General features: G+C 43.6%; 4 protein-coding genes across 12 annotated transcripts in view; 2 read left to right on the top strand and 2 right to left on the bottom strand.

Moving 5' to 3' along the window:
- ADAM19 (ADAM metallopeptidase domain 19) overlaps nt 1-57,852 on the top strand; it is a 112,877-nt gene extending 55,025 nt beyond the window's left edge. For 2 of the 3 annotated variants that reach the window (XM_064278863.1, XM_064278853.1), the window contains exons 6-23: nt 9,671-9,863; nt 10,525-10,590; nt 16,043-16,114; nt 20,644-20,810; nt 22,810-22,894; nt 24,113-24,252; nt 26,280-26,457; nt 29,092-29,181; nt 34,661-34,856; nt 38,845-38,953; nt 40,957-41,161; nt 42,812-42,889; nt 43,014-43,122; nt 44,384-44,528; nt 45,886-45,970; nt 46,267-46,491; nt 52,787-52,939; nt 53,717-57,852. In XM_064278863.1, coding sequence (XP_064134933.1) covers nt 9,671-9,863; nt 10,525-10,590; nt 16,043-16,114; nt 20,644-20,810; nt 22,810-22,894; nt 24,113-24,252; nt 26,280-26,457; nt 29,092-29,181; nt 34,661-34,856; nt 38,845-38,953; nt 40,957-41,161; nt 42,812-42,889; nt 43,014-43,122; nt 44,384-44,528; nt 45,886-45,970; nt 46,267-46,491; nt 52,787-52,939; nt 53,717-53,770 — 2,350 coding nt within the window. In that variant the 3' untranslated portion in view covers nt 53,771-57,852. The remainder of the gene's footprint in view (nt 1-9,670; nt 9,864-10,524; nt 10,591-16,042; nt 16,115-20,643; nt 20,811-22,809; nt 22,895-24,112; nt 24,253-26,279; nt 26,458-29,091; nt 29,182-34,660; nt 34,857-38,844; nt 38,954-40,956; nt 41,162-42,811; nt 42,890-43,013; nt 43,123-44,383; nt 44,529-45,885; nt 45,971-46,266; nt 46,492-52,786; nt 52,940-53,716) is intronic. The other variant, XM_064278858.1, reaches the window with a different exon arrangement.
- Nucleotides 57,853-60,323: 2,471 nt separating this feature from the next.
- NIPAL4 (NIPA like domain containing 4) lies at nt 60,324-77,886 on the bottom strand. Its single transcript, XM_064278873.1, has 5 exons — nt 77,525-77,886; nt 70,293-70,349; nt 68,827-68,917; nt 64,129-64,289; nt 60,324-63,623 (listed from the first exon to the last, which is right to left on the bottom strand). The coding sequence occupies exons 1-5, from the start codon at nt 77,850-77,852 to the stop codon at nt 62,983-62,985; spliced, it is 1,278 nt and encodes a 425-aa protein (XP_064134943.1). The 5' UTR covers nt 77,853-77,886; the 3' UTR covers nt 60,324-62,982.
- A 45,796-nt stretch (nt 77,887-123,682) lies between these two features.
- On the bottom strand, nt 123,683-288,048 carry CYFIP2 (cytoplasmic FMR1 interacting protein 2). 7 transcript variants are annotated; one of them, XM_064278789.1, is made up of 31 exons: nt 287,964-288,048; nt 258,334-258,473; nt 256,774-256,863; nt 248,984-249,061; nt 247,219-247,320; nt 240,724-240,905; nt 238,424-238,520; nt 236,692-236,820; nt 234,195-234,299; nt 231,892-231,983; nt 229,691-229,808; nt 226,837-226,956; nt 225,987-226,112; nt 219,226-219,392; nt 218,315-218,462; nt 214,717-214,870; nt 213,584-213,740; nt 212,578-212,674; nt 209,011-209,087; nt 202,875-202,983; nt 198,888-199,007; nt 187,375-187,574; nt 185,412-185,499; nt 170,678-170,821; nt 169,434-169,524; nt 167,606-167,736; nt 145,257-145,329; nt 144,688-144,782; nt 138,594-138,832; nt 136,687-136,834; nt 123,683-135,881 (listed from the first exon to the last, which is right to left on the bottom strand). In XM_064278789.1, the coding sequence occupies exons 2-31, from the start codon at nt 258,448-258,450 to the stop codon at nt 135,714-135,716; spliced, it is 3,762 nt and encodes a 1,253-aa protein (XP_064134859.1). In that variant the 5' UTR covers nt 258,451-258,473; nt 287,964-288,048; the 3' UTR covers nt 123,683-135,713. The 7 variants fall into 7 exon arrangements, with proteins under 7 accessions (XP_064134859.1, XP_064134856.1, XP_064134869.1 ...); XM_064278786.1 differs by lacking the exon at nt 287,964-288,048 and adding an exon at nt 285,644-285,739; XM_064278799.1 differs by lacking the exon at nt 287,964-288,048 and adding an exon at nt 285,243-285,352.
- FNDC9 (fibronectin type III domain containing 9) lies at nt 182,139-184,047 on the top strand. Its single transcript, XM_010593487.3, has one exon. The coding sequence runs from the start codon at nt 182,720-182,722 to the stop codon at nt 183,398-183,400; it is 681 nt and encodes a 226-aa protein (XP_010591789.1). The 5' UTR covers nt 182,139-182,719; the 3' UTR covers nt 183,401-184,047.
- Nucleotides 288,049-288,358: the final 310 nt, after the last annotated feature.

The raw sequence follows: 288,358 nt of genomic DNA, 5'->3' as shown, positions 1-288,358 counted from the left end.
CTTTCTGCAAGAGATGAAATTTTCAGGACAAGCAGGACTGGCCCTGGGCAGGGGCCTTGGGAAGGAGACTGTTGATAGTGTGTGCAAACCAGCTCTGAGAAAGGCCGAGGGTGGGAGGGACCAGGGGGAACCTAGATAACCCACAAATTCACTGGTATTAAGCTTTTAATTTTTTGAGGAACTTGAACTTGATGAGTTTGAGCACTCTCACATCTCCTTTTCTCTGTTCTCTGGTAGTACTTCTAGGCAGTGAAGTAGGAAATGGGTCTGGAGTAAAAGGAGAGCATGGGAAGAGAAAGGAGAGATGAGGATACTTGTTTTTAAGATGGAAAATCAACTCAAAAGTTCCAATTAGATAGCGTTTTGGGAAGAGGGTGACTCTTCGATCCTTGATCTAGCAGGATTTGAGGGCTGGCTTTGCAGTTGACCAGTTAGGTGACCTTGGATCTCTGTGGTCTCATTTGTAAAATGTGGATAAAAATAGTATACACCGAAAAAAGAAATAGTATACACCTAGAGGTGTGAGGGAAGGAGCCCTGGTGGTACAGTGGTTAAGCACTTGGCTACTAACTGAAAGATCGGCAGTTCAAACCCACCAGCTGCTCCACGGGAGAAAGATGTGGCAGTCTGCTTCCATAGAGATTACAGCCCTGGGAACCCAATGGGGCAGTTCTACTCTGTCCTATAGGGTTGCTATTAGCCGGAATTGACTCGATGGCAGTGGAGTGGTGTGAGGATTAAATGTTTATTCAGCACATGGACAGCATTGAAACCACCTGAGAGCTTGTGCAATATGCAGAACCTCAGGTCCCTCCCAGACCCACTGAATCAGAATCTGTATTTTACCAAGATCCCCAGGTGATTGGTGTGCACATTAAAGTTTATACCTGAGAATGCATCTTCCTTGAGAACATAAATTATATCTCAAATATTTGTTTCTCTCTACCAGTTTACCCCACTGCCTTGCATATATAGGATCTATGCGTGTATGTTGAAGTAATAAACTTTCTTTATTTGGACCCCTACTGCTTCCTCCTCCATTTTTTTTGGAAAAACCAAAAACCAGTTGTCATCAAGTCAGTTCTGACCTATGACAACCCTATGCTTGTCAGAGTAGAACTGTGTTCCATCGGGTTTTCAGTGGCTGATTTTTCAGAAGCAGATCACCAGGCCTTCTTCCAAGGCACCTCTGGGTGGACTTGAACCACCAGTTTTTCAATGAGCAGCCAAGCGCTTAACCATTTGCATCACCCAGGTTTAGGTCCAGTATACTGGAAAGCTGGCTTTCTCGGGGGGTGGGGGAGGACGGGGGAAAGCTTGATTTGTATCATCTGCCAATATGCTGGTAGAAATACTCCCACCACAACTTTCAAGCTGCTAATGTGACGTCACTGACGGTGAAATTGCAAAGTTACATGCACGATTGGCGCTCTTTCTGGTAGTAGGTGACTCCACTGCATAGCCCTTTTCTCTTTATCGGTGGATCAGTTCATCCAAGGATTGTTTCATTCATGCAACAAATTAATATTGGGTGCCTATTATATATTGATGCCTTGTGCTAGGTAGAGGGAAGACAGACATTGAAAAGTCACTGAGCCCTCAGTTTTCTCATCTGTGAAATGGGTGCCCGGGGTAGGCATGGTAGAGATTATTATTTAAGTGTTTTGTAAACACTACAGTACTGTACAAGCATAAAGGATAACTCTGGACTTACAACACTGAAGCCCTGCTAAGACTTCCCCAGGCTCGCAAACACAGTGAAGGCCTCTCATGCTGCAGATCCCATGTGTCTGTTTATAAATTGGGCCACATCTCCTCAGTAAGGCTGTGTGGTGAGTCGGCCAGAGGGAATTAGGCAGGAAACAAGCTTTGGCTGGGAAGTGATAACAGAATGGCCCCAAATCCCCTGCTCAAGTGCCAAGCCAACTGGTCTTGCAATGGTGTTTGCAGGCCCAGCCACCACCACCTGCAGTCTGCAAGTAAACAAAGTCCGTCCCAAAAAGGAGGAATGGGAACATGCAGGTGTGACCTGCTTCTCTCTGGCTTTTCCTGTGTCCACTTGGTCTGGAGCAGTGGAGACTTGGCTTAGCCTCTTGTAAATCACTTCAGCAGCTGGATTGACCTGGGAAACCAGGAAGCCGTCCATGTGTTTCTGTTTTGCATGCTTCACTCTGGTGGGGTCCCCCTGCTTACTTTCCCAGCCTTCTCACTGCTCACCTTAAGAAGCCAAGAGTGTCTGCAGACCCGGCTGATTTAAGAGCTAGAGACTCATACCAGATGGCTTGGTGCCGACCCTGGAGAAGGAACAGCTGTAGCAGCAGCAGCAGTGTTCAAACTCCCATTCACCCAAGTCATCTCCCAGGCCTCATAAATCGATGCTGCAATGGAAAATCTCCACAGCAGTTGTTCTTCTCTCCTTGAAACATGTTCCTTGTGACTGGAGAAAGTAGAGATAATTTATACCAAGTGGGACCTTCAGGCTAATGATACTAATACAGAGGAATTCAGCTGAGTTTCTAGATGGTTGCTGGGCCCCCTCTTCTCTCCAAAGCAATTATTTGAGCTAGTTTAATTGAAGATATAATACATGCCCATAAAGTAAACATAAATTCAAATAGTACAAAAGGGCGTACAATGAAAAATAAGTCTTTCTCACCTCAGATTTCTAGATTCTTCCCTTCTCAGAGGCAGCCACTGTTACCAATTTCTTTTGTATCTTTCTAGAAACATTCATTGCGAAAAAGAACATAGATATGCCATATAGTGCTTTTTAATCTTATTCAGGCTGCAGACTCCCTTGAGAATTGGGTGGAAGCTATGAATATGTATAAACTATACCAATAAAAACATGTGACGTACCACTTCATTGGGTTTATCGAGTGTCTATAGCCCCCACCAAGCTTGCCTCACATTAAAGACCCCTCCTCTAAATGTTTGCACAACTTCTTACATGTACAAATATTTTACAAACTAACGTGGGGTCACCACAAGTTGGAACTGACTTGACAGCAACTAACAAGAATAATCACTCGCTGTGTAAATGTAAGGAGCAATTATTATTTCTAAAGAAATCTAGATAAACTGGGTTGAAGTGTTCTGGATTGAATCTGTGGATTCTGAGAAACACTGTGTGTGTGTGTGTGTGTGCGTGTGTGCGTGTCTAGCTCACTATCAGTAGGAAGGATATTGCGAAAAGGATATTGCGATAAAGCCTTTTTTTAACCTAATTTTTTTTAAGAAAATATTTATTAAAAAACTATTCTTACATAATGAATACAGGTTTATTGTTAAAAATTCAAATATGCAGTTACAAAGTCAAAAAGTGAAAGTTCTTTACCCTGCCTTCACCCTTCCAACCAGTCCTGCTCCCCATCTATAATCACTGTTGGGGTGTATGTAATTGACATACATAATTGTGTGCCTATATATTTTTTTCTGAATGAGCTTACCCTATATAAACTGTTCTGCAACTTTTTTCCCACTTAACGTTATGTTCGAGATGCACATAGATCAATCTCATTCTTTTAATGGCTGCATGGTACAGCTTCTGGATGAATGTTTGGTCGGTTTAATTATATAGAAAGTCTTTCAAAGATATACAGTAAATCATGCCTGGTGATATATTTGGTGTGTCACCTTTATATTATAGCTGCTCTGTCCTTGAAAAAAATGGGGCCTACACTCACTGTGGTCAGTTCCTGGACTCAGATTCTGTGAGAGGCAGAGAGAATATGAGATTGAGAATGAATGTGAGAGAGTGTGTATGAATGCACGCAGGATGGCCTGGAGTCAGCTGAAAATTTAGAGTTGAATGACTTGAGTTTGAGATCTAGCTTCACATCGCCTGGCTGTGTGATCTCTGAGCTTTCCTGTCCCCATCTAATTTGTTCCTTGTCTTTGCCTTGGCCAGGCCAGTGCCTCCCATGGGCCTTAGCAGCCCTGCTGGTGATGCTCACAGAGAAAGAGGCTGCTGAGTCCTGGGGTGGGGTAGGGGCTAGAATCAGGGCCCCGCCCTGGAATGAGAAGCCAAGGATCTGCTACCAGCTTTGGCAAGTTCCTTTTTCTCTGGGCCTTGGTTCCTTTTGGAAACTTTGGTGTCGTAGTGGCTATGTGCTATGGCTGCTAACCAAAAGGTCAGCAGTTGGAAACCACCAGGCACTCCTTGGAAACTCTATGGGGCAGTTCTACTCTGCCCTATGGGGACTAAATTGACTCAATGGCAGTGGGTTGGTTCCTTTCATCTGTAAAACAAAGGTAGAGCAGACCTTTAAAGTGACCTTTTAGCGTGAGAGGTTCTGGGTCACAGAGAGAACAGGCAGAGTCTCAGCGGGAAGGGGGGCCTGAGGCAGAAGGAGGTGGCTCATCTACAGGGAGCTAGTCCACACATGTCTGCCCATTTGCCAAGGGGTGCAATGACCCGTTCTCCTTTGAATACTCTCTTTTCCTTCTGTACAACAAATAATAAAAACTACCTCTGTGTCAGGCACGTGCAGATTAAGCCTTTAGAGAAAAGTACAGTCAGGTGGTTAAAAGTTTAGATTCTGGAGTCAGACAAAACCTGGCTTAAAACCTGATAGTTTACTTCACATCCCTAGACTCAGTTTTCTCACCTATAAAATGGAAACACCAATATTAACAGCACTGGTGGATTTAAATTAGGTGATAAGTACAAGCTCCTTGAGAGCAGGGTCTGTGCTTTGATCATTACTGTATCCCCAGTGCCTACGACAGTAACTAGCATACAGTAGTTTCTCAATAAATGTGTTAAATGGCTACTGAATATAAATCTTTGCACCGTACTTGAGGTATAGTACATAGTCAATATTGTTGTCGTTAGGTCCTGTGGAGTTGATTTTCAACTCGTAGTGACCCCATGTGACAGAGTAGAACTGCTCCACAGGGCTTTCTAGGCTGTAATCTTTACAGGAGCAGATTGCCATGGAGCTGCTGGGTGGGTTTCAACCACCAACCTTTCAGTTAGCAGCTTAACCGTTGCACCACCAGGTCTCATTTTGTGGTCACTGCTGTTATTTTTAAATGTTACTTTGATTATTAGTAAGCATCACCTATTACTTTAGTCAATTATCCTAGCAGCTTTGTGAGATGGGCAGTATTACCTGTGCTTTACAGATAAAAGACAAGTAAATTTAAGTAACATACCACACAGCTAGTAAGTAGCAGAACCAGAATCTGAATCGAGGCATGTCTCCCTCCCGGGAGTGCATGCTCCACCTGTGCTTTGCCACTCCATCCCGGAGGCCCACATTACCTGTATGCCTTCTTTTCTCTCTTCTGTGCTACTTTTGGATTCACTGTCACCTCCTTTTACCTGGGCACAGATTGGGGGAAGGAAAGGAGGGTAAAAGCATGATTGCCTCCGTAAGGCAGCTCTGATATAGGGAGGCTGGATGTGTTCCCTTAGGTTTAGCTCCGAATTAACAAATTCCCAAGAAGCAGTTCTCCCTTGTGTCCCTGAAGGATGCGAAGGTATTTGGGCGAGTCCTTCAGTCACTTAGGGGTTAAACACGCATCACCTGCTACCTGCCTGGCCTGCCCGCTTCTCTGCGCAATTTCCTTTGTATCAAGCTCTTAATGATGAGAAATAGGATGGAGCATAGCCTGTGAGGTCCTGGCCCCTCCCACACCCCCTGGCTGAGCTCTGCCTCTGTCAGGGCTAACGGTTAGCAAATTAGATCAACTGAGGCTCCTAGAAGGAGAAACCGATAAATGACTGGTGGGTACTCAGTGGAGGGGAGGGCGGCTAGGAGGACAGGGCTGTAGTGATAGGGGAGGGGGGCTGGACAGGGTCTGGAGTCTCAGAAGTTCCTCCACCATCAAAGCTAGGGTTCAGGGTAAAGGGCTGGGGCTTGCACCACCCTCTCTAACACCCCCAAGCAGTGTGGGAGGATTGCATCTGCTCCAGGGAGCAAATTACAAGAGGCCCTGGGGAGGGGATGGGTGGCTACAAAGTCCTAGAGCTGGAAGGGCCTTCGATGTCCTTCTGCACCTGTGTTCCTCAAACTGTAACCTGCCAACTCCCTGACACAGAATTGCAGGAGCCTCTGAAGAGGCAGGCTCCCGCTGCAATGCATGGGCTCCACGCCACAGTTCCTGATTGTGGCTATGGAATGGAATTTCGTGGAACTTATTCACAGTGCAGATGCTAGGCCTCCTAAGTGAGGCCCGGGGGTCTGTGTTTTTAATACACTCAGTAGAGTATTCTAGTAGCCGTCTCTGGGAGCTGTGACCTAGAAATCACTGATTCATAGGTTTGGGACTGAATGTATTGGTTTCCTCAGGCTCTTGTAACAAAATACCACAAACTGGGTGGGTTATAAGAACAGAGATCTATTGTCACATAGTTCTGAAAGCTGCAAGTTGGAGATCACGGTGTTGGCCATCTTGATTCCTTCTGTGGCTTTGAGGGAGAGTCTGACCCATGCCTGTTCCCTAGCTTCTGGTACCTCCAGGAGTTCCTTGACTCGCAACTGCAGCATCACGTGGTGTCCTTGCTCTGTCTCCCTGTCTCTGTGTATCTTATCTTCTTTATTAAGGACACCATTCATATTGGGTTAGGACCCACTCTACTCCAATATGACCTCATGTTAACGTAACTGATAACGTCTTCAAAGACCTTATTTCCAAACAGGGTCACATTCACAGGTACAGGGGCTAGGACTTCACCATATCTTTTTAGGGTACGCAATTCACCCATAATGCTGATGGAGGCAGATAGTGTAGAACTTAAGGGCATGGGGTGCAAAGTCTGGTGGATCTTAAATCTTTGGCTCCAGGTTACCTGTAAGATCTTGTTATTAAGGAGCCTGGGTGGTACAAGCGGTTTGTGATCAGCTGCTAACCTAAAGGTTGGTGGTTTGGACCATCCGTGGCTTTGTGGAAGAAAGGCCTGGTGAACTGCTTCCATAAAGATTACAGCCAAGAAAACCCTGTGGAGCAGTTCTACTCTGTAACACAGGGGGTTGCCATGAGCCGGGGGCTGACTCAATGGCAGACAACAGCAACAACATGATTTTTATAGCTCACCATGTACCAAACTTTGGCTTGGTCTTTGTCCTATTTGGCCCAGAGGTTGTTTAAGTGATTTCCCGATCAACTACACCTTGTGGCTCTACACTGGAATTTTCGCCGACTTCTCTATGGAACTTTCCACTCACTGGGTATTATTTCCACAGCCTCAGCCTGATGCACACAAAACCACTGGGTGGTTTGTGGTCAAGCCCTCTGTGTTTCCAACATTGGCAGCCATCAGAGGAAACTGAAATGATGGGAGGGGACTTGATCAGCTGAGAGGAGAAGATAGCTTGGAACAGGATGCTCAGAGCAGCTCTCCCCTTTGCCCCTTTCTGTCTGGACTAGGGAGTGGATGTGACCCTTGGTCTTTGTCCCGCTCCCACCCCCAGCTGTTTAGGAGCACATTGGGCGTCTGCCATGGGGCTGGGCAGGGACTGCTGCGTCAGCCTGGGTGAGGCAGCCGGGAAGTCGGCAGACTCCTGGCACCAAAATGAGATTAGCCAGGGATGGAACCCGGAAAGGACCACTGCTGATCAGAGCCTGGCGCTCTTTCCTGTGAGCAGCACAGGCCCTTCCCATAGAGCAAAACCTGGGTGGGGATCCCTAGGGGCTGGGATGGGAGTAGAAGCCGAGCCAACCTTAGATAGGTTTTGTCAATTGAGAAGGGCAAAGACTCTGAATTGGAGATACTTGAATTTTTTTAGCTTCCTGGATGGATAAGAGCCTGAGGTTTTAGAGAACAGGATATGCTGCTAGGGCCTCTAGGATTTATTCCTGGGCTTTCTTCTCCCTCTGAGCCCTCGATCCATTTTCTTGTTGTAGTATTCATCTTAGTGTACCAAGGATGACAAATTCCTGGTGCATGGGCCTCTACTTGCCATTCCATTGATTATTTATGATAGTGATAAATAATAAATCATGGCGCTCTTTCTACCAAGTCCAGAATCCCTGTCTCCAGTTCATCAGTGGTGTGGATAATAAGACCTTGCCCTTGGAGAAAGGCCTGGTGATCTGCTTCCGTAAAGATTGCAGCCAAGAAATTGGTATATATTATGATGATTTATCCCCATGTTTAAACTCTAAGCTCCTGCAGAGCAGGCCCTTAGCCTGTCTTGTTCATTATTCCATCCTCAACAACTAGCACAATGCCTGGCAAACAGCAGGAGTTCAGTAAATATTTGTGGAATGAGTGACTGTCCTTTACTGACTGTCGATCACTTGAGGACAGAGATTATGTCTAACACAGGATCAGGGCTCAGTAAGTGAATGAATAAAATAAATGATAAGCATCTTTATTCTGAGTCCAACACTAGTATCTTAACCAAAGGAAAAATGCAGTCACTCATGCTTGGTTGTGGATGTCACTTCACCAGAGAGCTGCCTTGCTGACGTGGCGAAGTTGGGACTGGTAGGAATGGCATCAGTCTAGCTTTGGCTTCCAGGTGCAAGGTCTTTACATTGAATCATCCCAAGAGTTCTGATAGTAAATTGTCATTTCCATTTGGCAGATGAGGATATTGAGGCTCAGAGAGATTTAAGAGGTTTGTTGAAGAACATGTGACAATTTAGTGTTAGAGCTAACACCAGAACCTTGGTCTCCTCACCCCAGGCCAGTGTTCTTTCTCTGGCTGCTGAACTGCCTTTTTCTGAGCCTATAAAGTTTTGACGTATGATTTGTCGTATGTCATGCTTGGGTTTGGGAAGTTTTTTGGAACACCAGTTTTGACATGTGATTTGTCGTATGTCATGCTTGGGTTTGGGTAGTTTTTTGGAACACCAGTCCTACCATACTTTATAAGTATTAGCTGTCCCAGTCCAGCCTTTTTAGAACCTTTTGAGCTTCTCTAGTCCAGGGGTTCTTAACCTGGAGTTCAGCAATGAGCTTACCAAAAAAACAAACCAACTGCTCATGGTGTCAGAGTAGAACTAGGGTCCATAGGGTTTTTAATGACTGATTTTTCTGAGGCAGCTCTGGGTGAACTTGAGCCTCCAATCTTTCATTTAGCAGCAAGTGTGTTAACTGTTTGTATCGCCCAGGGACTCCTGTGATGAGATCTGTTGTGTGTGCTGTCGAGTTGATTTCGACTCATAGAAACCCCATGTAACAGTAGAACTGCCCTACAGGGTTTTCTAGGCAGTAATCTCCAGGTGAAAACCCTGGTGGCGTTAAGTGGTTAAGTGCTACCGCTGCTAACCAAAGGGTGGGCAGTTTGAATCCGCCAGGCGCTCCTTGGAAACTCTATGGGGCAGTTCTACTCTGTCCTGTAGGGTCGCTATGAGTCAGAATCGACTCGACGGCACTGGGTTTGGTTTGGTTAATCTCCAGGTCTTTCTTCTGCAGAGCTGCTGAGTGGGTTCAAACCACCAACCTTTTCAGTTACCAGCTGAGCGCTTAACCATGGTGCCACCAGGACTCCTCTGAAGTTGTATATCACATTTCATGTATATGTGCATTTCTCTGCAGAAGAAGTGTATAGCTTGCATTCCCAAAAAGGAGTACATGACTCCATAATAAGGTTAAGAACCAATAATTGAACCCAACTATGTCATTTTGGATATGAGGGAACTGAGACCCATGGAAAGGGCTTTTCCAGGGCCATGATCTTTGATCAGAGATGTTCTGTTTCTCCATTAACAGAGGACTGATAGCGGTGAACAGTAACCTCAGCTACATCATCGAGCCCCTCCCTGACAGCAAGGGCCAACACCTTATTTATAGATCTGAACATCTCAAGCTACCCCCAGGGAACTGTGGTTTCCAGCACTCTATGCCAACCTCCAGAGACTGGGTCCTTCAGTTTACAAACCAGAACAAGAAGCGACCACGCAGGGTAAGTTTCGAGGCTCTCAGTGCAGGAGTCAACCTGGGAATAGGCTTGTCTCCCCCTGAGGACCCTTACTTTGAAGCCTGGAGGTTTCTAAAATGAAAGTAGATGGTTAAGAAGGAAGAAATAGATTTTTTCTTTTATTCTAAATTATTGTTGAGCGTGAGATACACTAGGTGGTAGAATAATTACTATTTGGGAAAACACTACCACATTTAAAATACCTGAGGTGCTGATTTCAGAAAGTTTAAAATGTGAAAAAAATGCATACTCCCCCTTTCAAAGTATCACTTAGGCATATGCACAAACATGGTGTATTTATTTATACTTAAAATAGAGATATGTGGTTTAAATGTTCTTTGGGAACTTGACTGTCAGCATGTTCCCTCAGAGTGTGTTGGCCTCTGGTCTGCCGGTATTAGCCAGCTCAGCTCATTGTTTTTTGAGAACAAAGGACTGGATCCGCATCCCAGAGCCATCTCCAATGATAATCAAGATGGCGGGTGGAAGGTGTAGAGAGGGTGGTGGTGACTGCAGCCAGGACTGCTCCTAGTGTTGCAGTACAAAATGAGTAAGGAGGTCAACTGCTTACTGACAGGCTGCATTTCTTAGCAGTTTTTTGAAATGAGGCCAAGTCCAGTTCTGATCTCTTATATCTTTTTCTTAGATGAAAAGGGAAGATTTACACTCCATGAAGTATGTGGAACTTTATCTCGTGGCTGATTATGCAGAGGTAAGGGGGAGGCAAAGGGCTTTAGCAGAAAAATTGCTCTTGACAGCTTCCATTCCAGGTTTCGAGCTACTTTGGGGAAATACTGACACATTCATCTTTCTCTGGTTCATCATACAATTTTGACCTGAAATCTGACCAAGGGCTCTTTTTGCCATTTTAAACATAGTTGGGGAAAAAAACAAACAAAGGAAAATCTCTTCTAGCTCAATACATCAGTCATACAGAGAATCAGGGCAATTATCTGAATTAATATTTCTTAGACTGGGACTGAAGACCTTTAGGCTAGGCAGCTTATTCTTAGGAGTCTGTGAATTTTTCTTTAGAAATTTTTAAATCTTGTGTTTTCTTTACAAAGATAATTGAATCTGATTGAATCAAATTTCCTTGACCATATGTGGGTCCACGTTTATAATCATGTTGATGCCAAATGAGAACCAAAAGCAGAAGTTCCCAAAATGTGGTCCCTAGACCCAACAGCATCAATATCACCTGGAAACTTATGAAAAATGCAAATTCTGGGTTCCACCTCAGACCAACTGAATCCTACACTGTAGGGGTGGGGTCCAAAAATTCATATTTTAACAAGTCCTCTGAGTGGTCTTATGGAAGGTCAAGTTTGAGAACTACTAACCTGAAGGACTAGCAAGTTTACCTTTTAATTCCATATTCCTGAAATTAGACATTCTTGAGGGTCTTTGGGTTCTTAGATTTGATGAACAGTTATCTTGCTCATTCATTCAGCTTCACTTATTCGTTAGCAATTTTCTTGGTTTTCTATTATGTGCCAAACACTGTGTCTGGCACCAGGAGATACAGCTCTGACCTAGACAGACCTGGCCTGGCATCAGAGTTTACAGTGACAGCCCAAGAAACTATAGTTCCCAGTGTGATAACTGCTAAGATGGAGAAGTACAGCATGGTAGCGTGCATGTAATAGGGGATCCAGTGTGGTTTTGGGAATCAGAGAAAGCTAATCTGAGGCAGAGATGTTTAGGCTGGCACCTGAAGAATGGGTTTTGCCCCAGCCCCTGTATTTGCCGCGTTTTACCTCCGATTCTCACTGTATGCAGTCCCATAACTAAGCGTATCTTCTGTCACCCAGTGTCGTGATGAGCTTAGCAGTCTTGGTGTTCTAATACCATGCATGCTCACCTGGGGCTTCCCTTAGGATAAAACTCATCACAAGGCAGGTCTGTTTTGTACCCATCCAAATGATGTAGTTACCACCTACACAAAGGCCTCATTATAGGTGGCCTGACCTAGTCTGGAAGGAGCCCTGGTGGTGCAATGGTTAAGTGCTCAGCCGCTAACCAAAAGGTTGGCTGTTGGAACCCACCCAGCGGCTCTGCCGGAGAAAAGCCTAGTGATCTGCTTCCATAAAGATCACAGCCTAGGAAACCCTGAGATAGTTCTACACTGTCACATTGCATTGCTATGAGTTGAAAATCTTCTCGAAGGCACCTAACAACAACAACCTAGTCTGGAATCCCCAGACACAGATTCTGGAGACCGGGAGGGGTAGGGAAAGAGCACTCATGTTCACATCAGGAGACCTGCCTTCCATGCTAGTGGCAAGAGGAGGTGGCTCTTGAGCTATGTTGTAGAACAAGGCGGAGTTAACTGGGCAGAGAAGTGGAAGTGAAAGGCACTCCAGGCTGAGGGAACATTGTGTTCTGCTTTGAGTAGAGTTTAGCTTTTTAATTGATGTCCATATTGGTTTTCCCAGCAGCCTTCGGCTTCCCCACCCCCCCCCATTTCTTTTGTTTTTCCTTCCAAAGACTGCTGTGTGTATAGGGTAGGGGAGCAGTGCAGAGAGCAAAATCCAAAGCTGGTTTGTAAGCAAAGGCTCCACAGTCATGGGAGAATGTCCCAAATCTGCATCTCTAGCCTGTAGCTCTGCCTGACATAACTGCCTCTAGTGGGAAGGTGGCTGGAAGAAAGCTGAGCCCCTCTGGCTCTCGGACATTTTTTGGTTTAAGCTTTGCATCTAAGATTATCTAACACAGTGAGCTTTAGCCACTTTTTTTTTCCAGACACCAAATCCTTTGTTCAAATGAAAGCCCCAATATTTCTGCATAGAGAAACGCAGCTGCTATAGGTTAAAGGTGGGGCCTTCCAACCCTTCGGCCCTGCACTTTGCCCCGCCTGCCCAGTGGAATCTGGATGCAGGGTTTTAAAGATCACTGGGTGCGTGTTCCCCATAGCTGGACAAGAGGAGGCCAGCCAAGGATTTGGCGTTTTAGTTCTGCTGACCTCCAGGGTCTCGGCAAACCCCCGAGAGGAAGTATGTCTGCTCAAGGTGCTTCCAGCACTGTGGTGTCACCTACAGCACCGTGGCTCCTTGCCGCCTCTTCCTGTTGCAGAGACAAGCACCTTCAGCACCTGCTGCACAGACATTTCCAGCGTGGGTCCAACAAGGCACGTTCATGCAGCCACCGCGGATAAGAGGATGTGCTCCTTTATGGGGTCCTGGGCACTCCTCTGCCCAAGGCTGTGGTGACTCATGTGAGGGGGTGGGTGGGGGTTATCAGAGGCCAGGCTGAGCTCACAGGCTCATGAATGCCTCTCCCACACTCCCTCATCCTCTGAAGGCAGAAATGTATGCCTCACAAGGAATTAATCGGAGATGACGGGAAGGGAGGATTGCCTTTTCTGTGATTTACAACCTGGTGCTGAGGCAGGGCAGGCTTCTCCTGGGCTCTGACCTCAGAGCAGGGAGTAGACGCAGAGAGGGGAAGTGAGACAGTGTTGCTGCCTAGAGAGAGAGTTGTTGGAGGTAAGAAAATGATCACATAGCTCCTCACTGCCTGGGCCCAGGTCGGAGCACCTGGACTGGTTCTCAGCCTATTCGTTCCTCGGGTGAAACAGGGAATCCAAGGGGGAAAAGAGAGCAAGAGGGGATGCTGTAGGAGGAGATAGGTTGTAGCTGTACAAAGAGGCTTGCAAAGGAGTTTCATCATACACATAGATTGTGGGGTACTTGGGAAAGGATGGGTTATGTACCACATTTTACTTCCTGTGCCCCCTAGAAAATAGGGGGTTCACATATTCCTTACTTTAGACCAGGGATTGGCAATTTATGGCTCATGGCCACATCCAGCCCATAACCTGTTTTTGTAAATAAAGTTTTGCTAGAACACAGCTGTGCCCCTTGGTTTATATACTGCCCCATGGTAGAGTTGAGTAGTTGTGACAGAGACAATATATGGCCCACAAAGTCTTACATTCATTTTCAGGCCCTTTAGAGAAAAAGTTTGCCGACTCCTGCTTCAGACAATTCCTGACAACATAACACATTCCTTAAACTATGGTGGGCATTATTGGGCAATTGTCTGAAGATAAGGTTAATATATTTTGAAAATATTGAAATCTGACCTTTATGTTCTAATAAATACTCACTAAATGAATGGAAATGCTGTAATGCTTTCTGTGCTATGAGGTCAGTTTAGAAATGGGATGACCCCATAATAAGAAACTTCAGGATTAACACCTTGGAAGGATCGAAGTCAAAGGGCTTTACATTGAATTTAACTCTGTAGAAGGCAGTGGTGAAAGCGGTATTCTCTTCAAATGAGGGACAGTGTTCCAAGGAAGTCTGGGAAAGCCCCAAAACAGGGAGAGAAGGAGAAAAAGTGGATTTCTTCCCTGTGTCAGGGCTGGGACACAGCCCATCTAAACAAATATCCTCCTAGGGTGTTTTATTTGGCTATTCTTTTTTGTTTCTTTCTTGGATATTCTTGTAGGATGAGATAGAAAAAGGAAATGAAGGATTCAAATTGAAATAACCTGTGTAGTGTATACCCAATGTGAATAGGTACAGAGATTCCATATAACAGTTGCAGGCTACACGACATGCCATTTGTTTACAAATTCAAATCGCAGTTGTAACAAATTTTAGCTTTCCACTATGAGGCTTTACTTCATCATTGTAGCTGCAAGAGAGCACTCCTTTTGAGACTGTATTGACCAGTGTGGGGCATTCATACTGAAATGTCTTTCCCTGGCTACCCATGGTAGACATTTCTAATCGAGGGCAGCACTTCTTCTTGCTTAGCCCCATTCTCAGAATTCTTTTTGCTGTAAAAGCACAGGCAGGCACTGCCAGTTGACCTGATGTTATCAGCCAAGCACGCTAACCATTTATACCATCAAAGGGACCATAAAAAAATCAAAAAAACAAACCCATTGCCATTGAGTTGCTTCAGATTCATAGTGACCCTAAAGGACAGAGTAGAACTGCCCCATAGGGTTTCCAAGGAGCGGCTGGTGGGTTTGAACTGCTGACCTTTTTGGTTAGCAGCCAGGCTCTTAACCACTGCACCACTAGGGCTTAAACCTACAGCCTCTGCCCTCAGCAAGTTTAGGAAAACAAGCTGCCACCTTTGAATAGAATGAAGTAGAACTACACTGTGCCCCAATGTGTAATTTATATCCACCTTTCAGATGTTAAAATAACATGTCAGTTGAAATTGCCAGGGTTTTGAAGTTGTGTATGACCAGGATGTCAGAAGACAGAGTGTGTGCACTAGTTTTTGTTCACACAGCTAAAGGATCCTACCTTATGTAAAGCAGAATGTTTCCCAAGGAATTATGAGGGTTTTTTTTTTCCCCCTTGAAGCCAAAGCAATGGATGTTGTCTACTTAAAAACATTGACGACAACATCATGAACTTTTTTTGGGACCCAACCGTAACTTTTAACCAGATGTACCCTGCTGCATGACCACATGAATGTGAGATATTTCCTCCACATCTATTTTCTGGAAGATGAGTGGATCAGAGACTTAACAGCATCTGGCTTTTACCAGATGGGTGTAAGGGAGTCTTCAGAAGGACTCTGTGTGCTCCCAAAACAAGAACACTGCAGAGCCTGGGCTCCAAGTTGAATTTGCTTGTGCTAATTTTAACCCTGGTGGCGTAGAGGTTAAGTGCCACGGCTGCCAACCAAAGGGTCAGCAGTTCGAATCCACCAGGTGCTCTTCGGAAACCCTGTGGGGCAGTTCTACTCTGTCCTATAAGGTAACTATGAGTTGGAATCAACTCAACAGCACTGGGTTTGGTTTTGGGTTTTTTAGTAGCAACTATGGAAACCCTGGTGGCTTGGTGGTTAAGAGCTACAGCTACTAACCAAAAGGTCAGCACTTTGAATCCATCAGGCACTCCTTGGAAACCCTACGGGTCAATCCTACTCTGTCCTGTGGGGCCGTTATGAGTTGGAATCCACTCGACAGCAATGGGTTTTTTCAGGCTGGGTTAGGAACTGGAAATACTGACATGTATGAGACCCAGGTCCTGCCCTTCAGGAGATGACACTGTGGTTGGGGAGATTGTTATATATAAATGACTGATCGTAGAAGACAAAAGAAATGAACCAATTCAAAGATAAGTAGTGGGGCACAGGAGGGGTGCTGGGAGAGGTTCTGGAGTCTCACCGGTTTTGCTTGTCCCATTTAGTTTCAGAAGAATCGACGAGACCAGGAAGCCACCAAACACAAGCTCATGGAGATCGCCAATTATGCTGATAAGGTGAGACCAGGTGTGTACTTTGTGGGAAAGCTGCCAGCCCCTCAGAGGGGCTGCAGGACAGGAGATCACATGGCACCTGAGCTACCTTCTGCCAGATTGGCCACTCAAGCCAGTTTCTGTAAGAGAATGAGTGATGACATAGAGGCTCAGGATAACCTTGACAAAAGCCCTGAACTATGTGACCGTAGGCAGGTAACTCATCTTCTTTGGGTTGCAGTTTTGTTTTTCTTATTTTTTAACCTATAAAATAGAGGAGCTGGCCTAAACCAATGACTTTCAATTTTTTTTTTCCCCAACAGAATCCTTTTTAAAAACGAAATCTTACACCAGTGAGGACCCAAAGCTTTGTTCTTCTGACCCTTTCCTCTCCCCTCTGCTGTGGCTCCTGAGGAAGCTAGGACATGGAGGAGCCCAGTTAAAAAACCCATGATCTTTAAAGCTCTTTAAATTTCCTTCCAGGGTTAAGGCCTAAGGATTCTCTGGTTTAGGAGGGAATTGAGGTAGGTTAGGGTGTGGAGAAATAGGTTTTTTTTGGCCAGTCTGTACAGTCTCCACCTGTAAAACAGTTCTAAAACTATTTCCTTCCTCCTAGGAAGCTGGTAGATAGTTAACTTTCCTAGGCCAGGCCTTTTTCCAGCATCCTCTTAAGAAATATCTAAGTACTTCAATTTTACTAGAACAGGCTGGTCTGAGACTTGAAAATACTTTGTATTTGTTGTAGCACAAAATGCAGAAGAGTAGGTAACCTAGAATGAAAATAGTCACTTGACACTGGCATTGTATAGTTTAAAATAAGGAGTTTTAACATTGTTGGAGTTGTAGGTCTCTTTGAGAATTTGATAAAATTATTGTATAATTTCAGAGCACTTATAGAACTTCTTGGAGCCCTGGTGGTACAGTGGTTAAAAGCTCAGCTGCTAACCAAAAGATTGGCAGTTCAAATATACCAGCTGCTCCTTGGAAACCGTGTGGGGCAGTTCTACTCTGTTCCGTAGGGTCATTATGAGTCAGAATCAACTCAATGGCAACGGATTTGGTTTTTTTTTTGGTTATGTCCCATGTTTTTGTTCTGCCTTAGGTGGCTCTGGAAACATAGCTTAGAGTCAAGTGAAAGTCAAACACTGGCATTTCCTGGAAGAAAGGACTCCATGGACACAGTCTCTTGGGGACCTTATTCTAACTCCTCTGTCTGGCTCACAACTCACTCAGCAATAACATCTGAATGATCCTGCAACCCAGACACACTCAACATCTGGGAAAACAAGGAAGTTTATTTCCCTGGGGACTATACAGGAGGTAGATCCTGCTACCAGCCAAGTGACATCTATTGTTGTGGAGACCCAGCAGTGGGGGACTTGGCTGGGTCTCCCCTTTGTGAACTCTCCAGCTGGCCTGGGTGATAGAATCAAGGATGCTGATGAAACGTGGAGGGAGAAGGGAGGCATCAGCAAACCCCAGTCCTTACTTGAAGCCACAAGCTTTGCTGGGTTGTCCATTCTGGGAAGCAGTCTTGGTTGTCTCTCCAGCAGCTAGTTTCTCCCGTCTGGGGTGAGGGAAGGCACACCTACTTCTCTGAGAGTTGCTGATCCAGGAGCTTGAACTGAACTATTGTTGAAGCAAATGCTGGAATGAACTACACTAATTTACTGAATCATGAACTTGATTCAAAATGTTTCCCTTGGGGAAAAAGCCAAGTTTACCTCCTGAAAAAGCTTCCTAGTAAAGCAAGTTCAAGGTGAAATCTGAATCCTGTATTTTCTTTAATGATTGACCTAAATTGGAACAGGAACGTAAAATTGCCTTTGAAATTAACTGATTCTAGCCTCCCCAGGTCTGGAGCCCATCTTAGACCACAACTTCTTAGAGCAAGTTGATTTTGGCTAGATGTGTAAACACTCCAGCTCTTAAGCTGTGCAGGGCTGTGAGTGGACTTTGCGGTCAGATAATCTGGACTTTAATCCTGGCTCCACTAACTTAATGCTGAGACTTTGAGCAAATTACTGAGCTTCTTTAAGCCTCAGTGCCTAGTACACTGGAAGTGCTTAATAAAATTGGTGCTGTGATTATTATTTTTAGCTAGGGCAGTGTGTGCCAACTTTGAATTACAATGGTATCTTCTGCTCATGTGACCTGTGTTTCTATGGTAGGCATCTCAGAGTAGGCCAATCAAAGGATCCCTTGTGCCCATGCCTTCCTGTGGCTTAGCTTTAAAGAAAACCCTCTTCCTGTTTATATGCATATGAGATGAAAGGCCTCATGTCTTAAAGGTTAGATATAGCTCTAGTCTTAAGGGGCTAGATAGTCAGATCTCGTTTACAGAATTTCAGGATCTCTGAGTTAGAAAGGACCCTGATGATTATCTAGGACCTATGTCAGTCTAATGCTTGAAACTTGCTTATGATATTCTTGACAAAACCTGAACACCTCCAGTGATGGGGAAGGAGAGTTTTGGGAGTAAACATATCCATCCATTTGTATATTGTTTATACTCATTTATTTCCAAAATGAACGAGAGACACCTTACAATAAAATGTCCATATATGATTTGATATAGTGATACAATGGAACACTATTCAGCAATGCAAAGGAATGAAATACTTATCTGAAAAACCTTATGCTAAGTGAAAAGAACCCAGACACAAAAGACTGCATATTGTATGATTCCATTTATAAGTACTGTCCAGTGAAAGGCAAATCTATAGAGACAGAAAGTAGATTAGTGGTTGCCTAGGTTGGGGGGTGCGAATGACTGTAAAAGGTTATGAAGGATCTTACTGATGTGATGAAAGTATTCTAAAATTGGATATGGTAATGGTTTCATAATATATTAAATTTACTAAAAATTATTAAATTGTATGCTAAAAAGGGGAGATTTCTTGGTATGTAAATTTTACCTCAAGAAATTGTTTAAAAATCCATATACAAGAGAACCATTTAGACATATATAAAAAAAATAAGACCATGTAAAGAACTGGGAGAGAGAGTCGTACTAGACAGCCCAGTATTTATTACCGAGCACAGCAAAGCTTAGCTCTGAGGTTCCTGACGACCAGCTTTGAAACTTGTCTTTCCTGTCTGTTTTACTTATTGATTGAAGCCCTTCTTCAGGACCAGGCAGAACAATGCTGATCCTTTTATGTCCTATCTAGTCTTCTCTGAACTGAATAACCCCAGTTCTGCCACCAGGATGCTATGAGAATGTTATACGTCTTTCCCAAGATTTCATTTCCCCAATTTTTCTGTTCTGAAAAATGTGAGTAATAACGCCTGTACCTTCTTCCCTACATTAGTTCCTGGGCTGCTGTTATGAAGTACCACAAACTGAGTGACTAAAACCAAAAGAAATTTATTGTCTCACAGTTCTGGAGGCTAGGAGTCCAAAATTAGGGATGGATCTGAGGGGGAATCTGTTCTATGCCTCTCTTCTAGCTTCTGGTGATGGCTGGCAATACTTGTGTTTCTTTGATTTGTAGATCACTCCAATCCTTGCCTTTATCTTCATGTGGCCATCTTCCCTCTGTTTGTCTCTCCTCTTTTATTTTAATTTTTTTCTATAAATATTTTAGAGCCCTGTTGGCATAGTGATTAAGAGCTTGACTGCCAACCAAAAGGTCGGCAGTTCAAATCTACCAGCTGCTCCTCGGAAACCCTCTGGGGCAGTTCTGCTCTGTCCTATAGGGTCCCTGTGAGTCAGAATCAAGTTGATTGTATTTTGGTGAAAGTTTACACGGCAAATTCGGTTCCCGTTTAACAGTTTCTGTACATACTGTTCAGTGACATCGGTCACATTTTCCACACTGTGGTAGCATCCGCATTATTTCTGTTCTGTTGTTCCATTTCCGTTACTCTAGTTTCCCTGCCTCCCCTGACTTTTTCATCTTTGCTTTAGGGTAAATGTTGACCATTTCTTCTCATATAGATGAATTTTTTTTAAAGGAGCACAGTACTCGCAGGTGATATTGTTTATTTTATGAGCCAGTCTGTTATTTAGCTGAAAGGTGACCTGCAGGAGTGGTTTCAGGTCAAAGTTTAAAGAGTATCTCAGGGTGATAGTCTCGGTTCCTTTAGTCTCTACCAGTCCAGTAAGTCTAGCTTTTTTTTTTTTTTTTTTTAAGAATTTGAGTTTTGTTCTATAATGTTCTCACATTCTATCTGGAACCATCTATTTTGTCCCTGGTCAGAATGATTGGTAGTGGTAGCTGGGCTCTCCTCTTTTATAAGGACATCAGTCATATTGTATTAGGATCCACCCTACTCTGGTATGACCTCATGTTAACCTAACTGATAACACCTTCAAAGACTCCATTTCTAAACAAGGTTACACTCACAGAGATACCAGGGGTTAGGACTTAAATGTATCTTTTTTTTTTTTTTTTGAAGTGGGGACACAGTTCAACCCAAAACACTCCCCTTGGAGGCATGTGGAGAAGAGAAATCTGGTATCTGCCTTCTGAGCTCTTAGCCTAGGAAGAAGCTTATAAAACCCAGGTGGTTGACAGATAATGTGGCTTTTCTGTGTGTGCTTTCAGTTCTACCGATCCTTGAACATCCGGATTGCCCTCGTGGGCTTGGAAGTGTGGACTCATGGGAATTTGTGTGAAGTTTCAGAGAATCCGTATTCTACCCTCTGGTCATTTCTTAGCTGGAGGCGCAAGCTACTCACCCAGAAGAACCATGACAACGCACAGTTAATCACGTAAATAGCCTCTTCCCCTGTGTGTTGTGTTGGTGTCTGATGCAAAGCTAACGCTGCTAGCCTCTGCCTGCAGTACAGATGCTCCGTGTTTGTCTCCCTCTTTCGCTCGTGGAGAGGATTGGTTGTACAAGGCCATCTTGACACTCTGGTCCAGATATGCCAGTATTTCTCAGACCTGTGCTCTGTGCCCAGCATACCCAGAAAAATATTAAAAAGCCTGGGAGGCATAACAATCCCAAGAAGTGCTGAAAACCTAGATGAAAAATCAGCCTTACTCATATTCAGCAGAGGGTCTGAAGCCATTGAGTATCCATTTGTGAAGCGGGCCGCTTTGAAACACTTTCTCAGGGGCTCATCTTGATCTCCATGACCATGTTTGAGTACATGAGTTAATCCCCCAACACAGCCACAGGAGAGACATTCCTTGAGTTATCCTTCACCTTGTTTCCAGGAGCTCAGGGCTGAGTGCCCCAGGGTCCAAGTGGCAGATCATGCAAGAACTCTGTTTGATGGGTGGGAGACATTGGGATGGGGATGGGGGGAGGGGGAACTTATGTTGGATGTTCTTCAGTCCTGGAGGGAAAAGAACAGACACTGACAAGGGTCATGGTGGCACATGACAGTCCCCTAAAGGTGATTATTTGATATTTATTAGTGTTGACTTCCAAAGGTATTTTGAGGCAGCTACAACAAAAAGCACATATATCATAAAACCAGTTTTCTTCTGTCCCCCAAATATGTCTCTGAGTGCTCAGAGTTTCCCTTCATTTACACTTTTAAAGGAACTGAAGAAAGTAACTGTACTGGAAACCTAGACTGTAAGTGTTCACTTCATGTGGTGCTTTGACCTAGGAAGAGTCTTTGGGTACTGAAACATTTGGCCTGAGCTCACAGAAGCATGGCGCACTCCTTTGGGCAAGGCCTTGAATTTAGGTTTCTAGTATGACTCCCCCCAAGGCCATAAAATGGGCTTATAAAATAATCAGTAGGGTTTCATATAGATTTGTATATATTTTCCATATGCCTTTGCAAATTGTTTCTCCGAAGGTAAGTGTGCCTTTAATTCAACTGGCATCTGTTAATTACCCACTGTGTATCAGATTGTATACTAGGTCCTGGTGACCCCAGAGCAAATAAAATAGTCCCAGCTCTCAGAGATTTCATGGCCTAGATGAGAAGACAAACATGGAAATATAAAAGTACCACATAATGAATTTCCACATAGATTCTTTAAATAAATTATGTGTTTGTGGCATGCATGAAAAGACTTGTATTTTATTTATTCCTTCTTCCCTGCCCTGGTTGCATATAGCTGAGAGAGAAGTATGTTAAGCTGGGGGAAATGTTGCTGGCTGTTGGCAGATTAGGATCACAATTGCAAATCAAAAGCAGAAATGGCTCATTCTTGCACCCAGCTGCACTTGGTGAGGTCCTTGATGGGACACATCTGTTTCCTTGGCCCCAGTGTGATGTGGGGATGAAGGATCAGCCCTCACAGCTGCTGCCCTGGTCCCACCTGCTCCACGCACGCACACACACACACACATACAAACACACACACCATAGAGCCAGGGATGCTGGCATGGGACCTTGGCAGCTGCCGGAAGTGGGCATGATTCACTTCAGCATCAGAGCTTGTGCCCTTTTCACCAGGCCCTCCCTCTGACCTTTTCCTGTCCAGCAAGAATGGAATGCAGGTTTGTAAGCCCTGCCCTTTTCCTTCCAGAGAATGGGGCTATGGGCACATTGTGGGAAAAAGTGGCCTCTTCACTCTCTTTCTGCTTCTCTGGAGCAGTAGCGGAGGAGGTGAGAGGAAATAAGAGCTGTGGTGACCTGGAGGTTGTCCAGTTGGCCTGGATACCCGGGCTTCTCCCCTTGGGAATGATCTTGAATGTCACTAGAGCTAAGGAGCCATGGTGGCCACTCGCTTCTGGGCACATGAGAACAGCCCTCTCAGCCTCCACCCGAGTCACCTCTTATTTCTCCTTTTCTCTCTCAGGGGTATGTCCTTCCACGGCACCACCATTGGCCTGGCCCCCCTCATGGCCATGTGCTCCGTGTACCAGTCTGGAGGTGTGAACATGGTGAGTCTCGCAAGTGTTCCCGTGTTACAGAAGCTGATAAAATGCCCTCACAAGACATCTTTCATAAAATAATTTAATCTTTATTATTGCAGAAAAAAGAGCTTGGACAGGAAGCAGGGCAATTTCTTGAAACGAAACCATTAAATTCTAAGAGATAGAGGTCCCCAGGAGTGAATTTTCATTTCTTAGAGTTTATTTTTGATTTTCAAGCTCAGAAGAACCCTGAAGCTATTAATACATCACTCAATCTCTCATATGTTCCAAACCAGGGACTGGGGAATAGTAAGATAATAGAGATAAAAGCATTTTTATTTCAGGTCTTGCATTGTTACATGTGTCCTTCGGAAACAAGAGCCTTTCTCAAAGTCATGATTAGGAAATTACTGTCTTCTTTTGAAATTCTCTCTGACTTTGTGGGGATGCTTTGAGGATTCATTTCTAATCTGTGAATTAGCTATTAAGGAGGCTTGCTGTCCATCTGTTTGTCCATCCCTTCACCCATCTAGTGCTTACTAACACGTGTAGCATAGAGGTTAAAACCACAGGCTCTAGAGTCAAAATCAGTTGGGTTTAAATAGCAAATAAGACTTTGGGCAAGTTAATGCATTTCCTCCATTAGAAAATAGAAAAAGAATTTTACGATTTATAATCTTAGGGTTAGACTGAGAATTATGATGTAAGAAACATACCTAAGTGTTATAATCTGTTTTTGCTGCTTCTTTTCTATTTATTTTTTTGTTGTTGTTGTTTGTTTCATTAGCTTTTGCTTCTTATGATTAAATGCCAGGCACTATCCTAGGTGGCGTGCCTGGTATGTGTCTATCTCATGGGCTTTCTCAGAAAGCCCTGGGCCAGAAACACGTCATGTTTGACTCATGTGGTATTTCCCGCATCAGTTCCTTTATAGCCTGGAGAGATCTCTATGTTAAGAGAAAGAATGGCAAAATCCTCCTCTTTTATTCAGAAAGTGTTTATTGGTTAGGGAATTTATCGATGGGTCAGACGTAGCCTCCAACCTTGAGGAACTCAGGAAATATGGACTTTTAAGCATTCGACTTCCTAATTACCAGCGTCAGTGGATTTAGACTTCCAGTTGACAGCCTGTTTGCTCAGGGATAACGGAGTCAATGGGGAGCAGCATCGCTTGGCTAAGGAAAAGGTCGGGATGTAGACAGGAGGCAGAACGAGCCCTCTGATCCGAACTCTCTCCCTGAGCAGGACCACTCCGAGAATGCCATTGGTGTGGCTGCCACCATGGCCCATGAAATGGGCCACAACTTCGGCATGAGCCACGATTCTGCAGACTGCTGCTCGGCCAGCGCGGCTGACGGTGGGTGCATCATGGCTGCGGCCACCGGGTGAGTCAAGCAGAAGCTGCCAGGAAGGGTGAGGATGGGGAGGAGAGCAGGACAAGCGTGGCCAGTGTGACTCAAGGGTTCCTCCCAGCTAGCCCCAGGGAGCCTCTCTTATACTTCTTTGGGGACCTTGGAGGGAACTGTGGTTTTTACACCAAAGGAATGGCAAGAGGACCAAGGAGGCAGGTGTGTGGAAGGAGCACTAGGTTTCTAGCAAGAAGTTTTGTGCTGGTGGGACCCTAAGATATATTTCATTTCTCTCTAAGGGCCTTTGGCTGTAAAATTAGCCTGACCGCATGTATATTTATGAATATTTCGTGCCAACCAATTTTTTTTTTTTAATTTTTGATGGAAATATACGTAACAAGACATACGCTGATTTAACATTTTCTACATGTACAGTTCAATGAAATTGTTTACATTCTTCACCATTCTTGCTATCTCTACCCACATCGTTTCACCATCATTAACTGAGACTCTCTGTCCCCTGAACCTCTCCTCTGGGTTTTAGAGTTACTGTTGTTAACTTAATCTCATACATCCTCAAAGATGGCAGGATCGACAGCTGTTTCCATTGCTTGCTGCCCAGACTTCTAACTAATTCCAACCTTTAAAAGAGCACAATGCTGAAGGCAAACATTATTTACTAGTTGAGCTTAACCGTGGTTTAGTTTAAAGATGACTCTGTGGGATAGTTTCAGTTCAAGGCTGAAAGATTATCTCAGGGCAACAGATTCAGGGGTTACCCCAGTTTCAATGGGTCCAGTAAGTCTGGCTTCTATAAGAATTTGAAATTTTGTTCCATGGTTTTCCTCTTTTTGATCAAGATCCATCTATTGGCCCAGATGAGGACCCATTTTGATAACAGCTACAACCTTTGATTTCTCCATCCCAGGGAGTGTGATCAGTGCTGTTAGATCCTTGACTGAAAGCTCTGATGCAGCCTCCAGAACAAAGAGAAGGAAGGAGAGCATCCACACACCCCAAAGGCTGCGTTTATCATGAGGAACAAGGATGAGGCAGCTGCATCTCCCTTATGGTCACAAGGGATTTTTTTAAAACAGAATCCTTGAAGGAAAATTCTGGAGTTTTTTTCAAGGACTTATCTCTTAGTGTTTGGACTCAAGATAGCACAGAGCATTGGGTTCTTTAGGACCTGAGCCACTTTTGGGGAGGCATTCCAGTGGAAGCTTATGTTCACCCCACCCCAAACCATTAGAGGGTGCTTATGATTTTTAGAGAGTGGCATTTTCGTGTCTCCAAGAGGAAATGCAGCTTTCTTGGAAATCCTTTGTCCAGTGTTTTTTCATCACTCCTTGGCTGTGACACACAAAGGATGATGTTTACATGCAGGATACTGCTCCTTGGGTCATTCTCAAATCCCTATCAGTTCACCGTTACTCCAAGCTCACCTCTTTCCCTCCCAATCAAAAAAGCATACCTGAAGACAAATGAATTGAGAGTTATCTTAATTATTATTCCAACTTGTTTTTAAATTGTTCACAAATTTAGTAGTTTAACAATTATTAGTAACAAATTGCTTGCGACATACCTGACAACTGAAGGAAATTGCCCAGTGTTTAACCTTTAATCCATTTAAAAAATTTGGGGTTGCTTTATAGACCAAAATAGCAGTACTGCCCGCAGTAAAAGGAAGGTATGGCTTTTGGTTTTTTTCTGCCTATATTGGCAACCCTGGTGGCTTAGTGATTAAGTGCTACAGCTGCTAACCAAGAGGTCGGCAGTTCAAATCTGCCAGGCGTTCCTTGGAAACTCTATGGGGCAGTTCTACTCTGTCCTATAGGGTCACTATGAGTCGGAATCGACTCGATGGCAATGGGTTATGGTTTTTATAGTGAGACCCAGGACCTTTTACTCTTTTGGTTCTAAGGGGTGGGGGTCGGGATGTATGTGCATGGACTATGGGGCTGGAGTCCAGGTGGAATCTCCCACCTACATAGCAGGATTGACAGCTTTTTGATTGCTTGCTGCCCAAACTCCCAACTAACTTCAACCTTGTTCTCTGCCAGACACCCCTTTCCCAGAGTGTTCAATGGATGCAACAGGAAGGAGTTGGACAGGTATCTGCAGTCAGGTGGTGGGATGTGTCTCTCCAACATGCCGGACACCAGGATGCTGTATGGAGGCCGGAGGTGTGGGAATGGATACCTGGAAGATGGGGAAGAGTGTGACTGTGGGGAGGAAGAGGTAAGGTGTTATGGTGGTGGTCGTGGGAGGGGAGAATGTGTATTGGTTTCAAAGCTCAAGGTCGAAAGAGAAAGCAACAGTTTGGTGGTTCCTCAAAAAGTTAAGTACAGAAATACTATGTAACCCATCAGTTCCACTCTTAGGTATACCCAAGGGACCTGAAAGCAGCAACTCCAACAGGCACATGTACACCAGTGTTCATTGCAGCACTATACACAATAGCCAAAAGGTGGAAACAACCTAAGTGCTCATTAATGGAAGGAATAAATGAATTGTTGTACCTACACACAATGGAATACTGCTCAGCCACTAAGAGAAATGAAGCCTCGATCTATACTATAACATGGATGAACCTTGAAAACATTATCCTCAGTGAAATAAGTCAGTCACAAAAGAACAAATATTGTATGATCTCACTTACATGAAATAACAAGAAGAGGCAAATGTCTAGAGACCGAAGTTTATTAGTGGTTACCAGGGATGGCAGGGAGGGGGAAATGGGGAGCCGTTGGTTAGTAAGCAGTGAGTGTTTGTTTATGGCGATGGGAAACTTGGCAACCGTTATGGGTAATGGGTGCACAACATGATTAATGTACTTGGTATCACTAAACTGTACACCCAGAAAATGTCGAATTGGCCAATGTTGTGTTATATGTACATATTTTTACAACAATAAAAAAATATCAACATAAAAACAAAATAAAACTGATAAAATATTTACCAAAAAAAAAAAGAGTGTGAGAGAGAGAAAACAATTGGAAATTTCTGAATCACAGACATTTCCTACTCATGGCTATCAAAGACCCCATCACAAATAAGATGTGGAGAGTAAGCCTTCGACACGGACCATTCCTGCAGCCTGTCCCAGTTTGGGGTTGGCCCTGCTTGTGTCCACACCCAGAGTGGAGTTCTCCTTGTGAGTGTCTGGGTCTCACCAGGAACCACAATCATGCGGCGTGTTGGCTGCCTCTTCCCAAGTGGAGCTACAGATGGTTTCCTTGGCCCTCCAGCTGCGCTGAATTTATCCTGGAGGCTACACAGCCGGATATGTGGACTTAAACCTGGGCCTTGTGAGGATGCTTAAAATAACAAGCTTGGACCGCTTAGCCCGGAGAGTAAATGACTGAAAGGGGATGTAGGAAGTGCTGTCAAATCTCGAAAAAGCCGCTATGAGGAAGAAGGAGCAGAACCGTTTACTTTTCTTCCTTCTGATCTCCGCAGTGATCACGGTGATAGCCTCACAGCGTAGCACAGTTTAAGCAGTTGCATACTGTCTTGAAAAAAGCAGAACTGGATAGTTTCATTACTATATTTTGAAGGATGAAAACATATTTGAACACGTGTGTAACAGCTTGGGGAAGAATACAAGAGTAACGGTTAACTATGAGGTGCGATCGAGAGTCCATATATTTGGAAAAAGACTTTGATTTTATAACTAGTTAATAACTAGTGTTATAACTCTGGCTTGATTTTTTTTTTAACCCAATCATGTAACTTTCATATTAAAAAAGAATTAAAGATGCCACCATGCCACCACCAGGAGTCCAAAGTGATCAGCCCCACACCCTTCAGAAAGGAGGGAGCCGTGCTATTGTGGAGGGCCTGCAGGGTTGAGGAGCAGCCCGAGAGTGGGCTCGCTGAGTTGGCTTGTATTTAGGGCAGCCATTTAGTCAACAAGTACAGTAAAACGTGCAAAAGCCAGGACCTGTGTAAGGCAGAAACCTGTCAGAGAAGGAAAACTCAAATGTTTTCCACTAAAAGGAGAGAGAGAAAAGTGGTAAGACTGTACCTGTCAAAGGTAGAAAACTTGCGAGACCCAGAAAAACAAGGCAGTCCTGTCAAGTTCTGGCTCTGATAGGTTTCAGTGTATTTACTAAGTGTAGTGTGCTTGCTGCCTTGGGTCCTGGGGATAGGATGGGGAGCAAAAAGATCCCTGTCCATGTGGAGCTCACAGCCTAATGGGGAAACACACAAGAGCAAATAATTGCAAAAGCGTATAATACACCATGGTAAGTGCTGGAAGGACACATTACATAGTGATTTGGATATATCTATAGTGCCTTTGAGCCCTGTTGGTGCAGTGGTTAAGAGCCTGGCTGCTAACCAAAAAGGTCAGCAGTTCAAATCCACCAGCTGCTCCTTGGAAACCCTATGGAGCAGTTCTACTCTGTCCTATAGGGTTGCTGTGAGCCTGAAGCAACTCAATGGCAGTGGGTCTGGTGTTTTGATTTTCTTATGGTCCCTTTGATGGTACAAATGGTTAATGTGCTTGGCTGATAACCAAAAGGTGGGAGGTTTGAGTCCACCCAGAGGTGCCTGAGAAGAAAGATCTGGCAATCAACTTCTGAAAAGTCAGCCATTGAAAACCCTATGGAGTGCAGTTCTACTCTGACACACATAAGGTTGTCATGAGTTGGAACTGACTCTACAGCAACTATTTTTTTTTTAACCTTAACGCTAAAGGTATAAAGAGATTTTTTTTTTCATAGAGTTTCTGGGAGGTTGAGCTCCAGGGGTGTTTGGGTTGGGAAATGCGGAAAGTAGGTGAAGACCTTACCTCCCCCAGCCTCCCTGTCTCCCTGCCTGATTGCCCCAGAGGCCCTGCTCACACCTCACTCCCGCTGCCTCCCACAGGAATGTAATAACCCCTGCTGCAATGCTTCCAATTGTACCCTGCGGGAAGGGGCTGAGTGCGCCCATGGCTCTTGCTGTCACCGGTGTAAGGTAAGGCCTTTCTCCCCCTGCCCAGGCTTCTGACCTGACAGCAGACTGTTCTGCTGGGGGCTGGGGAGTGATGACTGGGGTTCAGCCTTCATCCTGGGGGGAGGATCATATTCAGAAATATGGAGCTGGAAAGGCTGTACAAAGAAAGTTCACTATTGCCTTTACTGGGCCTCAGGAGTCCCTGGGTGGTGCAAATGGTTAACATGCTGAGCTGCTAACTGGTAGGTTAGAGGTTCTAGTCCACTAGAGGTGCCTTGGAAGAAAGGCCTGGCAATCTACTTCTGAAAACTAGCCGTGGAAAACCCTATGGAGCACAGTTCTACTCTGATGCATATGGGGTCTCCAGGAGTCAGAGTCGACTTGACAGCAGCTGGTTTGGTTTTGGTTTATACCGGACCTCACTGAGTTCAAATCATCCCAGAGCGCTATGCCTTTGGGGAGATGTTTTTTTTTTTTTTTAAGTGTCCAGAGAGAGTAAGCTTGATTTTATTTGGAGCTAATAATTATAATAATTTTGATTAACATTAATGGACCTCTGATTAGATGCTAGGCGCTGTGCTGAACCTTTTGTATACATTATCTAATTACCTCAGAAGCCCCATGAAACATATATTATTATCCTCATTTTAAGATGAGAAACTGGGGGTTGAGAGGGGATAAGTGACTTATCCAGGATCACACAGCCAGGTAGGGACTAAACCCAGATTTCTCTGACCCTAGAGCCCACACCCTTAATACTGATCAAGAAGATAAACAATATATTATTACTGGGATTAAAAGTCTGGACAGTGAATAAGGAAGACCAAAGAAGAATTGATGCCTTTGAGTTATGGTATTGGTGAAGCATATTGAATATGCAGTGGACTACCAGAAGAACCAACAGATCTGTCTTGGAAGTACAGCCAGAATGCTCCTTAGAAGTAAGGATGGCAAAACTTTGTCTTACATATTTTGATCATGTTATCAGAAGGGACCAGCCCCTGGAGAAGGACATCTTGCTTGGTAAAGTAGAGGGTTGGCGAAAAAGAGGAAGACCTTCAGTGAAATGGATTGATACAGTGGCTGCAACAATGGGTTCAAGCATAGCAACAACTGTGAGGTTGGACAGGGCTGGGCAGTGTTTTGTTCTGTTGTCATAGGGTCGCTATGAGTAGGAAGCTAGCACCTAACAACAACAACTAGGGTTACTATAGGTCCATAATCTCTTATCCACAATTCTGAAATTTAGGAAGTTCTAAAAACAAAAACAAAAATTTTTAAACCCATTTGGTGATAAAACTTGACCTGAACTGTTGTGAGACGAGTCACAGTCTTTCTTTAAATCACACTTAATGAGACTTTTTATGTTTCACTGCAGAAATATTAACATGTTTGTGACTGTAAAGTCCTATAATATACAGGTAGCCCCCAACTTGTGACATGTTTGAATTACGATGACCTGCACCTAGGACCGTCAGTGTATCGCGAACAGCGTATCTTCCTGGGAGGAAGTTAGGGGAAAATGCATGCAGGGGATGTGGAAAAAATTACTGAGTTATGTGAACACACTTCAAGCATTCAATCAGGGTAGTGTGATGGAAGAAATCAGTGGAAAAATCGCCCATATGGCAGGAACACTGGATTTAGAAATTGATATCATCAGTGTAGGGTAACTCATAGATCATGAAGAAGGGGAATTGACAGGTCACGACTTAATGAATTTTGAAGAGGAAAGAAATGCCGAAGAAGAAAGAAATAATGAGAAAGAGGAAGGAGCAGGGGCAGATTATCCAATAGGCAGGGTAAGCACGGTGTTTACCTTGCTTACCAGATCTTTAGTGAACAATTTCAAATTTTTTTTTACCACATCAAAGATTCTAATTCTAGGTGAGTCTGGCATCTGTGTCTCTCCCAACCCCACAGCACCTTCCTATAGAATCAACACCTCTTTTCAAATGTGTAATCCTTGACAGGGGTGCATGACTCAGTAAGCAAGGTAAGCACAGGCTTACTTGTGCTTACTTACTAATCAACAGTAAGCAATCTCACGTGGATTCAAAGATGTGGCAAAACCCATGTGAAATTGTCCACTACAGGTGATTTGGTAAGCAAGGTAAGCACCGTGCTTACCTTGTCTATTAGATAATCAACCCCTGAGAAGAAGAGAAGTTGTTAAAAAAAATTATACAGTGAAAGGATTAGCTGAGGTTTTTTCTAAACTAAATCAGGAGTTTCAGTTGCTTGAAAACATGGACCCAAATGCCAATTACTTTGCTAAAGTTGATAGGCAGATTCAGGAAGCAGATGGTACCACGAAATATATGAAGAAAAAAGAAAAGGACCATATAGACAACTGTCACTAATTTTCTGACTAGAAACACCATTTGTGTTCCCACAAATAACCCAGATGATCCAGAACCTTCCACAAGTAGAGTTATGACCTCAATCGACAAAATGCCAATGTCATCCAACTCTTCTTTATTGTTGGAATAAATTTTTATGATTTATGTTTTTTTTATGTATGTATGTAGGGAAAACTCATTAACAACCTGTGTCATGCAGATGACACAACCTTGCTTGTTGAAAGTGAAGAGGACTTGAAGCACTGACTGATAAAGATCAAAGACTACGGCCTTCAGTATGGATCACACCTCAACATAAAGCAAACGAAAATCCTCACAACTGGACCAATAAGCAACATCATGTTAAATGGAGAAAAGATTGAAGAAAAGATTTCATTTTACTTGGATCCACAATCAAAACCCATGGAAGCAGCAGTCAAGAAATCAAACAATGCATCGCATTGGGCAAATCTGCTGCAAAAGACTGCTTTAAAGCATTAAAAAGCAAAGATGTCACTTTAAGAACTAAGGAGCACCTGATCTAAGCCGTGGTATTTTCAATCACCTCATATCCGTGCGAAAGCTGGACAATGAATGAGGAAACCTGAAGAAATGAATTATGGTTGGCAAAGAATATTGACTGTACCATGGACTGCCAAAAGAGCAAACAAATCTGCCTTGGAAGAAGTACAGCCAGAATGCTCATTAGAAGTGAGGATGGTGAGACTTTGTCTTACATACTTTGGACATGTTATCAGGAGGGACCAGTCCCTGGAAAAGGACATCACACTTGGTAAAGTAGAGGTTCAGCAAAAAAGAGGAAGACCCTCAATGAGGTAGATTGACACAGTAGCAGCAACAATGGGCTTCAGCATAAAAATGATCATGGGGATGCCACAGGCCCGACAGTGTCTTGTCCTGTTGTACATAGGGTTGCTATGAGTCATAACCTACTCAATGGTACCTAACAATATGTATGTATTAAGAGATATCTCTAAGCTTATATGTAATGTTTCCAACCCCAAAGACAAATAAAGATCGGGTTTATTTACTGATAATGAAAGGCAATAATTATGAAAACAAAAAAGATGAGGCATTTGACTTATGTCAGAACTGACTTAGTGTTGTCTAAAGGAACCCCAGTGTATTTATGTAATGTTATATAATACATCGTGTGTGTGTGTCTGTGTGTGTGTCTGTGTGTATGTATACATGCACACACGTATGTACATATGTGTGTACATTGTCTGCTTTCTAAAATCTGAAAAGTCTGAAACCTATTTGGCCCCAAGGTCTTGGGGAAGGGATCGTGGGCCTATGCTTCCACCTTCTACTTACTAAGTGCTTATTATGTGCCAAGTGCTGTTCAGGTGTGTTAGTCTCACTCGTTTATTCCTTATAACAACCCCACAAGAGGATTGTCCTCATTAGCAGATGAGGACACTGAGGCACAGATAGGTTAAGTAGCTGCCCAGGTCCCCACTGCTGGTTAAGGAACCCAGCTAGGATTTGGACCCAGGCAGGCTGGCTTTAGGTTGGGTCCTCTTCTACTCCTCACTGCTCCTAGGTGGCAACAGTTCTTCCTACAGCTTCCTCCTCCACACACCACTCCCGCTTACCATGGACGGGGGCATAATCTTTTCAACGGGCTGTTGAGTGGCCAGCAAAGTGGCCTCTCTGCCATCTCTTCTGGGAAGACCTGCGGGTGGTGTGGAGTCACCAGGGGCAGGGGACAGGCTCTGTTCTCAGAGAGAGTCTTCCTTGCCTGGATCAGGGAACTCCTTCATCTTAGGCTGGACCTGGGGTTTCCCCAGGGAGATTATGCTGGGTTGAGTCATTTGCATCTCAGACGAAAGTCTGAGAATAAGTGTGAAGATCACCTATCTTGCTCAGTCCCAGCGTCTCAACTTGAGTCTCAGAAAGTATTTCCTGGGGAGAAAAAAAAAAAAAAAATTTTTTTTTTTTTTTTTTAAGACTGTAGAAAAAGATCAGGTCTGGAGTCTGAGGCCCTCAGTTCAAACCTTCACTCTTTGACTTTGGACAGCCTATTCACCATGTGGAGCCTAAATTCTTAATCTGTAAAATTAGAAAACTTATTAAGACTAAAGAGCCCTGTTGGTGCAATGGTTAAGCGCTTAGTTGCTTGCTTTCTTGCTTTGAAAGAAAGACTTGGCGATCTGCTCTTGTAAAGAATACAGACTAGGAAACCCTTTGTTACATAGGGTCACTATGAGTTGGAATCAACTTGGTGGTGCAGAACAACAGTGAAGTTAATAAGACTGCCCACCCAGGGAAGCTGTAAGACTCAAGTGAAAGCTCTGACTTTCCCGTTTGCCCAAGGTGTGCTATTGATCAGGTTATTTTATCTGCAAAGTTGGGGGGAATAACTGTATCTATCTCATGGATATTGTGAGAATCACACGAGATCAGTGCTTGGCTCTATAATGGGGATGCATTATTGCCAAAGTGCTTTGTAAATTCATAGAATATGAATGCTAGTTTAATGTGTATGTGTGCATGTGTGGGTTTATTTGTAGATGTTCAGGGACGAGTATGTATTTGTATTTGTGTATTTGTAGATGTATATGTATGAATGAGTCTGTGTGTTTCCATATGTGCATTCATACATGCATTTGTGTGTATGTGGGTGTGTATGGATGGATGTATTAGTGAACCTAGTTCTGTCTGGTTCTGCCACTTACTAGCCATGAGGTTTGGTTACATTGCTTAACCTCTTCGAGCCTCAGGTTTCATCATCTATAAAATGGGGATAATTATATTAATAGCACTGTCATGAAAACTAAATGAAATGATACTTGAACTGGGCACTTAGTGGGTGTTCCATAAAATTAGCTAGTATTACTAAAGCACTTAGGAAACTACGAACTGTTGCATAAATATTATCTCTTATATACTCTTAAGATTGCTGAGAAGGGACAGTGGGGGTAGCATTTATGACAACCCCTGGAAAACTAGAAATACCTGAAAATATTAGAAAATTCATGATGGTTGGAGCTAACGAGGTTGTGTAAAAAGTGCTGTGAAGTAGTGATATTGGAAAGTGCTGCTCCAGAAGAGTGATGTCATGAGCCTTGCCTGTGCTGACAGGGCTTAGGTTGGGGATTGACTGTGTTTCTCTACTCTCGGTCCTCACTCAGCTGCTGGCCCCCGGCACCATGTGTCGTGAGCAGGCACGACAGTGTGATCTCCCGGAGTTCTGCACGGGCAAGTCTCCACACTGTCCCACCAACTTCTACCAGATGGATGGCACACCCTGTGAGGGAGGCCAGGCCTACTGCTACAACGGCATGTGCCTCACCTACCAGGAGCAGTGCCAGCAGCTGTGGGGCCCTGGTAAGTAGGGCTGTCCCAGAGCGAATGCCTTCTCCCACCCCATGACTTCCTGGCCAGCCTCCTCAGGTGCTCAGGGTAGCTTAGAATCTGGGCTTCCACACAGCACCTCCAGATACGAACTTTATCATCCCTTTGACTCAGGGTAGATTTTCAGGGAGAGCCAGTGGATGGTGTTCTTCCCAGTTCCTTGATGCTTCAAATTCTCAAAGTGGGTAAATAGATAAGGATAATCCAGCAGAAAAATGGACAGAGAGTGGAGACAGAAAAGGAATTGCAAATGGCCCTTAAGCTGTGAAAAGATGTTTAACCGTAGTCGTATTAAGGGAACACAGATAATAACTACGATGAGATGGAATCTTTCATATTTCAGCTTGGCAAAGACTGAAATGTTTGCTAGTATAGTAATTGTGGCAATACAGTATTGGGGAATGTTGTGGAAAAACACACAGGTGCAACCCATGTGGAAAGCAGTTTGGGAATATAAAAATTTTAAGTGCACTTATCATTAGACCCATCAATTCCACTACTTAGGAATGTATCCTATGCTTTTACTTGCACGTGTATGTGAATATATGTTTATAAGGATGTTCATTGCAGTATTGTTAGTTTTAGCAAATAACAGCCTATATGTCCTTCAATAGGGGGCCAATTAAATTAATTATGGTACATCCAGGCAATGGAACACTATGCAGCTGAATAAAAGAAGGAGGCAGCTCTGTATATGGTGAATGAAACCATCTTCCACAATGCATGAGTGGTTCAGTGAAAAATGCAACGTGCAGAACAGTAGATAGAATATGCCCCCATTCTTTGTTAGATAGATAATCTCTAGAAGATACATATACCCATTATACCTACTGCCGTCGAGTTAATTCGGACTCATAGCGACCTTATAGGACAGAGTAGAACTGCCCCATAGCATTTCCAAGGAGCGCCTGGTGGATTTGAACTGCTGGCCTTTTTGGTTATCAGCCGTAGCTCTTAACTACTACGCCACCAGGGTTTCCAGAAGCTACATAAGAAACAGTTAATAATGGTTGCTTCTTCAGGGCATAGAGGAGTAGGAACTGGTTGCCTTCAGGGACAAATTCCAAAGACATACTTTGTATCTTTAAAATTTTGTACATATATTACTTATTTTTAAAAATCCTAAAATGGGGTCAAGCCTTCTTCTTTTCTTGTGATGTCTTTGTCTGACTTTGGTATCAGGGTGATGCTGGCCTCAGAGAATGAGTTCAGAATTGTTCTTTCCTCTTGTATTTTTGAAAAGTTTAAGAAGTATTGAAGTCACTTATTCTACAAATGTTTGGTACAATTCTCCAGTGAAGCCATCCAGTCCAGAACTTTTCTTTGTTGGAATGTTGTCGATTCCTGATTCAGTCTCTTCATTTGTTCTGAGTTTGCCAAGAACTTCTGTTTCTTCTTCAGGAGAAGAAGTAGGAGTTTATGTGTTTATAGGAATTTGTTCATTTCCTCTAAGTTATCTAATTTGTTGGCATATAATTGCTCACAGTACTCTCTTATGATCGTTTTTATGTCCTAGTCTTCTTCATTAGAGAGAAGGCTTAGCATGCAACCCACCCACAGACATAAATCCTCCGTAAGGTATAAAGCACTGATATAAAACTTTTTTCTATGAGTAGTGTCTCGGTCATCTAGTGCTGCTATGACAGAAATACCACAAGTGGATGGCTTTAACAAAGAGAAGTTTATTTTCTCACAGTCCAGTAGGCTAGAAGTCCAAATTCAGGGCTCTGGCTCCAGGGCAAGGCTTTCTCTCTCTGTCAGCTCTGGAGGAAAGTCCTTGTCATCAGTCTTTCCTTGGTCTGGGAGCATCTCAGCACAGGAACCTTAGGTCCAAAGGACATGCTTTGCCTCTGACACTGCTTTCTTGGTAGTATGAAGTCCCTGTGTCTCTCTGCTCACTTCTCTCTTTTATATTTCAAAAGATGTTGGCTTAAGACACTAACATGATAAAAAAAAAAAAAAAAAACATAGCTCTCATCAATATAATTGCCACTAATCCATCTCATTACATCATAGTGATAGGATTTACAACACATAGGGAAATCATATCAGATGACAAAATGGTAAACAATCATAAAATACTCGTAATCATGACCTAGCCAAGTTGACAGATATTTTGGGGGGACACAATTTAATCCATGACAGAGTAGGTTTTGATGAGAAGGTATGGGTGGAATAACCTGATAGGGGTACAGGAAGAAAAGGCTGAACATTGTTCCCTCCCCCCAAGAAGATTTCCTAACTTCATAATTTTACCAATAATAATAATATAATATAATATAATATAATATAATATAATATAATATAATATAATATAATATAATATAATATAATATAATATAATATAATATAATATAATATAATATATATAATATAATATATATAATATAATATAATATATATAATATAATATATATAATATAATATATATAATATAATATATATAATATAAATAATATATATAATATAATATATATAATATATATAATATAATATATATAATATAAATAATATATATAATATAATATATATAATATAATAATATATATAATATAATAATATATATAATATAATAATATATATAATATAATAATATAATATATAATAATATAATTAATATAAAATAATATAATATAATAATATAATATAATAATATAATATAATATAATAATATAATATAATATAATAATATAATATAATAATATAATATAATATAATATAATATAATAATATAATATAATATAATATAATATAATAATATAATATAATATAATATAATAATATAATAATATAATATAATATAATATAATAATATAATAATATAATATAATAATATAATAATATAATATAATATAATAATATAATAATATAATATAATATAATAATATAATATAATATAATAATATAATATAATATAATAATATAATATAATATAATAATATAATATAATATAATAATATAATATAATAATATAATATAATATAATAATATAATATAATATAATAATATAATATATATAATATAATAATATAATATATATAATAATATAATATATAATAATATAATATAATATAATATAATAATATATATAATATAATAATATAATATAATATAATAATATATATAATAATATAATATATATAATAATATAATATAATATAATAATATAATAATATAATAATATAATAATATAATAATATAATATAATATAATAATATAATAATATAATATAATATAATAATATAATAATATAATAATATAATATAATATAATAATATAATATAATATAATAATATAATATAATATAATAATATAATATAATATAATAATATAATATAATATAATAATATAATATAATATAATAATATAATATAATATAATAATATAATATAATATAATAATATAATATAATATAATAATATAATATAATATAATAATATAATATAATATAATAATATAATATAATATAATAATATAATATAATATAATAATATAATATAATATAATAATATAATATAATATAATAATATAATATAATAATATAATATAATATAATAATATAATATAATATAATAATATAATATAATATAATAATATAATATAATATAATAATATAATATAATAATATAATATAATATAATAATATAATATAATATAATAATATAATATAATAATATAATATAATATAATAATATAATATAATATAATAATATAATATAATATAATAATATAATATAATATAATAATATAATATAATATAATAATATAATATAATATAATAATATAATATAATATAATAATATAATATAATATAATAATATAATATAATATAATAATATAATATAATATAATAATATAATATAATATAATAATATAATAATATAGCTTGCGCTTTGGGGTGCTTTCCATTCTACTGAAGTTGGCTGATCTGCTTGATAAAAGTTGTTTCTTTCCCCCACAGGAGCCCAGCCTGCCCCTGATCTCTGCTTCGAGAAGGTGAATGTGGCAGGAGACACCTTTGGAAACTGTGGGAAGGACATGAATGGTGAACACAAGAAGTGTAACATGAGGTAATGACCATAGGGCAGACCCCATGAGATGAAGCATCACAAAGCAGTTTCTGATCTGAACTCCTCATCCCTGCACAGCTCAGCAGCTTGGTGGGCCCAGTGCTGGGCCTATAAATATATCAGTAGAATTCAGTCATCTTTTCCAGGCCTGATATTTGACAGTGTACCATTCAGCCCTAAGGAAGTGAGAGGGAGGGTGTGGGTAGCAATGGTTCCTAGAAAGCTGGCCAGCCTCCCTTTTGGGACCTTCTTACAGTAGGGTAAGAAATTGGCCCTCTATTCTCCAGGGTGATATGTATGCCCTCATCTGAATAGCCCAAGTTATTCTTTTTTTTGTTGATTCAACTATCCATCCATCTATCCATCCAATATCTATTGAAGGTTTACTATGTGCCAGGTAATGCGCTGAGTGCTGGGAGGAGACAATGGAGATCAAGACTCACTTCTGCCTTCATGGAACTTTTGTGATAATGGTGGAGGAGAGCCACTGTATTAGTTTCCTAGAGCTGCTGTAACAGGCTACCACAAACTAGGTGGCTTAACACAACAGAAATTTACTCTCTCACACTTCCAGAAGCTAGAAGTCTCAATTCAGGCATCAGCAGGACTGTGTCTCTCTGAAAGCTCTAGGGGAAGGAAAATCCTTTCTTGTCTCTTCCAGCCTCTGGTAACCCCAGACGTTTCTTGGTTCATGGCAGCGTAACTCCAGTCTCTGCTGTGTCTTCACATGGCTGTCTTCTCTTTGTGTCTACCTGTCTGTCTGTGTTACATCTCCTCTTTTGATAAGGATACCAGTCATACTGGATTATGGCCACTCTACTCCTGTATGACCTTTGTTAACTAATTACATCTGCAGAGACTGTTTACAAATAAGGTCACATTTGCAGGCACTGGGGGTTAGGTATTTAACATATCTTTTTGGGGGACACCAATCAACCCATAACAGCCACCTAACCCAATCTTAGTGGGTCAAAGGTAGTTTCCCAAAGGAAATTATGCCTAAACTGAGATCTAGAGGAATTATTTAGGTGAACAGGGTGGAAATGGTGCCAGTGCCTGGGAGAATGTTCCAGGCTGAGAGATGAGTAAAGTCTGGTGTAAGAGATAAACTGGCAATTGGAAGAACTGATAACAGTTTGATACAGTTAAATTACAGTCTTGAGGTTCAATGGAGAAGGGCCTGCTGAGAACTGAGCGTGGAGAATTAAACAGGGATCAGATCGTGAAAATCCTTGAATGCATGGATAGGGAAATTTGGACTTGACCTTGAGAGCAGTGTGGAAATGAGGCTCTAGTGGGGTGAGACTGGTCCCTGGGTGGCGCAAATGGTTTGAGCTCAACTACCAACCTAAAGGTTAGTGGCTTGAACGTACCCAGTGGTGCTGCAGAATAAAGGCCTGGCAATCTTCTTCCATGAAGATTACAGCCCCATAACCCTATGGAACAGTTCTACTCTGTAACATATGGGGTTGCCATGAGTCAGAATTTACTAGATGGTAATGGGTTTGTTTTTTGGTTTGTGGGGTTTTTTTTGGTGAGGGGCAAGACTGGAGGAAGGTAGATGCTTCCTGCAGTCCAAGTAAGAGAATAGCGGGTGAATTATGCTTGCTATAGAGGAGGGAGAATTGGAGTGCTTGAAAATTGCTTGAGGCTAAGGATGAGGGAGAATGGGGAGTTGAGGATGGCTCTAGGCTTCTGGCTGGAGCACCTAGCTGGGTGGCAGATTGCTCAGATCAGGCAATTGCCTTTGCAGTGAGGAAGACTCTCCCAGACCAGTTCTCTGGTCTAGATATGCTTGGGGACAGGAGCCTTAAAACTTTCCCCTGGTCTTAGTCCACATGGGGTCTCCCCTGGTGGGTCCCTAGAATAGATTCACTGCTGTGACCTTTGCCTCATCCCACCCAAACCCGTTGTCTCGGTCAGGGAGCAAAGAAGCTTGTGGGTGCCCCAGCACTCCCCCTGCCACTGATTTCATCTCCTTCTCTCCCTCTCTCGTGACCCAGAGATGCCAAGTGTGGGAAGATCCAGTGTCAGAGTTCTGAGGCCCGGCCCCTGGAGTCCAATGCAGTGCCAATTGACACCACCATCATCATGAATGGGAGGCAGATCCGATGCCGGGGCACTCACGTCTACCGAGGTCCTGAAGAGGAGGGTGATATGCTAGACCCAGGCCTGGTGATGACTGGGACCAAGTGTGGCTATAACCATGTGAGTCCCTCCCCCTGCCTCACTCAGGGATGGGCCCTGTGAGAGAGGGACTAAGGCTCTGGAGGGAGGGTGCCTGAGCTCAAATCCCAGCCTCACCAAACTCTCAGAGCCTCAGTGTCTTCTTTTATGAAACATGTTTCATAATAGCAAGTACCCACCCCATAACCAAAAAACTAGTTGCTGTTGACTTGATTCCAACTTGTGGCAATACCATGAGTAGAGCTGTGCTCTGTAGGGTTTTCAATGGCTGATTTTTTTAATAGAGCAACTCTTTTTTTATTGTGCTTTAAGTGAAAGTTTACAAATCAAGTTAGTCTCTCACACAAAAACTTCTTTGCACCCTGCTATGTACTCCTAGTTGCTCTCTCCCTAATGAGACAGCACACTCCTCCCCTCCCAACCCTGTATTCCCCAAGTCCATTCAACCAGCTCCTGTCCCCCTCTGCCTTCTCATCTCACCTCCAGGCAAGAGCTGCCCACATAGTCTCATGTGCCTACATGAGCCAAGAAACTCACTCCTCACCAGTGCCATTTTCTCTCTTATAGTTCGGTCCAATTCCTGTCTGATGAGCTGGCTTTGGGAATGGTTTCAGCCTTGGGCTAACAGAAGGTCCGGGGACCATGACCTTAGTCAGACCATTAAGTCTGTTTTTTTTTTTTTTTAATGAGAATTTGAGCTCTGCATCCCACTGTTCTCCTCCTCCGTCAGGGATTCTCTCTTGTGTTCCCTGCGAGGGCAGTCATCGGTTATAGCCAGGCACCATTTAGTTCTTCCAGTCTCAGACACTCTGGTTTATGTGGCCCTTTCTATCTCTCGGGCTCATACTTACCTTGTGTCTTTGGTATTCTTCATTCTCCTTTGCTCCAGGTGAGTTGAGACCAATTGATGGATCTTAGATGGCTGCTTGCTAATATTCAAGACCCCAAATGCCACTCAGCAAAGTGGGATGCAGAATGTTTTCTTAATACATTTTGTTATCAATAAGTGATTTTTTGGAAGTAGAACCCAGGTGTTTCTTGTGAGGTGCTTCTGGGTAGACTCAAACCTTCAACTTTTTGGTTAGCAGCTCAGTCTTTGAGCATGTTAGCCATTTGTTCCACCCAGGGACTCCACCCAATAGAATTACTATAAGTATTAACCAAGATCATCCATAAAGCACATAGATGGGCTAGCTATTATCATTTTCATCCTCATCATTAATTATCTTATGAACTAAGAGATGGACTTGGAGTCAGGGATCCCTGGGAAAATAATTACAGCTATCTCATAGGGTTAACTGTGAGAATGAAATAAAAATATATATGAAGCATCTGGGATGGTGCTTAATATACCATTAAGTATTTAAGATATAATCAGCATTTGGCACTATATAACATAATAAATAACACATACTTATGTTGTTAAATATACTATTTTAAAAAGATAACATTTGTCGTTTTCCCCCCAGTTATAAAAGTAATACCAGAATTTAGTTAACTACTGTCCCGTCCTTGGATTTTTAGGTTGTTTTCAATTTTTCATTCTGATAAATAACCTGAGATGGGCTGCCTTTTTCAGTCCTCATATGTTCTCACTATAAAACCCAGGTCTTCTGATTCCCAGCCAGTGTCGCTTCATTGTACTGACGCTGGGCTTCCTCCTTGCTACAGATTTGCTTCGAGGGCCAGTGCAGGAACACCTCCTTCTTTGAAACCGAAGGCTGCGGGAAGAAGTGCAATGGCCATGGGGTAGGTGTGGCCGGGCTCTGTTGGCTCCTCCTGGCCAGTGTCCATGGGGAAGGCCCTGAGAGGGGCCAGGTTCTTGGAGGTTTGAGGCAGTGCTGACCTCTGTCCTTCCCTTCCCTCGATCTAGGTCTGCAACAACAACCAGAACTGCCACTGCTTCCAGGGCTGGGCCCCACCCTTCTGCATGACGTCAGGCCCGGGGGGCAGCATCGACAGTGGGCCCATGCCCCCTGAGAGTGAGTGTACACCTGCTGCAGGCCCCTGCCCACCTTCCTGTGGGCCTTTGTGTGGTGCTGTGGGCCAGGCGGTGTGTTGTGTAGTATCCACTTTGAGTCTGGTTTATTATTCTAACTTTGTAGATGAGGAAACCAAGAAAAAGAGAGGCAGAGTGAGAGGGGGGTTTCAGGCCAGCAGTCTGGTGTGGAGACTCTCAGTTTAGTCGCTTTCCTATTCTTCCCACTGAGGAGGAGCCTGCGTAGTAGAGAGAGGGATTAAGAGAGCTTGTAGGGCATTGGACAGCCCCACCCCTTTTTGGGAATGGGGTGACCAGTCCTTCTTTTGCTCTTAAAAATAGTCATGAATTGGGGGCACATTATGGTGATTTAGGTTCCCTTGGGTAAACACGTGGAGTCCTGGTGGTAAGTGGTTAAGAGCTATCGTTGCTAACCAAAAGGTCAGCATTTCAAATCTACCAGCCACTCATTGGAAACCCTATGGGGCAGTTTTACTCTGTCCTATAGGGTCACTATGAGCTGAAATTGACTCAATGGCAACAGGCTTGCTTTTTTATTTTGGGTGGACACAGGATAAAATGGGGAAACGGACATTCAGAAAACTTGTTATTTTTTAGTATAAACCTTGGGGATTTCAACCTTGTGGTTTCTAAACTTTTTTTTTTTTTTTTAAATAGAGGCTTTCAAAGATGAACCCTCCCCCAATATACAAAATGGATAAAAGTAGTGTTTTATTGCTAGAAATCTGTTTTGTACATTTGAATGTACAATTTGTGAGAACAGTGAGGCAGCTTTGATGAAACCAAACGTGAAAGTGTAGATCACGGATGACATTTCTGGCCGGAGATGAGCCTGGGTCTTTCAGTGTTGTGTGTTGTTTGCTTCATGTTCAGGAAAATCGCGATTCAGATTCAGGCTGAAAACTAGTGGCAAATGATAATAGAGCTTTAAGTGCTTGCCTTGGAAGGGACGTTCTTCAATTAAATGGACGTGGCTGGAGAAGCTATATTATGAGGTCTGCGTAAAGCAAGTTAACCTCGCTGTTTAAGCTAATATTACTGGTTTCCTACTGGTTCTTACTGTGTTTTTTTTTTTAATTATTATAATTTTAAAGTTAAAATAAGTAAGACAAATTCAAAGCAAATCAGATATCTGAAGAGGAATCAGGAATACGTTGTTTGAACTCTATTGCTTTAGCCCAAAGAACTTTTAAATCTCTCATTTGGGAGAATTCCTGACCTAGTTTCCTGGTTGTTTCTGGTAGGTCTTGGTCCAGTGGTAGCTGGAGTGGTGGCAGCCATCTTCATGCTGATGGTCCTGTTGCTGATGTACTACTACTGTAAACAGAACAACAAGCTGGGCCAACTCAAGCCCTCAGCCCTCCCGTCCAAGCTGAGGCAACACTTCAGGTAGGGCAGAGCGTCTTGAAGTACTTGGGGGCCACTTGCGGGTCATAAAACCCTCTGTAAGCAGTAATCGATGAAAGAATTGGTGAGGGTGGGTCTAGTCCAGAGAAGGCAAGTGGAAGGTACACACTGCCTCTCCCTTTCTGCCATGCTTCATAACCAGGGCCAGCATTACTAGTTGATCTTTTGTTGTTGTTGTAAGAATATACACAGCAAAACATGTACCCATTCAACGGCTTCTACATGTGCAATTCAGTGACACCGATTACATTGTTTAAGTTGTGCAACCGTTCCTACCCTCTTTTTTGAGTTGTTCTTCCCACCTTGACATAAATTTACTGCCCCCTTTTTTCTAAGCTTCCTATCTAATCTTTCAGGTTGCTGTTGTCAATTCGATCCCATATAGATAGTCCTTGAACGAGCGTAATGCTCAAGGCAGACGTTTTTTACTACTTAAGCTAAATTATTGTTTGATTTTGAGAAGACTTCAGGGAATATTTTTGGTATAAATTTTAAAGATTATCTCAAGGCAGTAGCTTCAGGGGCTTATCTAGCCCCCATGGCTCCAGCAAGTCTGGAGTCCATGAGGATTTGAAATTCTGTTCTGCATTTTTCCCCTTTTGGTCAGGATTCTTCTACAGAATCTCTGATCAAAATGTTCAGTAATGGTAGCTGGGACTAGCTGATCTTACTATAAGTACTCTCCTTGCTGAGCCTAGTCATCACTTCAGAATCCTTCTCAGCAGAATGCTCCCAACTAATTCAAGCTGGAATATAAAATGAATCTTTTTGCCATCCTTTATCTATTTGATTTGTCCCCCATTTTAAAGAGCAGGAAACCAAGGCAGCCCCAAAGTTGCCCAAGGCAGTTCATAGTGGTGGCTGGACCTCAGCTGAAGACAAAGTCTAATTTTTAAAAGATTGATACATTCCCTTGGCTTTATTGAGGGTATGTAGTCTCCAAATCCTCTGTTACACCTGTTCTGGAGAAGATTTTAAATCCTAGGCCTCTCTGTATTTATACCTGAGGGGTTGGTTCATGGCTGGTAACATCATTGGTATTGATGGTTGGTGTCGCCTAAGGGGAGAAGGGTCTTTGAGCGTGAAGAGAAGGTGCTGAGGAAGACTGCTTTGTATTGGGCTAGCTCTTGGAGTTCTCAATTGGCCAGACTCAGGTCTTTATAGCTGAGAAGCTGGGGTTCAAGAAGACCAATCTCCACCCCCTTTAAGACTTGGCCAGTGACATGCCTTGGGGGAAAATCTGGCTGCTTGCCGCTATGCTTGGGCTAGAGTGAGCTCAGTTACTGACCCTTTCTGAACTTCCTTTACTTCCCCCACCACCCCAATTTCTTGTTTTTAGTTGTCCCTTCAGGATGTCTCAGAGCAGTGGAACTGGCCATGCCAACCCAACTTTCAAGTTACAGACGCCCCAGAGTAAGAGAAAGGTAAGGGCATTGCACCATTGAGCTTTGCTACTTTTTCTTTATCTCCCAGGATCCTCTGCTGCCCCACAGGATTGGTAATCAAAGGCATTTTATAAGACTGAGAGACACATCAATTAGTTCTCATATCCCTTAATGACTTCGAAGTTTGGATCTGTCCCCTGGAATATTCTAGGGATTTAACAGGCCATCCTGTCCTCCCCTCTGGTCATCTCAATGAGATATACAAGGGGACCTCTGAGGTTTTCAGAGGTTTCAGGAGTCCTGTCTCTCAGGTGTTCCTTGTCTTATGCATACAGATGACCAACACACCCGAAATCCCTCGGAAGCCCTCCCAGCCTCCTCCCCGGCCCCCTCCAGACTACCTGCACAATGGGTCTCCATCAGCATCATTGCCAGCGCTCCTCAGCAGGGCCGTTAGGAATGCCCCAGGGCCTAGGTCTGAAGTGGAAAGAAAGGAGTCATCCAGGAGGCCTCCCCCAAGCCGACCAGCACCCCCTGCACCAAATTATGTCCTCACCCAGGTAAGTGGGTTCTCAGCAACCCTGGGTCTGGGCATCGCTTTTAAGGTCACTGGCAGTGGGGAATGTCAGAGGCTGGGAAGATGAACTTAATGGGTTACAAGGCAAGTGACTTTTTCTTCATTCTGGTGAATGCCGGGGCACACAGAGGGCTAGAGCAATGACCACAGGGAAAAGCGCCCCCCTGGGCAGCCCCCAGACCTCGGAGCTTTCCTCCCTGCTGGGCCTGCCTATCTTACGACAAGCTGCTACCCACCTTTTACCCACAAGTAACTTCTCTCCGTTCTCCATGCTCTTCTCCCCTCTCGATTTTTGCAAATGCTGCGTCTTCTACCTATTATGCTTTTCCCCACTGCACAGCCAGCTCCAATTCCTCTTTAGGTCTCCTCTCAGATGTCTCTTCCTCCAAGAAGCTATCTGTGACCCCCAAGTCTGAGCTCAGTGCCTCTATACTTCCTCTGTCATAGTACTTGTCTGACCAAATTGTACCCATTGATATCCACTAATTCAAAAGGCTTCCTGATTGAGGTAGCCTTGATACTTTGTTCATCCAAGGACAGATCAAGGGGCCAGGGCCTCTGGGAGACGTGAGTAAGGTCCAGGCTACAGCCCCATCACTGCTGCTCATTGGAAGCAGAGCCATCCTCCCCAGCAGCCTGTTCACCCAGCATGTGTGTGCTCTGACGGCTCCAACTGTACCCTCTGCAGGAAGTTCCCCCAGTGCAGACGCAGGTGTTCCCAGACAGGGTGTGGTGCCTTCCTGAGCCAGGCCTGTGTGTTTTGGTTGTGCCCCTCATGTGGGGCTGGAGACTTGCTTGGTTTCCTCCTGGGGTTGCTTTTCTTGGACTTGGTCCCAAGGGCTCCCCTGGGGCTCATGCTGTCTCTGATCCTAAGCATTGAGGGGCTGGCACCAGGTTTGGGGACATGGGACAGCGTTAGTGTTTGGCGGAACTGACAGCATCTGGTTTGATGAAACCACTTCTCTCTGATTCCTCTCATCTGGGGTTGGGACAGATTGGAAAAACCCATGAGGAAGGAGAGGGGCAAGATTAACAGGGTGAGAGCAGAGAAAGACGGAAACGGAAAAGTGCAAAAGGAGGGAAGAGTAGAAAGAGAAGAGAAGATGAAGAGAAAGAGGGGAGAAAGCAACTGTGTAGGGACAGGGTGTAGAGGGAAAACAGGTACAGGAGGAGGGAGAACGTGTGGAAGAAAGGGAAGGAGGTCCATTCAGACCCGTATTCCTAAAACAGCCACATTGGAGGTCTGTTCAAAGAAGACAGGGCCAGCCTCACCCGACTCACTCCAAGGTGCTAGGCCCTGGTCAGGAGGGTAGCAGGGGCATCCAGAATCCAGCTGATAGGGAGACCCTGCAGGCTCCATGCCTGTCCCCGACTCCCACTCTCCCTGGTGGCTGCTGGCAGGAGCCCAGAGTCAGGAATTCACCCAGCCAGTGATGGTATCTCGAAGCACAGATCCCAAGCTCAGCTTTCCTGGGTTCCAGGGCTCAGATGGGGGTTTATCCAAGAGCGGACAGTGGGAGGTAGCTGCTTGGAGAGGAAACTCCTTCCTCAAAGCCATTCCAAGAAGTGAATTATTGTTATCTTCATTTTCTCACAAGGTAGCTGAGTGTCACAGAGTTAAAGGAATTTACCCAGCCCACACAGTTTGTAAGTGAAGGAGCCAGGACTTGACCCAAGATCTGACTGTAAACCCTTAGCCACTCTGTGTGCAGGTCCTGGCTTAGGCTCCAGGGTACAGAGCCAAAGGACACCATCCTACCTTGGAGGCGCTCTCAATCTAAAACAATCTAGAGAGAGCCAGCCAACCAGACCTTAGCTCCATGCATAGCTGGGTGACATTGGTCATCCTGGAAAGGTGGTGGGTGAAACTTTGTAACCCCTTTTGTTCTTTCCACAAATGTGTATTGAACATCTACTCTGTGCTAGGCAATGGTGAGCAGAATAGATGCATCTCTGCCTCCTGGTGCCTCATTCTATTGGGGAAGAGACTCAGATACATGCAGTCACAACAGTAATAAGTACCATGAAGGCGAGTATAATAAGGGGACTTGACCCAGTCTGGGAAGGCTTCCCTAAGGAGGTGGTGTTGAGCTGAGACATGAAGGATGAGCAGGAGTTAACCAAGTTGTGTGTATGAATGGCAAGGAAGATTTCCTGGCCCAGTGACCCGCTAGGAAAGAGGCTGTTGAGTGGCAGGTCAAAGGAACTTAAAGGCTGGTATAGCTGGATCCCAAAGAGTTGGAGAAGAGGCTGGAGAGCTGGGGAGGGGAGGAGGGGAGGGCAGACTGTGTCAGGCTCATGGGCTTTGGTCAGGACTTTGGTCTGAAAGGCGAAGTGGTGGTCAGTGGTGACTGATCAGGTTTGCCCTCCACTAGGGTCATATCTATAGACAGGAGGGAGGCGTAGTGCCTGGGAGGGCCCCATAAGTGCTTCTGTGGCCACTAATCTATTTTCTGACCTGGCTGGGGATTAAATAAGTGTGTTCCCCTTGTGATAATTCATCTAGTTGTATATTTATAATTTGTTTCACTTCTTTGTATGTATATTACTTTTTTTTTTTTTAAGCTAAAACAAAAAGGCTTACTCTTGCAGCAGTGTGTGATGTGAGGGGACAGGACTGGATGCCTGGGTGTATTAGTCAGATGGTTTAGAAGTTGTTCAGAAGAGAGATGATGGTAGCTCAGAGCAGGGGCGTGGCAGCGGTGACAGAGTGAAACAGAAGAGAGGTGTGTAGAAGAGAAAATAGAACGGACTTAGGAGCGATTGAGAGTCCCTAGGTGGTGTAAATGGTTAACAGGCTCAACTGTTAACTAAAAGTTTGGAGGTTCAAGTCTACCCAGAGGTGCCTCAGAAGAAGGGCCTAGGGCTCTACTTCTGGAAAATCAACCATTGAAAACCTATGGAACTCAGTTCTACTTTAACACACATGCGGTTGCCATGAATCGGAGTTGACTCCATGGCTACTGGTTTTGGGAAACGATTACAAAAGGGGTTGTCAGGGGATGACTCTGGTATCTAGTTATGCGACTTGTGTGATGGAGGTGCCACTCCTTGAGGAAGATGCTTCTTTGGGGGGCCCAGAGCTAACAGGCTGATTAAGCTCCTGCACCCAGATAGCACCCCCACCCCCAGTTGCTCATTTTGTGCAACCAGCAGCTGAAGGAGCACAGCGTCTCCAATTGCACCGACATCTGCATGCAGCTGTTTTTCCTCCAGAAGGTCTCCATCCTGTCTGCTGGCAGCTCCTGTGATTTGGCGGCTGTCCTGAGCCACCCTTCGGGGAAGGGATGGAGCCGGAGAACAGAGCTTTTCAGTCACAAGAATTTGTTACTCTTCTCTTTTCTGAGCCTTAGTTTCTGCTCTCAGTTTTCTGATGACTGGTGGAAAATCCCACTTCTCTGAGTCACCCCTGCCCTTCCCCAGGCTTGCCTGTTGGCCATTTTAATGCTCGTTAATGATCTTCTTGGAAAGGGGAACAAGATCAAGGGCAGCAGGCACTGGAACTCCCACATGTGGAACTGGCTACTCTCCTAAAACCCACTAGCTTATGGATCTGTGGGTAGCACAGTCCATGCTCTCCCACTTAAAAAAAAATTTTTTTTAGCCACAAAAGAAATGCATACTCATTGTAAGAAATTTGGCTAGCACAGAAATTTATCTATCTTTAATACTAAACCCGATACTAACACTAATTTCAAAAGCAATATGTATTGAGCATTTATTGTATACTAGGCACTGTTCTGGAAGCTTGAGATGTATTAGTAACCCAAACAGACAAGAACCCCTGCCCCACTTCCCTTCTAGTGGGGGACAGGAGACAGAAATGATTAACTTAATAAATAAGTAAATGTTATAGTATGTTGGAAGGGGTAAATGATATAAGAAAAAAAGAGAAGTACATTAGAATAAAAGGGGCTGGGAGTGGCAAGGGCCAGGGTGGTAGGTGGCTGTGATTTTAAATAAGGTAGTCAAGGAAGACTTTACTAAGAAGGTGACAGAAACACAAAGGTAATATAAAAGTGCAAAGGGAGAGAATCCTTGTTAATTATGCCACCCATAGGCAACCAATGGGCAAAAAAAGTCTTTTTTTTAGTTTTATTTTTATTTGTACAGGTAACACACATAACTGCTTTTATTAAAAAAATTGAATGTTCAAATTTTAACTCAGAAAAAAAAAAACCAGACTTCCTGGTCTGACAGAGACTGGAGAAGCTCTGAGAGTATGGCCCCCAGACACCCTTTTAAGTCAGCACTGAAGTCACTCCTGAGGTTCTCCCTTCACCTAAAGATTAGACAGGCCTAGAAAACAAAACTAGACTAAATGGACACACCAACTCGCAGGGACGAGAAGGCAGGAGGGGACGGGAAATCTGGTAATGGGGAACCCAAGGTTGAGAAGGGAGAGTGTTGACACGTCGTGGGGTTGGCAACCAATGTCACAAAACAATATGTGTGTTAATTGTTTAATGAGAAACTAATTTGCTCTGTAAACCTTCATCTAAAACACAATTAAAAAAAAAAAAATTGAATGTTCCTCTCGTCCATTCACTCACACGCTATCTCAGTCCCCTCCCCAAAGGCCACCTCAGTTATCAACTTGGTCTTACCCTTCCTGACATTTTTCTATTTATTTGTGTGTGTGTGTCTGTGTCTGTGTCTGTGTGTGTGTGTAGTGGTGACTTATTTTACATAAAATAGCCTTCGCCACAGCCTGTACTTCAGCTTGCTTTTTTCACTTAACAACCAATCTTGAACATCTCTCCACATCAGCATGTATCGGTTTACCTTGTTCTTTTAAAATACTGCATATTTCCCTGTGTAATTTTAGTTATTTCTCTATTGATGCAAATTTTGAATATTTATACTTTCCTTTGCTGCCACAAAAAGTGCTATAAGGAACATCCTTGAAATTTTATTTTTGTGCACATGTGCAAATAGTTCCTCAGCATAGATAATAGGAAGTGGAATTATTCAAAGAATGATATTTCTAATTTTAATAGATACTGCCAAGTTGTTCTCCAAAAAGGCACATTTTTTCCTGAATATATAAATTACACACACACACTTTTTTTTTAATGAGGCCCTTTAGGAGTCACTGGATGGTGCAAATGATTAAGCACTGGGATGCTAACCAAGAGTTTGGAGGTTTAAGTTCACCAAGACATACCTCAGAAGAAAGGCATAGTGATCTATTTCTGAAAAATCAGCCATTTAAAACATTTTGGAGAGTTGTGTGATAGATGTATTTATAACAAAACAAAACAAAAAAAAGTAGAGTAGCTGCTGATGCTGCTTATGTACAACCAAACACTTCATGGGATTTTGGTTCCTTGGTTTGGAGGTTTAGGGTCATAGTTTCATGGAACATCCCAGTTAATTGGCCTAATAATGTCTTTAGTGCTTCTTTTCTACCTCCTAGTTCATTGCATAGCGCCTGGGGTCTTAAAAGCTTGCAAGCGGCCATTCAAGGCACTTGGTCTCTATTTCTCTGGAGGGATTTTGAGAAAGAAGGAGGGTCAGGAATAGGAGGAGGATATAATGTGTAGCCAATTGCCTCCATGAACAACTGCTCCTTTGCCATGAAACCAGAAGAACTGGATGATGTCTGGCTTCCATTACTGAACATTTTGATCAGAGACTATATAGAAGAAGCCTGATCAAAAGAGGGAAAATGTAGAACAGAATTTTAAATTTTCATGAACTCCAGACTTTCTGGAGCCATGGAGGCTGGATGAATCCCTGAAACTATTGCCCTCAGGTAGTATTTAAACCTTAAACCAAAAATATCCCCTGAAGTCTTCTTAAAGCCAAGCAGAGGTTCAGCTTAGGTAGTTCAAAATGTCTGCCTTAAGCATTATGCTCTTTTAAGAACTACCTATATGGGCTGAAAGTGACAACAGCAACTCAGAAGATTATATAGCAGCCTTAGGGAGCAATGAGTTCATGTTAATGGGGGAGGAACAACTCAGAAAAGGGGGGTGAGGATGATTGCACAACTTGAAGAATGTACTCAATGTCACCGAATTGTACATATAGAAATGGTTGAATTAGTGTATGTTTTGCCTTGTATGTTCTCAATAACAACAACAAAATAAAATTAAAAAAAAAAATTCTATGGAACACAGTTCCACTGACACGCATAGGGTTGACATGAGTTAGAATCTACTCAAAGGCAACTGGCAATAGCATATAATCTGATTTGACCCTAACATATTGAGAGCATTTTCTTTGGAATGAGTCTCTCTGGGCTTTGAGTGAAGTTGTTGCTTTCTCCACAGGATTTCTCCAGGCCTCGGCCTCCCCAAAAGGCACTGCCAGCTAACCCAGTGCCAGGCCGCAAGACCCTCCCACGGCAAGGCGGCGCCCCCACACTGCTGCCCTCTGCTGCTGGCCCTCAGCAGTCCCGGCCGCTGGCAGCACCTGCCCCAAAGGTAAGTGCCGAGAAGCCTTCAAGGTTCAAGCTAGCTGGTGCCAGAGGGTTCTGGGCAGGGAAGTCTGTGTTTGAGAAAACAAACCAGTTTCATGCTTGCCATCTGGAGTGAATTTCCAGCACAAAAGCTGAGGACAGAAGTTTAGCATTTCTTGTTGCCCCGTTGACTATCCCTTAAATTAATAATAGAGTTTTCTGGTCTCTGTGAAAGATGATGCTTAGGAGCCTGAGCTACGAAGACAGGCATATGAGGCTTTTAACTTTGGTCTGCACCTGACCAGCTGAGTGACCCTGAGCAAGTCACTCTCTTGAATCTCAATTTCTTTAACTGTAAAAAGGCAATAATAAGCAACAGTAACCAGCCTCCTAAGGTTGCTTTGAAGGTGAAGTCGGTTAATTTACATAACTGCCTGGCATATGGTAGGCAGTGCACAAATGGCCGCTCTTATTACTTCTTCTCTGTGGCTGGTGTATTCTCAGTTTGCCGGTCCTGGGAGGTGGGTCAGAAAGAGATGCAGTGAGGAAGCTGGCTGACAAACCTGTATTCCCCACAAGGCACTGGGAAATCTGTGGGCTGAGTTGCTGCTTGAGGGGGGAAGGAAGGAGCTGGAAGGAATTCTTCAGCTTGTGATGGGGCGGGCACCCACCATGCCTCTCGCTGAAGGATTGACGGTCTTTCTTCTCAGTTGATGTATCTGTCCAAAGTGAGAACACGGATCTTCATTGATCGCAGGCATGTTTAGCTGATATCTTTCTTCCTCCCTTCTCTTCTTTCCAGTTTCCTGAATACAGATCACAGAGGGCCGGGGGAATGACTAGCTCAAAAACCTAGGCCTGGTTAAGGCTCTCCCTTTCCTTGAAGACTCCGGACATCCCAGTGGCCATGGAATCTGGAAGAAGCATGTCTGGCCACCCCTGAGCTCCTCCTCCCTTCTCCCGGAACTGCCAAATCTCTGAAAATCTCCTTCTGGACTCAGCCCCCCTCAGCTTCCTCAAAGACCCAGAGGGGCAACCATCAATGGAATCTAGGTGTTGTTTTGTGCAATATACAGTCGGGGGTATGGAGGGGAGAGCACAGGGGCGGGGGAATAACAGCATCTCCCTCCAGCCTCCCTTCTACAGGTCCCTGAGCCCAGAGGTGGCAATGGGGATGGCCGGGGGTGTCTGAGCCGGCCAGCCCAGCTAGGAAAAGTCCTGTTCAGCCCCTCTGGGCAGGACTTAGCTTGGAGAAGCCATGTCCCATGGGGGAACGTACTCATGAGAGCGCTCCATTGCCTCTGTCTTCCTGAAAGTCTCAGGCTGGATGGAGGCTAAGCACTTGCCCATCCTTTTTAAAAATTTTTTTAGGCACTGGGAATTGAGGAGGGGTCAAACCAGCCACTGCTGGGGCCCTGCCCAGGTCTTGGTTGAGTGATCTGAGGTGACAGCTCCTGGCTGCGTGGCTGCATGTGAATAAGTCAGGTCCCTGCCCCCCACCTCACCCTGTACCTCCGCTGTTATCCACGGGTCACCTTGACTCACACAGGTACTATTTGTAGGCAGTGCAGACAGCAGGGGGAGCACCAGGCTTGGGCCTCCTCTGAGCCGTAATGCCAAAGGTTGTAACTCTGTAATTCTTGATTGCTCTATGTTTTCACTTCTGCCCTTCCCAAGTGCTCCATGCTTTTGATTTCTCCTTGGCCCGTCAGACCTGCTCTGACGTGTGGTGCTTTGGTGAGTGGATCCTCAGCTGTCCCAACTTTCTGGTGACCTGGTGCTGGTGACCTAAGAGTTAGGGTCCTGCCACAAGGGTTAGCCACTTGGACGTCCTGCATCGGATCCCAAGATTGTTTACCAGACTAAACTTGGAGCATGACCTTGGGGTTTAAAGCTTTGTTTTCCATTGTGTCTTGAGACCTCAGCAGGGTTAGGGTATTTCTCTCTACTTCCTGACATAAACCTAGGCAGAGCCCACCAAAGAAGATAACAGGTGTCATGAAGGGAGCAGACATCCTAGGAACCCCAGCTATAAGAAGTCTCCCTAGTGGTCTGGTCACTGACTTGAGGAGAGACCATTGCCCTCTGAGCAGAGAACAGACCTGCCTCTAGCCATGGGGTGGGGGCGGGATCCTAGGAAAAGGCAGCAGCCTTTTAGAACAGAGTCTAAGCTGGGGCTCCTGCCTGTCCCCTCCCCCGGGGCATTTTACCTTCCACTTCCTTTTGTTCTCCCCTTCTGTTCACTGTTTATTGACCCTCACACTTCTGAGCAGATGGGGAATGTACTCCAGTGGATGCCATACTCCTTGGAGCAGGGAAGGAGGTCTGTGTGGGCTGTAGGTGCTCTGCTACGTAGGACAATTTCCACAAAATAGCTGGAGACATTTTCTGGGTGACTGTCTCCTGCCCTCAGACAGGTGCTGGGTGGTCCTCCAGAGGGGAGCTGGCCTGACTTTCATTCCTTCCGAGGGTTTCCAGGGGCCTCCTCACCTCCTGCAGGAAGTTGTTTGCTCTCAGGAACTTCAACACAGGGAAGAAATGGAGCTTTAGCCTCCCCAGCCACCACCCCAGGGCCTCTTTACAGTTCTCTGCACACAACAGGTGCTTAATAGATGCTCTTGGTTTCCTAGACAAGTGGGAGATACGGGATGTGCACCTGGGGACAAACATAGGGTAGCTTTAGAAAGATCTCAGGACAATGAGTTTCTCTGGTGACATTCGTGCCCCTCTCTGCTCCCCATACCCAACCTCCACCTTCCTTGCTGCCTGATGAAGTCAAACGACAGCCTTCCATTTAAACTGCTACCCCAGATGCCTCAAGGCTGGGTCCCAGAGAAGTAGTGGTAAAAACACCCGTGTCCCCCACCGCTGCCCCCCACAAAAAAAATCACCCTTAAGCCCATCCCCCAAGTGTTCCTGTGGTTTGTGTGGCTTTCTCCCTCACCTCAGGAGCTAGTGGCTCTGCAGTGAACATGGAGCCACAGCCATGTGGCTGCAGAGCCTTTTGAACCTGAAGTCCACTCTCCCCAGAACCACACAGAGAAGAGATCAGGGTTGGCTTTTTATTGTTGTTTTCACGTTATTTTAACACCCCTCCATCCCATAAAATTGTACTGTGAACTGGAAGATGGTCGAATTTTTTGAATTTGCTAGAGACTTTTGGCAGCCCAGCTCTACTTACTGTTTCACCCCTGGCTTTGCTTAGGGAGCTGGGAATCAACATTTCCGAGGACCAGGGAGGCTTCGTGGGAGGAACACCGGCAGTTACAGTCCTCTTTCCCCTCCTCTGCCACTGTGCTGCATTGAGGTGTCCAATCAAACATTCAGACGTGATGAAGGGGAGACTTTATCCAAAAGGATTATTGCATGGAGGGGAAAGAGAATATTGCAGTAGGGCAAGGGGGACTATTGAAATAGGGAGACCGCTCAGATGACAAGATCTGACAGCTTCTCAAAGCTCATGCAGAAAGGGGCTTTTCTTTTATCGGCAGGTAAACAAGGCCAGGAATAACTGGATTCAGGAAATGTGTTTCTCGTGCTCAGCCTTTTTTGGGAGGGGTCTTTGAGGGTCTGTTAGAAATCAGCCATTGAAAACTCTATGGAGCACAGTTCTACTCTGACACACATGGGGTTGCTGTAAGTTGGAACTGACTCTGTGCAACTGTTTTTGGTTTTGGTTTGCTGGCTCAGGCTGAGGGTGGGTGGAAGTGCAGGGTCCTGTGGGGAGGAAGGAAGCTTAACTAAAGTTAACTCAAGTTCGTTAACAAGCACTTTGCTCTGAGGGAGAGGTTGTAAATCTTTTTAAAAGCTAAATAAGCCTCTTGCTAGTTTTACAACCCAAGAATGTTTTTCTTAAGAGCCTTGGAGCCATGTCTTTGAAATGTAAACCTCAAGAGTGATAGCATCCTTATGGTCCTGTTTTAGACTAGGCACCTGGTTCCAAGGCAGAACTACCTGCTTGTCAAATAAGTTCTTTCTAGTCTTATTTACTCTTCCATATGAAGAAAAACCCGGCACAGGGTTTGGTTTGTTTTGGGTTATGAAGTAAAAAGGAACCCTGGTGGTACAGTGGTTAAGAGCTATGGCTACTAACCAAAAGGTTGGCATTTCGAGCCCACCAGGTGCTCTCTGGAAGCCATATGGGGCAGTTCTACTGTCTTATAGGATCCCTGTGAGTCAGAATTGACTCGAGGGCAACTGGTTTTGGTTTATGAAAGAAAAAGGAACCCTGGTGGTGCAGTGGTTAAGCACTTGGCTGCTAACCAAAAGGTTGGCCATTTAAACCCCACCCAGTAGTTTGTTGGGAGAAAGACTTGGCAATCCACTTCTGTAAAGATTTAAGCCTAGAAAACCCTATGGGGCATATCTACTATGTCACCTGGGGTCTCCGTGAGTTGAAAATAAACTCAATGATACCCAACAACATCAAAGCTCTTTTCTGCCCAAGCTATGAGACACACACAGATTCATGGTTAGAGCATTCTCCCTATTTTTCAATCGTTCCTTTCCTCCTAAAATAGCTCTTTTTCCTCTCTTGCAATAATCCTTTTGAATAAAGTCTCCTTACCTACGTCTGCATTTGTTTTTGTTTGATAGAGGGTGTGTCCGACTTGCCTCTTTAAATCAGAGAGCAGTTCTAAAGTCAATGATTGGGTCCATGTGTATAGAACAGTTCTGCTGAACACCCAAGAAAGCCGCGAGAGTGCCAACTGGAAGGGTGCCCCCATTCCTAGGGAAGCCAGCTAAGGAGAGGTTTTGCAGAACCCAAGCTAACTGCCTCCAAAGTAACCCCTTGGCCCACCCTCCCACACTCCCCACTCTGTGTACATGCGTGTCTGGGATGGATCCAGGGCAATGTGAATTTTGTTTTTATCTGGGAGATTCCTCACAGAAACATCCTTTTCTCTCTTGTCCACCTATTAATTGTTTACAATGATATTTGTACATCTATGCAAAATACTTGAATGGGCCGTTGTGCCTTTTTTCCTTGTTTGTATTTAATTAAAATAAATTGTTTGTCATTTGAAATGTTATCTGGTTTGGCAACTCTTTTTTTTTTTTTTTTAATGTCCCACTACTTAAACTGGATAGGATCCATTACACGTAGACTCCTCTTCAGAAGGAAAGAGTTTCCACAGAGACCATCAGTGCAGCCTATAAGGCCATTATGATGGATCTTCAGCCATAGAAGGTGTTCCTGGGTGTTGCAAATGGTTGACTTGCTCAGCTGCTAAGTGAAAGGTGAGAGGTTCAAGTCCACCCAGAGGAGATTCAGAAGAAAGGCCTGATGATTTAGTTTCAAAAAGTCAGCCATAGAAAACCCTAAGGAGCACAGTTCTCCTTTGACACACATGAGGTCACTGTGAGTCAGAATCGACTCGACAGCAACAGGTACTGGTTAGCCATAGGAAAAAACCCAAAACCAAACCCACTGCCATCATCGAGTTGATTCCAACTCATAGCGACCCTATGAGATCTGCCCCATAGGGTTTCCAAGGTTGTAATCTTTATGGAAGCAGACTGCCATATCTTTCTCCTGCCTAGCAGCTGCTGAATTTGAATCGCCAACCTTTCAGTTAGTAGCCGAGTGCTTAACCACTGGACCACCAGGGCTCCCTCCACCATAGAAGAGCCCCGTGTTTTCCATGACCATGTTTTCCCATGGGATGTTTCTCTTTGCACCTGGACACAGGCTGGTCTAGTTCAATTAGGTCTTGTATCATTAAAGAGAGAATGATCCGGGGATTTACTGATGAGTTCTTCCTACCCTACACGACTGGGTTTTGTAACGATCTAAGAGCCTCTGTTTATCTCCTCTTCTTATTCCTGGGGCTCATGTACTGTACAGGGAGAAACTTCCCCACCATCTTTGGGGCTGGGCAGGCAGGCCAGGGACCAGCATGCTTTCTGATAAAAAAAGCCCTTTATAATAACACAGCTTTTGTTCATTTAGTGCTGGATGCCACCTTTGCTCCCTCATTCCATCCCTACCTTAGTTCTGGGGTCTTATAAGAGAAATGGAATAATATCTACATTAAAAAAAGATCACCAGACCTGTCGCCCTCGAGTCAATGACGACCGATAGCAACCCTATAGAACAGAGTAGAACTGTCCCATAGGTTTTCCAAGGAGTGCTGGTGGATTCGAACTGCTGACCTTTTGGTTAGCAGCTGTAGCTCCTAACCACCGTGCCACCAAGGCTTCAATGTTTACTATAGTAGGTAATATTTATTGAGCACTTAACACGTGCTTGGCACTCTACCTTCTTTACATTGGTTATTTCATTTATTCTTCACAAAAAAAAAAAAACCTATCACGGTGATGAGGTTGCCTAAGGACACCAGAGGCATCTAAACACAAATGCGTTGGCTACTGAAATGATTGCTTATGAAATTAATGCCCACCCAAACATCCCTGCCTGCTTAACACCCTCATCTACCGCAGCTACTGTGTCCACTCTGCTGGCAGGTCTCTGGGATGATAGTCATACATTGGTCAGCAGCATAATACACAGAGCCTGCCTGGACAGACCTGGGTTCAAATCCCAACTCTATTCCTTACTAGATATGTGAACCTGGGCAAGTTCCAGAACTCAAAGTCTCTTTCCTCTATACAATTGGGGATAACACCTACCTCAAAAATGCTGCGATACAGAGATTGGAGAAACCCCCAGAGTATGGCCCTGGGACACCCTTTAAGCTTAGTACTGAAGTCACTTTTGAGGTTCACCCTTCAGCCAAAGATTAGACAGGCCCATAAAACAAAATGAGACTAAAGGGGCACACCAGCCCAGGGGCAAGGATTAGAAGACAGGAGGGGACAGAAAACCTGGTGATTGGGAACTCAAGGTTGAAGGGGAGAGTGTTGACATGTCGTGGTGTTGGTAATCAATGTCACAAAACAATATGTGTGCTAACTCTTTAACGAGAAGCTAGATTGTTCTGTAAACCTTCATCTAAAGTACAATTAAAAAAAAAAAAGTGATAATCCATGAAGTACTCTGTGTGAAAGCACCCAACAGTGCCTGGCACAGCTTACGTGCTCAGAAACTTGACTAGACTGAGTTGCTCTGCTTAACACAGTTAAAGCCATCAACAGCTAACTGAAAGGTCGCCGGTTTGAAACCACCAGTGGTTCCCCGGGAGAAACGTGGCAGTCTGCATCCGTAGAGATTTACAGCTTTGGAAACCCTATGGGGTCCCTATAAGTCACAATCAACTCGTTGGCAGTGGGTTTCTGCTTAATATGGAGCTCTGGTGGTGCAGTGGTTAAGAGGTCGGCTGCTAACCAAAAGGTCAGCAGTTCAAATCCACAAGGGGCTCATTGGGAACCCTATGGAGCAGTTCTACTCTGTCCTATAGGATGACTATGAGTCGGAACTGACACAACAGCAACAGGTTTGGTTTTGGTTTGGGTCTGGTTGATATGCCAAGGTCCCATTAGGATCTGATTGGGGTTGAGAGCTGGCCCCCAAGACAGTATGGGCATGGAAGGACTATTTGGAACAGTATTGTTCCTTCCTTCAAAAAACATCTTTTGAGTGCCAACTATGTCCTATGCACAGAAGATAAACTGTGAATAAAAAACCAACTCTAATGGAGCTTATTCCCAGATGGGAGAAACACAGATAGATCCTAAGAAAATATCAGATCTGCAATTGGGGACAAGTCTAGTCTTTTGGAGAGGCATAGTGTGCCCTGGTGATTGAGAAAGTGGGCTCGGAGCTAGAGATGAACATTGATGGCTCCTGGCAAATTACTTAACCTTTCCCTTTCCTCATATATAAAATGGGGACAAAAATGTATCTTTTGGGGGGATTTGTGAGGATTTAAAGAGAAAATTCATGTGAAGCACTTAGCACTGTGCCTGACACAGTTAACAAGAGATTAATGTCTTCAACTGACTCACTCCATTCCAAAGACAGTTCTCCCCACTCCAGGGAGGAAGTGGCTTGTGGAAGGCCCTGTGGGGACTTTCTTGACAGCCTCAACCCTTCAGAGAGTCCCTGGGTGATGCAAATGGTTAACATGATTGACTGCTAACAGAAAGGTTGGAGTCCACTCAGAGGTGCCTCAGAAGAAAGGCCTGGAAATCTATTTCCAAAACATCAGCTGCTGAAACCCTTACAGAGCACAGATCTACTCTGACACACACGGGATCACCATGAGTCAGAGTCAACTCAGTGGCAACTGGTGGTTAACTAGTACACGCCTTCAGAGATCAGGGACCAGCCCTCCAGCACTAGGGGAACCAGTTTAATCACTCTGTGTCCAAGGAAAGGCAAGATGCAAATATCAAGTAAACACACTCTGAAGTCTTTATTCTTGACCTTGCAGCCCATATTCAGGGCCTTTGGCTTATTTCCATTTGCAAGGTCGAACATGTTGCACTGATTTTAGTTACAGATAGAAATCCACATTGATTAAAAACTGGGGACTTGAGGCTGGAGGTACAGGGAGGCTGTCTGTTGGCCAGCTGAGCCTTTAGAGCTCCAAGGTCAACGAGAGTTGGGCCTGAGCCCGGCTGTGCTTAGGATAGCGGAGGTACACACAAGGTGCAGGTAAGGGGTAGCACAGGGAGGGCTCTGCACCAACTGGAGGGCTAAGGATGGAGTCTTCCCTCTTTATAGCTATCCCGGCTCCCTCACTTCCTGTTCCAATGGTTCTTGTACCATCCCTCACACTCACAGTTAGAAGATGGGAAGGGAAGGGATATCAATTATTATCTCTAGCTGCTTACTTTTTGGATGCCTCTGGCCAAATGTGAGGGGACCAAAGGCAGTCCCCACAGCAGGTGGAGTTGGAGCAGTCATGGCATGCTGCCTCCAGTGTAGGCAGCTCATCAGAGGAGTTGGGGACTTGGTGGCAATCTGGCCAGCAGCCAGAATGCATTTCATGCCAAGCCTGTGCCCCCTACTTGGTCACTGAGGCTCAAAACTGATTCCACCGGCCAAACTTCTGAGGCTGCAGACCAGAAATTATCCCAGAGCCCTTTTGCCCGGGGTTCTTGGCTGGGCGCCAGAGTAAACACAAAACTTAGCTCTTGGTTTCCAGAGGGTCTATGTCTGCTTTCTGCCAAATCCTGACGTTGCTCCTCACACTTCCTCCCACCTCCCCAAATCATACTTTGATTTTACTCCTTGAGGAAAAGGAAAATGTATTCTGGCAAATTCTAGCTCAACAGCCAGGCCATTTTTAAGAGCAGAGCAGTTGCAGTTTCTTTCCAGAGTAAGACAACATGAAATACCGGTTTGGGGAGCAGAGCTTGGCTGTGAAGCCTCTGTTGTTGTTGTTTTGTTTTGGGTTCCAAGATCATTGTCTGACTGACTCCTTAGGGTGTCAAGTGAGAGAGAGAAGGGGCGCGCTAGGGATGGCGTGGATGGAAACAAAGATGCTGACTTCCAGGCTACAGTTCTCGGGGAATGGGCTGGTCGAAATTTTTCCCTGAGACATCAGGTGGCTTTCACTGTAAGGGGGTCAGCTGAGGTCTTGTTTGTGTCTCCGAAGAGGATGTGGTAAAAGCAAGAAGAAATTTTACATTAGTTGCATCTCTGTCACCTCTGGATCGGGAGGCGAGCTGATCCCTCTCTGAGCATCTGGGAGCCAGCTGCACCTCATCCTTGGAATCCTAAGGAACACGATTCCATTTCAGCATGAGAACTGGTGCTAAGGATTTTCCGACAACTAATAAATTAATAAATATCTCAAGGAAGTTCTCAGACTCTGCTACATTCAACGGGTCAGTTTATGCCTTCTTCCCAACAACATATGCAGCCAGAGATGGCACCAGGGACAAGTGGGAAGGAAGGTCCAGGGGACCTGCTGGCACCAATGTAAACTAGGGATATTTGGTCACTGAGGCTGTGTTTCCAGAAAGTTCTACCGCCACCGCTCATCGGGTAGGGATTTTTCTCCTGGACACAATGATGAGGTATAAATAAAATTCTCAAAGGAAGATAGCCCATTGGAAACAGGCAATGCGGTTGTGCTGAAAATAACCAGGTGGTTCTGAAATTGAGAGGTTGGGCTGTACCACAGGGCTCAACCTCTCCCTCGTGTATTCCGAGTTTTAAGAATGGATTGTAAATACTTTGGGCTTCTCTTCTGGAGATGGTGTGCTGGAGAGTTCCATGTTGTTCACAAGAACGTTCTTATCTTCCAGTCTAATGACAGTGGGCTCTGGGCTGGGAGCTGGGGTTGGGGTTGGGGTTGAGTTTTTGTGCATGTGGGGCAAGCTAGCCAAACTGACATCCAGATCCTTGAAAGCATGAAGCATGAACACAGCCAGGATGATGGTGACAAAGCCAGAGAGGGTGCCCACAATGTCCACAGCAGACATGCTGTGCCACTCCTTGAAGAGGATGATGGAGGTGGTAATCACCACTGTGGTGAAGAACACGTAGTAGATGGGGAACACCAAGGAGGTGTTGAAAATGTCCAGCGCCCTGTTGAGGAAGTTGACCTGAGTGCTGAGCGAGAGCGCCAGGATGAGGGACAAGATGTAGGGGAGGGGATGCCGCACAACCGGCAACCCCTGGAAGAAGTTCTTAATGGTGATGCCCAGTCCCTTGACGGCAGACACAGAGAAGGCCCCGATCACAGAGCAGATGATGATGTAAACCAGGATATTCCTCTGCCCATAACGTGGGGCAATGACAAAGATAAGGATGAGGCAGAACACCATCATAAGCACGGCAAACACGATGAACCCTTCAGGAGGGGAGGGAGAGAGAGAATCTGAGCTTTAGATAACGTGATTCACACTAGAGCCCCACACACATGGCAACAGGACATAATGTTAAGTGCTTGGGTTCCAGTTCTAACTTTACAACTTTTAAATAAATTGGGCAAATTTCCTCATCTGTAAAATAGAATTATTAATAGGGCCTTTCTCAGAGGGCTGTTTTGTGGTATTAGATGAGATGATGGACATAAAGCATTTAAAACGGTACCTGGCAAATAATAAACACTTAAGAAATGGCTTCTTTTTTTTTTTTTATCCATATATATCAGGTTAGGAAGCCTTTAAGCTAGTATTCCTAAGAAGTACCAGTCCACTTTCTTTAGCTTGCTGTCTCCCCCAGCTGGCAGCCCCTGAGATGGTTAGAACCCAGTCAGACCATCCATGTGGTACACACACACACACACACACACAGACACACACGCACACACACACGGGTGTGTGTTTTCCTGCTCACGGGTGCTGGGAACCCACCTGTGTCTTTCATCTTGGAAGCCATCTCAATGACTGTGGTGACCTTCTCTTCCTCAGGGGCGTGTATCACCATCACGGTGCTGCCAGCCACACAGATCACACAGCCCAACTTTCCCAGCAGATTCAGAGTCTCTCCCAGGAAATACGAGGAGAGAATGGCACTGCATGTGGAAATGGGATAAAGTGATTAAACAACATGCCTGTAGCAGGGTCATGAAGTAAAATGGAGGCTAGGCAAGCACTAACAGAGAACAACGGATCAGGGCTTATTGCTCTCTCACGTGGAGCTTTTCTACACCCCCAAAACATGTTTGAAATAGAAACTCATTTATGGGAGGGTTACCATGTGTGCTCGAAGAACAGAAATGAATGTGGATTTCCTCCATATTACAGTCTGGAAGTATCCTAAAACGAAGTATTGGGAGTCTCCTTCAAAGCGCTCTTGTCCAACTTCTCCACTTGTCTACCCAATGACCACATTCTCTCTTAACATTGCTGACACATGGCTTTCAGCCTTGGCTTATACACCTCTGGAGGCAGGGAACTCACCCCCTCACAAACCAAATAAATCCATTGTAGATTCACTGTAATTATTGACCAATTATATACCAAAAACCAGTTGCCATTGAGTTGATTCCAACTCATGGTGACTCCATGTCTGTCAAGAGTAGAATGTATTCCATAGGGTTTTCAACAGCTGATTTTTTGGAAGCCGATCACCAAGCCTTGCTTTTGAAGCACCTCTGGGTGGGCTCAAACATTCAACGTTTTGGTTAGCAGTCAAGCATGTTAACCATTTGCACCACCCAGGGACTCCAGACCAATATATACCTCCTGATAATTTCTATTCACTGTCCCATTTCTGTTCTTTGGGTCATGCTGGACAAATCAATTCCTTCTTCCATTTGTGCATGTCAATATGATCACCCACACCACCACAATGACAATAATTATAGGCACTATGTCTTCAGACATATTATAAAAAAGGTACTGTGCTGGGAACTGAAGGAAGCCTGGTAGCACAGTGGTTAAGTGCTCAGCTACTAACGAAAAGGTTGGCAGTTTGAACCCACCAGCTGCTCTGTGAGAGAAAAATGTGGCAGTCGCTTCCATAAAAGATTACAGCCTTGAAAACGGTATGAGGCAGCTCTACTCTGTCCTATAGGGTCGCTATGAGTTGGAATCGACTTGACAGCAACGGGTTTTCAACGGGTGCTAGAAACTTTCATTTATTATCTCACTAACATCTCACAACTCTCTAGTGAAGTAAAAAATACTAAACTTGTTTTACAAAAGAAAAATGTGATTTCAGAAAAGGTAAAATAATGAGGAAAGGTCATACAACTGGTAAGTAGCAGAGCCAGGATTTGAATTCAAGCACTGTCTACTTATAAAGCCTATGGTTGTCACTCTACACCTTAGTGAAGAAAATTCTTGTGGCTTCCTGAGTCTTCTCTTTTCTGGGAAAAATGCCTGCAGCTCCTTGCTACCCCTCACCAACATGATTTTCATTCCCCTCACTACCTCCAGATGAGCCAGGAGAGGTGAGGGGTGAGGGTAGGGAAATGGGCAAACCAGGTATGATCACTGGTGCATCCTTCTGTTTCTTTACAAAGGTAGCATTGTTACAGGGTAGAGATCTGCAGGCTGACCAGGGACCCGATTAAGTTAAAAAAAAAAATCCGGGTTAAAAGTATCAGGAGAGATGGGATTGATATCTAAGTTCCGCTGTCTGTCTGCCTCTTAAAGCTACCAAAAACATTTCACCCACAATGCCTTGTTCAAGAGAGTCTGACGGTATTAGCATAGGAAGGGGTCATGCCCCAGAGAATTCCATGCCTTTCCAACTTCTGGGGGTGGGTATTTGTTAATCAGATACACAATAGCGTTATCATAGCTACTTGAGATCAACCATGCCAACCGTACAACTATGAGTCATGGTTCTATTTGTTTTTTGATTAATGTTGCAAATTGGTCATTAAGACGGTAAAACAAAACAGAGGATGTGGTTGGTTAGGGTTTACCAGGGTTCTAGGGTTAGCCTGGGGCCCTGGTGGTACAGTGGTTAGGAGCTTGGCTGCTAACCGAAAGGTCGGCAGTTTGAATCCACCAGCTGGTCCTTGGAAATCCTATGGGGCAGTTCTACTACATCCTATAGGGACACTATGAGTCAGAATCAACTTGATGGCAAGGTGTTTTATTTGGTTTGGTTTGGTAAGGTTAGGATGGAATCCTTGGGTGGTGCAAATTGTTAACATACTTGGCTGCTAACCAAAAAGTTGAAAGTTCGAGGTAATCCAGAGTTGCCTTGGAAGAAAGGCCTGGCAAATTCCTTTCAAAAAATCAGCCATTGAAACTCTCTATAACATGTAGTACAGTTCTACTCTGACACACACAGGGTTGCTCTTAGTCAGAAATGACTGGACGGCAACTGGTTAAGGTTAGGCTAAGAATCAGAGTCTTGCTTCAAATGGGGCTTTGGGGACCCCCAAAGAGGAGCTACTCTGAGTCTGTAGCTCAGAAGGACAGTGGGAAGCACATACATTTGGTATCATTTACTTTTAAGGCTATCACATGTTTTTTGAATGCTTGAGAGGCAACATGGCATAGTGGCTGTCTCAGTTATCTAGTGCTGCTATAACAGATACCACAAGCGGATGGCTTTAACAAAGAGAAATTTATTTCCTCACAGTAAAGTAGGCTGAAAGTCCAAATTCAGGGTGTCTGCTCCAGGGGAAGCCTTTCTTTCTCTCTGTCAGCCTTCTCATCAATCTTCCCCCGGACTGCCCTACACAGGGACCCCGGGTCCAAAAGACGCGCTCTGCTCCTGGCACCGCTTACTTGGTGGTATAAGGTCCCCCATTCTCTGCTTGCTTCCTTTCCCTTTGTCTCTTGTAAGGTAAAAGGTGGTGCAGGCCACACCCCAGGGAAACTCCCTTTACATTGGATTAAGGATGCGACATCAGTAAGGGTGTTACAATCCCACCTTAATCCTCTTCAACATAAAACCACACAATACTCAGAATCATGGCCCAGCCAAATTGATACACACATTTTTAGGGAGACATAATTCAATCCTTGACAGTGGCTAAGCACACAAACTCTCACATCAGACTACATGGGTAGGAATCCTGGCTTGGACACCTTGAACCTGGACCACCTTGGCCAAGTTACTTTCTCACCCTCAGGTCCTGCCTACATTCTAATTCCTAGGACTGCTGTGAGGATTAAACGAGTTAAATTAAAACACACGGAACACATTTAGCACATAGTAAGCCCTCACTACAGCCTTCACTCAACATAAAAAAAAAAAACCCTCACAACTGGACCAGTGAGCAACATCAGGATAAATGGAGAAAAGATTGACGTCATGGATTTCATTTTACTTAGACCCACAATCAATGCCCATGGAAGCAGCAGTCAAGAAATCAAACAACACATTGTACTGGGAAAATCTGCTGCAAAATACCTCTTTAATGTGTTGAAAAGGAAAGATTTCACTTTGAGGACTAAGGTGCGCCTGGCCCAAGCCATGGTAGTTTTAATCGCCTCACACGCATACGAAAGCTGAAGGAAGACCAAAGAAGAATTGATGCCTTTGAATTACGGTTTTGGTGAAGAATACTGAATATATCATGGACTGCCAGAAGAACAAATCTGTCTTGGGAAAAGTACAGTCAGAATGTTCCTTAGAAGTAAGGATGGTGAGACTTTGTCTCAGGTACTTTGGACATGTGATCAGGAGGGACCAGTCCCTGGAGGAGGACATCACGCTTGGTAAAGTTGAGGGTCAGTGAAAGAGAGGAAGACCCTCAATGAGATGGACTGACACAGTGGCTCAAACATAGCAATGATTGTGAGGATGGCACAGGACTGAGCTGTGTTTCATTCTCTTGTACATAGGGCCGCTATGAGTCAGTACCGACTCAAAGCTACCTAATAACAACAAGTCTTCAGTATATGTTAGCCGTGGTAATTCTTTGAAGGCCATGCTGTACTCTGCGTTTTCTGTGCATTATCTCATTTAGTCCTTGAAACAATGCTCCCCGGTAGGTGTACATTAGCATTCTGATTTTGAAGATGGGGAAAGTGAGGCTTAGCGTGGTTAAATGACTTGACCATGGTAATATAACTTCTAGGTGGTAGAGCTAGGACTAGAACTCAGACAGTGTTAACCTAGGGCTCATGTTTTTGACTTGTATGCTTCTCTGATTGTAGTACCAAAATACCGACATGAGACACTCAGCCTGGTGGCAGTGGAAGACCTTTCAAATGGGTTTAGGACTTGGCCTATCCTGTCCCTCTATTTTCCAGTAAGTTAAGGGGATTCTGGAAACCCTGGTGGTGTAGTGGTTAAGAGCTATGGCTGCTAATCAAAAGGATGGCAGTTCGAATCCACCAGGCACTCCTTGGAAACACTATGAGACAATTCTACTCCGTCCTACAGCATTGCTACGAGTTGGAATCAACTCAACAGCAATGGGTTTTTTGTTGTTTTTTTTTGTTTGTTTGTTTAAGGGGATTCTGCGGTAATTGGCAGCAAACAACCCAAGGGTCCAAAGCATTGAAAAACACCCTGTCACTTACAGCCACGTCCCTGATTGTCAAGTGAGGCATTCTGGCCCCATTTGGTAGTTCCAGGCCTCAACAAACTAAGTACAAGAAGGAGCCAGAGTCAGCTAGAGAGAGGATGCTAACCTTATAAGGATGCTCAGTGCTCCCAGAGGTGTGACAACTGTTGCAGGGGCAAACGCATAGGCCCCGAAGTTGGCAACTTCTCCAGCAGCCACTAGGAAATTAAGGGAGAAAAGATATTAGCGTGGCTCTGATGCACCGTCTCCAGAGCAGATGAATCTGGGTAGAGTCTCCTTCATTCTGTGTTTACTCATTTGTAGAACTCCAGACGAAGACAAACACATAAACAAAAAACTAAACTCATTGCCGTCGAGTCGATTTTGACTCATAGCAACCCTACAGGACAGAATAGAACTGCCCCATAGTTTCCATGGAGCACCTAGTGGACTCGAACTGCTGACCTTTTGGTTAGCAGCCAGACTCTTAACCACTACGCCACCAGGCCAGCAATCCTTAAAATCCTGATTCCGATCCTGATGCTCGCTCCCTAGAGGGTGTGACCAGAAGGTCAGGCCTAGACTATTCTGATCAAATTCTTTCACTTTAAAGATGGGACAACTAAGGCCCAGAGTCCAAGGTCACATGACAAGTTTGTGGATAGAAGCCTTCTTGTTTTCAGGCCTCTTGGCTGCCATTCCAGGTACGTTTAAGTGTGTCTCATGGACTGCCAATGTTTTGGTCTGAATTTTCAAGGTCAGTTCTAGAAAGTGCTAATTACCAAATAAAAAAGTTACATTTATTGATTCTCCAGGTACCAACTGGTCCACAGACTCCTCTTTCCCAGGGGAACTAATAGACAGTCTCAAACAATAGGCAGGTGGTTAGCAAAGGTCTGACATTCCCAAGAGGCCTAAGTTCTCCCATTTGAGTCTCTAGTTTGCAAACCCCTGCAAGTGCCTTTTTCATCTCTCTGCCGGTAGAGAAAACCTGAGTCTCCCCTTTGTCAAAGATGCAATAGCTCTGGTTAAAACTTGGATCAAAACCTGACTTAGGGAATTGTAAAGGGAAACCTGGCCACTTTTTCATCTAAAAAATTAGGATTTGAAAGCCAGAGAGGCTGAGTAGAAAGTGGGGAAAACGCATGAGCGTGCAAATTTGGGCAAATCTTGGGAGGCAGACCAGCTATCATCTAAATGGGCCAGCAAGTTGCCTGTGAGCAGGGAAGTTGGCTTAAGAGTTCCAATCTTGACCATGTTATTCAGAAATCCAAGAGGCTCCAAAAAGGCAGTGATATTATCTCCCTGTGTTCAAGGGAAGTTGAGAAAAAAATATGCCTTTATCAGCAGCTGTGTATAAATGTTTCCGGGATAGATGTTTCCTTGACAAAAGACTGATTTTGGGCTGAGAAAGGGATCTGAGATGAGGGTAAGATGTTCTACCCACAAAGGCTGTCAAGGTGTTTTCCTAGAATCTGGGTCTCAGATTCATCTTTTGCACAGTAGAGGCAGAAATGCCCCATCTATCCTCCCTTTCACCTCCACCCTTGCTATCAATAGGTCACTCCCATTAGCAGCAGAGAACTCACTTACTGGTAAGAAATCCAGCCCACCACATTCCATCCTTCAGGTAGCCATAACCTCCATCCACTGTAGAAAGGAATGGACATGAAGTTAGAATTTGGCCATATTTTCTCGAGACTCTTTCCTAACTCTGCCTTCACCCTTCACTCCCCAACCTCTCAATGTGCCTTGGGCTTGGTTCTGGGCCCTCTCTTGAGTGAGTTCATCCATTTGCAAGGTTTTCAATACCATCTATATACTTGTTCTTCATTTCGTATTTGTAGCCTGGACCATTCTTCTCAGCCCAGGTGTGTATATCCAACTGCCCACTTGACATCTCCAAACACAGTAGGTTCTACCTTCACGCTATCTCTCAAATCCACCTCTTCTCTCCATTCCCATTGCCATTTCCCAAGTCCAGGTTCTGTTGTCTCTCTCTCCTAATTGGTCTTCCAGTCTCCAGTCTCATCCCTCAATCCATTCTCTATCCAGCAACTTTTCAAATTCTAACTTGGACTTTGTCACTCCCCTGCCTAAAACATTTCAATCACTTGCAATTACACTCAACTTCTAAGGCACAGTTTATAAGACCCTTCATGATATGGCCCCTACTTCATCTTTCACCTCTCTATGCTCCAGCTCATTTTGAGTAGTGCCACATCAGCAAATGAAGGTGCCGAAAGCTTTACTCCATCCACATCATGAAGGTAGACTCTACTTTGAGGAGGCAGCTCTTCCCCAGTCATCTTTTGAGTGCCTTACAACCCGGGGGGCTCATCTTCTAGCAGTATATCAGACAATGTTCTGCTGCTATTCATAAGGTTTTCACTGGCTAATGCTTTTCAGAAGTAGAATGCCGGGTCCTTCCTCCTAGTCTGTCTTAGTCTGGAAGCTCAGCTGAAACCTGTCCTCCATGGGTGACTCTGCTGGTATCTGAATACTGGTGGCATAGCTTCCAGCATCACAGCAACACTGATGTGGCATGACTCAAAATGCGAAGAAACAGCTGCAAACATCCATTAATAATCGGAACCTGGAATGTACAAAGTATGAATCTAGGAAAACTGGAAATTGTCAAAAATGAAATGGAACACATAAACATCGATATCCTAGGCATTAGTGAGCTGAAATGGACTGGTATTGGCCATTTTGAATCAGACAATCATATAGTCTACTATTCTGGGAATGACAACTCAGAGAGGAATGGGGTTGCATTCATTGTCAAAAAGAACATTTCAAGATCCATCCTGAAGTACAACACTGTCAGTGATAGGATAATATCCATACACCTACAAGGAAGACCAGCTAATACGACTATTATTCAAATTTACGCACCAACCACTAGGGCCAAAGATGAAGAAATAGAAGATTTTTATCAGCTGCTGCAGTCTGAAATTGATAGAACATGCAATCAAGATGCATTGATAATTACTGGCGATTGGAATGCAAAAGTTGGAAACAAAGAAGAAGGATCAGTAGTTGGAAAATATGGCCTTGGTGATAGAAACAATGCCAGAGATCGAATGACAGAATTTTGCAAGACCAACAAGTTCTTCATTGCAAATATCTTCTTTCACTGACATAAACGGCGACTATGCACATGGACCTCACCAGATGGAACACACAGAAATCAAATTGACTACATCTGTGGAAAGAGATGATGGAAAAGCTCAATATTACCAGTTGGAACAAGGCCAGGGGCCAACTGTGGAACAGACCATCAATTGCTCATATGCAAGTTCAAGCTGAAACTGAAGAAAATCAGAGCAAGTCCACGAGAGCCAAAATATGACCTTGAGTATATCCCACCTGAATTTAGAGACCATTCTCAAGAACAGATTTGATGCATTGAACACTAGTGACCGCAGACCAGATGAGTTGTGGAATTACATCAAGGACATATTCCATGAAGAAAGCAAGAGGTCATTGAAAAGACAGAAAAGAAAGAAAAGACCAAGGTGGATGTCAGAGGAGACTCTGAAACTTGGTCTTGAGTGTTGAGCAGCTAAAGCAAAAGGAAGAATTCATGAAGCAAAAGAACTGAACAGAAAATTTCAAAGGGCCTCTCAAGAAGACAAAATGAAGTGTTGTAATGACATGTGCAAAGAGCTGGAGATGGAAAACCAAAAGGGAAGAACACGCTCGGCATTTCTCAAGCGAAAGAACTGAAGAAAAAATTCAAGCCTCAAGTTGCAATAGTGAAGGATTCCATGGGGAAAATATTAAATGATGCAGGAGGCATCAAAAGAAGATGGAAGGAATACACAGAGTCATTATACCCAAAAGAATTAGTTGAAATTCAACCATTTCAAGAGGTGGCATATGATCAGGAACCGATGGTACTGAAGGAAGAAGTCCAAGCTGCTCTGAAGGCATTGGCGAAAAACAAGTCTCCAGGAATTGATGGAATATCAATTGAGATGTTTCAACAAACAGATGCAGCACTGGAGGTGCTCACTCGTCTATGCCAAGAAATATGGAAGACAGCTTCCTGGCCAACTGACTGGAAGAGATCCATATTTATGCCTATTCCCAAGAAAGGTGATCCAACCGAATGTGGAAATTAGACAACAATATCATTAATATCACACACAAGCAAAATTCTGCTGAAGATCATTCAAAAATGGCTGCAGCAGTATATTGACAGGGAACTGCCAGAAATTCAGGCCGGTTTCAGAAGAGGACGTGGAACCAGGGATATCATTGCTGATGTTGGATGGATCCTGGCTGAAAGCAGAGAATACTAGAAGGGTGTTTACCTGTGTTTTATTGACTATGCAAAGGCATTCGACTGTGTGGATCATAACAAACTATGGATAACACTGCGAAGAATGGGAATTCCAGAACACTTAATTGTGCTCATGAGGAAACTTTACATAGATCAAGAGGCAGTTGTTCAGACAGAACAAGGGGATACTGATTGGTTTAAAGTCAGGGTTGTGTTCTTTCACCATATGTATTTAATCTGTATGCTGAACAAATAATTCAAGAAGCTAGACTATATGAAGAAGAACGGGGCATCAAGATTGGAGGAAGACTCATTAACAACCTGCGTTATGCAGATGACACAACCTTGCTTTCTGAAAGTCAAGAGGACATGAAGCACTTCCTAATGAAGATCAAAGACCACAGCCTTCAGTATGGATTACACCTCAACAAAAAGAAAACAAAAATCTTCAAAACTGGACCAATGAGCAACATCATGATAAACGGAGAAAAGATTGAGGTTGTCAAGGATTTCATTTTACTTGGATCCACAATCAACAGCCATGGAAGCAGCAGTCAAGAAATCAAAAGACGCGTTGCATTGGGCAAATCTGCTGCAAAGGACCTCTTCAAAGTGTTGAAGAGCAAAGATGTCACCCTGAAGACTAAGGTGCGCCTGATCCAAGCCATGGTATTTTCGATCGCATCATATGCACGTGAAAGCTGGACAATGAATAAGGAAGGCCGAAGAAGAGTTGATGCCTTTGAATTGTGGTGTTGGCGAAGAATATTGAAAATACCGTGGACTGCCAAAAGAACGAACAAATCTGTCTTGGAAGAAGTACAACCAGAATGCTCCTTAGAAGCAAGGATGGCGAGGCTGTGTCTTACATACTCTGGACATGTTGTCAGGAGGGATCAGTTCCTGGAGAAGGATATCATGCTGGGCAGAGTACAGGGTCAGCAGAAAAGAGGAAGACTCTCAATGAGGTGGATTGACACAGTGGCTGCAACAATGAGCTCAAGCATAATAACGATTGTAAGGATGGCACAGGACCGGGCAGTGTTTCCTTCTGTTGTGCATAGGGTCGCTATGAGTCAGAACCGACTCGACGGCACCTAACAACAACAACAACATGCTCCAGCTATCCTGGACAACTTTCAGTTTCTTGTATCACTCATGTTCTCACCTCTGAGCCTTTGCACATTCTGTTCCTTCTGCCTGGAATACTGTGTCTTCCTCCTTCCCTCTTTGCCTTGTTATTGCCTCACCATTTAGGTCTCAGCTTAGAGAACACCTCTTACAGATGTGCTAACTGGGCTGCATAGAGTCCTAAATGGAACTCTTGATTTTAAATACTCCTCACCGAACCCTGGAATAAAGTAGCCAAAAACAAAAACCAAACAAACAAAAAACCCCAAACCCATTGCCATCAAGTCGATTCCTACTCGTAGTGACCCTGTAGGACAGAGTAGAACTGCCCCATAGAGCTTCCAAGGAGCACCTGGTGGATTCAAACTGCCAACCTTTTGGTTAGCAGCCATAGCTCTTAACCACTACACCACAGGATTTCCCCTGAATAAAACAGCACTCAGTAAACAGCACTTCCATGTACCTAGTTTCTTAAGCCAGAAACGAGGGAATTACCATTGATCCCTTCTTCTCTCCGACACTCCACATCCAGTCCATCCTGTTGATTCTGTTTCCAAAACACACCTCACATGTGTCCACTCCATTGCTACCACCTCTCTCCCAGGCACCATCACTGCTGGCCTGGGTTGAAGAATTGCTTCTAAGTAGGTCCTTTGGTTCCTCTCTTGTCATTGTATAATCTTTCCTCTCACTGCAGCTAGTGGTCTTTTTAAGAATGTGAATCAGATTATGCCACTCCTCAGTTTACAGCTGGCTGATGGTTTCCAATGGCTTTGAGGATAAAAACCAGACTCCTTAACACAGGCTTTCACAGTCTCGTCCCCGCTGTCTCTCCAAACTCACCCCGTGCCACTCTTTTCCTTACTTCAATCTAGTCACTCAGGTTTCCTTTGGTACCTGCCTTTGTACATGCTTTTTCCTGGGTGTGGAATATTCTTCTTAACAGTATTTGCCTGAAACCTATAATCACTCTACAGGTCTCTCTGTCTGAATGCTGGTTCCCTTAAGATCCCCTCTCTGACCCCATTATCTCTATTATTTTCCCTTGAAAATCTCTGTCTCCTTCACTGAACTTTAAAAAACAAAAACAAAAAACAGTTGCTCTCGAGTCAGTTCTGACTCAGGGTGATCCCATGTGTATCAGAGTAGAGCTGTGCTCCATTGTGTTTTCAATGGTTGACTTTTTAGAAGCAGATCACCAGGCTTTTCCTTCGAGGTGCCTTTGGGTAGATCAAACCTCCAATTATAATTTGAGTTCATCTGTTTATTTATTGGCATTTCTCTTACTAAAATGGAAGTGCCAGGAAGCCAGGGACTGTGTTTCGGCACATACCAAAACCAACCATAAAAAAAAAAAAAAAAACATAGCCAATAATAAATATTAGCTATAATGACGATGATGGATGTGTTTTAGACAGTTCCTGAAAACCAGGAAACTCTATGTCATTTTTTGAGACTGCCTATAAAAGTTATGAATCCTGAGGGCATTTACTCCAAGAGTTGAAATCTCAGAAGACACTGAAATAGCAGATCAGAGAGAAGAGGGTGATTCTAGGAAGTTGCCTTTCTGGATTATGAATAATGGTTCTATTAAGTCCCCTGCTAGGGGGTGACTCCCTGGGTTCCCTCTTGAGCACGAGCGGGCATTTTCTTGGCACCTCAGGAGTCTCTGGACTTTTGAACTCTCATCCAGAAGTGAAGGGGAAAGAGCAACAATAACCATTGTTGCCCAGCTTCATTCCCGCACCTCACGTCTCACCATCTTAGAGCACACCTGAGCTTTAGACCTGGGTATCCAACTGCATGGCAAGCCCTTCACCCAGATAACGGTAATACAAATACTACTGCTTACTTTGTGCCAAGCATCTTTCTAAACATGTTACATGTCTTCCCAACAATCCTTGAGCCTGGTACTATTCTCATCCCCATTTTATAGACAAGGAAACTGAGGCACAGAAAGAATACTTTTCTTGCCAGGATCACATCACCAGGAACTGAACAGCCAAAATTGTAACTCCAATAGTCTGATTCCAAAGCCCAACATCCCACAAACACATCAAAGGTACATGTCCAAACTTGAATACATCATCTTCCCATAAACCTGCTCCTCCTGCATTTGTCTCAGAAAATAACACCATCATTTACACAGTTGCTCAAGTCAGAAACCTGAGTCATCCCAGACTCCGCGTTTTTAGCCTCCCTGTAGAGCCTGTCAGCTCCAAACACAGTAGGTTCTACCTTCACGCTATCTCTCAAATCCACCTCTTCTCCCATTGCCATTTCCCAAGTCCAGGTTCTGTTGTCTCTCTCTCCTAATTGGTCTTCCAGTCTCCAGCCTCATCCTTCAATCCATTCTCTATCCAGCAACTTTTCAAATTCTAACTTGGACTTTGTCACTCCCCTGCCTAAAACGTTTAAATCACTTTGCAATTACACTCAACTTCTAAGGCACAGTTTATAAGACCCTTCATGATATAGCCCCTACTTCATCTTTCACCTCTCTATGCTCCAGCTATCCTGGACAACTTTCAGTGTCTTGTATCACTCATGTTCTCACCTCTGAGCCTTGGCACATGCCGTTCCTTCTGTCTGGAATACTGTGTCTTCCTCCTTCGCTCTTCGCCTTGCTATCGCCTCATCATTTAGGTCTCAGCTTAGAGAACATCTCTTACAGAAAACCCTCCCAGTCGCCCAAGTCTGAGCTTTACATGCCCCTCCAACATGTCCTTATTTCCCCCATCATATTGCTTAACCCACTGTAGGACAACTGCCTATGTACTTCGCCGTTTCTCTCACTCAACTCAACGTTCCATGAGGACACTGAACCCCAACGTCTCACATGGCACCTGGCACACAGCAGGTGCACAATCAATGTTGATTCAGTGAGTGAATATCTTGCACATGATTCCTTTGCTCAAGAATTGTTTCATGGATACATATTTTACTTTCCAAACAAGCAAGTCCCTTGTAGACAGAGCCTCAATAATTCTTTTGTAGCCCACAGGGGAGCTCAGTTTAATAGTGAGTGCACATTAGTGTCTGACCCTGGCATGGGCAGAGGTATTTGTATTCCCATTCTGCAGAGAAGCTATGACCTGCCAATGGTGACACAGATGGGAAGAAGTAAAACCAGGACTAGACTAGTTTCTGATTCTTGGTCCTGTAACCCTCCCCTATCTGTATGCAGCCCAATTAGCAAATCATGAAATATTGGAAATGGTGAACAATTTCTCATAAAGGAAGGTCTCCTGTTGATGGCTGGGCTTCCCTACAGGGTTGACAATGAGCCTTTTGGACCCATCTAAGGCCTGGCTCTCAAACTGCTACCCGAGCCCCTGTGAAAAAAAGCTTGCTGTGAGCTCAGCTGCCCTGTGTCCATCCCTGCCCACTCCCAGGAGCTTACCAGCCCGGGTGGCCCCTGTGGCCACCAGTCGCAGGAGGCCTTTCTTCTTCAAGATGACGCTACTGCCAATGAGGAAGCTGGACAGGAAGGCCAGGCCCAGGCCGATGTAGAAACCATAGTTCTGCCTGACCCTCTCCTGCCAGCTGTGAAAGGTGACATTGCTGGGCACCTCAGGGCTGAGGTCACCCACGATCTGGCACAGGACTTCTTGGGACGAGCAATATGCGCTGATCAGGGAACCTGGATGGGAAAGCCATGGGGAGAATGTTACACTGGGGTCCTTTCTATGCTTTAAAAATATTGGAGTGGCCACTGCTTCAGACCCCATGCTTCAACTACTGCAGGATCTCACCCACACAATAGGCCCCAACATAAATAGTAGTTAACATTCTCGGAGTGCTTACTACACGCCAGAGGCCCTATATGCATAAAGTCACCAAATTCTTACAACCCCCTTTCAGGTAAATACCATCTTATATATATATATATATATATATATATATATATATATATATAATTGTTTTATTAGTGTTTTTTCTTTCCCTTTTTTTATTGTGCTTTAAGTGAAAGTTTACTAACCAAGTTAGTCTCCCATACAAAAATTTATATACACCTTGCTATGTACTCCTAGATCCTCTCCCCCAATAAGACAGAACATTCCTCCTCTCCACCCTGTATTTCCATGTCCATTCAGTCAGCTCCTGTCCCCCTGCCCATCTTCTCATCTTGGCTCCTGACAGAAGCTGCCCACATAGTCTCACATGTCTAATTGAGCCAAGAAGCTCACTCTTTACCAGTATCATTTTCTGTCTTATAGTCCAGCCGAAACCCCGTCTGAAGAGCTGGCTTTGGGAATGGTCCCAGTCTTGGACTAACAGAAGGTCTGGGAACCATGACCTCTGAGGTCTTTCTAGTCTCAGTCAGACCATTAAGTCTGGTCTTTTTATGAGAATTTGAGGTCTGCATCCCACTGCTCTCCTGCTCCATCAGCGATTCTCTGTTGTTTTCCCTGTCAGGGCAGTCATCGGTTGTAGCCAGGCACCATCTAGTTCTTCTGGTCTCAGGCTGATGTAGTCTCTGATTTATGTGGTCCTTTCTGTCTCTTGGGCTCATAATTACCTTGTGTCTTTGGTGTTCTTCATTCTCCTTTGCTCCCGGTGGGTTGAGAACCATTGATGCATCTTAGATGGGAGCTTGCTAGCATTTAAAACCCCAGACACCACTCACCAAAGTGGGATGCAGAACGTTTTCTTAATACATTTTGTTATGCCAGTTGACCTAGATGTCTCCTGAAACCATTGTCCCCAGACCCCCGCCCCTTTTACTCTGGCCTTTGAAGCATTCGGTTGTATTCAGGAAACTTCTTTGCTTTTGGTTTAGGCCAGTTGTGCTGACCTCTCCTGTACTGCGTGTTGTCCTTCCCTTACCTAAAATAGTTCTTGTGTACTATTTGATTAATGAATACCCCTCTCCCTCCCTCCCTCCCCACCCTCATAACCATCAAAGAATACTTTCTTCTGTGTTTAAACTATTGCTTGAGTTCTTATAATAGTGGTCTCATACAATATTTGTCCTTTTGCAACTGACTAATTTCACTCAGCATAATGCCTTCCAGATTTCTCCATGTTATGAAATGTTTCACAGATTCATCATTGTTCTTTATCATTGCATAGTATTCCATTGTGTGAATATACCATAATTTATTTATCTATTCATCTGTTGATGGGCACCTTGGCTGCTTCCATCTTTTTGCTATTGTAAACAGTGATGCAATGAACATGGGTATGCATTTATCTGTTTGTGAGAAGGCTCTTATTTCTCTAGGATATATTCCAAGGAGTGGGATTGCTGGATCGTATGGTAGTTATATTTCTAGCTTTTTAAGGAAGCACCAAATTTATTTCCAAAGTGGTTTTTACATTCCCACCAGCAGTGTATAAGTGTTCCAGTCTCTCCACAACCTCTCTAACATTTGTTATTTTGTGTTTTTTGGATTAGTGCCAGCCTTGTTGGAGTGAGATGAAATCTCATTGTAGTTTTGATTTGCATTTCTCTAATGGCTAATGATCATGACCATTTCCTCATGTATCTGTTAGCTCCCTGAATGCCTTCTTTGGTGAAGTGCCTGTTCATATCCTTTGCCCATTTTTTAATTGGGTTATTTGTCCTTTTGTTGTTGAGTTTTTGCAGTATCACGTAGATTTTAGAGATCAGACAGTGATCAGAATTGTCATGGCCAAAAACTTTTTTCCAGTCTGTAGGTAATCTTTTTACTCTTTTGGTGAAGTCTTTGGATGAGCATAGGTGTTTGATTTTTAGGAGCTCCCAGTTATCTAGTTTCTCTTCTGGTGTTTGTGCTAAATACCATCTTTAATCCCCATGTGGAAGCGGAGGCATTAAGCAGTCTGGTACTTTGCCTAAGGACACACAGTCACTAAGTGGCAGAGCCTGAACTCTGGCTGTCTGAATCCAGAGCCCAGTGTGTAACCACTGAGCAGCACTGATGCCCTGCATATTAGTCAGGTTCCCCAAGTTCTCTGGCAGCTTGGAACCCAACCTCCCACCATTCCACAAGAATTCCTCCCTAGCCTCCAACAGCTCCCATCACTCCCAGGGATTCTTCCCTGCCCAGAGGCTTCTTTGTTCACTTATCCCTAACTCAGCGGTTGCACAGAGGGTCATCATGAGTCGGAACTGACTCTGCGACACCCAACAACAATTCAGTGTAGAACTCTTACCTCCCAAATGGGAGACCTGGTTTCAATTCCCAGCCAGTGCATCTCATGTGCAGCCACGCCCTGTCTGTCAGTGGTGGCTTGTGTGTTGCTACGATGCTGAACAAGTTTTAGCAGAGCTTCTGGACTAAGACAGACGAGGAAGGAAGGCCTGGCGATCTACTTCTGAAAATCAGACAGTGAAAACTCTATGGATCACAACAGTCCAATCCACATCCAATCATGGGAATGGCTCAGGAATGGGCGGTGTTTCGTTCCATTGTGCGTGGGGTTGGCAGGAGGCAGGGTCTAACTTGTTGGCAGCTAACAACAATTATGCCAATTGACCTAGATGTCCCCTGATACCATGGTCCCCAGACCCCCACCCCTTTTACTCTGGCCTTTGAAGCATTCGGTTGTATTCAGGAAACTGCTTTGCTTTTGGTTTAGGCCAGTTGTGCTGACCTCTCCTATTTTGTGTGTCGTCCTTCCCTTACCTAAAATAGTTCTTGTGTACTATTTAATTAATGAATACCCCTCTCCCTCCTTCCCTCCCCACCCTCATAACCATCAAAGAATATTTTCTTTTGTGTTTAAACTATTGCTTGAGTTCTTATAATAGTGGTCTCATACAATATTTGTCCTTTTGCAACTGACTAATTTCACTCAGCACAATGCCTTCCAGATTCCTCCGTGTTATGAACAACAACAGTACAGCCACAGTGGAAGACTCATGACAGGTAACATGGGGGAGTGAGGTTAGATAGTTCACAGCCCCTTCTAGGCCTGAAGAAGGCTAAGTGGTGAGCCTCCCATTTGTCAGAACTCACCATTCTCCAGGCCTTGCTTCTAAGACCCCTAGTGCTTATGGTCAGGGCTGGGGTCTCCTTCTGGTCTTGGAGGGATCGGTGTCCCTGCCACCTCATGCAGAATCTGTCTTTAGTTTGCTCTTCAAGTCCTAGAATCCCTGAGAGGCTGAATCAACCCTCTTGTCCCAGAGCCAACCCACTCTTGCTTGCCCACCAGCACAAACCACCAGTCAACCAGTTGCCATTGAGTTAACTCTGACTCATGATGGCCCCCGTGATCCACAGGGTTTTCAATGGTGATTTTTCAGGAGCAGATCATCAGGCCTTTCTTCCAAGGTGCCTATGGGTGGATTCCAACGTTTCGGGTTAACAGCTGATCGCATCAACCATTTACACCACGCAGGGAGTCCTCTGGCACAAACACCGAGGGTTTAGTCTCCAGACAGCAAGGACAAACCTGGGCACGAGGGGCAGATCCACAACCAGAAGTACGAAGCTACAGAAACTCAATGAAATAGTACAAAGAAAAGCCAATCAACCTCCAGGGATACTCCCCACATGGTCCTCTCGTCCATAACTTCCCATGCAGATTCCTCACACTTCACGAAGTCGGTGTAATTACTGTGTCCAGTTTTTAGTTGAAGAAACTGAGGCCCTGAGTTTGGTATCCTGCCTAAGGCTTCATTGGTTGTAAATGGTGAAGACAGAATTTGACCCCAAGCCCAGCTGATACCAAAGCCCATGAGTTTAACCACACACCCCCTCCCCCATAAAGCAGGCAGCAAGGGGGGATGGCACTTAATCTGGTCCCCCGAGGGTTTTTTAAAAATATGAATTGGTTACCAACGTTTAGAAATACGGAAGTTTTACATCTTCAGGTTTGGGGCTACTGTTAAAAATGAGAAGATCTGCTTATTTTACTGGGCATGCCCTCCCGTAAGGCAACACTTGGCTGCAGGTAAGCAGCGGTGGCCACTTAGGACATGTTTTTTGCAATTCCCCAGGGTTCTGACCTGGCTCTTTTCAGTTATTTTTGTTGTATGCTCAGCCTCTGTAGGAATTAGGCTTTGTGACCTCTGGTGATGAAAGGTCTTTTTCAAGCTATGTGTCACAAAGGACCAGGTTCCTGTGCCAAGGACGTACACCTGGACTAAGCTAGAACTCCAGGCCACAGAAGAAGGGCCCCAAAGTCCAAGGTTGGGGAGATTTGGCTTTGGTACACCTGAAGGGCATTGTGGCATCTTAGTGGAACAGGGTAAGGGCAATGCTGACTATTCTCCACGGCACAGAAGTTCACAAGCCCTGTTATTTTCATCTGGGGAAAATGAGACCCTGAGAAGGGGAAGAAACGTGCTTGAGTCACACAAACAGCTGGTGGCAGAGCTGGGTCTGGAACCCTCTAGAAGATATATATCCATGTGCCTTCTGCAGGAGGAGAATCTCCCTTCCCAATATCCGTGTTACATCGAGGGAAGATAAGACAACAAGAAGCTGTCTCTGTTCCTAATCACACCCATTCTGTGCTGCTCACTCCTGTTCCTCCAGTTTGGGCCTCCTCGCCCAAGAACTGGACCTGGGGAGTTCCCTGAGCTCAGGAAATGAGCCAGCACCTGGGAAGATGTGGGCCAAGAAAGGCGACTCCTGAGAATAAGCCTAAGCTGGTTCCCACACCCTCTCCTGCCCTGCCCTCCCGAAGGTGCATCTCCAGCATGCAGGGCCAAAGGGCCCCCTGTGCACTAGGCTACCACTGTGAGGCCTCAGCACCCAAGGAGCTCAACACCCTCCAGGGAGTCAAAAGAAACAGAGGGAGGGTTGGTGAAAAAAGGAAACTTCATTCTGAAGGCGGCGCTCATCTGTAAAATGGGTGTTGGACCAGATGATAACCGCCTTCTCTCCCAGGGTAAATGTGCTTCTTCTGGAGAACATGTTCTGCCCCAAGGGAAGGGGTGAGGCTGAAAATGGCCTTTCAGGAAACTAAACCCAGTCAACACCTGACAGACAGACCAGCTTTGAAAGCATCACCAGTGATGGGAAGAAGTTAGAGAAACAGGGATCTCACATACACTGCAATTCCAAGTCACCGTAGGGAGATGAAGAAACATCAAAAAAAAAAACATGAGCATGGTAGTAGGAGCACAGGTTTTAGAATCCAAGAGCCCTGGTTTTACATTCCATTTCCCCATGTGTGACCTGGACCAAACAAGAGCCTCAGTTTTTGTATCTCTAAAATGGGTATAAAACCTGGCTGCCATGGAGTCAACTCCAACAACAAAGTAATAATGCCTAGTACCTTCTAGAGTTGTTTTAAGGATTAAGTGAGGTAATACAGGTAAAGAACCCAGTCCACTACCTGGATTACCGTAAAAACTCAACGCGAAGCCAAAGGTCTTTCCTTATCTTTTCCTAAGGTTGTTTCTTTCCCTCTCTTTTCCTAAAAGGTGTGTGTGGGTTTGGGGGCAGTGAATCTCTGCACTCTTCCTCTTTCTGTCTTTGGTGGGCCCAGCATTGACCCAGGGAGACAGCCAGACCTGGGCTAGTTCTAAAATCTGAAGCAACTATAAGTAAAATAATAATAATAAAAAAAAAACCTCCCCACTCCTAGTTGGCTTGATCCAGGCAATAGGCCTTCCTCCTCCTCCCCTTCGCCCTCATAGTTCCCGTTCCCCCTCTCAACTACCTCAGCTCCCAAAGATGGGCAGGGTGAAGTCTCAGCCAGAGCCCTGCTCCTCCTCAGGACCGGCCTGTGGACTGGAGGGCGACAACTCGTGCTAACCTTCCATCTCCTCAGTTTTGGACCCCCTGGCAAGAATGGGGTTTGGCAAGAAAGGAGCGGCAGGGAGGTGCAGGCGCGAAGCAAGGCGCGCGCGTGGTCCAGCTCGGGTTCCCACCTCGGCCACGGTCCCCACCCCGGCCGGCACGCACCGTTCTCGCAGCTGGCGTTGCTGGCCTGCAGCTCCATGGGGCCCTGGGCTCAGGGGCCGACGCGCGGGCTGACAGCGCCCTGGGCTCCCGGCTCCGCAGCAGGTGGTCTCAACTTGTCCCCGCCGTGGCCCGCGCGCAAGAAGCTGCCGGGGTCGGGATCCAGAGGTGGGGAGAATGACGCGCCCCAGGGGGGGAGGCTCCCGAGGAAGGAGTCACCCGGCGTCTTGGGCAACTTCGGGGGCCGAGGACTCGGCGCTCGTGCTGCCGGTGGAGGGGCGCACGCCCTACCGGGGCGCGGAGGCTGCCGGGCTACCCCGACCGAGTCACCGCCCCGCGCCCAAGGCTGGAGGCGAGGGGGCGGGTCCCCTAGCGCCGCCTCCACCCCTCCCGGATACTAGGACCGGCATCCAGTTCCATCTCCTGAGACAAGACCCAGGATGCAGGCAGAGGGGGCAACTCCCAGGCCCAGCTGTAAGTGGGAACGTGGGGTTGGAAGGGGGGACCGCTGCCACTTGGACCTCTGTCGGGCTAGAGGGTCAGGGCACCTGGGTTCCTTTCTCCCTCCCTCCCTCCCTTCCTCACTCCCTTCCTCTTTTCCTTCCTTTCCTCCCCTGCCTCCCTCAATCTCTCCATCCCTCCCTCCCTTCTTCCCTCCCTTTTTTCCTTCTCTCGCTTTCTCTTTTATTTATTCATTCAACATAGGTTTGATTTGTGCTAGGCGATAGTAGGATAACATACACATACCAAAAGAAAGAAAAAAAAAAACCCATTGCTGTCCAGCCCATTACACCTCATAGCGACCCTATAAGACACAGTAGAACTGCCCTGTAGAGTTTCCAAGGAGCACCTGGTGAAACCCAACTGCCAACTTTTTGAATATGAATCATATTAACTCATCTTCCATGTAGGCGTATGGATATTATCTTCTCACTGACAGCGGCGTGCTTCAGGATAGATCTAGAAATGTTCCTTTTGATGATGAATGCAAGGCCATTCCTCTTCAAGTTGTCATTCCCAGCATAGTAGATCATATGATTATGCGATTCAGAATGACCAATACTAGTCCATTTGAGCTCACTAATGCCTAGGATATCAATCTTTATGTGTTTCATTTGTTTTTGACGATTTCCAGTTTTCCTAGATTTCATATTTCATACATTCCAGGTTCCAATTATTAATGGACGTTTGCACCTGTTTCTTCTCATTTCTTCTCATGCCACATCAGCAAATGAAGGTCCCGAAAGTGTGACTCCACCCCACATCATTAAGGTCGACTCTACTTTGAGGAAGGAGCTCTTCCCCAGTCGTCTTTTGAGTGCCTTCCAACCTGCGGGGCTCATTTTGCGGTACTGTATCAGACAGTGATCTGCTGCTATTCATGAAGTTTTCACTGGTAAATTCTTTTCAGTAGTAGACCACGGGGTCCTTCTTCCTAGTCTGTCTTAGTATGGAAGCTCAGGTGAAACCTGTCTGCCATGGGCGGCCCTGCAGGTATTTGAATACCAGTGGCATAGCTTCCAGCATCACAGCAACACACAAGCTCCCGCAGTACAACAAACTGACAGATGCCTGGGGGCCTGGAGGAGGTAGCTTTTAAAAACAGTTATTTATTGAGTTCTCACCAAGGGACACTGTAGGAAGCCCTTCACACGCATCACCTTATTTAAGCCTCTTAGGAGGAAGGGTACCACTGCTACCCGTGTTACAGACGAGGGAAACTGTGTTTTTAAAAGCTTTTTATTGAGATAAGTTTAGACATGCAGAGAGTTACAAAATAGTACAGAGAGTGCCTGTATGCCCTTCAAGCTTCCCCTAATGTTAACATCATATACAGTTATGCGTCGCTTAATATCTACAGTACATTCTGAGAAAGAGTACGGATGTTATGTGAGTTGGGTGTTATATATACTTAGCAAAGCCCTGGGATTTCCTTATACCAAATAACAAATGTCTTTAACTTGTAGCCAGCAAGCAACATTGCCTCCTAACAACACCGTTGCTGTCTTTAACAGCCTTAAAGTCTGGCATTGACTTGGCTTCCTTAGGGATGACGGTCCTTTCAAGCATTCACTTCTGGAACAAGGAGGTTTTGTCCACGTTAAAAATGTGCTGGGGCAAATAACCTTCTTCTACTATTAGTTTATCTAAGGTTTCAACAAATTCTTTAGCTGTCTTCACACCAGCACTCACAGACTCCCCACTCACTTTCACCTTATGCAGTGAAAAGTGTTGTTTGAAGTGCTTACACCACCCAGAGCTAGCACTAAACTCGATATCTAGTCTTGTTTTTTCTTTAAACATCTGGAACAACCTTAGTGCCTTAGCAGTGATCATCAGTGTGCTGAGAGGTATAACTTTTGTGTTCGGTCCTCAATCCACATCATTAGTAATTTCTCCATATCTAATTTCATTAGCCTTGTAGCTTTCAGTGGAGCCGATCCTTTAACAGGTTGGAGAATTTTTTCTTTGTTTTTGAGAATCATCATGATTGTCAAGTGGGATATGCCTAAATTGCAAGCAGTAGCATTCCCTGATTTTCCATTGTTTAATAAACTTTTATTAACTTTTAATTATTTAATAAACTATTGTTTCACCTCTAAATTGATACTTCTCCTTTGCCTCTTGCTGCTGCTACCACTAGCACTGGTTTTGCTGCATTTGGGAGCCGTGATGCACTGCATGGTAACACCCTATTTTAACCTTATGGGAGCACAGAGATACATGCGGTCAGACATTGCCCAAACAGATGTTTCCTATACATGAATGTATAGGAAAACCTGTATTTTTAAACACTTTGAGAAACTTGTCCCTATGTCTCACAGCTTATGAGTGAAGGAGCTAGGAGTATCAGGGCCGCTTTGGCCCCCAAGCCTGTTCTCCTAACCACCAGTCTCCACTGTCTACTGGTGGCCTTCTAGCTAGGCCTCAAAGGATGGGTTCCCCTAGCATGTGGCTTTACCTAACTTGCTGAATGATATCAAAGAAGTCACTTACCCTCCATGAGGATCAGTTTCCTCATTTGTCGAATAACATGGCTCCTTCTGGCTCCTTTCTGTGTATGTGAACCACTGCAGGGTAAGGGCAGAGGTGGGTAGGGCAGAGGTTAGAAGGGGAAGGGACTTACACACAAGACATTGCCCACAGAACACATCCAGTCCCACGGGTCTTTAAGAGCACCAGGCCTGACCCTAACACTGGAGGGGTGTAGCACCAGAGTTCAAAGGGAGATGAATTCCTCTAACACCAACATGAACTGGAACACAAAGCGAAGCAAGAACTGGATAATTACTTTACTGGAAAATGATATTTCATTATGGAAAAATGTATGTGTCTATGCTACCTGAGAGAAAGAATTTGACAAGAGAATTCAATTGGCCTTTTCTCTCCGCTAAGCATCTCTGAGAAGCCCTGGTGGCACAGTGGTAAAAGCACTCTGCTGCTAACTGAAACATCAGTGATTTGAACCTACCAACTGCTACATGGAAGAAAGATGTGGTAGCCTACTTCTGTAAAGATTTACACCCTTGGAAAACCCTATGGGGGCAGTTCTATTCTGTCCTATGAGTTAGAATCTACTCAACGACAGTGGGCTTGGTTTCGTTTGTTTTTTAAGCACCTCTGCTGCTTTGATCCTCCTTCTGCTACAAAACAGTGCCATCTCTGAGGCTGGCAGCTGTACGATCCACAAACCTTCATCACATTCAGACTGAGTTGCTTTTGTTCCAAGGACTTAGAGTGAGAGACATGGAGTGTTTCCCCAGGGTCTGACCTTAAATCACAAACGAGAATGTTCAGGGCTTCATGTTGTGCAATGCCAGAGCTGAGCCTAGGTCTTGAGAGACAGGCGCACATGTGTGTTTGGTAATGCATTTATTTTTGTATGTGTTTGTGATCTGGGGAGCCTCTAAACTTCCAGGTCCAAAGAAAGGACCTCCTTTCCCTCTAAAGTCAGTACCATGTTTACTCTGTGCTTTGAGACAAGAGTTTTCAGAGTTTGGTGAATTCCATGTTTTAGGGCATGGGATAAGAGAATCTGGGATTGACTGCAGGGCCTTCCACACCCTCCCCGGGCCTCAGCCTCCCCATCTGTCCCAGGAGGGGGCTGGGCCTCCCAGGGCTGGCATAAAGGGGAGACATAAAGGGCCCCATTGAACTGCAGGCTCCTCGGCTGCTGTCCTGACAAAGCCCTTTTCTCCCCGAGCTACAATAGCCCTGTCAGGCAGGTAGCAGGGCCTACAGCATTGTCTCCCCAGAAAAGAATAACAGGGTTCACTGTCTGCCCCAGGCTTGGTCTCTTCAGGGAGGGCGGGTAGCTTTGGAAGGGTCTGACCAGCCTGGGACAGATGAGTTCTGTCCTTAGCCAGCCAGGGACTGGTGAACCAGCTACAGCTATTTTTGACCAATTATTCAGGGATGAGCAGGAAAACAAACTTACCAAAACCCAAGTTCCTAAAAGCTTGACTTTTTTAAGTGCATGTTCAAACATAAAATATCATGTTATAAAGTTGCACTGTCCAGTATGGTAGCCACCAGACCCATGTGGCCATTGAACACCCTCAGGTGTAATGATCAGAAATGTCCCAGATATTGTCATATGTCCTGGGGTGTGTAGGTGGTGCAAAATTGCCCTCAGCTGAAAACCACTGGTGTAAGATACGTACCAGATGTCAGAGACTTAGTAAGAAAAAAAAAAAAAGTAAAATGTCTTTTTAGTGATTTTTTAAAATATTGATTATATGTCAAAATGACAATATTTTGGATACACGGGGTTAAATAAAATATACAATAATAATTTACCTGTTTCTTTTTTTTAATTTATTTTTGCTGTGGTGGTTGAAAATATACACAGCAGAACATACACCAATTCAACAATTTCTGCATGTAAAATTCAGTGTTGTTGATTACGTTCTTTATAAAATAGAGGACTTGAAGCACTTACTGATGAAGATCAAAGACTACAGCCTTCATTATGGATCACATGTAAACATAAAGAAAATAAAAATCCTCACAATGAACCAATAAGCAACATCATGACAAATGGAGAAAAGATTGAAGTTGTCAAGGATTTCATTTTACTTAGATCTACAATCAACGCCCATGGAAGCAGCAATAAAGAAATCAAACAACATATTGCATTGGGCAAATCTGCTGCAAAAGACCTCCTTTAAGTGTTAAAAAGCAAAGATGTCACTTTGAGGACTAAGGCATACCTCACCCAAGCCATGGTGTTTTCAGTCACACTCTATGTATGTGAAAGCTGGAAAATGAATAAGGAAGACCGAAGAAGAATTGATGCCTTTGAATTATGGTGTTGGCAAAGAATACTGAATATTCCATGGACTGTCAGAAGAATGAAAAAAATGTCTTTGAAGAAGTGCAGCCAGAATGCTTCCTAGAAGCAAGATGGCAAGACTTCATCTGACGTATTTTGGACATGTTATCAGGAGGGACCGGTCTCTGGAGAAGGACATCATGCTTTGTAAAGGGTCAGTGAAAAAGAGGAAGACCCTCGATAAGATGGGTTGACACAGAGGCTGCAACAAGGGGCTCATGCATAACAACGATTGTGAGGATGGTGAAGGACCGGGCAATGTTTCCTTCTGTTATACATAGGTCACTATGAGTCGGAAGCTACTCAACAGCACCTAACAACGAGTAATTTAAAATTACATATGTGCTCACATTATATTTCTATTGGACAGTGCTATTATAGAGAAAGAAACTGAGGGCCAGATAAGGAAAGTGACCAGTGGAAGGTCACAGAACAACAGAGAGGCCCAGTCAGGGCTCCAATCTGGATTTCTAGACTGGCACCCCAGGACCAACTCCATTACTCAGCTGAAAGGAAAACCAAAAGCAATGCATTTGGCCTTGAACTCTTTGTGTTTCCAGTGTGGTATGGTCAAAAGGGCCCTGGATGAGGAGCAGAGATGTGAGTAATGCTAATGCTATTTATAGGGGGCTTGCTTATGTCAGATATGTACTCATTTAATCTTTGCAACTGCCCTGAGAAGCAGGTTCTATTTTTATACCCATTTTCCAGGTAAGCAGACTGAGTGCTGATAGATACTCACCCTGTAAGTTCAGGAGCCAAGAACCAAACTCAGATCTACTCTTTTCAAGTACCGCACATACTACCTTATGGTGTTAGGTCTAGTAACATGCTATGAGGGTCACTTCCCCTTCTTCAATCCTACCCTAGGTAAAAGGTCTGAGAAGATGTAGTCTATGTTCCTGTCCAGCCCTGTAGAGCTGGTCTTTTGGGAGGGATGGGGAAGGAAGGCACGGCAGTCACCTCCTTCACGCTGACCTGGAATAGTGGGAATCTGGACCATTGGCATGTGGAGGCTGGTCCACCCATTTTCTCCAGGCATGTCCCCAGGATGGCTGCTGTCCTCATAAAGAGCTCTGTTGTCATCAGAAATAATGCTTAACGTGGACACATTTGCATTGGGCTGGCTCTAAGAGCACCTTGCCCAGTGGTGGGATCCATGTGCACTTGGAATCAATAATGACATTAAAACAACACTGAGTTCTTTGTCTGTGTGCTAAGTGCTTTGCAGGCATTAGCTTATGTGGCCATTACAACCTCTTACTCTGGGTACCATTTTAAGTCACATTTTACAGATGAGGGTGCTGAGGGTGAGAGATGTGAAGTGGTTTTTCAAAGGCTACACACAGTAGTGGGGGCAAAACTTCAAGCTGCCATTGTGCAGTACCAGAGCAGCTCTCCTAATAAAGTCACTGGTTTGATAAGGCCTGCCTTTTTCCCCAGGCCCCTTCCTGGTCCTCCTCTGTATGGTGTGGCTGGGAAGACTACGGCCATCCAGAAACCACAGGGCATGGCTCTACAACTTGCCTCCCTCAGAGTCAGAGCTGGAAAGGCCAGCCTACTCTGATCCCCTTGGTTTGCAGATGGGGAAACTGAGGCACAGAGATGGGCAAGGTTATGGCCAACATCACTCAGCTAATTTGTGACAGAATTAGGACTTCACCCAAGTCTCTTGATCACCTGGCCCAGCACTTTACCTTACCTCTCCTCTATACTTTTTTCGGGACAAGAAGGACTTACCTTAGGGTAAACAATGACTTAATATTTATTGACCAAGGAGGCCTGGTGGTACAGTGGTTAAGAGCTACCGCGAGCTATGGCAAGCTACAGCTGCTAGCCGAAAAGTTTGGCAGTACAAATCCACCCGCTGCTCCTTAGAAACTCTATGGAGCAGTCCTACTCTGTCCTATAGCATCGCTATGAACCAGAATTGACTGCAAGGCAGTGAGTTAGTTAGTTAGGGAGCGACTGCACTAAGGATTTCACGCATATCATCCCATTTAATCCTCAAAACAATCCTATGAGTTAAGTACTGCTAATATACCCATTTTAGAGATGAGAAAACTCAGGCCCAGGAAGGTTAAGTAAATTGTTGGCAGTTAAATAGTGGAGCCATGGTGAAACACTGGCAGACTGATTCTAGAGTCAGGTTCTTAACCACTCTTCTTAGGGTGATCATACGGTATTTATGGAATCCCCCTTATTAGAACATCTGTCTACCTACAGGTAGAAGAGGTTTCAAATTACCAGAGAGCAGAGCTCATTGAGGAATATGTGTGGAAGCATGGCATTGCTTTGCATTGGTGTGGTTTTGCAGAAAGCCTAGTACACTGAACTGATGTTTTAGAACTTCAGACCTGATAGAAAACCAGCTATAGTCAACATAATAATACTGATATTAACTATTACCTGTTGCACGATTTCTATGCTGCAGGCTATTTACATGTATTACCTCTGATACAGCAATTCTACGAGGTACATGAGGTTATTCAAATTTTATAGCTGATGACAGTGAGGTTCTGAGAGGTCAAGTGACTTGCTCAAGGTCACACAGCCTCTTCCTGGTTCCCTATCTTTTGCATCTTTGAATCACTGCTCTGACCAGCATCATCAGGGCAGGAGATCCAGGGAGACTGTAGGACGCTCATCCCTGGGCCTATGTGGACCTGCCGCATGTGGTATATGGAACAGGGAGGCTAGAGGCACAGTGAGCTCTGAGTGTGGCCCAAGGGAAGTGTCATGGATTGAATTATGTCCCCCCAAAAGTGTGTGTATCCATTTGGCTGGGCCATGAATCCCGGTATTGTGTGATTTTCCTGTATGTTGTAAATCCTGCCTCTATGATGTTAATGAGGGAGGATGGGCAGCAGTTATATTAATAAGGCAGGACTCAATCTACAAGATTGGACTGTGTCTTGAGGCAATCTCTTGAGACACAAAAGAGAGAAAGCAGAGAGACAGGGGGACCTCATACCACCAAGAAAGCAGCACCAGGAGCAGAGCGTGTCCTTTGGACCCGGGGTCCCTGCTCCTGAAAAGGTCCTTGACCAGGGGAAGATTGAGGACAAGGACCTTCCTCCAGGGCTGACAGAGAGAGAGAGAGCCTTCCCCTGGAGCCGATTCCCTGAATTTGAACTTTTAGCCCACTTTACTGTGAGGAAATAAATTTCTCATTGTTAAAGCCATCCACTTGTGATATTTCTGTTATAACTGCACTAGATGACCAAGGCAGGAGGACAGGTTCCAAAGTAGGAATATTCAACTTCAGAATGAAGGACAAATGTCTGCTCTGTTTTCCCTTTTGTTTAAAAAAATAGTAATAAGGTCATCTTAAAACCTGACATTTGGGAGTTTGGTACAGATGGAGTCAGGAAATGAGCATTTTAGTTCCTACTCTGCCCCTAACAGGCTGGACTCTGAGGCCTTCCCATCTGGGCCTGAGTTGGCCCAACATGTGCAATAAAAATGAAGGCTAGATCAGGGGTTTTCAAAGCTTATTTTTGGTGGGACAAGGGTAGGCAGAAAAACCTTTGTTCCAAACAGAAAGTTACATGGAAGGACAAAATACAAACCCGTTTCAAGAGGGGCCTTTTTCACTGATTCAGGGCAGGAGCCTAGAACCTTGCCCCCTCTGCCTCCGGGTCGTCCCTCCCTGCTGTCCCCTCCCATGCAGCCTGAGACATCCCTCTCCCACGTTGGGACTCGGAGGGTCAGAGGTTGACAGTGGGGTTGTCTGGTCTCCTAGGCATACAACATGTGCACTGGCCGTTCCTCGCGTGGGATGCCCCCACAGAACTGGTTTAGGGGTTAGAAGAGCCTTAAAGATGTGCCCAGAGACTTCACTGCCCAGGGTGGCCCTGGAAGGGATACCTGTGGGCTAGGAACCTTCTCAGCTCTCCTCCAGACCCACTTGGCAGAGCCCTGGGACACAGGCACATTGTTGCCAAGCAGGTCTGAACACCTGGGTGGGCGGTGCAGTCTGAGTCCCAGAAGGAAATTCCCGTTCACTCCTGAGGGGCAAGGAGTGTGTGGTACGAGGTGTGGGGTAGAAGAGGTATTTTATTTCAAACCTGTGACTGGCTCAGCCTCCTTCAGGACTTCTGGGGAGGAAGAGCAGTTTTGAGGCTGTATATAGGTCTCACCTCAGCCACTTAATAGTTGTCTGGCTTTAGGCAAGTTACTTACCCTCTCTGAGCCTGAGTTGTCTTATCTGTAAAATAAGGATAATGATAATAATAAAGCCACCTCTTATGGAACACTTAACTCGCACATTCTATGTAAGTGCTTCCCATGTGTTATATCAGCAAACCTTCACAATAACTTAAAAAAAAAACAACCCATTGCCATTGAATCAATTCTGACTCATGGTGACCCCATGTGTTATACAGTAAAAAAAAACAGTAGAGCTGTTTAATTGGGTGTAATCTGTATGGCAGCAAATGGCCAGGCCTTTCTTCCACGGTGCTCCTGAGTGGGTTCAAACCTTCCAGCCTTTAGATTAACAGCTGAGTACAATTTTTTTCGCCACCCGGGGACCTTCACAATAATCTTATGAGGTAGGTACTATCCATTTTACAGGTGAGGAAACTGAGGCTCAGGAAAGTTAGCTGGCTTGTCTGAATTCACACAGCTATAGCTATCAAATGGCGGAACTAAGATGCAAGCCCAGGTTTGTTTGACTCAAAGTCAGCATTTTCACCTGCAGCTTTACACTGACTTATTGAAACAAAATCTGCCTCAAAGGGCTGTTGCATGAACCATGAAAGACAACCCAAGTCATAATCACAGAGCTCGTTTGTCACAAGTGCTCAGTGAATGAATTCCTGTGCTTTGTTTCCATGCCAAATGCACCAAAGGTCCCCTAACAGGCCTGAAGGAGTTAGTGAGTATCCAGGAACCCTCTCTTCCCAGCAGGCAGAAGTAGAAGAAGGGAAGATAATTCTGTCTTCTCTTGTGCAAAAATGGCCTTTTTCCTACGAAGAGGCTACTTTAGTGAGTGTTTTACAAACTGTGTTCAGTGGAACACTGGTCCACCTTGTGTTTTATTTGCAAACCTGTGACTGGCTCAGCGTCCTTCACGCCCCAACCCCTTGGAGATGCCCATTGCACCATAGCCAATTAAAGGCGCTAAGAAGTCCTGCTGTGAACAATCTTGCTTAATGTCATTTAACCCAGAGTGTTTTAAGCCCCACTGATCACACTTGGAAGGGAAGCTGATTTTGTCCATTTACGCAGATAAGGCAAACTTATGTGAGTTGTCCAAAGTCATAGAGTTATACAGTGGCTCCTTTGGTAAACGAAGCCCTGTCCTCTAATTCATTACTGAGAGGCAAGGTAGAATGGGGGTTAAAAGCCACTTGAGCCAGAAAGCCTAGGTTTATATTCTGCCTCTGCTGTTCTCTAGCCATGTCTCCTTGAACCGGTAGCTTAACCTTCCTGGGCCTCAATGTCCCCATCTTTAATGTGAGAATAATACAGTACATACTTCATGAGACTAATTTGGGGATTCACTAAGTTAATACATAAAAAGTGTTTTGAACAGCACCAGACATGAAGTAAGAAGTTAACTATCTCTGTCCCTGGTGGAATTTTGCTTAAACTGAGGTTCATTTGAGTATCCTTGGTACTTTAGGACAATCTGCTACGGGTATTGTTCCTGGATTTTCTGCTTTAGAGAGCATGATACCAGCCAGAGCTGGAGAGATGCCTGGGGTTGGTGGGCAGCCCTGGGAAGGTCTGTTCTCCAGTCAAAGCTCCCAGGAGTCCTACCCACTGTCCCCAGTGCCAGTCCTCTTGGTGCTGGCAGATTGGACAGTCCCCATATTCCTGCTTCCTCTCTCTGTCTCTTGTCCAAGCTCCGAGGAATCTTTGCTGTATCTGTCAGTTCACGAGTCTGGACAAATCCAGGAGGAGGCGCTTAGGCAAGCAGCCCAGTATGATACCTGAGGTACCGGCTTTTGCATCAAACAGTCCTGGCATCAAACCCAAGTCTAGCACTTCCTGGTTGTGTGATTTTTGGCAAAATCACGTAACTTCTCTAAGCATCAGTTTCTTCATGTGTAACATGGGGGTAATAATGGTACCTATTTCATAAGTTTGCTGTAACTTATTGAGTAATAATATACCAGTTGCCATCAAGTCGACCATGACTCATGTCGACTCCATGTGTGTCAGTATAGAATTGTGCTCCATAAGGTTTTCAAGGGCTGGTTTTTCAGAAGTAGATTGCCAAGCCTTTCTTCCAAGGTGCCTCTGGGTGGACTTGAGCCTCCAACCTCTTCGTGAGCAGTTGAGTGCATCAACCATTCGCGCCACCCAAGGACTCCACAATATAAGAATAACTAATGTTTAATGAGTGCTTACTATGTGTCAGGCACTGCTCTTGTCACCAGGGATAGCTGATGTCATGTGAGAGTCCCTGATCTCATACGGCTTCCATAGTAGAAAGGGTAGATACACTTGTTGTTGTCGTTGTTAGGTGCCATTCAGTCGGCTCCGACTCATAGCGACCCTATGCACAACCGAATGAAACACTGCCCAGTCCTGTGCCATCCTTACAATCGTTGTTATGCTTGAGCCCACTGTTGCAGCCACCGTGTCAGCCCATCTCGTTGAGGGTCTTCCTCTTTTCCACTGACCCTGTACTTGCCCAAGCACAATGTCCTTTTCCAGGGACTGATCTCTCCTGACAACATGTCCAAAGCATGTAAGACGCAGTCTCACCATCCTTGCTTCTAAGGAGGATTCTGGTTGCACTTCTCCCAAGACAGATTTGTTCGTTCTTTTGGCAGTCCATGGTATAGTCAATATTCTTCGTCAACACCACAATTCAAAGAGGCCAAATCCTCTTCGATTTTCCTTATTCATTATGCAGCTTTTACATGTGTATGAAGTGATTGAAAACACCATGGCGTGGGTCAAGCGCAAGTCTTAGTCTTCAAGGTGACATCTTTGTTTTTCAACACTTAAGGAGTTCCTTTGAAGCAGATTTACCCAGTGCAATGTGTCTTTTGATTTCTTGACTGCTGCTTCCATGGGCGTTGATTGCAGATCCAAGTAAAATGAAATCCTTGACAATTTCAGTCTTTCTCCACTTATCATGATGTTCCTTATTGGTCCAGTTGTGAGGATTTTTGTTTTCTTTATGCTGAGGTGTAATCCGTACTGAAGGCTATGGGCTTTGATCTTCATCAGTAAGTGCTTCAAGTCCTCTTCACTTTCAGCAAGAATTATTTCAGATATACTACCCACCCACTGCCATCGAATCAGATATACTACAAATAATAAATAAATAAATAATGGACAAAAAGAAAATAATATAAAATAATGAGACAGAGAGTGACTGAGGGATGGATGATTCATATAAAATGATTTGGCAAGACCTCACTGAGATGGTGATATTTAAAATGAGAGTTGATTGATAAGGGGTGAACCACGTGAATATCTGGGGGAAGAGCCTTCCAGGAGAGGGAACAGAGAGTGCAAAGGCCCTGAGGTGGGGGCAAGTTTGGGTTGTTTGAGGAACAGAGAAAGGCCTTTACGATAAGGAGGGGAAAGCAGTATAAGATAGAATTATCCACTCCTAGGTATCCCTGGTGATGTAGTCTTTAAGTGCTATGGCTGCTAACCAAAAGGTCAGCAGTTCGAATCCACCAGGCGCTCCTTGGAAACTCTATGGGGCAGTTCTACTCTATCCTATAGGGTCGCTATGAGTCGGAATCAACTCGACGGCAGTGGGTGGGTAGGTATATACCCAAGAGAATCAAAAATACATGTGAACACTAAAGGTTATGCCTTTTACAAGAATTTTCACAGCAGCATTATTCACAATAGCCCTAAAGTGGAAACAACTCAAATGTCCACCACTGATGAACAAAATGTGGTATTATCCAAACAATGGAATATTATGCAGCCATCAAAAGCATTGAAGTACTGATACATGCTGCCATGTGGATGGACTTTGAAAACATTATCCTAAATGGAAGAAGTCAGACACAAAAGGCTACATATTGTATGATTCAGTTTATATGAAATGTCCAAACAGTGAATCCATAGGAACAAAAAGTAGATTAATGGCTGCCAGGGAGTAGAGGAAGGGGGAAATGGGGAGTGACAGCAATTGAGTATGGGGTTTCTTTCTGTGGGGATGAAAATGTTCTGGAATTAGATGGTGGTGATAGTTGCTCAACTTTGTCAACATATTAAAAGCCACTGAACTGAATACTTTTTTGGATTTTATGGTATGTGATTATATCTCAATTTTAAAAATCAGATATATCTCAATTTTAAAAATGGCCGGGGTCAGCTTGGAACCCATCCTGAAGAGTTTGGTGGTAGTTTCAGTGGAGCTTCCAGACTAAGAGACTGGGAAGAAGGACCTGGCACTCTTCTGAAAAAAATGGCCAGTGAAAACCTTAAGAATAGCAGTGGAATATTGTCTGATATAGTACCTCAAAATGAGCCCCCAAAATACGACTGGGGAAGAGCTGCCTCCTCAAAGTAGAGTCTACTTTAAAGGCGTGGTTGGAGTAAAGCTTTCGGGACCTTCATTTGCAGATGTGGCACAACTCAAAATGAGAAGAAATAGCTGCGAACGTCCATTGATAATCAGCATGTGGAATGTATGAAGTATGAATGAAGGAAAATTAAGCTGTCAAAAATGAAAGGGGACACATAAAGATTAATATCCTGGGCCTTAGTGGGTTGAAATGAACTGGTATTGGTATTTTGAATTGGACAATCATATGGTCTACTATGCTGGGAATGACAAGTTGAAGGGAAATAATGTAGCACTGATCATCAAAAAGGAAATTTCAAGATCTATCCTGAAGTATACCGCTGTCAGTGATAGGATGATATCCATATGCCTTTTACAAGGAAGACCAGGTAATACAACTATTATTCAAATTTACACACTAAACCACTATGTCCAAAGATGAAGAAATTGAAGATTTTTATAAACTTCTGCAGTCTGGAACTGACCAAACATGCAGTCAAGATGCATTGATAATTACTGGTGATTGGAATGTGAAAGTTGGAAACAAAGAAGAAAGATTACTAGTTGGAAAATATGGACTCGATGACGAAGTCAATGCCAGAGATCACATGATAGAATTTTGCAAGACCAACAACTAAATCATTGCAAATACCTTTTTTTAACAACCTAAGTGGTGACTATACACCTGAGCTCAGCCCAGCCCAGCCTAGCCTAGCCTAGCCTAGCCTGGCCTGAATACACAGGAATCAAACTGACTCCATCCGTGGAAAGGGAAGATGGAGAAGCTCAATATCATTAGTCAGAACATGGCGAGGGGCCGACTTTGCAACAGACCATCAATTGTTCATATGTAGGTTCAAGTTAAAGCTGAAGAAAATTAAAATAAGTCTATGACAGCCAAAGTAGGACCTTAAGTATATCCCACTTGAATTTAGAGACCATCTCAAAAAAAGATTTGATGTGTTAAACACTAACGACAAAAGACCAGAGGAGTTGTATGATGACAACAAGGACACCATACATGAAGAAAGCAAAAGGTCATTAAAAAGACAAGAAAGAGAGAAAAGACCAAAATGGATGTCCGAAGAGGTTCTGAAAGTTTGCTCTTCGACAAGAGAGTAGCTAAAGCGAAAGGAAGAAATGATGAAGTAAAAGACTTGAACAGAAGATTTCAAAGAGAGGCTTAAGAAGACAAAGTATTATAATGAAATGTGCAAAGACCTGGAGTTAGAAAATCAAAAGGGAAGAACATGCCTGGCATTTCTCAAGCCGAAAGAACTGAAGAAAAAATTCCAGCTTTGAGTTGCAATACAGAAGGATTCTGTGGGCAAAAAAATGAATGATGAAGGCACCATCAAAAGAAGATGGAAGGAATACAGTCACTGTACCGAAAAGAATTGGCCGACATTCAATCCTTTTAGGAAGTAGCATATGATCAAGAACCGTTGGCACTGAAGGAAGAAGTCCAAGCTACACTGAAGGCTTTGGCAAAAAACAAGGGTCCAAGAATTGACAGAATACCAACTGAAATGTTTCAACAAACGGGTGCAATGCTGAAAGTGCTCACTTGCCTGTGCCAAGAAATTTAGAAGACAGCTATCTGACCAAACAATTGGAAGAGACCCATATCTGTGCCCATTCCAAAGAAAGATGATCCTACATAATGTGGAAATTATCTAACAGTATCATTAACATCACACACAAGTAAAATTATGCTGAAGATAATTAAAAAATGGCTGCATCAGTACATTGACAGGAAACTGCTGGAAATGCAAGCCGGACTCAGAAGAGAACATAGAATAAGAGATACCATTGCTGATGATATTTACCTGTGTTTTATTGATGATGCAAATGCATTCGACTGTGTGGATCATAACAAATTATGGATAACATTGGAAGAATGAGAATTCCACAACACTTAATTGTGCTCGTGCAGAACCTATACATAGGCCAAAAGGCAGTAGTTTGAACAGAACGAGGGCATACTGCTTGGTTTAAAATCAAGAAAGGTGTGTGTCACCATTGTTGTATCCTTTCACCATACTTATTCAATCTATATGCTGAGCAAATAATCCAAGAAGCTGGACTATATGAAGAAGAACAGGGCATCAGGACTGGAGGAATGCTCATTAACAACCTGTGATATACAGATGACACAACCTTGCTTGCTGAAAGTGAGGAGGACTAGAAGCACTTACTGATGAAGATCAAAGACAGCCTTCAGTATAGATTACACCTTGATATAAAGAAAACAAAAATCCTCACAACTAGACCAATAACCAATATTATGATAAATGGAGAAAATATTAAACTTGTCGAGAATTTCATTTTACTTGGATCCACAGTCAACGCTCATGCAAGCAGCAGTCAAGAAATAAAATGACGTGTTGCATTGGTCAAATCTGCTTCAAAAGCCTTCTTTAAAGTATTCAGAAGCAAAGATGTCATTTTGAGGACCAAGGTGCACCTGACCCAAGTCATGGTGTTTTCAGTTGTCTCATATGCATGTGAAAGCTGGACAATGAATAAGAAAGACCAAAGAAGAATTGATGCCTATGGTGTTGGCAAAGGATATTCAATATGCCATAGACTGCCAGAAGAAGAACCAAATCTATCTTGGAAAAAGTACAGCCAGAATGCTTCTTGAAAGTGAGAACAGCGAGACTTCGTCTCTCTTACTTTGAACATGTTATCATGACCAGTCGCTGGAGAAGGACATCATGCTTGGTAAAGGACAGGAAGCCCCTCAATGAGATGGACTGACACAGTGGCTACAACGATGGGCTCAAACATAGCAACAATTGTAAGGGTGGCACAGGACCAGGCAGTGTTTCGTTCTGTCTTACATAGGGTCGCTATGTGTCAGAACCGACTCTATGACACCTAACAGCAACTACTGTTCTACCTGAGTTACAGAGGAGCACCCTATAACACAGAGAGGAAAAGCAATTTGCCCAGAGCCACACAACTGCAAAGTGGCCAGGCTGGAATTCACACCTATGCTGTCTTGCTTCAAACTCTCCATTCTTTTATTTAAAGCATTTATATATAGCACAGGGTCTGGAATACCTACACCAATCACTCTACATATAGAAGAGATTTTAGGCTGGGGGCTTCAATTTCCCGATTCCCGCCTCTTGAGGCTTCCACTTTCATTTCTGGCTTCCACTCCCTGAGATGCGTCCCTCCCATCCTCCTCATTCCAAGGAAAAAGACCGACAGAGACCAAGGACCAGAGCTTTGCCCTTCACCCTTGGGCGGATCCACAAAGGTTAATGCCCCAGCATCTCAGGCTGCTCGTTAACTTTCTGCCGACACAGTCACACTGGAAATTCTGGTTTGCAAGCCGGTCTAGATGAGGGGCCCCAAAGGAATCTAGAGTTTGGGTTAAGGTTTCTTCAAGGTTTGTCAGGTGCGGCTGAGGTGCTAACCCACCCCTCTCCCATCAGGAGCTCCGCCCAGCGAACTCTTGACGGGACTGGATGTAGATACAGGGGAGTGACAGAGCTCTGCCCATTTGGACACAGGCACCAAGCCCTCTCGGGATTGGCTGCCGACTAAGCCACTCTGCCTATTAAAAAGTCACACCCACTTTTAGTTGCGCTGAAGACCAACTGGTGATAACTATCTGCGTTTTGCTTCCCAAAGAAAAATGTAGTTGCTTGTTCTGCGACTAGTCCAATAAATATGCGTGTGTATCTCTCTCTCCAGTTCTGCATTCCCAGAAAACAGCCTGTACCAAGTGGTTCTGACATTTAGCAAAAATCCAACAGAACCAAAAGTGGTGCTTGATGATTTTTAACTTTTTAAAGGCCTCGCGTCCCTGTAAGAATCTGATGAAAATTATAAACATTAGCCCAGAAGAATGCACACACCCACCTACACACACCATTGAATGTCAGGGGCACTGGGTTAGCTCTGCTGTTAACCAAAAGTTCAGCAGTTCAAATCCATCAGCTGCCCTTTGGAAGCCCTATGGAGCAATTCTATTCTATTCTATTCCATTCCATTTCTATTCCATTCTATTCTATTCTGTCTTATAGGGTGGCTATGGGTCAGAATCGACTCAAGGACAACTGGTTTGGTTTTTGGTTTTGGGTTAATAATCCTTGGCTTTCCACCCAAGGTGGGAGGACTTTTGTATTTCTGAATGTATGTTTTCTTTTCTTTTATTGTGCTTTAAGTGAAAGTTTACAATTCAAGTCAGTTTCTCATATAAAAACTTACACACACATTGTTATGTGACCCTAGTTGCTCTCCCTACAGTGTGACAGCACACTCCTACTCTTTACCCTGCATTTCCTTTGTCGATTCAACCAGCTTCTGTCCACCTCTGCCTTCTCATCTCACCTCTGGACAGGAGCTGGCCATATACTCTCATGTGTCTACTTGAACTAAGAAGCACACTCCTCATCAGTATCCTTTTATGTCTCATAGTCCAGTCTAATCTTTGAAGAGTTGGCTTCAGGAATGATTTTAGTTCTGGGCTAACAGAGAGTCAGGGACCATGTCCTCTGGGGTCCCTCCGGTCTCAGTCAGACCATTAAGTCTGGTCTTTTCACTAGAATTTGAGTTCCGCATCTCACTTTTCTCCTGCTCCATCAGGGATTCTCTGTTGTGTTTCCTGTCAGGGCAGTGATTGGTGGTAGCCGGGCACCATCTAGTTCTCCTGGTCTCAGGTTGATGGAGTCTTTGGTTTACGTGGGCCTTTCTGTCTCTTGGGCTCATATTTCTCTTGTGTCTTTGGTGTTCTTCATTCTCCTTTGCTCCAGGTGGGTTGAGACCAATTGATGCATCTTCGATGGCTGCTTGTTCCTTTTAAGACCCCAGACACCACTTACCAAAGTGGGATTCAAAACATTTTTTAGTACACTTTATTATGCCAATTGACTTAGAAGTCCCCTGAAACCATGGTCCACAGACTCCTGCCCCTGCTACTCCGTCCCTCAAAGTGTTTGGTTGTATTCAGGAAACTTCTTAGCTTTTGGTTTAGTCCAGTTGTGCTGACTTCCCCTGTATTGTGTGTTATCCTTGCCTTCACCTAAAATAATTCCAGTCTAAAAAAAAAAATAATAATAATTCCAGTCTACTAATTAGTAAATGCCCCTCTCTCTCCCTCCCCACTCTCATAACCATCAAAGAATGTTTTTTTCTGTGTTTAAATCTTTTCTTGAGTTCTTATAATAGTGGTCTCACACAATATTTGTCCTTTTGTGACTGACTAACTTCACTCAGCATAATTCCTTCCGCAATCCTCCATGTTATGAGATGTTTCTCGGATTCATCGTTGTTTTTTTTTGGTGAGTAGTATTCCATTGTGTGAATATACCATAAGTTGTTCATCCATTCATCCATTGATGGACACCTTGGTCATTTCCATCTTTTTGCTATTATAAACAGTGCTTCAATGAATATGGGTGTGCAATATCTATTCTTGTGAGGGCTCTTATTTCTCTAGGATATATTCCAAGGAGTGGGATTGTTGTATCATATGGTAGTTCTATTTCTAGGTTTTTAAGGAACCCCCAAATCAATTTCCAAAGTGGTTGTGCCATTTTACATTCTCACCGGGAGTGTATAAGTGTTCCAGTCTCTCCACAACCTCTCCAACATTTATTATTTAGTGCTTTTTGGATTAATGCTTTGTTGGGGTGAGATGGTATCTCATTGTAGTTTTGATTTGCACTTCTCTAATGGCGAATGATCATAAGCATTTCCCAACGTATCTGTTGGCCACCTGAATGTCTTCAAAGCACCTGTTCATATCCTTTGCACATTTTTTAAATTGGGTTATTTGCCTTTTTCTTGTTGAGCTTTTGCAGTATCTTGTAGATTTTAGAGATTAGATGCTGATCGGATTTATCGTAGCCAAAAATTTTTTCCCAGTCTGTAGGTTGTCTTTTTACTTTTTTAGTGAAGTCTGGATGAGCGTAAGTGTTTGATTTTTAGGAGCTCCCAGTTATCTAGATTCTCTTCTAGTGATTGTGCATTGTTAGTAATGTTTTGTATACTGTGTATGCCATGCCATGTATTAGGGCTCCTAGCATTGTTCCTACTTTTTCTTCCTTGATATTTATTGTTTTAGATTTTATATTTAGGGCTTTGATCCGTTGTGATTAGTTTTTGTACATGGTGTGAGGTATAGGTCTTGTTTCATTTTTTTGCAGATGGATATCCAGTTATGCCAGCACCATTTGTTAAAGACTCTCTTTTCCCCATTTAACTAACTTTGGGCCTTTATCAAATATCAGCTGCTCTCATGTGGATGAATTTACATCTGGATTCTCAATTCTGTTCTATTGGTCAATGTATCTGTTGTTGTACCAGTACCAGGCTGTTTTGGCTACCGTGGAGGTATAGTAGGTTTTAAAATTAGGTAGTGCGAGACCTCCCACTTTGCTCTTCTTTTTCAGTAATGCTTTGTTTTTTTGTTTTTTTTTTGCTTATCCTTAGCCTCTTCCCTTTTCATATGAAGTTGGTGATTTGTTTCTCCATCACCTCAAAAAATGCCATTGGAATTGGATCAGGATTGCATTGTATCTATAGATACCTTTGGGTAGAATAGACATTTTCACAATGTTGAGTCTTCCTATCCATGAGCAAGGTATGTTTTTCCACTTATGTAGATCTCTTTTGGTTTCTTGCAGCAGTGTCTTGTAGTTTTCTTTGTGTAGGTCTTTTACATCTCTGGTTAGATTTATTCCTAAGTATTTAATCTTCTTGGGGGCTATTGTAAATGGTATTGATTTGGTGATTTCCTCTTTGATGTTCTTTTTTTGGTGTAAAGGAATCCAACTGATTTTTTTATGTTTATCTTGTATCCTGATACTTTGCTGAACTCTTGTATTAGTTCCAGTAGTTTTTTGGGGGGGATTCTTTAGGGTTTTCTGTGTATCAGATCACATCATCTGCAAACAGAGATACTTTTACTTCTTCCTTAGCAATTCAGATGCCGTTTATTTCTTTATCTAGCCTAATTGCTCTGGCTAGGAACTCTAGCACAATGTTGAATAAGAGCGGTGATAAAGGGCATCCTTGTCTGGTTTCCAATCTCAAGGGGAATGCTCTCAGACTCTCTCCATTTAGGATGATGTTGGCTGTTGGCTTTGTATAAATGCCATTTATAATGTTGAATAATTTGAATGTATTTTTTTATTGGGGCACGACTTTATAGAGAAAAGCATACAAATGTTAAGTGTGAAGTTCAGGGGCTTTTTGCATATGTATACGTTCTTGTAACTATTATCCAGATACTATACAGACCATTTCCAGCCCTCAAAATGGCCCAAGGAAATTTTAACAAGACTTTTTTAAGACCTTCATAGCATCTACTCTCAACCAAAACAGAGATAATTCTCTTAATATTAGCACCATCCCACACATGCAAGATTTTTATACTTTATACTTTGTATTGTAGCTATTCAGTTATGTGACTATCTGTCCCACCACACTGGGGCTCCTTGGAAGCCTATTTTTGCCACAGTAGTCCTGGCACCCCCAATACTGGTGACACTGAGGAAATGCTTACTGAACTAAACTGAGGTACCGTCTATTGATCCCATTGCCTTCTCTGAATATATTGTTGTTATAACATTAATAATAATAATTACACATCATTTAGTATTAAGCATTGTGTTAGGACTTAACATATTCTTGTTGTTATTAGGTGCCTTCAAGTCAGTTCTGACTCATAGGGAACCCCTGTGTAACAGAATGAAACACTGCCTAGTCTTGTGCCATCCCCACAACAGTAGTTTGAGTTCATTGTTGCAGCCACTATGTCGATCCATCTTACTGAGGGACTTCCTCTTTTTCTCTGACTCTCTACCAAGCTTTTTGTCCTTCTCCACGGACTGGTCCCTTCTGATAACATGTCCAAAGTAAGCGAGACAAAGTCTTGCCATCCTTGCTTCTAAGGAGCATTCTGGCTATACTTCTTCCAAGATAGATTCGTTTTCTCTTCTGGCAATGTATGGTATATTCAACATTCTTCGCCAACACCACAATTCAAAGGCATCGATTCTTCTTCGATCTTCCTTATTCATTGTCCAGCTTTCACATGCATATGAGGTGACTGAAAATATCATGGCTTGGGTTAGGTGTACCTTAGTCCTCAAAGTGACACCTTTGCTTTTGAATACTTTAAAAAGGTGTTTCGCAGCAGATTTGGCCAGTGAAACAAGTGGTTTGATTTCTTGACTGCTGCTCCCATGGGCGTTGGTTGTGGATCTAAGTAAAAATGAAATCCTTGACAATTTCGGTATACACAATACATAGGACTTAACATACATAATTTCAGTCCTCATGTAGACCCTATGAAGTAAGTGATATTATCTGTATTTTACACTGAGGTTTACTCAAGATCACAAAACTAGTTAGTGGTAGCACTGGGGTGTAGACCCAGGCCTGTCTGACATGGAAGTCCACAGTTTTATCCTAAGAATCTTCTCCTCTTCCCTTCTTTAGCATATCTTTAGCACTTCCCAATGGATTTTTCCTGTTAACTTTTTAAAGCCTAGCCTTGCCTCCTCTCCACTCTCCACCTACATCCCCAACAAATTGTCAGGTTCCTGGAAGGCCCTGCTTTCTTCTTCAATAGCCATCATCATTCAGTGCCAGGCACAGTGCTAGGATCCCAGAATTAATGCTGATTGATGGGTTGATTGATAGGATGTGACAAGTACAAGTTCTAGACCCCACATGACTCATCACTGGGGATCATGCCTTCACCTGAAGGAGAGGGTTGGAGGGCAGCAAGGTAATGGAGGCAGGAGGGAGGTGGAGCAGGAGAGAGATGGAGGCAGGAGGGTGATGGAGCAGCAGGAAGATGGAGCAGGAAGATGATGGAGGCAGAGAGAGATGGAGCAGAAGGGAGATGCAGAGTAGGAGGGAGATGGAGCAGAAGGGAGATGGAGCAGGAGGAAGATGGTGCCAGAGGGAGATGGAGGGCACAGGGTGATCCAAGGCAGGACGGTGATGGAGGAAGGAGGGAGATGGAGAAGGAGGGACATGAAGCAGGAGAGAGACGGAGCAGGAGGGTGATGGAGCAGTAGGGAGATGTAGGGCAGAGGGTGATCCAGGGCAGGAGGGTGATGGAGGAAGGGAGATGGAGGCAGGTGGGAGATGGAGGTACAGGAAGGAAAAAGACTGGTCCTTTCTCTCTTGCATCCTGTACCTAGCTTTCTGAAGGTGACTCCACCTCCATCCCTTCCTTACTCAAAGTTGAAGTTCAGTCGGGTTATATGAGTTTTAAAAAAATAGTATTTCATTATATGTTTGGTGAAATTGTACACAGCAAAATAGGTTCCCATTCAACAGTTTCTACACATATTATTCAGCAACATTGGTTGCATTATTCACACTGGGTCAACATTCTCATTATTTCTGTTCTAGTTGTTCCCTTTCTAAAGACCTGATCTCCCTGCCCCCCTACTTTGTCATCTTTGTATTAAATTAATTGTTGACCATTTGGTCTCATATAGATGATCTATTAAAGAAGCACAGTACTCACCAGTGATATTTTTTATTTTATGACCTAACCTGCTATTTTAGCTAAAATGTGATATTAAAGAATAGTTTCAGTTCAAGGTTCAAAGAATATCTCAGGGCAACAGTCTCAAGAATTCCTCCAGTATCAACTGGTTGAATAAGTTTTTAAGGATCTTTTTTTTTTGAACTTAGATGAAGGTTTACAGAATAAACTAATTTTTCATTAGACAGTACACATATTGTTTTATGACATTGGCTAACAACCCCACAACCTGTCAACATTCTCCTTTCTCAACCTTGGGTCCCTATTACTAGCTTTCCTGTCCCCTCCTGCCTTCTAGATCTTGCCTCTGGGCGGGTGTGCCCTCTAGTCTTGTTTTGTTTTATGGGCCTGTCCTATCTTTGGCTGAAGGGTGAGCCTCAGAAGTGACTTCATTGCTGAGCTGAAAGAGTGTCCAGGGCCATACTCTCAGGGTTTCTCCAGTCTCTGTTAGGCCAGCAAGCTGGGTCTTTCTTTTCGAGTTAGAATTTTGTTCTACATTTTTCTCCAGTTCTGTCCGCGATCCTCCACTGGGATCTGTCTTAGTCATCTAGTGCTGCCATAACAGAAATACCACAAGTGGGTGGCTTTAACAAAGAGAAATTTATTTCCTCACAGTAAAGTAGGATAAAAGCCCAAATTCAAGGCATCAGCTCCAGGGGAGGGCTTTCTGTCTCTGTCAGCTCTGGAGGAAAGTCCTTGTCCTCAATCTTCGCATGGTCGAGGAGCTTCTCAGGCCCAGGAATCCCAGGTCCAAAGGAAGGGCTCTGCTCCTGGTGCTGCTTTCTTGATAGTATGAGGTCCCCCACCCACTGCTTGCTTCCCTTTCGTTTTATCCTTTGAGAGATAAAAAGCAGTACAGGCCACACCCCAGGGAAACTCCCTTTACCTTGGATCAGGGAGGTGACCTGAGTAAGGATGATGTTACAATCCCACCTAATCATCTCAACATAAGATGACAATCACAAAATGGAGGCCAACCACACAATACTGGGAATCATGGCCTAACTAAGTTGACACATATTTTGGGGGGGATACAACTCAACCCATGGCAGGATCCCTGTCAGAACAGCCGATGGTGGTAGCTGGGCACCATCCAGTTGTACTTGACTGAGTCTGTTGGAGGCCGTGGTAGGTGTTGTCTGTTAGTCCTTTGGGCTAATCTTTCCCCTGTATCTTCAGTTTTCTTCATTCTTCCTTGCTCCTGAAGGGGTGAGACCAGTGGAGTGTCCTAAATGGCCATTCATAGGCTTTTAAGACCCCAGATGTTACTCACCGAAGTAGAACGTAGAACATTTTCTTTATAAACTACGTTATGCCAACAGAGCTAGACGTTCCCCAAGACCATGGTCCCCACAGCTCTCAGCCCAGCAATTCAGTCCCTTAGGGAGTCTGGATGTGTCTATGGAGCTTCCATGACCTTGCCTTGTACAAGTTGTGCTGGCTCCACCAGTATTGTGAACTGTCTTACCCTTCGCCAAAGTTGCCACTTATCTATTGTTTATTTAGTGTTTTTCCATCCCCACCCATCCTCTCCCTTGTAACCATCAAAGATTGTTTCTTTTTGTGTGTAAACATTTTCATGAGTTTTTACAGAAGTGGTCTCATACAATATTTGTCCTTTCGTGACTGACTTATTTCACTCAGCATAATGCCTTCCAGATTCATCCACGTTATGAGATGCTTCACAGATTCATCGTTGTTCCTTATCTTTGTGTAATACACCATTGTGTGTATGTACCACACTTTCTTTATCCATTCATCTGTTGATGGGCATCTAGATTGTTTCCATATTTTTGCTACTGTGAAAACTGCTGCAATGAACATGGAATGCATATGTCTATTTGTGTGACGACTCTTATTTCTCTAGGATATATTCTTAGGAGTGGGATTACTGGATCATGTGGTATTTCTATCTCTAGCTTTCTAAGAAAGTGTCATATCATTTTCCAAAATGGTTGTATCATTTTGCATTCCTACTTGCAGAGCATAAGAATTCCGATCCCTCCCCCCCATCCTCTCCAACATTTGTTAGTTCCTGTTTTTTTGATTTGTGCCAGTAATGCTGGCATGAGATGGTATCTCATTGTGGTTTTGGTTTGCATTTCTCTAATGGCTAGTGATCTTGAGCATGTCCTCAGGTGTCTTTGGCCTCTTCAATGTCTTTTTCAGTGAAGTGTCTGTTCATTTCCTTTGCCCATTTCTTAATTGGATTATTTGTCTTTTTGTTGTAGAGGTATTAGATTTTCTTATAGATTTTAGAGATTAGAACTTTGTCTGATTTATAATAGCCAAGAACGTTTTCCCAGTCTGTTGGTTGTCTTTTTACTCTCTTGGTAAAATCTTTTGATGAGCATAAATGTTTAATTTTTAGAAGATCCCAGTTATTTAGCTTATCTTCTGGAGTTTCTGTGTTGTTTGTTGTGGTTTTTATCCTATTGATACCGTGTGTTAGGGGGCCTAGCGTTGGTCCTATTTTTTCTTTTATGAACTTCATAGTTTTTGGCTTTATATTTAGGTCTTTGGTCCATTTTGAATTAGTTTTTTGTGTATGGTGTGAGATATGTATTGTTTCATTTTTTTGCAGATGGACATCCAGTTTTGCCAGCACCACTTGTTAAAAAGACTGTCTTTTCCCCAACTGATGGACTTTGAGCCCTTGTTGAAAATCAGGTGACTATAGGTGGATGGATTTACATCTGGGTTCTCAATTCTGTTCCATTGGTCAATGTATCTGTCGTTGTACCAGTACCAGGCTGTTTTGACTACCATAGCAGTATAGTAGGTTCTGAGGTCAGGTAGTGTGAGTCCTCCTACTTCATTCTTCTTCAATAGTGCTTTACTTATCTTGGGCTTCTGTCCTTTCCAAAGCAAAAAAAGCATTTTTTTTTTAAGGTTAATGATGAGTTTTTCCATCTCTTTAAAGAATGTTGTTGGTATTTGGATTGAGATTTTGTTGTATTTATAAATCACTTTGGGTAGAATTGTCATTTTCACAGTGTTGAGTCTACCTATCCATGAGCATGTATGTTTTTCCATTTATATAGATCTCTTTTGGTTTCTTGCAGTAGCATTTAGTAGTTTTCTTTGTATAGATCCTTTACCTCCCTGGTTAGATTTATTCCTAAGTATTTTACTTTTTTAGTGGGTAGTATAAATGGTATTGTTTTTGTGATTTCTTTTTCATCATTCTCTTTATTGGTGTGTAGGAATCCAACTGACTTTTGTATGTTTATCTTGTATCCTGCCACTCTGCTGAATCTATTAGTTCCAGTAGTTTTCTTGTGGAGTCTTTTGGATTTTCTATGTATAGTATCATATCATCTGCAAATAGGAACAGTTTAACATCTTCATTACCAATTTGGATGCCCTTTGTTTCTTTTTCTTGCCTTATTGCTCTAGCTAGGACTTCCAGCACAACGTTAAATAGGAGCAGTGGTAAAGGGCATCCTCGTCTTGCTCCTTTTCTCAACGGGAATTTCAGCCTCCCTCCATTAAGAATGATGTTGGCTGTTGGTTTTGCATAGATGCCCTTTATTATGTTGAGAAATTTCCCTTCCATACTTATTTGATTAATTGTTTTTATCAGGAATTGGTGTTGGACTTTGTCAAATGCTTTTTTTGCGTCAATTGAGATGATCATGGGATACTTTTCTTTCCTTTTGTTTATGTCGTGGATTACGTTGTTTTTCTAATGTTGAATCATACTCGCATACCTAGTATGAATCCTACTTGGCTGTGGTGTATTTTTTTTTTTTTGATATGTTGCTGAATTTTATTGGATAGAATTTTGTTGAGAATTTTTGCATCTATATTCATGAGAGATACAGGTCTGTAATTTTCTTTTTTTGTGGTGAATTTGCCTGGTTTTGGTATCAGGATTACGCCGGCTGCATAGAATGAATTCAGAAGTATTGCTTCCTTTTATTTGTTCTGAAATAGTTTGAGTAGTACTGGCATAAGTTCTTCTCTGAATGTTTGGTAGAATTCTCCAGTGAAGCCATCTGGGCCAGGGATTTTTTTTTTTTGTCGGGAGTTTTTTAAAATTACCTTTTCAATCTCTTCTCTTGTTATGGGCCTGTTCCGATTTTCAACATCATTTTGTGTTAGCTTGGGTAGGTAGTGCGTTTCTAGAAATTTGACCATTTTTCTCTAGGTTTTCCAATTTGTTGGAGTATAGTTTTTCATAATACTCTGTTATGATTCTTTTTATTTCAGTTGGGTCTGTTGTAATGTCTCCCATTTCATTTCTTATTTGGGTTATTTGCATCCTCTTGTGTTTTTCTGTTGTCAACTTGGCCAGTGGTGTGTCAATTTTTGATCCTTTCAAGGAACCAACTTTTGGTTTTATTGATTCTTTCTATTGTTTTTCTGTTCTCTATTTTATTTATTTCTGCCCTGATCTTTATTATTTCCTTTCTTCTGGTTGCTGTGAGCTTCTTTTGCTGTTCTCTTTCTATTTGTTCAAGCTGTGTAGCTAATGTTTTGATTTTGTTCCTTTCTTCTTTTTTCACGTGTGCATCTGTTGCTATAAATTGACCTCTGAGTGCTGCCTTTGCTGTGTCCCAAAGGTTTTGGTATGATGTGTTTTCATTCTTGTTTGATTCTAGGAATTTTTTTGATTCCATTTCTGATTTCTTCTTCTACCTGGTGGTTTTGAAACAGGGTATCATTCAGTTTCCATGTAATTGAATTTTTTTTTTTTTCCTTGTTCTTCCTGTTGTTAATTTCTACTTTGATGGTGTTGTGGTCAGAGAAGATACTTCGTATTATCTCAATGTTTTGGATTTTGTTGAGGGTTGTTCTGTGGCCTAAGATGTGGCCTATTTTGGAAAATGTTCAATGTGCGTTGGAAAAGAATGTGTACTTGGCAGCTGTTGGGTGGAGTTTTCTTTATATGTCTGTGAGGTCAGGTTGGTTGCTTGTGCCCTTTAGCTCTTCTGTAACTTTATTGAGTTTCTTTCTAAATGTTCTGTCCTTTACTAAGAGTGGTGTGTTGAAGTCTCTTATTATTATTGTGAAACCATCAGTTTCTCTTTTCAGTGCTGATAGAACTTGTTTTATATATTTTGGAGCCCTGTCCTTGGGTGTGTAGATGTTTATTATGGTTAAGTCTTCATGATGGATTAACCCTTTAGTCATATATTGCCTTGTCTTTTATGGTGGATTTTGTTTTAAAGTGTATTTTATCTGAGATTAGTATTGCCATTCCTGCTCTTTTTTGGTAGTTATTTGCTTGATGTATTTTTTTCCATTCTTCTATTTTTAGTAAATTTACATCTTTCTCTCTAAAGTGTGTCTCATGTAGACAGCATATTGACGGATCCTGTTTTTTTAATCCATTCTGTCACTCTCTGTCTCTTTGTGGGTGCATTTAAGCCAATTACATTCAGTGTAATTATTGATTGGTGTGAGTTTATTGCTGTCATTTTGTAGTGCTTTTTTGTGGTGCTGACATTTTCTTTGTTCCTCAATCTCCTGTGCTGAATTCCTTTTGTTTGTGGATTTCTTTTGTTTTTATTGAGATTTTAGGTTTTTCTTCTTTGAATAGGCTTGTTAACTTTCTTTGTGGTTACCCTGAAATTTACCTTTATCTTCCTAGGTTTGGAAAAAAAAAAAAAAAAACCAGTCTATTATTACTTGATATCACCTTGCCTTCCTCTCCATTAGAAAGTTCTGTACGTACACCATTTATTCTCTCTTGTATTATTCTGATGTCTTTGTCATTTACAGATTAACCTCTTTGGTTTCCTGTTGTAATTCTCTTGGTTTTGAATAGTCCTTGAGGGTTCATTTCCTAGGTTTGTATCTGGCTGGTACAATCTTGTGTCTTAGATTCAGTCTGTGGTCTGATGTTGTTTGTTCTTAGACTGAAGGACTGTCTTTAATAATTCTTGGAAGTTTAGTTTGGTTTTTACGTATTGTCTTAACTTCTGTTTATTTGGAAATGTCCTAATTTCACCATCATGTTTGAATGACGGTTTTGCAGGATATATTATTCTTCATTGACAATTTTTTTCTTTCAAGGTTTTATATATGTCATCCCATTGCCTTCTTGCCTGCATATTTTCTGCTGAATAATCAGAGTTTAGTCTTATTGTTTCTCCTCTATATGTGACTTTGTTTTTCTCAAGCTGCTTTCAGGATTTTTTCTTTGTCTTTCATTTTAGCAAATGTGATTATAATATGCCTTGGTGATTTTCTTTTGGGGTCTATCCTATATGGGGTTTGTTGAGCTTCTTGGATGGTTAGCTTTTCATCTTTCATTATATTAGGGAAGTTTTCTGTCAGAAATTCTATGATCCTTTCTGTGTTTTCTGTTTTCTCCCCCTGTTCTTAAACTCTGATCACTATCAAATTTTTCCTTTTGATTCTATCCCACATAATTCTTAGGTTTCTTCATTTTTCTTCATTCTTTTTCTTATTTTTCCTCAGAGTTGTATCCAAGTGTTTGTCTTCAATTTCGCTGATCCTGTCTTCCATCATTTCAAACCTGCTTCTCATCCCTCTATAACCCTCCATTTCTGAAATCTTGTTGTCTTTTGGATTTCTCATTGCTGTTTTTGTATAATGTTTAGTTTTGAGTTTATTTTGGCATTTTCTTCCTGTATTATTTTCCTGAATTCTACCATTTTCTGTCTGTAATTTCCATGAATTTGTCTGCCTTTTCCATGAGTTTGTCTATTTTTTCCCTCATTTTTTCTGCTTTTTGCTTCAACTCTTGGATACCTCTGAATATTAGAGATTTGAATTCCTTGTTAGGTAGTTCTAGTGCCTTTTCTTCTACTGAAAAGTCATCTGGTGTTTTATTTTGGACGCCTACTGGAACCATCCTCTCCTTTTTTTTTCATGTTTTGATATTGTCTGCTGTCTTTGGAACATTTGGGAATTATTTTCTTCATTTATTGAATGCAGATCTGTTTGTTTCATCTTGCTTTTTTTGTTTTATTTGGTTATGTCCAAGTAGGCGGGCAGTGCATTCTTTATTGTTTACTCTTCTGAGGTCAAGATACTTTTCCCCTTCTTGTCCAATGGGCAGGGCCAGTCACTCAGCTATGGTGCAGCAGGGAAGGTCCAGCTGAAGGGAAGGGCTGGGATAGGTTGTTTGTGGCATGTCCTAGGGCCAACAGGGTGGGTCAAGAATCATTGCTGGGCAGGTTCTTGTAGGCTGTGCCTGTACTGCTTGGGGGTGTGATATTCAGCACATGGTGCAGGTAGGCAGGAAGGATGGGGGAGGTTGTGATGTGTGGAGCTAATATGAGTATGGGAAAGAGGAGAGAGAAGCAGGAGCCAAAAACAAACAAACAACAAAACAAAGAGGGCTAAGGAGCTTGCTGTCAGAGTGGCGAGATGAGAAACTGAGAAATGGAGAAAAGCAAAAAAGAAAAGAAAAGGGAAAAAGTAAAAAAAAAAAACTAGATAAAATTTGGGGGAAAAAAAACAAAAAGAGAAGCCCCAGGGGTTCCACTTGTGCAGCTTCAAAGCCTGAGGCACTGGCTCCCAGACTGCACAGTATAGCCTGGCTACAGGGGTATAGATGTCACACAGCTCAAAGTATTCTGGATACAGGAAAGGAAAGTAAATATAGAGAGATAAGAACTGAGAAATGTAGAAAGACAGAAAAGAAAAAAGAGAAAGAAAAAAGAAATGCCCCCAGGGATCTCACCAATGTGGCTGCACAGACTGGGGAAGTGGCTCCTAAACTGTGCAGTGCATCACAGCTAGAAGGGGCTTTCAAGCCACAATAAGAAAAAGAAAACAAGCAAACAAAATGAACAGAACAAAGCACAACAAAACAAAACAACAATAAAAAAAACTGTGGGAATCCCCCCAGTGTGGTTTTACAGGCCGGGGGAGTGGTTCCTCAGTTGAACAGTGCTTCATAACCTTTCAAGAGAAGACAAAGATAGCACATGGAGCCAGGTATTTCAAAGAAAGGAGAAAGCGGTGGTGGGAGGCACAGAAGAAACCAAAAGAAATGAAAAAAAAAAAAAAAAAAGTACCAACAGACAAATGGCACTCAGGGAGCCAGCCAGTGTGGACAGGGTCAATCCAAGCAGTCCAGGCCGAAGCAGTTGCCTCCTGTCAAGAGACTGTGACTGGCGAGAAGCAGAGGAGGATTGGGGGGGAAAAGAGTAGGGGTTAGGAAAGCTTATATTGCTGGCTACTGGGTGCTTTGTCTCCCGCTGGGAACCTCGTGAAGCTGCTTTCCCATACTCCCTGTCTGCAGATCTCCAGTGTGGGCAGGGCAAATCCAAGCAGCATGGACATTGCCCTTCCTGGTCTGCTTAGCGCATAGGTAGAGCAGCGGGGAGAGGATGGCAGTCAGGATAGCATGTCTCACTGGTTAATGGGTGCTCTGTCTCCTGTTGGAGCTGGGAAGCTGCCTTCCCATCCTCCTTGTCCACCAGTCTCTGATGGGAGTCCAAGATGGTGAATCTGTGCTGCTTTAGCTGTTAGGGTACCTTTTGACGTATCTCTCCTTGCTCTGTTCTTTGTCAGTGTCTTATTCCATTCAGTGCTTGGCTGAGTTCTTTATCTCTTCATTTAACACTTCAGGTTCCAGGATTGATGTTTGTCTCCGTTTTACTTATTTTTCAGGTCTTTGTTGTGGAGGGATGACGTGGTGCTTCTCTCTCTATGGTGCCATGTTGGCCGGGAGGCTTAAGGATTTTTTTTTTTTTTTAAGAAGCTGAGGTTTTGTTCCACATTTTTCCCTTTTTATCAGATCCACCTATTGAAAATTAGATCAAGTCCATGAGAGCAAAGTATGACATTGAGTATATCCCACCTGAATTTAGAGACCATCTTAAGAATAGATTTGATGTGTTGATGAGACAAGTTCTGGAATGACTTCAAGGACATTTGTATATGAAGAAAGAAAGAGGTCCTTAAAAACTCAAGAAAGAAAGAAAAGACCAAAATCATTGTCAGAAGAGACTCTGAAAGTTGCTCTGGAAAGTTGAGTAGCTAAAGTGAAAGGAAGAAATGATGAAGTCAAAGAGCTGAACAGATGATTTCAAAGGGTCGCTTGAGAAGGCAAAGTAAAATATTGTAATGACATGTGCAAAGACCTGGAGATAGAAAACAAAAAAGGGAAGAAAATATACTCAGCATTTCTCAAGCTGAAAGAACTGAAGAAAAAAATTGAGGCTCGAGTTGCAATATTGAAGGTTTCTACAGGGAAAATATTAAACATGGGAAGCATCAAAAGAAGATGGAAGGAATATACAGAATCACTATACCAAAAAGGATTGGTCGACATTCAACCATTTTAGTAGGTAGCATATGTTCAGGAACCCATGGTACTGAAGGAAGGGGTCCAAGCTGCACTGAAGGCTTTGGCAAAAAACAAGGCACCAGGAATTGATGGAATATCAACTGAGATGTTTCAACAAATGGATGTAGGGCTGGAAGTGCTCACTTGTCTGTGACAAAAAATTTGGAAGACAGCTACCTGGCCAACTGATTTGAGAGATCCAATATTTATGCCTATTCCAAAGAAAGGGATCCAACCAAATGCAGAAATTATCTAAAAATATAATTAATATCACACCCAAGTAAAATTTTCCTGAAGATCATTCAAAAGCAGTTGCAGGAGTACATAGACAGGGAACTGCCAGAAATTCAAGCCAGACTCAGAAGAGGACGTGGAATCAGACATAGCATTGCTGATGTCAGATGGATCCTGGCGGAAAGTGGAGAATAACAGAAAGATGTTTACCTATGTTTTATTGACTATGAGGAGGCATTTGATTGTGAGGATCATAACAAATTATGGATAGTATTGGAAGAACGGGAATTCCAGAACACTTAATTGTACTCATGAGGAACTTGTACATAGAACAAGAACGGTCATTCAAACAGAGCAAGGGGATACTGCATAGTTTAAAACCAAGAAAGGTGTGCATCAGGGTTGTATCCTTTCACCATATTTATTCAGTCTGTATGCTGAGCAAATAATCTGAGAAGATGGACTATGTGCAGAAGAAAGGGGCATCAGGATTGGAGGAAGACTTATTAACAATCTGCCATATGCAATGACACAACCTCGCTTGCTAAAAGTGAAGAGGACTGGAAGCACTTACTGATGAAGATCAAAGACCACAGCCTTCTGTATGGATTACACATAAACATAAAGAAAACAAAAATCCTAACAACTGGACCAATAAGAAACAACTATGATAAACAGAGGAAAGATGGAAGTTGTCAAGGATTTGGCTCCACAAATCAACACCCATGGAAGCAGCAGTCAAGAAACCAAATGATGCATTGCATTGGGCAAATCTGCTGCAAAAGACCTCTTTAAAGTGTTAAAAAGCAAAGATGTCACTCTGAAGACTAAGGTGCGCCTGACCCAAGCCACGATGTTTTCAGTGGCCTCATATGCATGTGAAAGCTGGGCAATGAACAAGGAAGACCAAAGAAGAATTGATGCCTTTGAATTACGATGTTTGCAAAGAATATTGAATATACTACAGACTGCCTGAAGAACGAACAAAACTGTCTTTGAAGAAGTACAGTCAGAACGCTCCTTAGAAGCAAGGATGGCAAGACTTAGTCTCGTATACTTTGGACGTGTTATCAGGAGGGATCAGTCCCTGGAGAAGGACTTCATCATGGTTGGTAAAGAGTCAGCGAAAAAGAGGAAGACCCTCAGTGAGGTGGATTGACACAGTGGCTGCAACAATGGGCTTAAGCATAATGATTGTGAAGATGAAACAGGCTGGGGATGTGTTTTGTTCTACTGAATGTTTGTTCACTATGAGTCAGAACTGACTTGCCGGCATCTAACAACAATGGCTAATGATAGAAGCTTTTCACATGTTTGTTGACCACTTGAGGGTTATATGTATGGTCATATAAAATTATAAAAGTCATATACAATTTTGGTAAGAATAAAAAAAGTACAGTGCAGAAGAGTGTAAAGTAAAAGTTAAAAGTCCTCTGGCTGCCCTATACAAGAGGCAATCGCTGCCATTACCAGTTTCCATCCGGAAATGATCCGTGTAGACAGTCACAAAAGTGTACATCCTTTTCAAAAATGGAGTCACATTGCACAGATGGTATTTCAAGTTGCTTTTTTCATCTTACAATCTATCTCGAAGACTATCTAATATTATAAATATGCTTCATTCTTTTAAAAATAGCATATCTTTTTAGAATATCCTAATGTGTAGATATTCAATAGTTTTTCTGGATTATTTTTCTCCCAATTATCAGCAGAACAAATTGTTTTCAGATTTTCATATTATAAACTCTACTGTAATTGACATCCTTAAACATGCATCTTCATCCATTTGTACAGTTACACTTGTAGAATTTTCCAAGTGGAATTTTGGAAGTTGATTCCTCCAAAAGGGCTTTTGATGGGCCGAATACTAAAACAACAAACAGGAAAAAACAAACCAATTGCTGCTGAGTCAATTCTGACTCATGGCAACACCATATACATCAGGATACAATTACGCTTCATAGGATTTTCAATGGCTTATTTTTTGGAAGTATATCACCAGGCCTTTCTTCTAAGGGGCTTCTGGATGGACTCAAACTGCTGACCTTTCAGTTATCAGCTGAGTCTGGTAACCATTTACGTCACTCAGGAACTTCAGGCTGAATATTAGCTCCTCCAATATTCCACATCCTAATCCCTGGAACCTGTGAATATGTTACCTTACATGGTAAAAGGGACTTTGTATGTCCCTTTGTAGATCTGAGATGAAGAGATTATCGTAGATTGTTTGGGTGGGCACAATGTAATCATCAGGGTTGTTACAAGGGGGAGGCAGGAGGATGATCAGAGACAAAGGAGAAGGCAATGTGATGACAGAAGCAGCGATGGAAGTGATGTGGCTACCAGCTGAGAAATCCCAACAGCCTCTTGGAGCTAGAAAGGGCAAGGAGCAGATTCTCTCCTTGCCCTCTGTTGGGGTAGGAAATGGGTACATGGGAAACCCATTTATGGACCCCGGCCTCAGGCTTCTGTTTCTGAGAATTAATTCTGGCTTCCTCCTGCAGTTACCACCACCTATCTATCAGTACTGTGGTGGCTTGTGTATTGCTATGATGCTGGTAGCTATTTCACTGGTATTTCAAATACCAGTATGGTCATCCATGGTGGACAGGTCTCAGCAGAACTTCCAGACTTTGACAGACTAGGTAGAAAGGTGATCTACTTCCAAAAACTGGCCACCGAGAGCCTTATGATTCACAACAGAACATCACCCAACTAGCTTCATCAAGAGGAATCAATAACTGGAGAAGGAGATCATTTTTGTGAAGTAGAGGGCCAGTGAGACTAAGGGAGATCCTCAGTGATAGATTGGCACAATAGCTGCAATGATGGTTCTGAGCATGTCAGCAACTGTGAGGATGACAGAGCAACATTTTCTTCTGTTGTGCATAAGATTCTCAGGAGTCAGATTTGACTCAATAGCATCCAACCATCTACCTATCTACCTACCTACCTACTTATTTATGTATCTATCTACCTACATACCTACTTTATCTATCTATGTGTCTGTCTGTCTATCTATCTATCTATCTAATCTATCTATCATCTCCTAGGATCTAAAGACTCTGCCAAGAAGGAACTACAGTTGTAACCAGGCCTTCCCTCTGGTTTTCAGGAACAATATTTTCTGACCCTCTGGCCTCCTATGTTTTGACATCGTCTCCTTGAGCTGGTTTCTTCTTCTTCACCTAGGTTTTTAGGTTCTTGAATCTGTTGGAAGATAGCTTTGGACTGGATGAGGAGTAGGGATAAGTGAGATCCTCCATAATACATTTTGTCCTTCCCTAGGGAGTCTTGAGTGGAAACCCAGATTGAAGGGAAGGAAGTGGGGCCTCGAGGCCTAACTGCAGAGGAAAAAAAAGGAACGACTCTGGCTGGCTTGACCCTCTTTTCAGTATCAGTGCCAGTTATTGATCAGTGACAATAGCCTTGTGACTCATGCATCATATCGTTTAGTCCTTGCACCACCTCAAGGAGTAGGCATGACCATTGTTATTACTCCTATCTTATAAATAAGGAAACTGATGCTCAAAGAGATTAAGAACTTCCTAATTAGTGGAAAAAAAATTTTTTTTTTTTTTTAATTAGTGGCAGAGCTGGGTTTCCAACAACCCAGGTCTTAACTAGTTACCGTTTTTTGCTGACACTCTTGGCCAAAGAGGGTCCTGAGACAGAACATTAACAACATCATGAACTACTCTCATCAGGCTCTACCTCCACACTCTCACCCCAAGCTCACACTCATCCCTTACTCTGTTCCTTTCTTGAGTTTGTCCCTGTCACTCCTGTCTAGCTCTTACTAATTACTTGCTAACTACAGCCCTATATGTTGTCGTTGTTGTTGTTAGCTGCTGTGGAATCTATTCCGACTCATGACGACCCCATGTGTGCTGAGTAGAACTGCTCCGTAGGATATCCAATGGCTGTGACCTTTCAGAAGCGGATCGCCAGGCCTGTCTTCTGAAACACCTCTGGGTGGGTTTGAACTGCCATCTTTTGGCTAGTAGTCGAGCGCTTAACTGTTTGCTCCACCAAGGAGGGGCTCATTGTCTGGTGCCAGCTATAGTACAATCCATAACACTTACAGCCAGCATCAGACAATGAGCCCTTTATTCTCTTCTATGATAGCTGATGCTTTAAGGTGGGTTAATTTGCTGACAAAGTCCCTGGGTGGTGTAAATGGCTAACTGAAAGGTTGGAGGCTCAAGTACACTCAGAGATGCCTTTGAAGAAGGGTCTGGTGAAAAATCAGCCACTGAAAACCCTATGAAGCACGGTTCTCTGGCACTCAGGGGGTCATCATGAGTTGGAGTATAGTTGTTGGTAACTGGTTTCAACTTGTTGATACCAATTACATGGCGAGGTTTTTGGGGTGTGTGTGTGTGGAGGAAATGATTCATTCAGCAGATACAGATGGAACGCTTATGTGTCACATACTGAAATGGCGCAGGAATGAAGGTGGTGAACAAGGCAGATGAAGTCCCTGCACTCATGGACTGTGTTCATTAAATGGCCACACAATTAACTTTTAACTATAACTTTGATAAATATCATGAAGGTCAAGCACAGAGTATGTGGAAGGTATTTAACAGGCTGACTGGAACTTATGCTTCCAGGAGGAAGGGGCTTTTTTTTTTTTTTAGTGTAATTTTTTTGTTGTACTTTAGATGAAGGTTTACAGAACAAACTAGTTTCTCATTAAACAGTTAGTACACATATTGTATTTTGACATTGGTTAACAACTCCACAACATGTCAACATTCTCCCTTCTTGACCTTGGGTTCCCTATTACCACCTTGCCAGTCCCCTTCTGCTTTCTAGTCCTTGCCACTGGGCAGGTGTGCCCCTTTAGTCTCGTTTTGTTTTATGGGCCTGTCTAGTCTTTGGGTGAAGGGTGAACCTCAGAAGTGACTTCATTATGGAGCTAAAAGGGTGTCCAGAGGCCATACTCTCAGGGTTTCTCCAGTCTCTGTCAAACCAGTAAGTCTGGTCTTTTGTTTTGTGAGTTAGAATTTTGTTCTATATTTCTCTCCAGCTCTGTCCGGGACACTCTATTGTGATCCCTGTCAGAGTAGTCAGTGGCGGTAGCTGGGCACCATCTAGCTGTACTGTACTCAGTCTGGTGGAGGCCGTGGTAGTTGTGGTCCATTAGCCCTTTGGACTAATCTTTCCCTCATGTCTTTAATTTTCTTCATTCTTCCTTGTTCCTGAAGGGGTGAGACCAGTGGAGTATCCTAGATGGCCTCTCACAGGCTTTTAAGACACCAGACGCTAATCACCAAAGTAGAATTCAGAACATATTCTCTATAAACTATGTTATGCCATCTGAGCTATGTGTTCCCCGAGACCATGGTCCCCACAGCAGGAAGAGCCATTTTAAGTCCTGTTCAAAATATGACTGAAAGCCTTAGTCTGTGAAGACTGGGGTTGGAGGTAGTGGTGAGGGGAGCATTCCTGGGAGGAATGGAGAGCCTGGAACCCTCAGAAGTACTTAAAAATGCAGCCTATGGAGCACAGTTCTACTCCGACATACATAGGGTCGCCATTAGTCAAAATCGACTCAACGGTATCTGGTTTGTGGTTGTTTTCTGAGTCTGGGTCTTTGCTCATGTGTACAATGGGGATGATGATATTTGCATGGGAGGGACAGGAGGAATATATGAAATGTTAGCATATGGCAGTGGTAATGGGCTGAACCCACACTGCTCTACCTAGAGACACCCTTTTCCTGATTGCAGCACCAATGAGTCCAACCAGCTTTCCCAGGCTCATTCCCAGGCTGGGCTCCTTTCAGAAACTGTTTTTAAAAACCCTATCCAGGGGCTTTTTGGTTTCCCCCTTTCCTGTCAGTCTGAAACCCCAGCAGGCAGGAATCCCTGGGTTTGTATTCTGATTAATTAGAGTGGAGTGTTGAGGCCACATATTTTTAGCCATGATAGCATCTCCCAGCATATTTTCCCAGGGAAACCCTGCCCTTTCCCCATTCTGCCGGAAGCTCTGGGCCAGCCAGACAGTGAAGCATCTGGGATCGTGCAGGGAATTGGCCCAGAAAGGAGCTCAGACAGAGGAAATCAGAGTAAATCAAACCAGATGGGTCAGGTGGGGGCTGGTGTGGGGGGCTGGTTATTCTCTTCTTTGCATGGAGGGAAGCAATATAATATGTGTCCTGTTCATTTCCCACCTTGGACTTTATTTTTTTAGGGGAGCCAAATGCAAGAGCAGAGCCAGCCCCGCCTAGCGTTTGCAGGGCCTAGGGTAAAAGTACCACATGTCATGCGTCTCTAAATAATTGAAAGTTATAAATCATGCTAATACACTGTTATAAAATATGTTTTGCTCTCCCAAGTTGACAAAACATACTTTTATTATACACAATAAGGTCTATGTAAAGTCATGGTGTGTATATGACCGAAAGTTGGCAAAAATATCAGAGATGAATGAATTTATCATTGTACATTTTTGGTGTTCTGTTGTTGGGTAAGTGATGTTTGGATGGATAAAATAAAGACATATGTAATTCATAAACTGATATGTATTTATTCTATAGATTTTCTTTTTCTTGCCTTCCTGTTGGCAAAATTATGTTCTTAGAATTCAAGATTTGAATATAATTTGTGTTCTAAATGTTTTTAATGTTAGTAACGCCATTTGTTGTTGTTGTCAGTTGCTGTCCAATCGATTCTGACTCGTGGTGACCCCTTGTGTGTAGAGTAGAACTGCTGCATAGGGTTTTCAAGGCTCTGGCCTTTAAGAAGCAGATCTCCAGGGCTTACTTCCAACGCACCTCTTTGTGGGTTTTGGCAAGTGGTCAAGTGCTTTTTTGAGTCATTGTAGCTCTTAGTTTGCTTTTTTTTTTTTTTTAATTAATTTCAAGTTAGAGCAACTTGAGACAAGTAGCTCTGACAACAAGTAGCAACTGGAATTGTAAGATTTTTGAAGGGATACTTAGATTCAGAAATGAATCATGCATTTAACATATTATGCTTAACTATTGTAATGGATCACATATAATTAGTGTTATCACAGAAAATATTACGAAATATTCTTATTTTATTATGTGAACTACTATCCTTTATACTGCAATTTTTATTGTCTCTTAAAGCAACATCTAGATTCATAGATTCATTTCTTGAATTGTTCTCTCAAATTGTTCAATTCTGGAAGTTTATGGCTCAATTTGTTAGGACCTGTCTTCGATAAAGACAGTATTTTGACCTATAATGGCCAGACACTATAAAAAAATTAGTTTGGGATTATTTGTATGTTAACCTCCTTCTTAGTCATGCTAAATGTTGTTTCCTTGTTTTAATTTCCTTATATTTTATTGGAATGCTATTTTTGCTGCATATTTCATATGCATTTTCATTTAGGAAAACCAGTTTCTCCCAAATTTGCAAAAATATTTTTAATCCTTTTGAAGTAAATTTGACAAACTTAGATGTCTTTGATTTTTTTTGTAGTGTTATTAATAGTATGCAATGTTGTTGTTGTTAGGTGCCGTCGAGTCGGTTCCGACTCATAGCGACCCTATGTACAACAGAACAAAACACTGCCCAGTCCTGCACCATCCTTACAATCGTTCTTATGCTTGAGCTCATTGTTGCAGCCACTGTGTCAATCCACCTCGTTGAGGGTCTTCCTCTTTTCCGCTGACCCTGTACTCTGCCAAGCATGATGTCCTTCTCCAGGGACTGATCCCTCCTGAAAACATGTCCAACGTATGTAAGACGCAGTCTCACCATCCTTGCCTCTAAGGAGCAGTCTGGTTGTACCTCTTCTAAGACAGATTTGTTCCTTCTTTTGGCAGTCCAATATTCAATATTCTTCGCCAACGCCACAATTTAAAGGCGTCAACTCTTCTTCATTCTTCCTTATTCATTGTCCAGCTTTCACATGCATATGGTGCGATAAAAAATACCATGGCTTGGGTCAGGCGCACCTTAGTCTCCAGGGTGACATCTTTGCTCTTCAACACTTTGAAGAGGCCCTTTGCAGCTGATTTACCCAGTGCAATGCCTGTTTTGATTTCTTGACTGCAGCTTCCAGGGCTGTTGATTGTGGATCCAAGTAAAATAAAATCCTTGAAAACTTCAATCTTTTCTCCGTTTATCATGATGTTGCTCATTGGTCCAGTTGCGAGGGTTTTTGTTTTCTTTATGTTGAGGTGTAATCCATTCTGAAGGCTGTGGTCTTTGATCTTCATTAGGAAGTGCTTCAAGTTCTCTTCACTTTCAGCAAGCAAGGTTGTGTCATCTGCATAATGCAGGTTGTTAATGAGTCTTCCTCCAATCTTGATGCCCCATTCTTCTTCATACAGTCCAGCTTCTAGGATTATTTGTTCAACATACAGATTAAATACGTATGGTTAAAGAATACAACCCTGACGCACACCTTTCCTGACTTTAAACCAATCAGTATCCCTTGTTCTGTCCGAACAACTGCCTCTTGATCTATGTAAAGGTTCCTCATGAGCACAATTAGGTGTTTTGGAATTCCCATTCTTCGCAGTGTTATCCATAGTTTGTTATGATCCACACCGTTGAATGCCTTTGCATAGTCAATAAAACACAGGTAAACATCCTTCTGGTATTCTCTGCTTTCAGCCAGGATCCACCTGAAATCAGCAATGATATCCCTGGTTTCAAGTCCTCTTCTGGAACCAGCCTGAATTTCTGGCAGTTCCCTGTCGATATACTGCTGCAGCCATTTTTGAATGATATTCAGGAGGATTTTGCTTGCATGTGATATTAATGATATTGTTGTCTAATTTCCACATTCGATTGGATCACCTTTCTTGGGAATAGGCATAAATATGGATCTCTTCCAGTTAGTGGCCAGAAAGCTGTCTTCCATATTTCTTGGCATAGATGAGCCAGCGCCTCCAGCGCTGCATCTGTTTGTTGAAACATCTCAATCGATATTCCATATTCCTGGAGCCTTGTTTTCGCCAATGCCTTCAGAGCAGCTTGGACTTCTTCCTTCAGTACCATCGGTTCCTGATCATATGCCACCTCTTGAAATGGTTGAATTTCGACTAATTCTTTTGGTATAATGACTCTGTGTATTCCTTCCATCTTCTTTTGATGCCTCCTGCATCATTTAATATTTTCCCCATGGAATCCTTCATTATTGCAACTGGAGGCTTGAATTTTTTCTTCAGTTCTTTCAGCTTGGGAAACGCCAAGAGTGTTCTTCCCTTTTGGTTTTCCATCTCCAGCTCTTTGCACATGTCGTTACAATATTTTGTCTTCTCGAGAGGCCCTTTGAAATCTTATGTTCAGCTCTTTTACTTCATGAATTCTTCCTTTTGCTTTAGCTGCTCGACGCTCAAGACCAAGTTTCAGAGTCTCCTCTGACATCCATCTTGGTCTTTTCTTTTTTTCCTGTCTTGTCAATGATCTCTTGCTTTCTTCATGGATGATGTCCTTGATGTCATTCCACAACTCGTCTGGTCTGTGATCACTAGTGTTCAATGCAAAAAATCTATTCTTGAGATGGTCTCTAAATTCAGGTGGGATATATTCAAGGTCATATTTTGGCTCTCGTGGACTTAGTCTGATTTTCTTCAGTTTCAGCTTGAACTTGCATATGAGCAATTGATGGTCTGTTCCACAGTCAGCCCCTGGCCTTGTTCTGACTGATGATATTGAGCTTTTCCATTGTCTCTTTCCACAGATGTAGTCAATTTGATTTCTGTGTGTTCCATCTGGCGAGGTCCATGTGTATAGTCACTGTTTATGTCAGTGAAAGAAGGTATTTGCAATGAAGAATTTGTCGGTCTTGCAAAATTCTGTCATTCGATCTCCGGCATTGTTTCTATCACCAAGGCCATATTTTCCAACTACTGATCCTTCTTCTTTGTTTCCAACTTTTGCATTCCAATTGCCAGTAATTATCAATGCATCTTGATTGCATGTTCTATCAATTTCAGGCTGCAGCAGCTGATAAAAATCTTCTATGTCTTCATCTTTGGCCCTAGTGGTTGGTGCATAAATTTGAATAATAGTCGTATTAACTGGTCTTCCTTGTAGGCGTATGGATATTATCCTATCACTGACAGCGTTGTACTGCAGGATAGATCTTGAAATGTTCTTTTTGACGATGAATGCAACACCATTCCTCTTTGAGTTGTCATTCCCAGCATAGTAGACTATATGATTGTCCAATTCAAAATGGTCAATACCAGTCCATTTCAGCTCACTAATGCCTAGGATATTGATGTTTATGCATTCCATTTCATTTTTGATGATTTCCAATTTTCCTAGATTCATACTTTGTACATTCCAGGTTCTGATTATTAATGAATGTTTGCAGCTGTTTCTTCTCATTTTGAGTCGTGCCACATCAGCAAATGAAGGTCCCGAAAGCTTTACTCTATCCACATCATTAAGATAGACTCTACTTTGAGGAGGCAGCTCTTCCCCAGTCATCTTTTGAGTGCCTTCCAACCTGGGGGGGCTCATCTTCCAGCAGTATATCAGACAATAGTCCGCTGCTATTCATAAGGTTTTCACTGGCTAATGCTTTTCAGAAGTAGACTGCCGGGTCCTTCTTCCTAGTCTGTCTTAGTCTGGAAGCTCAGCTGAAACCTGTCCTCCAGGGGTGACCCTGCTGGTATCTGAGTACCTCTGGCATACCTTCCAGCATCACAGCAACACACAACCCCCCAGAGTACGACAAACTGACATACCAAATAACTGAGTTAGTACAAATGCAAAATTAATTTTATTTTTCCCTAAGATCAAAATTCATTCTTTATTTGAGGGTCTTCTGCTTTAACTCTTTTAGTGCATTGTATATCTTGTCTAAATTAAACCTAATTGTTTTAACAGCATGTCGTCAGCAAGCCCAAGTGTTTGAAAGTGGTTATAATGTGAAATCTGATGTGTTCTATCATTGAGCAGACCCAGAAAATATTGTACATAGCCCCCTTTTGTTCCAAAAAATGACATCATTAGAGGTGCTGTTTTCACCTTGTCTCCAAGTAACAAATTCAAACTATGGAACAAAGAAGTGCTCAGATTTTGGCTAACAGTTAATGTCATTATCACAGTCTTGCCCTGACAATCTTTTAAATAAATGTCTAAAAATGTTGAAAGTTGTTTTTGTTCTTCTCTGAAGTCAAAACCTGTGCTTTTCATAACAGGTAAAGAACAAATTAAATGCTGATTAATTTCTACTTCACTGTTAACAATATGCATAGTAAATTTTGGTAATATAACATGATCTTTTTCCCTATTACAGTTATATTCAATAATACTTACACTTAAAAAGCATGTATGATATCTTCTCTCATTCTATCACCCATTAAATTAATCTCATTTTCAATTCTCATTCCTAGATAGTATTCATTATTTTTTACTTTTCTTGAATGTTTGACTATTTTAGCATCAATTTTCAGATCTTTAAAATTAAACCTAGACATTTTTCATTATTTTTAGTAAATATTGTTTTGTAGCACACTGGTTAAGAGCTTGGCTGCCAATCAAAAGGTGAACAGTTCTAAGCCACCAACTGCTCCTTGGAAACCCCATGAGGCGGTTCTACTTTGTTCTATACGGAGGGTCTCTATGAGTTGGAATCAACTTGTCAGCAACAGTTTTTTTTGTTTTTGTTTTTTATTGTTTTGTAATGTCACCAAAAGCATCATTGTTTGGTTAAATATTTAAACACAGTATTGTTTTAAGTACGTATATTACATTTCTATTAGGCATAGACTTGCTTTGGTTAAATACTATAGATTTCTGTTTATTTGGCTTTTTCTCGGTTCTAATGTGTTGCATGTGATCTTATCGTCTGCTCATTCTCAATGATCTAAGAATTAGAAAATAAAATGTATAAGGTTGAAGATATGAAATTGCCAACATTCGATCATTTCTAACCTACAAATATTACAATTTCATATAATTCAGCCTGATAATTCCAATCAAAATGTACACAATTCGAATATACTTTCATTAAAAATCTAAATTAAACATGATAAAAATAGATTTTAAATGTTTTCATAAAATTTATTCTTCTAAAGTATTCAAAACTTTCTATTAAGATCAAAAATGAAGATATAAATTATAGTTAACAAATATCAAATTAATATATTTATTAAATTAATCATGAGAACTTAAATCAACTTGAGAATGCAATTAAACATCATTAAAATATATTTAATAAAAATCTATTTTAAATCCAACATTCCTAGCCCATTTACTTGCCAAGGTGAAGAACAGGTATCAGGTTTTGTGCATGTTACATCAGGCCTACATATATATATATATATTGGAAACCCCGGTGGCATAGTGGTTAAAGTGCTATGGATGCGAACCAAAGGGTCGGCAGTTCAAACCCACCAGGTGCTCCTTGGAAACTCTATGGGGGCGGTTCTACTCTGTCCTACAGGGTCGCTATGAGTCGGAATCAACTTGACGGCACTGGGTTTATATATATATATATTTAATAGTAATATGTATTGAGAGCATTATTGCAAAATGTTTCCCAGCCATCATGTGTAACTGTTGTGAACAATGCTCTAATTTGTAAATACCTCCTGAGCTATGAAATAGAATATGAAAAAAAGGAAGAAAATGGATTTTTGGCTCTACCAAAAAATGATACTTCATTACACAAGAACCTAACGCGTTCAGGCTGAGAGGAAGACTTTGACAAGCTCGTTAATGTTACTTTTTTCTTACCTATGTGCCTCCAAAGCTCAAACCTCCCCACAGTTCAAGTAGAGCTCATGTCTACTAACAGTGTAGCACAATTCACAAACTTCATTGCACATGGACACAATAGCCTTTCATTTCAAGGACAGGGCAAGAGATAAGGAAAACAATTACCCTGGGGCCTGAACATGTTAGTCCCAGAGCTAATGTCTGATTAGAGGTTGTGCTGAGCCAGCACTGAGCATCAGACCTGGAGTGACAGAGATGTCCAGTGTTCTTTAAGAAATTTGTTTTGTATGACATTCAAGTTATGGGGCTCAGAAAAGGAGCACTTTTGTCTTGAATCTAAGCCTGTAACGGTCAAGGCCATCTCTCAGACAACATTTGATGTAGGCAGATTACTACTTTTCAACCTCTTGGTGCTCCCATGCTCCCTCCTCCATCTCCGCGTGTTCAAATTACCGTTTTTTAAGTTTAGAGTCATATGGAAACTCTTCCATGAAGGGCTCCCTGATAATGCCTCACCCTCTCCATCTTACTTCAGCTGGAAGGACTCCCTCAGATCTCCCCAAATGTGATGTGCCCCTCTCTTGGGATCCTGTAGGATAGAGACCTGGCACAGCATAGTGCTACTTGCTTAGTGGTTAAGAACCTGAACCTGGATCCAGACTTCCCAGACTTTGGCTTCTAGTTCCATCCCTTACCAACTGTAAAACCTCTGCCTCAGTATCTTCATCTGGAAAATGGAGTAAATAGTAGTACCTACCTCCTAAACCTGGTGGTATAGTGGTTAAGTGCTACGGCTGCTAATCAAAGGGTCGACAGTTTGAATCCGCCAGGCGCTCCTTGGAAACTCTATGGGGCAGTTCTACTCTGTCCTATAGGGTCGCTATGAGTTGGAATCGACTCGACAGCACTGGGTTTACCTCCTAAAAGTTGTTCTGAGGTTTAAGTGAATAAAGCATTGTTTCTAATGGCTAGCATGGAGCAAGCTCAATAAATACTGGTGATGATTATAGACTCACAATAGTCTTTGCTTTCTAGTTCAATGTGTTTATGTTTCATCCCTCATGTAACTCTGTGAGTTCCTTTTGGTCAGTGATCACCACAGATTTTGAATCGTGTATAGTCTGCAAACAGAGAGAGTTCAACAAGTGTTTCTCAAAGCCATGGTGTCCCAGCCTTCAACCAATCCAAGGCTCCCAGAGACAATTTCTTCCCTGGGGTGCATTCTTCCCAGCTACCCTATTCTCTCTCTTCATCAAGATGGTTCCCCATTTCCATCCACAATCCTTAGGTACTTTGCCACGTGCCTGACTTGTGAATCCCTGCTTCCCTAACTGTACACAGGTGTTGTCACTGTGTCAGTGGCCCTTCTCCTGTGGGAGTTTGTTACATCTTAACACGGACTTCCATGCCCTTAACCCAGTGCTTTTTAGTATATTCCACAGATGATAATGAAGGGGTTTCTGAAGTCACAGCCATGGAGGAGGTGTGGTGTTGACACAGGCTAACTAGGTCCTGCTGGAGTTCTCACAGGGCTGTGGATCTTCGGGAATGGAAAGGGCACGAGGCATCTCCCAAATGTATTTGAACAAGGGATCCTTTTTCACTGAGCATCGCTCAGGGCTAATATTTTCCCAGTGACACTAGCTCAAATACATGGTCCCTAACATGAGAATTCCTGGAGGTTGTGACATACTGAGATTTTGAGGATGCAAAGTAGTCAGGCCTCTCGAATTAAACCAGTTGGAAATTACCTAGCAATCAGAATATCAGAGATGGAAAGGGTCTTGGATTATTGTGTCTAACTTGGTAGACTAGGAAACCAAGGTCCCAAGAGTCTGAGGGCTGCCTAAGGTCACAGGAGTAGGGAGTCAGTAATGGCCCTAGGACTCCTCTCAGCGGGTGGCCTTTAGGGAAGCCAGTGCTATGTGAAATGTGAGACTCCAAGGCTGGGACTAAACACATCCTTCTAGCAAATGTGTTTCTGATGGGTTTGAAAAGTTTCTGGGCATCAGCCTTTTCCCATCAGTCTTGGGAACTTCCCAGGTACCACGCTAACCATCTCCTGATGCCAGGATGTACTCAGTCTTATAGATCCAAGTCCCTGAAAAGTCCAGTGGCCAAACCCCCAGGTCTAGTTTTGGGGTCTGGCCTGGTTGACCGTCCACTGTGGTGTGACAGCAAAAGCCCAGCCTTTGGAACTGGGTTCAAATGCCAACTCTGTCACTTAGTGACTGTACGGAAATAAACATACTGTGTAGCCTCTGTGGAAAATGTGGAGTATGCCACAGGTGACTGTGGTTCAGTAAAAGGAACAGATGGAGAGAATTTAGCATGGTGCCTGACACACAATGCTGTTACTGATGTCAGTGGGCCCCCAACTCATGGCAACTCCATGCACAATAGAATGAAAGGCTGCCTGGTCCTGGCCATCCTCATGACTGGCTGCCTATCAAGCTGGTGTGATCCGTGGAGTTTTCATTGGCTGATTTCCAGAAGTAGATAACCTGGCCTTCTTCCCTAGTTCGCCTTAGTTTGGAAGCTCTGCTGAAATCTGTTCAGTATCATAGCAACGCACAAGCCTCCACTGACAGATGGGTAGTGGCTCTGTGTGAGGTTCGTTGGCTGGGAATCAAAGCCCCGGAGGGCGACAATTCTACCACTGAACCACCACTGCCCTCTTGGTACATATTGTTATTGGGTACTGTTGAGTTGAACCCAACTCATAGTGACCCCATGTGACAGAGTAGAACTACTCCATGGGTGGGTTTTTTTTTTTTTTGGCTTTAATCTATAAAGAAGTAGATTGCTAGGTCTTTCTCCTGCAGAGTCACTTGGTGGGTTCAGACCACCATTTTTTTTTTTTTTTCTTTTAATTTTTGTGCTTTAAGTGAAAGTTTACAACTCTGGTCCTGTCTCTTGGGTGGCTCATCATTACCTTGTGTCTTTGATGTTCTTTATACTCCTTTGCTCTAGGTGGGCTAAGACCAATTGATGCATCTTAGATGGCTGCTTGATAGCGTTTAAGGCCCCAGACGCCACTCACCAAAGTGGGATGCATAATATTTTCTTAATAGATTTTATTATGCCATTTGACCTAGATGTCCCCTGAAACCATGGTCCCCAAACCCCTGCCACACTGGCCTTTGAAGCATTCAGTTTATTCAGGAAACTGCTTTTGGTTTAGTCCAGTTGTGCTGACCTTTCCTGTACTGCAAACCACCAAATTTTTGGTTAGTAGCTGAGCACTTAACCATCATGCCACCAGGGCTCCTTCGGCATGCATTAAAAACCAAAACCCAAACTCTTTCTCGTCGAGATGATTCTCACTCATAGCGACCCTGTATTTGGAAACCCTGGTGGCGTAGTGGTTAAGTGCTGTAGCTGCTAACCAAAAGGTCAATAGTTCGAATCCACCAGGCGCTCCTTAGAAACTCTATGGGGCAGTTCTACTCTATCCTATACGGTCACTATGAGTTCGCATGCATTCGGCCTCATTAAATAGCAGTTCCCATTCTTCCTTGTAAAACTAGGGACCTGAGGTGTATAGTTACCACAGCAAGACTAAGAAATTGCCAAGGGCAGGAACTATCTCTGTATCTGGCTCAGGGCTGATTAATTTGTACAGATGTAATTTCCCCAGTGAGAAAACAAGATAAGCCGTTAGTTTAGGGTGTACTGGCCTGTTATCTTTTTCCATTCTCTTTGTTTTCTCAGTCATTAATGTGGCCTTCCGCAAATTAGCAATGATTGCAATAGGACCAGGTATCAAGATCAAGATGCTGGTTTCACGAATTTTGAAGCAATTTTAATGGAGATGGAAATGTTTATCAACTCAACACAGGTACCCCAAAAATACAAATCAAAATATCTTCAGCTGCATAGCAAATATGATTTAAGAATTTAACATCATTATTTGATCACAAGCGTAAATATAAGTCACCATAAATAAATGTAGATTCATTGTACAAAAGTCCCCAACAACTCTTAATACAAATATGGTACATTTGACAGTTTCTGAAACAGATTCTTTAATTAACTTTTTAAAACTTAAGCATTTTTTTTCCTAGTTCTTGAACACGCACAAAAAATAAAAAAGGCAGTAATGCCGGTGAGGAAAGAATATTAAACCTCCTCAGTATTCATAAATAAGTGCTGCTGGCAAGCCGGGGGAATGAAATCTCCCTCCTGAAAGTAAAGACCTCAACTTACTGGGATCAAGTCTCTTGAGGATGATGTGGTTCTGTCCAGAGGGTCAAATTCGGGGTCATAAATCTAGGTTGGGGGGACGGGGATGGGGATGAGCTGTTGCAATAGCAATCTCTTCGGAGTGAGCCATCCAACTCTCCACAAAGCAACATTCAAGGGGGATCTGCCAGCTTCCCCTTGGAACCACCTTCCTTCCCTATGAAAGTCTTGCCTCCTGGCTCAGAGGTAGCCCGAAGCCCACAGTTAGCAGAATGATTCCTCTACAGCAGTGGTTCTCACTTCCACACGCAGCAGAATAACACAGATAGCTTGTGGGAAGTGTGGATTCCTCGGACCTACCCCCAGAGATTCAGAATTAGTAGGTATGAGAAGGGGCCCAGGAATCTCCATTTAAATTTGCTAATCTCAGGAAGTTCTGCTGTAGGAGGCCTCTGGATTCCCCTGTGGAGAGCCCCATCTCTTTCTCACTGGTGCGCATGAGTGTGTTACACAAACCTCTTGCTATGGGCCCTTCCTTTGCTCCTTCCATGGGTTACAAATGACCCATCTGCCCTGGGGGGAGGGTATTACCATTTTTTTTTTTTTTTCCTGTTTTCTCCCTGGGCTGGGGAGAGAAATATTACATGTGACACTATATATGTTCTTCAAAGCTCAGGGACACAGACTTTCCTTGATGATGATGTGCTCTGTCATGAATGAGACATTCACTTCCCAAAGACTTCTCTCCTTCTAAACAGTTTCCCCAGGCTTGGTGGGAGATTTTGCAGGGGAATTCTGGCTCAACCTGAGAAACAGGAGTAGAATCCATACCCCCAAACTCTAAGGAACATTAGAAAAGAGGAAGTTGGCTCTTCTGGCTTCTAGGACACTGAAAGTTCTCATTTACTAAGACAGGTCCCCTCCTGGTGTTACTTCTGGGTATTAGAAGCTCAGTGACTAGTATTTATACCCCTTACCTCTCTGTTCACGTTAAAATAATGGCTTAATATTTTCTTTCTCTTGGGAGTTTGTTTTGATGGAGGATTCTGGCAAAGAGGAAGCCGCTAATTTGTTTACTGGTCAATGCTATGGGCAGTGCCATGTCTGCCTTATTCAGCTCTGTATCCATGATGACCTTGTGTGGCCTGATGCCCTCTAAGCATTTGCTTAATGAATTAAAAAATGGCCTCATCAGCAAGCTGTTGAGATGACCTAAAAGCTTTCTTCTTCGGGCTATGGAATTCCTGGCTGTGTTCATAAACATTGCTTCCTCACAGCAGGCCTGACCATCTTCCTACTCCCAATTCTACTCAGTGGGATACACTTGTAAATGAATTTGAGTTCTCTCTAGGATTGCCCTGAGAGGGAGTCAGGATGTAGCTCCTGGAAGTCTATGAAATGGCAGAGCCGATACCAAGTACCAAGAACCTCCTCCTCTGTTCACTGTGTTTGCATCACCTAATCCAGGAGCGTGCTTGGCAGTGGAATCCCCAGAGCAGGAAAAGGTGCCACCCAGGGAGCTGGAGGCATGGGAGCCAGCAGAGAGGATGATGCCAGTAAGCTGAGGCATGCCCACTGGCCTGCTGACATCTGAGAACGGCTGTGCCCTTTCCTTGATCACTGAGACGTCAGGCCCGGGGTCACACATGGGTACTGGGTTGGAGGTCACCATCTTGGGAGATCTTGGGAAGCAACCAAAGATGTGGAGGGGGGCCACTGGATGGGGAAAGGATGATGCTACAGGCTCTTAGCACAGCAGAGGAAAAAAAGAAAAAGCACATACTTCCCTGTTCTTTTTTTTTTTTTTCATTTGCACTATGGAAACCCACCATGGAGATGTCATGGGAGAACATGCACAGGCCCACCCTTGGGAGCAGTGGGGATGGGCTTGGGGAGGTTCTTGTTTGGTTGTAGTCCATCCCATACGCTGTCCAGTTGGACCCTACTGTGGGCTGGCTGTGGCGTTCTCACTCCTGCTTCTCCTCTTCCTCCAGGTTGAGGGCCTACAGGGCCTTCTACCTAGCAGGTGGTGGCCAGGGACTGGTGGATGGGTGGCTGGAAGCAGCGCACATGCTCCACGGTGGAGCTGTCCGTCTCCACAGACTTCATGTACTTGTTCAGGATGGCAAATACTTCATTGTTCAAGATCTGGTACTTTCTGATGCGGTCCGCCATCTTCTTCAGGGGCTACAGGAGGGCAGGCACGTACAGGTGAGTGATGGGGGGAAGAGAAAGAGCGGGGAAGGAAGAGCAAGAGAATGGTTCGGTGAGGTCAAGGTCTAGGGCTCCGATGCCTCACTCTCTTGTTTAAAGACCTTCAGTAGGCTCCCAGTGGGCTCTGGTGATCAAGGGTTAGCTTGGGCCATAAGGTCCTTTGCAAGGTGGCTCCTACCTCTCTCTCCTCTACATCTGGCTCCCTAGACCCACACTTTGCTCTGGCCATACATCTTCATGCCCCTGTGCCTTTGCCCTTGTTGTTCCTTCTGTCTGAACATCCTTCCCACCCTCACCACCCTAGTTTATGCCTGGTTATTCACTGCTTGCCATTTCGTACTTGGCTCAAGCATGGTTTCTGATGGGAAGTCTTCTCTGACCATCTCACAGCCCCCCAGCCTCATTTAGACGGCCTCTGTCTGTGCTCCCACTGCAGCCTTGCTGACCCACAGAACCGTACTTACAACATGCCAGTGCCTACCACACTCCTGGTGCTCAGTGAATGCTTGTGTGAATGAGTAACCAGCACCAGTAGAGTCTGACTGGGGCAGGGAAGGTGTGTTTCAGCTCTGGAGCCCTGCCCTGATTTATCCCAGTGGGTTATGAGCAAGTGACTCATGGCTTCCCAAATCAGATCCCTGGGTGCTGAGTGTCTCTGTTATCTACCTGCAGTCTGGGGAGGTGATCTCCATAAGACTGCACCCTCCTATTCTTTTGTGATGAAAGCCTGGTTGTCAGGCCCTGCCACCTCCCAGGCCTCAGCCACGAGCTGGCTTACCACATTCTTAATGATTTCATCCTTTCCGTCTTGCCTCTGTACTTTTAGCAGGTGATAACAGAAGTCAAACAGGTCGAAGCGACGCTGCTGGCCCAGCAGGACAATGATGGAGCAGCCAGCCCAGTTCAAGCCGTCTCCGAAACACTGCCTGGGGGTGGGGCAGGGAGAGGAAGCAGCAGAGTGAGTGGCAGGAGAGAGAGGGAGGGTGAAGCCTTCATCTAGGGTCAGTGAGTGGGTCAAGTCTCCTAATCGGTAAAATGGGTACAAGGGAAAAAGTGAGCAGGATTCATTCGTTCCAGTGACTATGGTTATATTACAAGCCCTTGTAACCACAAAGAGTCCCTGGGGTGGTACAAAATGTTAATAAGCTTAGCTGCTAACCAAAAGGTTGGAGGTTTGAGTCCACCCAGAGGCATCTGGAAAGAAAAGCTTGGGGACCTACTTCCGAAAAATTAGCTGTTGAAAACCCTATGGAGCATAGTAATTCTCTGACACCCATGGGGCTGCCATGTGTCAGAGTTGACTCCATGGCAACTGGTTTTTAACCACAAAGAGGTGTCAATCTGTTGCTTCCCTGACGTAGGGGAAAATCAGCTTTGGAGACAAATTTGCAAAAAACAAGTAAGCAACAACAAAAAAGAAAGCCCCCAAAACAGGCCTAGAGATTTACGTGGCTGATTATTTCAGGCAGGCTGAGGAGAAGCTGTCTTGGCTCCAAAAAGGGGCCAGAGGAACACCTGTGAGGTGATGGGATATTTTCAAACCGTGTCACCAACTGGCCAGTGAAGGTCAAGAGGGTGGGGACGAGGCATAGTGGGTGATGAGCAGCAGCTGCTGGTGGGTGGGTAGGGGTTCTCGCAGCTCTGATAAAGCTCAGCCTGCATGTCCCCAACTCTCCACAGCAATCCAGGAATGTGGGTGGTGGTGGGGTCAGCAGCGCTCTGCTGTTTTCTCGTCCTCAAGAAGGAGCCCCCACTGTAAGCTGGGGAGGTTTCCTCATCCCCACGACTGTGGCTGAGAGTGTGCTGGACCAGCAGCTGCTCTGAAAACAGCCTCGGAACAGCTTGCTCCTCCTCTGTCCAGCTCAAACACCACTTCCTTCTCTAGCCCCCATCTGAGGCCTGGGCCTCTGGTGCTTTGTCTTTAGAGCTTTTGACTCCTTCAGGGCAGGCTCTGTCTGCCTGGCTTACCAGTTTATACTCCATATCTAGCTAGGTGGTGAAGGAAGAACTGGGCTCTGCTTCTGTCTTCTGGGGACAGGGTTTCCAGGAGTAGATGGCTTCATGAGCCAGGGGCCACCATGAGCAAGTTCTGTCCTGACTTTCCAGGGGAAGTCTTTCTCTGTTCTATGAACCCTGGAGTTTTGTGGGGATGACGTGGGCAGGGAGGTTCATAATACAAAACCTTACCGGGGCCCCCTTGTGCCCACTCAGTCAGACCTAGTTTCCAGGTTCTGAAAGACAAGGGTTCCAGAGCTCTCTACCCCCGGGTGCACATACTCACACACCTGCACACACCAGAATACCCACACACGCTCCATTTCTGCCTCCAATAATTGGTTACTCTTTCTGGCATACTCCTTTCTCCCTCCTACAGATCTGAATCCCAGACACTGTTCAAGGCTCAATTCTAGTCTGATAATCCACTCATCTCCCTTTTCTGGCATCTGTTACCCCTCCTGCCCTTGCTGCAAGGCAATCTCATTATATGTACCTGGGTGTCTAACTCATTCCTCTCTCTCCATGAAGCCAGGGGCTGTCTGCATTCGCTCAGCCCTGGCACATGGCATGTGCTTGGTAAGTAGTTGTTGAACACGCACCCCTGCCCACCTTTCTGGCTGAACTCCGGCAGCCTGATGACTCTCAGGGACAAGCAGTTTGGGGGTGGCCCCTCCCTGGGGTACTCACTCTGCCGTGAACTCATTGGTGCCCACGGGGATGCAGTAGACGAACTGCATGGCGCTCCACAGGCGGTGGAACTCCACACACTCGTCCACGTGCATTACACCGTTGGTGGGCGGAGGGCCTCGCCAGATGGGGTCCTGCAGGTAGCTCCGGATGCGTGTCAGGATGACCTCGAACATGGACAGGCCGCAGCACAGCCGCTCCTTGGTCAGCAGGTCACCTTCCCGAGCGATGGCGATTTGCTGGGGATGGAAGGGCATGTAAGGCTCTATCCATATCTCAGACCTGTCTCTCACCTTCCAACCGAGATTCCCAAACCCTGGAGCTGGCTGCAGCTGGAATTCTTTCACTAGAATCTTTCCCAGAGCAGGGCACTGACTTTATAAGCCTGAGTGCAACGGCAGGGAAGTCTTGTGGTAAGTAAAATCAAGGGCCATAAATAGAAGAATGGTTAAAAAAAAAATTGTGATCTACTCACGTAATGAAATGCTAGGTGGCCCCCGAAATAGACAGCTATAAAAGTGCTTCTAGTACTACTGTTACTATTGCACAATTACTACTCCTGGCTTATACTTACACTGGGTGTGTGGAATATACCAGGTCCTGTCCTAAGTATACGATAGGTGTTGGCTCCATTATATTTCTCACATCAACCCCACAAGGTATATACCCGTTGCCGTCGAGTTGATTCCAACTCATAGCGACCCTATGACGACAGAGTAGAACTGCCCCCGTAGAGCTTCCAAGGAGCGGCTGGTGGATTCGAACTGCTAACCTCTTGGTTAGCAGCCAAGTCCTTAACCATCGTGCCACCAGGGCTCTTCACATAAGGTAGGTACCATTATCATGCTCATTTTACTGACGAAGAGACTGAAGCTCCGAAAGGCAGTCAGTGAGTGGCAAAAGCTAAGATGTGAATCTTGGCAATGTAGGTCCATGGGTAAACTTGTAAAGTCGGTAGGGCAAGTTGCACAATAAGATGTATAGCATGATCTATTTAAAGGAACAACAACATCACAACCCCACAAACAAAATCATGTGGCGGGTGTGTGTGTGCGCAGAAACATTATGGAAGGATTAAAGTCAGTTGTGAGAACCGATGGGCTTGGAAATCAGGAGGAGAGGGATTCACTTGTTATTTTTAACATTTCTGTGAAGTGGAATATGCTACAATGAGTATATGTTGTCCTTTGAAAACTTACCACCGATTTCACAGAATTGTTTCCTCTAGCTAGAAGTCCTTCTTTGACAACTGCAAATGATCTCTATGAATAATTTAAATGCTTCTCATCTGAAGCCTCATTACTGCATAGCTAATAATGCTAGACAAGCACATCAAAGCGCATCGCCATATCATCATGAGTTACCACATCTAGAGTAAAGGTCCTGTAAGCCGTCTGCAAAGTAAGATAGATATGAACATCTAAGGTCAAAGTAAAGGCTCCCCATCTAGGGACAAAGCTAAAGAGGCCTGGCTTCTGAGACAGACAGATCCACGGGGCACTCAGAGGATCAGCTCTCAAGGGATAGTTCCCCAAAGAGCCCTTACAGTGTGGCCTAGAGGTGCCTGATGGCCAGCTGTAAGGTGAGATCCTCAGGAAGAGGGCCAGAACCAGTTGTCGTAGATTCCGACTCATAGAGACCTCATGTGTGTCAGAGTAGAACTGTGTTCCAGAGGGTTTTCAAGGCTGCAACCTTTCAGAAATAGACCACCAGTCCTTTCTTCAGAGGCACCTCTGGCTGGACTTGAACCTCTAACTTTTAAGTTAGCAGCTGAGCATGTAGACACTTTGCACCACCCAGGGACTCCAGGGAGAGGTTCTCTAAACTAATTCATGAAGGGAAATAAATCAGGAACCACCAGTGTTGGAGCCTGTGATGAATGTGGGCCATGAGTGTAGCTGTCATGACAACTATAAACTCAAAGAAGTCTAGGAAAAAAATATGAAATGGAGAAGTCTGACAGTGCATATTGCAAACAGAGAGAGGGAAACCTGATTCACGGTGACTCATCTTGATTCCATAGGCAGTGAGAGCTTGTTAGCTGAGGAGGGAGCACTCAAGTTGCCACAGTTAGCTAGAAATACCTCTTATAAAACATCCCAAACTCTGTGCATGCTTCTGTTCTCCCTAAGCGACTATCTCTGCTGGTATTTGGACCTTGAAAAGGCTCTTCACTTCAGGAAGGGAGTGCCTGGCACAGAGAAGATGCTCAGTAAATCAATAAAACCTGTTACTGTCGTGTTCACTGACTCCTGGCAACCCCATGTGTAACAGAGTAGAACTGTGCTCCACAGTGTTTTCTTGGCTGTCATCCTTTGAATCATCAACCTACTGGTTAGTAGTCAAGCACAAGTGGTTTGCACCATCCAGGGACTTCAGTAAATTAATAAAGGACCTATATTTGTTCCCGGGGAAACCCTGGTGGCGTAGTAGTTAAGAGCTACGGATGCTAACCAAAAGGTCGGCAGTTCGAGTCTACCAGGCACTCCCTGGAAACTCTATGGGGCAGTTCTACTCTGTCCTACATGGTTGCTATGAGTCGAAATCAACTTGATGGCAACTTGTTTTTTTTTTTTAATTTGTTCTCGAGTCATAAATATTCTTATCTTAAATCAGTACAGAGAGTTCTGGTCTATGAACCAATCTCCCATGTGTCTGGTTAGTCTGAATCAATCATTGGAGCCTGACAATCCTGGGGGCAACTAGAAAAATTAGCAACTGAGTTTACAGATCTGCAGACAGACCCTGAACTCTGATGAGCCCACCCAATACAGACAACCAAAGAAGCCTTAAAGGAAATGGTTAGGGGCTTTGTTCCTTGCTTTGAAAAGTGTTTCCTCTCATAGTTTTTTTTTTTTTTTTTCTCTTCTATAAGCTATAAAAGTAATACATAGGCATTGGGTAAAATTTGGAAATTAAAAGCAAAGGTTACTGGGAAGAAAATAAAAATTTCCCATAAACCCAATTACCCAGAGATAAGCTTTCTAAAAATACTGCTGTATGATTTGTGTTTATGTATATATGTGTATGCATATATATTTAACAAAATTTGGATAGTACCAATATTGCCTTTTTCTCTTAATATACCAAGAATTAAAAAAATTTTTTTGAATGTTAAATTTTCATGATTTTTTAATGGCTACATAAAATGGTCATTGATATAATTTATTTGGCCCTCTATTCTTGTTGGTGTTTTAAGTTGGTTATAACTTTTCACTATTGTGTACAATTCTGAAACAAACATCCTTACACATGAAAATTTTGGATCCTATCTCTGATTATTTTCTTAGGCTAAATCCTTAAAAGTAGAATTACTAGGTCAAAAGTACAAATATCTTCAAAGGCTCTTGCTACCTAGTGGCAAACTCATTTTAAACAGCTGGGCCACTGTGTATCTACCTATAACTCCTGTTCCTTATACCCTCATCAATCTCATTAAGTTCTTTGCCAACTCGAAAGATAAAACATTACATCTCATTCTTTTCATTTGTGTGCCACTGATTTCTAGCAAGTCTGCATTTTTTTCTTATGATCATTGGCATTTATATTTTTTATGCTGTGAGTTTTTTTCCATGTCTATTTTCTTTTCATTTATCTGGCATTTTCTTTTCTGCTTTGAAAAAGTGCTTTATACAATAGTATAAGACCAACTGGTCAACCTTACCCCTAAAGCAAAGGTGAGAAGGTAAGGAGGGGCCATCTGTCTTAGAAAACCACCCACTGCCGTCGAGAACCCAACACAAATAGTGTCATTCAGTTCACGCTTCCAGGCTTTAAATATATAGCAGAGATTCTCGGTCACTGTCCTCGATAGTATATGAGCCCCCTGAAACCCAGCTAGCTTGAATGTTAATATTTTTTCTTTGGCTGACAAAAATGACTAAGTTTTGGATTCTTTCTCGAGGGATGAGAGACTTGTAAAACTGGCATTTCCTTTCTCAGAACGCCCAGTTCTGTTCATTAAGTACTGAGCATTTCATGAATTGAGATTTCTATCAGTCCCAGGGAAATGGTGTCCACCCGAACATGAAAGGAACTCACAGTCTTCTAAATGGAAACACATGCCAAACTTTGGGTGCTAGGGCCAGATTCTTATGGGATGACACCAGTGCTAGAGTAGACATATTTACATGTCACTGGCTTGGGGGATTTCTCCCTAAAAGGAAATCATTGTAGACGATCCTTTCAGTGCAGCTCCTGAAGGTTAAGAAGAAAATGTGCTTACTACATGGCATCTGAATTCTCTCTGGGGCGACTCCAAGAGCCCAGTCGCCACTTAGCGTCTCGTCACTGTTTTCAGTAGGAGGTTGGCGGCATGCAGAAGGCCCAGACGGGATGGCCTCATCGGTGGGACATCTAGGAAGACGGGCTCTGCAATGTGTTCCGAATGCTTGCCATGCTTTGGGTAGGGAGAAGCTGCCTTTTTCTCTTGGCCCCCGATCTGGGTCCTTGTGGCTTATATATCACTGTGAGAACAGCAGAGAGGACCATCTGAATGCGAACTGAAGGGGGAATTTGAATCCTAATTTTTTTGGTCTGTGGTCTTCATCGCTGTATCCCCAATTGCCATTGCCGTGGAGTAGATTCTGGCTCATGGCGACCTCATGTGTGTCAGAGTAGAACTGTGTCCATCATAGGGTTTTCAATGGCTGTGATCTTTTGGAAGTAGATCCCCAGGCCTTTCTTCTGAGGTGCCTTGGAGTAGGTTCAAACCGCCATGAATCCTAAATTTTTTAAATAGTTGCATTTGGCTAGCAGAACAGGTGACACTGGCTTGTTTCATGATGCTGTCCTGTTTTTCTCCTTTCTGAAATCTTCCCCTGAACCTCCCAAAATGTGAAGCTTGCTTAAATCAATTTGAGGGGATAGCACATTCTTTTTGTTGCCTCTTTCCTCCAACTCTCTTCCTTCCTGCCTCCCTTCATAGTCTGTGAGTTCTCTGACGCCAGAGGTCCTCTCTGACTCATCTCATTCATAGTGACTGGTACAGTTTTTTAAAAAATGAATTTTATCTATAGAATGAACACACGAGCCACTGACCTTTAAAACATTTTACAGATAAAGCTGAAATCTTCCTTGGTACCCTCTCCCCAATCTGTCTTCTTTACCTCTCTTCAGACGTTGCCACCATTATGAGCTAGGTGTGTATCATCCCAGATGTTTTTTAGAAAAAGATTTACCTATAATAGGGTCTTATTATGTACATTTTTTAAAGAATGCAAATGGGATCATACTGTATGAGCGGTAGTGCAACTTGCTTATTAATTCACTCAGCCATGTTTTTGCAACTTGCTTATTAATTCACTCAACCATGTTTTTGAGACCTATTCACATTGATGTGTCTTGATCCAATTTTTCTATTTAATTATTACATGGCAGCTACTCAGCATTTAGACGATTATAAAAAACCAAACCAAACTAGTTGCAAGTCAATTCTAGCTCAAGATGACTCCGTATGTGTCAGAGTAGAACTGCACTCCACAGGGTTTTCAATGGCTGTGAGCTTTTGGAAGTAGATCACCAGGCATTTCTTCCAAGGCACCTCTGGGTAGATTTAAACCTCCAACCTTTTGGTTCATAGCCAAGTGCTCAACCATTTGTGCCACCCAGGGACTCCTGTAGATGACTATATCAAATTTTATTTAGTCGACCCCTCTACTGGTAGACATTTAAGCTGTTTCCAGGTTTTGCTTTAACAAACAGTTCTACAGTCAACATCTCATATTCCTGAGTGTTTCTCTAGCAAAGATATCCAGAAATGAACTTCTGGTGCACAGGGCATGTGGAGTTTTAATTTTGAGAGAAAACTTAGCAGAATTCTTGATACCTAGCAGGGGCGTAATAGATGCTTGTTGAAATGAGGTGACTTCCTTCTTTCTTGGAAGGAAAAATGACACAGGGTGTAGAAGAAAGAACTCGGGCCTAAGAGTCAGCAAACCTCATTCCAGACCTGCCCCTGCCACTAGTACGGTTTGTGATGCTCGACACTCTCTTCCCCTCTCTGCATCTCAGTTTCCCCAGCTTGAAATGAGGGGGTTAGACCAAATGCTCTTCCTCTGAAGTCCCTCTAAAGTCCATGACACAAGACTCATACCTGAGGGGTTCCCAGGCGCTCTATCAGAGGGACCAGGTGAAGTGGGGCATACTTGGCTTCCAGGCGTTTCATCCGGACCTCCAGGCGCTCCCCCTCTGCAATTGAAGCAGCAAAGCAGAATATGAGATTCTGGGCACACTGGGGTAAGAAGGGCTAGGGAAGAGAGAGGCTCAGAGGACCTGGTGATGTATCTGTATTCCAAAACTTGATGGAGCAGTACTGTTTTCCTTGGCTCTGGAAAGTATGATCATGACTCTCTATAAGGAAAAGTTTTCTATTATCTCTCCCCAGCAATGGAGTTGTCTATCTTGTGGGGTGGTGAGTTCCCTCTCATTTGAGAAGCTTAAACCAAGGCTAAACAGCAACATACTAAGGATGATCTAGAAGGAACAAGAAACAAGGCCTAGAGTGTCATTTCCAATTCTGCAATTCTGTGAATATATAATAGCTGCCCAAAGCTTTAACCTTCTTCTTTTCTAAATGCAGATCAGAGGTTACTGGGATTAAGAACTGAGCATGACGTTCAAATACAGGCTGGCTACACTCAGTTGCTATTAGTGGTTTCTTACCTTTGATGTAGACTCTAGGCAAGATGTTCTGGAAAGGTGCGGCATGGAGCAAATCACAGACCTCCTCCTGGGACTGGAAGCAGGCAAGGAAGGAAAGGAGGAGAAAACAAATTTTCATTTTAAACCAGGAAGAATTTTTTTTAAATCTCTTTTAATATATATATATATATATTTATTTATTTATTGTGCTTTAAGTGAAAGTTTACAGCTCAAGTTAGTTTCTCATACAGAAATTTATACGCACATTGTTATGTGACCCTAGTTGCTCCCCCTATAATGTGACAACACACTCCTCCTTTCCACCCCAGATTTCCCGTGTCCATTCAGCCAGCTCCTGTCCCTTTCTGCCTTCTCATCTTGCCTCCAGACAGGAGCTCCCTGCTTAGTCTCACGTATCTACTTGAACTAAGAAGCACACTCCTCACGAGTATCATTTTATGTCTTACAGTCCAGTCTAATCTTTGACTGAAGATTTGGCTTCGGGGATAGTTTTAGTTCTGGGTTAACAGAGAGCCTGGTGGCCATGTCTTCCGGGGTTTCTCCAGTCTCAATCAGACCATTAAGTCTTAAACCAGGAAGAATTTTTATTCCTAAAAACTTGAGCACGGGAGTCAGCCAGACATAGGTTCCAATTCTGGTTCTTCTACTTATTAGCTATGTAATCTTGGACAAGCTACTTAACCTCTCTATTTATTCACCCACAAAACAAGTATGGTTACAGTACGTATTTGAATGGGTTGTTTTAAGGATTAAACGAGAGAATGCACAACCTCTAAGCACAGTGCCTGGCACATATGAGTGCTCAATACATTTTAACTACAATCTTATGGATATTTGTTGAAGAATCAGAATGTGTGACAAAGGCATTAAAAGGATGATAGGCCCCAAACACTGTTTCTTTGCCTGGCTGGTTGTGAGGCCTGTAGGCTTCAAGCAGGAGGTGAGGCCAATCCTCCAATCCACTAATGTGAGATAATTCTGTATAAAGGCCTGCGTCTGCCCGGTTACTCCATACCAGCTAGTGAGAAAAGAGGGACTAGGACCCAGGAGAGATAGCTTTTGATGGTGACTTATGAAAGTAAGCTTAAAGCAGAAATCAACTACAATAGTTTGAGGGAAAAATTTGTTTGTGACAAGACAGGCCTAGAAGATAGAGTCTAACATGCTTAGTGTCCTGGGGCCAGCCCACAATCACAAAAAAGGGGAGGAAGGAAGGACCTAGCAAAGCAGGCTCCACTGAGTCTCGGTTTCTCATCTTCGAATTGTGGAGGTTTGGATTAGGTAAGATCCAGGCTCCATTCCAACTCCGAAACACTGGGGTTCTAAGCATCGGAGAGGAATAGGATGTGGGTGCCAAAGCAGGGGTGAACATGGTCATGCTGAGAAGCGGGAAGCCTAAATGCTCAAAGATAGAAGCCCCAGGATACTTTTTATTGCAGATCAGTCCTTGAACTGAGAAGACCGGAGGGAGGATAAGCGGGCTCTTCCGGGGCATCTGCCCGATCTAATTGACCATCATTCTCAGCTTCTCAGCCAACAGAACCTCAGCTGCTGTTGAGTCGGCTACGATTCATGGCGACCCATGTGCGTCAAGGTGGTGCTGTGCTCCACAGGGTCTTCCATGGCTGATTTTTCAGAAGTAAACTATCAGGTCTTTCTTCTGAGGAGCCTTTGGGTGGACTTGAAACTTCAACCTTTTGATTAGCAGCCTGAGTGAGTTAACCACTTGTACCACCCAGGGACTTTGTTTCTTAGGCAGAGAGAGGACTTCTCCACCCTTTCTTAATTAAACTGTTTCTCTCCTAAACCATGATCGTGGACACATCTAACCAGTGAATCAAATAACACAGTGTCTAAGCTTAGACCCTTTGATTCACTGTATAACTTTTGAGTCCTTATTTAACCTAGTGTCTCTAAAGTATTAGGCACTGTGGACCATTCTTTCCTCCTCCAGCTACCACAACAACATGCTCTGCTGGTTCCCATCATTTTGTTTTCTCTCTTTTAGTCTCTTTTGCAGGGTTTATATCTAGCCATTTCTTAAGTTGGTTTTCCCCAAGGTCCCACTTTGGTTTTTTCTCCTCAATCTATTCCATCTAGTCAGTCTCACCAATCCTCATGACTTCAGACACTGCTCATTGCCTATGAGCCATCAGATTGGTGTTTCCAGCCAGATTTTTCTCCCAGGATTCAGGCTTGGACACCCAACTGCTTGCTGGACACTCCACGTGGATATTCCACGGCTCAGCTTTTCTAAATCTGACCTTCTTCACACCTTCTCAGTTGGGGGTCCCTGCTCACAGAAGGGAACAACTATCTCCTCTTCTGCAGAAGCCTGAAACCTGGGGTTTATCTTCTGTCTCTGTGTCACCTCCCCTGACTAATTAGTCTTTAGGTCTTGATGATTTGAATGTCTCTTGTCTTTCCCCACAGTTCTCCACACTGACCACCATGACAAAATGAGCTCCTTTAGGGGTAGGGATGGTGTCTCTTATCCCCAGTACCTTGCAAATAATATTTTCCCAATAATTATTCATAAATGAGTGAATATTAGTTACCTGATTAATATCTCTTGGTTGAATAAATGAATTTATTTGTCCATAGGAATGTCCTTCAAGTAGGAGAGTACTACTATTAAATCTATTCATTTATTCATTCATCTGACAAGTATTTATTGAGTGCAAGGCACTGTTACAGGCTTTGCAGACACGATGTTGAACGAGTTAGACCAGATGTTTGTCCTCATGGAATTTACATTCTAGTTAATAGAGACAGGTAAAAACAAGCAAACAAATCAGAAAGCTTCAGGTAGTGATAAAATACAACAGGGTAACAGGCTAGAGAGTGACTGGGGATAGGGAGGGGACTAGTTCAGAGAGAGTTGTTGCTGTTGTTGTTAGGTGCTGTTGAGTCAGTTCTGACTCATAGCAACCCTATGCACAACAGAACGAAACACTGCCTGGCCCTGCGCCATCCTCACAATTTTTGCTATGCTTGAGCCCATTGTTGCAGCCATTGTGTCAATCCATCTCGTTGAGGGTCTTCTTCTTTTTTCACTGACCCTCTACTTTACCAACTATGATGTCCTCCAGGGACTGGTCCCTCCTGATAACATGTCCAAAGTATGTGAGACATAGTGTCACCAGCTTTGCTTCCAAGGAACATTCTGTTTGTACTTCTTCTAAGACAGATTTGTTCATTCTTTTGGCAGTCCATGGTATATTCAATATCCTTCTCCAACACCACAATTCAAAGGGGTCAATTCTTCTTCAGTCTTCCTTATTCACTGTCCAGCTTTCACATGCATATGAGGCTTGGGTCAGGTGCACCTTAGTCCTCAAGGTGACATCTTTGCGTTTCAACACTTTAAAGAAGACTTTGCCCAATGCAATGCATCTTTTGATTTCTTGACTGCTGCTTCCATGGCTGTTGATTGTGGATCCAAGTAAAATGAAATCCTTGACAACCTCAATCTTTTCTCCATTTATCATGGTCCAGTTGTGAGGATTTTTGTTTTCTTTATGTTGGGGTATAATCCATACTGAAAGCTGTGGCTTTGATCTTCATCAGTAAGTGCTTCAACTCCTCTTCACTTGCAACAAACGAGGTTGTGTCATCCACATAACACAGGTTGTTAATAAGAGAGTGGTTAAGTTAAATCTTTTTGAGGGATGACATTTGGATAAATGGAATGAAGTAAAGGAGCTGGCCATGTAGCCTCATAATGTTCCCTAAGTCAGACACACAGGCCCTGGGGTAGGAATAAGCTTGGTGATTAAGGACTGTAGTGATACATGGAATCAGAGGACAGGATGTGGCCCTAAAGGCATGGAAGCACCAGATCATGGGGGCCTGGTAAGAAGTTTGAGTTTTATTTTAAATGCAACAAGGAGCTAATGAATTGTTCCAAGCAGAGGGCTGGTACACAGAGCTCCACTGCCAAGTTTTCTTGTCTTCCCCTCTTCCAAAAATTTCAGTTATTCCTAGAAATGCCTTACTAGAAAGGTTGCTCACCGCATGAACTATTAACTTTCTAGTTGGTTCATGTGCGTAAATCAACCTTAGGAGCCACCTGTATGACCAAACAACGCTGCTGCTTTATTCATTCTATCTGACGAGCTTCTCCTTCAGATTCCTTTTGGGGAGGCAGAGTGTTCTGCTGACTCCCTTTGTATCCCCCACCCCAGTTGGCAAACTGCAAGATCAGAGGTTCTTTGTGGGTGGGCGCTGCCTGCAGACATGCTTTCTGTGGGTGTTCTACTCTGTGGTGGCATTTGCCAATGAAGGCGAGGAAGGGAGAGGATGTGGTTTCCTAATAGAGGAGGCAAAGCATTTGCCTGGGAGGTCCTGGAGGATGAGCTATGTGGCCATTTGCATAATGAGGTAGCTACACACACTGTGATACCTTTTGTGGAGGTATTTGTTTGGCATTCATTAGGTGAAGCCATCGTGACTATAAAATCAGAGGTAAGATGGGAGGGCTGCCACCAAAGTCGAGTTTACAGCACACAAAGGCCTGTGTAAGGGATCCCAACAAGCTTCCATTGTGTGAGCCTATCTGACGGCTGTCCTCCCCTCTTGTCTAGTCATCATCTTAAAGGATGGACACTAGGCACCCACTCTGCCTAGAAACCCATCAAGCCACTCCCAGCCTAAAAGGGCCCTTCATCTGGCCTCTGAAGGCTGTTAGCATGGGTTCCTTCCCCACTGTTCTGCTCTTTTTGCTCCACCCATAGCAGCTCTTTGTTATCTGAGTGCCCCACATGTGCTCCCATCCCAGAATCTCTGCTCTCCTTCTGGAATGTTCCCTAAGTCATCTGTCCTCCTCTGCCCTACTTGGCTTAGTAAACTTCCACTCTCATCTGAAGCAACATTCTGTCAAGGAACACTTCCCTGAAGCCCCCTCCCCTTCTGCCCTTCACCTCCTCTCCCCTAGACAGAAACCAAATGAAACCAGTTGCGGCTAACTCATGGCATCCCCATGTGTTTCCAATAACAGATTTATCAAAAGTAGATCTCCAGGCCATTCTTCCGAGGTGCCTCTGGGTGGATTTGAACCTCCAACCTTTTGGTTAGCAGCTAAGCGCCCAAAGACTCCTGTCCTCATAGGACCAGGTTCTTTCCCTTTTCAACATTTGAACTCAATCTGTATTACGCATTCCTACATGTGACTATTTGATTAATATCTACCTCCTACTGTTGGAATTTAACCTCCATGAAGGAAGGAACCATGTTCACTTTTGACCATATTTTATTCCCAATGCTGAGCACGACCCATTGCTGCTGAGTAGATTCTGACCCATAGCGGCCCTATAGACACACAGTACCTGGTATATCACGAACGCTCAGCAGGTGCATGGAAAGAAAGTTTAGTGTTTGAGGCGTGTAAAGGAACTGAGACTCAGAACAGAATCTCTGCTACTGTAAGCGTTCCCACAGAAGCCTAGCTGTTTTCTCTTATTATTAAGGAAAGCATTTTCTGTTTTACTTATTACTCTATGAATTACCCGAGGCATTTTTTTGAAAAGCTCCAGGTGGTGGGATTTTCAAGTTAGTTTTTTTTTTCTCCTTCTCTTTCTTCCTTCCTTTTTCCTACTTGTCTACATTTATTAAATTTTATACATTGAACATGTTACTTCTAAAAATTAATTTAAATGTCTAAATTTAAAGTTAACTGATTCTTCTTACTTTAAAGCAAGGAGCTTCCAGGGTCATGGTGCTGGGATCAAAGAAAAGGAAATAAAATCCTAGCCTATCACTTGGCCCAGCAAGGAACAATATTTGCATCAGCTTCACAGAGTAAACGGAGCCCTGGTGGCGCCGTGGTTAAGAGCTTGTCAGCTAACTAAAAGGTCAGCAGTTCCAATTCACCAGCGGCTCCTTGGAAACCCTATGGGGCACTCTGTCCTACAGGGTTGCTATGAGTCAGAATCCACTCGACAGCAACGGGCTTTTTTGCGGGGGCCGGTGGTTAATAGAGTAAACAGTACAATAAAACCTGCGAGAGCTGGAGGCTGTGTAAGGTGAAGACCTGTCAGAGAACGAAAACTCAAATATTTCCTGCTTTTCTGCTAGTAGAGAGCGATAGAAAAGTGACTAGCCTGCACCCTGTCAAAGGTGGGAAAGTTGTGAGGCCTGGAGAAACAAGGCAGTCCCACTGAGTTCCGGCTCTCACAGGTTTCACTGTATTTGTTTTTTAACTTTTAGGTTATTCTTAAGGACAAGTCATAGATACAGAACAAAATACTAATGTTAACTCCTGTGATGATATAGAAGTATAGCTGGCAGGTGGCAGGAGGTGGAAGTGTCAGGAGAGAAGTCAGGAGTGTTCATTTCCTTGTCTTTAATGGAAAGAAGTCAAGATACCGTATCATCTCACCAAAAGCAGCAATGGAGGTGTAAGTATATTATCTATGATTACAAACGGAAATGAGAAGAAATAAGTAATATCATCAAATATTGAGAGGAAATGGGGTGTAATGTAAATAAGCTAAAAACTCATCTTTCCAACTAGACAGTCAGTAAATATTGTGTAAAGTTGCTAATTAAGAAACAGAGGTTATTCTCATGGTATTGTTAAGGAAATAACATAAGAGCTAGAAACAAATGATTAAAACCAGGTGCCTTGTGGATTGGGACTCCAGGTAGGGAGAGGTATGGCAGATCTAAGAAGGTTATTTTTCATCATAAGCTCATTTGTATTATTTGATTTTGTTATCATTTTAAGGGTCCTTCCCTAGAACTGAGAGTCTGTAACAATATAATCACTTTGTTCTTCAGGGAAGGAGAGGCGATTAGCATTTACTGAGCACCAACTATGTGCCAGGTACTTTATATCCTTTGTCTAAGCTTCGCAACATCCCTGTGAAGTAGGTCTTACTATCTCCACCTTATAGATGTGGACACTGAGGTGAAGTTTCCTCACTGGGTCCACATAGCTATCAAAGTAAGCTGTCGAGCTGGCATCCACCAGTTTGTTGTACTGTGGTGGCTTGTGTATTGCTGTGCCAATGCTATTTCAAACACCAGCAGGGTCACCCATGGTGGACAGGTTTCAGCAGAGCTTCCAGTCTAAGACAGACCAGGAAGAAAGGCCTGGTGATCTACTTTCAAAACTCAGGCAATGAAAACCGCAGAGATCACAATAGAATCTTCTCTGATACAGTGCTGGAAGATGAGCCCCTTACGTTGGAAGGTACTCCTCAATAGCTGCAACAATGGACTCAAACATGCCAATGGCCATGAAGATGGCGCGGGACCTGGCAACATTTTGTTCTGTTGTATGTGGGGTTGTCATGAGTTGGAGCTGACTAGATAGCAACTAACAACAGCAACCGAGCTAGCATTTAGACGCAGGATCCCCTCACTTCAACACCCATGATTTTCCCACAGCAGCCCATGCTGCCAAGACCTTGGGAAACTTGAAACTCATTTCTGATTATACACATTTATGAAAAAATATATAAAATTATTAAAGATAGAGACAGGAAAAGTTACTTAAAATCTTTTCACCTGAGAAATTTTTAGCCTCACTCGTAACTGATAGGATGATATCATTTGTTGCTTTACTCACTAGGTTTTGGTCATAAGCATCTAATGTCTTTTAGACTTCAAAAGTCGTGATGTACATATGCAGTGGGAAGAAGAATGAAAAAACATCCTTAAAGCTATCTTTTAGCTTAAGAAACTCTATCCCCTAGCCTGAAGAGGTAATCTCTCTCCTGATTTTGTGTAAATAATCTGTTTTGCATTGGGTAAATCTGCTGCAAAAGATCTCTTTAAAGCACTGAAAAGCAAAGATGTCACTTTGAGGACTAAGGTGTGCCTGACCCAAGCCTTGATATTTTCAGTTGCCTCACTGGCATGCAAAAGCTGGACAATGAATAAGGAAGACTGAAGAAGAATTGACGTCTCTGTGTTACGGTGTTGGCGAAGAAGATTGAATATAGGGCCCTGGGTGGGGCAAGATCTTTCTTTAGAGGATTCCTCTGTGTCTCTAGCAAGTCTCATGTTGGGAATACTGATTTTAAAACTCCAAGTGGCCGATTAGAGCCTGCTGGGTGGTGAATGTCCACAGCATCTGAGTCTACCCTCCTTGTCTTCAGGCCCAGCGGTCACTGCCCCCAGACCATATACCCCTCAGAGCCACTGGACTGCACACCCAAACTGCTGGTGCTGGGAGGGAGAGGCTGAGCCTGCAATGCCACCAGCAAAGGCCGCAGGGGACTAACGATGGCTGTTACAAGTCACTGGGGTGTGTAAACAGAAAATTCATGGGCTGGGGGGGAAAAAAAAAGTCTGGGTTTTAATTGGAACAGAGACAAGACCCAGAGTCCTCCTTCCATCATGCTGCCTTGAAACAAACAGCTGAGTGGTTAGCGATTGCCAGTTAGCGTCTACGCCTTGCTAGTTAGACTGTGTGTCTGGCCAATAGGAAGTGGGCATTTCAGGAAGCAAGTTCCTCCCAGGTACCAAAGCAGGACCAACCCCAGTGCCCAGAATGTCAGGACAACCAGGCAGTGTCCACACATCTCAGGTTACTGTTGCTTGACGTGTGTGCTTGTGGTGGCCCTGGGGTTATCTCATGTACCAACCATGACTGGGAGGCCGTGATTGCTTTTGGAGGGGACTCTGACATCACATTCAGGCTCAGCAGGACCATCAATGTCTGCCTTGGGGTGGGGAAAGGCAGGGCCACTCAAGCTACATATTTGGGATCCTTGGGTTTCCAAGAACCATCAACAACCACAACAGTAATATTCTAGCTACCCTACATGTATTATTTGGCTTGACATTCGTCATTTTCTTCTAGAAGTGCACCAAAATACTTAATTTAGCCTCCAGGCAAAGGCTGTCCTCTGAAAATGATTAACTTAGCAGATACGCTTTTTAAATTGCTACTCTAGCCCCTTTTCTTTTTGTTGGCTGGGTATTTACATTCATTTCTGAAAAATGAGAAAATCCAGAGAAAAAAATTTTTTTAAGAAAAAAATTATAATCCTACCCCTTAGACGTAATCACTGATAATATTTTGGGGTTTACCAGTTTCTTCAATGCATATAACACTTAAACATTGATTTTGAAATCAGAATGAGACATAAAATAATTTTTCATCTGTTATCTATCTTTTATCACTTTTATCATAGACTATGAACATCTTACCACATACTGTACAGAGCTTCTATTATAATGTGTGGTTGTTTTGTTTTTTTGTGGCCTGGGGAATCTTTTAGTTCCCCCATACCCATCCTGCCCCTAAAAATTATTTAAAAAATGAATATCCACCGAAGTACTGGCTCTCACAGTACTCCCCTTCTCGGATCCCATCTTAGGCGGTGTTTGCATTTTAGTGGGTATGATTCAGAAAGTCAAATCAGTGGAGTGGGTCTCTAACAGGAGAGTTTGAGATACTGTGATAGAAAATGGAGGAGAAGGTTGGGGAGAGGTCCTCTTGGTGCCCCTTGAATTACAGTATAACGCCAAGGAGGGGGAAACCCTGGTGGCGTAGTGGTTAAGTGCTATGGCTGCTAACCAAAGGGTCGGCAGTTTGGATCTGCCAGGTGCTCCTTGGAAACTCTATGGGGCAGTTCTACTCTGTCCTATAGGGTCGCTATGAGTTGGAATCGACTCGATGGCAGTGGGCTTGGTTTTGGTTTTTTGCCAAGGAGGGAGCTGTCAACAAATGTTAGAGCAGAATTCAGTAGGGTTAAGCCTTGCCCCTGCTACAGACATGCACTGTGCCTCAGTTTCCCTACCTTTACTTCACCCTCCAAAGTCAGCTGGGTGGTTGGACTGTTCAACTAGAGAGAGACAGTGATTAAAAAAAGATGGAGATGGAAAGTAGCCACGGGCCAAATTCTCAAGGTCTTGGAGGTCAAAGTTGGGAGTCTGGGTTTTAAGTTCAATGAGAAGCCACTGATTGCTTTAAGCAGAAGAGTAACGTGATCTGGTTTTATAATTTTATGAAGAACCTTTTGCTGCTACATGGAGAAATCCGCTGTGCCTTTTTGTCTCCTAATGTTCTTTCCTACTAGTAAATACCACCTTTACCATGCTCTTCCCTTGATACAGGAGTGGAAAGGAAGTGACCCTCAAAGGCACTGGCTTTGAGACATTTCTTGTCAATTAAGCATGAAGAGAAGGTGTTATTATTGTGTTCTCCAAAAGTCACTGGAGCAGAAGGCCGGTCTCCCCAGGGTGGCCACTGGGAGGAGGTCAGCCTACGGCAAAGTTCTGGGTGTTCTCTCAGGACCACTCACTCATCCTGTGGGGACTGGCCAGTTTCCCTGGCTTCACTTGCCTTCCCATGGTCCTTAGTTGATATTTCCTGATGGTAAATCAAATACATGGGGAGCATTAGAGTCAGGGCTGACTAGGGAGCTAGCCGATGTCTCTATAAATTTAAAAAAGGAGGTCAGAAGTAGCTCCAGGGCATATGTTGCCAGAAATAAATCTTACCAACTAGTGGACGTACCTGGAAACAAAAAACTCTCATATTGACTTTATTCCTCCTTATATATCGTGACCTTGTCTGTATAGAGACCCCTTTTCTTTCTTAGCTCTTAAAATCTCACAAGGTTTTCTTTTTCCTTTCAACTTTGTATTATGAAAAATGTCACACATAAACATTTGAAAGAGCAATGAACAATCCTTATGCTCCTCCTGTAGATTCACAATGAACATTCTGCCGCATCTGCTTTAACGTTATGCTTTATGGCAAGGAGACCTGGTGGCACAATGGTTAAGTGCTCGGCTGCTAACTGAAAGACTGGCAGTTGGAACCCACTCCGTGGCTCCAGGGGAGAAAGACCTGGTGATCCGCTCCTGTAAAGATTATAGCCGACAAAACCTATTGGGCAGTTCTGCTCTGTCGCGTGGGGGTTGCTATGGGTTGGAAGTGATCCAACGGCACCTGACAATACAACATGCTTTACTGAGGAGTTTCTGTTTAAATGGTTAATGCACTCAGCTGACAGAAAGGTTGGAGGTTCGAATCTACCTGAGGTGCCCTGGAAGAAAGGTGTGGTGACCTACTTCTGAAAAATCAGCCATGAAATCCCTATGGAGCACAGTTCTACTCTGATACACATGGACGGGGTCGCCATGAGTGGAGTCGATTTGTTGGCAACTTTTTTTTTTTTTAATGTTTCACTGAATCATTTGAAAGTAAATTGCAGATATTATGTCACTTCAGCCTTATATGCTTCAGCATGCAACTCTTAAAAATAAGAACATCCTCCTACCTGACCTTAGTATTGCGATCACTTGAGTTTAAAAAAATTTCTTATATTATTATATATGTAACATCATCATATACTGTGCAGTCGATACTCAAATTTCCTCAGATATCCCTAAAATACATATTTTATAGCTTTTCTCCCAAACAGGATATAACCATAGTAAGTTTCCTAAAGTATGGATAACAAGCAGTTGCTCTAATGAAAAAAAAATTTCAATATTCCCTTTTTTGGTAACTGCCAGGTCCTCGTGCTTCTGGAGAGTTCCTCCCCGGGAGGTGCTAATGGGTGAAATTTGCTACTCAGTAACTTCTGCATATACCAAGCGTCACTTATTATTCCCATTACTTATACCAACCAGTAACATGTTATAAGAGAAGGGGTCACTAGGTGATTAATAAGGCCTGCTGTAAAACTGCTTTTTGTCAACAAAGCAAAAGTGAAGAGGCATTTGGAATCACGATGCAAAACTATTTTATTACAGTACAACGTGAGGAAGCCAGAAACTGTGTAAGGCAGAAACCTGTCAGAGAAGGAAAATTCAAATATTTTCCACTTAAACAAGCAACAGGAAAGTGTTAAGACTGCAACCCTGTCAAAGGTGGAAAACTTGAGAGACCCGGAAAAAAAAGACAGTTCTGTTGAGTTCCGGCTCTCATAGGTTTCACTGTATAAGGAACCCACGATCAAAATTTTTCAAGGGATGAGTATTTTATTTTGTGTTAATTTCAGTCTTAACATTTTCTTCTTGTATTATACTTTATTTAAAACTGAGAGACTATAAGAGATGTCTATCAAATACCACATAACCTCAAGTGTTCCCAACTCACTTAGTCTATGAGGCTAACTAGATTTCAGGTGGTTAAAGAACACAAAGTTTCAGTGCCTGCACATAAAAAAACAGGTCCAGTGTGATCCTGGAGCCCTGGTGGTGGAGTAGTTAAGAGCTTGGCTGCTAACCAATAGGTCGGCAGTTCGAATCCACCAGCCGCTCCTTGGAAGCCCCATGGGGCAGTTCTACTCTGTCCTATAGAGTCGCTATGAGTTGGAATCGGCTTGACAGCAATGGATTTTTTTTTTATTGTGATCCTAAGAATGTCAGATTCATGTTAGAACAGCAGTAGCCTCTACTTTTAGGCTCTGTTCCTGGGCGAAAAACTATGTACTGTTTTCAGCTGATTTCCTAAAGAAATTATCAAACCAATCTCAAAACAATATATTCTTAAATAACTTTAGCTCTGATTTTTGAGGGAGCAAAAAGACAATTAATTCTAACATTATGTTTTTTTTAAGTGTGGAGAAATGAGTCAGAAAAGTGAATGCTGATGGGACCCCCCCCCTCCCCCCGCCACGACCAACAAACCCTCACTCTAGTTTTCTGGAGGGAAGGGCATGGGAGAACAGGACCTCTCTGGCATTGAACTTGGTTTAAGAAACCAGACAGTTCCTTGTTCTAAACATTTCCTTATACGGGCATACCTAGATTGTTAGTGAAAACGTTTCCTACATACTGATGCTAAATCCATGGATACAAGAATCCACCACAGTCCTACTCAGCACAGAAACTACAAGTTTGAACTCACACAGTGGCTCCACAGGAACAAGACCGGCGACCTGCTCCTATAAAGACCACAGCCAAGGAAACCTGTCACACGGGGTCGCTGTGAGTTGGAATCGATTCAATGGCATCTAACCACATACGTTTTACTGAGGAGTCCCTGGGTGGTGCAAACGGTTAACGCACTCAGCTGCTGAGTGAAGGTTGGAGGTTCAAGTCTACCCAAAGGTGCCTCTGAAGGTCTGATGATCTACTTCAGAAGAATTAGCCATGAAAACCCTATGAAGCTAATTTCACTTGGGACTCCCGGTGCTGGGGGAAGCTCTGCTGAGATATGCTGCATCTGCTCCTACTCTGTGGCCCCTCACTTCCAGCAGCACTCTGTAGCCCTGGCTAAACAATCAGTAACTTACCCTTACCTCACTCTCTGCAGGCTGTGTGTGTGCACACATGTGGTCTTTTCCCACCAATCTGTGCCTCACTTAAAATAATGCTATATATTACTATCTAGTAACTCCCCCGTTGCTGTTGGATTGATTCTGACTCATAGTGGCCCTACGTGCATCAGGGTAGAACTGTGCTCCATAGGGTTTTCAATGGCTGGTTCTTTTGGAAGCAGATTCCAGGCCTTTCTTCCTAGGCACTTCAGGGTGAACTCGAACACTAACCTTTTGGTTAGCAGCTGAATGCGTTAACCATTTACACCACCCTGGGCACTGGTAGTTCTGTGGTAGAATTCTCCATGCAGTAGACCTGGGTTTGATTCCTGGCCAATGCGCCTCATACATAACTACCATCTGTCTGTCAGTGGAAGCTTGTGTGTTGCTATGATGCTAAGCAGGTTTCAGCGGAGCTTCTAGACTAAGACACAGTAGGAAGAAAGGCCTGGTGATCTACTTTCAAAAATCAGCTAATGAAAACCCTATGAGTCACAACAGTCCAGTCCCCAACCAATCATGGAGATGGCACAAGACTGGTTGTCCACAGGGTCTCCGTGAGTTGGGTGCTGACTCGATGGTTGGCTTGATGGCCGCCAACAACAAGCTAACAACCGTATCTCCCCTCTCCCCGCCCAAAGTTGCCAAGAGGCTAATAGAATTATTATCCCAGATCAAATTCAGCCTCACCAGAATCATGTCTGGCCAACACAGAGATCCACGGCCAGGAAACTGGCTTTCCCCCTTTCCCCCAAGTGCATGCCAGGGTCTTCCAAGGCTGGCATTCTCCAGAGAGAGGGAACTGGGGGCACAGGGCAATGGCATTTAGTAATAGTCACTCACACAGTGAGAGAATTCTTTCCTTTTCAATTTCTTATCAATATTTCTGACAAGCTTAATGAGGAAGTCTCCATTTGGAACTGGCACCTCGTTAACTCCTTGCTCACATTTGCTAAACTCCCTTTTTATCAGAGAGAGTGGGCAGCTGTCAGGTTCACAGCCCTCAGCAGGCAGCAGCTGCGATTATACGACTTTGCTTTATTTCTACTGAATTTGCTATTCTGGTTGCTTTCCTAAAGTGTTTTTTATAATAGTGGCAAGAGATAATGATTCTTTTTTAATGTAAATGATATAAACTTTCCTTTTAAAATAAGTTTAAGTTAAAAAGTAAGTTGAATTAAATAAAAATATTATATAAATAATAGACCCAGTAGTATGCCCAAAAACCAAACCAAACCCACTACCATCGAGTCGATTCAGACTCATAGCGACCTATAGGACAGAGTAGAACTGCCCCATAGAGTTTCCAAGGAGTGCCTAGCGGATCTGGACTGCCAACCTCTTGGTTAACAGCTGTAGCACTTAACCACTAGGCCAGCAGGGTTTCCCAGTAGTATACAGATACAGCAAAATCATGAGGACTACACACCAATGATTAATGAATTTTGGAAACATTAGGTCAAGAAGATTCCCTCCAGAACACGGTCCTCCACTCCAGCTGCACACTTGAAATAAGTACAAGCCCCCCCACCCCGCCACTGCCGTTGAGTGGATTCCGACTCATAGTGACCCTATAGGACAGAGTAGAACTGTCCCATAGGGTTTCCAAGGAGCAGCCGGTGGACTTGAACTGCTGACCTTTGGGTTAGCTGCCAATCTCTTGACCACTGTGCTACCAGGCCTCCTGAATCAAGTGCAGAGCTTTTAAAATACTTGGATCCCACTCTCATAGAGTTTGTTTTCCTCCAAGTGAGATAAGGCTCAGATGAGATACTGTTGTTAGCTGCCATTAGAGTCAACCATTGAGTCAGCCTCCAACTCATGGCTACCCCACATACAACAGCAACAAAATACTGCCTGGTCCTGCACCATGCCCACGATTGGCTGGGGGCTGGTCTGTTGTGATTCACAGGATTTTTTAGAAGCTTTCTAAGAGACTTTAATGAGCAGCTGCAGTTGCACTAGACTGCTGCCTCGCTCATCTTTGGAGATGTCCACTGTATAATAGTACTTAGTGGAGCAAAGGGTATTACGCTCCCCCAAATCCTCAGCTTCCAGGTACTCTGTCCACTGGGGTCTCCTCATAGAAGTCAGTGATACAAAATTACATAATCAAGGCTCTGATTCCTTGGCAGTTACTGACAAGGCTGGTAAAATAAGCAAAATATATTTCAAGGACCGAGATGACTCTGGATGGAGGTGACTGATCACCTCTATCTCACGCTGAATGGAGGTATCTTGAGAATTTTAGGTAAGCAGGGACATTTCTATACATCATCTTGGACCAAGGTGAAATGTCACTCCTCTCATTCACTGAGGCCTGTGTCACATGCTGAGGATACAATAATGGCCCTCACCTGGGCAATCTTTCCTTCATCTCCCCCGTTTCAATTCCCACAGATCAGTTTGTTCTTGTTTTATACCATGTTTCACTCTATTGCTATCGTCTCTTTGTATACCTAGGCTGGTGTCTTCAAAATACTTTTATCAGAAAAATTCTGAGCAAACACCTCAACAGATACTGTTATAGCTGTCACTGTCAAATGGCATGTTAAGAAATAGTAGAGCTTAATTTCTTTCTTATGTTTTAATAAATAGCTAGAAGCTTTGATATCAGCTTGCCCACTCCCTGGAGGGCTAGCCTTCTATTTTGAGGACCTCAGTGTAGACAGTGGGCAGAGCCATCAGAGAAGGGGTGGTGACTAATAAGTACTGGAGTCTTCATGTTGCCTAGCCTGTGGTGAGTTCTTGGTCACGTCTGTAGAACCAGGGACCTTTACCTGTCAGACTGTTTTTGCCAAGTACCTATTGTCGATGACCCTCGTAGGTTTGTTTTCCCAATTAGGACATGACTGAAAGGGTAGACATATGATTAAAGACTGTAAAGATATGGAAAGGAAAAGCCCTACTGGGAATCAAGGTGGTGCCATCCCACAAAGCCGGGCTCATTTTCCGTATAGGACACAGAAGAGAACTCGTGTTGTGGGTAGCTGAAGGAGGATTTTCTCAGGGTGACTGACAAAATAATCCTGGATCAAACATAGATGGTGGGTTTGGGGAGGCACTGGGTGGGCTGTCTCAGAAGCAGAAAGAAAACAGAAACTAATCACCACTTTGCCGCAGGCATACTGATAACTGTTGCTGAGAAACTCTGCCCCCTGTGGTTTCTGAAGGCTCTTCTAGCTCTGACTGGCATTTGATTCTGTGAGTTTGGGCGAGGCTCTTCTCACCTTGCATAAGACAAGTAATGCTCTCAAATAACTGGCCAGAACGTGACTGTGGCCCACTCAACCAAAAGCAGGAGAGAAGAAATAAAAAATGGAGGCAAAAACAGAGAAGACTCTCGAGTCTTAGGCAAGAGGAACTGCAGTAAAAGGCAGACAGGCCAGTGGTCTCTTTCAGTCGCTCCCATGAACGACTAGGGCCCTCTCCTGGTGTGTCCTGGCATGACATACAATGGGCTGATGTCTAGAAAAGCACATAAAATTTGAACAAAAGCTTGATGATTGTGGAATATTTCCCTAATATACACCTTATAATTTTCCAGGGTAGGAAATACCAGAGGGAGTACTAGACATGAATAACATTTCTTTTAAAAACACAACAGACTTACAAGTAGACATTTAAATGCTGATTCATTTCAGATTAGATTCAACACATTTATTAAGTGCCTGCTGTGTCTGTGCCACCCAGGGACTGCTCGATAAATGTCAGATGGAGCACGGCAGAGCAGAGAGGAAAGACGTTTCAAGAAGTGGTGCTGGGGCAACTTGGCATCAATACGAAATTAGCTGAATGAAATGAAATTCTACCTCTTACTAAACACAGACATCAATTCGAAGTGAATAACAGACCTAAATGTAAAAGGCTAAACTCTAAAACTTTTAGAAGACAACGTATCTTCATGGCTTTGAAGTAGGGAACATTTTTTAAACAAGTCACAAAAGCACCAACAATTAAGGAAAGGAATGATAGACTAAGCCTTAAGCGCTTACATTCATCAAAAGTCACAGAAATACATTTGCAATACTTGTATCCATAATATATAAATAAGTTCTACAAATCAATAAGAAAAAGATAGGCAAAAATGGACAGCACTTTAAGATGGGTTTCCAAATGGCCAACAACATATGGCAAGAGGCTCTGACTTGTTGTCATCAGGAAAACAAAACCATGGTTAGATATTATATCACACCTACCAGAACGGCTACAATTAAACAGAAGGGCAAACCCAAGTGTTCACGAGGGTGTGAAGAAACTAAAATTCTCACACACTGTTGATCGGAGTGTAAACTGGTACTGCCACTTTGTAAAACTGCCACTGTCTATGGGAGCTAAACATATGTCAACTCACTGGCTTAGCTATTCCACTACTAGGTTCACCTAATAGGAATGAGATACGCATCAAAAGATACATATCATGAAAAGATATGCACAGGAATATTCACGCCATCATTTTTCATAATAGTCCCAAACTTGAAACAACCCAAATGTCTATCCACAGCCAAATGGCGATTAAACTGTTCTAGTCATACAACGAGAATCTACACAGTAATGAAAACGAATGGACTGCAGCTGCGTTCTACAACAAGGATACCTCTCACAGGTAAATGTTGAACGACAGAAGCCAGGCAGGAAAGGGGAAACATACAAATGATTCCATTTATGTGAAGTTCAAAGACAGGCAAAACTGATCTCTGGGCACAGAAGACAGCATCACAGCTACTTTTGGAGCACAGACTGGAAGGGAGCATGCAGAAACCTTCCATGGTACAATAAACGTTCTGTGTCCAGGCCTGGGTGGGGGCTACGTGGGCATGCACCTTCAAAAAGCTGTATGCTTAGGATTTATGCATTCGAGAGCACATATGTCATACCTAGTCCCTGGATACTACAAACGGTTAAGTGCTCGGCTAACCAAAAGGTTGGCAGATCAAGTCTACCAAGAGGCACCTCAGAAGAAAGGCCTGGTGATCTAATTCTAAACAATCAGCCACTGAAAACCCTGTGGAACACAGCTCTCCTCTGACACACATGGGGCTGCCATGAGGTGGAATTACCTTGATGGTAACTTTTTTTTTTTTAATACCTTAATTAAAAACATAAAACAAATCATAGGGTTTCTGTACCTTTTCTCTTTCTTTCTAAAACTATCACGTATTACTTCTGTTTTTAAATTAATGTTTAGTTTGCCAATAACACATGAATATACTTTCCTTGTAAAAAAATTAAGATATTACAGACAAGGCTGGAGGCCTTGTTGACCTCTAATCCTGGCTCCCTCCCTACTTCCTAGAGGAAATTACTGTGAGCTCTTTGTTGTGCTTTTTTTCAAAGCAATGCTATTTTGTGGAATTTATTTTTGTTTATTTTACACATATGGCATCATAATGTGTGTATTGTTCTGGAACTTACTTTTTTCACTTCATATGATTCCTTGCACCACTTTTCTATGTTGGTATGTACAAAGCTACTTTATCACACCTTATTCTTTTTAACTGCTTCAGAATCTGCCATGGACTTCATGTTCACAGTTTATACAGCAGTTCCTCTGTGAACGGGTATTGAATATTAAGGCATCTTTCTTCTCTCTCTCTCTCTTTGGCAATTAGTATTCCTCTTTAATGAGGACAACTGCTATCTAACATTTAAATATTTATTTAATTCCAGCTTCCTAACCTAACCTAATTAGCTCCAGAAAGAGCATGCCTCATTTCAGTCTCAGAAAGCAGTATCTCAACCTTGGGGATTTCCCTAGTGGTCCAAGTACAAACTGGGGCCCTCAGGTTTGTGGTCCCCTGTCCCTGCAGTTGGGTCAGTACCAGAAACCTATGTTTCTGTTCTTGTGCCTCTGCTGCTGATGTGCTGTGTGACCTCAGGTGAGTTCCTCCCCTCTCTGGTTCTCCATCTCCTCACCTACGAACAGAGGGGGTTGAAGCACATGTAGTTCTATGGTCTTTCTCGGTTCTGAAGGTCTTTGATCCTCAGTGTCCTGTTGTCCCCAGTGGTATATGCAAGTGATCACCCTTGTAGCTCCATAAAGTCTGCCTCCTGGGATCTTCACAGGGGAATCTTAACTGGTACTCTCAGATTCTTAGCACCTCATGAAAGGAGGTGCTAACAGGGGACACTTAGGAACTGAGGCCTTGAGCAGCTCTTCTTTATCCCTACGGCTTCCGAAAGCCAAGTTTCCATAGCAACCCAGGCCCACTGAACCATGTTAAAAACCTGTTATCATAAAGAGGAACAATTAGCTGTCTCAAGAGTCCATTTGAAGGGGGAGAAAGAAGGACAATTATCCCCTACAGAGGAAGAGGACAACAGGGCCCGTTTCAGAGACTCTCAGATAGGCCTTACAGCAACTGGCATGAACCCCCCATTTTAAAGATGGGGACACTGATGTATGGAATGAACCCTTTCTGGCTCCTATTCTGAAGCTTTCTACTGTTCCTTCCTTCTCATTTTCCTGTACCTTTGTTCTATCTTGTTCTTAATTCCTCCCTATCCTCCTCCCTATTCTCTGTGGGCTACTGCCTCCAAGAAGATCTCTAAATGAGATGACTTATAGCCATATCCTTTACTCACCTTCCAGTCAGTTCTCCTGACAGCCAAAATGGCCTTTTAAAAAAAGGAAATCAGATCCTATTACATTTCTCTTCATGGAGTTTCTGTGTGGTACAAATGGTTAAATGTTCAGCTATAGTTCAAACCTACCCAGAGGCTCCTTGGAGACAGGCCTGGTAATCTACTCTCAAAAAATTAGCTATTTAAAATCCTATGGAGTACAGTTTTATCCTGACACACATGGGGTCACCATGAATCAGAGTTGACTCAGTGGCAACCAACAACACTCTTCTGTTCACATCTTCCAGTGGCTCTCAATGGTGGCCCAGGAAGCCCTGATGACCCATCGCCCAGCTGTCGCTCCCGCCTCAGTTCTTTCCTTTTCCCCTTTGCCCCTTCACTCCAGCTTACCCTAGTGTCCTTTCTGTGCCTTGAGGACACCAAGCTCCATCCTCTCTAAGAACAGCACATCCCCCCCAACCCCACGCCCATCACTGTCTATCCATCCTATTACTCTGTTCATTACTCATTACTCATAGCAAGTATCACTATCTGAAAATCACACTCTGGTTGTTTACGACTTTGCTCATCCCCATCACTGGATAAAAATGGAAATAATCTGTCTCTCTTGTTTACCACCATTTCCTTGCCACCCAGCATCGTGTCTGGTGATAAGTGGGCTCCCGACCCCTGTTTTCTAGATGAGTATATGGATGTGTGGATGGATTCTGAAAGATATCCTCACTGCATCCTGAGGATTAGGTTGCTCAGGGCTGTACCAGGTACCTTCATACCTGTAGGATTGGGCCCACCTGGGGACTCCACCCACAGAGAAGAGCTGAGACATCATGGTGTGTACTGGGGAGGAATGTGGAGAACAGAACCTGGAAGACAGCTGCCTCCATGACTCAGCCCTGAGGGCTGGCTAGGATAGATGAAGGGCCCAGTGGGAAAGATTGGGAACTGGTTCTGTGTGATGCTGAGGGGAATTCAGAAGGAAGTGTGCTTCTGCTCATTGTCATGGACTGAACTGTGTTCCCCCAAAAATATCTGACAAATTGGGTAGTCTATGATTCCCAGTATTGTGTGATTGTCCACCATTTTGTCATCTGATGTGCTATAAATCCTACCTCTATGATGTTGCTGAGGTGGGATAAGCAGCAGTTATATTAATGAGACAGGAGTCAATCCACAAGTTTAGGTTGTGTCTTAAGTCAACATCTTTTGAAATATAAAAGAGAGAAACAAGCAAAGAGGCCTGGGGGGACCTCATACTTCCAAGAAAGCAGAGCCAGGAGTGCACGTCCTTTGGACCTAGGGGTCCCTGTGCTGAGAAGCTCCTAGAGCAGGCAAAGATTGATGACAAGGACTTTCCCCAAAGCTGAGGGAGCAGCATTGCCATTCCAGAGAGCCTGGAAGGCGGAGCTGAAGCCCAGGGCCAAGGGACCTACACTCAGAATCTGGAGATTGATGGCAAGGAACTTCCTCCGGAGCTCAGAGAGATAGAAAGCCTTCCTCTGGAGCTGGTGTCCTAAATTCTGACTTCTAGCTTACTAGACTGTGAAAGAATAAATTCTCTTTGTTAAAGCCACCCACTTGTGGTATTTTTGTTATAGCAGCGCTAGACGACTGAGACACTCATCACGACGACTGCTGTCAATTATATCAAGCTCTTACTGTATGCATTTTATATAATTACGTGCTTTCAACCTTAAAACAGGGTGGATTCATTATCTCCCATCACAGAAAATGAAGATACTTTTTTACATGTTCTTCCCTCAGCCTGGCACAGTCTCCCCCTAGCTCTGTTGTTGTTGTTGTTAAGTGCCGTCGAGTCGGTTCCGACTCATAGCGACCCTATGCACAACAGAACGACACACTGCCCGGTCCTACGCCATCCTTACAATCGTTGTTAAGCTTGAGCTTATTGTGGCAGCCACTGTGTCAATCCACCTCGTTGAGGGTCTTCCTCTTTTCCACTGACCCTGTACTCTGCCAAGCCCCCTAGCTCTATACCAGACTAATTCCTGCACATTCTCCGTGTCATCTCCTCAGGGAAGTCCTCCCTCACACCCACAAGACCACACCAGCTTCTACTGCTTTAGATCCCAACTGGGCCCTGTAGTTGTCCCACATAGCACTCACTGTAATTGTAAATGCACAATTTCTGTATAAATGCTTGCTCAATGCCAAGTTTCTCCCTCTAGACTGTACAGACACAAGACAGTGCCTGGCCTGTGGTAGCCAGGGAGTCATTGTTTGTTTAATGGATGCATACAAAACTAAGACTCAGACGATGGCCAAGGTCCTGCAGCTAGTGAGTGGTAGATCCAGGAAGGGAACCCAGTATGTCTGGCCCCAGAGCCTGTGCTCCTTCCACAGTGCTCTAATGGGCAGAGCTATCTGACAATAGGTGGAAAAGTAGTGCATGCCCCACCACTGGGAGAATACCAATCTGTGCTGCAGAGCCTCCAGGCAGGGTGCTAAGAGGGGCCTCCAGGATCTGGTTGGGGTCAGGGGTCCCGTCCAGCCTGGAGACACTCGAGGACTCACCAGAGCTTGCTCTATGAGGAGGCAGAACAGGATGGCGTTGCCCACCTCCCTCAGACTCTGGAACACATCCGTTTTGAGCTCTGCATACTCAATGATGTCCTTCAGCTGGTGGTGGAAGAACTCCAGGATCCCTGGGAGAAGACGGGGAACAGTCACCAGGAAGCTGACACTGGTTTACGGGAAGTGCTGACTGACAAAGGCCCCAGACTGACTTGGGAGGGTAAAAAGCCAAACCATATATCCCTCTGTATGTGGCCCAGGGTGGGGGTTTCTTTCAGGGCTCAGTACCAGAAAAAGCTCAGGAAGCTGGCTAAAATCCTTTTTGGAAGAAAGCAGATAAACCAAACCAAACACACACACAAATGGGGCAGTCCTGGATCTTTCCCCAGTCCCTCCAAAAAGTTACCTGAATTACTGAAAAATGATAGGACATTTATTTGTTTATTTATTTGTAACATGTATTTATAGGTGCTGGATATTGTGCTAAGCAGTTTATCTGTAATATCTGATTTGATACTCCTAACAATACCTTAATTAGGCACTATCATCCCTATTTTTCAGATGAGGCTCAGAGAAGGTAAGTGTCTTGCCTATGGTCACACAGCTAGTGAGTGAGGCAGCTGGGACTAAGAACCAGGGCTTCTGGCCCAGCCCCTTCCTCTTATGAATCACATTGACCGAGCACCTGACATCTTGGGTTTTGGAAAAAACATCATGTGCTAAACTCACGATCTGTATCTTTCCCTCTGACACCATTCACCTTAAGGGAAGGAAAGAATTATCTTTCACCCCAGAAGTTGAGTGGCAAAGACTCCTGTTTTCTGACTCGCCTTACATACATCACTTTGAACCCCCACCCAGAGTATCAACCTCCTCCAAATGGGCAAATGGAAGGATTCCTAGAGGTGCTGAGCTAATGAGGACCCTTACATATAAGCTCTGCTTTCATCATCTGAAGGAGCCCTTAAACAGTGGTTAAGCGCTCAGCTGCTAACTGAAAGACTGCTGGTTCAAACCAGGGCTTCAAACGGGTTCTCCCTGGTTCAGTCATGGCTGACAAAGCAAAACCAAAACAGACCAAAATTTTAAAATCTGAGTTAACCGGAACAATAACTGGAATGGGAAAAATTATGAGTCGTCCTGGATGGGAGACTCAGAAGAGGTGCAGTGAGCCCTTTCAGGAGCCTGATATGTGACCTGTGGACAGTGACACACATCAAACCAGTGAAGCTGGCTGTCGTCCCAGAGCAGGGCTCCAAGTTTCTGCACCTGCTGAAAATCCAACGGGCAAGAGACGTGGTTGCTATGCAATGCGTACGTTGCCCTTGTTTTCTAAGAGGGAGATTAAGTTTCTAGTACGGCTTCGGCTCATAATTTTCCCTGTTCTGGTTTACCCAAATTTTAAATATTCAGGTCTGTTCCGGTTTTGCTTCCTGGGAGAATCACTGGGAGGCCCTGGTTTGAACCCACCAGCCACTCCACAGGAAAAAGATGTGGTAATCTGTTTCCGTAAAGATTACAGCCTAGGAACCTCTATGGGGCAGTTCTATTCTGTCCTATAGGGCTGCTATGAGTTGAACTAAACTTGACGGCAACAGGTTTATTCATTATTTAAAGACTTCCACACTTGCTATCCTCTTCCAGCTTCCCAACAGTCACATGTGGCGGATACAAACCCAGGGGTTCTGGCTCCTCATGCAGAACTCAGCTCTCAGGCATGTTAGAAAAGCAAACACTACAAGGTAGATTGCCAGAGCCACTGCTGCCATGGGTGGGGTTGGGTTATTTTCCTATCACCAGCCCCTGCCCCCACTTTCCCATCACCAACCTGGGGAGCCATACTCATGCCGAGGCAGGCGACATATCTTGGGCATCACTTCTATCAGTGTTTTCACGTACTGGAGAATGGTTCCCTGGAGCTGACAAAAGAAGAGGACAAGAACAGTAAGGCCATCCACTACTGCTGCACACTGAATGCTAGACTAAGGGTCTGTTAGGACATGGATAAGATCTGCTCCCTGACAAGAGGAAGCAGTTCCCTCCCATAGGTAGTGGATACTGTCAAACTCGGAAAATGGTCTTTAGAAGACAGAAGAGGAAGTCTGCTCATTACTCTCTTGGGCATACAGACTTCAAGCAGGGCACATTGCTAGGCACGGGTTTTTTCCTGAGGTTAGGGTGCTAGATGAGATCCAGACGCACAGCTAAAAATGAAACAGGGCCAAGCAGCTGTGCAGGCTGAAACACGTTATCTAATTTAAGCATGGAAAATACACAGCACATTCATCCCTCCTGTATCCAAGGCAGACATCTTTAATCAATCACCACATTTAACTATTTTACTCTGGATTTAATTGCACAATCTAACAATCCATGGTTCTACATAGCTGCTACCAGATTACTGGGGTTAGCAGGTAAATCCTGTTTGCTCTTTCTGACCTGGTTATATATTACTTTGTTGATTTCCCTTTGTCATCTCAAATCTTCAGGGCGATCTGGTTGAATGCTTCAGCCTTGCTTCAGTAGTGTTGCAAGGAATTAAAGGAAGGTTCATAAACCATATTCACGTATGCAGAATGGTAAAGGGATAGAGAATTCCCTTCAGGCCAGTGCAGTGTTGATAGCAGGGTTTAGCAAGAAATTCCAAGGGGAAAAGCATGGTGATTGATTAGAGATGTCTGCCATGGGTATGGGAAAAGACAGCAGCACACGTGTCATGGATGTACTGTGCTCAGATTGGACAATGTAGCACAGAAGGGGAGCGTGAGCAGTCATTAGCAGGCCCTAAACACTGAAATCAGGATTCCTGAATTCAGTAGTCATATAAAAAGAGTGGGTTCTGGATCAGAAAATAAGAGGCAAAGCCCCAAATCAGAAGGTGCACAGAAATGTAACAGAGTGCTAGGTCAAAGCAACCGAGGGACAAGGGCGAAGGACTTTCTGGTTATTTCTGCAGACAAAGTTGGAGTGCCTGTGACTTGTTTTGACAGGCCAGGTAAAAAGTGAAAGCAAATCTTACTCATATTGACCCTAATTGGCCACCTCCCAGGCCTCATTCAGGCCTCTCCTTACCAAACTCTTGACAATCTTCAGCAGTTCTTCCATGACCACAGCAATGCCCTGGTAGCCCAGGAGTCTGCAGATGGTCTTGAAGTGGGGGGGACCCACGAAGTTCCTGTAGGAGCTGTAGATGTGGCTGTAGGCAATGTTGAGTGGCTGGAAAACACGGGTTGTGGCAAAGTAAGTGGCTGAGTATGAATAGACGCTGGTGTGAGGTCTGGCAGGAAATGTTTCTCTGATAGAACAGGAATCTGAAGTGATCAGCGCTCTCTCACTGAGGACCCCTGTGAATGTTTACAAGATACTGGCCATGGAGGGAGGTGTGGTCAGCGACCACAGGATGGGGCAAAGGCCACTTGGTGGAGCAGCGGTTCCCTAGCAGAAGAGGAGAAAGGGCTTTTGGGCAACGTCCCTATTACAGGGACTCCTGCCACCTATGACTGTCTGCGCACAACCAACTCTTCCAACCATAATTTTTACGGATTGAACCAGAGGATGGGAGGTAAAATAGATGATTTGCTTTCTCTAGAGGCATTTCTGGTACAAGAAACAGGCTGGAAGTGCCATTTGAAAACTCAATAGCTGATTCAACATCTTCCTTCTTCCTTTCAATTGCTTCCACCTATGACAGGGTGCTATCTTGGAAAGGGAACAGGCCAGGGAGTCAGGAGATACTGCTGAGTGTCTAGGAAAATCACTTAAGCTTTTTGAGTCTCAGTTTCTTCATCTATGAAGTGAGAGGGTTAAAGTCAGTGGTTTCAAAACACTTCAAGTGGCAGTCCAAAGGAAAGATGTCCTGGCAGCAAGTATGTGAAACAGACAAAGCAGAGCCGTTTGGGGCCTCAGTACCCTGGCCCCTAGCTGGCCACCTCCATCTTCCTCTGGACCCCGTGAGACACCTTCGGGAATCCTAGGGCTTCATGTTTAAACAACCTTAGAGGAATTTCTGTAAGATCCCTTCCTGTCTGAGAATACATGACCAAAATATAGGGCCCTAAATTGGTCTCTGAGAGTTGGAATCAACTTGATGGCAACGGGTTCGGGCTCTTTTTCTTTTTTTAATCTGTCTCACTTGGTTGCTGAGACCGTAAAAGTTATCAACGATTAATACTGTGTTTGTGAAAGGCTGCCATTTATGGAGCACCTCTTACTCTGTAATGTGAAGCCCTCCGTGTGCACACTCATTTAATCTACACAACAGACGTATGGGATACGGACAATTCTCAGTCCCATTTCACAGATAAGGGAACTGAGGCTTGGAAGGTAAGTAGTTGCTCAAGGTCGCACAGTTCATAGGCAACTGAGCGCTGATCTGAACCCAGATATGGCTGATTCCAAAGCCCACACTCTTAACCTCCACCTGTAACAGTGTACTTTGAATGAAGAATTCTTACGTAAGCCATCTCCAGGTTTTTAGATAAGGTTTCACGTCAAAATTGCGTTCTGAGTGTCGTTTTTCTACCTGGAATTGTAGAAATTTTGTTCACAGAATGTGTAAATATGGGAAGACCACGTCTGGTATTCTGGATTAGTTGGCTAACTGGAAGTTCTACGTGACCTAACTAGGGACTGCAGTGATGCTTCTGGAAGGCTGCAAGACTCTGAACACCCTTTGGAGCCACGGAGGGAAGATTTAATTATGTTCAGTCTAGTTTTTGAGTTAAGTATGTTTTATTACCCACGATCTATCCTAAACTTTGCAAAACAAGAATCAAAATTATGTCGGTGCTCTTGGGTGCCACTGAGTTGATTTTCAATTCATAGCAATGCCATGTGACAGGCTAGAACTTCCCCATAGGGTTTTCTAGGCTGTGATCTTTACAGGAACAGATCGCCAGGTCTTTCTCCAGAGGAGCTGCTAGGTGGGTAGGAACTGCCAATCTTTCGGTTAGCAGCTGAGCACTTAACCACTATGCCACGAGGGCTCCTTACCACAATTATAGTACCCTCTAATAACAAGGATTCGTGAAGAATACAATTATGACACCCTCTAACGACAAGGATTTGTGAAGAATTAGAACACCCACTCGCTCACCAGGCTGACTCATAGCGTGTTTGGAAAGCCAGTGCCTACATACTGGGAAGCTTGGAATGTGAAAATGTGTGGAATTATCTACCTAACACTGAGGAGCTGCCACTCAGTAAACCCTGCCTGAACACAATATGACATAGAGGATGAGCCTGGGAGAGGGAGGTGTTTCATATAGTTACTAAGGATCTCTAAATGTTATGGGGCAGAATGGTTTTTGTAGGGAGGGGAATATACCTGACTCCAAAGCATGGTATTCACAGCAAATCCTAGAAGTGTATGAATTGCTGAATTTGATTAAGCCAACCATGTGGCCAGGCTTATTCAGTTATTTTCTATACGTGGAGCAAATCCATTTCAACGCCCCAGTAACAGGCTACATTATCAAACAGGCCCAGAACTAGGGTTAGGAGAATGAAGTGCCTAGGGCTCAGGATTTTAGGGGCATTGACTCTCCTAAGTGAGTTCATCCTAGTCCCCAACCCTTATCACGGCTCCATTCTGTGTTCTCTTTTCCCTCTCCAGAGATGACGTGTGTATCGTGGACACCAAACCAACTACAGGACACCTCTACAAGGAGCGGGAGATTGGTTAAAAAGTGGCATCAGAGAACTTTCTAGGGTAGTGGAACTGCCCCACATCTTGATTGGATTGTTGGCTACACAGATGTATCATTTGTCAAAACTCTGGGAACTATATGGATACTCGCAAGCTGTACATTTTACTGTATAAAATTATACCTAAATAAAACCCACTGGGCTATGACAACCTAATTTACTTCCAACATTTACGTCTATAGATTATAAAGCAAAATCATGGCTTGGATGAAATCCTGAAGAGGACCCCAGTGAGTTGACTCCACAGCTTGAGCTGGCATAGGGCTGGGGATTAGGGCGTAGGGAGGTGATAGCTAAAGAATACAGGGCTTTTTCAGGAGATGACAAAAAGTTCTAAAACTATGATGACGGTTGAATTCAGTAACTACTAAAAACCACTGAACTATAACCACTTTAAATGGGCAAACTGTGTGGAAAGTGAGTTATATCTCAATAAAGCTGTTAGGAAAAATGAGAGCTGTCCAACAAAAGGTCATACTGTACAGTCCCTCATCCGAGTGGAGGCTGAGAAACACTGTGTGGGGTTGTTAGCAGGGAATGGTGCCTGAGGCTGGAGTTGGAACAGTCATGTTCCCTTCAGAGGCTCCAGCTCCCCTGCACTCTTCCTGGAAGCTTTCTTTCCCAGCCTCTCCCCAACCCTCACCACCACCCAAGGAATTTCTGGTGCCAGGTTTCTCTTAGTACTTCCCGGTAAGCACAAATAAAAATGTATTCCAATTGGTGAAAACTGTTCAACAACCCTCCCCTGTTCTAGGCAGAGGGGAGAGTCATTTTGGAATTGTTTACCACACACAAGAGTTTGAAAAATCCCCTATAGACCCGCTCAGTGCACTCAGGAGGTCTTCTGCTGATGTTCGTACATCAGTCTTGGATTCTGGTCTAGACTGGCAGTTAGGCCTCAGTTCATTGCCCAAGCTCAGCAAGGACCAGCATGAAATGAGCAGAATTCAAATCCTCCTTCTAAGTGACCAAACTCCCCTCCACGCCTCCCTCATCCCCCCAAAACACACCACACACATGCAAGAGGAATGGCACCCACATGCTAAGAGTCCATGCACACACATCCCCTGAGGGCACCCATCTGACCTGCTGGCTCAATAGGAGGCTGGGCCCTATTGAGAAAATGTGGGAATATGGGAGCCTGGGCATTTTCTGAGGTTTGGCAAAGAGAAACAGGAATGCAACAGACATTGGAAACGTGCCACAAATCTCATACGCTGAACAAATCCTAAATCCTGCTAACTGACTCAGGTTAAAAGCCAGCGTGCTTTCCTTTAGAAACTAATTATGTATCTTATCTGTTCAGGATGGCTCACTTCAAATCAAGCTTGTTTAAACCCACACTGCATAAAATAGGTAACTTTATGAGCACTAGAGAAATACACACTCCCAATTCAGGAATTAGAGCTAGTACTGTGGGGCTCATTTTGTTAAGAAGCAAAACCACTATTTTAAGGAGAGAAAAAACACAGTGAGTTTGATCTGGCAGACCCTGATCACCACAGCAGTACCTGTACAGGAACTCTGAATCGTAAGGTCTCTATCACCAGATGGTAAACACCGCCAGGCACTCAAAACAAGGAGGGGTATTTATTTGGCAAACTGAATTTGCAAGCAATTTGCGTCTCTGCTTTTTGGAATCGTCTAAGTGCTCTTTTCAGAGATCCCCAGAGGAATTAAAGCCATTTCGACTTTCCTGTTTTAGTTACAATTTCTCTAAGGTTCCTTGAATAATTTGAATACTGTCAGCCCACAAGCACAAGCACAGCCCTCTAATTTAGGCTGGGGAGCTGCATCTCAACTCTCTAAAACCACTGCCTGTAAATGAAGTCTGGAGCTAATGACTAAAAGCTACATTGTCCTCGTCTGGAAGGTCACAGGGTGAAACCCACGTTATGGGTAAATCCCCAGTCACAGGTTCAAATCTGCTGCTAGATCACGGGTAAAACTGCTGACGCCTCTGTCCCTTCTAGACTTTTGGTAAACTTCAGGGCTGAGTCGCCAGCATCTAGTTCTGGACTCCTTCTTGGCCTTCTCAGCTCAGAGATTGAAAGATCCAAGGGAGTTTGCTATACAGAATTCAAGAAATGGTGCCCCTTCCTTTCTTATCTCTTGAATAAAATGCTGTGGAGAAGGTAAGAGGGAGAATAGTAACCAAACCTTCCAGTTCTGGGGTATCAAATCAGCCCTATAATACTGAGAGATGCAAACATATTTGGAAAGAAATCACTGGCACCACTTCCCTTTATCATTTGTACCCAGATGATGACACACACGTATAACGCTTCTCTGTCTATGAATGTTTTCACATGTTAATTCCTTCATAATCGCCCAGGCATATCAGTTCCTTGTGACTGCTGTAACAAACTACCACAAACTTGGTGGCTTAAGACAATAGAAAGTTATTCTCTCATACTCATAGTTCTGGAGCCAGAAGTCTGAAATCTGCAACACTGGGCTGAAATCAATGTGTCCACAGGGCCATGCTCCCTCTGAAGGCTCTAGGGGAGAATCTGTTCCTTATCTCTTCCAGGTTCTCGTGACTGCTGACATTCCTTGGCTTGTGGCTGCATCACTCTAATCGTCAAGGCTAACATGTTCAAATCTCTCTGGTCTGTCTTCACATCATCTTCTCCTGTGTGTGTGTCAAATCTCCCTCTGCCTCTCTCTTATAAAGACTCTTGTGATTGCATTTAGAACCTACCTGGATAATCCAGGATGATCTCCCCATCTCAAGATCCTTCATTCAATCACATCTGCAAAAGCCCTCTTTCCAAATAAGGTAACATTTACAGGTTCCAGGGATTAAGATCTGATATCTTTGGGGCCATTATCAGCCTACTCTACCAGGTAAAAACCAAACCCATTGCCGTCCAGTCGATTCCAACTCATAGCAACCCTATAGGACAGAGTAGAACTGGCCCACAGAGTTTCTGAGGAGCGTCTGGTGGACTAGAACTGCCGACCTTTTGGTTAGCAGCCATAGCTCTTAACCACTGCACCACTGGGGTTTCCATACCAGGTACAATTATCCCAATTTAATAAAGGAGGAAGCTGAAGCCCAAGCAAAGTGAAGAGACTTGCCTGGGGTGAAACACAAGATGATATTCTGCCATATAAATGCTAAAATAACAAAATCCTTCTGGAGTGGTAGGTAAAGACTGTTGCCAAGTCTGGGGTTGGTACCACGTGGACATGAGGGAGGTGGTGGCTGCAGTGGCAGTGGAGCAGGTGGTACTCCTGGTGGTGCTGTCAGAGGCCGAGGTGCAGACGCCTCCAGTGAGGCCATGTGAGAAGTGCTGGCGTCCACGTGTGCACCAGGTCAAGGTGTACCCAGCTTGCTGCAGCAAAGCACTGGGTCCTGCATCCTAAGGACTATCAGTTTAACGGGAAAGTTATCACAAGAGTTTGCTGAGTTTCTCTGAGGCTAAACTGTGGCTCAGACAGGGGCATCTTTTAGCTACCAGCAACCAAGTCCAACAAAAAGATCACACCAACCATTTCTAAAGGCCAAAAAGTATTTGGAAATTAGTCAGATAATTTCAGAAATAATTTGCATCACAAGCTATACCACTTAGGAGGCAGTTTCATGATAAACCATTTGCCGTGGGATCAAGAATGACTCACGGTGACCCCATGTGTGTCAAAGTAGAACTGTGCTTCATAAGGCTTTCGATGGCTGATTTCTCAGAAGGAGATCTCTAAGCTTTTCTTTGGAGGTGCCTCTGGGTAGATTCGAACCACCAACCTTTCAGTTAGCAGTTTAATGATGGACTATATACATACGCTTTATTTAGAGAATATATTTTTAAAGTTCTGATTCATATATTAATTTAGATTACAAGACTGGTTGTTAAATGTTTTTCACATTCAACATCACCCCTGAGTGGCACAGCTCTTAAATTAACCAGTGGTGCTTGGACTCTGGACTTCTGACTCTAGAGCAGGGACATTCAGAAGAGGAAACGTTTGCTGCCTGTATTTCTTCAAATGTACTTCATGTTTTCCCATCTCCGTTGGCTACAATCAGGTGGCTGGATGTTCTCTGCAAGGTCTTTCAGTTCCTTGTCTGTCACCATCATTTTGGAGTCCATTGCACTGGGAAGGCCCATTTCTACTATCCAGGAGAAGCCATAAGGCAAAGAGCTATTGTTGACTTAGAACCACAGCCCATAGAAGAGTCAAGCTGAACAGCAGTGCATCCAAGAGGCTGGCTTGGAGCTCAGGCCCTTGAGGACAACAGACCAGGCTTAAAGTACTGCTCTGCTACTCTTTAGCTTTGTGACAATGGTCAAGTGAATTAATGTCTCTGAGACTCAGTTTCTCCCTTTGTAAAATGGGAGACTGTGGATGAAAGGAGAGAACACGTGTAAAATGCACCAAAATGTTCCCAGTGGTTATCTCTGAGTTGCATGAGTTTTACTGCCTTCTTTGAACTTTTCTATATTCTTTAAATTCTGTACAGTAAGCTTGTATGTTCAAAATAAAACAAAACAATAAAAGTACTGTAAGAAGGAGGAAAAAAAAAAAAAAAAAAAAGGCAAAGAAATACAACGTAGAAAGCAAACCCTGCTCTTTCTAACCTCTGGATGAAGGTCCGACCAGCTCAGGAAATGGCTCTGACCCACTGACGTTTTCTTCTTAATAATAACCATTTCTAGGCATTGGTGGTTCAGTGGCGGAATTTTCATCTTCCACGTGGGAGACCTGGGTTTGATTTCCAGCCAATGCACCTCACGTGCAGCCGTCATCTGTCTGTCAGTGGAGACTTACTCATTGCTATGATGCTGAACAGGTTTTAGTGGAGTGGCATTTTGTCCGTTGTGCGTGAGGCTGCCATGAGTTGGGGGCTGACTTGACAGCAACTAATGACAATAACAACATTCCCAAGCCCAACACTTTACAGACATGGGTTCAACCAACTATAACAACAGCCACTGTTGTTATTGTTAGTTGCCGTCTGGTCAATTCCAACTCATGGTGATCCCATGTGTATGGAGAAGAATTGCTCCGTAGGGTTTTCAAGGCTGTGACCTTTCAGAAGCAGATCGCCAAGCCTCACTTCTGAGATGCCTCTGGGTGGGTTTTTGAACCTTCAACCTTTTAGTTGGCAGTCCAGTTCTTAACCATTTGTGCTACCCAGGGACCCTACAACATCACTGTAAGGCAAGTATTATTGATAGTCCCATTTTACAGATGAGTAAACCAAGGCACAGAAAAGTGAGAAAATTAGTCCAAGGCCACACAACCAGGATTTGAACCCAGCCTGGGGTTTCAGGGCCTGCCCTCTGAACTATTACCTCCTTCTATGTGCCAATCCAGGTTTGGGATCACAGCAATAATCGCACGTCTTTCCTTCACTGCCACGTTCAGGAGGGTGAATCAGGACCCTACGCTTGGCTGACTTCCTCTGCAGTAGTTTACCACCAACTGGGAACCAGTTGGTCTTACAGTGGAGGAGGCTGCAACTTGGATATACTATGGCAGGACCCTCCCTGATGATGGAGAAGGAGTGAGCTTGCCTGGGTGCTGCCTCTTAAGGCAGGTGTCCCCCATAGTTTATCTCATTTACCGAGGGCTCTACTGTCTCCTCTGGGTCCTGCTGGTGATCAGTGATGGCCTACAGGAGCAGGACAAGCCCTAGACTCAGAGTCAGGGACTCGGTTTCCACTCCTGGAATCAGTTCTGTGGCCTCTGGAACGCCATTTCTTTTCTCTGGGTCAGTGAAACTAGAGGACCACTAGGCCTCAGGTTCTCTGAAAGTCTTATTTCCTCAAACATAAAAAGCTCATGGTTAAAAATGTCATCCAGGAACATTAAAACAAATCCACAATTTCTGAGGATAAAGTTATGAGTTCTACCTCACCACTCTCCAGGCCCCCAAGCTCTGGTGTTTTAATTCCCCCCAAAATAACCCTTTCAAAAGGTACCTGCAAAACACCTGCACTGGCCTTTCTGTGGAGAGGACACTTTTATGCTCTGCAGGGAGTCACCGCGAGCGTTTGGAAGAGATGTGCTGCGCGCATTACAAGAGATTTAAGACAGGCCTCTGGGAAGACTGAATGTCAAAGAAGATCCACTGGGCAAGAGTCTCATAAAGGAACTCTGGACGTCCGTGACTTCATTCTCACAGAGGCCTGGGGCCAGGGGAGGGTTCTGTGACTCACCAGCTAACTCTTAACAACTTTTTGATTGTTTTTGACATGACTCACAAGAGGACCTTTATGGGTTGATTTCCTTGGATACTAAGAACCAAGAAGAGCAAAGCTGACTTTTTTAAACATATAATTGTATAAAACACCTCATGTCTAAACTATCTGAGCAACTTTTTATCCTCTATTTCAGACATGCTCTGAGATCTCCTCGATAGAAAGGTGGTAGCATGTTCCTAGAAGTCTTTGTGGTACAGTGGTTAAAGTGCTCAGCTGCTTAATGAAAAGTCAGCAATTTGAACCCACCAGCTGCTCTGAGGGATAAAGATTATAGCCTTGGAAACCCTATGGGGCAGTTCTATGCCGTCCTGTATGGTCACAACAAGAACAAGTGTGTTCTCACAAAATTTGGGGTGACAGGAAGGGAACGGAATCTCAGAGGCATATACATTTTTGTGGGACATGAAAATAGGGCAAGAAAGCAAAATCGGGATTCTTGAATGGAAAGGAACGTTGGAAAAAATCCAATCCAGGAACAGTGAACAGTTTCCATTTCTGGTGTCAACTCCAATTGACTGGTAAGCAGTTGCTTGGGATGTGTGTGTTGAAAAGGACTCTGTGGCAGTTTTGGAACCCAAATAGAAAGGCTGCCATGATAGCAGAGCAAGCCTGATGTGGGTTCGGGATGGAGCAGGGACAGTACCTACACCTTCTATTTGTCCCCAGATCTAGCCCATGCTTTACAGATGATAAAATTGAGGCCCAGAGTAACAGGGCTTTGACCAAGGCCATATAAGTAGGTAATGCCACAGGAGGCCAGAAGAAGGAAAAGGATAAAGAGGTGGGGTAGGAAGCAGGGGTGAGAGGGGATGAGGATGAAAGCTATCGTTTTAGTTGTGGAATAACCAGGAACATCTTCCTGTTTGAAAACATTGTCCAAAGAGGATCTAGATGGGGCAAGAAAATAGGGAGAAATGATACTGGCCAATTAAAGAGGAGATGCAGGAGCGCTGGAAGAATCAGTACCATCCTGGGGATTAATTTTCAGGAGACTGTTTGCCTTTTTTTTTTTGGCCAAAAGAGTGACAGCTCCTCTCCCTGGGCAAAAGCTTTTCCAGACTGGTCCCTGTGAGCATCGTGCATAGAGATGCCTGTTGGTTGCCATGGTGAATGATGCTGATCTGAAGAAATGAATAATGTGAGCACTGGGGGCGACAGTAGGATTACTCAGACAGTGGTGAGAGGTATCACGGAGAGCCCATAGCTGAGGAGGGGAGAAAGCACCATTCTTTCAGCTTTGGTCTACTCTGCTTCTGAACCTGAGCTCTAGCCGGATACACTGCCAGCATCAGGTAAGAGACATGAATGGCGCTTCTCGGAAATGTAAATACCTTTTTCTTTCACGCTTGCCTCAGAGAAGGGCCAGGTATGATAACATGAATAGCTCAAAATAAGGGAAATTTAGAAACAGAAGAAAATAATAAAGAATGATTTCATCCTAAAAACCAAGGACGCTGCTAGCATCCTGACGGAAAGCTATTGAAAATGTCTGCTGTGGGGAACTCAGTCTGCAGAGCCAGCCAGTATCAGGTACGAGGCAAACAGGAGAAAAGATTCATGACAAGAAACGTGATTTCTGATTACTCCCAATGGCAGGGTTTTTCGTTGTGGCTGGAAATGTGGTTATAGGAATGTGTAGGGTGTTGGGGTGGGGTGGGCGGATGTGTAAGACAAAGAGACCAAAAGACGGAGCACAAAGAGTCAGTCTCCTCTGCAATGACCTTCCTAGGATGGAACTGAGTGTACCTGTCTAGTCTTCTTCGTTACGTAATTTTCTGGGAAAAAATTTCCAGCCAAATGGAAAAGAGCTCTTCCCCTTCCCGAGCATTTTAATTCACTGTCATTTTTAGAGAAGGAAAACAGGGACTGAAAAATTACTTTATGTTGTGTACCCTTCTGCACTGCGCCCCTGGAAATACGGGCACAAAAACAGGTGGGAGGGAAGCAGGGGAGAAAGGCAGCTCATAACAGAAATCAATTCAGCTTCATATCCAATTCAGGTTAAAATCCTAGCAACTGCTTTTTATTATGTTACTGCACACTAAAGCGAAACCTGTATTTTATATTAGAAAGGAGGGGTGGAAAACAAAGCAGGTGAGACTTATACACAAACATATATAGGCTGAATATGATGGTCCCCTAATTTTAGATCAGGGGAAATTCAGTGGAAGAGAACTCTCTCTCTCTCAAGTGGACAGAATTAAAGGGAAACTAAAAAGCTTGAAAATGGCAGGGGTGGCAATCTGAAGGGGGTTCATTTGAATTGTCTGGAAAAACAGGAACTGGGGCTCAGGATCCCCACCTCACTTTGCAATAATGGTCAGTTGCTAAACCCAGCAGCCTTCCATCTGGAAGTCAAGTGGTTGAGTGGCCTTGAATCTTAGTTCCACTTATTAGCTGACTGACCTCAGATTGCTCATTTGTAAAATGGGGATCCACCTCAGCGGGTATGTAGAAGAAAAAAGGAAATTTATTACAGCATGTCAGGCAGCTAGCATGGCCTGGACAGAGCAACTGCTCACTAACTACCGGTAGTTATTGTTATTATTTATAGTACCCGTAGTAATAAATATTTAGGAGCTGATTCTTTTTACCTATGAAACGATATCCTGGGTACCACCGGCTTTGAAAAAAACCAACCAACAAACAATACGCGAGCAGAGGTTTTGGGGTAAAATCAGCAGCCGATGAGTGATGAAGCAAGTCTCCTGTTACCATGGGCATCAGGACTGGGAGGCTGAAAAAGTAGTGGGCAGAATGTTCTAGATAACTGAGCTAACATCGTTTGGAGCAGAAGCAGATCAAGAAGGGAAATTTTAGGGGAAAGAACTTCCTGACTGGATGTCACAGAGCAGGTGGGAACTCTGCGGTGCTGATTTCTTCTTTTATTCTTCCTGGTTTTTTTTTTTAAGGGTTGGAACAATGTTACACCTAAAGGATCTGAACCAGGGTGGGATGAACCTGGGGGATATGGGTGAATTTTCTTTGGCCTGAAGGCCACCAGCTTTGGCATGAGACATTTAACACTTCTTAGCTATATATGCTAAGTAATTTAACTTCTCTGCCTCCATTTGTTTGTAGAACTGGGGGTCATGTTAGTCCCTATAAAAAAATAAATGGTGGCTATGATCATTACAAATAAGTACTTAGATAGGGGGATGTCACTCTTCCCTTTGATTCTGGTTTCAGAATCGAGATGAACATCGAGGTTGGGAACGTTTCTTATTCGGGAGCCATCATTTCCTGGTCGTCCTCGGAGCCCTGCCTGGAGGACTACTACCATATTATGTACAGGCCCAACTGGAACAGCATCTTCTCTGGCTATCTTCGCTACAGCTTCCACCACGAAGAGAAGGTGCCTCGAACCATCAGCTCCGTGGTGCTGGAACATCTGGCTCCTTCTACTCTCTACTTTCTGTGTATCAGCTGCAAGAAGATCACCTTCCCCTACAGGCACTACTGCACTATGTTCCACACTCTGGATAAGAGCCCACTGGCTTCTGGAAGCTCCCTGGTAGACCCCCAAATCTCCCTTTGGGTGCTGATGGCCATCCTGCTGGCCTGTTTCACAGCCGTCTTAGCCTTCATCTGCCTCCAGTTCTGGTGCGTTCGCTGCCACGAGCCTCGGTGGTCTTACAGAGCTGGCCACATGGAGGAAGCCAATGGACTGGTGAGATGGCCGGAAGAGGCGCCAGCTCTTGGTCAGGGGGAAGAAGACCTGCAGGGGCTCCCCCTGGTGGAAATGCCGCGCAAGAACTCTGGAGCTGCCGCTGAACCGGAAGAGGAAGCTGCCCAGGATGCCCCCGAGGAGGAGATAGATGCCTTACACAGGGAGGGGAGTGATCAACCTGCCAGGCTGCCTCCGCTTGCGGAGTGAGAGGTAGGGAGGAGACAGCCTGCATCGTATAGCTAAAACCCTGCACGTAGTAGGTCTTTCGTTAAAAAAAAAAAAAAAAAAATGTCTATAGAGTACCCATTTAGCTCCCTGCAGATGTCTTGGGGAAGAACTGGTTTGGTGAATGCCCTATGACAAAACTTTTCAAACTCGAAAATATGTACTCCTAGGGTGTGCCAACGGAGAAATGTGGCATCCCTTCAGGAGAGCCCATTGTGGGGCACAGTTAGACTTAAAAGCATTATTCTGACATTAAAACAAACATGGATATACCATGGAGGCAAAAGTAAAATTTATATGACAAAATAAAACAATACTTCCAGGAAATTTTTGAGTTGTAGGTGAGCTCTTTGAGCTATACCTTCAGTCTGCTGGTGGATGTTCAGTCTTCTCTGATGTGTAGGGGGATTATGTTGGGAAGGTATGAGGAAGCCTTGTTCTAGAGTTTTCCAAATCCCAGGCAATCACACACCTTTCTGTACCCCAGCTCCATATTTTTTTTTTAATCCTGGACTATCTTTACAGTTAACAGTATTTTTCTTTAAAGTGACTCATTTTTGAAACTTGAACTTGTTTTTAAAAGATAGCCTTATATTATTACTCCATAAATAAAAAACTCAGTACTCTCCTGATATAAATAGAAGGAAAGATCTATAGGAATAAATACAATGAAAACAAGTAATAATAAGTTCAATTTAGATCCTGTTGCCTGCCAAAGGCTCAAGGCTGGAGACCTGCTCTCTCTTATCTTTGATAAAAAGGGATATAAGCAAATATTGGACAGGTATTAAAGATATTAGCACCAAAATCTCACCTTCTCCTTGATATAATCATAAGGTTTGAAAGATAATTGAAAAGGGAAGTGTTTTTTCACTTTGTGAGTAAATATTATCTAATTCCAGTCTATGAACCACTTATAAGCTTCCCTTGATTTGAGATAATTGCCTTGACCAGATTGGCTATGCTGGAGAAGATCCTGCCCTCTCCCATGGTCACCCTAAGATCTTCTAAACCCCACCTTTGGGCCCAACTGCTGGAAAATCATCTTGGTTAACCACACTTCCAAAGCAAGGACTGTCCAACCTAGAGGAGAACTCTTTGTCACACTGTTACACTGTCAGTTCCTCCTCTAAATCCATTTGTGCTTTCTTTTTGAGAATGGGGTCAACAGTGGCCATTTGTATTCCATTGCAGAGAAAAATGGTGGCGTTGTTTTGTTGATCTATTTAGCCCTTTCAGTGGCATTCTTTATCACTCCATATAAACCTCCACGGTAAGAAAAGAACCTCCTACATACTCAGTGGTGTTGGTGAGCATTTGTGAACACTGTCCCCTTGCCCCACCTTGGCTGTGGAAATGGAACGTGAGAAGGCAGAGATTGTGTTTTGATCCCTGGTGTATTTCCAGCATGTAGAATCTGGCATTCAGTGGATGCTTAATAAACATTTGCTTAATGAGTGGCAAAAAGGACTGACTGGCCTAGAATAGAGACACCATTTGGGAAGGTTTAGTTAGAGCCAGGATGTGTACGTGTGAGCAAGAGCAGCAAATAGGCAGAAGACCTGTTGCTCAGGTCCATCTCCAGCCATCTGGGATTTCCTTCGAACCTCCACCTTTCCAACCTCTTCCGGTCTTCAAATCCCTTATATTTATGGAGCACAATATCCAGAACCATGGAACGATACCACAATCAATCAAATGAGAGACAGGAGAAGAGAAGCCGAGACAAGAAGCTCCACAGACCTATTTCCCTGCTCGATGGTGAAGTCCCCACCTCATTGCTCCTGCTCAGTTTCCTGTCCTGCTAGTTCTGTATTCTCCCCATCCCTGCATGTTGTGAACAAATAAAAGTGAATATACGTGCGATTGTTTCTGCCTGGATCTCACTGCTGCTCCTTCATCTCCACACCCTCTTGCTTTTCTGATTCAGGGATCACTCCTCTGTTTTCTCTCACTAACCCTCTTACAGGTAGGACATAGCAGGACTACTTACCTTGGATCCATAGAGGTAATAAGGCTGGACATTAGCGGGTTTATCTCTTTGCGGTTCTTGGGTGAAAGGAATAGCGGTTCGGACAAAACTGGTGAAAGAGAAGAGATGGGGCAGAAGTTAATTGGGTTCTAATATTGCTCTCCATGGGATATGACAGAGTGAGAGCCCTTCTTGGCCAGGTGAAGGTTCACACTGGTGCAACAGCACCCACCGTTTCTTAGCTGGTTGCTCTTCTGACATCCTCTCATTCAACCACTGTACCCTTTCCACAGATGGGAAAACAGCAGTCCAGATTTACAGGCTTGACGCAGGGCTTGTGGCTGCTGAGGACTGTGGGCTGGGCCTGAAAATGGCCCTTCTCCAGGACTCCATTCCTTCAACCTCAGCTTGGTTTATCAAGGGCAGAGGCCAGCAAACTTTTTCTGCAAAGGTCCAGACTAAATATTTTAGGTTCTGTGGACCACACCGACTTCTGTTGCAACTACTCAATTCTGACATTGCGGGGCAAAAGCAGCCACAGACAATACATAGACAAACGAGTGTCACTGTGTTCCAATAAACTTCATAAATTTCAAGGAATTTTCACTTGTCATTAAATATTATTACTATTCCTTGGATTTTTTCCCCAACCATCAAAAAACATCAAAGTCCAAGCCATTCTTAGCTCATGGGTTGTGCAAACAGGTGGTGGGCTGGATGTGGCCTATGGGTTGTAATTTGCCAACCTCTTGCTCAAGAGGTTTAAAAGTTTCAAATCTTTAGAGAACAGAAAGTCTGTGATGCTAAGTGTATGGACTCAGGCACCTTCCATAACTGTGTGGATTCAGGTGCCTTTGTGGATTTCTATCCATTCAATGTATACTTATGTAATACTGGCCCTAGGGATACTGAGAGGACCTGCAAATGTGTACATTTTTGTGCATCCTTATGTACTTGTGTGGAGTCTCTGGGTGGTACAATAGTTAACATTCTCGGCTGCTAACCGAAAGGTTACAGGTTCAAGTCTACCTAGAGGTGTCGTGGAAGAAAGTCCTGATGATCTACTTCTGAAAAATCAGTCATTAAAAACCCTTTGGAACATAGTTCTACTCTGACACAATGGGGTTGTCATGAATTGGAGTCGACTCCACAGCAGCTAGTTTTATGTACCTGTGTACATGTCTCACCTCTTCAACCTGGTTATGAGCCTCTCTGGGAATAGAGAGATTAGGAATCGAGTCTACCTCAGTGCCCAGGGCCACGCAGCTTGTGGGAGACACGTCCCACTTGTCATGTGTAGGTGCGCTCTGCAAATATCCAGCTGTTTCACACACATGCGTTCAGATACGTGGCTGTCCTTGTAAAAGTACAATCTGATCATATCACTTCCCTGCCTCGAGCTCTCCCAAGGCTTGTAAATGCCTGATCCTGATGTGGCCTACAGAGTCATCCTGGTCTGCTTCCTGCTTCCTCCTGTGTCCTGCCTTGTCTTTAACGGCACTATTCTGCATCCTACTCACTCCACCCTCACCAGTCTCTTAGAAACTTTGCCTGGCACATTCATACTCATTTCCCATTTTGCCTTATTTATTCCTACTCATCCTTTGCATCTCAATTCAAGCATTACTTCTTCAGAGAGGCTTCCTGAGGTTCACACCACCTTCCTGGACAGAATCAGGCAGCCCTGTTACCCCCTCATGGCTCTGTGGGCCTTCCTTCATCTCTTTCCTGTTTGTGACATTTGTCATGCAGTTGTTTGATCATGGGTGTCCTCCTCTAGCCTGAAGGCTCCAAGGGGCAGGGAGGTATCTGCATGCTTGCCGTGGTATCCCTAGCCTCCAGTGCAGAGCCTGCACTAAGCAGGGGCTCAGTGAAATATCTGTTACAGGAATGAATCGACATGCACCGGGCTTGGTTTGGAGGAGGCAGGTTGCTGTTCCCCTGATCCTCAGCCCTAGTCCTCTTTGCGCAGGGACTCATTTACCGGTTCGTGGATCCATTGTAGCAGTAGTTGGGGAGGAAGTCGAAGTTCAGCTCCCAGAAGACGTGCAGGGTGATGCGGCCGTAGGGGGCAGACACGTTGTGATTGGCCTCCCGGAACATGGCATCGAAGCTGTCCAGGGTCATGTGCTTACACAGCAGGCGGTGTGTTAGCCGGTTGATCTCCAGCAGCCACTCCAGCTCCTGCCCAGAGAGAACCGCAGCTACTAAGGACTTGGGTGTCAACCTTACACACACAACACTGTCTTACAGACCCCTTTCATGTAGGTGTGAGAGTCCCTCAAGCTCCTAACCACGTACATGGGGACCAGGACCTCAAGGTGACAAGTAACAACTGTCCCTTTTTCTGAGAAGCAGAAGGAATTGCCAGACTATGCTGAAGGGGGCTGCATGTCTGCCCTGGGAAAGAGACCACATACCCATGTACAAATTCCTGTTTAAACTGGAAAGCTTGCTTGCTCTCCAGTTTCTACACTGGTGAGGAAAAACCTTGTCTCTCAGTGTCACGAGTAAAACAAAAGAACATTATGACTGGATATCACCAAAGGCACATCTCTGCCCTTCAGAAAATAACAATAACTGCTTACCAGGTATTCAGTGATCTATTAAGTGCTATTAGATGGAACCTTATAAAATTGCTGTTTTGGGTCAAATTCTGTCAAATATCAATCAATCTGTCAAATGTTAATTTTGTATGGTTGAACTTAGTATGTGCCAAAAGAATTCTAAGCACTTCCTGTTTTAACTCATTTAATGGTCATAAAAATCCTATCATGTCAGTATCACTGCTGTCTTTATTTTACTCATATAGAAATTAAGGCCTTGAGAAGTTAAGTAACTTGGTTTCAAATCCACACAGTTGGGCTTCAAAGTCCACGTTCTTAATCACTGCGTACTATAACTCTCTCAAGAAATTTGTAAATGAGGTAGGGGCAAAATTTCCCCTCCTTTGAACTGTAGGTAGGTGTTTCAGTCACACGGGTTGGTTACACATGCCAGCTGTTACAGAGCAAACTGTGTCCCCCAAAATATACGTTCATGTCCTACGCCCTGGTACCTGTGAATGTGACCTTGTTTGGAAACAGGATCTTTGTAGATACAATCAGATTAAGATGAAGACATATAGTAGTAGGGTGAGTCCTAATCCAATGACTGGTGTCCTTAAGCAGAGGGGAGGAGACACAGAGACACAGGGAAGCCAGCCAGGTGATGATGGAGAGAGAGACTGGAGTGACGCTGCCACAAGCCAAGAAACCTCGCAAAGTGCTGGTAATTGCCAGAAGCTAGGAGGCTCCCTTAGAACCTTCTGAGACAGAGCACAGCCATGATAACACCTTGGTTTTGGATTTCTAGCCTCCAGAACTGTGCGAGACTGAACGTCTGTCATTTTAAGCCACCCAGTTTGTGGTACTGTGTTAATGGCAGCCCCAGGAATCCAATACACCAGTGCAGGAAGCAAGCCATGGGCAAACCCTCTGCAGTCTTTCCAGGGGATGAAGTGTGACAGCTGTGGACCTGATCACTTGGAATCACCTTCAGGCAGAGAGCAGGAGCTGAGTGGATAATATCCAGATGCAGCAGGATGCTGCATCTGGTGGGAAATAAAGGAAGAGAGCAACCCTTTTGGCTGGTTTTGGCCTCTTGTCTTATAATTTCTTGATCATTGCTATCAAAGAAAATCGAAGCACAGTCTTGTCCAGGGGGAGGGGCATCCCTAACTTTGTGGAACTCCAGGACACTCTTGCACTGTTTTGGTTAAGCTGTCTTGTCAGGTTGGTACAACTATCCTTGTCTGATAAGAGGAGAAAGCTGAGGCTCAGAAGGTTAAATTACTTGGCCCAGGTCACACTTACAGGGCTTGGGGTACAAACCCAGGTCTTCTGATTCCAAATCATGTGTTCTTGGCCCCTGTGATACAGCAGCCTAAAATAAGGAAGCAAGATCTATGAAAACCCTCTGAAAGGTAAAAGTACTTTTACAATATAAAAGCTAAAAGAGCATCAGCAAGGGCGGTATACCAGAGTCTGCCCAGGAGGTAGGGTGGTCAGCTGGTCAGCTTTAATGGCTGGGACTAAAGCTAACTGGTCTCAGGTCACAAGATGGAGGAGTGCTCTCGAGATTCAGTTTTATTCTCTTCGGCCACAACCTTGAATGGCGTCCAGAGATGGTCAAGTAGAGACCCAAGACCAAGGTTCCAATCTTGGAGCTCTGTCTCTCTGAAACTCAGAGTCCTTGTCTCCAAAATGGGCATAGGATTGGATCAAAACTTGCAAACGTAAACGGCTCTAGGGGTGAACAGGTCAGATAAAGAAGACAAACTGGGGCAGGAATCTTTGGGGTGGGTTGTCTGTTTCAAGTTAGAGAACCCATGCCCAGCTAAGGCAGAGCTGCTATTTAACTCCAGCTGGTTGTTGTCATATCTGAACGCAGCTTAGTGACGACAGATCCTGTCATTTTTCAAAAGAAGGTTGAAATGGACTTAAATGCTGGCAATTAAAAAAAAAAAAAAAGGATAACCTCTGTGTGGGTCAAATAAAACTTCTGTGGGCCAAATGTCTTGGGTAGCCAGTCTGCTTCTCTACAGTGAAGCTTTCTGCCTGTGGCTCATCAGGGAAACACTCCAGGCCACAGAGGGTTATGTGATTAGGTTAGGAAAAATACATCTTCACCTTTTAGAGCTATATAGTGAAAAATTCATAACTAGAATGACATGATGTCTGGGACTTGCTTCAAAATGATCTGGGGCTGGGGATAAAAGTGGAGGGTAGACAATTTCATATGGAAGGGAAAAAGGCCCCGGGCAAATAAGGCATTACTGAAAAAGAAGAACAAAGTAGAAGGCCTTACTTTACCTGATTTTAGAACCTATTGTACCGCCACAGTAGTCAAAACAGCCTGGTACTGGTACAACAACAGATACATGGACCAATGGAACAGAATTGAGAATCCAGACATAAAACCATCCACATATGAGCAGCTAATATTTCACAAAGGCCCCAAAACAGTTAAATGGGGAAAAGATAGTCTTTTTAACAAATGGTGCTGGCATAACTGGATATCCATCTGCAAAAAAAAAAAGAAACAAGACCCCTACCTCACTCCATGCACAAAAATTAACTCAAAATGGATCAAAGACCTAAATATAAAATCTAAAACGATAAAGATCATGGAAGAAAAAATAGGGACAATGTTAGGAGCCCTAATACATGGCATAAACAGTATACAAAACATTATAAAGAACGTAGAAGAAAAACTAGATAACTGGGAGCTCCTAAAAATCAAACACGCTCATCCAAAGACTTCACCAAAAGAGTAAAAAGATTACCTACAGACTGGGAAAAAGTTTTTAGCTATGACATTTCTGATCAGTGCCTGATCTCTAAAATCTACATAATACTGCAAAAACTCAACTGCAAAAAGACAAATAACCCAATTAAAAAATGAGCAAAAGATATGAATAGACACTTCACTAAAGAAGACATTCAGGTAGCTAACAGATATATGAGGAAATGCTCATGATCATTAGCCTTTAGAGAAATGCAGATCAAAACTACAATGAGATTTCATCTCACTCCAACAAGGCTGGCCTTAATCCAAAAACCACAAAATAATAAATGTTGGAGAGGCTGTGGAGAGACTGGAACACTTCTACACTGCTGGTGGGAATGTCAAATGGTACAACTACTGTGGAAATCGATTTGGCGCTTCCTTAAAAAGGTAGAAATAGAACTACCATATGATCCAGCAATCCCACTCCTTGGAATATATCCTAGAGAAATAAGAGCCTTTACACGAACAGATGTATACACACCCATGTTTATTGCAGCACTGTTTGCAATAGCAAAAAGATGGAAGCAACCAAGGTGCCCATCAACGGATGAATGGATAAATAAATTATGGTATATTCACACAATGGAATACTACGCATTGATAAAGAACAGTGAGGAATCTGTGAAACATTTCATAACATGGAGGAACCTGGAAGGCATTATGCTGAGTGAAATTAGTTGCAAAAGGACAAATGTTGTATAAGACCACCATTATAGGAACTTGAGAAACAGTTTAAACTGAGAAGAAAACATTCTTTTGTGGTTATGAGGAGGGGAGGGAGGGAGGGTGGGAGAGGGGTATTCACTAATTAGATAGCAGATAAGAACTACTTTAGGTGAAGGGAAAGACAGCACACAGTACAGGGGAGGTCAGCACAATTGGACTAAACCAAAAGCAAAGAAGTTTCCAGAATAAACTGAATGCTTTGAAGGCCAGCGTAGCAGGGGCAGGCATCTGGGGACCATGGTTTCAGGGGACATCTAAGTCAACTGGCATAATAAAATCTATTAACAAAACATTCTGCATCCCACTTTGAAGAGTGGCATCTGGGGTCTTAAACACTATCAAGCAGCCATCCAAGATGCATCAATTGGTCTCAACCCACCTGGATCAAAGGAGAATGAAGAACACCACGGACACAAGGTGATTACGAGCCCAAGAGACAGAAAGGGCCACATGAACCAGCAACTACATCATCCTGAGACCAGAAGAACTAGATGGTGCCTGGCTACAACCGATGACTGCCCTGACAGGGAAAACAGAGAACTCCTGAGGGAGCAGGAGAGCAGTGGGATGCAGACCCCAAATTCTCATATGACCAGACTTAATGGTCTGAGACTGGAAGGACTGGAAGGTCATGGCGCCCAGACCTTCTGTTGCCCCAGGACAGGAACCATTCCTGAAGCCAACTCTTCAGACATGGATTGGACTGGACAATGGGTTGGAGAGGGATGCTGGTGATGAGTGAGCTTCTTGGATCTGGTGGACACTTGAGACTAGGTTGGCATCTCCTGCCTGGAGGGGAGATGAGAAGGTGGAGGAGGTTAGAAGCTGGCGAAAAGGACACGAAAAGAGAGTGGAAGGAGGGAGCAGGCTGTCTCATCACGGGGAGAGTAGTGGGTTTTTGTGTGAGAGACTGACTTGACTTGTAAACTTTCACTTAAAGCACAATAAAAATTATTAAAAAAAAAAAAGTGAAGGGTAGAGAGCAAACAAGATTGGCTATACACTGATAACTGAACCTGGGGATTCATAAAGTGGGTCCAGTGGACTCATCTCTCTACTTCTACATACACTGGAGTGTTTCCATGAGGAAAAGAGTTTAAGCATTAATTTAAAAGAAGGAGTCAACTCCATCAGCTTCTCCACTCAGGGCTGCTATCAGCATGAACTGAGAAAAAGGTAAACTCTTGGTTCCCTGGGTGAGGGGGTGGAAGAAAGGAAAGGAGAGTGGTGACGAGACATTATAGGACCAGCAGCAAAATGGGGCTAAGAGACCTCGGGGCCTGCACTAAGATAAGAGACTGGAGAGGAGCCAAGCAGGGCTGGCCTTTGGGAGGGAGGAAAGGATTCTAGAGCAGCAGCCAGAAGAACAAGTTTCCAGCCACTGTGCATAGTGCAGTTCACAAAGGGCAGAACATCAGTATCCACTTTCTGCTTACTGTATCTTGGAGTCTAGCTAGCTTGACTGTACCTTTGTTCCCACTGATGTAGGACAGATAATAAACTAAAAATAAACTGAGTAAATGCTAACGAGTTTATTTCCAAGGTTACTCAGTCCCTTGGCACTGAGGTTCCCTGTTACTGGGAAGATAACTGTAGATAAGAGAGGAACAATTTCTGCTCTAACGTTCTGTGATTTTAACAGTCTCACGAATGCATGTCAGTGTCTCTAAGAGAGACTGAAGGGAGTTCTGAGCCCTAATGTGGGGCCTGTTGAAACTGTAGTTTTACTTCTTCCACCAAGCGATGAGTTCAGATGTGTTTCTCTGTTCCATAGTTCAGTCTGTGTTTCTGCATCATGCATCTTGTGCTCTTCAGCCTTAGAATCAGAAGCACATTTGCCTGGTGGACTCGGGACTCTGTGTATACAGGCATGGAAGGCTTAAAAAGTCGTGGCTTAGACACCTTCTGAGTTGATACCAACTTTCTACAGTAAAGCCAAAATACTGAGTGGCAACACCAAAAAAGACCCTCCAAAATTTGTTGCTGTCAAATTGATTCTGACTCATAGTGACCCTATAGGACAGAGTGGAACTGCCCCATAGAGTTTCCAAGGAGCACCTGGTGGATTCGAACTGCCGACCTTTTGGTTAACAGCTACAGCACTTAGCCAATACACCTCCAGCATTTCTGGGTGGCAACACAGAAAAGCAAAATTGGAGACATGGGGCATAAAACACCCAAATGGGCAACTTCTGTGAAACAGTAGAAAGAGCTCTTCAATGGTGGCCAGAAGATCCACACTTAATTGTTCGCCAGCTCTGTGACCTCAGGTAGGTGAGAAGAACCAGGGTCTCAAACTCAGGCACAGTGAGGCCTGATAGGTAATACACATGATGAAGTGGGCCACAACTGGGGCTCCAGGCAAACTGAAGAGAGTACACCCATCGAAAACAGGACCTTCTAGTCATTTCCAGGCAACTGCTGCTATATGGGAGCCACTCTGGTGATGCCAGAGTTTCTGCATTTTTATCTGAATTCTTCCAAGTGTAAAATGTTGGTTCAAAAGTTCAGATAAAACCCAAATGTAAAATGTTGGTTCAAAAGTTCAGATACACTATGCAAAGCACAGCCTGCAGGCTGCCAGTGTTTAACTTCAGAGTCAAGTCTCTCCAAGAATCTATTTGCTCAGTGGTGTAAAATGACTGACAAATCTTCTACAACCTCTCCCAGCTCCAAATCAAGCTGCCTCCCCACTGCCACTCAGAATGGAGTTTCTAAGGTGGAGGAAGGGGCTGAGGGGAGCAAATTTCTTGGATTATTGCTTGGTAGAGGCAGAAGCTTCTTAGCCAAGATGAGTGGGACTGTCCTGACCCCAAAAGGAGAGTTTCTCTGGGATCTCCTCATTGTGGACTTCACAGGAAGTGGGTACTCCCAGATAGCCATTGACCTTACCTGATAAACAAAGGCTTTCACTTGTTTTTTTTTCTCAGCTAAAAGAACATTCCGTGCCTTTCAAGGGGTGGGAAAAGGCGACGGACACATTTTTTTTTAAAACAGCAAAATCACCATTTTTTCTGTATAAGATATATTCATCATTAAACCAAAACCACTGTTGTTCAGTCGATTCCAACTCATAGTCATTGGAACCCAGAATATGTAGATAAACAAACAATAAGAAACCAAAAACCCCAACACTTGGAGATAATCACTGCTAACCTTTTGGCATAAACAAATAACAATTCCATTTCTCAAAACAGAAGTGGCCAAATCATTTTGCAGCAGAACATGTGCTATGTTAGTCTCTTCAAATAACTGACCCAGGGCTGAGGTGTGCAGTTGGGCCGAGTTGTCCTATGAAATGCTGCTGGAAATTCTCCCTAAGAGTACTTCATCAAAGCCAACAATTTCTATGTTCCTCTCATCCTCTTTTCATTAGCTAATATTTATTAATGCTTGAGAGGATAGGCCAAGTTCTTCCCAGGGAATATCTAGTTTCATCCTTATAAAAACCCTGTGAGGTGGATTCTATTATTTCCTCCATTTCACTGACAAGGAAACAGGCTTAGAGAATATAAGTAACTTGCCTGAGATCACCCAGCTGGTACGTGGCAGAGCCAGGACCAATCCCAGGTCTTCTGACTCTACAGCTCTAGTTCTTAAACCTTATTTTTACTACTTTGTTCACTTAAAAATTTTCATTTTGAAATAATTTTAGACTTACAGAAAAGTTATAAAAACAGCAGAGTTCCTGCATACCCTTTATCCAGCTTCCCCAATGTTAACATCTTGACAGCCATAGTAGAATCATCAAATCTAGGAAATTAACACTGATAAAATCCTATTAACTAAATGACAGACCCCCGACGTGTCTCTCAGTTTGCCGTACTGTGGGGGCCTGTGTGTTGCTGTGATGCTGGAAGCTATGCCATCGGTATTCAGATACCAGCAGGGTCACCTATGGAGGAAAGGTTTCAGCTGAGCTTCCAGACTAAGACAGACTAGGAAGAAGGACCCCGTAGTCTACTTCTGAAAATAATTAGCCAATGAGAACATTATGAATAGTAGCAGAACATTGTCTGTAAAGTATTATAATGACATGGACAAAGTGCTGGAGATAGAAACCAAAAGGGAAGAATATGCTTGGCATTTCTCAAGCTGAAAGAACTGAAGAAAAAATTCAATCCTCAAGTTGCAATAGTGAAGGGTTTCATGGGGAAAACATTAAACAACACAGGAAGCATCAAAAGAAGATAGAAGGAATACACAGAGTCATTATACCAAAAGAATTAGCCAACGTTCAACCATTTCAAGAGGCAGCATATGATCAGGAACCGATGGTACTGAAAGAAGTCCAAGCTGCTCTGAAGGCATTGGCAAAAAACAAGGCTCCAGGAATTAATGGAATATCAATTGAGATGTTTCAACAAACGGATGTGGCACTGGAAGTGCTCACTGGTCTATACCAAGAAATTTGGAAGACAGCTACCTGGCCAACCAATTGGAAGAGAGCCACACTTAAGCCTATTCCCAAGAAAGGTGATCCCACCAAATGTGGAAATTATTGAACAATATCATTAATATCACATGCAAACAAAATTTTGCTGAAGATCATTCAAAAACGGCTGCAGCAGTATATTGACAGGGAATTCAAGGCCGGATTCAGAAGAGGACGTGGAACTAGGGATATCATTGCTGATGTCAGATGGATCTTGGCTGAAAGCAGAGAATACCAGAAGGATGTTTACCTGTGTTTTATTGACTATGCAAAGGCATTCAACTGTGTGGATCATAACAAATTATGGATACCATTGAGAAGAATGGGAATTCCAGGACACTTAATTGTGCTCATGAAGAACTTGTACATAGGTCAATAGGCAGCTGTTTGAACAGAACAAGGGGATGCTGCATGGTTTAAAGTCAGGAAAGGTGTGCGTCTTGGTTGCATCCTTTCACCATACCTATTCAATCTGTATGCTGAACAAATAATTCGAGAAGCTGGACTATAAGAAGAACAGGGCATCAGGATTGGAGGAAGACTCATTAACAACCTGCATTATGCAGATGACACAACCTTGCTTGCTGGAAGTGAAGAGGACTTGAAGCACTTCCTAATGAAGATCAAAGACCACAGCCTTCAGTATGGATTACACCTCAATAAAAAGAAAACAAAAATCCTCACAACTGGACCAATGAGCAACATCATGATAAACAGAGAAAAGATTGAAGTTGTCAAGGATTTCATTTTACTTGGATCCACAATCAACAGCCATGGAAGCAGCTGTCAAGAAATCACAAGACGCACTGGAACGGGCAAATCTGCTGCAAAGGACCTCTTTAAAGTGTTGAAAAGCAAAGATGTCACCTTGAAGACTAAGGTGTGCCTGACCCAAGCCACGGTATTTTCAATGGCACCACATGCATGCGAAAGCTGGACAATGAATAAGGAAGGCAAAGAATTGGAACCTTTGAATTGTGGTGTTGGAGAAGAATATTGAATATACCATGGCCTGCCAAAAGAACGAACAAATGTGTCTTGGAAGAAGTACAACCAGAATGCTCCTTAGAAGAAGGATGGCAAGACTGCGTCTTACGTACTTTGGACGTGTTGTCAGAAGGGATCAGTTCCTGGAGAAGGACATCATGCTTGGTAAATACTGTCTCAGTGGAAAAGAAGAAGATCCTCAATGAAATGGACTGACAACAGTGGCTGCAACAATGGGCTCAAGCATAACAACAATTGTAAGGATAGCATAGGACCAGGCAGTGTTTCGTTCTGTGGTGCATAGGGTCGCTTTGAGTCGGAACCCACTCAATGGCACCTAACAACAACAAATGACAGACTATTTAGATCTCAGATTTTACCAGCTTTTCCACTAATGTCCTTTTTTGGTTCTAGGATCTAATCCAGAGTACCACATTGCATATAATTGTTATGTCTCCTTAGTTTCTTTTCACCTGCAACAGTTCTAAGTCTTTCCTCTATACTTTTGAAGAGTAATGTTCACTTTTTTATGTGTATGTGTGTCATGGATTGAATTATGTCCCCCAGAAAACGTGTGTATCATTTTGGCTGGGCCATGAATCCCGGTATTGTGTGATTTTCCTATATATCCTAAATTCTGCCTCTATGATGTTAACGAGGGAGGATGGGCAGCAGTTGTGTTAGTGAGGCGGGACTCAATCTACAAGATTGGATTGTGTCTTGAGGCAATCCCTTTTGAGACATAAAAGAGAAAACCAAGCAGAGAGTGGGGGGACGTCATACCACCAAGAAAGCAGTGCCAGGAGCAGAGCCGTTCCTTTGGACCTGGGGTCCCTGTGAGGAGAAGCTCCTAGTCCAGGGGAAGATCAATGAGAAGGCTGACAGAGAGAGAAAGCCTTCCCCTGGAGCTAATGCCCTGAATTTGGATTTTAACCTACTTTACTGTGAGGAAATAAACTCTTTGTTAAAGCCATCCACTTGTGGTGTTTCTGTTGTAGCAGCACTAGACGACTAAGACAATGCAGCATGCCTCTCAACTGGGTTTGTCTTATATTTTCCAGGGATTTGATTTAGATTTGAATTTTGCCAAAAATACCAGAGAAGAATATCATATGAGGGGGTACACATTATTAATACATCGCATTTCTGTGATGTTAATCTTGGTACTTGGTTGGAGAGGTTTCTGCTGGGTTTCTCCACTGTAAAGTTGCTATTTTTTCCTTTGTAACTAACAAATATCTTGGGAGAGACAGTTTGGAACTGTGCTAGTATCCTGTTTCTTCTCAAATTTTACCCTCTAACTTTAGCGTCCATATTGCCTGCAAAAATTGTTACTAAGTTGTTCTAATGGTGATATTCTATTTCCTGAATTTATTCTCATCTATTTTTGAAAGCATTAAAGTCTTCCTTTGATTCCCTTAAATCCTAATCAATTAAGTCTATTCTAATTCTTGAAGAGAGAAAATTAATGAAGGGAAGTTCAAATTGCTGTTTTATGAGAGAAGGGAGCGGGCTGGTCCATGTTTGTACATCAGGACCAGCTACATAATTTGTGGGGCACAGTGCAAAATGAAAATGTGGGGGCCTTTTTTAAAAAATTACTATGAATTTCAAGACGGAGACAGCAGAGCATTAAACCCAGTGCAGGGCCCATCTGAGCGTGGGACTCTGGGCGACTGCATGCGAAGGAAGCTAGTCCAGCATGTACCCTTCTCCGTCTTCTTTGGATCACTAATCCATTTGCCCTCCTCTGCAGAATCCTAAGGACAAGCAGCTGTGCTTGAGGGTTGGCCAGCTCTAGAGATTTCAAGAACATCCTCCCTACCCAGTGAACCTGGGGAAAGGCTGGCAAAATACACACATTCTGCTTGTCTTTTTGCTTTCTGATCCATTTAGAGGGGAAAGAGACTCACTGCTTCTCCTTAACTGGCCCAGTACTAGGCTAACGATGATCCCCAGCTAAGCTTCTTGTCTGTGGAATTCCAAAGCAGAATGCCCATCAACTCCCGGTCTCTTACCACGATGGAGGTCAGGTCCTCACTCTCGAAGCGGCTGATGGCCTGGTCGAGGGATTTATACATGGCAGCAGAAATGCGCTGGGTGATAAGTCTATTCAAGTCAATCGATCTACCCAACAGCTGTATGGAAGAGAGAGAGAGGTTACTTATGATTCACATAGACACATGGCAACTAGATGCAATGCATGTCAGGAAATTGGATTAAAGTTATAAAGGACATTGCTGGAATAACTGGAGACTGTATTGTCGAAAAGTATGTTGTTTAATTTCTTGAGTATGATAATTCTACCATGAATTTTTAGGAGAACGTCCTTGTTCTTAGATACAGGCTGAGGGATTCAGAAGTGAAATGCCATGAATAAGTGTCAATTTGCTTTCAAATGCTTAAGAAAAAAAGTACACATAATAATGTACATGTGTGTGTGTATATATATGTATAAACAAACAAACAAAAAAACCCAATCAAACACATTGCTATAGAGTCAATTCTAACTCATAATGACTATACAGGCAGAGCAGAACTGCCTCAAAGGGTTTCCAAGGAGCAACTGATGGATTTGAACTGCTGACCTTTTGGTTAGCAGCCAAGCTCCTAACCACTATACCACCAGGGCTCCTCACATGTATATATACACACACAAATATATACTATATATAAAAATAAATGTATATATACTACAGTCATGTGTCGCTTAACATCCACGATACGTTCTGTGAAATAGGACTTTATGTGATTCAGATGTTGTGTGAACGGTTCCTTGGGGCATGGGGCTCCAGGACACAAGAGCCCACTGGATGCTGTGTGGCAGGTCCCACTGTGGACGCCTCAGGTGAGCGCTCCTCTGAGTCCCACCAGGCATGTGGCCCCACAGCCCCGTCATGGTGGCGAAGCTCCCGGTGCAGGCAACAGGGGAGTGGTCTTTGCAACTCAGTGACCCCCACCCTGGCAGGGCCCCACGATGTCTGCCAACCTTGGGCGCTTGGGAGCAGGATCAGGTGCCCATTCAACCCAGTGGCAGGTGTGCCTGTTCCCGTGGGTAGGGGGCGACAGGGCAGCTTGCTGCAGAGTCAGGCTGTGGTGTTCCACAAATGGGCGCACCAGACCACAGATGTATATGCAGTCCACCATACCCCAAAGAGACGTTATGTGATGCATGACTGTATGTATAAATATATACATATTGTTGTTAGTTGCCGGTAAGTTGGTTCCAACTCATGGCAACCCCATGTACAACAGAATGAAATGTTTCCTGGTCCTGTGTCATCTTCACAATCATTGGTATTCTCGAATCCACTGCTGGGGCCATTGTGTATTTTGAGCACCTTCCAACCTAGGGGGCTCATCTTCCAGCACTATATTGGAAAATATTCTGTGATCCATAGGGTTTTCACTGGCTAATTTTTGGAAACAGATTGCCAGGCTTTCTTCTTAGTCTGTTTTATAGTCTGGAAGCTCTGCTGAAACTTGTCCACCATGGGTGACCCTATTGGTATTTGAAATACTGGTGGCATTGCTTCCAGCGTCATAGCAACGTGGAAGCTAACAAAGTATGATAAACTGATAGACCAGGGGTGGAGATATATACATATATATGTATTTAAATAAGAGAGAGACATATGTGAGAAAAAGTATATACACGAGAAAGAGAAAGTGAAGCAAATGTGGCAAAACCTTAATTACAGTTAGTCTGGTTAAAGAGTGTATGGGCAGAAAGGGCCACATAAATCAGAGACTACATCAGCCTGAGACCAGAACTAGATAGTGCCCAGCTACAATCAATGACTGCCCTGACAGGGTACACAACAGAGAATCCCTGAGGGAGCAGGAGAGAAGTGGGATGCAGACCTAAATTCTTGCAAAAAAGACCAGACTTAATGGTCTGACTGACACTAGAAGGACCCCAGGGGTCATGGTCCCCAGGCCTTCCATTAGCCCAAGACTGGAACCATTCCTAACGCCAACTCTTCAGACAGGGATTGGGCCAGACTATAAAATAGAAAATGTTACTGGTGAGGAATGAGCTTCTTGGATCAAGTAGACACATGAGACTATGTGGGCAGCTCCTGTCTGGAGGGGAGATGAGAAGGCAGAGGGGGACAGAAGCTGGCTGAATGGACACGGGGAATACTGGGTGGAGAGAGGGTGTGTTCTGTCTTATTAGGGAGGCAGCAACTAAGAGTATATAGCAAGGTATATATAAATTTTTGTATGAGAGACTGACTTGATTTGTTAACTTTCACTTAAAGCACAATAAAAATTAAAAAAAAAAAAAAGTGTACGGGTATTCACTGTATGACTCTTTCAACTTTCCTGCAGGTTTGAAATAGAAAAAGCTGAGGAAAAATAAAGCTCATTCAGACTGTGGGAGAGGCTCAGGCAGGCTTTGGTATCCCACACAATGCTTCTGCTGACATCCTAAATTTAGCCCTGAGGTTCTTCCTGCATGGTTTCTGTGCTCTACTTTACAGTCACCAGGGAACAGCAGCCACCTCAGCCAGGGCTTACTTTGTGCCTTTAGGGGGTGAGTTTAAAAGCCAGAGGATGAAGGACTGATTACAGCATGGGAAATATCACTTATGATAATCTCCACTGGGGTGTACATGGGCATTATCACAGATGCTATGTAGATAATAATAAACATTTATTGAGTACCTGCTGCGTGCACTGCACTTTACTGAGTGCCAGATGATTATTCTCAAAGATTTTATCTTTTCTACCTCCCTTCTGGGATAAATTTTCTACCAACTGACTAGGCCCCTTACAGCCATCTTGTACACACATAAAGCTCTCAGAATTTAATATCCTGTGGCTAATTCTGGTTGCATCTGCCAACTGATGGCAGTAATCTTCTGAGAGGCTGAAGGGAAAGTTCTTTTTAAGCCCCGGCTGTTGGCAGAGGTGAAAATGTACTTATTACTCTTATTATTCTCTATTTCCCTTGGATTTCTCATGGCAATTGGGATGTCCAGGTTTCCCAGGGCAAACACATTCCTTTTGACCCAGGGCATCATCTTGGCCTCAGTGCTGCCCATTCACCTGAGTGTGCTCCACAGAGACCATGGACCACATAATAAACACACAGAGATCACAACATAAAGGCCATTTCACTGGCTCCCAGAAGGGCTCTGGAAGTAGGTCAGCACTTGCTTTGTCTGTCTGGCTCATATGAACATCTTTAAGTGGGGAGAAAAATGCTCCCAGTAGTTTTTCCTCTATAAAAAAAAAAAAAATTTCCTCTATATCGGGGAACAAATGTTAACAAAAACTAACTCCACAAAAATAAACCGCAGTTTCTACCTTGGTTTTTGCCTGACAAGCTTCATTTCAAAGGTGAGGCTTCACTCAGACCAGCATATGAGCCCTATTTATGGATTATTGTTGTTAGCTACCATGCAATCAGCCCCCAACTCATGGTGATGCCACGCATAATGGTACAAAATACTGCTGGGTCCTGTGCCATCTCCATGATTGATCGTGGATCAAACCAATGTGATTCACAGGCTTTTCACTGGCTGATATTTAAGAAATAGATCACTAAGTCTTTCTTACTAGTCTGTCTTAGTCTGGCAGCTCTGCGGAAACTTGTTCAGCCATCATAGCAAAATGCAAGGCTCTACTGACGGGTGGTGGCTGTGTATGAGATGACTGGCCAGGAAGTGAATCCAGGTCTCCTGCATGGAAGGTGAGGAGTCTACCACTGAACCAGTGGTCTCGACTGAAAGAGTGGGTTTCAGCTTTAATGGCCACAAGTCACCAGAGGTGAGCTGCTGATGGGCCAAGAAGATGGCAACTTGAACCAAAAGGAAGACCCAATACCTGCTTACTGTATATAAGATTCTGAGGCTGTTACACGTATGCTCAGAAATCCACAGCTGGACACTATGGAGGGCGGACAGGACACAGTCCCGATTTCTTATCTCTATGTTAACTTCACAGCTACTCTATCCTGCTTGTTCCATCTCCACTGTGTCTTCCGTTCCCCATACCTGAACGTGTCTCTGTTTCAGCAGCGTTTCATAGCGGTTGGACGGTGGGTATGGAATGATGACGCCATAATTCTTACACTCAGCTCTAAAACGTTTATCCAACAGGACACTGGAAGGGGAAAAGAAAGTTAAATAAGGCCAATAAATATGACAGTGAACAGCAGGTTCTCAACTTCCCAGCTACATCTATTTTAGGCCATAGGATCTACCTATGAAGCACTAGCTTATATATTTCAAATACAATTTTTTCTGCTCTGGAGCAAATTTCTTCACTTATTTATTTATTTTTTTCAGTCAAAGAAGCCTAATACATGAAGCAGTTTCTAAGTTAAAGATGGAAAAACAGAGGTTGAGCTGCTTTTTTCTTTTATTCATTCAACAAAAAAGTAATTGGGTGCTTGTTATGTCCCAGGAAACACTCTAACTGTTGAAGATACAAAGTTCCTGTCCTCATGGAGCTTACATTCTAGTGAAAAAAACTGATAATAAATAAGCTGAGGAACGATATAATTTCAGACAACAGTTAACATCAGCATAGTGCTTACTATTTACCAGACACTTTATAGAAATATGGAGCCCTGGTGGCACAGTGGTTAAGAGCTCAGATGCTAACCAAAAGGTCGGCAGTTTGAAATCTACCAGCTGCTCCCTGAAAACCCTGTGGGGCAGCTCTACTCTGTCCTATAGGGCCACTACGAGTCAGAACCAACTTGACGGTAATGGGTTTGGATTTGGGGTTTTACAGAAATACACACACACTCTCATGTTTAATCTCACAACAACCCTATGAGTTAGGTTGTTGTTGTTGCTGTTAGGTGCTGTCGAGTCAGTTCCAACTCATAGCGACCCTATGTACAACAGAACAAAACACTGCCTGGTCCCGAGCCATCCTCACAATCGTTGTTATGCTTGAGCTCATTGTTGTAGCCACTGTTATCAATCCACCTTGTTGAGGGTCTTCCTCTTTTCCGCTGACCCCGTACTCTGCCAGCCATGATGCCTTCTCCAGGGACTGATCCCTCCTGACAACGTGTCCAAAGTATGTAAGATGCAGTCTTGCCATCCTTGCTTCTAAGGAGCATTCTGGTTGTACGTCTTCCAAGACAGGTTTGTTTGTTCTTTTGGTATATTTGGTAAATTGGTATATGTGGTATATTCAATATTCTTCGCCAACACCACAATTCAAAGGCATCAATTCTTCTTCAGTCTTCCTTATTCATTGTCCAGCTTTCACATGCATATGATAAAAAATGCGATTGAAAATACCATGGCTTGGGTCAGGCACACCTTACTTTTCAAGGTGACATCTTTGCTCAACACTTTAAAGAGGTCCTTTGCAGCTGATTTACCCAGGGCAATGCGTCTTTTGATTTCTTGACTGCTGCTTCCATGGCTGTTGATTATGGATCCAAGTAAAATGAAATCCTTGACAACTTCAATATTTTCTCTGTTTATCATGATGTTGCTCTTTGGTCCCGTTGTAAGGATTTTTGTTTTCTTTATGTTGAGGTGCAATCCATACTAAAGGCTGTGGTTTTTGATCTTCATCAGTAAGTGCTTCAAGTCCTCTTCACTTTCAGCAAGCAAGGTTGTGTCATCTGCATAACACAGGTTGTTAGTGAGTCTTCCTCCAATCCTGATGCCCTGTTCTTCTTCACATAGTCCAGCTTCGCTAATTATTTGCTCAGCATACGGACTGAATAGCTATGGTGAAAGAATACAACCCTGATGCACACCTTTTCTGACTTCAAACCAATCAGTATCTCCTTCTTCTAACTGAACAACTTCCTCTTGATCTATGTAAAGGTTCCTCATGAGCACAATTAAGGGTCCTGGAATTCCCATTCTTCTCAATGGTATCCATAATTTGTTATGATCCACACAGTTAAATGCCTTTGCATAGTCAATAAAACACAGGTAAACATCCTTCTGGTATTCTCTGCTTTCAGCCAGGATCCATCTGACATCAGCAACGATATCTCTGGTTCCACATCCTCTTCTGAAACCGCCCTGAATTTCTGGCAGTTCCCTGTCAATATACTGCTGCAGCTGGTTTTGAATGATCTTCAACAAAATTTTGCTTGTGATATTAATGAGTGTGATATTAATGATATCGTTCTACAATTTCCACATTCGGTTGGATCACCTTTCTTAGGAATAGGCATAAATATGGATCTCTTCCAGTCAGTTGGCCAGGAAGCTGTCTTGCATATTTCTTGGTATAGACGAGTGAGCACCTCCAGCGCTGCATCTGTTTGTTGAAACATCCAATTGATATTCCACCCATTCCTGGAGCCTTGTTTTTAGCCAATGCCTTCAGAGCAGCTTGGGCTTCTTCCTTCAGTACCATCGGTTCCTGATCATATGCTACCTCTTGAAATGGTTGAACGTTGGCTAATTCTTTTGGGTATAATGACTCTGTGTATTCCTTCCATCTTCTTTTGATGCCTCCTGCATCGTTTAATATTTTCCCCATAGAATCCTTCACTATTGCAACTCAAGGCTTGAATTTTTTCTTCAGTTCTTTCAGCTTGAGAAATGCTGAGCGTGTTCTTCCCTTTTGATTTTCTATCTCCAGCTCTTTGCACATGTCATTATGATACTTTACTTTGTCTTCTCGAGACACCCTTTGAAATCTTCTGTTCGGTTCTTTTACTTCATCAATTCTTCCTTTTGCTTTAGCGGCTTGACATTCAACAGCAAGTTTCAGAGTCTCCTCTGGCATGCATCTTGGTCTTTTCTTTCTTTCCTGTCTTTTCAATGACCTCTTGCTTTCTTCATGGATGATGTCTTTGCACAACTTGTCTGGTCTTTGGTCACTAGAGTTCAAGGCATCAAATCTATTCTTCAGATGGTCTCTAAATTCAGATGGGATATACTCAAGGTCATATTTTGGCTCTCCTGGACTTGTTCTGATTTTCTTCAGTTTTAGCTTGAACTTGCATATGAGCAATTGATGGTCTGTTCCATAGTTGGCCTCTGGCCTTGTTCTGAGTGATGATATTGAGCTTTTCCATCGTCTCTTTCCACAGATGTAGTCAATTTGATTTCTGTGTGTTCCAGCTGGCAAGGTCCATGTGTATAGTCACCGTTTATGTTGGTGAAAGAAGGTATTTGCAATGAAGAAGTCGTTGGTCTTGCAAAATTCTATCATTCAATCTCCGGCATTGTTTCTATCTCCAAGGCCATATTTTCCAACTACTGATCCTTCTTCTTTGTTTCCAACTTCCCCATTCCAATCGCCAGTAATTATCAATGCATTTTGATTGCATGTTCAATCCATTTCAGACTGCAGCAGCTGAAAAAAACCTTTTATTTCTTCAACTTTGGCCCTAGTGGTTGATGCATAAATTTGAATAATAGTCATATTAACTGGTCTTCCTTGTAGGCGTATGGATATTATCCTATCACAGACTGCGCTGTACGTCAGGATAGATCTTGAAACGTTCTTTTTGAGGATGAATGCAACATCATTCCTCTTCAAGTTGTCATTCCTGAAATAGTAGACTATACGATTGTCCGATTCAAAATGGCCAATACCAGTTCATTTCAGCTAACTAATGCCTAGGATATCAATGTTTACGCGTTCCATTTCATGAGTTAGGTATACTATTATTATCTTTGACACTGAGGCACGGATTGCAGAGTAATAAGTGCTCTGAAAATAATAAAATGGGATCATTTGTGGTTAGGTGCAGAGAAGTCTTTCTAATGAGGTTTTTTGAACAGAGATTTGAATGAAAAAAGTGGAACTATCTGGAGGGAAGAATAATGTCTAGGATGGATAAAGGGTAGGGCATGTTGGGGAACATAGTCGAGTGGCCGGATCATGTGGAACCTCATAAGCCACAGTAAAGAGGTTAGATGTATTCTAGGTGCAAATGGAAGCCATTCAAAGGCAGGAAAGTGATATAATCTAGCTTGGTTCTGCTCTGCTAACTAAAAGGTCAGCAGTTCAAATACACCAGGCGCTTCTTGGAAACTCTATGGGGCAGTTCTACTCTGTCCTATAGGGTCACTATGGGTCCGAATCAACTAAACAGCAATGGGTTTGGGTTTTGGTTTTCCCATTGCTGCTGAGTCCATTCTGACTCATAGTGACTCTACAGGACAGAGTAGAACTGCTCTATAGGGTTTCCAAGTCTGTAATCTTTACAGAAGCAGACTGCCACAACTTTTTCCTGCAGAGTGGTGCAGAGTGGCTGGTCAGTTCAAACTGCTGACCTTTTGGCTAGAGCTAAGTGCTTTTACCACTGCACCACCAGGGCTCCTTTTTATTGGGTTAAAACCAAACAAAAACCAAACCCATTGCCATCGATTTGATTTCAACTCATAGCAACCCTACAGGACAGGGTAGAACTGTCCCATAGGGTTTCTAGGGTTTCCAAGGAGCAGCTGGTGGATTCAAACTGCCTACCTTTTAGTAAGCGGATGAGCTCTTAACCACCATGCCCCTTATATTGGGTTAGGTATGATATGTTATTAAAATTAGTTTCACTTGTTTCTTTTTCCTTTTTTAAAAATAACTAAAAAAAGCCTACAAACCAAACCCAGTGCCGTCGAGTCGATTCCAACTCATAGCGACCCTATAGGACAGAGTATAACTGCCCCATAGAGTTTCCAAAGAGTGCCTGGCGGATTCGAACTGCCGACCCCTTGGTTAGCAGCTGTAGCACTTAACCACTACACCACCAGGGTTTCCTAAATATACATATGACCTAGGATTTAATAAGTCTAAGTTTGTTTATACAGATAACGGATCAGTATATTTGAAATCAGAATTGTCTTAGAGAATCTGGAAGCCCAACACTCTTTTGTGACCACGTCCCTTTCAATCCACTAACGCTTGTTAAGCAACTACTTTGTGAAAGGCTCTGTGTTCTCTGTGCTTTCTGACATCATAATTATATGCTTTTTATACTTTCTATCACTTATGAATCATTCATTTAATACACATCCTGTGTTAACAGAAACGTACGTGCACCACAAATCTTGCTCATCGACTCCTATTTGATGTTAATCGGAGTAGCTCTAGTTGTCTAAAGCAAAATGAAGCAAATCCTTTTCGCAGAAAGAAGAGATAATTTATTAAGGTAAGGAAGTACCCTTGAAATTGTTTGTACATTTGGATTTCCAATAAGGGAAATACTTATAAATTTTGAGGTTTTCCTTGACCGTTACTACTATGAGTTCTTGAAACCCAGGAATGCATTGAGAGTCTAAATCAATATATACGGGCAATACCAACAAAAACAACAAACCTCTACAACCTGACATGTCTCTCGTCCAGGCTTCTTTACTGGCCTCCTATCTGGCCTACATGCACCCATTCGGGCTCATTTCCAATCCAGTCTCCACATTTTTGTACTTTCCAAAGTATGAGCTTTTAAAAATAAAAATCAAAGTAGGTCACTGTTCTGCTTTAGAAACCCTTCCCTGGCTTTTGATTGCTTTTAGGATAAATGCCAAACCTTGCCCTTAGCCTACAAGGCCTGTGTGATCTGGGCCTTGCCTATCCCTCCAGTTTTATCCCTACAGTCTGCTCCCTCTTGTGGTCTGTGCTACATACTGCAACCCTGGCCATGAAGAAGACATTCACCTATACTAATTCATGGCAATCCTCTCAACAGCCCTAGAGGTAGGTGTGCTATTGTTATTACACACCCAGCACCGGGTCTTTGCACAAGCAGTTCCTTTTGCTTACGATTTCTTGTATCATCCTTCACTTAGTTTTATTTAACTCCTACCAACTTCAGATATGAACTTGAATGCTACCTCCTCAGGAAACCCTTTCCAGCCTCCAATCCCAAAGACCAGCTCAGGTTCAACTGACATACACTCTCATAGTCCATGAACTTTTCCTTTAAAGTGAGCACATAACCTCCATTTATTCTCTTTTTCTTTTATTTTTTAGTTAATGTCTGTCTTCCACAATAGACTTTAAGCTCTACTAGGGCCAGGACCATATCTACCTATTTCCCATTCCACTGTATTATAGCACCTAGCCCAGGCCTGTGAAATTGCTCTGTTTTCTTTAGGTACTAAAGAACAAGAGAGATTTTACAACAGAAAAATCATGTCTTCCTGGTGGAAGCCTTAAGAAAGATCACTGTTCATAGCTCCAGGGCTTTCCTACCTGCCAGCCATGGCTTTGTAGTAAGCAAAGATCTGATCCGCCAGCTTGTAGACAAACTGATCAAAACACAGGTTCACCTGGTGATGAAGAAGCAGGAAATGTCAATGGGACTTCTTTAGCATTGTTACAGGAACTTAACCAACTGCAATGGGGTTGCCCAAAGCATGCTCCAGGGCAAGACATTTTGAAGAAAGGAAAAAAAAATAAAAAAAGATTCTGTGGTCAAGGAAGTCTGGGATATACCACCAGCCGTCCAGAATACCTGCATGTTTGTTAGTATATTAAAGACTCTGAGAAGCCCTGGAGGAAAGAAGCCAATTTTTCCCCAGTGATTTATTGCAGACCATTTATTAACATATATTTCACAGACCCAGGGTTCCATAATTTGGGAAATGGTTCACTAGGGTGTTTTAATTTATATGCAGAAGTTTGGTTCCTTGTCTTCAAGGTTAGCCTCAAAGTCAGCAGAGATGGTGAAGTTTAAAAAGTCTGTGAGAAACTGCCCTTCCCACCTCTTCCCTCCTGGGCTGTTACAAGACAGCGTGACCGGGGAAAGGAGCAAAGATCTGGCACCGACAGACCTTTTTTATCCTGAAATTACTCATGAACAAAGCCTACCACTGCTGCCTCCCCAGTCCATCTTTCCTGTTAGATTTTCTTGTCTTTTCCTTACATTTGATTTTATCTTACTTTGGCAAATTTGGTTATGAAGAAGTTGATGGTCAGTAGAAATTAAAAAAAAAAAAAACTCTTTTTTCAAACTTTACTCAAAAACCTTTGGTTTTAATGAACGAAGAGCCATCTTGACATTTTTAGCATCTTCTCACATCAGTGGTCGACTGCAAAGCTAAGGTGGGAAGATGAGTTCATATCAGACACAGAGAACCGAAACCAAATCTTCCAATAATGGCGAGAATAGGAAAAGGCCAAGGATGGAGCTTTAAAGAGATGGGGCTGTGGTGGCTGCAGGGTGTGAATATGACTTCAAAGGGAACAGATGGTATTTAGGTGATTTAATCTTTGATTTTTTTCTCACCAAATTCTCAGCTTCCGAAGGTTAACTCTCAGTTTAAAGAGCTTTCATATCTTTTATTTTATACCCAGATATTATATAGGACACAGAAACACGGTGCTGTGTGCAATGCTGTCCTTGTACCCAGGTGACCAAGGTCTTTACTCTGGAGTTTGAGCTTTCAGCATCCCCAGTGGACCCTCCTCTAGACAAGGAATCTTCAGGGCCAAGGTTGGGGAGGCCCATTCAGACCTCACGCTCCCCTCTAGAGCCAGCTCTGAGTATCCTTGCACGAATGATCCAAGCTCTCTCCAGGTCTTTTCCCTGGGTTCATCTGCCTGAGCGTGGACTGCACTGTTGTATGTGTGCCTAGGCCCTAAGGCTGACCAAGGGGCCATTGTTTATAGGCATGGATGGTAGGCTAAGCTTGCGTATCCATATACATGCAGGTGAGGCCCTTCAAGTATGGAACAGAGTTTGGAGATGGGAAGAAAAATAGGCCAGGCTATAAGCTGGGAAGGGTCTCAATTTGTACTTCTGCCTCATGCCTGCAAATGGTAACATGGCCTGGCTGTGTGCTTTCTTTTTGTTAACTTTACAAATATACATACAATTTAGTGTATAATTATAAGGAAACACTTCCATGGCTACCACCTAGGTTATGACATGAAACAGTGGCTACCACCCCAGAATACCCTTACCCCTCCCAATCACAGCTCCATCTCTCTAGCCTGGCTTCATGATAATCATTTTTTTATTATTATTATTTTTAAAAATGTCACTTGGACACATGGTACTTTAGACTGTTTATTTCCAACCCATTGGATAATAGGACCATCTAAAATCTTGTTAGAAAATGGCCTTGTAACAAATGAAGATGCAGCAAATTAGTCCATCTCCTGCAGCCTCCCTTTCAGAACTGGTGGATTGTTCAGGAGACACAGAAGATAGATTGGTGTTTATACCCTCTAGAAATAGGAGGGTTTAGAAAGATGGGTCTCTACTGGCTTTTTTTTTTTTCTTTTTTTTGCAACAGATAAACTTTGAAACTAAGAGTGGTAATTCTTATGCTAAAATGTTCATGTGTTTCCTTTATAAATAAGAATGTCTCACATCGGCATGACAATTTTACCTAATCTGTGCCTCACTCTGTGTTCATACAACTCGATGCAGCTCATAGAGCAGAAACCATCCTTCTAATTTCCAGAACGCAAAACTGAGGTATTGCAGTCGTCACTAGTGCTGTTGACTGTGCAGTTCTGGTCCTTCTTCCCAGCACAAGGCAGGACTGCAGTTCCTTGACCCCCCACCCAAGTGAGGCAAAACCATGTGACTGGCTTTGATCAATGAAAAGTGAGAACCGACTCATGTCATTTCCAGAGGCAAGACATAAATACCAGAGAGTGATTTAACCTAACTCTTCTTCCTGCCAACTCAACTGCAAATATTCCTGATAGGTCCCAGGTTGAACGCAATATGGAACAGAGCTCTTGGTCTACTGTCAATGGAGAAATAAACTTTTCCTTTTAAGTCACTAAGTATTTGGGTTGTCTGTTACTGCAGGCATAACCTAGCTTATACTGACCATTATGTTAAATAGTCACTGAGAAAATGGCTATTGCAGTCCTACAAGTACTAGACCGAAATTTTGTAAGCTCTAAAACTGCACTGGGTATACAGCAGGTACTTAACAAATATGATTTGATCAGAATATCCTGCCTCTTGTACTTGAAGCAAAGTCTAGTGTCTATTTGGAAAACAATATGTATTAAGTTTCAGAAACAGTGGCAGTATATTTGTGTGGGGGCCAGGCGGGGCAGGGGCGTACTTTAGAGCTTCAGACGTCCCCATAATTTCTGACACCCCTTACCAAACCATCCTTAAAACCTTAACCTAAGGTGTGTGACCTCAGGGTAATAAGATTTAACCACATTAAGCCTCTAATTTATTTTCTGTAAGATAGATAGTGGTATATACTTCTTTAAATTATTATAAAGATTATTTAAAATGTCTCTATTTGGTAGTTAGTACCGACTGCCATCAAGTCAATTTTGACTCATAGTGGCCCTATAGGATAGAGTAGAACTGCCCCATAGGGTTTCGAAGGCTGTATTCTTTACAAGAGCAGACTGTCACGCCTTTCTCCCGTGGAGTCGCTGGGGGATTTGAACCACCAACCTCTCAGTTAGCAGCCAAGTGCTTAACCATTGTGCTGCCAGGGCTCCTTGTGCTTAGCACAGTGCCTGGCAAATGGCAAATACCTAATAATTGGTAAGTGGTATTACTGTTGTTATTATCCAAGTAATCCAACCATAAAAGACCAACTAGAAAATCAGTTACCTATGTAGTGTTATTATTTGTCACTCCTTAACAAATTTGGAAAACAAAGACCATCATCCCGTTCTAGGTCCTTTCTGATGATCACGGATATTTATAAAGATCACTCTCTGGAACAAGTCATTAATCCCCCTCTTTGAGCTAATAGCTAGAGATTTGAAATAGTCCAAAGTTTTTGAACAAGGTTTCAGAAACGAAAGGAGAAGCTCATCACTTGCCTCAGCTTCGATCTCATCGTACAGGAACTGTTTTTTAAACTTGGTCAGAGCATAGTAGGCGCTGTCATTGTATAGATCCAGAGGGTAGAGGACGTATCTGAAGAGAGAAAACAACAGCCAAAAGCTCACAAATGTTGTGTTAGGAAAAAGCAGACTTATACCTACCTGGGAAATGTAAAGTGCTAGGCTAAAAGGGAATCAACTCCAGAATTAGGAAAAGACAACCTTTTAGCACTCTATGGTGTCCCCAGAGCCTCCACTTAGGAACTCTGCAGTCTGTTCATAGAAATCAAAAGTCCATGATGCTAATAAACCCAAGGCCTAAAAGAAATTGTTGTTGTTGTTAGCTGCCATCAAGTCAGCCCGACTCCTGGCAACCCCATGCACAAAGGATTGAAATGTTGTCTGGTTATATGCCATCCTCATGTTTGGTTGTAGCTTGGACTGTTGTGATCCATTGAATTTTCATTGGCTGGTTTTCAGTAGATTGCCAGACCTTTCTTCCTAGTCTCTTAGTCTGAAAGCTTCGCTGAAACAGGTTCAGCATCATAGCAACATGCAAGTCTCTACTCACAGATGGATAGTGGCTGCACGTGACGTGCACTGGCCATCATCAAACCTGAGTGTCTTGCATGGAGGGTGAGAATTCTACCACTGAATCACCAATGCCTCCTGAAAGAAATTGGTCTGGGGCTAAAAGACGCCAGGTGGCAGTTAAGGATATTAGCGTCCTAATCTCCAGAGATGATTATTATCCCAGCATGACTGCTATGAGACTGGCAAAATACAGGAAAGACTGTTGGGTTGGTAAACCCTTGAACCTCTCTTCAAGGATGAGTCAAATGTGTATGACCTGATGGTGGGCCTGAGCTCTCTCTCTGGTGGACCACGCTGCCTCATCTCTAATCAACTCAGCACTTCCTCTGGGAATGAACAGAGTACACTTGCAAACTGCCCTCCACCTGCAGCCCGGGAACCTCCTTGCTGGCCCAGTCCTGCCTCTTACTCCATCATGGAAGGTTCTTTGGTTTCCAGGATATGGTCTGTTAGAATCCAGGGCATGGACATCTCAATAGGGAACTGGATTCGCCGGCCCATGGTTAATTCCAGGAAGAATTCTCGGAACCAGAGCTGGGAAAGGTCGCAACACTGCTGCAGGGCTTCTGAAAGCATAAGGGAAAGAGCTTTGAGTGACGCCTAGGAACACCCGGAAGTTCTTGGTTCTTATTGTTCTTATTATTTTTATTGTTATTATCATGGTCTGGGTACACTGCAGGTACTTAACAAACATGACTTGATTAGTATGTCCTGTCTCTTAGACCCGAAGGAAAGCCCGGCGTTTATTTGGAAAACAGCGTATGCCAAGCTTCAGACAGTGAAAGTGTGTGTCCATGTGAGGGGATACTTTAGAGCTTCAGATGCCCCCATAATTTCCAACACTCCTCCTCCCACCAAGCCATCCACAAAGCTTTAACCTAAGTGTAAAAGTACGCTTGCTATACAAACACTATTCAAGACAGGTACCCAGGTACCCACTTTCAACTGGTTGTGGCTCCTTGATCCCTTCCACAGGGTAATTCGGAACTCCTTACTGCTCAGAGGCCTGTAAGGCACTTCCTAAGCTACTCTCTAGTGGGGGAGTCTGGATTATTTTTTAAGATCACTCTTCTTTTCAACACTGACACATTATGACTCCCATGATCCTGGACATGCATCCTACTAAGGAGAGGAAGGGTGGGTGACACAGGGTAGACAGGTGGCCTGCAAGCCCCCTCTGTAAGGAGCAACGAGTACTAATTAGCTCACAGCTGCAGGTGAGCAACAAAAGGCCAATCTCCTAGTGCCTAGATGCAAGTGTATCTATGTGTGTGTGTATTGCTGGTTTTGATCTCAGTCCACTAAGGGCTTGAGCCAAATCAGCCAGTTGTCTACTAGCCAAATTTAGCTAAGTCAGTAAGAAACTGAGGTTCCCCAAATCACTGGAAAGGGTGTTTTCCATGGTGGCAAAGTGTGCCCCTTTTGGTCAATGAACATGTCTCTTTGCAACTTGGGGCCCAACAGCCTTAGTCGCTCTGGGACCCGGGGCTTCCCTCTCTCCTCCCCCCGACCCTTGGTCCCTGGCCAGGTGCTGTGGCGCACCACTGATGTTGAGCAGGTGCGTGAAGAAGAAGGACTGCTTGTGGAAGTCCTCGATGGCAAGGACAATGGGTCCGTCCAGGCTGCTCCTCAGGGTCTTCTTGGAGCCGCTTTTGTCTGCTATGAGAGATTCCAGCATGGTCCGCACCATGTACAGCTTGAAAAGAAAGTCAGATGATAAGGTCAGGGCCAGCCCTCTGACACAGGGAGAAGGTTGCTTTCTGCTGTTTTTTATTTTTGGTTTGCTTTGTTTTTTATTTTTTCAGCAGATGCCTGCTCTTAAAAAGCGTTGTCTTCAGGAAGTTTAGGTTGGAGAAATAAATTTTGAACTGAGAAAACTTTCAAGAGGGAGACTGGTTAGCCTGGAAGGGAAGTGCCACCCAGGGCCCTACAGTGTCCCTGGCGGGTGAACCTGGTGACAAGCAGGCAGGCTCAGGCCCTGTGAAGAGGTTCCTGGCTGCTCAGCTTGGTCAAGGGCATGGGCATCAGAGGAGAACCTCATTCCACGTCACTCTGGACTCACTCCCTGCTTTCCTGGACAGCCATGGTGGTCCCATGGATGGAGCACTGGGCTGTGAGCCAACGGGCTAGCGTTCAAGGCCAGGCGCTGCCACTAACTTGCTGTGTGACCTTGGGCAATTAAGTCCCCACTCTGGGCCTCGGTTTTCTAATCTGTTACCACGAGGGGGTTAGACCAGATACTTTCTCAAACCAGTCCCTTTCAGCTTTAACATCCTGAGGACCTGTGAAAGGGCATATGGTCAAAATAAGCTCCCCCCACCACCTCAAGTTTCTGACCCTCAGAATTCTGAATCCATTACTGAGAGATGGCGCCCCCTGGTGGCTTCAGCTGCATTGCGCAGCCTGCCAAAATCCTGAGTGGAAAGCAGGTTAATATCGGTACTTACACAGGAGGCCTAAAAATTAACTCTGCTTACAGGGTGCCTTAAATGCAAAAGGCCCAAGTGTGGTAGGGTTATTCTCTTTGCTAGTCTAGATTTTTCCTTCCCACCAGTGCCTCCACATCATTTGTCTTTGAATCTTAGGGCTGGAAGAGGCCTTGAGGAGCCAGGCTAGTCCATTCCTGCTGCCTCCTGGAGAGGTGTACCCAAACCAACCCAGCCAGGCGGTGGTATACCAGGGATCGGCAGCCTCTTCGGCCCTGTGTGCCACCAGTGGGGTGAAACAAAGCCCGCGGGGACCACTGGCAGGCCTAAGACATAGATAGGAGAGAAGGAAGAGGGATGGGAGGGCAGGAGAGACAGGGAAGAGGGAGAGAGAGAAAGAGAGAAAAGCAAGAGGTATTGTATACGGTGGGAAAGCTGCCGCGACTGATAGGGGCCACTTGCCGACCACCTCTGAGATGCTCCAACCTCCCTCTGCCACCAAGTCCAGCTCTGCTGCCTCTGGGTCTTCCCTAGAACTTTATCCGCCACGTGCCTGGCACTGGTCTGGGCAGTGAGGCCATAGAAACGAGTGATACACCATCTCCACCACAGGGTTTAAGTTATGACAAAGGAACGACTGCAGTTGCTAGTTATGAGACAGTTCCCCCTCCAAACCCGTTGGTGGGCATGTCTGATCCTCCCTAAGAATCAAGAAGCACTGCTCTAGCGATGGCCTTTGGAGTCCTCACAGAAAAGGATTCATCAAGCCCAATCCACTGCGGTGCTAAGTGACTAACATCAAATTTCACCCATTTGAGGGTGAACTCTTTACACGTGGACTTCTATTTAGCAGAGTATTGAACTCACCGGAATTGTCTCTACCCCAGCTATGCTAGATGCCCGTGTCTACTGCACTCCGGTGGCTGTCACAGGGCCCTGCGGTGGGAGTCAGGAGACCTGGGTTCTTGTCCCACCTCCACCAGGGACTCACCTTGTGACTTGGACAAGTCACTGCCCCTCTCTGGACCTCAGTTTCCCCATCTGTAAAATAGGGGGAGGGGACTGGGACTAGTTTGTGTCTATGGGCCCTTCTAGCTGTCTATCTGCCTAGGAGTCTATTAAACACATCTGAGCCACATGACATGACTTGGTGATGTCTGGGCTGGGGTTAACTGTTGGAGATCCTCCCGCATGGTCTATATAAAATATTGCTCTACATCTTTCTCTTCCTCATTCTGCCTCTCGCCCCCTTGCTCTCATCCTTCTCTTTCCAATCTTTTGCTTCTTCTGTCTCCTCCTCACACATGCCTTAGGACTTACAGAAACACCCAAAAGCCCTGCTCAGCCCCTCCAGGGCACTCCGGGCTGGAATGGACTCTGTCCTTGACATGACACAGAGCTTTTTGTAGAAGCTTCCTCAGGATGTCCCACAAGGAGCAGGTGAGATCAGGGCTGTGATGGTGCCACTGCTGAGAACCCATCTGGCCCCTGGCCCGCCCAACCCCCTGCACAGACACAGACACACACACAGTGAGAAAGGTCAGGGGGTGGGCTCCGACGACTCATCTCATAGGATTCATGGCCTCAGGAGTTCAGAGCCCAGAGAGTCATAAACGTCATATGAAGCAGGACTGTTCCCAGCCTGAAGCTTCTGGGGCCTGTAAGACCCTTGAAAGTGGCAATGGGGTCCACACACTTTTTTCAATACTTCAAAAAGCCTAGCCAAACCAGTTGCCGTTGAGTCAACTCTGGCTCATGGCAACCCCATGTGTGTCGGAGCAGAACTGTGCTATACACGGTATTCAATGGCTGATTTTTCAGAAGTAGAGCACCAGACTTTTCTTCCAAGGTATCTCTGGGTGAACTCAAACTGCCAACCTTTCGGTTAGCCGCTGAACACATTAACTATTTACGCCACCCAGGGATTCCTTCAAAAAGCCCACCAGAAAATATCCTTAAGCAAGAATTTGATTACAATGACAATTTCCTTGACTTTTTTTTTTCTCCCTGTAATTGTATGACTGCTTTGGATAAACTACAGGCAACCTCTTGTTCAGAAGCTCTGGTTAGCAACTCCAGATATTTCTGATGACTAGGTTTTCTCTAAGGAGTCAAGGGTTCTTAAAACTTGTGCTCCTTGGGGAATGTAATAATGAAAGGAGTCTTTTGTCAGTAACAGGACCTCATCCAAAGTTTTCATTTTTACAGAAAAGATATTCAGACCTCAGAGAGGTAAAGGGGCTTGCCCCAGCTCACACAGCAAGTCAGAGGCAGAACTTGAAAATTCCTGAGCAAGGGTATCACTGCAGGGAAGGGAGTGATTAAAGAGGGACTGGATAAATGCATATAGATTCTATTTGAAACTCATCTTGTACTCTGGGACTTCTGTGTGCTTCACAGGGCTATGAGATAACCACCCCTGGTTTTACCCCCGTTTGCCAGATTAGACAACCGAGGCACAGAGAGACCGTGTAATGTGCCCGAGGTCACACAGGTATCTAGGACTAGAATCCAGGTCTCCTGAATCTTAAGCCGGTGGTCCCCCCTCCTATATCAAAATAAGATGGAAGAGTAAGACTAGAGCAGCCGCTTGACCCTGCCCCTCCTGCCCAAGGACCCCCAGCCCCACTGCCCCGCTGTCCAGCCTGGATGCCCCACCGTGGCCAAACTGGCCTCTGAGTCCACAAAGCCAGCCTGTGCCTGGAGCCACTTACCTGTGTGCTGGAGGGCCCCACTGCACGCCGGGGCACCTTGATGTCAAAGCCACCTTTGGGGTCCTTCTCCCCTCTCAAACACGGGTCATTGGGAGGCTCTCGGCCCCCCTCCCAGTCACAGATGGTCTTCCGGATTGCCTGCAGGACACTGGGGAAGGAGAGCTGAGATTCAGACCAGTCTTACCACTGGGAGGAGGCACTGCTAGCCTTGTTTCTAGGGCTCATGGTGTCCCGGGAACATCTGCATTAGCATTACTGGGGTGCTTGTAACACATGCTCACCCCAGGCCCACCCGAGATGCTGGTTTAATAGACTTAAGGTGCAATTCAGACTTCTGCATTTCAACCAGCATCCCAGGTGACTCTGATGCCCACTAGATGTTTGAACACTTGGCTCTAGAGCTCACGCAGTGGGAGAGAACTTAAGTATAGGAGAATGGCTATTTTTCTCTTTGGCTAGAGGGAAATCTCATCAGTCCAATTATATCTATGTATTTAAATATTTAACAATAACTTCCATTTACTGTACACTTACTCCATGCTGCTGTGTGCTTAGCTCTATAGTTGGGCTATTTCATTCAACATCCCAGCTGCCTACGAAATAGATACTATGATCATCTCCACTTTATAAATGAGCAAAACTGAGGTTTGGAGCAGAAAAGTAACTTGACTAAGTTCGCCCAGCTAGACAGTGGTGGATATGGACTTCGAACCTGGAGGGTGAAGCTTAATTCATTCTAAAGGTCCAATCTCTCCTAAGAGGGACTCCTGCCTCAGAGGACTTGCTAGAAGGGTCTGCGTGAGCTCAAGGGCTACTCCAGAAGCTGACCGAGCCAGGGACTACCTCTCTAGCCTGCACCTAGCACTGCTGACTTTTGATGTATTCCTGGGAAGAGCCATCCAAAGACCCACCTGATGAGGACGTTCTTCTTCTTCCGTACTGCCTGCCTCAGGGGCTCTCGCAGAGTCACCTGGGCAAAGTCCTGCAGGGCCGCGTAGATAGTGTTCCTGATGGCCTGGTTGAAGACACTTTCCATCCTGCCCATGAGCACCTGCAGGCCTTTGATCATGGCAATCACCTGGCCAGGTACAGATCAAGGTCAGGCTCACTGTGCCTTGGCAAACCAGTCTGTCTCATACCCTCCACTACATCGTGGGTAGATGTGGTATGAGACCTCCATAAGCACTAGGCTAGTGCCACTCAAAGTGCTGATTCACGACTAGGTAAGAAACGTATAAACCCAGTGAGAACATAAGTCAACACTCTGCTTCCTTCATCGAGAAAGTCTTGCTACAAAACAAAGATGTCAGCTACACTGAACAGTGTGTTTTGTGATGCAATTGATTTTCATTCTGGCATGAGCGCTTATTCATTGAGGACTGGTGACAAGTGTTGGCTGATGCATGGACCAAAATCCGAGCAGCACTCTGACTTTCAGAGGCCTCTCCACATACCATGCACCCATAAAAAAAAAACAAACCACTAAACCCATTGCCGTCGAGTCAATTCCGACTCATAGCGACCCTTATACCACGTCAGATACCTTATTACCATATATACCTTATACCATATCCCAAACATATAGAGGTTTTTCTCAATTGTAAAAAAGCCATATATGCACCCGTATATAGAGGTTTTTCTCAACTGTAAATTTAAATTTAAATTGTAAACTGTAAATTTTCTAGGGAGTTTTTACAATCTTTGCTTTTAAAATAATTTGGTCAGTGGCTGCTTGGATCCATAAAATAGGAACATCTTCCCCTGTAAAAGTCACAGGAGAGAAGGTTCTGCCCTTCTATTTGCCTCCTTCACTTGTCTGTTTGGATGAGAGATGGGTCTCTTGCTGAGTTACCTGGCCTGACCTGTCTACCTGCAGGGTGTGTGCTTTTTCCTCCAGTCTCCTCTCTTTGCAGTAATCACTCCTCCTGAGAAAGGTAGGCACGCCTATTACCCAGTGGGTAAGTTTAGTAGGCTGGGAGAGGAACAGGAAGGCTGTTGTAGCCTTGGGTTGAAATCACATTCTCTTGTCCAGCTTTACCTGAAACAAACCTGATCCTTTAACCCCCATTTGCCTCAAGTGTTAAGTGCCCGATTGGTTCAGGATTCAGAGGGGGAAAGCACGTTATCAAACCAGCCTTCTCACAATTGCCACGCTTGTCACACCCACTGTGACCTGCTGGACTTCCACCCTCTGCACTAGACTGTGAGCACTGCACAGGCAAGGTCTGAGGATGCTGAGCATGCCCAATCCCCAGTGCCTGGGCACAGTGGGCAGCCAAGGAATTCTTGTTCAAAGGGAGTCAATAAATGAATGAATGAGGTTAGGCTCTAAGCCTCTTTCTTCCACTAAACCTTGGAGAAAGAAAAAGAACATTCAAGGTGGCAGAAATGGTAAGAAGAGCACTCAGGAGGGAGAATTACCACTGGAACCAGGAACTATAACAATCTTGGTAAACAGATGCTTCAGTCCAGAGAAATAACAGAAGAGAAACTTTAAAGGAAGGTCAGATTATAAAAGAATTGAGCTCCTGGCTAGAGATATAACTAGGAAACATCAGGGCAAAGAAAGGAATAGATAAGGAAGATGCTTCGGATTAACGTCAAACATGGTAGGGGGTGCAGGTCTGTTAGATCTAGGAGAAAATCTGGAATCCTGCCATAAAGATTTCTTAGATAGGACACAAAAATCACAAACCTTAAAATATTTGATAAGCTGAATTTTACCAAAATTAAAGACAGTTGCCTTTCAAAGGCATCCTGAAGAAAATGAAAAGGCAAGTCACCAATTAGAAAAATAAAATTTTTTTTCAACATATGTATGATTAAGGACTTGTACCTAGAAGACATAAAGAATTCTCATAATCGAAAAAGAAGACCGACAACTCGATTTTAAAAGATGAGCAAAAGATTTCAAACAACATAAAAGAAGATACACAAATGGCCAATAAGCACATGAAAAGATGCTCCACATTATTAGTCCTCAAGAAAATGCAAATTAAAAGCTTAATGAAATTAGCTTACACATGTATAAGAACAGCTAAAATTAACTAAAATGGAGAATACTAAGGACAGACGAGGATGTGGAGCCACTGGAATGCTCATATATTTCTGATGGGAATGTAAAACGGTACAACCATTTTGGAAAACTGGTAGTTTCTTAAAAAGTTGAACATAAACCGACCACATAAGCATTCCAAGAGAAATGAAAACATACGTCCACACAAAGACTTGTACTCAAATATTCAAAGCGACTTTACCCATATTGGCCCAAAACTGGGAACAGTACAACATTCATTAACAATGAATGGATACTAATTATGATATATCCATGCAATGGAATAATACTCAACAATAAAAAAGAATAAACTACAGATACACAAAGCAACATAAATCTCAAAATTATTATGCCAAGTCAAAGAAGCCAAACACAAAAAGTACATACTAAATGATTTCATTCATATAACATTTTAGAAAATACAAATTAGTCTACAGCAACAAAAAGCAGGTAAGTTGTTGCCTGGGGCTAGGGATATAGAAGGTAGGGACAGACTGCAAAGTGGCACGAGAAATCCTTAGGGGGAGATAGACATGTTCCGTATGTTAATTGTGTTGGTAGCTTCACAGGTGTGTATAACTGTCAAAATTCTTTGAACTGTATAGTTTAAATGAATGCAGTTCAGTATATATGAATTCTTTCTCAATAAAATTGATAATAAAAATTATAATTATTCTTATGGAGATATCACATTCATGACACAAGATCAGTGCACTATAAAAATAGAACATTCAGAGAATAAGATGGAGATTTTGGACATTAAAAATATTATAGTCAAAATAAAAAATTCTAATAGAGATTAAAGTTGAATTTGAGGAACTATTCCATATAGTGGACCAAAAAGAAGCAATGTACAGCAAGAGAAAAAAGATAAGAAAATTGGAAATTAAATCCTGGATGCCTAAGATCTGACAGTTTGAAATCCTGGAAAGAGAGAATAGGAAAAACAGAGAAGAGAAAATTATTAAAATAAAAATTCTGGGAAATTTCCCAGACCTGGTGGCACAGTGGTTATGAGGTCGGCTGCTAACCAAAAGTTCAGCAGTTCGAATTCACCAGCCTCTCCTTGGAAACCCTATGGGGCAGTTTTACTCTGTCCTACAGGGTCTCTAAGAGTCAGAATTGACTCGAAGGGAATGGGTTTGGTTTGGTTTTGGTTTAAGGGGCATTTGTTTTCACATTGGAATGGCCTATGTAGTATCCAAAACAATGAATGGAAAAGACTCTCCTCAAGATGCCTGAGTGTGAAATTTCAGAACAAAAGGCATTCAGACATGATCCTATAAAATTCTATAGAAGAAAAAGATCAATAAAGTTGGAGGACTCACATTGTGATTTCAAAACTTAACAAAGCTACAAGACAGTGTAGTACTGGCATAAGGACAGACATACAGATTCATGGAAACTAACTGAGAATCTAGAAATAAACCCTTACATTTATAATTAATTGATTTTTGACAAGGGTATCAAGACAACTTAATGGAAAAAGAATACTCTTTTCAACAAATGGCACTGGAGGTACAGAGACAGAAAGTAGGTTAGTGGTTGCCTAAGGCTTAGGGGCAAGGGCAAATGATGAGTCTCTGCAACGAGTGAGGGTTTCTTTTTGAAGTAATAAAAATGTCCTAAAATTAGACAGCGGTGATGGTTATACAATTATGAATATACTAAAAAAAAACTAAATTATTTTAAAAGGGCTAATTTTATGGTATGCGAATTGTATTCCAGTAAAACTGTTATTAAAAAATTTTTACAGAGGAAATAAAGAAATCAGAACTCAGAAGAAAATCCAACTTTTCAATAGCAACGTTAGAAACTAGCAGACAATGAAAAAATACCTCAAAATTCTGGAAGAAAATTGTTTCCAATTTAGAATTCTCTATCTAGCCAAACGATAAGTGAGGTTAGAATAAAAACATTTTCTGATATTCAAGATCTCGAGATCCTTTTCTTAGAAAGCTACCAAAGGATAGATTGCATGAACATGAAGAAAGAGGAAGACCTGGGATCCAACACAAGAGAAAAGACAAAGGATAATGATGAGACAGATCAGTAGCTGGGCAGCAGGTCTACAGACAAACCAGTTCAGGTTGGAACAGAAAGAGAGAGTGCTTCAGGAGGAATGGCTCCAATAAAAAAAAAAAAAAAAATTTTCATAAAACAACTATTGTGATTGACTATTTTGAAAGGAGTTTTACATTTTATTAGTATGTTGGTAGTAACATTTTTGATAGGTTCACAGAAAACTAAACAAACAAAAGTAAGGCAATTGTTAACTCTAGGAAAAACAAAAGGTTGTACAAGAAAATAATGTATTCATATTAGACCGCTGCCTCATCAATAAGCAGTAGTTACTTGGTCATAATAATATAAAGTAACTATTGATTTAACCAAAAGGTGTAAAATTACCACATGGGCAAGATGGGGGAAAAGAATGGAGTGAGTTGTGGGGTGAAAGATGAAGATGAGAGGGCTAAACCCTTATCTTCTGAAGTGGGAAATCCATAGAAAATGGTATAAATTGAAAAACCAAGAAACATCCCATAATCATGATACTTAGAAATACACAGATAAATAACAGAAGAAACAGCTTAAAGAGTTGAAAGCTGTCTCCTGTTTTGGGATTGAGGATGGTGTAGAGTACTTTTGTTCTATTGTTGCTGCACGCTCTGTTGAACTATTCTTCTTGCAACATTTAAAAAAAATGTTTTAGGAATAAAAATTTAAAAATTTCTAAATGCAAAGAAAAGTAAGGACTAGAAAGAAACAAAGCAAACTGTTATTTGTTGTTGTCTTTGAATGATATGAGGCTGTGGGAAGGTGAGGGTGGGAGTTGGGTTTGGGAGAAGAATTTTTCAAATGCAAACCCATTGCTGTTGAGTCAATTCTGACTCATGACGACCCCTCATGCTACAGAATAGAACTGCTCTATAGGATATTCTTGGCTGTAATCTTTACGGAAGCAAATAACCAAACCCTTCTTCCGCAGCACCACTGGGTGGGTTTGAACCATTAACCTTTCACTTAGCAGCCAAGCTAAACTCTTTGTACCACCTGGGAACCTCTAATTTATCTACAGTACAAATATATTCCTGTTATTAAAGAAAGAAACACAAACAGTTTTACAAAATTACATAGACCCTCTGACTATAACTCATTTTAAACAGGTGTGAGGATGACTTTCTCTTCCAGTGATGATGACTGGGACACTTGCTGCCAGGCTGACATAAGCAACAGAGGTGCCAAGAGGTCACAGGCAATGTCAAGTGTGATTAAAACTTTTTTCCTGCCAGAAATTACACCACCAGGCCTTGGTTCTTTAAAGTATGGCTTAGAATGCTGCAATAACCACCCTAATCCCTTACATCTGTATGACTCTTTACAGCTTTCAAAGTTTATATACATCCATCATTTTATTTAACAATTATTGGGTGATTCTCAACAATAACCCCGGGGTGGGAGAGGGTAGAGATTATTAGCTCCATTTTACAGGTAAGAAAGCTAAGGCTCAGAGAGATGAACTGACCTAGGGCCCAGAGCTAGTATCCAGGGCTCTGACTTCTAGACTAGTCTCTTCTAGACTTCAGATGCTCATGAAAGAGGAAGCCATCACTCACAACCTAGTGTGAATGAGTGTTCCCCCTGCCCCCGAAAACAGAAAATCTTTTTGTCATCAAACGAACAAAAGACAATGCAAAAGGTGATAAACCAGGAAGTTAGAATTATCCCTCCAGAAATTACTATTGTTAATATTGTTAATGGTGTGGTATATATAAACATAAACATCATTTTTTTATGCAAAAATACAAAAGTAAATTGATTTTAGTATAAATGGGATCATTTTACATGCTGTTCTTTCATCTTTTTTTTTTAAAACTTAACAGTATACTGTGCATATCCTATCATGTATATATATCCACTTTAGTGACTGGATAGTTTCAATTATATAGCTATACCTTAATTTGTCTACCTTGTCCCATGTTGAAGGGTACATAAGGTGTTTCATATATTTTAGCATTATGAATACTGTGACAAATATCCATGCACCCGTGTCTCTGTAGTTAGCTTATTTGCCTGGCACATATTCCCAGAAGAACTTCTGGGCCAATGGGTATGTACATTAAAAATTTGAATACGTTTTATCAGATTGCCCTCTAGAAATCCTATAAAATGTAGATGGCCACCAAAAGTTTCTAAGAAAGTCTACTTCCCCCACTTCAACCAATGACAGGCATTATCAATCTTTTAAATCTTTGCCATCCTGATTGGTAGACTATATCCCATCTTAGTTTTAATTTGCAGGTTTTCATCAGTTTGAACATTTTTTTTGTTTGTTTTTCTTCTGCTGGTTACCTTTTGCCCACTCTTTTAAGGAGGGCGGTCAATGCTTTCTTATGTGATTTTAAGAGCACAATGAGTTCTGAATTATTTCTGCATAATAAATTTTGATAGAGACTGATTTGGGTGACAGCAGGAACTTGAAGGGAGAAGAGGGATACGGAGGAGGGTACGAATCAGTAAGACTACTGCTGTCATTTTGCTCAGGCCCGCTCCTGGAACCACTACAAGAAACCCTGAAGAGCCGCCTCCTGAGGTGAGGAGGGAGGCAGCACCTACCTCTACGAAGGCGAACTTCTCCTCACTGGTGTAATTGTAGCGAGTGGCTCTCTCATACTCTTCTGCTGTGCCAGGGCAGTCCTTGTTGCAGAACTTGTCTGTGGGGTGAACCAGCTTCCACGAGTACTAGGGAGAGTAGAAACAACCCAAATGGCCATCAACCAATGAATGGATAACTAAAATGTGGCATATCCGTACAAAGGAATATTATCCAGCCAAAAAGAGAAATGAAGTGCTAATACGTGCTACAACATGGATGAAGCTCAAAAACATTACTCTAACTGAAAGAAGCCAGTCACAAAAGACTACGTATGATATGATTCCATTTATATATGAGATGTCCAGGATAGGGAAATCTATAGAGATAGAAAGTAGATTAGGGTTTGCATAGGCCTTGGGGGAGGAGCCCTGGTATCGTAATGGCTAAGCAATCAGCTGCTAACTAAAAGGTTGGCAAGGTGGTTCAAACTCACCAGTTGCTCTGTGGGAGAAAAGACCTAGAGTTCTAATTTCATAAAGATTTCAGGCTAGGAAACCCTATGGGGCAGTTCTGCTCTGTCATATAAGGTATCTATAAGTCAGAATCGACTCGACAGCACACAGTGACAAGGCCTTGGGAACAGGGAGGTAGGGGGTAGTAGCTAATGGGTATGGAGTTTCTTTTTGGGGTAATAAAAATATTCTATCATTGACTGTGGTGATGGTTGCATAACTCTGTGAATATACTAAAAGCCACTGAATTGTACACCTTTAGTGGGTCTGGGGAGAGGTGGAGACAGAACCCAAGTGAAGAGGGATCAGTCTGGAGGGGAGGGAAGGGGACAGGGCCCTCTGCCCACCAGGCACCTACCACCTCCATGACGTGGGCGCTCCACTTGGATAAAAGCTGCAGGCCCCGCAGGGCCAGGTCGAAGAGCTCGCGGTACTCCTCGTCTGACTTCTGGCTGTCCAGCCCAGAGCCTGTCACCACCTGGGGAACATTGGCTGTCATTCTCCTTGTCAAGTGCCTGGCATTCTTTATGCACTATTTTGTTGATTCCTCCCCAGGGCACTATATAGAAGGTGCTATTATGATACCCCCTTGACAGATAAACTGAGGCTCAAAGTGCCCTGCTGAAGCCACACGGCTTGTACATGGTTCAGTGCCCAAATTCAGGTGGTGCGATGCCACAGTCCCACTCTTTACCACTCTGGTATGTCATGGAGCAGCGGCTTTCAAATCTTTTTGACTGCAATTTACAGTAAAAAGTGAATACTATATAGTGACCCTGGAATACATACTTACATAGGGATATTAAATGTATACATGAAACATTTTCAGGAAGCAATCTTATTCTTCACACATGTGATTCCCTCTGACTTTCTAGTCTATCTCACACAAAAGTGTCAATCACAACCTACCTAACTTTTTCACAACTCACTAATTAGACATTACTCATGAATTGAAAAGCACTGATGTAGACATCACACATCCATATGCTGGCAACGAAGTATAATGTTATATGCCTGTGTAATTGTGTGTATGCACAGACATAAAGTATATATATGGGTGTGTGTGTGTGTTTACATACCTACATGGAGCCCTGGTGGTGCAGCGGTTAAGAGCTATGGCTGCTAACCAAAAGGTCGGCAGTTTGGATCCACCAGCCACTCCTTGGAAGCCCTATGGGGCACTTCTACTCTGTCCTGTAGGGTCACTATGAGTCAGAATGGACTCAGTGGCAATGGGTTTTGTGTACAATTTTAAAAAATAACTTCGAGCCAGACTTGCTCTTAGCCCACAACAAAATATGACCGAGTATTGGGGCCCAAGCACCCTAGATAAATGATTCCCCTAGCTTTAATTCAATTGACTGGCACATGGGAAGAATGCCAAAGGTTTGGGCTTGACCTGGTCAATGTCTACCAGGAGCCCTCACAAGAACGTGTGCCTCTGGTCCAATGACGACACCGTTTGTGTTTTCCAGGTGGTGCCCATTTCAAATATGTTGCCCTATGATCAAAAGAGAAGCCCCTGGGTGCTGCAAACTGTTAAGTACTCCACTACTAACTGGAAGATTGCAGTTCAAACCCACCCATAGGCATCTTGGGAGACAGGCGATCTGCTTCCAAAAGGTCACAGCCTTGAAAACCTATGGAGCAGTTCTACTCAGCACATACAGGGTTGCCATGAGTTGGAAGCAACAGGATGGCAACTAACAAGAATGATCAAATACATTCCAGAATTGGGGCTTGAAAAGCATAATCGCTATGACCACTAGCCACAAGATGGAGCCAGTGAGCAAACAGGGGATAAACATCACACACACAAAAAACAAACCCTGTTTGCAGTCAGGTCAATTCTGACTCATAGGGACCCTATAGGACAGAGTAGAACTGGTCCATAAGGCTCCCAAGGCTGTAAATCTTTACGGAGGTACACTGCCACATCTTTCTCCCATAGAGCAGCTGGTGGGTTTAAACTGCCGACCTTTTGGTTAGCAGCCAAGCACTTAACCTCTGTGCTACCATGGTTCATTAAACATGGGGTAGCACTGAGTAATCCAGGAGTACTGGTTGCTATTGAGTCAATTCTGAGTTATGGTGGCGCCAGGTGTGCCAGAGTAGAACTGTGCTCCGTAGAGTTTTCAATGGCTGATTTTTCAGAAGTAGGTCGCTAGGTCTTAATTCTGAGCACCTCTGGCTGGACTCGAACCTCCAACCTTTTGGTTAGCAGCCGAGCATGTTAACTGCTTGCACTACCCAGGGACTCCAATCCAGGAGTAGTGCTAGATAATAAAGAATTCAAGTGAGGTGATCTATGTTTTTTAAAATAACATATATATTTATTAGACAGTCTCATGTGGAAAGAGGTCCAGAAAGATATATACGTCTGAAGATCAGTTGTAGTTGGTTCTGGATGATATGATTTTATGTGATTAACTTTCCTTCCTTTTGCATATCTGTATTTTTTTTCTGAGATTTGTACACTGATCGTGTTCCTGTATTAAGAAAAAGAAGGAAAAACTCAACATCAATAAAATGTAATTATTGGGGAAAATAAGAACCTATTATGATTATAGGGGATTTTTATGGTCTTCTTTTGTCCCTAATTGTATTTTTTAATAATATTTTTACCATGATTGTTTACTATTGTGTAGTTTTAAATTATTTAGATGGCATCATGAGTATGTGCGTTCAGAAACCTGCTCTTGCCATCCAAAGTAAAGATGGCTTGGATCAAACCACCAAAAAACCAAACCCATTGCCACCAAGTCAATTCCGACTCATAGCGACCCTATAGGACAGAGTAGAACTGCCCCATAGTTTCCAAGGAGCGCCTGGCAGATTCGAACTGCTGACCTTTTGGTTAGCAGTCGTAGTACTTAACCACTACGGCACCAGGGTTTCCGATCACGCTCCATGCATCATCAATCAGAGCATTTAATCTTCTCAATGAACCTTTGAGGGTAGGTACCATTATTACCTCTATTTCTGAGACAAGGAAACTGAGGCACAAAGATGTTGAATAGGCTGCCCATGGTCAGTGCAGAGCCAGAATCAAATCCAGCTCTGCCAGGCCTGTGCCCTCCTGGATCCCCACGTGCCTGCCCTCAGCTCTGCCCTCCCGTATCTTGTGTGTCCATGCTCTATCCTGGCCGGTCCTTCCGCTTCCTGCCCTGAGCCCACATGCACTTCCATCCTAGAAGCTAGACGGTGCTCACCTCACTGTTGCTGTAGCGAGCGAGCTCGGAGATGAAGCGGATGTGGTCATCCCGGATCTGCACCATCTGCTCGCAGATGTTGTACTGTGGGCTGATGCTGCTCTGGGTGCACGTCCACCTGGGCAGAAAATCAAGGGTCAGAGCAGGTCCTGCCTGAAGTGCCTGGGTGAGACAGGCTCCTTCCACATAGCAGCTGCTCCTGGCGCCTCCAACACTCAACCAACACAGCCAGCTTTCCTTGGTGGAACCCAAGAGGTATCCCAGGCACCTCAGCGAGAGAGCCTGCTAAATCCAACGCTATAGGGACTACAGGCTGAGTGACAGTCCCCCCTCTTCCTCCTTTGTGGCTGGCCTCCTCTAAGACCCAATCACATAATTTTCCAGGTACCCTGTCCAGGTACTTACCAGGTATATGAGCGAGCAAGCAGGGAAGGAGATGAGCCTCTCTAGGGCTACAAAGGACTGGAATTTGAACAAAGAAAAAGGTTGGGCAACTTCCCTAAGAACATCTTCTGACTCCAACAGCATTGCCATCCTACGATGTGTCAGCATTCTCATCATTTCCATTCTGTTTGTTCTGTTTCCATTGATCTACCTTCCCTTTCCCTCCTTGCCTTCTCGTTTTTGCTTTAGGGTATATGTTGACTGTTTTGGTCTCATATAGTTAATTGTTTAAGGGAGTACATTACTCATGGGTGATACTGTTTATTTTATATTATTTGACTGAAAGGTGACCTGCAGAAATAGCTTCAATTCTAAGCTCAAAGGGTATCACAGGGAGATAGTCTCAGGGGCTCCTCTAGTCTCTATCGGTCCAGTAGGTCTGGCCTTTTTTAAAGAAATTTTGTATTTTGCTCTACATTTTTCTCCCATTCTATCTGGGACCTTCTAGTGTGTCCCTGGTCAGAACAGTTGGTAGTGGTAGCCGGGCACCATCTAGTTCTTCTGGTCTTAGGTTAGAAGAGGCTGTGGTTCACGTGGGCTATTAGTTCTGTGGGCTAGTTTCATCTTTGAGCCTTTGATTTCCTTCATTCTTTTTTGCACCATATGAGGAGAGACCAATAGTTGCATCTTAGATGGCTGCTCAAAAGTTTTTAAGACCCCAGATGCTACTCACCAAACTAGGGTGTAGAACATTATCTTTGTGAGCTATGTTATGCCAATTGACTAAGGTGTCCCCCAAGACTATGGTCCCAAGTCCTCTGACCCAGTAAACCAATCCTGCAAGTTGTTTGGCTATGTTTAGGAAGTCTCCGTAACTATTTATGCACATACTTTTAAGGGACTAATGCCCTCCCCTTCATTAAAGGATGGGTGGCCCCTTTCTATACAGAAAGGCCACATTTCTCAACCAAGAGCTCAGTTTTGGGAGATATTCACAAGGAGGAAACCTTCTTAACTCCAGAGATCAAAAGGGTGGCCAAGGCTGTAGTCAGATTCTCCCCAACTTCTAGGAGGCACCAACACCCCCGATCTTGGCATCAAACCAACCCTGTTGCCGCTGCGTGAATTCTAACTCACAGCAACCCTACAGGACACAGTAGAACTGCCTCATAGGGATTCCAAGGCTCTAAATCTTTATGGAAGCAGACTGCCACATCTTTCTCCCATGGAGCAGCTGGTGGGTTCAAACCGGCAACCTTCTGGTTAGCAGCCGAATGCTTAACTACCACACCACGAGGGCTCCTCCAATCTTGGTACAGACTAACTTAAATCACGGTTTATAAAGTGACCTAAGATGAGGCCATCAACCCGTTTCAGAGTTGGAAACACCCAAACCACACACTCAACTGCATACTTACTCATGGACAGGACACCTGAGGAGAGAATCAGGGTGATGAAGAAAACTCCAGATGAAAACCAATGTCATCTGACTCCACCTGCCTACTAAGGGCCCACCTCTGTCCCCCACTTCTCAAGGGAAGGACTCCTGCTGTCCCATCAGGGGGCGGTGTGGGTCACCACTGGATGGAGAAGGTGCTGGTAGCTGTGCTCTGGGCCCTTTTGAGCCCTGGCAGCAAAGGAGGATACAAAAGGGCTCAGAGCAAGCTCAGAGGCTCCCCTCTGGCCAGGCGCCAATGTTGTGACAGGGTCCATCTGCCCAGGGCTGGGGAGGGAGGAGGGACTGAAGTGGCCCCTCGGCTCCCTGCCCAGGCTGGGCATGCGTGCAGGAGCCGAGAGACATTACGGCAGGCACTCACTTGGACTTGTTCTCTTCATAGTGAGCACTGGTCTTAATGTATCTGGCCAGCTCTATCTGCATGTCGCCGAATAAGGGCACCACCTGCAGCTGCTGCAAAGGAAGCAAACACAGCATGTGAGTCACCAAGGGAGGAGCTGGGGTGCAGCCTTCGCCAGTCCAGCGGGGAAGGCAGGCCACTGTGTGTGCTTCTAAGCTGACTCCCAGTTTCTGCCTCTGATGATGCTACTGTGTGTCCCTGAACCAGAAGGAGCCCCAGCAAGCACACAGGTCCTCTTGTGCCTTCCAACCAACTTCATGTTCCAGGTAAGAGCCCAGTGAGGCAGGAGGACTTGTCTGAGATCTCCCAGCAGAATGGATAAAGGAAGGGGACCCAATGGCCTCCCTCCCAGTGCAATGTCCTTTCTGCTAATTTTCCCCCAGATTAGATGATCCGTGCTGCTCTGAACTCTGGGCTAGCAGTGGGTGTTGGGGTGCTGCTGGCTGGGTACAGGCTTCCTGAGAAACTCCGTGCTGTGAGAGTAACTGAAATCATAACACCTAACACTAGAGGGCAGACAACTTCCATCAGAATACTAGGGCAAATGGAGGGGAGGCTAGCGGTTATTTTCTGCTCCCGATGCACTCTGCCAAGAACTTTATAAATATGATCTCAATTAGTACAATAACCCTCTGAAGTTACTATTCTCATTCCCATTTACAGATGAAGAAACTGAAGCTTTGAAAGGTTCAGTGACTTCTCATAAACTCAGACCACCTAAATGTCAAACAGCCAAGATTATAACCCAGTGCTCTGACTCACTCATAGTAAAAAAACAAAAAAACAACCCGTTGCCATTAAGTTCATTCTGATTCATAGTGACCCGATAGGACAGAGTAGGTAGAACTGTCCCACAGGGTTTCCAAGGAGCAGCTGGTGGATTCAAACTACCGACCTTCTGGGTAGCAGCCAAGCTCTTAAACACTGCACCACAGGGCTCCAAGGGGACTATGATAAATAGTTCATATTTTTCGGGCTGGTGAACTGAGTTTCAAGGCACTTAGTGACTTTCCTGGAGTTCCTGGATGGTGCAAAGGATTAACACACTCAGCTACTAGCTGAAAGGCTGGCAGTTTGAATCCACCCAGAGGTGTCTCAGAAGAAAGGCCTGACGACCTGCTTCTGAAAGGTCGCAGTCATTGAAAACCCTATGGAGCGCAGTTCTACTCTGCAACACATGGGATCACCATGAATTGGAACTGACTCCAGAGCAACTGGTGTTTTTTTTAGTGACTTCCCTAAAGTCATTCAGCTGTGAAGTGGCAGAGCCATAACCGGAAGGAACCCAGGCCTGGTTTTGGTGAGGTTGGGTTCTTCTGCTCCACCTCAGTCTCATCCACGCTGATTTAAGGGAGTGGCAGATTCTGCAAGGGTCTTTCAATATAGGCCCTTTTTTTCATTTGGGGCATCTCTAAAAAAAAGTGTAAGTTCCAGCCTTGAAAAGAAACAAACCAAATACACAGGATTCCTTTGGTGATTTATTTTTCCTTAAATCTTGAAAAGTTGGTGAGACAGGACCAGCCCAGTGTCCTCTAGGCCACACCTTCAAGGGCTTTTCTTTTCAACATTAAGTTGGGCTTTTCCATGTCTGACCCCTCAGGCCTAACTCCAGGACTGGGATGCCCAACACTAGAATAAACTGATAAAATGGAATTCAGTTCCAAAGTATGAAATTTCCTTACAAATCTTCAAGGCTTAATTTAACTGCAAGTTTTTACTTTTAAAAATGTGTGGCCAGAAGTTCAAATCTATGAGGCACCGGAATGGAATAGATGCACACTCATGAGGCCTCTGGCTGGAAGAAGAGTGCAAGCTGAGATGGTCTTTGGTGGGCCAGGCGAGAGGGTGTGATTTTGCAAATGTGAATCAATTAAAAAAAACCAACCTTCAATCCTCCTACTTCTGTGAGCTCTGATTTGCACTTAAAACTAACGTAGGGGCATATGTTGCTATGCATGTTTGTTTGTTTGTTTCGGATAAGGGATTTCAGAAAAGGAAAAAGCAGTGTGGGAAAAGAATCATTAGGCCTCCCAGCCAAATCCTGGCCTGAGATTTGGAACCATGTGTGACTTTCCTTGGGGCTGTCTTCTAGAGTGTATATGCCTCCGCCAAGGGCAGAGGGGGCCTGCCACTCTGCTCTCCTCCTCCCCACAGGACAATCAGCAAGCTCCACTGTTCCCCTGGCTGACTTCACTCCTTTCACCAGAGAGACTTGGCCCTGAGAAGCCCTGTTCCCTGGCCCAGTCGCAGCCCCAGTCGCTGACCTTAAAGAACTTGTCAATTTTGCTAAGGTTGATTCTCTTCTTGGCATCCAGTTTGTAAATATTACTGACATTTCCATCCATCAGATAAAGGCCAAAGCCCATGACCTAGAATGAGAAGGGACAGAGCATAGGAAATAGCCACAGCCATGGGAGAAGCCTCAAAAAAAAAAAAGCAGGATTTTTTTACATGGGTAGACACACACACACACACACACAAAGACCCTGTAGAGGTACATTACAAAAACCCACACATCTTCAAACAAAAAAAGGAAACATCAGTCCGATTTCAACCAGAAATTTGATTTCTGTGAAGAAATGGAAAGCCCTTTACTATGTTATTATGGTGGCTGCTGCTTTGAGCTCTTCCTATGATGGCTGAGGCTTGACTTAAAAAAAAAAAAAAAGATTTTTTTTTTTTTTTTTTTTAGACTTAGGGCTTAAAAAATAGTGTTACCTCTTTTAATTTTTACAACAATCTCATAATTCAAGTTCTCTACAATAACCTTATTCTAGAGATGAGGAATCTAGAGAAGTGACACAGAGAGGTTAAACAGCTTGCTAAGGGCACACAGTGTAAATGGAAATAAATGGGATCTGAACCAGGATCTGTCTGAAAACAAATTTACATATTTAGGAGTTTCTTGGGAAGGACTGTGTCTTGCCTATTGTCGCATTCTTGGGATCTAGCACATCATAGGCATCTGATGACTACTTGCTAAATGCTGAATAAATATAAAAATACCTACATCTTTCCCCAAGATTCCTGGAGTCATTAGTGAATTAAAAAGCAAAACAAACAAAAACAAAAGAACTCTGACTGAGAATGCCCAGCAACGAGTCAACTACCAAGGCTAATTCTTGATACTCCAGTTCATTTAACTACCTCCTGAATGCTGGCTTGTTTTGATCCTTTTTGTCAAACGGACAGCTGAAAGGGGGCCTGGACAAGCAGAAGGAAAGTAGCTTTCCTCGGCCCACAGTGGCTGTGTGACTGTGGGTAAGTCATTTTTCTCTCGGCGCCTGCATTTCTCATCTGATACATAAGGGAGTGAACTACACGATTGTAAAGGGTTTCCCCTAGGTTGCATTTTGCAATTCTGCAGAGGAGTCAGGCTTTTTCATTTCGTGCTCAGTGGCACCCCCTGGTGGCAGCTGAGTTAACTAATGTAAACTGCAGGGAGAAGTGAAACCGCAAGTTTTGGATGCCAGAATGAAGAGGGTAGAGAATGGAGAAGTTGGGGATGTGGAGTGTACAGGATTAAAGGCAGGTGAGAGAAAAGGAGGGTCCAAAAATTTGAAGGCAGTATCTAACTTAATAACTTGGACTTGAATTTAGTAACTGGTTGTGGAAGCAGGAAGCCTGGGGAGACCTAAAGTAACCACCCAGGCAGAGAACTGGGGGTGAGGGACAACTGAACTTTGAATGGCTTCTCTGGATTTCCAATTGTCCAGAGGAAGCCAGAGAGAACACGTCGCAAAGCCACACTTCCCTGAAAACTCAATCAAGGTGCTACAGAAAAGTAAAGAAGGGAATACCACCAGGGCTGGAAGAGAGGGGAAGAAAGGAAAACCCACCAGGAAAGCTTTGAAAGGCCAGGCTCTGGGGAAGAAAGAATAAAAGACTGACGGAGAAGGTTTCTCATTTCCACACTATAACTGCTGAGGCAGAACAGAAACAGCTAACCGGCTAACACATGGGGTTGCTATGACTTGGAGTTGACGCAAAGGCAACTGGTAAGCAGCTAACCAAGCAAAGGCTTATCCACGTGACATTTTAATGCCTGTGTAATATTCCAGATACATTTAATGACATGGGATGAAAGTGATACACAAAACAATTTATGTTTATTTTATTTCAGACTCCAAAAATGTTTGTTCACATAGAAATTTACCAATTTATTACATATTTTGAATATGTAAGTCTAAAAAAAATTAGAAGGCAATACCTCAAAATGCTAGAAGTATCATCTCCGGATGGGAAGGTTGTGAGAGATTTTAATTTTTTCATGCTTTTCTGTATATTCCAGATATTCCACAAGGAACAAATATCACTTAATAATTTTAAAATGTGACTTGTAAACTGATGAAAAAATTGTGGCCATTGTGGCAAGGTATAGCACAAGCTTAAAGATGTTTGTATCCCCTTTGAATCGGCAATTTCTCTTTCAGCAAGACCCACTCTGGCAATAATCGCGGATGTGCCCAAAGGCTGTGCTAAAAAGGATGCTCACTGCAAACAAATATCCACCAGTAGGGGATTCACTACAGAATGATGTCTCCATACAATGGAATACTTGGCAGTCATTATGCTCCTGGAAAGGTGTACGTGACATATTAGATGGAAAGAACAGGTCACAAAACATTAGGCGCCATAAGAGCTGTTATTAATATGTAAGTTAGAAAAAAATCAACATTGTTTTTAAACCCTAATTTTAAATAAGGAGGAGGGGAGAGTGCAAATGGAAGCCCTGTGGTCTGTGAATGCAGGGAGGTTTACCTTGAGGAGCATGTGTTTCTCACTGGGGGTCAGATACATCTTGTTCTCGTAGTAATCCACACAGATGTTGACAATGTCAGCCAGCAGCTCCTCATAGCCAGGGATCACTTCCAGTTGCTGATGGAGACACTAAACAGCAGCGCCTGGGTTAGGCAGGCACCCGTGTGCTCCTGCACCCTCACCCTCACCACAGCGCCCAGAGCTGGCCAGGTGGGGACTGAGGGTGCATGGGCCTGCTTACTGCCTGAGAGTTGCGGCACACACCAGTGAGGGGACCCTGCACGCCCGCCTACACCTGATGCTTGAATCCTCTCCTCAAGATACCCACAAGTGGCTGTTCCTGCTCGCCTCCCACGGTAGGAGCTCACCTCCTTGAGGCCCTTGATCTTATTTCCTGGTTATTCCAATGGTTAAAAGGTTCTTTCTTGGGCTGAGCTGAAAAGCAGCTCAGTTTTATAGTAATATTGGTTGCCATCAAGTCAATTCTGAGTCATGGCGACCCTATGTGTGTCAGAGTAGAGCTATGCTCCTTACGGTTTTCAATGGCTAATTTTTGGGAAGCAGATCACCAGGCCTTTCTTCCAAGGTGTCTCTAGGTGGACTGGAGCCTCTCACCTTTTGGTTAGCAGTTAAATGAGTTAACCATTTACACCACTCAGGGGCTCCTTAGAGTAATAGGCCTGTAGGAATTTTTGGCTTAGTTTTTACAGTGTGGGCTTATTTCCTAGTCTCCTTAGACTGATGGCAGGGAAGAGGCAGCTCAGTGAGGAGAGCTGGGCCAGCGGGTGTCTCCCTCCTGTCAGACAGTCCAGAAACATTTCCTGTCAGAAGGGGGTTGGACCACTACCTCTACCCTGGGCCTTTTCTCTCCCAAAGGGACAAAAGAGGCACTTGTGGATGTCCAGAGGAGGGAGTATCCACTGCTGGTGCTCCCCACAGGCAACATGGAGCTGAGTCTCTGGGAAGGAAACCTTGGGGAGCTTCTGCAGCTGAACAGTCTCCACATTTAACAAAGAGCAAGATAGGCCCTCTCAGTCCAGGGCCTCCGTGAGAGGAATTTGAGCATGAAAACCCTCAAAATGGTGAGGGCCCCTCTCAGGTTTAGCCTGGTCCTGCTGACATTCTTGTTAGTGCCAGTATAGGCTGGGCTGGCAGATGAGTGAGATGGGTCCCATTATGTCGAGCCTGGACTTGGAGAATGAGAGCAACAGCTGAGTACAAGTGCCCTGACAAAGCTGTGGCAACAATAACAGCTATGTCTCCTAAATCACTATTTGTCAGGCCCTGTGTGTGAAGGGCTTTTTATATACTATCTCATTTACTTCTCACAACAATGCTATGACGTTGTGATGAATTCTCATAACATCCTCAACATGTTGTTGTATGCCATTGAGTCGATTTCGACTCATAGCGACCCTATAGGGTAGAGTAGAACTGCCCCACATGGTTTCTAAGGAGCAGCTGGTGGATGTGAACTGCTGAACTGCATGCCTTTTGCTCCTCAACATATTAGCCCCATTTTACAGAGGAGGAAACTGAGGCTTAGACTTTGCCCAAGGTCTCAAAGCAGGTCAGTGGTGAGTCCAGGATTAGAAAACAAGGCAGTCTAGCTCCAGGGGCAGATGCAGGGGCAGAGCACTGGCTGAGAAGGCTCAGATAACACAAACTGGAGAGGACAAAAGGACCAACTGTGGTTGGGAGCCGAGACAACTAGCAAGGGGTCTGCGATCACCTGGGTGATCCTGTTGTGGTTGGCCAGGAACATGGAGAGGTTCTGGGACTCCTGGATAGACTGGGGGTCCGCCATCTTCCTCAGGAACTGCGCCGCCCTGAAACACAGAGAGTGGGTGCTGCCGAGAGGACTGCTCTAACAAACAGCCAGACTACGTCTCGTGGGCTCTGGCTCCCACACAGCCCAGGAGCTGCCCAGAATCCACACTCTGAATATCGCAGGCGACTCTAAAGTCAAAGGAATGTATGTTCTGGAGTCATTTGTTTGGGACTGTTTACATAAGGTACCTAAAATTAAAAAGCAGGAAGGTACCTAAAATCTCTGAAACTCAAGCTCATAAAGTTTAAAGGCAATTAAAACCAGTTGCTGTGGAGTCAACTCCGACCTGTGGTGACTCCAGGTATGTCAGAGCAGAACTGCACTCCACTGGATTTTCAACGGCTAGTTTTTTCAGAAGTGGATTGCCAGGTCTTTCTTCCAAGGCATCTCTGGCTAGACTCGACCCTCCAACCATCTGCATCACCCAGGGACCCCTAAAAGCAATTGTTGTTGTTATTTGGTGCTGACTCATAGCAACCCTAAATGAAAGAGTAGAACTGCCTCATAGGGTTTTCTAGGCTATAATTTTATGGGAGCAAATAAACAGGTCTTTCTTCCGCAGAGTCACACTGGGTGGGTTCGAATGGCTATCCTTTCGGTTAGCAGCTGAGTGCTCAACTGTCACACTACCAGGGCTCCTTAGCATCCCATAAACAAGCTGAGAGTGGCAGGCCAGAAAAGTGAAACGAGACCCCGTGTGCCACCTGGAGACCCCCAGTGAAGGTGCATAATGAGTGCTTTAACCGTGAAAGTTACGGAGGACACTCCTGGGAAGGATGCTTTGCTTTTGTCACATGCTCTGTTATTTACAGGAAAACACAGAAGTTTCTAAAGCAAAGCACTGCATGAAAAACAAAAGTCTATCTAACCTAACAGGATACAGGTGAAGGGATGATGGGTGTAGGGAGCACAAACAGGTCTCAGAGGGAGAAACCCTCAGCTATCTGGACATGCACGCTCTAAACTGGAGGAGGTGCAGGCTGCGTGTGATGAAATGTGAAGGCAGACAGGACACCCACCCTGCTGTTGGCTCCAGCTGGCCACTAGAGGATGTGGGCTGTGGCTGGGATGGAAGTGGTTGGCTATAACCGGGAAGCATTTGGGGAAGAGAGTGTGCAATGAGCTATATACGAAATCTTTGTGGAAGTTGCCATTTCTGAGTCTGGCCCGCGATGGGGCCCTGCCTGCTGGGAGCCCCCGGTTTCGTATTTCAGCCTGGAGGATAAAATTGTGAGAATCAGCCTGTTCTCTGCTTTCTCCAGTTACCTCGAAACCTGGGGGAATGTGGCTCAAGAAGGAGAGTCCCCCCGTCCCGTATCAGTGACACAGAACGTCTCCCCAAGATGTTTATCTAGACAGTTTGCACCTCCTCTGAGTCTTAACCAATGCAGAGGATGTGTGTTGTTCCTGCCTGCCCTTCTTCCTATTGGGTGACTACATCCTGATTTTTGGAGAAGAATGACCACTCCCCCACCCTATTCTCAGTCCTCCTGGCTCTTCTTCCTTATGAGCTGACACTGTCTCCCAACTCCAAGGGCGAACACATCCAATCAGAGCACCAACCCCTCTCTCTCCATCCACACAGCCCAAGATGGATCAAGGACAATCCTCCGGGAACTTTTGCAGAAGGTGTTTCCTTAGTAGCCTGGGTTGCTACACTGGCCAGAGGGAAGCTTAAAGCTTCCAGAAGCCATAAGCCTGCCTGAGAATGAAGCCAATACAGAGGGAGGTCGAGCTGAGAGGTGAAGAGAACCAGAGGACGAACATCATTCGAGCACCTGGATCCAGGTATACCTGGACTTTGCGGTTCCAGCAGCCAATTATTTCCTTCTTTTACATAAGCATTTTGAATTGGCTTTCTGATTCTCACCAAAAACAACTATTTTATGACTACCTTAATGGTCCCATACTACACGGGACAACAGAAAATCCTTGCTACTCCATGAGGGTGGGGAAATATGGATTGGATTCAACTCTGAGAAATAAAATCCAGTAAACCCTCCAAAAACCCAGCTCTGTACCTTATCCCTCAAACCACAAAAATTGATACACGCCCATCCCCGCCGTGTGTGGCGAATGGCTAGCTTGGTTCTGGAGAAGGAGCCTGGCAGAAGGGCTCCATCCACTCCTTCCCCTTGGCCAGCTACCAGGAAAGAAGGGCCAGGCTGGAGAGGGTCAGGGTGTGGGGAGGGTGCCCTGACCTCTTATAGGCAGAGTGATCATTCTTGACGCTGCACTTCATGTTTTTCAGCTCGTCCAGGACGGCGAACATATTGATGAACTTGCCCAGGGTCAGGAGGTAGGCCTCGGAGACAAAGTCCTTCCTCCGCTCGGCATGGCACAGACGCTTCACCTCACTGCAGAACCGCTCGATGGCCTTGCGCTGCAGGCAGAGGGCAGAGCGTAAGGATGGGGCAGCCGAGGGGGGTTGGCTGCTGCGCTGGTGGGGAGCGGGGTCAAGGCTCCCCTGGGGTCCTAGTCACAGCCCAGACATTTAGAGAAAGCAAATCTGCCAGGTGACCTTTTTCAGAGGAGTCCCCAAATCCAAAGCTGATTTCTAGAGAGGAGCCTGGAATCTGCCCCCCTCTCCCCAGGTGAGTCAAACCAATTAAACCGTTCTCCCTTCAATGCACATTTGTTGAGAGCCATTATGTTACTCATTTTTGTATCCCCAGCACCCAGGGCAGTGTCAGGTACAGGACAATAAGGAGGTATCTACAGACAGTGAGAGAGACGTTCAGAGAAAGATGTTCATTCATTCAACAACTATCTATTGAACATCTACTATGTACCAGGCACCGTTCTAGGCACTTTGATAGAGCAGGAAGCAAAACAGAAAAAACAAACAAACAAACCCAACTCTGCCCTAAGGAGCTTACACTCTAGTAACGGAAGGCAGAAAACAAAATAAATAAGTGCTCTATATTAGATTATGATACGTGCCACAGAGGAAAATAAGGAAGGCAAGGGAATGAGGAGGGCTGGGAGGAGCTGTAACTTTAAGTAGGAAGATGAGAGGAGAAAGCATCAAGAAGTGACTTTTAGGAAAGGGATTTGAAAAACGAGAAGAGGAAAGACATGGTAGTGACCAGGGAGGTATGTTCCAAGCAGTGTGAACTACCAGTGCAAAGGCCCTGAGGACAGAGTGTACAGGTGTGTCTGAGGGATGGGAAGGAGGCCGGTGGCTGAAGTAGACTGAGGGTAAGCGGGGGAAGAGCACGAGAGGAGTTAGAAAGGGGCCAGGGCTAGACTACACTGGCTCTTGTGGGCTGTTGTGAGGGCTCAGGACATGACACTGAGCAAGTTGGGGAGATGTGAGACGGTTCTGAACAGGAAAAAGTGGTCTGAATTATATTTTACTAAGGTCACAGAGGCTGCTGTGGTGAGAACAGACCATGGGGGAAAGGGTAGAAGCAGGGAGGATAGTTAAAATGGCTATTGTATTTAAAGGTAGAATTACAATGTGATCTACCAATACTACTCCTAGGTATATTCCCAAGAGAAAAGAAATCATGTGCTGTTATGGATTGAATTGTGCTCCCCCAAAATGTGTGTCAACTTGGTGAGGCCATGATTCCCAGTATTGCTTGATTGTCCACCATTTTGTGATCTAATGTAATTTTCCTACATGTTATAACTCCCAAACTCTATGATGTTAATGAGGCAGGATTAGAGGCAGTTATGTTAATGAGACAGGACTCAATCTACAAGATTAGGTTATATCTTGAGTCAATCTCTTTTGAGATATAAAAGAGAGAAGTGAGCAGAGAGGAGGCGGACCTCATACCACCAAGAAAGAAGCACCGGAAGTGGAGTGAGTCCTTTGGACTCGGGGTCCCTGAGCTGAGAAATTCCTAGACCAGTGAAAGACTGATGACAAGGACCTTCCTCCAGAGCCGACAGGGAGAGACAGTCTTCCCCTGGAATTGGCGCCATGAACTCAGACTTCTAGCTTCCTAGAGTGTGTGAGAATAAATTTGTTTGTTAAGCCATCCACTTGTGGTATTTCTGTTACAGCAGCACTAGATAACTAAGACAGAATTTGGTCCTAAGACTGGGGTGCTGTTCTAACAGATACCTACAGTGTAAAAGCAGTTTTGGAACTGAGTAATGGGTAAAGGCTGAATGAGTTTTAAAGTGCCTAGTACTAAAAGCCTAGATTGCCTTGAAGAGACTGTTGGTGGAATTACAGACATCAAAGATAATTATGGTGAGGACTCAGAAGGAAGTCAGGACAGCTGTAACACCAGAGATGGTGCAGATGGTGAGAGGCAGCAGCAGAGAAACAGCAGCAGCAGAACCAGGAGACTGGTGTGAGACAGTGTGGGAGCCAACCTAGGGAGTGAGAAAGCTGACTGCCTTTGGCAGGAGGCTTCTTGGTGGAGTAGGGTACCTCTAGGCACTTATTGGTGGAGGTTGGCTTACCAATCCACAGAGCAAGAGAGCTGAGTGCCTTCTGGCTAAGGTTTACTGGTGGAGTGGAGTGGAGTGTTTCCAGGTACTTATTGGTAGAGTTAAAGAGCTGTGGAACACTTGCCTGAGCAGAGCAGATTCTAGGCCAGCAAAAGGGGCCAAGAAGCCAAGGAACCAGGAAGCAGAAGCTGAAGAGACAAGGAGCGTAGGAAGCAGAGCTGCCTCTGTCTCAAAGGGTAAGGCCATGACCTTTGGGGTCTAACAGAGTAAAGCCATGGCTTCTAGGGTTTCAAAGGGTGGGGCCACAGCCTCCAAGGTTTCAAAGAGTCAGATTTTCACCAACTGGGTTCTGGAGTGTGGGTCTGCCTTTCACAGGTGCCAGTGGGATGGGGCCAGATTCGCTGAAGCCCAGGGCCAAGAGGCCTCCGCCCAGAATACGGAGACTGTGGCCAACACCCAGAGTCTGGAAGCCAGGGACATTGCCTAAATGGTCTCAGAAAACAGAGGATTATTTTCAAGCCTTGAGAGCTAATGTAATGTGTTCTGCTGACTTGCTTGGTGCCTGTTATCCCTTGTTTCCCTCCAATTTCTCCCATTTGTAATGGAAATGTCTAGCTTGTGCCGGTCCCACCATTGTACTTTGGAAGCAAATAGCTTGAATTCTAGATTTAACAGATGAAGAGGAATTTTGCACCAGGAGACTTTGGACTTCGAGTTGATTTGAGACTTACGCTATGATATGATGGGGTGAATGTGTTTTATATGTGGCAAGGATGTGAATTTTGGGAGGTTAAAGGGTGGAATATTATAGATTGGATTGTGTCCCCCAAAAATGTGTTTCAACTTGGCTAGGCCTTGATTCCCAGTATTGTTTGGTTGTCCACCATTTTGCGATCTGATTATCCTATGTGTTATAAATCCTAACCTCTATGATCTTAATGAGGCAGGATTAGAGGCAGTTATGTTAACGAGGCAGGACTCAATCTACAGGATTAGGTTGTATCTTGCGTCAGTCTCTTCTGAAATATAAAATAGAATCAAGCAGAGAGGAGTGGCACCTCACATCACCAAGAAGAAAGTGCCAAGAGCAGAGTGTGTCCTGTGGACCCTGGGTGCCTGTGCTGAGAAGCTCCTAGACAAGGGAAAGATTGATGACAAAGACCTTCCCTCAGAGCCAACAGAGAAAGAAAGCCTTCCCCTAGAGCTGGCATTCTAAATTTGGACTTCTAGCCTCCTAAACTGTGAGAGAATAATTTGTTTGTTAAACCATCCACTTGCCATATTTCTGTTATAGCAGCACTAGATAACTAAGATATATGCCTACACAAAAACTTTAACGCAGATGTTCACAGCAGCATTACTCACAATAGTCAAAAAGCGGAAATCACCCAAAAGTCCATCAATTGATGAACAGATAAACAAAATGTGTAAATCTGTACAATGTGATAATATTTGGCCATAAAAAGGAATAAAATACTGATATAAGCTACAACATACATGAACCTTGAAAACATTATGCTAAATGAAAGTAGTCAGATTCTAAAGACCATGTAGTATAGATTCCATTTATATGAAATGTCCAGAATAGGCAAATCCATAAGAGACAGAAAGTAGAGTATTGGGGGAGGAAAAGGAGGAAGAGAAAGTTGAGATCATTGTGGGGTGATGGTTACAGGGTACAGGGTTTCTTTTTGAGGTGATAAAGAATATTCTAAAATTGACTGTGGTGACGGTTGAACAACCCTGTGAATTTACTAAAAACCACTGAATTATACACTTTAAATGGTTGAATTGCATGGTATGTAAATTACTATATCTCAATAAAGCTGTTACCAAAAAGAAAAAAAAAGCAGTTGAACAACAACAAAGCAGAGGCTACTGCACTAATTCAGAGAGACAGGCAGAAGGAGGAGAAGAGGTGGGGATAGGGAAAGGGAAGAGGAGGGGAAGAAATTAGTCCTCAGAATGGGAGCTCTGCTTCTCTCCCATCAGTCTGAGATGTCCTACCAGCCAGTCACTCTTCTCCTTTAAAGACCAGACCAAGCCACATTTTCTCCTTCCAGAGTCTAAGTCCAATATAACATTCTATAAGGATGGAAATGTTCTATATCTGCACTATCTTGTATGATAGCCACTCACTACATGTGACTACTGAACACTTGAAATGTGGCTAACGCAACTGAAAAACTTCATTTTAAAATTTATTTTAATTAAATAGCTATTGCTGTTAGGTGCCGTTGAGTTGGTTCCGACTTATAGTGACCCCATGTACCAGAGAACGAAACATTTCCCGGTCCTGCACCATCCTCACAGTCATTGCTATGTTTGAGTCCACTGTTGCAGGCACTTTGTCAATCCAACTTGTTGAGGATCTCCCTCTTTTGCTGACTCTCTACCAAGCATGACATCCTTCTCAAGGGACTGATCCCTCCTGATAACATGTCCAAAGTATGTGAGACAAAGTCTTGTCATCCTTTAAATAGCTACATGCGGCTAATAGCCACCATATTGGATAGTTGAGTTCTAGATTATTCTTGATCCTCCCTTCTCTAAGCACCTCTTGTCAGAGGACCTCAGGTTGGCATTTAAGCTTTTGGATATTTCTTTTTTCATGGATCTTCCTTCCCAAAAAGATCTTAGGCTCACTGAAGACAGGACCATAATGGTAGTAACAACTGTGATTTACTGAACTTACTCTGTAGTGTAGCCAGGCCTCTACATGGTTCTTTACATATTTGACATTATTGAATCCTGACCACAAACCTATGAACCTGACCCAGTGCTGTCAAGTTGACTCCAACTCAGGGCGACCCCATGTGTGTCAGGGTAGAACTGTGCTCCATAGGGTTTTCAGTGACTGTAATCCTACAGATATAAATCACCCAGCCATTCTGCATCGCTGCTGGATGGATTCGAACCACAAACCTTTCATTTAGTAGCCAAGTGGAAACTGTTTCCACCACCCATAGCAACCCTATACAGAAGAGCAGAACTGCCCCATAGGGTTTCTAAGGCTACAAATCTTTACGGAAGCAGACTGCCACATCTTTCTCCTGCAGAGAAGCCGGTGGGTTTGAACTGCTGACCTTTTGGTTAGTAGCTTGCACCACTCAGCAACTTTGAAATAGGCATATTTCCAAGTGAGAAATCTGAAGGTCGGCAATGTTAGCTCACACAAGTTAGAATGTGGCAGAACTAGGGTTTGACTTGGGTTTCTTGTCCTCTGAGCCAGTGCTCAGAGGCAGCACCTGGCTTCATTTTCACCTTCTCTAAACACTCCCACTGCTGCCCCCAGGGGGCTAACACAGCCCTGAGCAGGCAGACTTTACCAGTCCTTGAACAACATGTAGAAGGTGTGGGATGTGGCCTGACCCTCGCCCTGGGGTACAGACTTGCCTTTAAGTGTTCAACCTGCATTCCTGAACAGCTTCCCGACATAACCACAATAACCAACTTACTTGCATTCTTTTTTCCTTTGTCATTTCTGTTTAGCCAGCTAGCCATCTTCCACTCACAGAAAGTGCTGGCTCTCTTCTTTCTTCCTCATTTAAATGGTCGCTCTTCTTGGCCTTGCAACTGGTCTCCCCACTGTCACGCTGACCCGTACCTTCCTGTCTCTGCACCTCCCCCCAATCTATTTTCCAGCCATAGCATTGTTTGGAAACCTAAATCAGATCATGTCACTAAAATACTCCAGTGGCTTCCCGTGGTTCATGAATAAAATCCAAATATCCTCTTCATAGCGTACCTCACAGCCTGCAACGCCCTATGTGATCAGGTCCCTCTCTCTCTCTCTTCCCACTGCACTGCAGCATTCCTAGCTTCCTTCCATTTCCAAAGCATGGCAAACTCACTCAGGCCTCAGGGCCTTGACCTTTGCAGTACCCTCTGCTTGACACATTTTTCCTCTAGATCATCACACAGCAGCCTGTTGCTCACCACACAGACCCCAGTTCAACGTCTCCTCCTGAGAGGCTGTCCCTAGAGCTGGACCCACGTTGCAACCACTCTCCGTCACAGAAATTCTGTTTTTATTTCATTCATCACTTACTTTGTTCTGAAATTATTATGTATTATTGTCTGAATGTCCCCCTGCCCCAAATGCACTCATATACTCACTAGGATGTAAATTACATGGAGGGGGGAGCTTGTCTGTCTTATTCGCCCAGGGGTGTAGTAAGTACTCAAACAGCTTTTGCTAAAAGCATAAATAAATAGCATGGCAGAAAAATCCAGATGCCAGTGTCTAAGTCTCCTGGTCATGATCCACCCCCACCTCTCACCTGAAAGTACATGAACTTCATGAGCTTGGTGACCTCTGGTTCCAGCACCTCCACTGTCTTCTCATAGATCTCCACTCTGTTGGGCTGCTCGTTGCATTTCACCTGTGGGGGAGAGGCAGGGTCACATATGCTAGTTTGCCCAGAAAGTCCTAGTTCACACCTGCTGTCTTAGTAATAGGCCCCCTTGTCACTCTTAAGTGATCACTCTTGGTTTGATCACCTTAGTAAGAAGAGGCTGGGTAGCCCCTGCCAGACAGGCCTGGTAGGGGGCAGACTGCTCCCCAGAGTTTGGCAGTAGAAAAGGAACCAACTGGTCCTGAGACCAGAACCCTCCTCTCCTTCACTCCATTCTGGGCCCTGATCATGAATAGTACACATATCTCCGTAGGTCTGCAAGTTCTCCCTCCTTCAGCCTTTCCCCCATCCCTAACCCACGGGGCCTGGTCAGATTCTAAGCAGAGAAAAATGTTCTGTCCATTGCTCCAGATGTACCTGGGACAAAGCTTCCCCAGCCATACCCAGGCCAACGCTGGCCAATTTGAGATGGGTTCATCAAGAAGCCCATTTCCTGACCAGTGATTTTCAGCCAGGTGTGCATCTGAATCACAGGACACACATTTTCACAGCATGTGTGCCTGATAGGTCTACCATGCCAACAGGTCAACTGAATTCAAAGACTGAGACAAGGTAAGTACAAGGACATTCTTTATACTGTTGTTAGGACATTCTTAAAGTGGTAGGTACAACTTAAGTAGCCACCTGTCAATGGCTAAATGAATAAAATACATTATGGTACATTCATACAATGTCATCATACAACCTTTAGAAGAAACAAGATAGATCCATATGAGCTGACAGGAAAAGATGGCCATGATAAACTAACAGGTGAAAAAGCTGCAGAACACTAAGTATAATCTGATCCCATTTTGTTGAACAAAACAGAGTGTGTGTGTTCAGATATAATGCAGTCACAGAAAATACAAAAGGGTGCAAGGCAAACTGTTGACAGCAGTTACCTCAAAGGACTAGGATAAGGAGGAGGGGAGAAGAATGGTTTCTGTTTTCTTTGCACACTTCTGGTTTTTTGGTTTTGTTAAAATGGGACCCACTACCTATTTTATGCAAATAACATGTTGCTGTAAAAAGAAAAAAAAAAAAATCAGCATAGTGTGTTTACAAAAATCCCTGAGGTGGGGGGTGAGGGCATGGCTGGCAAACAAAGAAGGCACACGTTATTTGCATAAAAATATGGTAATTATAGGATGATGATAACACTAATAATATCTGCATGTATCAACATGAAAAAGTCAGTAATAAGGAATTAAGTGGAAAAAGCATGTGGCAGAAAAATATAAGAAAAACACGATTTTGTCAATGTTAATAATTTATAAAGTAATATATATGCAAAGAAAAAGATCCAGAAGAATATACAGTAAAGTAATCACAGTGATGAGGGTAAGGGGATAGGGATGTCTTAATTTTTGTTTTATGCCCTTCTGCAATGGTTTCAGTGCAATGCAATTAACATATACTGCTTTTGAACTAGAAGATACTGAATAATTTTTAAGTCCCTGAGCATGGGACCTCGTCATTAATTTTACGGAAAGCTCTCTAAATGACTCCAGTGTGCACACTTGGTCAACAGGCCCCGCTTTGCTCCCTGCTACCTGGAGAGGACAACTTTCTCAGCTCTCTGTATTGAGGGCATGGAGATAACAGCGCGCCCTGGAGGGGAAAGAGGGACACACAGCAGGGACAGTCTTACCTGGGGGATGGCCCGGGAACAGCTGCGCCAGGTGTACAGCATGACCGCATACTCATGCCCTTCTTCCAGCATTTCATTCTGAAACAGCAAAACACGCTCAGCAGGGAGAAACTACACTAGCGCCACAGGGCTGCTCAACAACCGTCTAAAACCCTCAGCACAGAACCAGCTGCATCAGCACCAGCTGCAGGCTTAATAGAAATGCAGAATCTTAGGTCCCTCCCTGGGACTATGGAACAAGAATTTGCATTTCAACATAATGTCCAGGTGACTCAAATGCACAGAAAGCTTGAGGAGCACTGGCCTAAATCATCCACATCAGCAACCCCAGGGTTCTGCAACCAGGCCATGTTTTTCACACAGGTGAATGACCACCATAGAAAGAATGAGGCAGAGCTATGTGTTCACACAGGAACAGGTGCCCCAGTTATACTGTAAGCAGAAAAATAACACGTAGCAAAACAGCATGTACAGCAGATGGGTGAAAAAACAAAACAAAGAGTAGTCATTGCAATAATATACTGTATTATGTACTGAAACAGTTTTTGGTAGAATACGCACAAAGCTATGACTAGCAAGCTCTCTAGGGGACTTTCACTTTTTAAGTCATATGGTTCTATAATGTTTGCACTTTTATATGAGTCCGTGTTACCATTTCATAAACAAGAACATGATTAACATCAATTTTTAAAAATAATAAATAGAGCAGATGGCAAAACCAACAATGCATGAATCTGCAAAACACAGTGACTACTCACCTCATCTAGTAAGTGCTACCGTGGAAAGACCCTAAACTGAGGGTCCAAATATCTGGGCTCAGATGCCAGCTTCAATACTTATTATCTCTTTGGCCTTCAGTAAATACTTTCATAGCCTAAAATTGTCCATTTAGTCATCTGTTAAGTGATGATAATAATAACAATCTCACCATCACGTGGAATTTTGTAAGAGTTAAATGACAAAAATACACACATACACACACATGCATGCTAGGTAATCTGTAAAGGAAGTTAAGAATATTACTAGGAAAGTAATCTGGCAGTTTCTCAAAAAGTAAAACATTGAGTCACCATATGACCCAGCAATTTTGTTCCTAGGAACATATCCAAGAGAACTGAAAACATATACCCACATGAAAACTTGTTCATAGCAGTATTATTCATAACTGCAAAAAGCAGAATGTTACGGATCGAACTGTGTCCCTCAAAAAGATATGTTAAAGTCCTCAAAAAAAAGACCAGACTTGGTGGTCTGACAGAGACTTGGAGAATCCCCCAGAGTATGGCCCCCGATACCCTTTTAACTCAGTACTGAAGTCACTCCTAAGGTTCACTCCTCAGGCAAAGACTAAACCAAAACCAAACTCGTTGCCATTGAGTCAACTTCAACACATAGCAATCCTAAAGGACAGAGTAGAACTGCCCCACAGAGTTTCCAAGAAGCATCTAGTGGATTTGAACTGCTGACCTTTTGGTCATCAGCCGTAGCTCTTAACCACTATGCCACCAGGTTTTCCAGAGAAAGACTAGACAAGCTCATAAAACAAGACTAAATGGGCATACCAGCCCAGGAGCAAGGACAAGAAGACAGGAGGGGACAGGAAAGTTGGTAATGGGGAACCCGAGGTCAAGAAGGGGAGACTGTTGACACATGCAGTTGGTGACCAGCATCACAAAACAATATATGTATTGTTTAATGAGAAACTAATTTGTTCTGTAAACCTTCATCCAAAGTACAATAAAAAAAATTTGCTGTAAAAACAAACAAAAATATATATAGATATACATTGAAGTCCTAACCCCTGGACCTTGTTTGGAAATAGGGTCTTTGAAGATGTTATCAGTTAAGTGAACATGAGGTCACATTGGAGTAGGGCGAGTTCTAATCCAATCTGAGTGATGTCCTTATAAAAGAGGAAAAGAGACACAGAGAGACAGACTGGAAGGGCCATCATGTGAAGATGCATCTACAAGCCAAGGAACGCCTGGGGTTCCTAGAAGCTGGAAGAGACAAGAAAGGATCTTCTCCTGGAGACTTCAGAGAAAGCATGGCCCAGCCGACACATTGATTTGGACTTCTAGCCTCCAGAACTGTGAGACAATAAATTTCTGTTATTTAAATCCCCCACTTTGAGGCACTTTGTTACAGCAGCCCTGGGAAACTAATACAGTAGAATCAACCCAACTGATGAATGCATAAACAAAATGTGGTGTATCCATACAATGGAACATTACTCAGCCATAAAAAGGAATGAAATACTGATACGTGCTACAACATGGATGAACCTTAAAAACATTATGCTAGGTGAAATAATCTAGACACAAAAGGCTACGTATTATATGGTAGCATTTATAGGAAATGTCCAAAATTGACAAAGCTATAGAGACAGAAGGTAAAGGTTGCCTAGGAAGCGGGGGGGGGGGGGGGGCGGTGGGGGGAGGGCCTGATGGTAAAATGGTTAGCTGCTAACCAAAAGGTCAGTGGTTCGAACCCACGAGAAAGAACCTGGAGATCTGCTCCCATAAAGATTTCAGCCTAGGACAGTTCGACTCTGTCCTGTAGGGTCAAATCAACTAACAATAGAAATAGAAGGAGGGGGATTGGGAGTGACTGCTAAAGGAGCCAGGCTTTCTTTCTGGGATAATGGGAATTAAATAGCGGTGATGATTGTACGACATTGTGATTACAGGGAATTATACACTTTAAAATGGTGAATTTTGTTACATGAATTATATCTCAAAAAATACAATTAAAAGATGTATTACTAGACCATCTCTTTAAACATAAACATTTGTATTCATACAAAAAACCTTTACCAATTTATGTCTTAATCCACATACCCTATCAATTTCATAATGCCTTGCTAGTACAAGAACAAATTTAATTTGGAGTTTATTACTTATTATGGTTTTGTTTTTAACAGCAAATATTGGTGACAAGTCACACTTTCAATTTTATTTATGTTTATTATTGTTATTGTACTTTAGACGAAGGTTTACAGAACTAGCTTCTCACACTTTCAATTCTTAGAACACTTTTCAAATCAGCAACATGTTTTGCTTGAGATGAGGGGACCCAAAATCAAGCCAATGGGTCTCTGTTGCCATGTGCCCCAGAACATATCTCAAAAAAAGTGACAGTAATATAGGGAGCACGTGTTTACTTCTTAGCACCAAATGTCCACCAGCAGGTGTGAGTAATTCCTACTCATTGATTCAACTAATGTTTGACTGACTGACCACTCACCAGGTGCTTGGCACTGGTATGCTGGGAACAGGGCAGAGAACAAGAAGGCAGAATAATGGCTCCAAAGATGTCCATATCCTAACCCCTGGAGTCGGTGACTGTGTTACCTGACATAGTAAAAGGGACCTGGCAGATGCGACTAAGTTAAGAACCCTCAGATGGGGACATCATTCTGAATTAACCAAGTGGGTTCAAGCTAATCACGTTGATCTTTAAAAGCACAGAACCTTTCCTGGCTGTGGTCAGAAGAGATATGATGATGGAAGCAAAGCCAGTGAGATGTAACATTGCTGACTTCGAAGGAGAAGGAAGGGGGCCAACAGCCATGGAATATGGTTGGCTTCTAGAAGTTGGAAGAAGCAAGAAAACAAGGGGGCACAATCATGGAGGCTTTAGTAAACATATGCAAACTACTGGTGGGATTGGTTTACTGACTCAAGAGCCTTAAGATCATAGTCTCAGAGTACAATTTAGTCAATTGGCATAGCATAGTTCACAAAGATAATGTTCTACATCTGAGTTTAGTGAGTGGTGTCTAGGGACTTAAAAGCTTGTGAGCAGCCATCTAAGATACAACTATTGGTCTCTACTTGTATGGAACAAAAGAGGATAATGGAATCAAAGCAGCAAGCAGCCCACAGAACTAAGAGCCCACCCGAACTACAGCCTCTTCAAACCTGAGACCAGAAGAACGAGGTGGTGCCTGGCTACCAATACTGACTGTTCTGACTAGGGACACAACAGAAAGGGAGAGAAATGTAGAACAAAACTCAAATTCCTAAAAAAAGGCCAGATCTACCGGACTGATAGAGACTAGAGAAACCTCCGAGACTACCGGCCTAAGATAACCTTTGAGCACGGAATTAAAGCTATTTCTGTGTGTCACCCTTCAGCCAAATAATAGATTGGCTTATATAATAAACAGTATCACCTGTGAGTAATGTGCTTCCTTACACAATTAACTACATGAGAGCACACAGTCAACATTTACCCAAAAGCAAAGGTAAGAAGACAAGGAGAGGTAGAGAAGCTAGATCAACGGAAAGAGAACAAACACAATGGAAATAACGAGAATGCTGACACATTGTAAAAACTGTAACCAATGACACAAATGTTTACACAGCAAATTAGGTTCCCCTCTAACAATCTGTGGAAACCCTGGTGGTGTAGTTGTTAAGTGCTACCGCTGCCAACCAAAAGGTCACCAGTTCCAATCCTCCAGGTGCTCCTTGGAAACTCTATGGGGCAGTTCTACTCTGTCCTATAGGGTCGCTATGAGTTAGAATCAACTCGATGGCAACAGGTTTGGTTTTGGTTTTTAACAACTTGTATGAAAAGTTTGCTCCTTCTAGAGGCTCTAGGAGAAATCCTGTTTCCCTGCTTTCTATCTTTTCTTTTTCAGTAATACTTCATTGTGTTTTAGGTGAAAGTTTACACAGCAAGTTAGGTCCCCCTTTAACAATCTGTATAACTTTTACACAAATTGTTAAAGGGGAACCTAATTTAGGAGGACAAATTTTCATACAAAATTTTAAAGGGAAGCCTAATTTAGGGGAACCAAATTTTTATACAAATTGTTAAAGGGAAGCTTAATTTAGGGGAACCGAAATTTTATACAAATTGTTCTAAGGAACCTAATTTGCCGTGTAAACTTTCACCTAAAATGCAGTAAAATATTAAAAAAAAAAAAAAGGCAAGGAAATAGATTTTCCCCTAGAGCCTCCAGAAGGTAGAGTCCTGGCGAATGCCTTGATTTTAACCCAGCGAGACCTGTGTCAGATTTCTGATCTACAGTAAGAGAATAAATTTGTGTTATTTTAAGCCACTAAATTTGTGGTCATTTGGTACAGCAGCAATAGAAAATTAATACGATGCTTCTCCAAACCAGCCTCTCCTCCCCAGTTCCCTACTGGTGTCCTGGACCTAGTGTGTCTGGGTAATGGCTTCACCATTCCCTCAGGCATGCAGGGTGTCCTCAGGCGTCAGTTTGGCCCTGGCTCTCTCTGCCCCAGCGCACAGTTAATTGTTAAGCCAGGTGGACCTGACCTCCAGCGACTCTTCTCTCCACAGTCTCTTTGCCACCCCTCGGTGCCATCACCCTCATTGAGGCCTTCACGTCTACAGTGTAGATAACTTTCGTTATCTCTTAATTGATTTACTCACTCCTATGAATCAGAATCGACTCAGCAGCAATAGGTTAACGGGTCCTTACAGCTTATTCTACACATAACTAAAATATGAAACTTATTTTGAAAGCATTATACTATTCATGTTTACCCTATGAATAAAAAATTTCCATTGCTTTTGATGTTTTATTAAATGAATTGAAAGTCCTCCAAGCCCTGACCTTTATGTTGTTGTTGTTAGTCGCCATTGAGTTGACTTTAACTGTTATGGACTGAACTGTATCCCCCAAAGTATGTGTTGTAAATCCTACTATTCCTGTGGTTACAATCTCATTTGGGAATAGGGTTTTCTTTGTTATGCTACAGAGGCAGTATTAGTATAGGGTATGTCTTAAATCAATCTCTTTTGGGGTATAAAAGAGCAGATCAAGCAAGCAGCAACAAAGCACGGATGGGGAAAGATAGATGCCACGCTACGTGAGATCTCCAAGGAACCAAGGAACAGAAGCTAAAAAGCGATAAGGGCCTTGCCCTAGACTCAAGAGAAAGCCTTCCCTTAGAGCCAGCACCCTGAATTTGAATTTCTAGCCTCCTACACCATGAGAAAACAAATTTCTGTTTGTTAAAGCCACCCATTTGTGGTTATTTCTGTTGTAACAGCACTAGAAACTCGGTCATCCATTCATGGAGACTCCTTGTGTGCAGAGTAGAACTGTACCCCATAGGGTTTTCAAAGATGTGGTCTTTCAGAAGATCTCCAGGCCTGTCTTCCAAGGTGCCTCTTTGTACTTTATAACTGCCAGCCTTTCCGATAATAGGCAACTCCTTAACCATTTGCATCACCCAGCCACCTGACACTTAATGTAATTTTCCATAAATACCACAGACAACTTCCCTATATGTTCTTTAGAATCCAAACCCAGATAGTCCCTGAAAATCCTTGCCTCCGTGCCTTGTTCATGCCAGTTCCTCCACCTGGAATGCCCTCCCTGACTTATAAAATTCTAACTACACGAGACAGCAGAGTGCACTGGAAAGATAAGAAGGCTGGGAATTGAAGGCTCTGTGTTCCAGGTCTAATCCTGTGATTTACTAGTTGTGGGATCATGGACAACTTGCTTATTAACTTCTCTAGGCCTCAGTTTTCTCATCCCTAAAATAGGTATAATGATCCCTTTTCAAGTCTCAGGGCTGTTATAAGGCACCAATGATAAGGCGTATTAAGAATACTTTATACATTCTGAAGTACCATATACACAAAGGTATCATTACCCTCTTATAAGGCCCTGCTCAAAAGCCACTTCCTTCAACAAGCTTTCTCTGACCCTCTCAAGTACTCTTTAAAAGCTTCACTTTGAAATTTTACCATGATATTTACCTTTAACTTTGTGCATTTTTATCAGCAAAGAATAGCCTAGAACAAAGGCTTTGTTGTCAGAAAGACCTGGATTTACATCTGTCACTTGTCAGCATAAGGACCCTGAGCAAGTTATTTAAGTTTTCTGGGTGTCAGTTTTCTCCATCTGTAAAATGGGCATTATAATAATATCTGTTGCACAGGGCTGATATGTGGATGAAATGATATAAATGCATTTAAAATATCTGCACAGAAGAAGTGTTCAATAAATGAAGCTTGTCTATTTCCCAATTGACTTTGTGAGAATCAAAACTCAGCCCTATTTGTCCATGTACACCTCTCCAGCATTTAGCACAGTCCAGGTGGCACAGTATTGAGTGAATAAGGAATGTTAAGATAAGGTTTTAGAATACAACCGATTATATATAAAAAATCACTGAACCATGGGCAGAGCCAATAAGAATTACACACTCTTTGAGTAAGGATCCTGGAATTCTTCAAATTTCTGTGTTGCATGAGAATAAAACCAACAAAGGCCCAAGAGGCAAGGCGACGATCCTTTGCAAATGGGTCAGACACTTGCACTACAAAAGAAAATAATAACCAGCCCCACTTGGGAGTGAAGAAGGCTACCAGCTTCCTCGAGTCAATACCTGTGTTATTTCAAAGGCACTGTCCCTGTTTTTGAGTGAGGAACCTTTTGTTTTGCTCAGGAAAAAATATCCCACACCTAGAAATTTATAAAGTATAAGAGAAGGCAAGATTTAATCATATGTTAACCCAAAAAGCTATAGAAGCTTGGAGAAGTGAGAAATCAATGTTGGCTTTAGAATAACAGGGGTTAAGTTAGGCCCTAAAGGTGAGTCAGATTTGCAAAGCCAGAAGAGAAAGCTGAATATGAGAGTGAACGGAGCCTGGCCTGAGCAGGGACTTAAGGAGCTGGGTCTGCTTGAGGCAGTGGGGGTTGGAATAGCTGAGCACCTGTCCTTTGTGTCTGAAGGCTGCCAAGGGCCCCTCCAGCCCTGGCAGGGAGCGTGTACCCATCTGCTGCAGAGACTTACCATGCTGGAATGGACTGTAGCCTGCTCAATGTACCTTGCGATGCCTGTGACAAATGCATTCCTGTCCTCAAAGTTCGTGTCAAAGTTGGCCTGTGGGAATCAGAGCAGAGGAGGATTTCATTGTTGGAAAACAGGTCCAAGAGACCTGGATGTCCAGGCAACAAGCTGCTGCCTACAAATGCCATAGCTCTCGGTAGAAATCTATCACAATATTACCCTCTCATCCTCCCCAACACCCCCCAAAACCCCACTCTGAATCACACTGGGCAGGAGTAGGTGGAAGACAGGCCCGCATCTGTTCCCATCGGCAGTTTGTCAGGTTTACTCGGTGGAGCCTCAGCAATAAAGGCTTAAACCATAAAAGCCCAAAGAGCTGGTAAAAGTTAAAATGTGCATTGTTTTGATCCAGTAGGTCCAGAAATACTCATCTGAGGGTGCAGATACATAAACAAAAGGATAATCACTGTGCAATTTTTGTGATAGAAAAAACTAGAAACAACCCAAACGTCCATTGAAAGAGAACAGCTAAATTAGTAAAAGTATATTCATACAATGGACTTAGAAGTGCTATGTGGCGGTTAAAAATAATGTGGTAACATTATTATTAGCAGTTGTATTGTCATAGAAAAATATCCCTAATACATTTTAAGTTAAAAAGAGCCAAATCGTACATCAATACATACAGTATGATTCCCTTTTGGTTAAAACAATAAAAAAAGTGTACACATATTGGCATAATACAGGGAAACTTTTATTTGTTAAAGTTACACTTTTCTGTACTGCTTGTAATACAAAAGCATAATTAAAAATTTAACTGATGTTAGCTGAGGCTTCAGGCATGTGTTTAATAACTACATTTAACCACTGGACGAAATTAAAAATAAGTCTTATATTTAGTCTCATTTAGTAGTCCAAGAACTTTCAAAAGGTCAAACACAGCCGAAAATGTCAAATTAACGAGTTCTCTATTAACGTGGCATACTCTCCTCGCACACCCCGACAAGGGGCTCTGTATAAGGCTAACTCCAGCCCCACTGGTGCCCTTCCCCACCAAGCCCTGACGGGATCACCATCTGAGAAATTCCATTGTTGTTTATCACAAGCTCTCCTCTCGTAGGGAAAAGCAAACAACTGTGATCAGCCTCCCTGAGCCATTACCTGCTGTAGGCAGTTATAGAGTTCTTTTCACACACATGAAGGAGGAGTAATTACCCAGGCAGGCTCTGGGGATTTCTAAACTGCAATATTTAATTCAAGAGGTCAGCGCTGCCAAAAGCTTGGTTGGTGCAGCGGCAAGAACAACCAGGAAGGTACTTGGGGTCAGTGCAGTTCAACAAGCCTTCCCTGGGGAAGGGAAATAGTCTTGGTGAACATTTACTAGCTAATCTATTCCTTACATTCAGCTCCAAGAAGGGTGCAAGGAACTCCATCAGCTCTCAACCTTTCACCTTCCAGAAGCAGACCTCCCCCTTCCCTCTGTCTGCAGGGCAAACCCTCTTAGGGGATCCCCAGAGTCCTGAGGCCCATGCACTATTTCCAGGCAGGGCCAGGAGAACTTACCTGGTACATGATGGAGGAGGGCGGAGGCTCGATGCATGGCTGCTGGTCAGGGAGGGGCAGCTCTTCCAGCAGGTCAACGTTGGACAGGGCATCTTCCAGGGTGACGTGAGTCGTCATGGCTGCAGCTTCCCTATTCCGCACTGAGGGAAAGGAAGAGAAGGGCAACAGAGGATTTCAGGGGGCTCTAAACATTTCATCCAACCCCACCCAGTGCAGACACTTTCCGTGGGATAAAGGGGGCTAACATGCATTAAGATCACTTCCACTTGCTACTTCTTCAGAACCATGCTCTAGGGATGGCTGGTGCCCTCAACCTGCACCTTATATATTTGAGGATTTCTTTACAGTTTATGAAGTCCCTAGGTGATGCAAACGGTTAACACACACGGCTGCTAACCGGAAGGTTGGAGGTTCAAGTCCACCCAGAGGCTCCTCAGAAGAAAAGCCCAGTGATCTAATTCTGAAAAGTCAGCCACTGAAAACCCTACAGAGCACAGTTCTATTCTGACACACATGGGTTCACCACGAGTCAGTCAACTTGACCGTAACTTTTTCTTTTTACAGTTTACAGAGTACTTGTATGCCTATTATTTCAGCTTAGACTCAACAACCCGCTATGATCAACAGGGTGAGTGGGAAGTATTATATTCAAAGAACTCATAAAGAAACAAGGCTCAGAGAAGTTATGTAATACCCATACAACCACAGTAACCAAAGGTAAATGACCTAAAATAATGCCTGACATCAGGCCAGTCAGTCCCCGCCTTTTGCTCTTCATAAGGATATTTACCATTCCACTTTTAAATTAATGCACAGCACAGATATTCACGATTTCAACAGCCAAGATAACCAACAACTTGAAACCAGAGCCTAGGCTTCATAGGCTAATTAAGCCACCAGTTGCAGCGGCGTCAATTTGGACTCCTGGTGACTCCATGTATGTGACGGGAGAACTGTGCCCCATAGGCTGATTTTTTTGAAAGTACATCACCAGGCATTGCTTCCAAGGTGCCTCTGGCTAGACCTGAACCTCCAACTTTTGGTTAGCAGCCAGTTTACACCATCCAAAGGCAAATAAGCCGGGACTAAAAGAATTCAGGCTCCAGCAAATCGACCTTGTTTGCAAAGATGGAAGAGCCCTCATCTCCCTTGGCCCTGGTATGTTTCGTGTGCCACATCAAACAAATAAGCCCTAAGGGGACATTTTTTGTCTTGGACCCAGCAGAGTGCAGCTGCTTTGAGAACAACATATTTGCCAGGCAGTGAAGATGCAGAGGATCTGAAAAGCACTGCTACCAACTCAAGCCAATTGCTATTTTAAGAACTCAGCACCCAGCGAACAGCTTATCCATCTTTGTTTTTTTTAAAAAAAACACACAGGAAACACTGATAGAAACTGATTGTGATTTAGGCCTTAGAACAAGTTGCCACAAGTTCCCCTAAATATGATATCCAACAAGTCACAGTCAAAGATAACGACGCAATGAAATTAGAAATCAATAATGCAAAATGAAGCAAAAAAAAATCCATTCTGTTGAAAACTTATAAAACACTTCAAAGTTATTGATGGCTAAAGAGAAATTCAAATGGGAATTATAAAATATTTTGAACTGAAAGATAAAGCACTAATAAATATATTTATTGGAAAATAAGAAAAATGGAATTAAATGAACCTAATTTTCCATTCAAAAATCTAAAAAAAAAGAGAATTAAAAAAAATCAACACAAGAAAATGAGAATACAGGAATAATTAGAAAAGCAGAAATAAGTGAAACAAAAAAAGCAAAGCAAAACCAAACAAACGGCAGTAGCGGTGGACATCAATGTTAAAAATTGAGTTTCTAAAAAAGATTAATTAAAAAGAAAAGCTAACCCTTTAGCATGTGTGAGTAAGGAGGAAACCGCGAAGACTCATCTTTCTTTTGGGGGAACTCCTCCCTCCCATGCCAATCCCAGGGAGGCAGGAGACATACTTAAGGGTTGAAGTTTCTTGCTTGGATGTCAGCTTGCTTTGCTCAAAGGAAACGAGGCGTCAGGCCAGAGGAGGCATGCACAACTGACATGTGAACCTGGGCTGCAGAGAGTTGAAACAGCTGCAGAGTATACCAAGGTCGTGCTATCACTAAACTAATATTTTCTTTAGACCCAAGGTTGGGAGGGCAGACGGGGGCTGAATTAGGAAGAAAGACAACCTTCACCCACCGCTGAGCAGCTCACACACTTCACTGAGTTCTCAAACACATCTTCCTGTCACGTACTATGGTAATGGTGAAAGCCACGTGCAATGAGGGAATACCCAGCTCAGAAGTGACTTCCCCCTCTGCCCTCTGGGGCATCAGTCCTCACAGGGATGGTTTCAGGTCCCCATCTGCACCTCCCCCTCTTTCTTTGTTCTCTTCTCTCCTCAGAATCCTAAGTGTGACATTCAGCTCCACAGCAAAACCATTTGCCAATCCATAAAAGATTGCCTTCTTTCTTACATTAATGTTAAGTCCATTTTACAGAAGGGTTAATGATTTTACAGGGCATATTAATTCAAAGGAAACCCTATGGCATAGTGGTTAAGAGCTACAGCTGCTAACCAAAAGGCTGGCAGTTCAAATCCACCAGGCACTCCTTGGAAACTCTACGGGGCAGTTCCACTCTGTCCTATAGGGTCGCTATGAGTAGGAATCGACTCGACAGCAATCAGTAATGATTCAAATCTATAACCACCAAAGGCCTAATAATTTCCTTTATTAATTCAAATAATAATAAAACTATCATTTCTTCAGCCTTACTCTGTGTCAGACACCATGCCAAGCACTTGACGATTATAATCTCGCATGAAAACCCTATAAAAGGAGGTACTATTATTATCCCCATGTTACAGATGCGCAAACAGAAGTTCAGAATTTAAGTAATTTCACAAGGTCAAGTGCTGGCAAGTCGTGGAGCTGAAAATAGAACCAGGTTTGTTCAGCTCCAAAGTCTGTGGTCATATTCATGACCCTGTACTTCTGCCCCAATGTTCAGCCTCACTTGTGATACCAGACACATGACTGGAGGTTTATCCTGTATCAGGCTCTGTGCTAAGTGTTTGAAAGATGATACATTAGTGCTTCTCCTGCCTGCTTATGGCAGAGATGCACATGCTCAGCTTCTTCGCATTAAATGTCTGGGCTTCATCCATAGGACTCTGACGACTGTGTTTTTAAAAAGCTTCCAACCTTGTTCGTAATAAGAGAAATTCAGATTAAACTACACAGAGATACTGTTTCTCACCTACTGGACTAGCAAAAATCCAAAGTTTGACAACACAGGCCGTCCTATACAATGCTAGTGGGGATGCAAAATGGTGCAGCCACTATGGAAGGAAATTTGGTAGTGCTGTGGATTGAACTGTGCCCCCCCAAAATGTGTGTCAACTTGGTTAGGCCATGATTTCCAGCATTGTGTGACTATCCGTCACTTTGTCATCTGATATGATCTTCCTATGTGTTGTAAATCCTACCTCTATGATGTTAATGAGGCAGGATTACAGGCAGTTATGTTAATGAGGCAGGAGTCAATCTATATGATTAGGTTGTATCTTGAGTCAATCTCTTTTGAGATAGAAAAGAGAAAGGTGAGCAGAGAGACAAGGGGACCTCATGACCACCAAGAAAGTAGTGCCAGGAGCACAGTCCATCCTTCAGACCTGTGCTCCCTGCACCGAGAGGCTCCTAGAGCAGCAGAAGATCGATGACAAGGACCTTTCTCCAGAGCCTACTGAGACAAAGTCTTTCACTGGAGCTGGAACCCTGAATTCGGACTTCTAGCCTCCTAGACTAAGAGAAAAATTTCCGTTTGTTAAAGCCACCCACTTGTGGTATTCCTGTTATAGCAGCATTAGATAACTAAGACAGGTAGTATCTAGCAAACTTTCATAAGCATTTTACCCTTTGATCAGCAATCCCACTTCTAGGAATCTATCCCAAAGACACACTGGCAAAAAGATGTCTGTACAAGGTAGTCACTGCAGCACCATCTGCAATGGCCACAGACTGGAAACCATGCACACATCTGGCTGAATAAACCATGGTACGTCTATACGATGAAGCAGCAGGCGGCACCGAAGACAGATGACACTCTACATGCAGTGATGGAGTAAGCTCTTGGACATGCAATGTATAGTATGCTACAATTTATATAAAAAGGAGGAAATGCACACACATATATCTTATATTTAAAAAGCAAACAATGAAAGGATAAACCATGTAATTTTAAAGATTGGTAACCTACGGTGAGAGGAGAAAGGAATGGGAAGGAATACAGTTAAAGGGACAAGGATAGAAACTAGAATTCTTTTAATATATCTGGTTTTATAGATTTTCCTTTAAAACCATGTAAATAAAATTTAAATTTACAAAGTAATCTCCAAAACAAATGAACCTAAAGGTCTATCTGGTTGGCGGCATAACCACACAGAAAGAAACCATCCCAAGTAATTTTAAAATTCATTAATTTGACTGCACATCCTTAGTGGGATATACTCTAGAGACGACAAAGGACTTGTAAATATATAGCTTAAGTTGTTTTCCGTAATTATATTGAGGTACTGTTGCTGTGAGAATATGAGGATTTATTGTCGGGTAAAGAAAATTAGTAATTATGGAATGTTCTAATTCTATCATTTCCTGGCATGAAGTACTGGCATCCTTGACACAGGATAAAGGAGATACGTATGTAAGACTGAGGAGACTAAGTAAAAACCTAATAGTCCTGAACATGGATTTGAAGCATTAGTAAGAACTTACACGTTTTAATAAAAAATAAAGAAGGCGTACGTTTTGTTATGTATCTTTCTACCATAAAACATAACAAAAACTATTTCCTAGCTCTGTCCACTGAAAAGGCCTAGAAACAATGCCCAACCCAAGAGCAATGGGCACCCTTGGTGCCCAGAATGTCATATCCAAATATCATTTGGAATCAGTGCTCACTGAAGAGTTGGCTTTCTCTAGGTCTGGGACAGAACATGTATAAAAGTCAAGAAAATCTTGTCATACCAGAAAGCAAAGAAGCTATTAATTTAAGACTACTAGGGTGAATCAAAGGGACCCTGAAGCCAACCTGGGGAGGCTTCCACTGACCAAAGATGGGACAATCTGAGCATCAACTATCAAAATAACTACAATGGACTGAAACAGTATCAAATATGCTTAAATCTGTGTGATCATGACAATAAAAACTTGGTCTTTATTACTTGGTTACTGTTGGAAAATGCTTGTGAACCAATATTTAACTTGCCTTTCCTATACAAACAGTACCACTGGATAACCAAGTTGTAGAAGAAAGGGATGTTTCTCACCATAAAAGTATTTTTCTCCCCCCTCCAAGAAAATCCAATCCCCTGATGAACAAATGGATGTAGGCATCAATCATCAACAACTGCTAACATCACTAAATGAGAGACAATAACACATTGTCTCCTAATGGAAAAGTATATCACCACCTTATGAAGAAGTCTAGACCCAAAACAAAACACCTTAATCTATTCAGCCTTTGATACTTGTCGTAGTCATCTAGTACTGCTATAACAGAAATACCACAAGTGGATGGCTTTAACAAAGAGGAATTTATTTTCTCACAGTCTAGTAGGTTGCAAGTCCAAATTCAGAGCGTCGGCTCCAGGGGAAGACTTTCTCTGTCGGCTCTGGGGAAAAGTCCTTGTCCTTAATCTTACCCTGGTGGAGGAGCTTCTCAGGCACAGGAACCCTGGGTGGAGAGGAAGTGCTCTGCTCTTGGTGCTGTTTTCTTTGTGGTATGAGGTCCCCAACTCTCTGCTTGCTTCCCTTTCCTTTTATCTCCTGAGAGGTAAAAGGTGGTGCAGGCCACACCCCAGGGAAACTCCCTTTACCTTGGCTCAGGGAGGTGACCTGAGTACGGGTGGTATTACAATCCCACCCTAATCCTCATAACATAAAATGACAATCACAAAATGGAGGACAACCACACAATACTGGGAATCATGGCCTAACCAAGGTGATACACACATTTTTGGGGGGACATAATTCAATCCCCAACAATACCAGTTCACAGGAAACAAAGGACCACAGTGACACAATCAGTAAATTACAATCTATGGGAAACTACTAGACAAATGACTCAGTACCTTCAACGAATAAATTGCAAAAAACAAAAAACACAGCAAGAGAACAAGAGAGTTGAAGGGAGAAGCTATAGACTATAAGAGACTAAACAGACTGTCACAATGTGTTGACCTTATTTGGATTCTATCTCAAACAACCAACCATAAAAATAACGGAGTAAAAAAACTTAACAATGATCAGATATTTGATAATATTAAGGAAATGGCAGTGGCATCACTAGGGTTGGTGTCACTCAGTGCAGTAACTCATGGTATCACACGTCCCCACCCCTGATCCCGCTCCCAGCCCAATGGATCTCCTGTCTTTAGTACTGTTTTTGGTTCTAATGTTTATTTTCTCCTTCTTTCCCTTGAATTAATAATTTATTCTCAAAAAAGGTATTGAATTAGGTTCATAAATACTAATTACCACAACACTGTATTATAGCTAAAACACCAGAAAATTTGACAAAATCAGCGACTATAAAAATATCGGCAGCAACGAAAACAACAACGCGAGCCTGTGGGATGTGCAGATGAAACCACATAAGTCGAAGCGTCAGTGTAACTGGATAAAATGACATCTCTGACCACAGCACATTAGAAGGTTAAAAAGTAAATTAGCATAGAGTTTTAGCCTTGTAGGTATATCGATACACGTAAGCTGGGCTTGTGAAAAATGTTTTTGCTGTTATAGCTAACTACATGGATATTTTTATTAGAAAATTATAAATTTCTGCTGAATCACTGCACGAAAATTTTATAGACAGTCATTTTGGTGTCACTCCCTCTGACAGTGTCATCCACTGGGGGTCACATGGCCTGCATTCCGCCAGTGACGCAACTGGGAAAATAGTGTTACTTTTTAGGTGTATAAAGACACTGAGGTTTTATCTTCTAGAGCCAAACCAAAACTGTTTGCCATCAAGTAGAATCAGGTTCGTGGTGACCCCATGTGTTTCAGAGTAGAACAGTGCTCCACAGGGTTTTCAATGGCTGTGATCTTCTAGAAGCAGACCATCAGGGCTTCCTTTTGAGGCACCTCTGGGTAGATCTGAACTGGCAACCTTTCAGTTAGGAGCTGCCATGGATTGAATTGTGTCCCCCCAAAATATCTGTCAGCTTGGCTAGGTCATGATTTCCTTCTATGATTGCTTAATTGTCTACCATTTTAATCTTCTGATGTGATTTCCGTATGTGTTGTAAATCCTATCACTATAATGTAATAAGATGGATTAGCGGCAGTTACAGATGAGGTCTAAAAGATTAGTTAGTGTCTTGAGCCAATCTCTTTTGAGATATAAAAGAGAGACATGAGGACCTCATACCACGAAGGAAGCAGTGCCAGGAATAGAGTGCATCCTTTGGACCTGAGGTTCCTGTGCTGAGATGCTCCCAGACCAAGGGAAGACTGATGCATCACAAGGACCGTCCTCTAGAGCCAACAGAGAAAGCCTTCCTCTGGAGCTGACACCCTGAATTTGGACTTGTAGCCTGCCTGACTGTGAGAGAATAAACTCCTCTTTGTTAAAGCCATCCACTTGTGGAAGTTACAGCAGCACTAGATGACTAAGACAGAATTTGTTACCGAGAGAGTGGGTGCTGCTCTAACAGATACCTAAAATGTGGAGTGGTTTTGAAACTGTGAATGGATAGAGAAGCAGCAGCGACAGAGGGCCAGCAGCAGCAGAGAACTAGCAGCAGCAGAGAACCAGCAGCAGCAGAACCAGGGACCAGTGCCAGACAGCACTGGAGCCAACCTATGGAGCCAGAGCGCTGAGCACCTGTGTGCAGGAGGCTCCCTGCTGGAGTGAGGTGCCTCCAGGCACTTACGGGTGGAGCTACAGACCTTTGGAACACTTGCCCCAGCAGGGCAGATGCGGGGGTAAAGCCCAGATTCCCCAGAGGCCAATAAACCAGGAAGCAGAAGCTGAAGAGACAAAGAACAGAGGAAGCCAAGCTGCCTCAGTCTCAAAAGGTATGGCCATGACCTCTGGGGCGTCAAAGGACGGAGCCATGGCCTCTGGTGTTTCTAAGGGTGAAGTTGCCACTCAGAGGAACGAGGAGAATGGTGCAGGTAAAGCCAAGGGAGCAGGGTTGCCGTCCCTGTGGGCCTAGAAGGCAGAGCTGAAGCCCAGAGCTAAGGGGCCTCCACTCAGAATCCAGAGAGTGTGGCCAATACCTAAAGTCTGGAGGGTACAGCCATTGTGCAAATTGTCTCAGAGAACAGAGGATTATTTTCAAAGCCTTGAGGGCTGATGTAATGTGTTCTGCTAACTTGCTTGGTGCCTGTTACGCCTTCTTTCTCTCCAATTTCTCCCATTTGTAATGGAAATGTCTAGCTTGTACTTGTTCTGCCATTGTACTTTGAAAGCAGATAACTTGTATTCTGGATTTCACAGATGAAGAGATTTTTGGACTTGGAGTTGATTTAAGACTTTTGCTATAATAGGATGGTGTGAATATATCTTATATGTGACAAGGACATAAATTTTGGGGGGGCAAATGGTGGGATATCATGGGTTGAATCATGTCCCCCCAAAATATCTGTCAACTTGGCTAGGTCATGATTTCCTTCTATGATTGTATGATTGTCTACCATTTTATCTTCTAATGTGATTTCCGTATGTGTTGTAAATCCTATCACTATGATGTAATGAGATGGATTAGTGGCAGTTACACTGATGAGGTCCAAAAGGTTAGATAATGTCTTGAGCCAATCTCTTTTGAGATATAAAAGGGAGAAGTGAACGGAGAGACATGGAGACCTCATACCACCAAGAAAGCAGCACCGAGAGCAGAGCGCATCCTTTGGACCTGAGGTTCCTGTGCAGAGATGCTCCCAGACCAAAGGAAGACTGATGTATCACAAGGACCTTCCTCCAGAGCCAACAGACAGAGAAATCCTTCCCCTGGAGCTGACACCCTGAATTTGGACTTGTAGCCTACTTGATTGTGAGAGAATAAACTTCTCTTTGTTAAAGCCATCTGCTTGTGGTATTTCTGTTATAGCAGCGCTAGATGACAAAGATAGTAGCCAAGCACTTAACCACTTGCGCCACCCAGGGACTTATCTTCTAGAGATATCTACTAAAATATGGATAAAATGATACTGAGGTTTGCTTCAAAATAATATTAGAAGGGAGAAGAGTGAGTACAGGTGAAACAAAATGGCCATGATTTGGTTATTACTGAAGCTGTGTCATGTGAGGCATAGAAATTTATTATACTTTTCTATCCAGCTTTAATGTTTGACATTTTCCATAACTACTCCCCCCTCAACTCGGCATATATACTCCTAGTTCTTATCTATCTTCCCCTCCTTGATCTTCTTCACCTCCTACTCCCATCTGTCATGAGCTTTCCCATTTCCCTTCCCCCAGAACTTCTGGGCTCCTCAAACTTCAAAATGTTTATTTATCAGAATAACCCTTCAGGTTTTCCCTTTAACATAATGGTGGCCCTGCACTTCCCCTGAAGAGAGTCAGTAGGCGATCAACCTACAAGGCCGATGAATTAGGAGTCTTAATCACCGCTAATACAACCTTTCCTTTTCTGCTTATAAATGCAGCTTCTCTCGTGGATGTGTGTGCAGATGCTTGCTGTTCAAGGGAGAAAGAAATTAGACATTTTTAGCTCAAGTGCTAGAAGGCACTGCCAACTCCACATCAGTCAGAAAGGAAACACATTCTGGAAATTTTTACAGAAATATACATGAAAATGAGTATTTCTTTTCTGGCTGAGTGTCCAGCCTGTTACGCAATCTTCCAAATGAGAATGATTCTTTACATTCACTCTATGAACGCATGGTCATTTAGGTTATTTTGGAAGAGGAAATTAATAAGATATTTAAAATCAATAGTATTCCGGGAGCATAATTTACCAAACACAGCTGCATCGTTTCAACAGGGCGCAGTGGTGGCAGATTTAAATCCAGTGTCTTCATAACAAACTCAAACTCAGTGGCCTGGTATGCCCCAGAAAAGTAGTAACATTCAGCTCACAGGCAATTTGCTTCTCCGAAGGGCTTAGGGTTACACTCTGGCTGGGAAGACTGAAAAACCCTGAGAGCAGGGTGTGGTCCCACAAGTACAGGATGGAGTGACCGGTGGCTGCACAGCGAGGGTGCTAGACCCACACAGGATTCTGATCGCTTGCACCTAAATCCTGCTACTCACTCAGAGAAGATTAACACTGTAACCCAAGTGTCCATCAAGAGATGAATGGATAAGTGAGATGTGGCATATCCATACAATGGAGTATTATTCAGCCATAAAGAGAAAAGAAGTTCCCATACATGCTACCATGTGGGTAAACCTTGAACACATTATCCTGAGTGAAATAAATCAGACACAAAAGAACAAATACTGTATAATCCCACTTATATGAAATATCTAGAGTAGACAGATGTATAGAGTCAAATAAAGAGACAAATGTTTACTAGTGGTCATCAGGGGTTGACGTAGGAGGGAATGGAAGTTATTGCTGAAGAGGTGCTGAGTTGCTGTTTGAGCTGATGGAAAACTTCATTTCCATGAGTTGGGGCCCACTCAATGGCAGTTAACAACAGCAGCAAAACCTTTGGAAATGGCTAGTGGTGATCGTGGCACAACGCGGTGGATGTAATTAATGTCACTGAATTATACACTTAAAAATGGTTGAAATGGAAAACTTTTTGTTATATATGTTATTGTTTGTTGCTGTCAAGCCCATTCTGACTCCGGGTGACTCCATGAATGCAGAGTAGAACTGGCGCATAGAGTTTTCAAGGCTGTGGCCTTTCAGAAGAAGATTGCCAGGCCCACTGCCCAAGGCACCTCTGGGTGGGTTTGAACCACCAACCTTTTCGCTAGTAGTCCAGCGCTTAATTGTTTGTGCCACCCAGGGCCTCCTTTTGTTAAATATATTTCACTACAATTAAAGAAGAAAAAAAAAAGATTTGCGTTGTAATTTTCTGTTTGACTATTTGAAAAGAAAAAGTAAGATATTTTTACGAAAGTAGAATGTTTATTGTTTTGAGATGCCATCAAATCGATTTTTGACTCATAGTGACCCCCTGGGACAGAGCAGAACTGCCCCATAGGGTTTTCTAGGCTGCAATCTTTATGGAAGCAGATCACCAGGGTCTTTCTCGCATGGAGCTGCTGGTGTGTTTGAACCACCAAACTTTTGGTTAGTAGTCGAGTGCTTAACCATTGTGGCACCAGTGCTCACTGGGCTTATATGAGAGTTCTGGGTTCGAATCTGTTATCTGCCACTTCCTAGGCTACATAACCATAGGCATGTCACCTAACCTCTCTAAACCTCAGTTTCCTTACCTGTAAAAGGGGGATAACTGATAATAGTACCTGCCCTGAGGATTTATTCTGAGGATTAAATAGCATTAAGGCACGTGAAAGGCTTGGCACAGTAGCTGGAACAAAGTAAGCACTCTGGAAATGTTGGCCAGCGGGGCTGCCTGTTTTGATACAGTGACTGCATGACTTAAACACTACAACAATTCTCCTACAAAAAAGGGGAGGCATCATTATCACTGCACTAATATTGCAACTTTAGAGATCTTTCACACTGATTTCCTCAGTCACAACTACCCCGTGAGGTCAAGAGGGCAGGTGCTACTTTCTGCTGTTTTTTGAAGGATACTGTGTTTCTGAGAAGTGAAAACTTTCAAGCAAGGTCACCCAGTCAGCTGGTGGAAGAGCCAGGGTAGAAACAGGATATCTTGACTCCCAGCTCTATGCCCTTTCTTCTAGACCACACCTGCTTCTGTACCTTTTTGAAAGATGCCAAGCACATTTTTTTTTTTTTTTCCAGCCTGGAGGCCTTTTCCTTCCTCAAGAAGAACAAGACTCTGAAAAGCTGGAAAATGTAGACAACTGTCACCTTTTTCTTTAGCTTTCATCAAGAGGCTGGGAAATATTTTTCCTGTCTGTAAGGCTTCCTAGCTAAACAGCAAACACACACACATATATACATAAATGTACGCATGAATGTACACCAAAAAACAAACAAAAAAAACATCGCCATCTAGCTGACTCCAACACATAGTGACCCTATAGGACAGGTAGAACTGCCCCAAAGGGTTTCCAAGGTTGTAATCTTTACAAGAGTAGATCTCCAGGTCTTTCTCCCTTGGAGCCGCTGGTGGGTTCGAATTGTCGACATTTTGGAAAGCAGTTGAGTACTTAGCCATTGTGTCACAGGGTTCCTTACATACATATACCCAGTAACAAACCCAGGGCTGTCAAGTCGATTCCGACTCATAGCAACCCTATAGGACAGAGTAGAACTGCCCCCATAGAGTCTCCAAGGAGCTTTTATTTGTATATTTATATAATATTTGGTTTGTGTGTGTACAATACAGCATTTGACTGAACAAGGAAAAATGCAAAGAAGAAATTTGGAGCATAGCCTGCTTCTCCATCACGGATACCGTGTGGGATCCAAGTCTGTGGTGACAGTACACAGTGCCACAGGTCATAGTGTTCCCTATGGAGCTGAGACCCTTGCACACTTCAGAGCACACTTCAGAGCCAGCTTCTTCCCAGTGTGGGGCCCAGCTGGGATACAATCATTGTGTGTATCTCACAAGCCTTCTACCGAGTGCACCAGAATGGGCTGTGCACCTTATTCTGAGCAGCTGGGAGTAAAAACTTTATTACGAGAACATTCCACTTATCTAGTGGACAGACCCTGGGGATTCATAACTCACAGCAGACACCTGAAGTCACCTTTAGGGTATTACCCATACCAATCTGTAAATTACATCCACAGGTTAGGACCAGACGCTGACAGCAGCAAGCCTTACAGTGAAGCGTGGAGAGGAGAGATGGAGCTATACAAGGTGGAGAGAAGAACCTACAGGCACAGGAATCAGGGCCACTGAGTATAGGAGCAAGTAACTCTACATGGCCCAAGAGCCTATAAAAGCATCATTCACGTCACAGTAAACATTAGAACTTGTAACGAATACTTCATCCAGCACCAGAATGATCTTAGAGCTGGAAGGAACTCAAGGAAACGAGCACCTCCTTAATGTGCCTTTCTGACACCCCCACACTGCATTTGAATTCACTTTCTCCTTTGGTCCTCACTGAACCCAGTGCGCTGTTGCATGGCACCTACAACATTTTATGACACTAGTTAGCCATGTTTTCTCTCCTTCGCTAAAAAAAAAGAAATCCTCCTTGAGGACAGGGATGGGTCTAATTCATACCCAGCTCCTAGCACGCTGCCTGGCATACATTTGTAAGATTTGTTCAGTAAGTAGATGAATGAATGACTTAACACCAATGACTACAAGAGATCAAGAAAGTATCACTATGTGTCCAAGTTACTTGGTTTTTTTAAGTGTAGAACGGGGAGAAGAAATAGAAAGAGCAAGAAAGCTATGCATATTTTAGAATGAGCGCCATCCAAATGGTTCAAATATTTAACATTTGAGCTCTTAAAGTGATAAGCTTCAATATTTTTAAAGTTAGGTATGAAATAAAATTTCTTACCTCTAGTCCTGCATGTTCTCATTTCACCTGTCCTTCAAAATCTCTCCCCTGTAAAAAGTAATTTGTTCCTTCCTTGAAACTCACAGGACTCATCAGCGGTACCTCTCTTATGACACTTCCTGCCTCAGAGGGGACCTCAGTACTGCTTATTTCACCTCCCACGCCACAGCAAACATTGCTAAGTGATAATGCTTTTATTTTCCACTGCATCCCCAGGCTGTCTCAGAATTCTTCTCGATTCAGAGCTCCAGGAGGCCACCAGCAATCCATCTGAGTTTGCTCATGAAATGAAGCATATATGCCTGCCCTATATATTAGAACAGTGTATGCATGTGTAAGCTCCTGGTGGTCAGGAACTATTTCTTAGCCATCACCAAAAGCCTCAGAGACCTTAGCAGAGTGCCCTGGACAGATGCGACACTCAGGAAATATCTAATGAATGAATATTTGAACACATCTGCATCTCCGATAACACGGGAAATGAGATGACCTGAAATTGGCCATGTCTTCACATCTAGCTTTCCCATTCCTTCTCCTTCACTATTAATAACACATAAGTAAATCAAAATGGAATGTGCAGTCATATTCGTAAATCTTTATAATTTTCCAAATACTTTTCTCTAAATAAACAAAGAAACAAATAAAAAACCCCAAAATAAAAACTCATTGCCATCGAGATGATTTCGACTCATAACAACCCCATAAGACAGAGTAGAAATGCCTCATGGGGTTTCCAAGGAACAAGTGCTGGATTCAAACTGCGAGCCTCCTGGTTAGCAGCCAAGCTCTTAAACACTGCGCCACCAGGGCTCCTTTCTCTAAATACACACGCTTTTTTTTTTTAAACTTAATAAATATATACATACGGCAAATTTATAGGACAATCAAAAATAGAAAAGCAGTATTGCTTGTCATAAACAGAAGGGAACCATAAAAGCAAAAGCAATGAAAACAAACACAGGTCTGGGTACTATCCGAAAATCATTTCACATCCGCTAACTGTATGCACATGAGAGGTAGTTTAGCATGCTGGTGAACCAGATGAGTAAGAATCCTGACTCTACCACTACCTGCCTTTATGATACTGGGCAGACGATATAAACTTTCTGAGCCTTAGTTTACTCATCTTTAATACAGGGAATAATAGTAGTTCCTACCTCATAGGCTTGGAAATTTAAATGAACTAATCCATGTAAACTGGAAGGTAGTGAGTGCTGAATACATGTTAGTTCCTCAATGAAACCAAATCCAGAAATATATAAAAAGGATTATATACCCGAACCAAGTGAGATTTATCCCAGGAATACAAGGTTGATTTAACACCTGAAAATCAATTATGTAATATGCCAAACGAATAGAATAAACGTCGAAAAACACAGATCATCTCAAAACGTGGCAAAAGCATCTGACAAAATTCAACACACCTTCGTGATAAAAACACTCAATAAACTAGGAATAGAAAGGAATTTCCTTAACCTGAGAAAGGACATATACAGAAAACCCAGGTCATATACAGAAAGACTGAATGTACCTTCCTAAGGTCAGGAACAAGGCAAAAATGTCTGATATTGCCATTTTTTTTTTAATTAATTTTTATTGTACTTTAAGTGAAAGTTTACAAATCAGGTCAGTCTCTCATACAAAAATTTACATGTACCTTGCCATACACTCCTAATTCCTCTCCCTCCAATGAGACAGCACAGTTCTTCCCTCCACTCTTTGTCCTCATGTCCATTCGGGTAGCTTCTGGCCCCCTCTGCCCTCTCATCCCCTCTCCAGAGAGGAGATGCCAACATAATGTGTCCACTTGATCCAAGAAGCTCATTCTTCACCAGTATCATTTTCCATCCCCTATTCCAGTCTAATCCCTGTCTGAAGAGTTGTGCTATTGCCATTTTTATTCAACATTGTACTCAAGGTTCTAGCCAGAGCATTAGACAAGGAAATGAAATAAAAGCATCCAAACTGGAAAGGAATAAGTAAAACTATCTCTGTTTGCAGATAATGTGAACTTATATGTAGAAAATTCTAAAAAGTTTACTAAAAAAACCATTAATATGAATAAAAAGTTCAGCAAGACTGCTTGATACAAGATCAATATACAAAACTCAGTTGTATTTCTATACAATTGCAATGCAAAATCCAAAAATGAAATCAAGAAAACAATTCCACTTACAATAGTATCAAAAACAATGAACAATCTAAATGCCTATCAAGAGATGAATGGATAAATAAAATGTGGTACATACATACAATGAAATATTATTCACCCAGTAATGAGAAATGAAATCTTAATACATGCTACAATATGGCTGAAGCCTGAAGACATTATGCTGAGTGAAATAAGTCAGTCACAAAAGGACAGATATTGTATGATTTTGCTTATTTAAAAAGACAAACTAAGACAAATGTATAGAGATCAAGGTTATTAGTGGTTACCAGGGGAGCAAGGGAAGGGGAAAAGGGGGCCTAACAGTGATAGAAAAATCACACTGATTAAGGGTAGGGTTGCACAGCAGATTATTGTAATTGCTGTCAACAAGTTGTACAGTTATCTAGTGCTACTATAACAGAAATACCACAAGTGGATGGCTTTAACAAACAGAAATTTATTTTCTCACAGTTCAGGAGGCTAGAAGTCTGAATTCAGAATGCCAGCTGGAGGGGAAGGCTTTCTCTCTGTGGGCTCTAGGGGAAGGTCCTGTCTCTTCAGCTTCTGCTTCCTGGTTCTGTGGAAATCTTCATGTGTCTTGACATCTATCTTACCCTATCTCCGCTAACTCAGTTGCTTGTTTAATTAATCTCTTTTATATCTGAAAAGAGATTAACTCAGGACACACCCTACACTAATCCTGCCTCATTAACATAACAAAGACGACCCATTCCCAGATAGGATTATAACCACAGGCACAGAGGTTAGGAAAGACAACATATATTTTGGAGAACATAATTTAATCCGTAACACCTGTAAAAATTTGAATAGGCAAAAGCTGTGTGATGGAAACATTTACAATAAAGGAAAAAAAAAAAAAAAGTAGTTGCTGAGGCTGCTTATGTACAACCAAAAACCTCATGGGATTTGGTTCCTTGGTTTGGAGGTTTAGGGTCATGGTTTCATGAGACATCTGTTAGCTGATCTAATAATGTGTTTAGTGCTTCTGTTCTATCTCCTAGTTCACTGCACAGTGTCTGGGGTCTTAAAAGCTTGCAAATGGCCTTCCAAGGCACACAATTGGTCTCTATTTACCTGGAGCAACAGTGGAAGAAGGAAAGTCAGAAATAGCAGGAGGATATGGAATGTGTGGCTAATTGCCTACATGAACTGATATGAGACCAGAAAAACTGGATGGTGCCTGGCTACCATTATGGAACATTTTGATGAAGGATTCTACAGAGTAATCCTGATCAAAGGGGGAAACACAGAACAGAAATTTCAAATTCTCATGGACTCTAGACTTTCTGGAACTATGGAGGGTGGATCAACCCCTGAAATGATTGCCCTAAGATAATCTTTAAACTTTAATTAAAAAATATCCCCTGAAGTCTTCTTAAAACCAAACTATAGTTTAGCTTAACTAGTAAAAAATATCTTCCTTGAGCACTATGCTCTTTTAAGAACTATCTACGTGGGATCAAACTGACAAGGGCAACTCTAAATATTAGATAGGAACCTTAAAAAAAGTAATTTTATGTTAATGAAGAACAACTCGGAAAAGAGGGTAGGAATGCTTGCACAACTCAAAGAATGTAATCAGTATCACTGAATTGTATATGGAGAAACTGTTGAATTGGTATATGGTTTGCTGTGTATATTCTCAATATCAAAATAAATAAAAATTAAAAAAAGAATAAAACACTTAGGAAAACATTTAACAAAAGAAGTACAAAAATTTTATTCTGAAAGCTACAAAAAATTGTTGAGAGAAATTAAAACAGACCTAATTAAATGAAAAGATATCCCATATTCATGGATTGGAAGACTTAATATTGTTAAGATGGCAATGCTCCACAAATTGATCTACAGTTTCAACAAATCCCTACCAAAATCCCAGCTAGCTTCTTTGAAGAAATTGACAAGCTTATCCTAAAATTCATAGGGAAATTCAAGGGACCCAGAAAAGCCAAAACAATCTGCAGAAAGAAGAACAAAGTTAGAGAACTTTCAATTTCAAAAAGCTTACTACAAATACTACGAAGCTAAAGTCATCAAGACAGGGTGATACTGGCATAAGGATAGACATAGATCAATGGAAGAGAATTGAAAGTACAAAAATAAACCTTCATAGTTATGATCAATTGATGTTTGACAAGAGTACCAAGGCAATTCAATGAAGAATACTCTTTCATCAAACGTTCCTGGGACAGCTGGATATCCATATGCAAAAGATATCCTCAGACTATACATAAACATTAACTAAAAATGAATCAATGTCCTAAATGTAGGAAATAAAACTACAAAACTCTTAGATGAAAACACAGAAGTAAACCTTTGTGAACTTGGATTAGACAATGGTTTCTTAGATATGACACCAAAAATACAAGCAACAAAAGAAATAAGAGATAAACTGGACACTAGCAAACTTATGTGCTTCAAAAGATACCATCAAGAAAATGAAAAGACAATCCACAGAAGATATTTACAAATATATATCTGATAAGATACTTGTATCTAAATATGTAAATGATTCTTTAAAATAATAAAAAGACAAATAACCCAACTAAAAAAATGGGCAAAGATAAAAATTTGAACAAATATTTCTCCAAAGAAGTTATACAAATGGTCAACAAGCACATGAAAAGATGCTTAACATCATTAATCACTAGGGAAACACAAATCAAACCACAATGAAATACCACTTCACATCCACTAGGAAGGCTATAATAAAAAATGCTGATAATAAGGAATATTGGAGAAGATGTGGAGAAATTGCAAACTTCATACACTGCTTATGAGACTGTAAAACTGCACGGCCACTTTGGAGAACATTTTGGCAGTTGCTCAAATTTTTAAGCATAGAGTTATCGTAAGACCCAGCAATTCCACTTCTAGGTATATTCCCAAGAGAAATGAAAACCTGTCTACACAAAACCTTGTATACAAATATTCATAGCATTATTCGTCTAATAGCCAAAAGGTAGAAACAACTCAAATGTGCATCAACTGACGAATGGATAAATAAAATGTGGTATACCCATAAAGTGGAATATTATTCAGCCATAAAAAGTAACAAAGTACTGATTTAAGCTACAAATAAACCTTGAAAATACTATGCTAGGTGAAATAAGCCAGTCATAAAGTCCACATACTGTAGATCCCATTAATATGAAGTGTCACGAATAGCCAAATCTATAAACATAAAAAGACAGATTAGTGGTTGCCTAGGGCTTGGCATAAGTGGGGGCGTTATTCCTAAAGAGTAGGAAATTTCTTTTTGGAGTGATGAAATGTTCTAAAATTAATTGTAGTGATGGCTGAATGTATTAAAAACCACTGAATTTTATACTTTAAATAGGTGAATCATACAGTATGTGAATTATATCTCGATAAAGCTTTCAGAAAAAAAAGTTAGTATTTTCATGACTACTTTTGGGAAACTGGTATAAGCTGGAATGGGTACTCAGGGAGTTAGGGGAGCACAACGCTGCCCCTACAACCACAGGCTGTGGTGAGTGTAAATCAATAGGGTTATGAGGAGAGAAAAAGGGATGCCAGAGGCTCCCACACTACCCATGAAGCAGCCTCCTGTCCCACAGGGATGAACTGGCACCATGAGGCAGGGCCCAGACCAGGACCCTTCATCTTGCCTGTTTTTGTTTCACTGCCTCAGGGGAGGTCCAGGGCTGCCCTACTTTGAAGGAAACGTTCCTCAGAAGATAAAACTCTCTGAGGTGGGGTGATGGGCTTTAGCCAGAGAACAGGATGAGCCCTAGCTGCCCTCCTCCTACCTGAGCTCTCTTGCACAGACAAGGAAACTGAAGCCCAGAGAGGAGAAGGGGCTTGTACAAGGTCATGGGCTAGTAGGGGCAGAGCCCAGGCTAACACTGCAACTTCCTGGGAGTACACAGGGACTTCATACAATAACTAACATGACAGAGTTTTTTAAAAACAGAGAGAAAGATAAATATTAAAAAGGAAAAGAAAATTCTAATTCTGGGACAAAACAAAAAGCTCTGTAAGAAAGGAGATATAATCAAAGGACATTACTTGGCTCTTTCATGATCACCATTTACACGTCTTAAACACGATTTAGGCTAAATAGAGCTCTTACTATTTTTTTTTTTTTTTACTATATTGGGAGATGGAGGTAGTTGAAGGAAGGAGAATGATGTAAGGAAGCTAAATTTTCATCCATCAGGGCAGGGAGTAACTAGTCAACGCGTCAAATACATAAATCAAGTGCCAGCAGTGTAAGCGTATCATTTAGGCCTGGAGTCAGCCACCGGAAGACATGGCGAGCTAAAAGAGGCAGCCTCTGGGGAAGGTGGGCACCGGATGGTTGTTTTTCATTAGAAGCCTTTCAATACTATTTGATTTTTTTAAGCATGTGCATGCATTGCTTTGATCAAAACAAAAAATTTAAAAAGACAACACCCCAAGGCCTCCCTGCTAGCAGCACAAGCAAGACCGCTGCATAGCATTGCTACCCAGGCAATGTTTGCTAAGTCGGTCCCTCACTGCCATCCTTCCCTGCAGCCACTTTCCACACGTGGGCCTGAGGCCACAGCCATCCAACTCAGCCTGGAACTGGGCCTCTGGAGAAGGTCTACCCTTTCCTTGATGTTTACAGCAGAGGAAGGGATTTTGGTGGGGCCTTTAAAGGGCCTACCACTTCATTTGCCGTTTTACTCTGCTGCTTCCTGTGTTGTCAGGGCTGCAGGGGGGCCTTTCCTTTGATAACTAAACCAGGCAGATGCCAGCAGCTCTGTGGCAGAGGCCCCCCATCTCTCAGGAAGGGAGGTCATGCCACCAAGGGCAGCTTGCTGATTCGCTACCGCTGGGGATGAGCCACCCCACGAGGGCTACCAATGTGACTTTTATCAGGGGAGAGGAGCTGCCTCTCAGGGGCACCTGCTATGACTTAGAAAGGGAAGTCATTGCATTAGAAGCCTTTCAATACTATTTGGTTTTTTTAAGCACATGCATGCATTCCTTTGATCAATCTGCTGTGGAAACAAAGAGCAAGACTTCAGGTTTGGTCACCAAATCGGAGCACCCAGGCCTCATCTTCATCACTGTGGAATCGCAATTCAACTCAAACATGGCTCAGTCTGAAGATGGGCTTCGGTCCTGAAATCATGTTTCCACTAACTCTCAAAGGGCAATTTCTCTGTGTGTAAATTGTGGACTTTGGTCTGGTAGTGGTTCGCAACTATGGTGTCCAAACCTCTCTTGTGAAGTTTGCTATAGACGACTTACACTAATAAAAGTTTACATACTGAGGTTTACAAAAAAGATACTTTTTTATTAAAGTGAGACAGGGTTCAAAGTTTCCCTACAATATCCTCGTTTGTCTGTTCACCTCTTTTTCTTGAGTGGGAGAAAATGAAGTGGAGTTGGAGGGGGTGCACTGGACATAACCAGGGTTGGCTGCGGGGTATGATGTGTTAAGCATGTCAATATTGTCCATCACGTGTACTTAAAAAAGAAAGAAAAGCAAAAACAATCAGTTAAGAATCACTGGACTTGAGCTTCTCTCAGGGCCATTCTAAGTCTAAAGCAAATGACTACTGGAACATTAGTTTATTACACTGCTGTTGTTAGGTGCTGTCAAGTCGATTCCGACTCATAGTGACCCCATATGACAGAGAACTGCCCCATAGGGTTTTCTAGGCTGTGATCTTTACAGGAGCTCGCCGGGTCTTCCTCCTGCAGAGCGACTGGGTGGGTTTGAATCACCATCGTTTTGGTTAGCAGTCCAGCTGACCATTCCACCACCAGGGCTCCTCAGTCTATTAGACTATTGGGAATAAAAGGACATTCCATCCAAAGGGCTTCCTTAACAATGTACTCCCTAATACGGACCATCCACCATGGCCAGGGTGTACAGGGAGCCACGACCATGTACATTCTTGCTTTGTTCTTTTATTCAAATGGTTATCTTCACTCCCTCGTGGACTGTCCTCTTCCTCCCTCAAATCCTACCCATCCACCAATGCCCAATTCAAGACATGCCTTCTTTGTGAAGGACTGACCAGTGGAACCCCAGAACAGCCTTTATTCCTCTGAATTCCTATAGCATTCACAGACTATATTTCATGATTTCCTTTTTTTTTACAAACTGCTTTCCATTCAACTAATTCTTTGGATCACTAAGAACAACAGGGATAACCATTTTTCTTTGGTGTGACCCACTGTAACTCTCACAGAGCTGGGTACACACTAGGTATTACTTGTTTAATGAACACTTCCAAAGTCTAGTTCTTCTGGTTAAAAATAGTAATAGCAGTAATTTTAAAACATCATGGTCCTCTCGGGCACCGTACCTATTGCTATAAAAATCTGAGAAGACTTCTTTAGAAAATTCTTGTCATACAGCTCCCATCTCAAACCAGAAGCAGGCCTTCATTTATATGTGAAGGTTGATGGTAGAGCCCTAGTTTTGAATTCTTGTCTCAGCATTCATTCTTCGCCAAAATCAGTCCTAAGGCATCACATTTTAAAAGTGCATTTGAAAACAGCTCTCAGGTATCCCTTTACCTAACACCGAGTTACTGAGTATCTTCTCAAGTAATGAGGAAAGGTCAGCCCTGCAGATTCTCTGTGATGCCAGCTGGGCCCTCCATGAAGTTAGAGAATCCTCTCATTCATCCCCAGCTGATTTCTCATTCTGCCCACAGAGGCAGCTGGTCCAAGCTTCTGGACGTATCCTGAAGTCTTCTAACCAGTCCACCGCCCTTACTTCGTGCAGATGACCTCATTTACCGCCTCATTGAGAAGACAGAGCCCATATAATGTGCACATACTAAACATCCTCCCCACTCTCACCTGGAGATTGAAGCCTGAGATCCCCTGCTCTAAGATGACCTAATGATGATGCAAACCCAAAATCGAAAGGCCAGTGGATGAAATCACCAGTTGGGTCTTTCTTGGGTGTCTCTCCAGAAGGTTGTGTTTACTTTCCCCTCTCCTTGTACTCTTTCTGAGCCACTGTAAGCTTTTCAAAATGCCATTCAACCAAAATGATCCCTGGGGAAAAAAACATTCTTCCTGAACCCTAGCTCCGATGGCTCAAAACAATTTCTTTCTAGAATTTGCACCCAATTCATTTTCTCCTCTGTTGCCAGGACCCAAGAAATATAGTTTGAATGGTCCTGCTTTGAGGCACATCACATACAGCCCTTGGACTAATGGCTATAGCCAGAAAGCTGAGATCCAAACTGTGCATCCTGGGAGGTGTTCCACACCCACTGGCTGAATTCAGGATCTTTGTACAGACAAGGCCATCCAGCAGCCTTGATAGAGTCTGTGAATCACAAAGTGCCTTTCCGTCTCCCATTGGCTTGACAGTAGAAACAGGCCACAGATTTGCCTTCTTAAACTGAAACGCAACATACAATTAATAAATTGTTCCTCTAGGAATGGAGGGCACCCATCCAAAAGGGGTGCACATTCAGAAACATCCTTCTTGTCTGTATTTCCATGGCCTTTTCTTCTCAGGCTGGGGTGTACAGACATGATCTCAACCACAGCCTCCTGTGGTGACGGGCAGGTAAAAAGCTGGGAAGCCTGCTTTCCATTGCTCAGTTTTTAAAGTCTGAGAAGTAGTGGTTGGGCGTAAGTCAGGGATAACTCCTGTGTCCTAAGTCCAGTGCCCTGTTCTATGTGTCCACGAACTGAAGCGTGCCCTCGACATTTCTAGTTGGTTGCAAAATGCTGAGTATACACAGAGGAAGAGGTCCTTCCTGACCTCTGAGCATTGAAATGTGAGAACCTCTGGGCTTCTGCTCAGCTTATTCCCTCCCCACTGCCTTCTCAAGTTATACCCAACTTCACTGTGCTACTCAAGAGCACTTCCTACCTGAAGACCCTGCTGATCACTGTGTCTTACACTCTTTCCTTTGGCTACCTTTTGCAAGGAGACCTGGGTTTGGGTTTCCTGGTCCCAGAGACCAGCTCTCCTCAGAAAATAAAGCCCAGGAATGTCCTGGCAGTAGGGGGGTTGGTAAGAGCTGTGGGGTGACTACATATGTGGAAGCAAATTCTCAATGATTATGCAATTCATATATTACAACAATAATCGTACTTACTCTGTGCTAGACAGGAGTCCCTAGGTGGTGCAAATGGTTAATGTGCTCAACTGCTAACTGAAAGGTTGGAGGCTTGAGTCCACCCAGAGGTGCTTTGGAAGAAAGGCCTGGCATTTTACTTCCAAAAAGTCAGCCAGTGAAAACCCTATAGAGCACAGTTCTACTCGGATACACAGAGGGTCACCATGAGTTGGAGTAGACTCGATAGCAACTGGTTTATTATGAGCTAGCCACTGTGCTTAGCACTTTCACGCATCCCTCATTTCATAAGAGCATCCCATGAAGTACCACCTCCATCTCCACTCAGCTGACCTCCATGTCACTGACCAGAACCAGGAGCAGGCTGCACCCCCTCCCTCCACCTCCACTCCTAATGCAGGGTCCATCCTCTGGACCCTAGACAGGGCTTTGCTCCTCGGAATGAAAAGACCAAGTCCTTCCACAAAGACTTCAATGAGATGACTGATGTCTGGTTTCAGCAACTACAAATGATAATTAATTCTTGCCAAAAAAGAAATAAGACTCATTATTACGGTGGCCACATGGAGGCTACAAAAAGCCATTTTGTGAAGCTTGTGCTAGAACCCTGGGGCCAACAGTGGCCAAAAGAAGCCTCTTTGAGCATGTACGCTGATACTCACACGTGGAGGCTGGAGCCTTGCACGGTTTTCCAGGAGTGCTGTTCCCAATGCTAATGAGCTCGCTGCCTATTCATCATCTAATTCTGCTTGCTGGCCAATGACAGCCTGGAGACTCAGCGAACCCCCAAGGGGCACAATTTATCAGGGGGGCCATGTAGTGGGCTCCTGGGGCTCTTTCCCACTTTTAAAACTCGTATTTACTTCCTTCTCTGAGCCAGTCTCCCATCTGATCTGAGTAAAACTCTCCAACCCTACTGGATTTTATATCCCACTCTGTGAAGTCAGTCATCTTGGCCTAATGCCTAAAGCAAGTTTTTCCTTTCCCATTTTCCAGTAGAGGCTGAACAAGGGAGGCTAGGGTGCCTACAGAACCAGTCAGAACTGGCCAGGAAATATAATAAAGAAGCTTAGTGAGCAGACAGCTAAAGCCCCCTGTCAAAGGCTCAGTGTGCAGAGCTGACCAGAGGCACTGGCTTTGTAAGCAACAACACACGCTTCCTATGGTCTCCTATCTGCCCTGGCACAACGTGTAACTCTCCATAGCGAAGTTTCCCCTCACATCAGTGGGCACTGGGTGCTCAAAAATGCCTTCTGGAAACAGTGACCCATGACCAGTTACATTTACACACACCCCTATAGCATTCCTGCCCTCAGGGCCAAGAGGCCCTACAAGCCCACAGAACTGACAGCTGCTAAATGTTGTCATTTCAGGGGGCTGGTCCCTAAAAGAGCTACCTAGTCCCCACCCCCACTTCCGGCCCGCTGCCTGAAATTCCACCATTAAAGATATCAATATTTTTAGTGAAAGCTTTGTTTCCATTGCAATGCCTCTCAGCCTCTGTTTCTTTTCTGGCCAAATATCTTCTAAAACCCCTGTCCTGAATCAAGTGGGAAATTCTTTTGTATTAGCTCTTCAGGATGAACACGTTCACTGGCTCCTTTCTTGAAAACATCTTTTGGCACAGGAGAATGAAGGAAGCAGGGGGCACCATATGGAAGTGGAGGTGGGAGGCCCCAGGGAGGGCCACAGAGAAAGGAGCTGACAATGCAGTAAACAGGGCTTCAAACAGATTTGGGCCCCTGCTGAGAATCTGTAGTTCTAACAAGTTCCCAGGTGATGCTAATGCTGCTGGATAGGAACCAATTCTGAGAACTACCAGTAGAGCAGTTGTTTTTTTAAGTATCACCTGGAAATCTTGTCAAACTGTAGACTCTGATTCAGTATATCTGGGCTGGAAATGCAAAGTTCAGCAGGGATTCAAACCAGAACAAACTGGTTTGAAGCCCTGGGGGAAAATAATCTTCAAAGCTTCACAATCCTGTCCTAGATTTTTGCCCTCCAAGATCTAAGGGCCCCGGGGTGCTGGCACAGCTTCCAGTGAGGTCTATGCACAAGAGTAAGCTGAGATCCACTGCCCTAAAAGGGACACAGGCAGAAGATGGATGCCAGCAGAACTGCCCAGTCTCCCTGCCTACGCAGTGAAGGCACAGGCAACCAGGAGCCGGCAGGAAAGGATCCTTGTGCCCTGTTGGTCTCACTGGAAGGGGAGGTGATGACCCATCAGCCCTTAGGGACTGTTTCCACTGTGCTGGGAAACCAGGCAGGGGAAGTCAAAGTCAGATTCCCTGGTCTGGGGAGACACAGGCCAGTCCCAATGTCCTTCCCAGTGAGGTTCTCCCTACAGTAGTTCCTCAGGCCCTGTGGAACCAGGCCACTTGTCCCCCCCCCCCAAACTCAGACACCCCCTTCTCTTCCTTTACAAACAGGTGGGCTCTAACCACCAAGAAAGAGTACCTAGGTGGCACAAATGATTAAGTTCCCGAGTACTAACCAAAAGGTTGGAGGCCTGAACCTACCCAGAGGCACGTCGAAAGAAAGGCCAGGAAACCTGTTTCCAAAAGGTCACAGTTTTGAAAACCCTGTGGAGCTCAGTTCTATTATGACACACACGGGGTTGCCATGAATTGGAGTTGACTAGAAAGGCAACTGGCTCTGTTTGTTTTTTATATCCACCGAGGAGGAGGAGGTCTCTCCTGAATTGCAGAAGCCACAACAGACAGGCAGGCACCTTCCTGGTTCTTTAGAGCTCAAGAAAATCCAACCTTTCCCCCCAGGAGTCAGCCCACTCATCCCCGGCCTCCCACTCCTTCCCGCGCTCCCAGCCAGCAAGGAGAAAGATGCTGATGCAGGCCAGAGATTTCAAGGCGGGCCTGACAAGCCTCCTCTCTCATCAAAGCCCTGCACCCCCAAACATCACCACGTCGCCCCTCGCCCCACCCACCTCACGTTCACCGCAGGGTGCTGCGTGCCCAACGCAGCTGCCAGGTGGGCCCAGGCGGGTCTCGCTAGTCCCGGGGGAGATGATGGTGGCTACGGCGGCAATAGCCGCTAGGGCTCTGCAGTACCTGGGCGCCGGGATGTCGTGGCTGCCGCGCTCGCGGCCGCTGCAGGTGTCTCTGGTCCTCGGGATTAGCGCCGCCTCCACTCGGGCCGGCGGCTCCGACCCAGGCCGCGCACCTGCTGCTGCTGCGGGCAGCCGCGCCCAAGCTCCGCGGCGTGCCCGCGTCTCCCGGAGACCCAGTGCCACCGCCGCGGGACCCAATGCCAGCCACAGGGGAAGGGGGCCGCGCAGGGCCAGGGTCTGGCCTCCGGGGGCTTCGGGGGCCCCCAGGCCGCTCTAGCCCGGGCTCGGCGCCAAGCGACCCCCGCGAGCTGGGCAAAGGGGCGCCGGCCCCTTGCGCATCCTCACAGCCGCATCCCCGTCCCCATCTGCATCCGGGTCCCAGAGCCTGCGAGCGCTGCTTACCTGGGTCTGCGGCAGGTCCTGGGGAGGGGCCCGCAGCTACCGCAGGGCCCCGCGCCGGGGCGCAGGATGCTCGGGCCGGCCGCACAGCCGGCGGCCGCCGCTCGGCCCCGCCCAGGGCCCGCCCCGCCGCCCGCCGCGGCTCCGCCTCCTCCCTGCTGGTCGGCCCTTCGCCACCGTACTGCCACACAAAGAGCAGGAAATGGCTGCGGCGAGGGGCCCCCTGCGCGTCCCCTATGCAGCTGGCACACCCATGGCCTGCACCTCGGGTTCAGAGGATCGCTGGAGACCCAGGCCTCCGGTCCCAAGACAGGCAGCCGCCCCAGCTCTGGGAGTGGAGAAGGGAGGGAGGACCTGCGACCATGTCCCCCATCTCCATCTGCAGCAGTGGGCGGATGGAAGGCCATTGGGATGACATTAATCTCACAGGATTTTCAAGTGCTCATTTATTTACCTAATCTTTACTGAGCACCTATTTTGTTCCAAACACCGTGCCAGGAGCTGGGTATGCACTGCTGTAAAAGACAGGGACCCTGCCCTCTTGGAGCTTACCGTCTACCTGAAGAGGCTGACATAAATTAACCCAGTTACAACGGGGAGGCCTATGAAGGGAAGAAACAGGGTGAAGTGATAGAAAATAGATCTAGGGGCTGGGAGCAGGGTGTTTCGATTAGTCGAAGTTGGTCCCCAGTACTGCTCCTCTGCTCAAGAATGACTTCTCCACCCCATTCCCCCTTCCAGTTCCATCCCACAGAATCCCTGAAACTGCTCTCTCAAGCAGAGACCTGTCCCAGCTTCGTCCAAGAGGAAATGGCCACTGGACAAAAGGAAAATTATACGGCGACAGGAAAGCAGTTCCTGGCAAGGCCCAGCATCCAGAAAGAACCCAGAGAACCGGCATCCCTCTCCTCAAGGTGTATCTGCTGTTTAGGGTTCTCTGAAGAAACAATTAAGATGCAGCCTGGTGGGCCTTCAGACTGGGCTGAAGTCAGACTTCACCAAATCTCAGCCTTGAGATGGTTGTTGCTTCATTGCTCTGGGTCTGAGATGCCACCTCACCTAGAACATGGAATAATAGTTACCTTACCTGCCACACGGAACCCTGATGATGCAGTGGTTAAGAGTTCTGCCACTAAGCAAAAGATGGGCAGTTAGAATCCACCAGCCACTCCTTGGAAGCCCTATGGGGCAGTTCTACTTTGTCCTGTGGGGTTGTGATGAGATGGAATTGACTCCGTTTCAAGGCATTTTCCTACCTCACGGGGTCAATAATTTGATGCATTTGAGACATTTTAAAGTATGTATACAAGGCATAAAGTCTTGTTCCAAAGGATTGCCTTGGGCCCTCAAAATTATACTTAATCTCTCAGCTATTCCTATTAAGGTATACCTATAGAGAAGCCACACTGTTCACGTGTCAGCAAAGGACTGTGGAAGTCTTTGCCCTCACTGACGTCACATCATTTCCAAGTGCTCAGAATGCATGATCCTATGTGGTTTGATGTCGCTCATTCCAATTTAAATTGCTGTTTTAGAGAGGATGATTTCATTTATATATATATTTCTGTCCCTGATGCCATGTGAGAAAGCTGTGGGGATGTTCATGGAAGATGGCTTCAAAAACAGAACTGATTTTTTTTTTTAATTTTCAATCACTAACCTTAGGATATTTAGTATCAATGATTACAAATATTTACTGATCAGAGTCCTAGTAAAGTGGATTTTCATTCTAAAGGGTGTTATTTTGGATGTTGTCATATTCTGGAAGGTATATTTCACCCTGTTGTTCCTTCCCTTCTTTTCACCTATCAGGACCAAGTTGCTCAAAAAAAAAAAAAAAAAAAAATTACATATTTGGTTAGATCTTATTTACTTACAAAACCAAACCAAACCAATTGCCGTCTAGTCAGTTCTATCTCATAGCGACCCTATAGGAGGGCAGAGAAGAACTGCCCCATAGAGTTTCCAAGGAGCGACTGCTGGATTCAAACTATTGACATTTTGGTTAGCAGCTGAGCTCTTAGCCACTGCGCCACCAGGGCTCCATGTACTTCTAAAGGAGAAGCAATATGGTACTGTTGAAATCAATGGGCTGGAAATCTAGAGACTTGCCTTTTGGTCCTAGTTTTGCAACTAACAGAAGAGTGACCTTAGTTGCTTCAGCTCTGTTTCCTCATCTATAAAATGAAGTGGGTTGGACCTGCCCCAACGTCCCTATGGTTGTGGAAAACTGCATGAATTAAAACAAAGGGCATGTCCCTCCCTTGCTTAAAGTGCTTTAGTAGCTCCCCAGTGTTCTCAGGATGAAGGCCAAACTCCTTACCTGGGCCTGCAAGGGTCTTTGTGATCTGCCTCCTACCTCTCCAGTTCCTTCTGCTGTGAACAGGCTTCAACTAAAGGGAACCAACCTCTTTTAGTTCCCCAAACTTGCTGTGTATTCTCTTACCTTTGACCTTTCATAAACTGGGCTTTTTGCTTGGCACACTATTTATTGTCCTTCCCTTCACCCTTCCAGTGGTGTCACTAGATGGGCTAGAGGGTTACACTATACCAGGTTACACTGTCGGGGGGATGGCACCAGAACGTCTAAAAAATCGTTTGCAGTGTTTCAGCAGAAATTTATTATTTTTAATAAAAATATCCCTGTAGTTACAACAACAAAAACATTTTTTGTAAGCCCAGCTTACATGTATCAGTGTACCTAGAAGGCTAAAACAC

The sequence above is a fragment of the Loxodonta africana genome, chromosome 2 (genome assembly GCF_030014295.1).
Source record: "Loxodonta africana isolate mLoxAfr1 chromosome 2, mLoxAfr1.hap2, whole genome shotgun sequence".
NCBI lineage: Eukaryota > Metazoa > Chordata > Mammalia > Proboscidea > Elephantidae > Loxodonta > Loxodonta africana.
Note: the sequence above shows the minus strand (reverse complement) of the source record. Positions and strands in the feature narration are given on the sequence as shown.

Excerpts from the sequence above, each read along its gene's own strand:
- NIPAL4 (XM_064278873.1), bottom strand. The coding sequence starts at position 77,852 with ATGGGGTCTGAAGCAGTGGCCACTCCAATATTTTTAAAGCATAGAAAG. Across the intron at positions 70,350-77,524 it reads CACAGGGGCCACCCGGGCTG|TGGATGGAGGTTATGGCTAC; the intron begins GTAAGCTCCTGG and ends TCCTTTCTACAG. Across the intron at positions 63,624-64,128 it reads TTCCAAGATGAAAGACACAG|GGTTCATCGTGTTTGCCGTG; the intron begins GTGGGTTCCCAG and ends CCCCTCCTGAAG.
- FNDC9 (XM_010593487.3), top strand. The coding sequence starts at position 182,720 with ATGAACATCGAGGTTGGGAACGTTTCTTATTCGGGAGCCATCATTTCC.
- CYFIP2 (XM_064278773.1), bottom strand. The coding sequence starts at position 271,969 with ATGAGAACATGCAGGACTAGAG. Across the intron at positions 258,474-271,947 it reads GAGAACATGCAGGACTAGAG|TGCGGAATAGGGAAGCTGCA; the intron begins GTAAGAAATTTT and ends CCTTTCCCTCAG. Across the intron at positions 226,113-226,836 it reads GCGCCCACGTCATGGAGGTG|TACTCGTGGAAGCTGGTTCA; the intron begins GTAGGTGCCTGG and ends TACTCTCCCTAG.